This window comes from Malaclemys terrapin, chromosome 11, assembly GCF_027887155.1.
Source record: "Malaclemys terrapin pileata isolate rMalTer1 chromosome 11, rMalTer1.hap1, whole genome shotgun sequence".
Classification (NCBI taxonomy): domain Eukaryota; kingdom Metazoa; phylum Chordata; order Testudines; family Emydidae; genus Malaclemys; species Malaclemys terrapin.
In genome coordinates, this window is record NC_071515.1 from 5429345 (window position 1) to 5686847 (window position 257503).

At 43.0% G+C, this 257503-nt stretch overlaps 1 protein-coding gene across 2 annotated transcripts; it reads left to right on the forward strand.

Moving 5' to 3' along the window:
• The first annotated feature begins 61736 nt into the window (after positions 1-61736).
• On the forward strand, positions 61737-222121 carry IQCA1 (IQ motif containing with AAA domain 1). Of its 2 annotated transcripts, XM_054043911.1 has the most exons (19): positions 61737-62086; positions 84208-84535; positions 91373-91492; positions 93798-93989; positions 94702-94773; positions 107331-107536; positions 152728-152812; positions 163568-163708; positions 168726-168801; positions 176389-176495; positions 176729-176827; positions 185052-185113; positions 188303-188385; positions 191764-191871; positions 196951-197150; positions 209484-209570; positions 213826-214003; positions 217489-217727; positions 221499-222121. In XM_054043911.1, the coding sequence occupies exons 1-19, from the start codon at positions 62076-62078 to the stop codon at positions 221643-221645; spliced, it is 2541 nt and encodes an 846-aa protein (XP_053899886.1). In that variant the 5' UTR covers positions 61737-62075; the 3' UTR covers positions 221646-222121. The 2 variants fall into 2 exon arrangements, with proteins under 2 accessions (XP_053899886.1, XP_053899887.1); XM_054043912.1 differs by lacking the exon at positions 163568-163708.
• The last annotated feature ends 35382 nt before the right edge of the window (positions 222122-257503 follow it).

Here is a 257503-nt window from a genome sequence, read left to right on the forward strand (position 1 = left end):
GGGGAGACGCGCCATGCTGGCAACATGCCACGAGACTGGAGGCCACATCTAATTTGCATAAAAATTCCATCTGCCACTATTTAGAGACTAGCGGTTCTTGTATGCCATGCTGCCTCTTGAGACGGGCGGGTGGTTGTATATCCACAGGCTCCATCTACACATGGAAGATGCGGGCAGCTGCAGGTTGCCTTCTAGATTACATGTGGGGCCCGCAAGATGACGGCAGCCCCCATCTCCCTCCAACTCCCCTGCTCCTTCCTCTCAGCTTGTGAGATCCATATGACCTCAGTTACCAAAACACTAATCTCCAGGCCATTATTTTAATGTGGAAAGTGCCTAACCCATTGTGAGCGTGACCACTAACCACTAGTGAATGGTAATAGCCGATAATCCCATTTGAGTTCACACAGCTCAGGCATTGACTCTTGATGGGCCTTTTACAGGGGCTCTTTTACCCCGCCATTCTCAAATCATCATCATCACTGTTATGGAAACTCCGATCTGAGCTCAGGGCTCCCTTGTGCTAGGTACTGTACATAAAACGTACTAAGAGACAGTCCCTGGCCCAAAGAGCTAACAATATAAAGAAATTGGGCGAAGGGAGCATTACCCCTATTTTAGGGCCACTCAACCAAGGTCACACAGAGAGACCATAGCAGAGGTGCGAATTGAACTCAGGTATTTTGAGTGCTAGTCCAATGCCTACACTACACGGTCTCTTGTCAGTACAAGCCATTAATGTTTACACTAAGGAGCAAATCAGAAAGCTCTGTCCCCTTCCCACCCACCTTCTGATTGTATTAGAAACAAGGTCTGCTTTCTTTCTAAGCTTCCAGTATATGGGCGTTCAATCCCACCCCTGCTTAATCAACTACAAAAATGTAACTTGGCAGCCACAAGTGCTGGAAAGATTTTTGGTGTGATAAAAAGTAAATAACTGGAGGGGAGGGGTTGTCTCAAGAGCACAAAACCATTTAAAAGAGACATGGAAATATTTGTAATTTGCACAGCATGAGACTTGGCATGAAGCAGGAGCAAGATTGAGCAGCGTCACACATTTGTGAGAGCGGGTCTCGGAGAGAGACATCGTCATATATCCAGTGTCACAACACAATAAATTGGCCAGCCCTGTTACTGTCATCTACCGCATAAACACAGCCAGCAACACACCCAGGCCTCTCTCAGACAACAAAACAAAACAACTTGAAAACACAACGTCAAACTGTAAACTCTGTGTACTCGAGTCAAACTCAGATTGGGACAGGTATGCAGAATTAATATAACCTACTATGATCTTCATAATGAGAGTCAGTACCAAAAAATCAATATTAATTTCCTCCCTCTTATAAGCCAGCTAGATTTCTGTTCTCTCCCTGACGTGGGCATTATAACGTATTTGTGATGATGGATGGAAGAACCATACAAATGACCAGACTAATTAAAAAAGAAAATCACTACTTACAGCGCCATTTCTGTGAAGTTCTTTGAAGACAGAAATTAAAAAAGGAGTAAACTTTGTCTGGGCTAAGAATGGCTGTGGTGCTTTTCGGTTTCACCTGACTCTCTACAACAGAAAATACTCATACTAAGCCTATGGCTAAATCAGCAACCAACAAAAGTCAGGAAATCCAACGTTAGTGCTGTTATTCTCTCTCACTCAGACCATTCTGGATAAAAAGAGGCACAAAAGCATGAAGCAAAGGCAGGGTGTCTGCAGTAAATGTTAATTTCCTGGCTTTTGTTCATTTATATAGAGACTTTATGGACTTGCTTGATGCCTCCTGGAAAACTTTAGGCACATTCCTGTTTCATTCCAGGCTTTGTCCCCCAAATTCCCTACTGCTACAATCACCAGCGCAGCTTCCCAGATGGTGGCAATTCTAGCAAAGGCCATGAAGCAGCCTTTATGGCAGAGGTGGGCAAACTACGGCCCATGGGCCACATCCAGCCTGCGGGACCATCCTATCCGGCCCCTGAGCTCCCAGCCAGAAAGGCTACTCCCCGGCCCCTCCCCTGCTGTCCCCCCTCCCCCGCAGCCTCAGCTCACTGCACCGCCAGCGCTCTGGCCCACCGCTCCTGTTGGGCTGCGCAGCAGCGTGGCTGGCTCCGGCATGGTAAGGGGGCGGGGAGCGAGGGGCCCTGGGGGTCAGTCAGGGGACAGGGAGCAGTTGGATAGGTCAGGGGTTCTGGGGGGGTGCAGTCAGGGGACAGGGAGCAGGAGGTGGTTGGATAGGCGTGGGAGTCCCAGGGGGCCTGTCGGGGCAGGGGTGTGGATAGGGGTCAGGGCAGTCAGGGGACAGGGAGAAGGGGGGGTTGAATAGGGGGTAGGGTCCCGGGGGGCGGTTGGGGCGGGGATCCCGGGTGGGGGCGGTCAGGAGACAAGGAACAGGGGGAGTTGGATGGGTCGGAGGATCTGAGGGGGGCAGTCAGGGGAGAGGAAGTGGGAGGGGGCGGATGGGGTGGGGTCCAGGCTGTTTGAGGAGGCACAGCCTTCCCTACCCAGCCCTCCATACAGTTTTGCAACCCCAATGTGGCCCTCAGGCCAAAAAGTTTGCCCACCCCTGCTTTATGGTCTAACCCTGCTCTGAGCACATCTATTATTATTATCATGGTTGTACGCCAGCAGCACTTAGAGACTGAGGCCCCAGTGTGCTAGGCACTGTATGTAGTCCCTGCTCTTAAGAGATGGCAATGGAAGTAGACAAGAGGTGGGAAAGAGAGGCACGGAGATTTGCCAGAGGTTGTGCCACAGGTCAATAGCAGAGCTAGGATTAGACCCCAGGGTGGTAGATCCTGGTGTAAGGTGTCATTGCTCCATTGACTGTGGAGCTATGACATTTGACACCAGGTGAGGCCCTGTCCCCAGCTCTCCTGAGGCCAACCCCAGTGCCCTGTGCACTAGACCAAGATGCTTCATTAGACAATTAAAAGGCTAGTGGCCACCTGCCCTTTGCCTACACTGAACGCATTGCTGTCACCAGTGGAATAACAAAAGGGAGAAGCAAATCTAATGGAGATAAGGCCATATCTCTCCCTGCTCCTGCTGCAATTGTCAACTGCAAAACCACCACTGGAGCAGGCCTGGGTCCAATCATGTTTATCATAGGGTATGTGTAGTCTGTATTGTCCTTATTATAGATACTCACGACACCTTGTGTGAAAACTGGATCTTTGGAGCAGGCCTTTAGGGAACGAAGCCCCCTGAAGTCAATGGGACCAGGCCCTAGAACACTCCAGTGGGTTTTGGACCAGAACTCTTTCCCCTGCAGTCGGAGCCAATTTTTCAAAAGAGCTGAGCACTCTGGATGCACGAGTGAAAATCTGCCCATAGGCGTCACAACTGGAGCTACTGAGTGCTGAGGTCTTTTCCAAACCTACCTCTTAGTTAGGTTCTTCAGTGGGAGCTGAGCTCTTTTTGAGAGTCTGGCCCCAACTGAGAGCGCTGAGCACGCAGACATATGGGCCCCACGGGTTCACCTGCTCCCAACACACGGACCTCGCCTCCTGGCATAACTCGATGCTTGACATTTACCTCAGAGATGAGCAAAATGATTTCTAAATATTATTATTTGAATGTCAGTAGCAGCTAGGAGGCCCCAACAGGACCTAACATGTAACAAACATCCGGTCCTGGCCCCAGAGAGCTCACACCCTAAATAAAATGTTTCTCTACGGTTGTGGTGGGTTCTTTTTACCCATGAGCAACTTTAAAGAAGAACACTTGTTTGTTATAATGTGCTAGAGCTAAGTAGCTATTTGTAGTAATACTGTGTGCTTCCCTGCAGCCCTCCCAAGAAAGGTGCTAAAGGATCTTTGACAGAAAATTAACATTTAAGACACACATCTCTCTGTGCGGAAGGTATTAGTCCTGTTTTATAGATGGAGAAACTGAGGCACAGAGCGGCTAAAGTAAAACGCCAAAGGTCACCAAAAAAGGGCCTGATTACTTTGAAACAGGGAAAGTGAGTGTTACTTAAGTGGGAAATGCAGGCATTGACTCCCTCTCTGTAGCAGAACTGGGAACAGGAACCATACCCCCTAATGGCCAGACCTGCGCTTGAACCGCTGGACGGTAGTATGGCCAAACCCAAACATTACATGTCATTAGTCAGGTTCCACCAAACGCTCAATTGGAGAGGGGCTTTAATTTGAATTCTAGATCTGGAGCCCTTGGGGTCACATTTCAAGCTGTTCTCAGCAATAAACACAGAAACTTTTTTTTTTTTAATGAAAGCCTAAATGCTCATGTAATCCCAGGACTACAAGAGCTGGAGATTTCAGGAAAAAAATACTGTGACACTTGTGAAAAAATGTGTCTCAACAGTGAGGTTTGAACCTCCTGTACAGGCATTAACTCGTCCCCCTGTATTCAGCATTTGCCCTTTTAGGGTTAATGGGGAAAAGGGAACAATGTGAATTTAATTATACCATGGAGTATATTACTGTCTGTCAAAATCAATGATGCAGTCCAGTTTTTGGCTGCACTTTTCAGTTCTTTCCTGATAACTTGGCAATGCTTCCTCCTCACGACTAGAGACTTGGATTCTATCCCCAGCTCTGCTACTGGCCTGACGGGTGTCCTTGTGCAAGTCACTTCACCGCTCTGTGCCTCCGTTTCCTCATCTGCAATTTGGGGACAATGATACCGACCTCCTTTGGAAAGCTCTGAGATCTACAGATAAAAAAAGAGATGTATAAGAGTTAGGTATTATTACATTAGCAGCTGCAGCTTAAAACACACTAGAGAGGTTAATATCTGGATCCAGCTACCTCACAGGACACCTTCTATCAATCACATAAAGAATTGCAACTATGTCATTTTTAGCAAGTTTTCAGAAAGCCCCAAACCAGGTGAAGCATTCATTCAACTTGCTGCAATAGGCCAAGAAAGAGGGGGGAAGGCAGAGAAATTTACATACTGCTTTCAGTGCAAAGAGAGCTTTAAAGAAAAATCTATATCCCTGTAATTAAGAATATTTCCCATGTAGCTAATAATTATTGAAGATGGCTCTCTCCTTCACAGTCCATTTCCATTTTACCCTTCCTCTACTAAATAAAGGTGGCACCTGTATATGTTATTTGTGGCTTCATAACCTACTGTCATAGAAATTATTGTAATTTGTTTGAAAAGGTACAAGTGTGTGACCACATGGAAGATAAAATTGGATTCTGAGCAAGAAATTCTGCCTTCAGCAATTACTGCAAGTAGCAATGAAATCTTCAGATATATTGATTTTGATATAAACACTATTTTAAATCCCCCCACACCCCATGCAGAATTGTCTCTGTGGGAACAATGGAATTAGCAGTCTGGTACATTTGCATCAATAGTATAGTAGATATTGACAGAACCCTGCCTATAGAAAGCTGGGTTGTAACTTTCCATTAGCAACAAGTGTTAAAAAAGGGCACTTGGAAAAGGAAGTTTAAATTGAGTAGAAAGTGGGGGGAAAGTGATGTCAGGTGGTAAATAACTAAAAAAGAGATGCCTGCATGAAATTAAAATGCATGAAATCATAAATCATGCAGAAAGGGGAGACATCATGAGAGAACATACTCCTCTTTCATGGAGGTATTAATTCAACAGTGGCATATCAGATTGTTCTCCATGGAGAAAAAAGATGTTGTTTTAAAGTAGGATATTTAAGCAATCCTCTAGGAAGGAAAGCAAATATACCCTGGGCAGGGAAAAATGACAACATTATAATTAAGTGCTTTTAGAAATAGGGCCTGATTCTCACACATCTCCGCTGACGTCAATGAAGCTAGTCCATTTACAGAAGCTGAGAATCAGGTTCATAACGTTCTGTATGTGACTTACTGACAACATTAAGTAAACTCTAACACAAACTAATTTTTCATGGCTAATCATGACGCTATTTGCTCTAGTTTGATAAAAAATGCTGCACATGCTTAAGGTTACAAAACTGTTTCAGTTATTTCCTCACCAGTTTTATTTGATCATAATTAAGGCTATGATTTAGTCACGGAAGTCACAGAATCCATGACTTTCAGCGGCCTCTGTGACTTCAGTCTGCGGTGGTCGGGAGCTGCAGGGTCCCCCTCCACCACCGGGGCAGGGAGCTGTGGGGTACCCGGAGTTCCAAGCTACTGTGGGCGGTGGGGTGCCCCACAGCTCCCAGCTCCCCCGGGCAGCGGGGGGATGCCCGGAGCTGCAGGCAGCAGGGGTACCCCGCAGCCCCCAGCTGCTGCAGGCAACTCCTAGCCCCTGCGCAGCTGCCCCGCTTCAAGCAGTGTGGGGACCTGCAGATCCCCATTTTGTCAGGGATATTTTTAGTAAAAGTCACGGACAGGTCACAGCTTCGGTGAATTTTTCTTTTTTGCCAGTGACCTGTCCGTGACTTTTACTAAAAATATCCGTGACAAAATAGCCTTAATCATCATACTCTGAAGAATCCTCCTTTGCCATGCTTTGTTTCAGCTGCAATGTGAGTTATTTTGCACAACGAGGAAAATCTATGTTCTATGTTCTTGTTTCTGGGCTCAATCCTGCAAGATGCTGGGCACTCTCTTCCCAATCCAGCAAGACACTTGGCACATGCCTACATCCTTGGCTGGGCCCATGAGAGTGCTCAGCACCTTGCAGAATCAAGCTCTTTGAAAGAGCCAGGGACGAGGTTTGGGAGGGGAAATATTGTCACCCTGCTGCAAAGTGGTAGCAGATATTACAGCCCTGCAGGTCAGCTTCCTGGTGGAGGAGAAATCAGTGACATAAAGTCGGGGTTGGGTTTTTTTTTAGTGTATCTGGTTTATTTATACCATATATACCAGTCCTGGAACAGAGGTGGTCACAAATAGCTCACAGGCAAACCCCTTCTCAAATCTCAGCTCAAAAACCAATGCCCAATTCTCAAGGAGCAACTCTGCACTAAGCATTGACTCCATTTGGAGAAATTAAAGCAGAGAACAGCTTTCTTGTTGTTTGCCGCAGCTCTCCCTCCCCCCACACACAAGGAATCTGAATTACAAAGCAAACTGACAATGATGCAGCATTTCTTCAGAGACTGAACAGTCCCTGCACAAAATATGGAAATTGTATGTCTAGGGAACAGCACCACTTGGTGCCTCCTACCTTAACAATATGTCCCATAATGTAAAAAAAATAATCATGCTTTTTCTACCTAGTACTCAAACCCAGCATTGTTGTGATCTGTTTCCTCAAGCTCCCATTGACTTCAGTGCTTCAGCACAACCACATTTGAGGGGAGAAAATACATTGGATTATATAAACTCAAATCATCCCCTCCCATGGGGACTCCTTGCAGGACTTATTCTGTTTGCATGAGTCTTTCATGTAAGCAAAAGGGGACAGAAAAACATTTACAAAGATAGGTACGTTTAATTGTAAAACCATTAGAATTGGTGGCGAGGCCTCAAAGACAGGTGCTTTTATCTTTGAAACTGAGGGCTGGTCTTCACAGCTCAAGTTATAACATGGGTGTTGCCCCAACTCAAGTCCCATCCACACACAAAAACCCTTAACTCGAGTTGGCTTTTCACTCGAGTTGGCTGGCCCCTCAGGGGGTGTAGGCTACAGCTTCAGTCAGCACAACTCCTCAACTGCTAAGACAACTCTTCCAGTATCATTCTGCGGTGTGGCTGCTCTGACTTGAGCTAGGCTAACTCACTCAACTTCTCTACACTCAAATTAAACTCTGCAGGAAAGACATATCCTGACTAGATTTCAAGTTGATGGTGTCCTGTTAATCCGATCAGTCAATTAGGAGTTTAACTTACTCAGAAGGCCTAGGCTAATATAACGAACTAGAGAGAACTGAGGGCATGAAAGAGCTGTGGATAATTTTAGGGTTTCTGCAATACTTTCTAAACCATAAGTATATGGGTTTTTTAAATGAAGGCCCCAATCCCACAATCAGGATGCGCATGCACAACTACCTGAAGGGGGGTTCCAAAGAGGATGGAGCTCGGCTGTTCTCAGTGGTGGCAGATGACAGAACAAGGAGCAATGGTCTCAAGTTGCAGTGCGGGAGGTCCAGGTTGGATATCAGGAAAAACTATTTCACTAGGAAGGTGGTGAAACACTGGAATGCGTTACCTAGGGAGGTGGTGGAGTCTCCTTCCTTGGAGGTTTTTAAGGTCAGGCTTGACAAAGCCCTGGCTGGGATGATTTAGTTGGGAATTGGTCCTGCTTTGAGCAGGGGGTTGGACTAGATGACCTCTTGAGGTCCCTTCCAACCCTGAGATTCTATGATTCTATGATTCTAATAGTCCTGTTAATTTTAATGAAATTAGTTGCACGAATAAAGTCGCACACATGCAGGTCGGTCTGGGACCTTTCATTTTTATCTTCTCAGTTGCCAATTCAATCCTCATCGTAAACACTCGCCCCTTTAGCCCAGTCAGGGGTGAAATTCAACATCTAATCAGGACCATTTATTAAGTGCAGGTATATTTTGTTAAATAAGAGATTAACTGTAAAAAAATCTGTTCATCAAGCACAGCCAACATAACAAAAGCAACAGATGCAAACACTAAGGTTAACAGAGAAATATGAAGTCATTCCCACTGCGTGTTGATGGCATATGCTTAACTTAAATATATTAGCTGTACATTTAACAAGAAAAATAGCAATAGAAAAAAACCTTACATGGGCCAGATTCTCCAGCTATGTAAATTCTCAGAACTCCAAAGCAATTACAGTTTACACCAGCTGAGAATCTGGGTTATGTGCAACAAGACCAAGTCAATTGTTGCTGCAGAAACCTTTGCATTCCAATTTCCTGCCTTTGCCATGTTAACTGGGCAGCTCTTAATAGTTTTGTAACTTTTTTTTTTTTTTTGCACTTAATAAAAAACACACCCAGTCTTTTTACACCAAGGAGAAGGCGGGCTTCTTTTTAGAAGCTTTGTCCTCCAGGATAAACTCATGAAGCCAAAATTTTGTGGTGTCTGTGTCCTGACTCTCTGAAGCAGTATTGATACCTTTCAATGCAACGTCATTCCATAATGACATTGTGTGAGATGGGCAGCTTCACAGGGGTTCCTCGCTTGTCCTTCTCTTTTAAAAAGAGCACACAAATAAAAAGTCTGTTAGTTTCTTTAAGCTCTTACATAGATCCCACAAAGCCGTCACACTAGACCTCAGCCTAATATTTTCTACATAAATATCCATGCAAGAAGGCATCTGGACAGCAAATACAAGGAATCCGACTGATAATTCCATTGTATGGGGAGAAGTCACAGGGTTGTATAGGAACCTGTCCTTGAGTTTCCCCAAGTGAGGGCCCTGCTACAAAAACAAAGGAACAGCTCTGCTGCCTTGCTCAATTCAACAGGGACTCCGTTGTAACTAAACTGAACCCAGGAGCTCATTATATGTGTCATTCTGTCTTCGAATCTGATCTCCTGTGGCGGAATCTTCGGGGAACGTGATTTAGTTCAGCCTTGGGTCAGGGAGAGTTGACTCAACCTTAAAACAAATCCAGGCGATCTCAACCGACAAGCCACTGACTACTGTTTGCTACAATCAAGTAAGGGATCCAGCCTAGTTAAACCCAGTGTTAACATAAATCCAAGGAGAAGGGAACAACAACAATTTTCATTCACTCCATAACAAAGAGGACATTTTTTGTTGGCGCAGAATTCTGAGAAAGACGCTTACCAAGTAGCATTCTCAGCGTCCCATGTGGTAAAAGCATCTCAATCCTGTTTAATTGCACTGATGTCTTACACAGGCTGGCAATAAGAAGTCTGGGCTTGTATGCGTATGTGAAGGCTTTTTGTTACAGGCACTGGATGGAGTTCCTTTGTTTGTATACCGGGTAGCTTTCAGGAGAGGTATTTTATATGGATCCCCATGGAAAGATCTCAGAGGACATGCTCTAAGCACAACTCTGCACATGAAGGTAATAACTCTCCAAGCATTATTTGTGGTTTATGGTGGAGGGAAGTGCAGACTGCACTATTTGCAATTCTAGGGTGAAATCCTGCCCTTGCTGAAGTCAATGGGAGTTGTACCATCATCAATGGGGCCAAGATTTCCCCTCCTTCATTGTACTTTTTCCTTTTGTTGGATAAAGCTATTTGTAAATCATCCCGCACTGACTGGTCCCATATTGCAAAGGAGGAAGAGGATGTATGCGGGAAACATAACATAAAATTAAGGAAGAGGACTTTTTTCCCCTCCATTTGCAAGATCTCAGGAAACACGGGGGTCTCAAACCACCATTTTTGCCTTCTGTTTGCTCAGAATGATGTTGATCTTCATCTCAAAGTTTCACCTTCTATAAATCTGACAGAATTCTAAGGGATCAATTAGCTCATGATCAAAAGCAGCATAATATAAAATCTTTTGCTTACACAGGTGTAAGTCAGGAGTCATACTGCTGAGGTCAGTAAAGTTACATTGGTGTAAAACTGTCATAAATTGGAGAAGACTCAAGCCCCAGAAATGCAAGGAAGAATTGCAGAGACCACTACAGGTACGTCTTCACTGCAGCGTTAACTTGGGCTCTTACCAGGGTGTGGCCCCTAACCCCGCTCCCATTTTGTCCACACACAAAACCTTGTCACTGGAGTTTAGTGGCACTTTTAACCTGGGTTAGCTGGCTCATCTGGGCCTGTAGGCTAAGGCCTGATTGAGGCTTTCACTTGGGCTATTAACTCAGCCACTTTGAAGTGAGGGGGCAGGCTAAATCACTCAAGTGCTGATCGTCCTCCAATTCATTCCCACAATTCCCCCCACCCTCCGTTTGCCAAGAAGGACAGAAAAGTTCTCCCATAATTCACTGGGAATCATAGAGCATCTCAGATTACTGTAACACAAAGAACCATTGGATATGCTCCCAGAATTCCTAGCAACACACACAGGCGAGTGCAGCACCAGTGAAGACTCAGTAACTCAAGTAGGGTTTTGCAGTGTGATAGTTCATACCCAAATGCTGATCACCTGAGTTAACTCTGCAGTGAAGATCACATGGGCACAATTAACGATTGCCCTGCCCCTCGTGTAGTCATTGTCACCAGTGCAAAATTGATATAAAACACTATCAAATCAGAATAGTGGTGTTTTATATCCACTTTGCAACAGTGACAATGTCTACACAAGGGGCAGGACAATGGTGAATGGTGCCCTCTATACTTTTAGACCCTAGTAGCAAAAAAGACTGTGTCTACAGTAGTCTTTTCTGGGGAATCTGCCACCATTGCACTACTAGGGGTGCAGCTCCGTCCGTCCTAGTGCAAATAGGGCACAAACATTTTCACCAACATCTCATCTAACTCTCCGCAGGGTAGATCTAAATAACATGGTCATGCCCCATCTACCTACAATCTGTGGAGCTGCACGATGCAATGGTGAGAAGATTACCCTGAAAATGATAGCATAAACAAGGCCTGAGCATGTGGCCATTTTACAAACTGTGCTAGTACCTAGTAACCCGGTCTGTAAAACTGGTTGTTATCAGGCTGGGTGAAACTTTTCAGATAAACTTCTTTTTTCTAAAAAAAATGCAGATTCAGGTTGACCAAAATATTTTGCAAATTTGTGTTGAATTCATAGAATTGTTTCAGTTGATTTTACATGTATATATTTGGAAAGTCAAAAAGACTGGTGCAAAATGACATTGTTTCCAATTTTATTTTGATTTTATTACACTTTTTTTAAAAAGTAAAAAACAAAAACTTTCTTTTCAACTCAAACATTTGACCTAAATCTGTTTAAAAAAAAACTGTTTTGGGTCACTGAAAATTTCAAAAAAAAATTGTTCTGAATCTCCCCAAATCAACTTTTTAACATGATTTGCCAGTTTGGCCACTGAAGCGAAAAAATGGCTATTTGCACAGCTCTAGTTTATAACTCACAGACTTTTTAAATTCTGAGCAGGGAATCTGTATCAGCATTTTCTATTAAACGATATTTCTGGTGACCCCATTGCACACCAGTGCAGATGAGACCTTTGCTTAAAGAGTGAATTATTCCACTGTTTTCCCCCACTGTGTTCCACTGCATGATTTCTAGTTATATAGTACAATGCTTAATCCTGAAACGTATAAATTAAGCTAAACAGTAGAGTTGAACATTAAGTCAGGATTTTAACTTGTTAAACGAAAAAAGGTGGAATTGCCAAAGTAACGCCTCAGAGACTCTTGGAATCTTGCAGATGAGATAAAATATTTATAAGGGATGCAGTATTCAAACTCAGCATTTCACAGGTCTGCATCTTTTAAACTGTTGATAACTTCACTCCTGAATCAAGCGAAATCGTAACTAATTGGGATTCTTTTACTATCAATGAGAAAACAGTGTGAGAATTAACACATTAAATTGCAATTAACAGCGCTACGCGGTTCATGCTTCCCTCCAGATGTACATTAGGTACATTGGCTGTGAATATTCACAGCCAATCAGTGCAATTTAACAAAAGCTTTTCAGTAAAGAAATTCACAGAACAAATCTCTCCTCCAGGGATGGAGGGAATGGAGACTACTAGCATCCTCCCTACAAGCTCACCAGCAGCTCAGCGGGGCATTTTTTACTCTGAGGGAAGCAGTGCGACATCAACGTTTGGTGCAAAGAGTTACTTTAGAACCCATTATACATAGAACACTGGTTAGTTATCTCTGCACTTGGATCACAGGAATTGCCAGTCCAGATCAGACCTATCTGATTAGTATCTGGTCTCCAGCAGTATCCCGCTGCTTCATAGGAAGGTGCAAGAAACCCTGCAACAGGCAATTGTGGGACAACCTGCCCCCAGGGAATGTTTCTTCCCAACTCCCATGAGCTAGAGGGTGACTTACCCCTTGAAGTATGAGGGTTTACATTCCTTGCAAAACTCTTTGATTCATCATCATAACTTGATAGTCTTATTCCCTGTGCAAATACCATTTTTTAATCCTGCTGAGATCTTGGCATCATTGACCTCCTGTAGCAAAGAATTCCACGGGCTAATTAGGGCCTGTGTTAAAAACATTTCCTCTTATCAGTTGTAGGGAGACCTGGAGCATGGGGTTGCGTCCCTGACCATCTTGGCTAATAGCCACTGATGGACCTATCTGCCATCAACTTATCTAATTTTTTTTTTTAGCCCAGTTATACTTCTGGCCTTCACAACATCTCCTGCCAATGAATTCCAGACATTGAGTGTGCATTGTGTGAAGTACTTCCTTGTGTTTTAAACTACTGCCTATTAATTTCACTGGATGATCCCTGGTTCTTGTGTTATGCGAAGGGGTAAATAACACTTCCTTATTCACTATCTCCACACCATTCATGATTTTATATATCTCTATCACATCACCCTTTAGTTGTCTCTTTTCTAAGCTTAACAGTCCCAGACTTTTTAATCTCTCCTGATATGGAAGTTGTTCCATACCCGTAATCATTTTTGTTTCCTTTCTCTGTCATTTTCCCATTTGTAATATATCTTTTTTGGAGATGGCATGACCACAACTGCATGCAGTATTCATGGCTTTATATACTGGCATTATGATATTTTCTTATTAACTATCCCTTTCCTTATGGTTCCTAACATCCAGTTAGCATTTTTGGCTGCCTCTGTATATTGAGCAGATGTTTTCAGAGAACTAGCCACCATAAGTCCAAGATCTTTCTTGAGTGGTAACAACTAATTTAGACCTCATCATTTTGTAGGTTTAGTTGGGATTATGTTTTCCAATGTGCATTACTTTGAATTTATCAACATTAAATTGCATTTGCCATTTTGCTGCCCAGTCACCCACGTTTGTGAGATCTCGCTAACTCTTCACAGTCTGCTTTGTACTTAACTATCTTGAATACCGGTAGTTTTGAATCATCTGCAAACTTTGTCACATCACTGTTTAACCTTTTTCCTGATCATTTTTGAATATGTTGAACAGCACTGGTTCCAGTACAGATCCCTGGGAGACCCTGCTATTTACTTCTCTCCATTGTGAAAACTGACCATTTATTCCTACCCTTTGTTTCCTGTCTTTTAACCAGCTACTAGTCCATGAGAGGACCTTCTCTCTGATTCCATGACTGCTTACTTTGCTTAAGAGCCTTTAGTCTGGGAACTTGTCAAAGGCTTTCTGAAAGTCCAAATACACTCTATCCACTGGATCATCCTTGCCCACGTTTGTTGACACCCCCACCCCTCAAAGAATTCTAATAGATTGGTGAGGCATGATTTCCATTTACAAGAGCAGTGTCCTTATACCCCTTCCTCAAGGGGGTTTCACTCCACCTTCCTTGGTGGCTGGTCAGGGAACCCAGGCCCTTCCTCTACTCTGATTCCAGCCCAGAGACCCTGTATCTGGCAACTCTCTCTCCCCAAAAAAGTGACTATAGACTCTCCCTGCAGCTCCCTTTCTGCTTCAAATTCCCTGGCTTTATAATCACCATCCAGTCCCTCTCAAGCTAGGCTACATTATCAATTAGGCCTGGCTTTCTCTTCACACAGGTGCAGCCAAGTATGTTAATTGGCCTCTGAGGCCCACATTAACCCCTTCAAAGCCTGTGTGGGGATACACACGCCACCCCAGGTTGCTGTGGCAAGGAGAAGGATGGGTATGTAACCTACGGGAGGTGGGGTTGTGTCTCTTACCTGTACAACGCACCAGGATGCACAAGAGGACTAAAAAGAGATCACGAAACACCCACCCCCTTTTATGTCAGCAAATGGGCTCCACCTTGTCCTGCTAGGAAATAGCTGCTCCTACCAGGGCTCTGTAAACAAATAGAACACTTCAGCTTCCAGGGCTGCCAAACCAGCACTTCTCAACAGCACTAACTTCACTTGGGAAGAAAAAAATAAAAATAAATGTAATTGTTTGCAAAGTGCAATATTACTAAGGCATATCAAACAGGAGAGGTTCAACCAAAAGGCTCCATTTCCGTCTTGTAGGAGCCAGATAATTTCCCACCACTAGAAGGTACTAAAATAAAAGACCAGAATCCTGATCTCAGCTACACCAGAGGCATCTTTTTTGGGGCGGGGGAAACAAAACTTTTGGGGGGAGGGGCATTGATCTGTGTTTAGTTTGCAGGGATAATCTTTCAAAATGAAAATTTGCAGTAATTCTAGCCAAGTCAGTGAAGTTACAATTGTGAGAGTCAGAATCAAGTCCATTTAAGATATTTGCTTCAAAGTTAAAGCCAGATACTTGTACTTTGGATACTGTTAGAAAGGAGACAGCAGCATTTTAAGGAATGGAAGGAAAGGTTAGATTTACAGAGTCGCAGGATGAATTTAAGAAGGCATTTCCGAAACAAATTCATCGCTGATTAGGTGTCCAAAATGAAACCACAAAGCAGTTTACTAACTCCTATTCTGGTGAGCCAAGCAAACATATTTCTACAAGCTAGCTACTAATAGCTCTGGAAATGCTGCCTCATTTTGCAGAGAATTTTACAGGCAAGAATCATTCTCTAAAGTTCTAGCCAGCAGTTTTTTGCTTGGCTGGATAACAAAATAACCTTACGTAGCTAAATGCAAACTACAGGCCTAATCTTGGAAAACTCCCTGGCCTAAAGAGTAGAACTGCTCAGGAATTTTCCAGCAAAACATTTCTTCAGCAGAAAATGTTGTTTCTGAAACATGAGAAAATGTTGAATTTGCTGAAATGTTTTTATTTTGCTTCAAGAAAATCACAGTCTGCCCTCTGGCTGAGCTGCCATAGTGCATTATGGGCAATGTAGTGCAGCCGGGGAGCCTATCTGTTTGAGGAGAATGGTGGCAGGAGGCACCAGAACTACAAGTCCCACAAGGCATGGCAGCAGCTCAGGTAGATGCCAAACTGACTCGAAATGAAACATTTCAACATTTCCAAATTGAAATTTTGCAGAAGTTGGAGCTCAGTGGGACCTAAGCACATGCTTCAAGTTAAGCAAGACATTCACTTCAAAACACAGATCAAACAAACTGGAAACCAGAATGTTCTTAGTGATGGTACATGGCTATGGAACTCCTTGCCACAAAAGATCAGACTGAGCCCAAGCCTTGGAGAGTTCAGGTCATTGAATGAAACACACTCCTTCAACTGATACCCCGTGATCTGGATTGCTTGGTAAGCTGGGCTCGAGCAATCAATATGAATTTTAATACAGTCTACTGTAAAGTCATACATCTAGGAACAAAGGATGTAGGCCATATTTACAGAATGGGGGACTCTACCCTGGGAAGCTATGACTCTGGGAAGGACTTGTGGGTTATGGAGGATAATCAGCCGAACATGAGCTCCCAGTGCAACATTGTGGCCAAAAGGGCTAATGAGATCCTGGGATGCATAAACCTGGGAATATTGAATAGGAGAGTAGAAAGGTTGTATTATCTTTGTATTTGGCACTGATGTGACCACTCCTGGAGTATTGTGTCCTATGCTGATGTCCACAGTTCAGGAAGGACGTTGATAAACTGGAGAGGGTTCCGGATTAAAGGACTGGAAAACATGCCTTATAGTGACTGAGCTCCTTGAGTCTATCCATTTAGCTTAACAAAGAAAAGGTTAAGGGGTGACTTGATCACAGTCTTTAAGTAACTGCATGGGGAACAGAAATATGATAATAGAGGGCTCTTCAGTCTAGCATACAAAGTTATAACATCCAATGGCTGGAAGCTGAAGCTAGACAAACACACACTAAACATAAGGAGCATATTTTTAGCAGTGAAGGTAATTAACCATTGGAACAATTTACTGTGGTTTGTGGTGGATCTCCATCACAGCCAATTTTTAAATCAGGATTGCAGGTTTTTCTAAAAGATCTGCTGTCGTTCAAACGGGAAATGAATTCAGGGAATTTTTCTGGCCTGTATTATTCAGGAGGTCAGGCTAGAGGCTCACAGGAGGGCTGTTTTTTTTTTGTTGTTGTTTTTTGTTTTGGCTTTATAATCTCTGAATAAAGCCATAAGAACATAAGAATGGCCCTACTGGGTCAGACCAAAGGTCCATCTAGCCCAGTATCCTGTCTTCAGACAGTGGCCAGTGATGAAGAGGGTGCCCCAGAGGGAATGAACAGAACAGGTAATCATCAAGTGATCCATCCCCTGTCACTCATTCCCAGCTTCTGGCAAAGAGAAGCTAGGGACACCATTCCTGCCCATCCTTGCTAATAGCCATTGATGGACCTATCCTCTATGAACTTGTCTAGTTCTTTTTTGAATCCTTGTTATGGTCTTGGCCTTCACAACATCCTCTGGCAAGGAGTTCCACACATTGACTGTGTGTTGTGTGAAGAAATACTTCCTTTTAAACCTCCTGCCTATTACTTTCATTTAGTGACCCCTAGTTCTTGTATTGTGAGCAGTAGTAAACAACACTTCCTTCTCTACCTTCTCTACACCAGTCATGATTTTATAGACCTCAATCATATCTCCCCTTGGCCATCTCTTTTCCAAGCTGAAAAGTCTCAGTCTTATTAACTTCTCCTCGTACGGAAGCCATTCCATACCCCTAATCATTTTTGTTGCCCTTTTCTGAACCTTTTCCAATTCCAATATATCTTTTTTGAGATGGGGCAACCACATCTGCACACAGTATTCAAGAAGTGGGCATACCATGGATTTATATAGAGGCAACATGATATTTTATGTCCTATTACCTATCCCTTTCTTATTTATTCCCAGCATTCTGTTTGCTTTTTTTGACTGCCGCTGCACATTGAATGGATGTTTTCAGGGAACTATCCACAATGACTCCAAGATCTCTTTCTTGAGTGAAAAGCAACAAAGAGTCCTGTGGCACCTTATAAACTAACAGATGTATTGGAGCATAAGCTTTCGTGGGTGAGTACCCACTTCGTCAGACTCATGGCAAAATTACTAAAGATAGTTAAGACCCAGGCAGACTGCGAAGAGCTACAAAAAGATCTCTCAAAATTGGGTGACTTGAGTGGTAAAAGCTAATTTAGACCCTATCATTTTATATGTATAGTTGGGATTATGCTTTCCAATGTGCATTACTTTGTATTTATCAACATTAAATTTCATCTGCCATTTTGTTGCCCAGTCACCCAGTTTTGAGAGATCCTTTTGTAGCTCTTCGCAGTCTGCCTGGGACTTAACTATCTTTAGTAATTTTGTAATCATCTGCAAATTTTGCCACATCACTGCTTATCCCTTTTTCCAGATCACTTATGAATATGTTGAATAGGACTGGTCCCAGAACAGACCCCATCCCTAACACACAGTGTCACTCCTCTGCCCAGGTGGAATGAAGAGAAAAACACACACTTTTTGTGTTCCCTCGTTTAGTTACCACAGGGATAGATGCTATATAAAAACAACCTTACTTAGGAGAAGGTTGGCACAGGCATCTACTGCCCTCTCAAGTTCAGTACAGCTCTCAGGAAAGCTCCAAACTCCAGAGCCATCAGTGTAGAGCCCCTGTACCTCCATACTGGTTACAAGTCAACTCTCACCCCCACAGCTACATTGCACCTGTAAAGCCATAATCCCTGGGTATCCCCACCAGCCACCAGCTCTCCAAACCCACCATCTGGGGTGTGGTTTCCTGCTTCAGCAAGAGAACCAAGCTGACTCAGCATAGCATGAAATTACTTGGGTATTCCCTGTGGGACTGAAGGGTGGGAATGGTGTTGCAGAGAGTGGCTGGCTCTTCTCATGGTCCTCGCTCCAAATGCATTGCATGGCTGGTATCTTCTCCCCATGGTTCTGCCTGGATCCGATGCTCTTGGCTCATAGAAGCAGAGGGAGCACTGAGTTCTCTGGCAGAGTTTTTCTGCGTAGGCTAGAAAGCCCTAGCGATACGGGTGTATAACATTACAATGCGGTAGTGGTGTAACTGGTGTGCCCCCACGGATAGTTCGCAAAACCATCTGGGGTTCTTTATTCATTTCTACATACAATCAAGGGACATCAAAGCAGCAAGCACTAGCAGTGAGATATACAACAAGGCCGACTGTCACTTATGCTGTTTATCCTAAACCACCGTTGCTCCCCATTTGGCTCCTTTATCAAACAATTAAGGGCCAGATGGATGAGTTCAAGGTCAAAAGTCAAATCCAAGTGGACTGAAAGAGATCTATCGAGTAGGTAAGTGATCATTGAAGAGGCCTGCCTGCCCCACAACTATTATTGCTCTTGTTAAATAAACATGGGAAATGCTTTTTTTTTTTTAATGAGTTTTTTACATTTTCTAGGGAGGTATCTTTTTTATTCTTCAAGGTCTGTGAACAAAACTATTTGCTGGCACTGATCTGTGTTTGGTTTACAGTGACATTCTTCCACAGACAAGAACTAGCCACGGTTGGATAAGCATCTGGAGCCAATGACCAGTCAGTTTCATTACAGCTTGTTATACCAGTAAAGCCCATGCTGGGATGTCAAAAACTAAACCAGAGGGAATTTAGGGCAGTAAAAGGGACAAGGCTTCTAATTGTTATTGAAAGTGTGAGCCGTGTGTTTACACAGAGTCAAGGTAACACTTACTGTGTTTATGCTGGATCTTGAAAATCAGCTAAACTATCAATAATGCATTTTGATTTACTGCAAGTTCAGGACAGGTCAATGTGCCATGAACAATTCGTACATGAAGAAGATTAATGTTTCTCTGTGGCTGGTATTTACTTTATGCCATGAGCAATATAACCTCTGCCAGTTCTGCATGAGCTAATATAAGCAGACTGGGGTATGCTGATGATATCTCAACCCCTCGAGATCTGATTTGTCAAAAGACCGCCATGCCATGCGTTGCTACAAAAAAAATTGTTGGCATTAAGCATGTGCACCTGAAAGGGGAATTAACTAGAAACCCCAATACCAAGTAAGAGAAAAATACCACTTCTGTATGTTTACTTACTGTGCAACAATTCCGGAGCCTTCTCATTCCGGAAAAAGGTGTGCTTCTATGGGTGTTTGTGTGAAATCAGCATAGAGTGTTCCATAATTTCAACTAGGGAATGCAGCCAGATGAAGCAGTTACAAGGACTTTACCGACCACCCTGGTTCAAACTGTGTAATAGGGATCTTGAACAGAACCGGGAAGGAAGAATGGAGTCTTATAAGAACGGATGTGAAAATGAAGCAGTGCGGTACAGGCCAACTTAGCGTCCCAGTCATCAATAATGTATGGAGTCTCTACACAGGAACCGTGACCTTCATGAAGCTTGCACAATAGGGTCACATAAGGTACCATTTTTTTAAAATAATGTTCACATCACTGGTAAATTAGTCAGGGCACACAGTTGGTACATGCTGGAGAGCTCAGCAAGGCATTCTAAGAGAGGAAACGGCACCAAGAAGCAGTAAAGCTCCTAGCATGAACTGAATGCTGATGATAGATCCCACCTTGACAGCTGTGGAGAATGAAGTCTTTTATTTAGTCATAGAACTGGTACCGTATGGGCAGCACTGGTGCGAGCTTCCCACACTCACAAATGTGCTTCAGCCATGTTGCGGAGGGAGTAGCTATGGGGACACAAAGGCAATGCAGTCGCCATGTACATTTGGTCCTTGACCTCTTTGTTGAGCCTGCCTGAAAAATGTATTAGTCGGGGTAATCATTTTTGTGGACACAAGGTCCGTTTATCTGAACGCATAGGAGTTAGATGTTGGCAAAATGCTTATTGCCAATCATAAGGCAAATCATGACACTGAGCGTATCACCTCAGTGAAGTATGGTCTCCTGGCTGAACTTATTCTGCCCTGGTCTTTCTTTCTCTCTCAGAACCACCCTTCTGCTGCCCATGGGTTATACGCAGGCAACTAAACACCACATTTACATGGTGGTGGGGCCAAAACATCATAACTACTTTAAGCCTTTAGCTACCTTCCTTGGTAATGAAAAGAGGAGTTAACTACTAATGTACCCACAGAGGGGAAGGTCTTCTTACTTGGCCAATTATGAGAATCCAAGATAAAAGGAATCCAAGATAAAAGGGGTCCTTTCCACAATGCAATCTGGCCTCTCTTTTCCTCCTGAAGGAGCTGTGTTGTCATTGGCTTCTCTGCCCGTATCCGTGCAGCCTCCCCCTCATTGGAGGGGATGGAGACACCCAGAAGATACTAATCTGTCTCAGGAATATTAACTCCCACATGGCTATCTGCTTGGCTAGCCATTGGGTCACAAGGGGATCTTACCACACAGCGTCAGAGCCACAGCTCCACAGAGTGGGGATGGAGAGGCTACAATGTGGGTCCCATGCAGCAAAATCATTGCCCCTCACTCCATCTTCACCTGTGTTAACACCACATTGCCGGAATAGGTGGCCGGGAGTATCAGCCTCATCACTGCTAGGCTTTTCTACACTTTCCTGCAGGAGTTTCAGATGAGCTGTGCGGGTGTTGGTGACATCTTTAGGGACCCGCACACCTGGACATTTACAAATGTTTTATTGCACTGTTAAAACACGAGAAGTAGTAAATTATGAACTGTCCTAAGTGATGGTGCATTCCCACGATGCACTTAAGGTATTTACGACAATAATTTACGACTGTATTAACAAATCCCTTGTACCTTTAAAGAATTACTACCTCTGCAGAGAAATAAAAGCACATGTAAATCAATGCAAGAGAGCTGGTTCAGAGCTGCTGGCACTCTGGGTTTATGAGTGGGTTATGATCTTCAGTTAAATCTGTGGGGTGCACACCTATCAACTTGAATGCATTCTTCAGTTCTGCTGGCTTTATGTTGTCATATCAAATACAGAAAATAGCCTACAAAGGGATAGAGAGAGATGTACACATAAACCAGAGCCTGAGAACATGTACAAGCTCTCAACTGCTATGGAAGGAAAAGGAAGCTTTGAAAATATACCCTTCCAACTTCTGATGACAGTGAGTTCTTGGCAGCAGCCAAAGTACTTACCCCACATCATCCTTTCAAAGCTAAATGTTTCCGAAGTGGAACTCAATACTCACCACACAAAGTCCAGCCAGGGGACTCACGGCATTATTGTCACTAAATAAGTGAAGAATGTAGGGAAATGTTAGCAGGCACGGGTGTTGTGTCCATCCTTTATGTGTGGGAAGAGGTATAGGTAGGAAACATGGTGATAGGTTCATTCCTACCCACAAGAAGATAAGGAAGGGGGCTGAAGGGAACTGGTAATGCAATACTGAGCTTTTTACAGTTCAAACTTGGCCCCCATCAGAGAGGCCAAGAATGCTCATGGAGACTGAATTATGGTCCCCCCCCCCCCCCCCCGCCCCGCAATGTAGCAGTGGGACAGATTGGTAGAGCAGTTTAGAGAGCTATCCCTCTGATGGATTTTTGTGCCAGTTCTGTGCATAAACAGTTGGCATCAGTTACATGTCTGGTCAGTCCAATACCTTTTGCAAGCCCTAAACTCACTTTAAAAATATAGTAATTAAGAAATGTAACTTGTAGTGATGGTGTTTAAAAACAAAGCCAAGTAAGTGACAGTGAAGCTACTAGAGAAATGTACCCCTAAGTAAACTATTTTAATATTGATTAATCTGCCCTGGTCAGGGATGCAAAGCCATTCAGAACTTTAACTACACATGGCAACATTCCTCTACTATTAATGACCTCTGGAAACAAGTCTCTCTTTATTGCTCTATGATGATTCTAGGCAAAACAATACAGGGATCTACTGAGCTGCACCACTGGGTATGGGAGACTGGATGACCTGGACCTGTTTCAAGTGCTCTTTTTCTTGCTGCCTATATTACTATCCCAGGACACCTGTCAATAGGCTCATGTCTCTCAAAAATGATAGGCATAATGTTCCATGAAAATGTAGTCGGCTTCAGCGAGGATAGCTAAGCTTTTGTCTTCGCTGAGAAATGGTGCGGTTTTACATTGAGACAGCTAACTCAAGATAGCTATTTCAATGTAAAACCCTAGTGAGAACAAGGCAATATAGCTTTGGGGGAGGGGAGGGGTTAACCTCAATGGCAGTAGTCAAGGTAAACCCTGGTGGGCGATATAGGGATTAACATTGATGTAGCTAGTCAAGAACTACCTGTGCCTTGTCTGCCTTAGAATTTTACAGCAAGTCAGCTCTCTCACGTTAATGATTCAGTGTAAAAAACACACCTCCTTTCACAGTGAAGATGAAACCAATATCACTTAGCTATAGTGCTGCCATTTATAATCAACACAGGGAAATGTAACAGCCTTCTCAAACCCAGCACACTAACTCTGTACAGTTCCCTGCCCCCTGCATTGAAACATTATATATATACATATATAAAACAATCTTTGTTTGCACTAGAAGGCATCACTGTGATCATGCAGTCTGATTTTCAATATAAGGGCTTCTCTACACTTGCCGAGGAATCGCCGTGCAGCGATCGATGCATTGATGGTTGATTTAGTGGGTCTAGTGAAGACCCGCTAAGTCAACCGCAGAGCACTCTCCCATCGACTTCTGTACTCCACCGGAATGAGAAGAGTATGGGGAGTCGATAGGAGAGCATCTCCCATCAACATAGTGTAGTGTGGGCCCGCGGTAAGTAGATCTAAGCTATGTCAACTTGAGTTACACTACTAACGTAACTTAAATTGTGTATGTAACCCTTCTGCCAGGCCGAGTTGATAGCAGCAAGGGCCGGGTTTAGTACATGGGGTCCCCTCCCAACAATGTAACGCAAAACCAGCTCGAGCCCCCACCCAGTGACCGGGGGAAATCTTACACTCACCCCTGGGTGCCTCAAAGAGGCAATACTTCCCCCTCGCAAGCACAGAGTCTTGGTGTAGCAGAAAATTTTTAATAACATGAGGTAAATGACATCAGCATTAAATTGGGAAAACACCACAACTAAGGTTCATAGACCAAACCATGAGCAAAAACCCACCCCAGCAAATTGGGCCGTGTCCTTTCCCTTTGGTTCCTGAGTCCATCAACCCAAGAATCACCCAAAGTCCCAAAAGTCCAGCAACCCAAAAGTCTCTGTCCCTGGTCAGTGCAGCCTCAAGAGTTCAAAAGTTTATCTGCAGAGTTTTACCCCCACAGCCTGGGTGGAAATGGGGGGCCTCCCCATGGGGTGTTAAGGGGCACCTTACGTGGTCCAAGGCCGACTGCCCCACCTCTCCATGGGATTCTGCTGCAGCCTTCACTGAGAGCCGCTCCAACCATCCCATGAACTGCTCCACTCTGCCAGCCACTTAGCAATGTATCTTCAGGCCCCCCGACTAGTTAACACAGTGCTCAGTGATTTCAGCTCTTAGTAATTTTAGCTCTTTAGTGATTTCAGCTCATAGTAGGGGATCCCCAGTGCTGGTGCACCATTGGCCCAAAGTGAATTCAGCTCAGCAGCCTGTAACTAGACTCCTAAGAGAATCAAAATTAGATTGGCTATTCAACAGTGGAGAGAGAAAAAGAAGGTGCAAGTGGTGTTTCAGGCCCCAAAAGGGGCCCACACCACCCCCAGGTACAAATACCTGTCCCCAGCCTCTCTCTATTCACTAGGCTTTGGAATCCATGTCCCTTGTCTAGCGACTGCTACTTAGTTGATGGTGAGTCCCTCTGTCATAAAACAGTTCCACTAGCCTTGATTCACATAATCAGGATAACAACACTTTATTCTTCCTGCCCCAATAACAGAGAAACTGGGGATCCCACAGCAGCCAAAATGACCATTTGAGCTGCTGTGGGCTCATGGTAGGCAGGGTGGGTGTGCCTATGTAAACAAGACCAGCCCCTGAAATTCTTTTGCACAACTTGCCACAACTCACCACCAGATGTCAGGGTAGAGCTCATCCTGACTCTGCTTACATGTAGCTTAGATCAGTTTACCTCCCATAGTGTAGACAAGGCTTAACACAGTCCATAGGACTTCCCTGAATTAATTCCTGAATTGAACTAGAGCTTTCTATGATACCTGGAACAGTGAAAGAGATGTTTTAAATGTTAACTGCAAACTATGGGTAGCTTTTGTGCTCTTCCGGTATTTAAAGTACAGTTTGTAATTGCTGATCTTAAATAACGTGGGCAAAATGGATCAGGATAGTATTTGTATGAAATGTATGTTTTTCCTGGGTGCACTTAGACCATCTGTGTAAGCAACTGGAGGAGGAGAAGGAACTTCAGTGAAGCACAACTCTGCCACATGTGGGCTGGATATCAGCTTGAGAAGTGAGGTGGGATGCCAGAAGAATGCATTTTAATAAGGCTGTGGATGCATCTCTTTTTCCAAGTCTGAATTCTGTGACCCAGGTTACGGTACCCAGCTGAACTCAGAACTATCTCTGGCAGACCCAAGAAGGCAATCATAAAAAGAAAGAGCTGTGCTTCAACTGGTGCAGCCACTCTACATAGACATAAGTTAGTGCCCTGGTGAGGTCTGCTGTCTGAATCCAGATGCTTTCATTTAATGGTTGGTGTCTCTTCCTTAGCTAGCATTTAAATCACAGTAATGTTAAATTAGCAGAAAGAGATAGCAGATCACACTTCAGCAAATGAAAATACTTACCCCCATCTTCTCCCACAGGGCCTGAGGCTTGCCACATTGCCAAAGCAATGCAATGGGACTTCACGGTCTTGTACAGTTTGGTGTATAGATCTGATCTGCAACCGGAAAGGAAACATTTCATATTTTAGTCTAGGGGGAAATTGTGATGAGCCAGTGTTGGCTTTGGGGGGAAGGGGTTATTACATTTCTCTGTGTGGTTTATAAATGGTAGTCATGTAGACAAGTGAATAGATTCCTTGTTCGTAGATTTGAAGATGTCTCTCTCCTCTTTAAAAAGCAACAGAGGGTCCTGTGGCACCTTTGAGACTAACAGAAGTATAGGGAGCATAAGCTTTCTTAGGTAAGAACCTCACTTCTTCAGATGCAGAAGTGAGGTTCTTACCCATGAAAGCTTATGCTCCCTATACTTCTGTTAGTCTCAAAGGTGCCACAGGACCCTCTGTTGCTTTTTACAGATTCAGACTAACACGGCTACCCCTCCGATACTCTCTCCTCTTTGACTCCCTCCACTGGCTCCCCATCCTTGTTAACCTACTGGAGTGAAATGCTGGTATTTTTCAAATCAATGGCAAAACTCCCCAAGACTTCAACAGGGTGGGATTTCATCCATATTCACCTCCCTCAAGGCTCTGTATAAATCTGTTCTCCTCTCTACTTCTCTTTCTTTGTTAAGTTTTGCATTGCCTCCATCCCGTGCACTCTGCCACTACCCCCATTGCCTGCGTGTTCAAGACAAAGGCAAACAAGTGCAGCCACTTATACGTGATTGAATGTCCCCGAGCTCATCCATAAGCCTCCTACCTTCTCCACTAAGTATTTATTAAAAATCCACCTCTTCCCTGTTGCTTGTAAGTTACTCCTGTTGATTTGTATGGAAAATTCCTTTTGTTAGTTCCTTTCCCTTTCTACGCATCTAGGCTGTTCAGTGGAAGGGCCATTTCTTCTTGTATGCCCAGAAAATGGCTTACACATTATGGGTGCTACCACAAACAAATAAATTATAGTAAAATAATAGTAATAAATAATAATAATTAATAATCAGATGGGACAGCTGCATACATTTTATTTCTTTTTGTGGTAACTCTTTCTATTCTTTTCCTGTTGCAGCATATAATTCATATGTCACACAGTGGAGAATGCAGTGGTCGAATAAATGAACAGGTACATGACAGTGCAAATATAAAGCCTTAATAAAGCACTTTGCTGTTGGAGAGAAATATTGCATCTGACCTGCAAGCCTTCTGCATGTGGAACTCCCACTTAAACCACGGGGTTCTAGTTCATTTTATGAGATCAATTGCAGTTGCTAACACAGGGTCCAAACCTTAGTGGCGCTGAGCACCCTCAACTCCCATTGAAGTCAACAGAAGTAAAGGGCACTGGGTTTCTTCTAGAATAGGGGCCTTAGGGATCACACATGAACTCCTCTATCCACGCAGGTGCACAGCACCACTAAGCAACATAATGGAACTGCACTATGCAAGCCAGTACTACACTGGATCCAATGGGAGTTTTGCCTGAATAAGGACTGCTGGATTTGGTTTGGACATTCATCTAAAAAGTACCAACACTTATTAAGACTCAGAATGTTTCCAGTAGAGGACAAAGTTCAAGAAGTTTAAAGATTGATCCTATATACCTTGTTCAGGAAAACTGCCACCGAAGTCAAGGGGAATGGAAATTGTGCCTGAGCAAGGACTGCAAGTCTAGACCCTTTGTTAGGTTAAGCGTCCAGGGTCTGATTTCTCACATCATTTTTACAGCAGTACAAACCAATTGACTTCAGTGGAGTCACTCCTGATTTGCACTGTTGTAAATTAAAAGAATCAGTTTCCATCATTGAATTCACAGATCCACTGAAATCAATGGCAAAATTCCCATTGACTTCAGTGAGGCCAGGATTTCACTTCAGGTATTTTATCCAAAGCTTAGCTGAAATATCCAAACATCTTCACTTGGCAAAACTGGCCTGAAAATTTTCCAGTAGGTTTTTTTAAAACACTTCTGGTTCTTTTGTTTCTGGGTATCCCAGAAATACCATGGAAAATGCCTGTCCTTGGGCTTCAGTGTTTCCACTTCTGGATCTAGTGGGAAGCAAAAAGTGCAAAGAGAGATTTTTTTATAAAGTTAACAACTTTTATAAACTGCCAAGCAAGTTTGGTTTTACTTGGGGGCAAAGGTGTTGGATGGTTGGAGAATGTTTATTTAACCCAACCTGCATAAAATCCTGTCCCTAGAGACCTCATTGCCTGCTCTTTACTAGTTTTAGTTATGTAGTCATTTTAGATTCATTTTTTCCAATATTTCAAATTTTGATTGACAAATTTTCAAGTTTATAAATTCTTTGGCCAGCTCCAGTCTCTACCGTTTTGGTGTCATTCTAGAGCAAGAATAATCAGAATACAAGTAGGAAAATGAGAAACTGGTTCACGTATGAAGTTAGTTGTTTTGTCTAGCAACTGTTAGGGAAAGGGCTAGACTTAAATCAACTGTCTTCATGGATTTTACTACATGGATTCATTGGATGCAATAAATTACATGGTGCACAGAAGATACGTTAATGGATTTATTTGGCTTTTATGCCCAGCACTTGTACAAAGTTTTTGCCTGGCAGAGGAGAAATGGGAGGATAGTTTGGGGTTTACTTTGCTTGGAGAGAAGATGTATCCATTTTTACTGGGCCAGATTCTGCTACACTTACTCAGACGGACTGGTCCCTTATTCCTTGAGAAGTTCAGTGACAAACAGGATTATGTAGGGAAGTAAGGGACTACTCAGCATAAGCCAAGGTAGCCAAATCTGGCCCAAATGTGATTTAAAAGTGTAGATTTGGGATTTGATTTTTAATTTATTGCGTGTGCCTTGAGTTTTGCTAATAGGGAGTATTTAATAAATCCATGGCCTGTGAGATGCAGACGCCTTTTGGCCATAAAGTCTATGCATCTATGAAAATAAAATAAAAAGCTGATTCTTCAGGCCACTTTGATAAAGTGCCATCACTTAGGTCAAAAAATCATTAAGGGATTTTGCTCTCAATGAAGTCAATGACAAAACTCCTAATTGACTTTAATGGTGCAGGATCAGCGGCTAAATCCTAAAATAATCTCAAAATTCTACTGGCACTTGGCTGCCAATATGGCTAGTGAAAAAAGTTCAAAGTTCACACATCTGATGAAATTTCTCATTGAAATTTTGAACATTGGTGGACAAAAAAAAGGTCAAAATTTTCCTAATTCCCCCTCCCTTTTTTTTTTCTACCTGCGCTGATCAACATCAATTAGGGGTGCAACTAGAGCTAAAAGATTGGGAAAGAATATTACTAAATGCCCATAAAAATCTGTTTACAGGAAAACAATGTGACTGTATTAAATTTGCTCCATCAAATCTTCTGTTTTCCCCTTTTCTCCAGGATGTTCTATTCCCTGCTGCTTGACAAGTGCCGGAGAGCAGGACTGGCAGATGTTCACACCTGGTGAGGAGGGAGAGCATTTTGAGGTTTTTTTGGAAGGAGGTGGTCTCAGTTATTTGCAGGTGAAGGGGATCAGATGAGATTCCATTGCTCTCACTAGGTCCATATTCTCCCAATGCTCCATGCTGCAAGGCATACAACTGCATTGTACTGGAAATTGACTCTAGCACTGGAGCATTGGTTACATCAACTGATAAGAATCGCAGAGCTAGAAACTGTAGTGTTGGAAGTTGCTAATATTCCTGGACAACGGGAAGACTGTGGTATCCACCAGATCCAGTCTGGGCTTCATTCTGCAAGGTGCTGAGCACTCTGGCTCTGATCTAGCAAAGCTCATAAACACATTCTTAGCGTTAAGCCCCGGCCTAGTCCCGTTAAAGTCAAATGGGTTTAAATGCTTTGCTGGCTCAGGGCCAGCATGTGGCTGGATCAAGCTCTCAGTGACTATTCGTCATGAAACTGAAGAAGAACATACAAAAATCTATAACGGAACTGACTGAAGATAATACTCAGGACTCCAGAAAAATTCCTTGGTAATAGTTTATTGAGATGTAAGTGATATGTGTACCCCACTCCCAGCACTGCTCAGTAAAGCAATAAGAAAGCAAGAAAGAAACCAGGAGAAATTAGAACATGTATAACTCTTTTGTATATAGATGGATAGATAAATCCTAGCATTGGTTAAATCAGCTGATAATAAGTGCAAGGCTAGAAACTGTAGTGTGGGAGACTGCTAATATTTGTGGAAAATGGGAAGATTGTGATCTCCACCAGATCCAAATGTGGGCTTGAAGCAAACCCCTGCCGAAGCACGCCCCTCCTGCTCCTAACCCCACTCCTGGAACATCTCCTAAATCAGGGCCTTTAAGGGGGTCCTCAGAAGGCAGCCTAGTGGCTGTTTCCACACTGCCTGACCCTAGGAAATCCTCCCCGGCCATATTCAAAGTTTTTAGGACCCCTTTACACCTCCCTGGCCCTTTGAACTGGCATAAAGGGCCAGTGGGAGTGATGATTTCACTGCTGAATCTCACACTCTTGAACGTTGTGGGTCTGAAAGCTAGATTTGGACCCTAATTTTATAGCCTAGGCCCATAGCTAGTTATTAAAAAACTGCACTCAAAAACTAAGAGATTTGGAAGCAAAAAACCATGGTTTCTGCCAGTGCTGGAGATTTGCTCCATTTTAACTTTAATGTATGACTTTTCTGAAGTAGCCAAAGGCATCAGGAATGTAAATTAATGAGGGCATGGGAATGTTTAAAGCAAAACAAACAATTAAGAGCCGTGGCTCTTAGCTTTATAAGTCTAATAAATGACATGCCTCTCTTAATTTTAATACATGAAAAGGCACCAGATTGCAAAAACTGCTCCTATGTTATTCATAACTTCCTTCAGATACATTAAAATCATGCTGTACTCAGTCTTCATGAAGCATTGAAGCAAGACAGGTCACTGAAATCCCCTTACCCATGTGAATGCCAGATTTAAATGTACTGTCGACACGCTAATGGCATCCTTCAGAAAGCAGTGTTTGTTCAGTATCTTAATAAGCAGTTGCAAGGTTTGCCACACTAGTTTTGCCATGAAGTCCTCTTTAGTGTATCATAAACAGTTAAGATATTCTACCAACCTTCCTACATTTAGGGCTTATCTTTATGAAGACGTTGCACACAGTAGTTTAATCTGGTTTAAAAAGTGATTTAGTTAAACTGGTACAGCAAACCCCTGTGTGGACACTCAGATATTGATTTAAAACTGGTTATATTCTCGACTGCAGACTAGATCATGGTCTATAAGTACCTACATAAGGAAGAGATCTCGGATACAACATGGCTCTTTAATCTAGCAGATAAAAGTGTAACAAGATCCAGTTGCTGAAAGCTAAAGCTACACGAATTCAGACAAGAAATAAGGCGCACATTTTTAACAGTGAGGGTAATTAACCATTGGAACAATTTGCCTAGAGATGAGGTGGATTTTCTGTCGTGTGAATCCTTTAAATCGAGACCGGCTGTCTTTCAAAAAGATATGCTAAACAGAAGTTATGGGCTTGATGGAAAAAATCCCTGGGTGAGATTCTATGACCTGGGTTATGCAGGAGGTCAGACTAGCTAATCAGAATGGTGCCTTCTGGCATTAACATCTATGAATCAATGAATATTTGGTACAACTTGTGCCTGTAAGTTTTACCAGCACAAGCTAAACTGCTATAAGCCAGGCTTAAAGTGATTTTAGAGCATCCAAACACACAGTTGCACTAGTTTAACAAAACCAGTATAAAAATCAGAACTTTAATTCAGCCACTGCAATGCCATGTAGACCAGGCCTCCGAGTGATCAAATAGCAGAGAGTGGCTTTGCCCAGATCCTCAGCTGATGTAAACTGGTGTAACAACACTGAAGTCAAAAGAGCTACACCAGTTTAGAACAACTGAGGCTCTGGCCCTATATTATGGCTGCTTTCAACCGAGGTAGTTTTAACCTGATCTGAAAAAATGCTTGTCTTGTACACTTCACACCTGGGCTGCAAATAAGTCGAATACTTTAAGCATAGTTAATGTATGAGAACATCTCTAAAGAAGTCGTTCTAACTTAAGATGGCTATCTTATATATAAGATGCTTAGCACCATCAAGTTCTGAAATATTGAAGATAAGAATCTGAGGAGAGCATTGCACAATGTCAGCGAGTAGCTACCAAAGATCTGATACTTACACAAAGGTTTGGTGCCAAGACAGAATGCAGCAAGGAATGGGAATTCATGTTTCTTAAGAATACATAGTAACAAATCCAACAATGGGAATCATTACAAACCAAACTGGCTTTCAAAAACCATCCACTGTGAAAATTAATTGCATCCATTTCAAATAATTTTAGCCTACTACTAATTTTAGAACCTACTACAACAGAAGTTGTTCTCATCACTTTGAAGGAGGAGCATGCTGCTACATCTACTGGCCCGTTCACTGACATGGCTTAGTGCAGGCCTTATTTCACTACTTTTTCATTTGCTCCTTTCCTTGCTGAAAACCGATCATTTCCTTGCCAGAATTTAGTGATCCAATTTGTGAAAAATTAATCTTGGTCAGATTTCACTCAGCTAAATTCCAATTGCACCCTATGAAGCTTTCTCATACCAACTAGGCACATTAGGTATGCTTGAGTTAGGAAGGAAATGAACACTTCCTATAACAAGAGAAGGGGCCAGAGGGAACAGAGATTCATGATTCCAGTCAACAGCCAGCAACAGCTGGTTAAAAATATAAGGTAATTTTAACAGACGCAGGTCCGGTGCTTGGTGTTTTGTTTAACTCGAAGTAGGATCTCTATATCTAAGGAAAGCATGTTGTATGTCCCGATTCTGCAAACACTTCAGCATGCGAGTAACTTTATGCATGTAAGTATTCTCATTGACCTCACATATATAAAGTCACTCATGTGCATAAGTGTTTGCAGGACTGAAGTTCTAGTTGGTGTCAGTCAGTTCTGTTAGCGCCCCTTAGAAAAATGATGAGCTTTGATAGTAAAAGGTTCCGCAAACTTTATATTGACCCCTGAGGGCCCAGTCCCACTCAACGGGAGCTGAACTGGCCCTTGTATCACAAGTCCAAGGATGATACCGACCCTGGTATGAGGAACATGCGTATGATCAGAACAGACCTGCATGACAAAATCTGTCCAATACAGGATTGTTCATGCCCGTTTTGAAGGTGGATTCTTAGGATAAATTGAAGAAGTGAGGCCAGAAAATGGGTGAGAGTTAGTCCTGGTGTAAACTGGTGCAATTTCAATGCAGGTTGCACTGGTCTACCCCATGGTTGAATTTGGTCCAGTGTCTCTCTCCCCACTTCAAAAAGAGTGATATTCGGGTTTATCATTTGAGATTTTAATACAACGCAACACATTACAGCGGGTCAGAAAATGGTAAATATTGTCACAAAGATTTCAAAAGCAAATTTTTTAAACATTGATTTTTGTTTTAATTTTTCATGGGCATTTTCTTCTCTTTTTTCAGTAAAAAGAACTGAAAACTGTTAGGTTTGATTCCTCATAAAAAAGGAAAACATTTTGAAACTACGATTTTTGCGAAAAATGTTTTTTCCTAAACCAAGGCTGTTTTTCATTGCCCGCACGGATACAAATAAATAATAATAATGAGTGCTGTACTATTATGTGGGACAGTTTTACCAGTCTCAGAAAAACAGCAGCAAATGAGAAAACAAGTCATTTTTATTTTCTCTTAAAAAATGGCCTCTTTTACCCAGTGGTCTCAGAGTGCTTTCCAAAGATGGATGGAATGCTGATATGCCCATTTTACAGCTCGGTAAACTGAGCCACTGAGCAGTTCATCCAACTTGCCCTGGCAGGGCAGGGATACCAGTCATATTTTCTATGAGTTACTGTATCCCAAGTTAACCTAGCCAGTGGAAATTATGGCTCATTGACATGGAAGCTTTCTGTGACAGAGAATATCATTTACCGTATGTATATACAGCACCTAGCTGTACGGGTGGTACTGCAATATTTAATAGTCATCATGATCATTTAATTATTTTTCATCATTAATTATTCTTATTAAATTTTGTAATTAATATTGTTATTAACCGTTTGTCACTACAATACATACAGCAACAACCACTTGGATAGTGCACTTGTGTGCAATTACCATAGAATACACTGAACTACATGATTGAAACACAGAGACCAGTAAAAAAGGGATCCTAAACCACAGCAGTGCAGTTTCATGCATGACAACGGCTAATCCAGTACCTGGAAGCCAATCTCCCTGGTTCTGCTGAAGTACCAATATAAACAGATAATTAAGCAACAAGGGAGGGAATTTCTCTTCCCAATACAATATTTTTTGTCCTCCCAAATAGAGCAGAAGAGGGCTCTTTGAAGAAAATTTCTATAAATTTGTGCCGAGTTCTTAACATTTATCTTAGGATTTGTAAAAAGCAACAGAGGGTCCTGTGGCACCTTTAAGACTTATGCTCCCAATACTTCTGTTAGTATTAAAGGTGCCACAGGACCCTCTGTTGCTTTTTACAGATTCAGACTAACACGGCTACCCCTCTGATCTTAGGATTTGTTTTTCAGGCCTGATCCTGCTGCTGTTCTGAGCCCACTGACATATTTTGTCTTATTGTGCCAAGTATCTTTCATAAAAACTGTATCTCAAATTGTTCCACAGAGCTAAATTATTATATTCAACCACAAGAAAAAATAACATTCATCAGCCTCAAAGGTCTGACTTAAATCCACAAGAGTCAGGAAATTCAGAATTAAGGTTGAAACTCCATCCTAACTCAACATATTGGATCAAATTCAACCCTGGTATGAGCCCATTGTAAACAGCGGCTTGTTCCAGGGATCAATTTGACTCATTTATGGTTAGATATTGCAGTCCATATTGCATGTAAGATCACCCGTTGTTTGAACCCCGCAACAATTAACCTCACTAAGGTGGAGTAGAGAACAGGGTTTCAAACTTAACCTGAAATTTCCTGGCTTGGTGGGCTTTCATGAGACCTTTAGTATTACTTTAATGTAGTTTTTTGAGGTTTGATTTCCTACATTTTCTTTAATAAATAACCATCTCTTTAAAAAAAATTAAAAACGAAAAGAAAAAGAAAAAAAAATTCCATGGGCTTTCAATGAAATCTAGGCCTACTTCCACCCCACCATACTCACCTATTATGATTCCAGAATGAGGAGAATCAGACCAATGGACGGTTTGTATACTTTGGCTTACTTGCCTTGGCCTCTCTTTGGAGTAGAGAAAAGACTTCAGACTGAAAAACAATAGTATTGAAAGTTTTAGAGGAATAAAATACAGAAGCCAACACAGTTTCTGGGTTCAGTGGGCCTTGCAGTTTTATGGGGGCAACTCTGTGATAGTAAAATTACATCTCTCATACTATAGAAAGACAACTCTTTACTGCAGAAGGTTACAGTGAGGAACTGAAGAGTATAGATTTAGGCTCTGAACGGCTTGCTGATTTGAAAAGCCCAAATCCTGAGGTTGCTTAAACAGGTGCTTTTAGGACAAAGTACTGATGCTTTTCCACTGCTCCAATGAGCAAAGCAGTAGGTCTCTGCACCTCCATGTGGAATGTGGATGTGAATTGCAAGAGGGTGTGATGTGAAAAGAAGTGGGCTATAGTCCACGAAAGCTTATGCTCTAATAAATTTGTTAGTCTCTAAGGTGCCACAAGTACTCCTGTTCTAATTGCAAGAGAGTAATCCACAGGAGAATTTGATGGAAATGTGGAGGTGTCACTCACAAACATTGGGAATGCAGACATGAGATGGAGGATGGCGCAAATCCGCATGGCCCCAGATCAGGACAGGATGCTAGCAGTGGGCTACATCCACTAATGTTTGACTTATCAGTAACCAGCAACTAGGCAGCTCTGCCCTAGTTCTGACCACCACGTTGGGGCTGAAGCACCAGTCCCAAGCTCCATTGCACTGGCAGTTTCACATGAGCACAGCCCTTTTACCTTGGACCTGCTTGCTTTTTCAGACTTGGGCCTGGTAATTCCATCCCATCTGCTACACATCAATAGCAATAAAACATGGCTCCCCCTCTGCTGAGCAGGCTGATGTGACCACAGCACGTTCTCTTGTGCAGAGCGATAGTGTTGTGTCTGTGTGAGCTGAAAGCAGCCAGACTATAACTTAAACAAATCAGAGCTAATCGGCCTTATTAGAAGTGTGATAGAATCTGCAGAACTGAGCCGGCTCTGAAACTGCACAAATGGATATTTGGCAAGGGGGAGAGAGGGCTCCTGCTTCAGAAGAACTGCTTTTCTAGATGGATTCCAGCCTGTAGAAAACATTAAGATGTTATCATGGATCAGTGTTTATACAGATTATTTTCCTTCTTCCACAGGCTTGTCTGTATGTCATCATTGCCCATATTTTACTGCGGGATGAAAATTAGATAATTCAGAAAAAGCCAGATTGTGGCCTCCACTCTGCTCTAGGCTGGGCTGGAAGTGCAAAGCAGCCACAAAGCCACCTTAGCTGGCTACCCAAGAACTCCCCACCAGGGGCATAGCCTCCCGAGGAAAACATGGGCACGGTGGCCTCAAGCCAGTCTCGGAGGGTCAAATCCAGAAGGTGGTGATGGATATGGCCAGCAAAGGTTCCACTTTGTTTATTAGCACATCTCACCTGCTCGGAGAGCAGATTCTTATTTTGTTACAGAGGAAGGTGAGAGGGCGTGGTCACCATTGCCAGAGCTTTGTAACACAATGCATTGTGGGAAGGCGGTTCAGAGATGCACACGTGGCAGTAAAAGCCTGGTAACAATCAAGCTGCTGCTTCAGTCCCTGCTCTGAGCACTGGGGAGCATGTGCATCTTCAGCTTTGAGCAACTGCTGTTTCTGTGCCAGTTAACGGAAGCCTTCTTCAGTGTGCTTCGGATGGGAGAATTGGTGGCAGCTGTGAACAGTCAATGGAAACCGTGTCCAATCTGGAGAGGAATTCTGTTTCTAATCTTCCAAGACTGATCAGAAGAGGCAGGCAGCCATTAGCCGGGGCTGAGTGGGCACAGAATCGTATGTTCTTTCCCTAGCTTGATGTGGCTATTGAGCGGTTTTTTGTTAGGCCCCAAATCTAAGATTAGTCGGTTTCAGGTCATGTTTCAGTCTCTCAAAGGAAACTCGACATTCTATGCTCTGTTCCTGATGTATCGCTAGGCATACGTTCCAAACTGGGGACGGGGGTGAGGAGCCTCTGATGTTAGCGGTGAAGGCAAGCCGCACAGAGGAAGCCACTTGCCACCTCTTCACAGTAAGAGAGGATGATGCAGTGGCCTGCCTACGCTGCATGACTCACCTTCCCATTGCGTACATGCTTGAAAAGGAGTTCAGGGAACAGCATCTGTCGGATGAGTGTTGGGTTAGTTAGTAAACACAGGGACACTGAATTTCCTGAAACACGTCTCTACTGTTTCATAATGGTCTGTTAGTCACTGCAGCTGCTGAAGCCTCCATCTTTTCTCAAGTGGCCATGCCACTGCCTGAAATTTAACATACTAAATTAGCAGCCAATGCATCAGCAATGCCAAGCAGTTCGTAAAAGATGGGGTGTGTGGGAGCGGCACGCCTCGCACATAACCGCCCAACTTAGCAGAAGATTGGCTCTTCTCAGGCCTTGCTTAGTTTATCACCAGTGGGAGGCTAAAAGGCCACTCCCTGCTATAGAATGATACAAAACCTATGGAGGGGGGGCATGGTCCCTCTCTGCTAGGAAGTGCTGTGCCCCAGCAGGTCTGGCTGTGACATATGATGGGGACATGACCCTTCCACAGATGAATCATTTTAATGAGCCGGAAGAGACCATCTGTCCATTAATATGGAATTTAGTAGTTAGAATTGCAATTCCTCTTTGCACAGGAGCTCAGAGGAGGAGACCAACACCAAACTAAACAAACATGTCCCTTTAAAAAGGCCTCCAAACCAAGTTCCTAGCTTCCTTAATGTTCTAGGAGGTTGGCTGGGGGGGGAGGGGTTTATAAGGCCCTTTAACCCAGTTTATAAGGCCCTTCCTACTTCAGAGCTACTAAACTTAGAAAACAAAGTCTGTAGGGCCTAGGTCAGGCTACTGGCCTGGAGCCTGCAACCAGTAGCAACCAGCATAGCTCCTAGTCTCTTACACATCCCAACATTCATTTCCTATTTATACAGCCCACCCCAGTGTAGGGCAGGACTCCTTGATTATGCCCAGGCTTTTGTAAGCCAGAAACTGTCCCTTAAAGTGGCAGTACACCCTGCCACACACAGGAAGAGATCTCTACCTCTTAGTGCAGCCTAGCCGCTGGAATTGCTTTCCCCCCTAACAGAGTGTTGCCAACCCTCCAGGATTGTCTTGGGGTCTCCAGGAATTAAAGATTAATCTTTAATTAAAGATTATGTCATTTGATGAAACCTCCAGGAATACATCCAACCAAAACTGGCAACTCTACTACCGGAACTAGTCTAAGAGTAGTCCCAAGGAAAGAAATGCTAGACTCTCAGATGCAATGGCGAGAATAGTTCACAGGGTGAGTGTGATGAATGAATAGTCTAGACAGCCTTTACACAGACATTTTAAAGTAATGCATAGAAGGTTCTTTGCACAAATTCCATTAAACAGAATTTCTCTGAGCACCATCTGTGCAGCACATTGAAAATTCACCCCATAGTGCCCAGGCTTCTACAGACAATGTGTGCATAGCAGAGAAAAAAAGAATATAAAATAATACTGCAGACAGACAGAAAGCAAGACAGACAGAAAGAGGAATCAGAAAATGCTTCTTCCTATGCAACCTGTAGCATCTGCCTTGTAGGGCCTGATTCTCATACAATGAGCTGTAGAGAAGCTTTAAATTAAATTTCTGCCCATTTTAAGGCTCCATTACACTGCCAGCGTAATGTAAAGGGGCCATCATGTAAATAAGAATCAGGCCTGTGATTTTTCTTTTTTTTTTTTTTTTAAGGACAAAACCACTGGACACAATGGGACTGATTCTCAAAGTGACAAATCATAGAATATCAGGGTTGGAAGGGACCTCAGGAGGTCATCTAGTCCAACCTCCTGCTCAAAGCAGGACCAATCCCCAGACAGAATTTTACCCCAGTTCCCTAAATGGTCCCCTCAAGGATTGAACTCACAACCCTGGGTTTAGCAGACCAATGCTGAGCTCAGTGGCTTGACTATTGGCCTGCTAAACCCAGGGTTGTGAGTTCAATCCTTGAGGGGGCCATTTAGGGATCTGGGGCAAAAATCTGTCAGGGATGGTACTTGGTCCTGCTAGTGAAGGCAGGGGACTGGACTCGATGACCTTCAAGGTCCCTTCCAGTTCTATGAGATAGGTATATCTCCATGTAATGAATCAGGCCCAACATTCCTATGAGAGTAGAATACAAATCCTTTACAAATGAACAACTCTACCCCATGATTTCCATCAGCTCTCCAATATCCCCTTCCCTGACTGCTTCCAAATGTCTCCCTCTTTGTCTGCCCTTGCAGGTGCCCCTCAATAGCTTCCTCCAAACAGCTACTACATCAGTTGCACTCAATTAATTGATTTACATATCCCCAAGGCCCCCTCATTAGTGCAATGCAGCCAAGCACGTTAACGTTCAATAATATCAATCAACAACCATTGGTAACATTCCATTCTGACAGATCTAAAAGTACAGACAAGAGCTCATGAAGAGCGGGGGAGAGGAGGGATGCTAAACAAAAAGAATCCATTTAGAATATAATTAGGACTGTAGAAGCAAGAGACAGAAAAGACTAGGTCATATGTCTCCCCTCTTGCCCATACAGGATCGTTCTGCGCATTCTACTCTTAATTCCTCAGCAACATATAACTAAATAAAGTGATTCTTTCTTGCAATAAATAGTCGAGAAGCTACAGTGAATAAATATGCAGCTGTTAGGACCAGGGCATGAGTGGCCTGGTCTAGGGGATAGCACTGAGGGCGCGCAGATGGTCCAGTGTTCAGGAGCCAATTACCAGGAACCAGGCTGCACTGGAATGCCAGGAGATCAGAATCAAGAGACAAACCAGAGGGCAGGAACCAGGATGGAATTACCAAGAGCCAGTCCAAGTCAGGATACTACCAGGTCAAGATCAGAAGGCAGGACCAGGTAAACAACAGATCAGCCATCCATGGCAAGGTGAAGCCCCATTGTACAGACAACATTCTGTTTCCTACTGTGGCTTAAATAGGGGCTGCAGCCCAATCAGGGGCCTTGGAGCTCTCCCAATCAGAGCATAGGGGCAGGGCTTGTGCCTGAGCTGGGCTTCATGGACCCCAGTCCCAGTTGCTCCCTGTGAGTTGCTGGGTGAAGGATTGGAGTGTGATGATTTGCAGGACCCCCATGTACCCGTTTTCAAGACCTTTGGGGCCTGGCAGCAGCAGAGAGAAAGAAGAAGAGAAATAACGTAAAATCGGTTTGGCACCGATTCAGGAAAGCACTTCAGCATGTGCTTAAGTCCCATGCTTTCCTGAATCAAGACCCTAATAAATAAAATGTTGCTAGTGCAGTTAAGGTTGCATTCCTCTCCCCAACCACCCACCAGAGTGTCTAAGGCTATGTCTAAACTACAGAGTTCATACCGGCGTAGCCCCCTAGTGTAAAAGGAGTTTTTCTGCCAGTGTAGGAACACCACCTCCCCAAACGACATTACCTAAGCCGACAGAAGCACTCAGCACTGGGAGTTTTGTCCGCACACTAGTGGGTATGTTTTTTTCACTCCACGACCAACATAGCTACCTAGGTGTAAGTTTTAAGTATAGTACAGTGAGACAGCTGGGAATTTAATTATATGCAATTCAATTGTGGTGCCCTTATACACACAGGTGAGCATTTTCTCATGTGAGTAGCCCCACTGAAGTGACATGAGTCAGTGCTCACCAGTGGAATTGGGGGGGTTACATTCTGGCCCACAAAGAGCATTGTGTAGAGCTGGTGACACTTTTCCCACTTAAAAAGGTTCATGAAAAGGAGAGCTGAAATTTTGAAATATGACCATGAAAAGACAAGGGCTGGAGAGTCCAGGAATTGACGAAATATTTGCAATTCACCCTCCCATTTTTCAACCAACTAGAGAGCGACTCAACTCTTTTTACTTTTTGAATTCAACAAAAAAGTGGGCAGTGGGATAGGGAGATTGTGAAAAAATAATCAGTTCATTTTAAACAACTGAATGTTAAATAAATCCCAGCTCTAATTATTCTAGTGAAGGTGCCAGGAGACTATACATCTAGAAGACCCTAATAAGCATCCCAAAAAACACTGGTGCAGCATCGGGCTGTCTCTGTACAGCTCCAAGGAAGTCCCTCAGCAACACTCTACTATTTCCCCTGAAAGTATGTAGCCAATCCCCAGACAGCAGCTTGCATAGAAGCAGGTGTGAGAGGTCTCCCTCTTAGCACTGTTGTATATTAAGTAATTACTCCCCCTGTACTACCGTAGCTCCGGGATGAGTCATGCCTAACCAAGACCCATGCTCCAAATGTTTTCACTGCCGTCCCAGGCCTATTTCTGAATCATTTGTATAGAAAAATGAATCCTCCGTTGTTATAAAGGGACCTGTTCTCAGTTCCTCTCTTCGCAGCTTCATGAAAGACAGGAGTCCATTGCATCAGCATCACCCTTTTGGGGGAAAGGTTAATTACTTGCAAAATTTGGCTCGGAAAAACGAGGATGTTTTGAGGTTAATAAACACCAAAATGTTTTTTTTTAATAGCCCTGTTTTTTGTTGGTTCCTTTCCATATTGAACCCTCAGAATTAGATTTGTGGATTTTCTTTTTGCCATGTTGACAGACACACGAAGAGCTGCGCTTTAATTGAAAACAGCCCTTTGTTCACAAGACAAGTATTTCAGCAAGGCAGTAACATCTTAAAATACTACAATCAGAAAATTATGAGATCCAAATTAATCTCTCTTCTAATTTATAATCCAAAACAGCTACTCTGTTCTATTTTATCTTGAAGTGCTGTGAATCACTCAATGTATGAACACTGTTACCAGTACCAGACCTGAAGAAGACCTCTGCGTAGCTCACAAGTTTGTCTCTTTCACCAACAGAAGTCGGTCCAAAAAAAATATTACCTCACCCAGCTTGTCTCTCTAATTACCAGTACATACATTTTATTGTATGCATTGTACTGTATTGCAGAGAGGCAAGAGTGTCTCTGTATAGTTTAGGTTGCAGCCAGTTTCCATTGAGATACATTTTCAAAAGGGTGCAGTGTCAGATTTTTACGCACCTGGGGACCAGATTTTCAAAAGATCTCAAATCTTATTTAGACCCCGGTCAAATTTTGAAACGAATTTAGCACCCAGACTCTCTCACTGTGACACCTATGTCTAGATTTTTAAAAGAACTCAGCATACTATATAAACTATCTCTTTAAATAGTTTGTGAGCCCTCTAGTGGCACTTACTGTGTTCCAGTTTTTAGAAGCCACCAGAAACAACCAGAGCAGTTGTACATATGTATTATTACACTGCAATAAAGTCTCACTAAGTCTCAGAGACCAGGTGAGCTGACTTGGACTTGCAGGGCTCTGGCTGTGGGGCTAAAAATTGCAGCAGTTCAGGGTTCATCTGGAGCCTAGGCTCTCAGACCTTCCACCCTCGCAGAGTTTCAGAGCCCGGGTTCTAGCCCAAATCTGAATGTAACTAATTTTTACCCTACAGCCTGAGCCCCGCAACCCCAATTCAACCACCATGGGCCAGCAGAGTCCATGCCACAGGTATTTTATAGGGCTGTTGATTAATTGCAGTTAACTAACATGATTAACTCAAAAAAATTAATCGCAATTTAAAAAATTAATCGTGATTAATTGCACGGTTAAACAATAGAATACCACTTGAAATTTATTAAATATTTTTGGAGGTTTTCTACATTTTCAAATATATCGATTTCAATTACAACATAGAATACAAAGTGTACAGTGCTTACTTTATATTATTTTTGATGACAAATATTTGCACTGTAAAAATGATAATCAAAAGAAATAGTATTTTTCAATTCACCTCATACAAGTACTGTAGTGCAATCTCTTAATCATGAAAGTGCAACTTACAAATGTAGTTTTTTTGTTACATAACTGCACTCAAAAACAAAACAATGTAAAACTTTAGAGCCTACAAGTCCACTCAGTCCTATTTCTTGTTCAGCCAATCGCTAAGAGAAACAAGTTTCTTTATATTTACGGGAGATAATGCTGCCCACTTCTTAATTACAATGTCACTTGAAAGTGAGAACAGACATTCGCACGGCACTGTTGTAGCTGGTGTCACAAGATAGTTATGTGTCAGATGCACTAAAGATTCATATGCCTCTTCATGCTTCAGCCATCGTTCCAGAGGACATGCTTCCATACTCATGACGCACGTTTTAAAAAAATGTGTTAATTAAATTTGCGACTGAACTCCTTGGGATGAGAATTATGTGTCTCCTGCTCTGTTTTACCTGCATTCTGCCATATATTTCATGTTATAGCAGTCTCTGATGGTGACCCAGCACATGTTGTTCGTTTTGAGAACACTTTCACTGCAAATTTGACAAAATGCAAAGAAGGTACCAATGTGAAATTTCTAAAGATAGCTACAGCACTCGACCCAAGATTTAAGAAACTGAAGTGCCTTCCAAAATCTGAGAGGGATGAGGTGTGGAGCATGCTTTCCGAAGTCTTAAAAGGGCATCACTCTGATGCAGAAACTACAGAACCCACACCACCAAAAAAGAAAATCAACCTTCTGCTGGTAGCATCGGACTCAGATGATGAAAATGAACATGCATCAGTCTGCACTGCTTTAGATTGTTATCGAGCAGAACCCGTCATCATCATGGACGCCTGTCCTCTGGAATGGTAGTTGAAGCATCAAGGGACATATGAATCTTTAGCGCATCTGGCACGTAAATATCTTGCGACACCGGCTACAACTGTGCCATGCGAACACCTGTTCTCACTTTCAGGTAACATTGTAAACAAGTAGCAGTCAGCATTATCTTCTGCAAATGTAAACAACCTTGTTTGTCTGCTAGCTGTTTTGAAAATTAATTTAATTCCTAGCTAGCATCCTCTGCTTTTGCTCTCTTTCACTGACAGCCAAAAATGGAATAAAAATTTTAAGGCCAGAACAATTTCAGCCCAATAATACATTTTAAGACCAGTGCTCTTTCAGTCTCCAGGTGAGTGCAGCAAAATACTGAATTTCACATATTTTAAAAAAAGAAGGCTATGTAATGTCGTTCTTTCATTTGATGTATTCAGACTCAGAATCCTCCCCAGGCAAATCACATTACAGTTATGCAAAAAGGGTTCAGATTGCCCTAACTGTCCATAAATCAAGTGAAATAGGTTCAGATCCTCAGCGGATATAAACTGGCATAGCTCTGCTGATTTCAGCACACATCTCCTCCCAGTTTGTGTGGAGAGTTAGCACAGTGCCGCGGAGTCCTTACAGGAGAGCAACAACTGCAATTGTGTCTGGCTCCCCTGCACAAGAGCAAAAGGCTGCTTAGAACCTTTCCTCACTTAGGCCTCGTTTCTATTGCAGATGCACAGGTGCAAACGCCAAGCATAGACAAGGAAAGCTGTGATTTACACTGGTTGAACTGACTCCTGCAGAAGAAATCACAGCAACTCCCATGTGAGTATTTGGGGTTTGCACTGGGACAGTTACACTGGTTATTCGCTGCCAATTGCTGATTCCCAAGAACAGACAAAACCTTATATGCTTGCACATAAAGTGGACCATAATTAAATAGGGATGGTCAATTTCAATTTCTATTTGTAGTCATTTTCAGTGTTTATTTTTGGCTATTTTAATTTCTTACAGTAAATAAAAAAAAGCAATTTGTATTTGAACTACAATTGCATACAGTTAAGCAGAAATTAACTTAATTAGCGGTGTGCTAAATAAAGACTATTTTAAAAACTTTTCATGTCTTGTTTGCCTGCTGATTTCCCTGCATGTAACCACACAGAAAATTAGGTGTGCCCAAGAAGTGAGCTGCAGAGAGCAGGAACAGGAAGTAAAACAGGTTGTAATTTATAGCAAGCCGCTTGAACAAGATGTCAGTTCTGCTAAGAATCCCCTGAAAGGAAACTTTCCTTTTTCTGGTGTTTATTTTTTTTTAAACAATTCTTGAAATACAACAGTCCAACTTCAATGGGATTTTAACAGGCACTTAGTTGTTTTCCTGGAAAATAGAAAATTTCTGGAATCAGGGCCTGGATGTACAGTATAAAAGGCACTGCTGATGATTCCTCAATATCATATCAAATTCTCTGTGAAAATACTCAGCCACCTAATCCACCACCCAGAATTAATCTGTAGATTTTAAGGAATAAACAGACAGCATACAGCCAGAGCGCTCACCCAATGATCCATGTAGAAAACAGTATAAATTGCACCTGGCTAAAAAGATCTGCAGAGGGCATTTGCTTCCTGTCTGAGACAAATATCTCAGACATAGTGTAATTACCATGAAAGGTCATCAGGGACATCTAACGAGGCAAGACAAATTAATGCACCAACCATTTCATGTGGTTAGCTTTCCTTAGAAGGTTTCTTGGTAAATATCATAGCAAAGCACTGACATTTTACCATAAAAGAGGATATGGGCAAAGGGCATTTTTCTTGAACTACATGTAATACGGAAAATTAAGGATGATATTCTATCCAATTTCTCTGTCTTGTTTGTAAATGAGGCCAGGGAAAGAAAGTTTAAAGAAACTGCAAGACACTCACTAAAAAAATATAAGCAGATCTAAGACTTCCCAATGACAATGTAAGACAATAGTTTTAGAGGGGGTCTAAAGGTATCAGGGTCCCCAAATCTAGGGTGACCAGGTAGCAAGTGTAAAAAATTGGGACAGGAGGTGGAGAGTAATAGGAGCCTATATAAGACAAAGCCCCAAATATCAGGACTGTCCCTATGAAATCGGGACATCTGGTCACCCTACCCAAACCCAATGGGACTTAGGGGCTTAACTTCCTGAGACTCATAATCCTAGCTGTAATTTTATTTTTATTTTCATTTTAATTGTGTAAATATTTGTTTGTCACATGATCATGTCATCTGGTACCTATCTGCCCCTCTCCATGCATAGATCAAGATTTTGCCACTGACAAATGCCTACAAACATCTGAAGGGCACCAACACCAGTGAGAAAAAGGGACTGTTCAACACAACCCCAGGGGGTATATCTAGAAGGAATGGGATGAATGGGAGTAAAATAAAATGTAAGCTTAGCAGCCAAAGCTCAGTGAAGTCAATGGGAGCCTTTCCCTCACTTTCAGTGAGCTATGGAAGCAGGGGAAATGGGTAGGGCTTTGAGGTCAGGAAGGTAACTCCTGCACAGCTGAACTACCCTGTGCATTCCTTCAGGTCCTTCTACCCGCTTTGCACACAGGTTCTACTGCCAGGTGGCCTTCTGCATGACCTGTGCACGGGAGAGAATGTAACCCTCCTTGCATGGAGGTCTAAGTCTCTACCTCGTCACAAATGTAGAGCAAAGTGATTATTTCAGGATTGGATTTAATTGATTACAACCCCAGTCTTCACTTCCAGGGAAGAAAACCTTTGAAGTGACCCTGGGATGGAATCACAGCAACCATCTGACTTCCTCGTTTTTTGGCAGAGGTGTAGGCTTCCTAGTGTGCCCATCTCCTTCCAGCCAGAGACATTGGTGGGTGGTAGAGCAGCGTGCATTAGAGCGAAGGAGTTTGTTCCTGGAAGCCGTCACAGATTGGGAAAACCTCAGCCTTCTCCTGCTCTCAGTGGAGCTGTGGAAAGGGTTCCCTATCGCAGGACTCTCACTGCACTGTTCTACTATTTCACCTCTGTCTTACCCCCCTGGGATTTGGTTCCCAAATGCCAGTCAGTGGGGGGAACTTCAGCACTGTTATAAATAGTTCTCCAAAAATAAACTGCCTCTTTATGAAGTAACATGGAGTCCTCTCCTGTTATTACCCATCAGATCCCACAGCCCAGGTCCCACCTTCCACCAGACTTGAATGCAGGAGCTGTGTGAACTAAGGCCTGGTTTGCACACATAGTTATCCTGGTTTTACTAAGGGCATGTCTTCACTACCCGCCAGATCGGCAGGTAGCGATCGATCTATCAGGGATCGATTTATCGCATCTAGTGTAGACACGATAAAATCGATCCCCGATAGCTCTGCCGTCTACTCTAGAACTCCACCGCAGCGAGAGGCGGAAGCGGAGTCGACAGGGGAGTGGCAGCGGTCGACTCGCCGCTGTCCTCACAGCCAGGTAAGTCAACCTAAAATACGCAACTTAGTTGCATATCTTAGGTCGACACCCCGCCCGCCCCCCGTAGTGTAGACCTAGCCTAAAAGAAGTGATTTTAAACCAATTTAGTTAAACTGGTGTAACTTTGTGGGTGGGCAGTGATCAGTTTAAACCTGATTTATATCTGCTTAACATGCCTCAGTAAATTTATAGGCACAAGTTATACCAATATAACCAGTTTGAAGCTGATTTAAGAGAGTCTACACATTAAAAAAGCACTAGCGTAACTAAACCAACTTAAATTAAACCAGTGCAACATCTGCGTGTGGACAAACCTTAAGAAACACAATCCTAAAATAAACAGATACTGACAGTATCACTGATTTTATTCTTAAGGTCCTAACTAAACACAAATGTGTGATTAAGATGTATAACTACCCTATAAAAATCCCACATCACAATGGAAATTTGACTGGTGTCTTTGATGTAACTTTCACCTCCTTGAAGGAGGCTCCTTCCCACAACACTTATGTGCCATTGGGTTGTCACGGTACATCGCAGAGGTGAATTGATTTTTATGGCATTCTATGTATAGTATGCATAGGTGCTGGAATTAGGGGTCAACCTGTGGAACTCTGCCAGAGGATGTTGTGAAGCCCAACAGGGTTCAAAAAGAAACTAGATAAGTTCATGGAGGATAGGTCCATCAATGGCTATTAGCCAGGATGGGTAGGGATGGCTACAGAGGCATGGATCACTTGACAGTTACCTGTGCTGTTCATTCCCTCTGAAGCATCTGGCACTAGCCACTGTCAGAAGACAGGATACTGGGCTAGATGGACCTTTGGTCTGACCCAGTGTGGCCATTCTTATATTCTTAGGGGTGTTGCCACATCCCCGGGCTTGAAGTGGATTCCATTATATGCAGGGCTTACAGTTTGGTTCAATGGCTCTCAGCACCTCAACTGTAAAAATTGATCCAGCACCTCTGAGAGTATGTAGTTCTCAAAGTGATTTGGGATGTTTCCATACAAAACCACCTATATAAATGTAAATTATTGCTGTTATTTATTTCATGATATTGCAAAATAGATCCATAAGGGATATAATGGAAGTTCCATTGCTTGAGTTTTTTAGAATTAGTTTGGACTCAGTAAATTATACTATAAGGAACAATCCTGTATTGGCAAGGGGATGGACAAGATGAATGAATACAAAGCCAAGAACATCCCTGGTGCAGTTGCAATGAAGTGAAATATTTGCCCTTGTTTACGCTCATTTATACCAGTGGGGGTTGCAAGGGTGTCACTAGAGGGGAGAATGTTGTAAATTGTGTCCATACTCATTTATCACACCATTTGGAAATACAATTTTCCATTTTGTCTCAGCAGTCCTGGAAAAAATTGCAACTGGTGGCTTCATTCATAAAGTTGGCTGAAGCCTTGCATAGTAAATATAGCTATTGCTTTTATTTCTCACAGTTTACCACCTTGAAGTCTGAAAGTATTGTTTGTATAACTATTGTGAGAACAAGGGAAGAAAAAAAATAGGTTTCCCTTCCCCTCCCAGCACCCTAAATCAAATATAAAGAAAATTGGGCGGATGTTAGATTCTCAGGGGTTTTATCAAATTATCCATGATAGGTCAGTCTGCATTGCAGGTTTTTGAGTGTGAATTTTATCAATGGCTTATGGAAATCAGGTCCATTTTAAAGGATAGCAGGTGTTAAAACAATGAACAGCAGCCTCCTTTGCATCTGTGCTACAAAAGCTGTCTCAGTGTTTACAAGAAACAGGATAATCAAAAAACATCCTGCCACTGGCACATAGAAACTGCAGTTCCTTGTTATTATTCTTTTTTTCTCACACTGGACAGGTGTATTTATAGAACATACAGTTGAACCAGAAGGAAGAAAGAAATTCATTCTCACTTCCACGTGGAAGTGACGCACGTGCAACGTAAAGAGGGGCACTTCATCGTGTGGTTAGTTTGTATTGTTCTTCCAACTCTAGTTAAGTTGTTAACCCTTTCACTTGTTATTTTAAATGTTTAACAAGTCAGGCACAGGGTTTTTTCATCATCACTATCCAAATGAATCTCACTGCCTGTAACTCAGATTACAATACTCTCAACAAGACCAAGAAGGAGTTGCTGCATCTATCATTACTTGCACCTAGAAACCTAGAGGTTGGGCATTCTATTAATAGATAAGCACAACAAAGACACACCATTCAAGTTTCAGTATCACTGGGGCAGTAGAAACATAGAATATGAGGGTTGGAAGGGACCTCAGGAGGTCATCTAGTCCAACCTGCTGCTCAGAGCAGGACCAAGCCCCAGGCAGATTTTTGCCCCAGATCCCTAAATAGCCCCCTCGAGGATTGAGCTCACAACCCTGGGTTTAGCAGGCTAATGCTCAAACCACTGAGCTATCCCTTCTCCGATAGTAATTCACTGCTTTTAAATGAATTATTCTGTGATGCAATGACCTGGTTGATTTTCTACCTTTTTCGCATGTCTTATTCTGTTGTAATAGCATCAAGAAAATATTTATCAATGTAGAGTTTAGAAATTAATATTTTGAAATAATATGTTCTAATTTAAGATGCATCCCAAATTGGAACTGTGGATCCATCCTCCCTCTGATCCCAAACAAAGCTTTGGGAAAGCTCTGAATGCTCCCCCATTCCTGATCCAGATTTCTTTACTCAGGCCCATTTTTGATTCTAATAATAAATGGGAAAAAAGCGTATTGCCAAGTCCCCAGCAATAGCTGATATTCATTTGTGATGCACCGTTCATATGACAGTCAACTCTTAGCTTTAATAAAATTCCCAATAGTAATAATTAGAGGTGATTGAAAAAAACAGTAAAAATATTTAATGTGATTTTTTTCTTTAAAAAAAAACATGCATGAGAATTTTTCAAATTGTCTATGAAACATTTGAAGGTTTCTAATTTTTCTATGAAAAAATGAACCCCCCCCATCCCAAAATGTTCTATTTTTTTAAATCAAAAACCAAACGGAAAATATTTTTGTTTGTTTTGGGGTTTGGGTGTTCCCAGCCCACGTCTCCTGTTTTTTTCTCTTTTGGCCACTAAAAAAAAAAAAAAGGTGGAGAAGAGTAATAGAAATAGAAAGGAGAAAAAACAAAAATGTAAACAGTGAAAACAGAATCGAATAATGCTTGCTGTAGTGTCTTTCACGTGAGGCCCTCAGAGCCCTTCACAAACATTTGTTAAAGGTTAGATTCTGCCACTTTTCCTTACCTTGAAGAATTGCTTACTCTGTGGATTATCCCATTGAAATCCATGGGACTATTCATGGAATAAGGTACTACTGAGGCCTGGTTTACTATACACTCCTCCTAGCTGACAAAGGTATGTAGCAAAACCCCCAGTGTAAACACAACTATGCCAACAGAAGAGCGCTTCTGTAGTGGCTATGTCTACACTAGGAGTGCTTTACCAGTATAGAAATACCAGCATACTGTAATGGCATGTGCTCCTAGTGTGGATTCGGCTACACTAGCAAAGATTCACTTTGCACCAGTTTATAGTATGACCACCCCCCACAAAAGAAGCAAGCAATACCAGTAAAAGCACTCAGGGATCACCCCTCTTCATACCCCTGACACACATAGCTATGCCAGCAGTAGTCTGTAGTATAGATATAGTCTAATGGTATGTCGACATTGCAATCACAGAGCGTGATCGCAGCTCGGGTAGACATACCTGAACTAGCCGTAATCTAGCTAGCTTGGGTACATACTAGGGGTTACGTACTCTAAGTGACAAATCTGGTTCTAAATCCCATAACTTAGGTTGGGAAGAGCCAGTGTACAAATGGGTAAACTATGGCACACAGTGGTCGCGATTCTCTCGAGAGCACACAGTGAGAGCCAGATCCAGCAAGGTGCTGTGCATCCTCACATTTCATTTGCTTCACTGGCCCCTGAAGGCACTCAGTATCTTACAGGCTTTGGCAGAGTCAACGGGTGAGATCTTTCCCTTCCTTCCAGCTCCTTTACAGCAGGTAAAAGACCGGAATGGCATAAAGGGGCCCAAAAAGCCCATACCCAGCTGGGGACGGATTCCTCTGCTGCAGTGATAGCTGTGAGGATGCCCTCTGAGGACACCCTTGGAAGTCCCAGACCAGGCAGGGACATGTTGGGGTGGGACCACAGCAGACATCACTACTGAAATTCTGAGCAGCCCTGCTGTTAGACAGCTCCCCTTCTCCCGCACCAAGACTATTAATTATGCCAAGAGCGTCTCTTGGAATAGCACAATAGTAGGGGTGTGGAAAGATAGCTTATAGCTGTTTTAGGCTTGGCCTACACTACAAACTTATGTAGTGGAAAATCCACACTCCTGAGGGCATGGCTACACTTGCAGATGTAGAGTGCCGGGAGTTAAACCAGCCCTCGGAGACAGCAGCAGGGAAAGCGCTGCTGTGTGTTCACACTGTGCTCCTTGTGACTGTGGAGCATGTCCACGTTAGCGGCTCTTGCAACGCCACAGAGAGCAGTGCATTGTGGGAGCTATCCCAGTGTGCAAGTGGCTGCAGCGTGCTTTGGAAAGGGTTTGCAAAGCATGGGGGGTAGAGTGTGTCAGCATGCTATCTTGTAAGCTCAGACAGTGGCAGAGGAAAACCCGACATCAGCCCCCACCTCCTGCCTCTCTCTGTCTCTCTCTCTCTCTCTCACACACACACACACACACACACACACCTCTGCAGCAGGAGCATTCCACAGTAATGGTTTGCTTTGTGTCCCAGAGCAGATAAGTATAGCGACTGTAAAAATGGAGCTTTGAAAGGGGATATCCGCATGCCTGCAGCCAAGTTCAAAACAATGACCAGAGTGGCCACTTGACTTCAGGGGATCATGGAACGTTTCCGGAGGCCAATCACAGCGCAGTAATGCAACACGGTGTCCACACTGACACCCCGGTGCTCCAGCCGGGGCGCAGCAAGCTCTATGCTTCTCGTAGAGGTGGATTACCAGGAGCACTCCAACCGCGGGATCTGGGCACTCTAAGTGCCTTGCCAGTGTGGACACTCAGGAGTTAGGGCTGATTTAATGCGCTCTAACTTGCAAGTGTAGCCAAGGCCTGAGCAACACAGTAATACCAGCCTAGCCCCCAGTATAGACAGTGCTATGTCGACGGGAGGGCTTCTCCCATTGACATAGCTACCGCCTCTCAAGGAGGTGGAGTACTTACGCCAATGGGAGAAGCTCTCCTGTCAGTGTAGCGTCTTCATTAAGCAATGCAGCTGTGCCATTGCAGCGCTCTAAGTGTGGACAAGCCCTAGGGCAGGTCTACACTTAATAAGCTGCAGCTGCACCACTGTAGCACTACTACGCCGACAGGACAGCTTCTCCCATTGGCACAGTTAGTTCATTTCTGCAAGAGCCGATAGCAGTGTTCATGGGAGAAGCCTGTCTACCCCGGGGGGTTAGACCGGTATAACTGCAGCGCTCAGGGGGGTGGATTTTTCACAATCCATAGTTATGCCAATGTAAGTTTATAGTGTAGACTGGCCCTAGACTCCTTCCCACTGGAAGAGATGCAGCACAGAATCTCACCCAGTGTCAGTAGTCAGAAAGAGAACCCCCACATTGTTTCAGAACCCCCCAGTTCTACCCACTAGGCAGCACTGACTCCAGTAATTGGCACTGTAGTCAAGTAATAATAAGTAAAACATTAATTCTTGCTGAAGCTAGTTAGACTACAGTTAATTCACCATTGCAATTTATGCTGTGAGGGCTTACCCTAAAACAAGCTGGACTCTGTCTGCACCAAACACGGAGGATGGCATATCTCTCCAGAGTTCCCAGCAGCCTAGTAAGGACTATGGATTTTTCACACCGCTCTTCATCCCATTCATGACGCTTCTCAACTTCCCCACGGTGAAGCATTCATGCTGAGTACAATGGGAGCTGCACCCATGTGTCCAAGAATAGAATTAGGTTATTTGTGTCCAAAGCCTCTCAGGGCATTTGAACAGCTCCAAAGAATGGCAGACCATGCTACCCACGGAGCTCCCAAATCTGGATCTCACCTAAGATAGCTCACAGCATGCAGCCTTCAACCTAGCAAAATCTACTTCCTATTGGCAGTACTGCTTTTGTAAGGCTGTTTCTAATACTATGCTACTGTGAAATATATTGGACCAGTGCAAGTGGAGACAATGGAGTTACACTAGGCAGAATTTAGCTCATTGAATCTTGTTTCAATTAACTTTCACAAATCCCAACCCAATGTAAATAACTTTGCTTCCTACAGCTGCTCACAGAAGAGAGTCATTGTCCTTTCTCACCTGCTTTCTCCACCTTTAACCACGCCGAGCCCCACCGAAAAGTGAGAGTGATATTTGCAAACATGATTCCAGAAAATAATTAATGCGATTTAGTAACTCAAAGAGAGCAGGACTTCAAAACAGTTATTCCAAGGAGCAAGATTTAGTTGGTGTTGGTCCTGTTTTGAGCAGGGGATTGGACTAGATCAGTGGTTCTCAAACTTTTGTACTCGTGACCCCTTTCACATAGCAAGCCTCTGAGTATGACCCCCTCTCCCCCCCATAAATTAAAAACATTTAATATATTTTACACCACTATAAATGCTGGAGGCAAAGCGGGGTTTGGGGTGGAGGCTGACACAAACCCCCATGTAATAACCTCATGACCCCCTGTGGGGTCCCGACCCCCAGTTTGAGAACCCCTAGACTAGATGACCTCCTGAGGTCTCTTCCAACTCTAATATTCTATGATTCTAAGATTACAAGAGATGTGATGTCTGTTGAAATTTCAAATGATATTTTAGCTGATAATAAATTAAATTATAAATATCTAAGGAGCTGAAATGGCGTTCTGGTTCTATCGCTTACCGGAAGTGCACTCTGGGACTTCTTTCTTTAGGACTGAAGCACTGTGCATATGCACACACACCTCTCTTTTCTTCTCTCACTGTTTACGGTTACTGCAAGAGCTGATATCGTTCTAGCTCAAGAAATGTAATGTAAAAATTTACTTTATTGGAAATTTACGGCATTTGTGATTGAAAAGCGTGAAAATAGAATCAAAAACACTTGCTAGGATTGTGGTTCTGGGTCAGATTTTGCCACATTTACTCAAGTTGAGTAGTACTCCACTCCATGAGGAGCCCCACTGAAATTAACATGGTTACTTGAGGAGTAAGGTAACACTCAAATAAGAGTCAGAGTGGCAGGATCTGGCCCACTGTATTCATAATTAGCATGAACATGAAAAAGAAAAGGATACAATACTGCTGTCTGGTGACTCTATTTAGAGTGAAGAGATGGATATAGTTAATATTCATATTAAAAGGATTGAAACATGACAGATTCTGAAAGTGCTATTTCATGGATTGTATAAAATAAATCTTTTGCACTGCTCCTATTGAGCTAACACGATTTAGTTTCTAATTTTCTGATATTTCTTTTCCACTATAATATAGAAGTGACCTTTATCCTCCTAATTGATTAAACCCCGACACTATGCTTGTGTTGATTTATTACGAATATGCTGGCTCAAGCCAAATGTTAAAACCAAACAGTTTTCTAAAACCTCTGCTAACAAATTACTTGGATAATAGCCAGAAGCCTGGAATCAATCCCTATTTCTATGTCTTTCTCACCAAAAACATCTGGTATGTGTTAATTACAATCTATTGACTGTAAGATTTAGGACGGCAGAGATCTTTCGGAGCAGTGTCCTAGAAGATTAAATAAATGAATGCTGATAAGCAATAGTCAATACTGAATAAAAATCAATAGACGTTTCACTACCCGCTGTTCCTAATGATAGGGAACAGAGAGTATATATACTATGAACTACATCTTTTAGATGCTTTAATTTTATTGAGCAAATTATTTCATAAGCCATCATTTGGGGGTTTCATTTTTAACAAAAAAGTAGTAGAGTGTGGCATGGTATTTAATATCTGGCTGAGATTTAAAACTCACACTCCTTATGAAGTATGACATTTTATACTTGAAACCACAGGAACAGTTTCCCACATTTAAGTGCAGAGGAAAATTCTTCAAATTAAATTTGAACTTTATACCTTTTAACTCTCATCCAATCCTCCTCCTCCATGTACTGTGCCTGGGTCTGATGAACATGCTGGTACTGTATCAAAGCCAAATAGACCTGGCTACTGTCAAATCCCCTTCACTTAGCCTTGAACTAAGCATCAATCCTACTGTAGATCACGGTAGTTCATGTTAGCCAGCAGCCACTCCCTCTCATGGACAACTAGCTTGAGGACTAAATAAACTGGTCACTACAGCTTATTTGGCAGCATTGTTGCATCTGGATTCAGGGAAATAGGCACACTAGAACCTGAACTCAAATCCAGCTGATGCTGCTTGGACTCTAGTCCTCCAATGAACACCTGCCCAGAACTCATCCACTGACCTCAGAAGGGACCCACATAAGTGTGGGGGGGGTCTGTCTGCATGGAGCTTATTGCCGGATGGAGGCCATAGGGATAAACTGCACTGCTATAGGTTCTGACATTCTAATGGGCTGTTACATGGAAGTCCCTCTGTTGATTGCCCAGAATGAGAAATCTTTGGCACTTTCTGAAAAGTCTAGGGAATAACCCTTGTGTTCTGCGCAATGCACCCTCCTGTCCAGTGCTGTTCTTTACGATGCTGAATGCAATGTGGCTGTTCTGTTTGGCCACTGTACAAGGGACGATTCTGCCACCTTTGCTCATACTGCCTAGTAATTTACTCCATGAGTTGGCCTGTTGATTTCAGTGGGGATACCTGCTAAGGTATTACACAGCATGAGTAAGGGTAGAAGAATCAGCAGGGGCGGCTCCAGACACCAGTGCACCTGTGAGGGTGGCAGTCAGGGAGCCTTCAGCGGCATGCCTGTGGGAGGTCCGCCGGTCCTGCAGCTTCGGCGGTGGGTACGCCGAATCCGCGGGACTGGCGGACATCCCGCAGGCATGCCGCCGAATCCGCATTACCAGCTGGACCTCCTGCAGGCGCGCCACCAAAAGCCACCTGATTGTATTTTGCCGCCCCAAGCACGGCAAAATACATAGAGCCGCCCCTGAGAATCAGGCCCTAAATGATTACTTTGGGCTAGATTCTGACTTGGACTGGGCCTAAGCTAGGGGGGAAAGACACTTCTTCACCTCTCTATGTGGGCTGCCCAATCTTAGGTCCAGGCACACACGGGTAAGGCTGCTTACTTCCCTTGGGTGAGGTAAGGCAGTACTAATTTTCCCAGATAGGGAACCAAGGCACAGAGACTCAGGCCCAGATCCTTAAAGGTACTTTGGTGTTGCTCTGCTCAGCATTGCAATGCCTAAGTCCTAGGCGGCCTGCTGCCCAGGGGAACTTTCAGCCCCAAGCTAGGCACCCAAGCTCCCATACAATGAATGGAGAGTTCAACGCCTAAGGGAAGAATTTTCAGAAGCCAGCCAGCTGACCTGGCGCACTTGGCCAGGGACGGATGCCTCCCTCTGCTCAGGATCCTCAGGTATGAATTCTCTCCTGGAGTGAGGCACCTAAGCCAGATCAGCCACTTAAGTAATCCATGCCCTAGCAGCCAAGCCCGCTCTCCCTGTCTCCTGCTCTCATTCAATACTTCTTCCATGCTCACCCTACATGTCCCGGTGCCCCTAGCTGCCTTTTGTCTGGGTGCTCTGCTGCCCCTCCATCGATTGGTGGCCTACCCCTGGCCCTGCTGCTGCAGTGGCTGGCAGGTAACAGGTGTTGGGCATGTTCTGGGCATGCCTACAGGATCAAGCTGCCCTGGTGAGCTAGGCGATCCTCTTCCTAGTTTGAGAATCTCAGTTTGGGGTCACTTGACATTAGGCCCCGAGCAGCTCATTAGCGGTGGTGTGGCATCAGTACTTAGGTGCCTTTGCAAATACCAATGGCTGTAAACCTAGGCACCTATGGGATTTAGGTGCCTACATACACCATTAAGGCACCATTTTCAATGTCCCTGCTTAGCTGCCTTTAAGGATCTGGGCCAAATGTGATGCCAAAGCTCTCACAGGAGGTCTGTGGCAGAGCAAGGAATTGAACCCTCCAGGTCTCCTAAGTGCCAAGCTAGCATCCTAACGGCTGGACAAGCCTTCCTTGCTAGGGGTTAGCGGGGGAGGGGAGAAAAAGGTCTCAGAGGCACAATGCCTTCTGGGGCGATACAATTTAAAAATCTCCCCTTACTCAGGACTGGACCTAAAGGCACAACCCAGCCTTTTGTAAAATGCTTTGAAATCTGAACTGCAATGGCATAATTATTTCTGAAATATTCCATGCTTTACCTTCAGCCCCTCCAAACACCCTCCCCCCAGTCCCCGGCTCCCTTTTTAGGACAGGTGCACTAAGCTGATTGCCAAAAGTTTGAATTTGGAGGAACAAGCACCTCCATTTTCAAAAGCAATCTCCTTGTAAGATCACCAGTAACCTATTAAACTTGCAACAAAGACCAATGTGAAAATGGTGGCAAGTAGTTTCCTAGCCAGCCAAATTTTTAAACTTCTTTTTACAAGAAGCTAACAGGTGACAGACACCCATAAGCAATATTTTCTGTAAAAGCTACCCTTGCATTTAAGTCTTGTACATTAATAGACTATTTTCTTTTGTAATACAGAATGGTGAAGAGGAGGAGGAGATCACTGCTGGAGTTCTGCAAAATATATGATTTTTGTTTGGCAGAACTTACTAGTGTATTTGTTCTGTGGTAGTATGTAGCATTTCCAGGCCCCCTTATGTTAGACTTTACATACATGGGCCCTGATCCTGAAGAGACTTACCCTCACGCTTAACTTTACACATTATGAGTAGCCTGACTTCAAATAAAGTTAGGCATGTGCACAAATCTTTGCAGGAACGAGACCACAGAATGCAAGTTATCCCCTCTACCAAAGAGCTTACAATCTAAATAGCCATAACCGACAAAGGGCAGGGGAAAGGGACATACAAGCAGAGTGAAGAGTGTGATGATTTTCAGGGGTCCTGTGAGCTCCATGAGTTTTTTCTTTAGATTGGTTGAGGGATTTGGGTTCTTTTTAAGACTAATTTTGGAGTATGTTTTGTTTATATTAAGTGTATATCAGAGACATAGTAGGTGAGAGGATAGAGATCGGGCCGGATGAGAAGGAAAGAAGGAGGAGAGAAAAATGGAGTGTGACATGGAGGGAAATTGGATTGAGCCTGAATTGAAGAGACTGTGAAGGAAGGGGCAGAAGGGAGCTGGAGCCATCAGCCAATCAGCAGTGGGAAAAGAACATGGAGAGTAAAAACTGTAGAGAGCAGTTTGATGAGATCATCAATGTCCAGAATGACGCATAACAATTTGCGCAGTTCCACTTCTCTCTCAAATCTTGCTTTATTCTCTAATTTTCAGAGTGAAAACATGTAGAAACCCAAACTTCCCTGGTTTTAGTGCAATAGCCATCTTTGCTGGGAAAATGGGCCATTTGTCACTCAAACACTTGCCTGTTTGTGTTTATAACCAGACTCATTTGCATGGGAAAAATCTGATTTTCTTTTCAAAGAGCGTGACACTGAAGCACAATTTTCCACTCAAATGTTTCCATTTTCAGTTTCACAGCAAAATGTAAAAGAAAAAACAAACTCTTAGCTCTGACAGAGACTTCCTATGCGACCTTGGACATGTCACTTAATTTCTTTGGGTATGTCTACACTGCAGCTGGGAGCGAGCTTCCCAGCCCAGGTATACAGACCTGTTTCACTCTAACACACTAACAATAGCATTGTGGGCATTGCTGCACTGACAGAGGCTTGGGTAAACCACCCAGGTTGAAGCCCACCCCTCCCCTGGGTCTGAGCTCAGGTGGTGAGGCTGAGGTGCTACCGGTGCTACAAAATCCACACTGCTATTTTCAGCACACTAATGCAAGTCTGTTTACCTAGGCTGGGAGGCTGGCTCCCAAATGCAATGTAGTCAGACATACCTCTTGTGCCTCGGTTTCACATCTGTAAAATGGGGCTAAAAATACTTCCTTTCTCCTGCCCTTTGTCCTGTCTATTTAGGAGGTAAACTCCTCAAAGCAGGGACTGTCTCCTGAATATGTACAGCCCTTAGTACAATGAGACCCACACCTCTGTAGGGGCTTCTAGGCACTAACGTAATACAAATCATTAATAAAGGACCATAGAGCTTAATCACCTACTAAGACTTTTTTCCCTCCTTCTCCATCTTAAACATGTCTGCCATTCATTAGGTGGGATTGGAAGAGTAGTGCATGTCCCTGGAAGGAAACATTTTCTGAATAATGAAACATATACAGATCTCACGTGAAACATGGCCTTTTTCAGTCCATCTTGTATCTAGTGATCTGGTCACCTTTCTTTTAATGTATTTCAGAGGACTCCCACTTTCTAGCCTCTCACATGCATGCTTGAGTCAGTTAGCTATCAGTATTTTAAATAACAGTTTCCTTGAGACAGTTAGGGTTTAGAAAGAAAAATACGAGGGTAGGTTTTTTAGAAGGATTTTGAATTTTTGATATATGTTTTAGTTGCTCATTAAACAAGTAAAGGTCATTCCTTTTCTCTTGGATGTTTGGGATCTGGGAAGAGGGATGGTAGATCTTCTGTGCCCTACGAAAAAAATGTATATTGCTTAGGAATTAAGGCGAAATCAGCCCTTAAACCTACATATTTTTATGGAAGATGTAGAACTGAGACTGTATGAGTAATGCTCCTAACTCCGAAATTATTTTAGCAAAAAGAGACTGCTGTCAAAAAGGTTACATTAATGGACAGAAGATATACTGCAAGAATTCTAACAGTGTTCCACTAGAGCTCTGAAGAATGACTAGCAGCAAAGAAAATTATGAGCTAGATTTGGTCTGAAGTTGGTTGCTGCTTTTGAGACTCTGTTGCAGAAGGATGAGGATCAGAACATCTGAGGGTCTGATCCAGCTTCTGATGGACTGTTTTAACAGAGCTGCTCTGGAATTAACTGGTGTAATTACAAGCCTTATCTGGCAATAAGATGTAAATAACCTCCAACCCATTATCGCCAACCCCAACTGTTCGAAGTCATTAGTCAAGCCCCCAAAAATCACAAGATTGACCGAAGAAGTGGGCTGTAGTCCACGAAAGCTTATGCTCTAATAAATTTGTTAGTCTCTAAGGTGCCACAAGTACTCCTGTTCTTCTTTTTGCGGATACAGACTAACACGGCTGTTACTCTGAAGATTGACACTGGAATCCTCTGATTTGGAAAAATAATACATTTGGGTGGGTGCCCAAACCTTATATTTGTGCTTTCATTCTTTTTTTCTCTTTTAAGAGAGGTCTGGAAATCTATTTTTTCCAGAATGATGTGGTTCTAACCCTGCTTTAGTATTGGAAACAATGTTTCTGTTCTTTTAATGTACTTTCCCTTTCTGCATCCCTGTCATGTCCTTAATTGCTGATTGAGATGCCTAAAAAATGCAGCTAAAATGAGTGAGTCTCAGTATAAAATGATGGAGACTTGACAGGTAGGTATAGCATTTTTGGAATTAAAGGAAGGAAAATGTCTCAACACTCTAACCAGACTTCCTAGCCACTCTGAAATGAATCCATTATGAGTATAGTTAAGTAGGAATGATACTGGAAAAAAAAAATATGAAAACGCCTTTTGTTTTATATTGGAAAAAAGTTTCTACTTTCTGTGTAAGAAGTGAACAGAAAACCACCAAAGACATTAGTCTTGATATTTGTATTGGCACTGATGCAGGAAAAATTAGACACAAACAAAATAACCTTGAAATAACCTTTCTTCCCTGGACTGCTATATTTTAGACATTGCGCTAGTCCCATGGTTTTAGAAAGTTGCTCTGCCCAGTATATATACATGGGCACATACCATACACACCTACCAGCCATGTCGCACACATACGCTCCCCAATACACACAGAATGCCCACAGGGCATTTCATTCCCCCCGCACCCGGGCCCCACACACTTCTTACAAAAACTCCCCCCAACTCTCACTCACTCCTCACACATAGCTCCCATGTCTCACACAGAAACACCCCCACGCTTTTCCTTTCTCATACACCCCACTTTGCTCTCTCTCTCACACACACACACATAAATTTCACTGCCCATGACCACACTCCCTTCCCTTCCACGCCTCATCCCCATCTCTCTCCACACACATCCCCACACATGCACCCCCCGCTGCCTGCCCCAGCGGCAGAGCTCCAGCTAGCCAGAGAGTATGGCTATGGTGCAAAGCCCACCTGAATGTATATGAACTGCAGCCCAGCTCCTCCCTCCGAGCTATGCACAGACTGCTTCCCTCCCCCAGCCATGGAGTGAAGGCTGGGATGGTTCAAGGGAAAACAAAGGACAGCCACATTGCTGGGCTGAGGGGTAGCAAAATAGGGCCCTGCAGCCTCCAGCTCTACCAGCCCTAGCAGACACATGAGTCTGCAGTAGGGTTGCCAACACTCCCGTACTACAGGGGATGTCCCTTATTTAAATAAGAAATTGCCTGTCCCATACTAAGTCAGTGTGAGACACCTTTTACCCTGTATTTCAACATACTAGAACTATGATCATTATACAAAGCCAGCTTCATTATTACCTGACCTTCCAATGATCTAAAGTTTGTAAAAATTAGACAATGTAGTAATGCAGAATCAGTCCCACAATTTACTGAACCAATGGAATTGTAGCGCAGAGGGTCCCAAACTATGGGGCAAGCGCAATAAGGTTATGGGGGGGCACAAAAGGCTGGAGTCAGGAGGGGACTCTGTCCAGCAGGGGAAGTGGACAGGACTCTATGCAGGTGATCAACTGCAGCATGGTTAGCACCCCCCATCCCCTGTGGTACTGGGCACCCCACCCCTGGTCCCCATGGGCCCAGTTACTCCGCCCCCAGAGGCGTGCTAAGAAAACAGTCCCGTATTTTCGAAATACAATGTTGGCAAAACCTCGTCTGCACCACAAAGGCAAACACAGGCACAGGCGGCAGCAGCAGGCCCATTGGCTTCCATAGCAACGGTGGGGGGGGACGCTGGGAGGCTTGGCGTCCAGTTGCTAAGGGAAGGAGGGGAGGCTGACAACCACTGTAACTAGGTGTGCTGGGCACAACAAGCAGCCTCCAGCAGTCCTAGGCCAAGCCAGTCTGACCTGCAAGGAGTGAAACAAAAGCCACCGTTGCTGGTGTGATGATAGGCATCAGCAGCAGTCTCAGGCTGGTCCCATAGTGCGGGGTCAGACGGCCCCAAGAAGGGGCCCAAAATCATGGTGCTTTGGGGCCTCCCAAGTGACTTCTGATCAGGACCACCAGAGAGAGGTTGTAGCACCAGCTTTTCTATTTTTTATTAAGGGGCAGGCAACCCCTTCCACCCCCACTCACCCTCCTCCGGCAATAAACACAGCTGCGGTATTTTGGATGGGAAAGCAGCGAGGTGAAGACAAGAGGAAAAGCCAAAAGCATGTCTCACACGTAAGTAAACATCTCACCTGGTGGTTTGGAGAGCTTTCAGGGGATGGTTTGTTTGAAAGGCAGGACTGGAAAGAACCAGGCTCAGAAAGTTTAGTGCTGTGGGAAACCCTGGGTGGGGAAGGGGTGGCTGTGCGTGTGTGTCTGTGTGTGTGTCTATGTGTGTGTGTGTAAATTCACCCAGTGGAAAAAACCTAGATGTCCTGTTTGTGTGTGTTTGTGTGAATTAACCCATTTGAAAAACCTGGATGTAGAGTGAGAGAGAGATTGTGTGTGTGTGTGTGTGTGTGTGTGTGTGTGTGTGTGTGTGTGTGTGTAAAAATTAACCCAGTTGCAGAGAGAGAGGGAGAGAGTATAAATTAACACAATTGCATTTCCTGCTGTGCAAGGATCCAGGAAGATGTTTCCATCCTTGCTCTATGGTTACTTTGCAGTATTGCCAGTAGAAGGAGCTAAGAGGGACATTGCCACAGTTTTTGTAACGGAATGCTGTTGACTTGCAAATCATATTTATGTCTTATTTTTTTTTAACATATCATTGTTAAAAGTAACACCAAAATTTACCTGAGAGGAATTAGAGAGAAAAACTTTCCCCTCCAGTTTGTTTACTTTGTTCACTTTGTGTATAGTCAGTTTCACTGTTTATCTTCTATAATTAGTCACTTTCCCTTCCTGTTTGTGTTGGTTATCAACCAGCAAGAGAGAAGAGAAAATCATATAAAAAATATAAACAACAAAAGAAAAATTGAAATGGACTAGATTTTAAGCCGAAAATATTATTTTGTATTGTTTTGTAAAAGCACTCCCGGCAATGAATTAAATATTGCTGGCTGAATTTTCAAGAGTGACTAGTGATTTCAGATGCCTCCGTTTTTAGGTGCCCAACTTTAAGGGGCCTGATTTACAGGATGTGCCTACACTTCAAGCGGGGGGGTTGATTGCCGGCTCAAGGAGACATATTTGCGCTAGCTCCACTGGAACTAGCATGCTAATAATAGCATATCCATGACAGCATAAGCAGCAGGAGGGGTTAGCCACCATAGTATGTATTCAACATCTGTTACAGGCACACCCTCAGGGCAACTAGCCCCTCCTGCCCGTGTTGCCATGGCTACATTCTATTTTTAGTACTCTAGCTCTCACTAAGAGTATCCAAACTTCAAGTTTTAAAATAATGAACAGGCATAGTAAGAACTGGTTTGAACCCTTTTAGGAAGTAATCTCAGGGCTGCCCAGAGGATTCAGAGGACCTGGGGACTTTGGCAGCAGGGGTCCTTCTGCTCCGGGTCTTCGGGGCACTTCGGCTGTGGGTCCCAGAGCGAGTGAAGGACCCGCCGCTGAACTACTGCCGAAGACCCGGAGTGGAAGAAGCTCCGGGTCTTCGCTATGGGTGTTTTCAGGGGCCCCCATGAGAGTTTTCAGGGGCCCCCACGAGAGTTTTCAGGGGCCCCCATGAGAGTTTTTGGTGGGTCTTCGGCAGCACTGAAGGACCTGCTGCCGAAGACCCACCAAAAACTCTCATGGGGGCCCCTGAAAACTCTCGTGGGGACCCCTGCAGTGCCCGGGGCAAATTGCCCCACTTGCCCCCCCCCTCTCCCCCCGGGCGGCCCTGAGTAATCTTAAGACTCATCTTCACTGCAGTTAATTCGAGTTATAACACAAACGTTGCCCCTAACACAAGTCCCATCAATGCACAGAAACCAGTAAACTAAGGAGAGGGGGTGCTTTAAACTCAAGTCGACTTGCCTGTTAGAGGGTCTAAGCTACAGCTCAAGTTAATATAACTCATCAGTTACCAACACAATCTTTCTATGCTGCTAATTTAATTACTCTTTGCAACTGGAGTTTTATTTTGTAGAGTGGCTTCTCTCACTCAAGTTAGGCTAACTCGGGAGAAGTTAACTCAAGTGTATATATTTTGAGTTAACTCTGCAATGAAGAAATAGCCTCAAACACAATTCTTTATTGACCATCATTGAGCTTAAATCAGGGTAGGGCAAGGTGTTACAAGGTTTCCTACACAACAGTGTTAATCGGTTCTTCCAAAGCGATACACAGTCCAGCTACCACAAGGTAAGAGCTTGTACAAGTTAAGAAAAATTCCAAACCAAGAAGTGAAGTTGGTGAGATAATCCAGCTACATGGACCTATGGTTAGTTGGCCCAGTCTGTGTGATCACCCCATTCAGAGATACATAGGTGTGTGTAGCATGGGGGTGATGGCAGTGTTCAATATAATTGCTCACAAGTAAACATCTGAATAATCTGCCATCTGTACACATCTGAATTAAGTGAGTGCAATGCACGTTCAGTCCAAGTAACCCACAGGTGTGTGTAGTTAGATGATTGCATGTCATATGTTTAACATTTTCAAGAATGGTTGCAGTTGGAATACTCTATAAAGGGTGTGGTGTGTTGTATTCACTTAGTGCTGCTTCGGAAATGTTCAGCATAGCATACTTTCTAAACAATTCTAACGGCTAACATTTGCATACAGATATACTTTTGTTCCACGCACAACAGGAGCTTTTCACAGATGTGTTTGCACTGCCTATTTTCCTGCTGAGTGTTCTTCTACCTTTACCAGTTCCTCACCTTTTATGTGGCTTGTAAGAGCTTGAGCAGTAACTTCTCAGCTTGCCCAAGCCTCACAAAGTCAGGTCTACTGACAGCAGAGCCTGGGCAGTGCCTATGAATAGCACTAACTTTTTGTTTTTTTTATGGCATCTGCTATGAAAAGAACATAGTGAAGATCTTTTAAATATCATCATGATTCAACACAATCCAATTGTCATAACTGAGAATGCTGGCTTGAAATAAAGTAGATAATTGAACTCTGAAGTTAAGACCATTTTTAGTCTCTCCCTTCCAGTTCTCACAAAGCAACTAAAAGAAACCAACAGTTTATTTTACATTCCATCCAAAAAATTACATTAAAAGAACATTGTTCAAGGTTGCAAAATCAAAGTTCAAAAATGAGGAAATACTAGACTTAAGAATGTCTTTGCAACCTTGATTTGCCCCCCCCCCTCCTTGTGTGTATGCATTATAATACAGTCTTTAATACGTGATCATATACATTTTTTGTTAGGGTAGCAAATTATTTTTCTTGGTGTAGGAAGTTACTGTGAAAGTGAATCAGATTAATTGATACATTACTCAAACTACTTTGACTATCCAAGTATCTTTATTTTCTGTTTAGCTCTAAAGTCGTTACATTGGCAACACAGTAAACTTCAGATTGTCTGGTTTAATGCAGACAGTAGGCTGTATTAAAGAGGGTTTCTTAAGGTGTTTGTATTTTACGAACGGGAATAACAGTGCATGCCTTTTTTTCTTCGCAATGACAGCTGATATTTTATTTGAGACATAAACATACATTTATAATAAGATTTGGTGGCAGAGGTTTTACTTTTTCAGTTCAGTATTTGCGCAAAAGCTAGACGATGTATTCATATTAGATGTTGATGATGAAATGCTTTCCATTCCAACAGCAGCTAACGAGGATGTTAAACAGCAACTAAAGCTAGCCATTTTTAAATCAGTTGCATCAAAGATAGGGTTACCATACGTCCTCTTTTTCCCGGACATGTCCGGCTTTTCAGCACTCAAACCCCCGTCCGGGGGGAATTGCCAAAAAGCCAAACATGTCCGGGAAAATGGCGGCTCTGCTCCTCCCCTGACTCTTCGGCTCTGTTTAAGAGCTGAGCTGCCCGAGCGCTATGGGCTTCAGGCAGCCCCCTTGCCTCCGGACCCCAGCCACTGGCCGGGCACTTCCCCTCCCGGGCTCCGGCGGCTCAGGGTCCGGAGGCACGGGGGCTGCCCGAAGCCGGTAGCGCTGGGACAGCTCAGCTCTTAAACAGAGCCGAAGAGTTAGGGGAGGAGCAGAGCCTCTGGCCGCTGCGGCTCTGCTCCTCCCCGACTCTTTTGCTCTGTTTAAGAGCCGAGCGCTACGGGCTTCAGGCAGCCCCCATACCTCCGGACCCTGCGCCGCCGGAGCCCGGGAGGGGAAGTGCCCGGCTGGGGGCGCAAGGTCCGGAGGCAAGGGGGCTGCCCGAAGCCCGAGCGCTACCGGCTTCACAGTTTGCCGGGCAACCTCCAGACCCTGCGCCCCCGGCTGGGCGCTTCCCCTCCCGGGCTCCAGCTGTGCTGGGGAAGCGCCGGCTGGGGGCGCAGGGTCTGGTGGCTGCCCGGCAAACCGTGAAGCCGGTAGCGCACGGGCAGCCCTTTCTGCGTGGGTGGGAGTGGGAGGGAGGAGGGGGCGGAGTTAGGGCGGGGAAGGGGCGGGGTCGGGGTGGGGCTAGGGGTGGGGAAATGGGCGGGGCCAGGGCCCGTGGAGGGTCCTCTTTTTTTATTTGTTAGATATGGTAACCCTAATCAAAGAGTTTTTTAAAAGTTGGCTGGGGAGCTCTCTGGACCATTAATGTTGATTTTCAATAAGTCATGAGACATTGGGGAAGTCCTAGAGAATGGAAGAAAGTGTTGTGCCAATATTTAAAAGGATAAATGGGGGAGATTTTGGTAATGATAAGCACAGGGCTGGCTCCAGGCACCAGATTCTCAAGCAGATGCTTGGGGCGGCCGCTCCGGAGAGGGGCGGCAGGTCCAGGTATTTGGCGGCAATTCGGCGGACGATCCCTCACTCTGCCTGGGAGTGAAGGACCTCCCGCCGAATTGCCGCCGCAGATCGCGATCGCGGCTTTTTTTAGATTGCGATCGTGGCTTTTTTGTTTTGTTTTGTTTTGTTTTGGCTGCTTGGGGCGGCCAAAAGCCTGGAGCCGGCCCTGGATAAGTACCTCAGCCTGATATCAGTCTCAGGCAAAATAACAAAATGGCTGATATGGGACTCAGATTCATAGGTTCCAAGGCCAGAAGGGTCCACTGTGATCATCCAGCCTGACCTCCTGTTTAGCGCAGGCCAGAGAATGTCCCCAAAATAATTCCTTTTGAATTGGAGCAAATCTTTTAGAAAAACATCTAGTCTTGACTATAAAAGTTGTTAGTGATGGAGACTCCCCCATGACCCTTGATAACTTGTTCCAATGGTTAATTACACACAATGGTAAAAAATTACACCCTTATTTCCAATCCGAATTTGTCAGCTTTAACTTCCAGCCCATTATCAAATATTTGCTCCCAGTGTAGATAGTTGTAGACTGTAATTGTTACCCCTTAACCTTTTCTTTGTTAAGCTAAATAAATAGATTGAGCTCTTTGAGTCTCTATAAGGCTGTTTTCTAATCCTTTAGTCAGTCCCATGACTGCTCTGAACAAATCAATATGAATTTATGGAAAACAGACCTTTTCAGGCTTTTTATCTTTTTTTGATGGGATTACGAGTTTGGTTGATAAAGGTAATAGTGTTGATGTAATATACTTAGATGTCTGTAAGGCATTTGACTTCACAACATTTTGATTAAGAAACAGAAAAAACACAAAATCAATATGGTACATATTAAATTAATTCAAAACTGGCTAACTGGTAGGCCTCAAAATATCACTGTAAATGGAGAAACATCACTGAGCGGGTACATTTCTAGTGGGGTCCTATAGGAATCGGTTCTTGGCCCTAATAGGGTTGCCAGGTGTCTGGTTTTTGACTGGAACACCCGGTTGAAAAGGGACTCTGGGGGCTCCAGTCAGCACCACTGACTGAGCTGTTAGAAGTCCAGTTGGCATGGGGCTGGCAGGCTCCCTACCTGGCTCTGCGCAGCTCCCCAGAAACAGTGACATATCCCTCGGCTCCTAGGCGGAGGGATGGCCAGGGAGCCAACGCACACTGCCCCTGCCCCAAGCGCCAGTTCTGCAGCTCCCACTGGCCGGGAACCACAGCCAATGGGAGCTGCAGGGCTGGCACCTGCGGGCAGAGGCAACATGCAGAGCTGCCTGTCTGCCCCTATGCCCAGGAGCCAAGAGACATGTCACCACTTCCAGAGAGCCACCCAAAGTAAGCACCATCCAAAGCCCACACCCAGCACCCCTTCCTGTATCCCAACCCTCTGCCCCAGCTCACAACCCCCTCCCGCACCCAAACTCCCTCCTGGAGCCCGCATCCCAAGCCCCCTCCTGCGCCCCAACACCCCTGCCTCAGCTCGGAACCCCCTCCCGCACTCTGAACCCCTCAGCCCCAGCCCAAAGCCCCCTCTCACATCCCAAACCCCTCATCCTCAGCCCCACCCCGGAGCCCACACCCCCAACCTAGAGCCCATACCCCCTCCCACACCCCAACCCCCTGTCTCAGCCCAGAGGCTCCTCCCATACTCCAAACCCCTCAGCCCCACCCCCCAGCCTGGAGCCCCCTCCTTCACCCCAAACCCCTCGTCCCTAGCCCTACCCCAGAGCCTGCATCCCCAGCCCCCTCCCACACCCTGAACCCCTCATCCCTGGCTCTACCCCAGAGCCTGCACCCCCAGTTGGAGCCCTCACCCCTTCCTGCAACCCAACGCCCAGCCCGGAGCACACTCCCACACCCTGAACCCCTCATTTCTGGCCCTAACCTGGACCCCGCACTCTCAGCTGCAGCCTTCACCCCCTCCCACATCCCAACTCTCTGCCCCAGCTCAGTGAAAATGAGTGAGTGAGTGACAGTGGGAGGGGGAATGGAGTGGACGAGGGCAGGGCCTCAGAGAAGGAGTGTTAGGGGGTGGGGCAAGAGTGTTCGGTTTTGTGCGATTAGAAAGTTAGCAGTCCTAGGCCCAAAACTATTTAAAACTTTTTTGTAAATGACCTGGAAGAAAAATATAAAATCGTCACTGATAAGGTTTATAGATGACACAAATATTGGGGGGGTGGTAAATAATGAAGAGGTATGGTCATGACACAGAGTGATCTGGATCACGTGATAAGTTAGGCACAACCAAACAATATGCATTTTAATACGTCCAAATTTAAAGTCATACATCTAGAAAAAAAAGAATGTAGGCCATACTCCAGGGGGACTCTACCTTGGGAAGCAGTGACTGTGAAAAGGAGTTTGGGGTCATGGTGGATAATCAGCTGAACATGAGCTCCCAGTGCCACTCTGTCTACAAGCTTAATGTGATCCTTGGATGTATAAACAGAGAAATATCAAATAGGAGAATGGAGGTTATGTTACTTGTATTTGACACTGGTGTGACCACTACTGGAATACTGTGTCCAATTCTGGTGTCCACAACTGAAAAAGGATGTTGATAAACTGGAGAGGGTTCAAAGAAGAGCCATGAGAATGATTAAAAAACTGGAAAACATGCCTTATAGTGATAGACCCAAGGAGCTCAATCTTAGCTTAACAAAGCGAAGGTTAAGGGGTGACGTGGTCACAGGCTATAAATACTGACACAGGCAACAGAAATTTGATAGGGCTTTTCTTTCTTGCAGACAAAGGTTTAAACAAGATGTCTGGAAACTGAAGCCAGACAAATTCAGACTGGAAATAAAGTGCACATTTTTAACAGTGAGTGAAATTAACCATTGGAACAATTTATCCAGGGTTGTGATGGATTCACCATCACTGGACATTCAAGACTGCAGGTTTTTCTGAAAGATATGCTCTAGTCCAAACAGGAATTAATTCAGGGAAGTCCTACGACCTGTGTTATACAGGAGGTCAGAGTAGATGATCACAGTGGTCCCCTCTGGCTTTATAATCTATGACTAACAAATTAGCTGATGGCATCAGGAAGTTTCAAGCTATCAAGGGTGCTTATTCTACTAAAAAGCTTAGTCTGATCTGATAATAGTAGCTTTAGATTGTCTTACGTTTTCATAATGCTTATTTCTTTGTGCTTAATTTTTGTGGTTGCCACATGTAACCTAGGAGAATATGCTTGTTAAGACAAGAGTAAATGAGGAACTGAGATCTCTTGAATTAGTGTGATGACACTGTAGCTGCTAAAGAAGCATTTTGGCTGACTGAAGGATTAGATTGTTTTATAAACACACATGAAGATATTCCTTGAGCACTTGTAGCAAATGACTTTTTAGTCAAGCATATTTCTTTCAAGAGGGATCAAGTATACTTATCAGATAAAATATTTTCATTTTGGAGTTCATTCTATTATCATGGAAACAATTTTATTGCCAACCTTCATGTATTCAAAGACTGTCCTGTATAATTATTTGACCTATAGAACTTGGAACAGTTTGTAGGATCTGTTTAGGAGAGGGTCACTGGATTAAGGGCCACGGTCTTCTGCTTTGAAAGAAAAAAATAAACATTGGCGGGGGGGAAGTTTACAACTACAGCTATACTAGAAAACAGGCCATATTCTCATCAGTGTGAAAGGGGTTAGAGTTGTATAGGAGTCTACATACATGAACCCTAAGCATTAATAGGGAATGTTGGCCCCTTGCAGACTTTGGGACATCTGAGCAGAGTGCCTGTCCTGTATCTGCAGTCCGCCCCTCCCCTCCCCAGCAATGGTAGTGCAGCCAGCAGTATGGCTGAACACTACTTCCCCCTCCAAGGAGGAAGAAGCTGTGTGGAGGGAGTTAATGCTGTAATAAATCTCATTACCGTGCCCAGAACAGTGCAGTGTAAATTAAGGCACTTTGGAGCTGGAGCATACAGTGGAGAACAGCTGCTCCCTAGTTCTGGACCCTTTCTGGCTAGCCATATCCCGTTCATCCACTCAATACGCATAAGGCAATACAGGATCTTTGATGTGGAGTAGCTACTGGTGGTGATGTGATGGGGATGCAGTACTACTGTCATACTGCAGAGCTGTCTTTACACACTTCTCCAGCCACAGACAACATAGGAATATTCTTCTGATTTTCCCAGGGAAATCATGCATTTGCTTCCCTCCCTGTCTCAAAGCAGAGGGCATCATATTGCCCTCAGGCTGGATAAGCTGCAATGGTTAGATAAAAGGCTGCTCCTTAGAGCATGGTAAAGTAAAATTCAGCATATGGTAATCTCTTCCCCACTTAAATTACTCAAATTTCTATTCCTGAAGTTGTATTAAAATTCACCGACACAATACCCTTCTTTGACCAAAGAAGTATCTTTTCAGCAGCCTGGTGAGTTTGGGCAAGAGCAGGTGCTTGAAAGCTACTGAGGTGCAGTGTTACAGCTGGTGTTTAGTGAAGCAGGCTTCCTTGTCTTTGCTGTGGTTTCACATTACGTTTGTGCCACACAAACTTTTATCCTATGTTCACTCTGCTCTACTACTGAAGAATGAAATCAGAGAAGGTAGACGTGCAAGTCTGTTCCTGCTAACAATGCCAGTGTGCTGTATTTACTTTTTCCCGTGACTAGAGTCTGTCGAGCTTTATCCTCCTTTATTTTGCGCCTTTGCTACTGAATCTATCGAAAATCATTGGCTGGCCTGGAAATAGTTAAGGCAATTCATGTCGTTCCACTGTCTGCTCCCTCATCCTGGAATAGCTTGGGAAGAATTTTAAAACCAAGCCTAATTTTAGGGATAGTGAGTAAGTTTGACCCAAAATTTTGTCCAAAGCTGGAATTGAAAAGTTTTGAACAGAACGTTTTTGGAAGTCAGCTCACCTTTCATTCTCATGGGCCTCAGGAACTACTACTTCTTTCTGAGATCAAAAGCCAAAATATCCCAAGAAAGAGATTGGTGTCATAGATTATAGGACTGGAAGGGACCTCGAGAGGTCATCGAGTCCAGTCCCCTGCCCGCATGGCAGGACCAAATACAGTCTAGACCATCCCTGATAGACATTTATCTAACCTACTCTTAAATATATCCAGAGAAGGAGATTCCACAACCTCCCTAGGCAATTTGTTCCAGTGTTTAACCACCCTGACAGTTAGGAACTTTTTCCTAATGTCCAACCTAGACCTCCCTTGCTGCAGTTTAAACCCATTGTTTCTGGTTCTATCCTTAGAGGCTAAGGTGAACAAGTTCTCTCCCTCCTCCTTATGACACCCTTTTAGATACCTGAAAACTGCTATCATGTCCCCTCTCAGTCTTCTCTTTTCCAAACTAAACAAACCCAATTCTTTCAGCCTTCCTTCATAGGTCATGTTCTCAAGACCTTTAATCATTCTTGTTGCTCTTCTTTGGACCCTTTCCAATTTCTCCACATCTTTTTTAAAATGCGGCGCCCAGAACTGGACACAATACTCCAGCTGAGGCCTAACCAGAGCAGAGTAGAGCGGAAGAATGACTTCTCGTGTCTTGATCACAACACACCTGTTAATACATCCCAGAATCATGTTTGCTTTTTTTGCAACAGCATCACACTGTTGACTCATATTTAGCTTGTGGTCCACTATAACCCCTAGATCCCTTTCTGCCATACTCCTTCCTAGACAGTCTTTTCCCATTCTGTATGTGTGAAATTGATTTTTCCTTCCTAAGTGGAGCACTTTACAAAGACAAATGCAAAGTGCTCCACTTAGGAAGGAAAAATCAATTTCACACATACAGAATGGGAAAAGACTGTCTCGGAAGGAGTACGGCAGAAAGGGATCTAGGGGTTATAGTGGACCACAAGCTAAATATGAGTCAACAGTGTGATGCTGTTGCAAAAAAAGCAAACATGATTCTGGGATGTATTAACAGGTGTGTTGTGAGCAAGACACGAGAAGTCATTCTTCCGCTCTACTCTGCTCTGGTTAGGCCTCAGCTGGAGTATTGTGTCCTTAAGGTATCTCCAGCCCATTCAGTACTTGTGTGTATGAGGGGGCTTTTCTTCCTTTACTCTGATGTAGAAGCCTGCCAATGGGGAGCCACGCTTCTGCCTGTGTATCCCAATCAGCAGAAGACCACTGCACAGAGTGTGAGTTGCACCCTAACAGCTCGGCTGTTGCAGTTTGCACTCCTCTGTGTCAGCCAAAATATCTGCTGTGACTTCTGCTGGAGCATAGCTCCTCTGTCCTCATCATCCCCACAGAGTGAGTTGCAGCTTCCAGTAAATCAGTATCAGGGGGTAGCCGTGTTAGTCTGTAGCCACAAAAAAAACAAGGAGTCCGGTGGCACCTTAAAGACTAACAGATTTATTTGGGCATAAGCAAATCAGCATGGCCCAAAGTATTTTGATCTCCCTCTGCTGGCTCTGCAGCAGAAGTTAAGTAATTGTTGCTGGTTCACAAAAATTAGTTAACGTAAGTCACTAAGGCCCCAGTCCTGCAAATAGTCAATGGAACAACTCCCAGGCTTAATGTTAATTCTGTAAACACTTCAGCATGAATGGGGAATTGGTGCAACAAAAATAACCAGATTAATTTCAGCTTTGTTGAAAACAGCATGTAAGTTAGTTTTTCCAAATTGAAAAAAGAAATGTCAGGCAGAAATGTATTGTCAGGCTTCAGAGGATACAGGAATATTAAATAAGTGTAAAATAAATTGCCAGTGTTTTAAACAATTACTGTCAGTTTGACCCCAAAAATGTATCTTTAAGCCTCACTTTTAAATGAGTAGGTCATATTTTATTCTGAATAATAAAAGTGAAGTTCTACGTAGAAGGTGCCATAGTATGGCACAAAGGTTGGATGATTAATAAAGTATTCTTGATTGACTACTAGTATCTGTACTTTGTTTACTCTCTCCGGGAGCATAGAGAGTTGAAGGGACACATTGATCAGAAAGGTAGAACGTTCTTTTACTCCAAAGCCATAAGAACTGCCAGAATGCACTTTAGGGCCTTTGGAATTAAAGGAGTGTATATGTTTTTCTCATCCCATTACTCAGCGTTGCTTATTTTCCCCTGTAACGTTCCATGCCTTTCAGCTGCTATGGCAATTAGCAGTACTGCTTATACTTTGTGTGTGTGTGTGTGTACATATATATACACAGTGCACAGCAGGTTAACTTTAAGAACCTGGTCTCTTGCCCTCCCCTGAACTTCATCCTCTAATGTTGGAAATATGAAAATTACACTCAGTTGCGTTAGTTCCCACACACACACTTAACATAGAGTAGGTTAGACCTACAAAGACTCATCCTTCCTGCATCTCCTCATCTCTTGAATCACACTTTCAAAATTTGAATGCAGTCATTTACACTCTTTATAGTTAACGGCAATTACTACTACTTCTGCCGCTGATTCCTACAACTACTGAGTAAGCATGTTGGATGACCCAGGAACAATTATAGACCTCCATTTTGAAAACACTCATGCACATTGTGACGTTCTATACACCTCGGAGGAGCGTGCTGTAACCTCCATATTCCTCATTTTCATATAATCCTGATCTTACGTATAAAGCATGCCTTGTAAGGTAACAGGGGAAAGGTTATGATCTGCTAAAAGTCATTTCTCTATCCATATATGTATATCATTAATGCATATAAAGTTGTGAGACTTGTGTAGAATGGTTGTCACTAAAACATGCTGTAAGTTGGGGGAAATCAGCCGGATATTAGCTCCTCAGAAGCAGCAGCAAGGAAAGTAACCAACGCCCGGGTGGGATGTCAAACAACCCATCAACAGCCATTGTCCAGCAAGGGAGCTACAATGCAATGACTCACCTGCATGTGGCCACACCAGGGGACTTGCTCAACCTTGCTTGGAGAGACTCCGTAATGCTCATCTGACTCTGGGGGGGTGGGAGGGGGTGCAAGCAGAGCCAAGGGGGAGGAAAGGACATCATAAAAGGAAGAGACGTTTGCAATGCTCTTCCTCTCTCTTCCACCTACATATACAGACACCACCACACCAAGTGACTAAAGCACTGATCAAAGGGGAGAGCCTGGCTAAAAAGCAACCAGCCAGCCTGTGGTGAGAAGCATCTAAGTTTGTAAGGGCACTGAAAGTGTTAAAATCAGCTTAGAATGTGTTTTGCTTTTATTTCATTTGACCAAATCTGACGTGTTATGTTTTGACTTATAATCACTTAAAATCTATCTTTATAGTTAATAAATCTGTTTGTTTATTCTACCCGAAGCAGTGCATTTGAAGTGTGTCAGAGGCTCCCTTTGGGATAACAAGCCTGATGCATATCAATTTCTTTGTTAAACTGATGAACTCATATAAGCTTGCAGTGTCCAGCAGGTATAACTGGACACTGCAAGAGGGAGGTTCTTAGGGTTGTGTCTGGGACCGGAGATATTGGCTAGTGTCATTCCTTTGCAAGTAGCTGGAAGCAGCTTACATGCCAGAGGCTGTGTGTGAACAGCCCAGGAGTGGGGGTTCTCACAGCAGAGCAGGGTAAGGCTGGCTCCCAGAGTCAAGGATTGGAGTCACCTAGCAGATCACTGGTCCAGATAACACCAGCGGAGAACATCACACACATATTTAATTTTACTACCATGCGTAGCCTTATTGAATTCAATGGGACTACCTGTGATAGTAACATTAAGCATGTGCATGAGTATTAGCAGGAACAGGGTCAAAATTATGATCTTCACCCTAATGGGTTAAATCCACTTCTGATGTAACTTCACACACTAGTACTGACCATTGCGTAATAACGAAGGAAAGGGAGCCAGTCTTCATGATGTCTTGATGACAGTTCCTAGTGTACATCACAACTAGCAGAGACTTTCCTTTAAGATTAGAAGAAAAGTCAGCAGTCAGGATTTTGTTTCACTCTTTCCTTGGTGGCCAGAAGCCATTTTTGCCCACAGGTCCCTCTTTCTCTAGAAGACAGGGTGTGGTGCCCTTTCAAGCTTGTGGGAAGAAAACTGTAGCAAATGGGGAAAATGAAAAGTGAGTGAAGGGCCCTATGTTGCCTGGTTAGTAAGGTGGGAGGGCTGAAGGGCCTCACTCCCCTCCTATGGTCCCTGGGCTGGGGCCAGGCACTCCCCTCAGCACAGAGATTGCTCCCTCTAGCACACAGGGAGCATTAGCCACTCTGACAGAGGAGCAGAGACTGTAGAAACTAACGGAGACTGCAGTGGGCATGCTCCATTTGTGCCCCTAGGCACTCAGGAGGAGACTGTGCCTCTCAGGAGCACAATTGTTCCTGGCGTTGCCCTTGTGGTGCAGCAGCACAGTCAGGGCCACACATTCAGGCACCTTTGAGCCCTAAGGTTACTGCCCCTATGGACCAGCATGGCCTTAATCACTGAATATTTACGTGAGAATTTGCACCGCTATGATCAGATCTGGCAACATCTGGCTGTGTGTTTACTTGTTTGTTTTATCAAACTAATATAGGATTTGAGACACTTAAAACGCACTTCCTCCATCACTGCCTGAACAAATAGTGCCCATTCTGGTTATGGGTCAGCTGCTTCCCTATCTTAAGCAGTAGGGGCCAGATCCTCAAATGGTGTATGCTGACTTACACCATGTGAGGATCTGCCCCTGGTTGTTTTGATGTCATTCTTTTCCCGCCTTTTTCTTTTCCTGAATGTTTTGTACTTTATTTCCTCTCCCCCCCTTTCCTGTCCTTTATTTAGATTAAATGTTAATGCTGGAAAAACAGACAAATGTCATGATCTCCACAGACATGAAACCGATCCATAACAACATGCTTGCAGTAATTTGTCATTATCTTACACGTATCTGATACTATTTTGCCTTATGTTAACATGCTTTAATTTAAAAAAAAACTTATTCAAAAATATAAAAACAAACTGTGAATATTAGCTGGTGCAATGGGAGAACACTTGGCATTCTCCCCAGACTGGGGAGAGAGAAAGAGGTTATTGTAAAATGAAGTGGACAGTTGTATGGGCAGTTTTGGTTGCACTGTTGCCTATTGTCAGCTCTGAAACAACTTGCATTTGAAATGTTCTAGCCTGAGGATACCCACTGTTCATAAATCAAGCCTGTAGTTGGGGTACAGCCTATAGGGCCAGACATCCTCAAAGATTTATAACCTCCCCACTGCAAAATTGTTTCTAGATACACACAGCTAGGAAAGTACAATAGCGTATTGTGTTCTTCTGTGCTGGCGTACCCCATGAGTCTCATTGGTTTCCGTTCATCTGAGTCCCCAATTCTAAGAACATGTACAAAACCCCCATTGATCAATTGGCTGAGCTGTCAGGGCACAGCTAATGATGTTCTTGCTTGTGCCAATCTTTCATACCCCAGTGGTTTTATTTTGTTTATCTCTTGCACCTGGGTTAATTGCTGCAATCTACTGAGTCAGTTGGTGCAATGGGATATAAATGAAGTAGGAAGAAAGGGGGAAAAGATCTGGGTGGGCTCTTAATACATTAAGAAGAGCAGGGCCAGCTGCGTCCTGCTGAAGCTGAAAAGTATAGTATACACTTTAAAAAAATGAAAGCATTTAAATTCAATAGCAGGCTCGGATTGGTCATATTTTTGCTGAGCATTCTAGTCAATCAGAACATCCCCATCGATATCCTGAAGAAATAAACAAATGCAGAGAGCTCAAGCCACTATGTCCAAGATGAGAAACCTTACTGCAGTATTATCCTGTCATCTCCATAGCCTCATTACAATTGCAGGTATATCATTCAGTATTATAAAATGCATAGGCATGAGGGAACAATATGATTGGCTTACGAAGATTCCAACCCATACACTTATGGATGACAATCACGCTGGTTGCAGCTGCTTGGCCTCTTCATCACAACAGAAAATTAATATGCAACTGCATTCTCAGTCCCAATCAGACCAGCAAGATAACTGGTACAAAATAGCTCTACAAAATGTAACAGACATAATTCAATTGAATGTGTTAATAATCCTTCTGCCAGGTGCCGGTGACAGCAACAAGGGCTAGGTTCAATGTATCTAAGGTAAATTGATATATGGCTCGAACCCCACCCAGAGCAGTACTCTTGTTTCTGGCTCTGGGAAATAAAAATAAAGCTTCCCTTGTCACGCTTACAGGAAGTTTTTTTTCCCCCACTCACAAGCGCTCGAAAGTCATTCAGAAATATGGAACACAAGGAATTTTTAATTTGGGGAGAAAGATGAACACAACCAAAAGAAACATGAAACAAAACAATGATATATATTTATATATGAGAAACTGAACAACCCAAATTAATACACCAAGAGTTTGGTCATCTCCCAGTCCAGCTTATGGAGCTCCAGAACCCTGTACCACCACAAACTCCACCCACCAAAAACCCCACTCACAGGTTGAGTTAGTCTCAGTGGTAACCAAAGGCTATCCAAGGGCGGCTCTCCTCTGCTTGTCAGCTGTAGACCTCAGAGAACTATTCTGCCAGATCTGATGCCAATGAGCAGCAACCTAGTCCAGTCCAGTGCTTTCATGTCTGCCTCCACCAGCTGAGTGGGCTGGCACACTGTGAAGTCAGCTCACTATTGCCACCACTGGTCTGGTTAGAACTTTCTGTGGAACCAACTCTACTCCACTGCTGCCAATGAGGTCTTTGAACAGAGCCAGGTCTACTTCTTTATCATTACTGATACAGACACATCTCTCTATAGAGTTTTTCACTGAGGTTAGGGAATCACCACATGGGGAGCATAGAGCAGAACTGGACCCTAAGATAAAATCCCTATTCTCTAGATCAGAGTTCTTCAAGACAAAACTTCCTATTTCTTTTTTGAGGCCAAGCTTTGTTATCCAACCAAAGGCTGTTTCTTATTCAGTCAGGGTGATTCCTCACCCCTGGCATATCTTGCACAGTTCTATGTCATTTCATGAGCACTGTACTGGCAACAACCTATTATCACCTTTACGCATGAAAACAAACATTTCCAACCAAAAGAACAAAAACTCAATAGGTGGAATTATGGGTAAACAATATTACAATTCAGGTAAATGAAGTTAGCCAGAGCTGGATTTTCCACTTCTCCCCAACAGAGGGAGCAGAGAACTCCATCCCTCTAGGTTTTCTAGCCAGGGTGCTTGCTTTAGTTTTTGGATGAAGTAAAACTGTACTTTCAGCTTTAGATACAAATCTCCTCAGAATTCTGAGGGAGTCAGGTCTGGTTTTTTAGTTGCCACTTCTCCTTACCTTACAGATTTAAACCGTGTTATTTATGTGTATTATAGTAAATCAGAGGCCCCATCCACATAGTGAGAGGTAGCCTCTGCCCTGAAGAAAACACAGTGTAAATAGACAAGACAGATAAAAACAGTATTATTAACCCCATTTTGCATATTGGGAATTGAAGCACAGGGAGCTTAAGTAACTTGACCAATGTCACACAGAAAGTCTATGACAGAGCCAGGAATTGATGCATATCCCGAGTCCCAGCCCATGGTCTTAACCACAAAACTATACATTCTGTCATCTGAGGTCCTTTCTCACATTATTTTCCTACCTTACTAGCTGTCATGCATCAGCATTTGATAGACTAGGGATGAACATAGAATCATAGAATCGTAGAATCATAGAATATCAGAGTTGGAAGGGACCTCAAGAGGTCATCTAGTCCAACCCCCTGCTCAAAGCAGGACCAATTGCCAGCTAAATCATCCCAGCCAGGGCTTTGTCAAGCCGGGCCTTAAAAACCTCCAAGGAAGGAGACTCCACCACCTCCCTAGGTAACGCATTCCAGTGTTTCACCACCCTCCTAGTGAAATAGTTTTTCCTGATATCCAACCTGGACCTCCCCCACTGCAACTTGAGACCATTGCTCCTTGTTCTGTCATCTGCCACCACTGAGAACAGCCGAGCTCCATCCTCTTTGGAACCCCCCTTCAGGTAGTTGAAGGCTGCTATCAAATCCCCCCTCATTCTTCTCTTCTGGAGACTAAACAATCCCAGTTCCCTCAGCCTCTCCTCATAAGTCATGTGCTCCAGACCCCTAATCATTTTTGTTGCCCTCCGCTGGACTCTTTCCAATTTTTCCACATCCTTCTTGTAGTGTGGGGCCCAAAACTGGACACAGTATTCCAGATGAGGCCTCACCAATGTCGAATAAAGGGGAACGATCACGTCCCTCGATCTGCTGGCAATGCCCCTACTTATAAAGCCCAAAATGCCGTTAGCCTTCTTGGCAACAAGAGCACACTGTTGACTTATATCCAGCTTCTCGTCCACTGTGACCCCTAGGTCCTTTTCTGCAGAACTGCTACCTAGCCATTCGGTCCCTAGTCTGTAGTAGTGCATGGGATTCTTCCGTCCTAAGTGCAGGACTCTGCACTTGTCCTTGTTGAACCTCATCAGGTTTTTTTCGGCCCAATCTTCTAATTTGTCTAGGTCCCTCTGTATCCGATCCCTACCCTCTAGTGTATCTACCACGCCTCCTAGTTTAGTGTCATCTGCAAACTTGCTGAGAGTGCAGTCCACACCATCCTCCAGATCATTAATAAAGATATTAAACAAAACCGGCCCCAGGACCGACCCTTGGGGCACTCCGCTTGAAACCGGCTGCCAACTAGACATGGAGCCATTGATCACTACCCGTTGAGCCCGACGATCTAGCCAGCTTTCTATCCACCTTACAGTCCATTCATCCAGCCCATACTTCTTTAACTTGGCGGCAAGAATACTGTGGGAGACCGTATCAAAAGCTTTGCTAAAGTCAAGGAATAACACATCCACTGCTTTCCCCTCATCCACAGAGCCAGTTATCTCATCATAGAAGGCAATTAGGTTAGTCAGGCACGACTTCCCCTTCGTGAATCCATGCTGACTGTTCCTGATCACTTTCCTCTCCTCTAAATGTTTCATAATTGATTCCTTGAAGACCTGCTCCATGATTTTTCCAGGGACTGAGGTGAGGCTGACTGGCCTATAGTACCCCGGATCCTCCTTCTTCCCTTTTTTAAAGATGGGCACTACATTAGCCTTTTTCCAGTCATCTGGGACCTCCTCCGATCGCCATGAGTTTTCAAAAATAATGGCTAATGGCTCTGCAATCTCACCCGCCAACTCCTTTAGCACCCTCGGATGCAGCGCATCCGGCCCCATGGACTTGTGCACGTCCAGTTTTTCTAAATAGTCCCGAACCACTTCTTTCTCCACAGAGGGTTGGTCACCTTCTCCCCATGCTGTACTGCCCAGTGCAGCAGTCTGGGAGCTGACCTTGTTCGTGAAGACAGAGGCAAAAAAATCATTGAGTACATTAGCTTTTTCCACATTCTCGGTCACTACCGTAGGTTGCCTCCCTCATTCAGTAAGGGGCCCACACTTTCCTTGATTTTCTTCTTGTTGCTAACATACCTGAAGAAACCCTTCTTGTTACTCTTAACATCTCTTGCTAACTGCAACTCCAAGTGTGATTTGGCCTTCCTGATTTCACTCCTGCACGCCTGAGCAATATTTTTATACTCCTCCCTGGTCATTTGTCCAATCTTCCACTTCTTGTAAGCTTCTTTTTTGCGTTTAAGATCAGCAAGGATTTCACTGTTTAGCCAAGCTGGTCGCCTGCCATATTTACTATTCTTTCTACACATCGGGATGGTTTGTTCCTGTAACCTCAATAAGGATTCTTTAAAATACAGCCAGTGAAAGCAGAGTTCCAACCCTTTGTACATGGCACTTCCTTTCTTAGTTCAGGATTTCCAGCATGGCTGTGAGACTGAGTGCTCTTTTTAAAATACGTCTTTAACCATTCCTATGTTCCAATTTCCATCTTACAGTAGCATGTTCCAATATACTCTATGTTGCCACTGTAAAAAAAAACCACAACAACTAGTGCTGATATAGCACTTTCATCAGTAGATCCCAAAGCACTTTTCAAAGGGAAGTGAGTATCATTATGCCCATTTTACAGATAGAGAAAGTGACGCATGGTGAGGTGAAGTAACTTACCCAAGGTCAACGAGTAGGCCAGTGGCAGAGCTGGGACTAGACCTCACACACTTATCTTCTAGGCCACACTACCTTCCTTTCAGAGTAACAGCCGTGTTAGTCTGTATCCGCAAAAAGAAGAACAGGAGTACTTGTGGCACCTTAGAGACTAACAAATTTATTAGAGCATAAGCTTTCGTGGACTACAGCCCACTTCTTCGGATGCATATAGAATGGAACATATAATGAGGAGATATATATACACACATACAGAGAGCATAAACAGGTGGGAGTTGTCTTACCAACTCTGAGAGGCCAATTAATTAAGAGAAAAAAAACTTTTGAAGTGATAATCAAGCTAGCCCAGTACAGACAGTGTGATAAGAAGTGTGAGAGTACTTACAAGGGGAGATAGAGTCAACGTTTGTAATGGCTCAGCCATTCCCAGTCCTTATTCAAACCGGAGTTGATTGTGTCTAGTTTGCATATCAATTCTAGCTCTGCAGTCTCTCTTTGGAGTCTGTTTTTGAAGTTTTTCTGTTGTAATATAGCCACCCGCAGGTCTGTCACTGAATGACCAGACAGGTTAAAGTGTTCTCCCACTGGTTTTTGAGTATTTTGATTCCTGATGTCAGATTTGTGTCCATTAATTCTTTTGCGTAGAGACTGTCCGGTTTGGCCAATGTACATTGCAGAGGGGCATTGCTGGCACATGATGGCATATATCACATTGGTAGATGTGCAGGTGAACGAGCCCCTGATGGTATGGCTGATGTGATTAGGTCCTATGATGATGTCACTTGAATAGATATGTGGACAGAGTTGGCATCGGGGTTTGTTACAAGGATAGGTTCCTGGGTTAGTGGTTTTGTTCAGTGATGTGTGGTTGCTGGTGAGTATTTGCTTTAGGTTGGGGGGTTGTCTGTAAGCGAGGACAGGTCTGTCTCCCAAGATCTGTGAGAGTAAAGGATCATCTTTCAGGATAGGTTGTAGATCTCTGATGATGCGCTGGAGAGGTTTTAGTTGGGGGCTGAAGGTGACAGCTAGTGGTGTTCTGTTATTTTCTTTGTTGGGCCTGTCTTGTAGGAGGTGACTTCTGGGTACTCGTCTGGCTCTGTCAATCTGTTTTTTCACTTCAGCAGGTGGGTATTGTAGTTTTAAGAATGCTTGATAGAGATCTTGTAGGTGCTTGTCTCTATCCGAGGGATTGGAGCAAATGCGGTTATATCTTAGAGCTTGGCTGTAGACAATGGATCGTGTGGTGTGTCCTGGATGGAAGCTGGAGGCATGTAGGTAAGTGTAGCGGTCAGTAGGTTTCCGGTATAGGGTGGTATTGATGTGACCATCGCTTATTAGCACAGTAGTGTCCAGGAAATGGACCGCTTGTGTGGATTGATCTAGGCTGAGGTTGATGGTGGGATGGAAATTATTAAAATCATGGTGAAATTCCTCAAGGGCTTCTTTTCCATGGGTCCAGATGATGAAGATGTCATCAATGTAGCGCAAGTAGAGTAGGGGCGTTAGGGGACGAGAGCTAAGGAAGCGTTGTTCTAAGTCAGCCATAAAAATGTTGGCATATTGTGGGGCCATGCGGGTACCCATAGCAGTGCTCCACCCTCGGTACCTTCCTCAGCTCCCCTGGCAGCCTGGTCCCTCCCTCTCCAAAGGCTAGAGAGAGTGTGTGGGCTCCTAGCCCACTGCCCTCCTATAAGGGCCAGCTGAGGCTGCTTCCCCACTCAGCCTGGGGACTGCTTGCTCCCAGCCACTGCCCTCTCCTGGGCTGTTTTAAGCCCTTTAAGGCCGGAGCAGGTGACCACCCCGCTACACCCCCACAATCATTGCTGTTGCAGCTAGCCTGGAAAGGCTGGATTGTAAGAGAAGCCTGCTGTTATTGTCACAGCCTGTGGAAATACCGGCAATTCCTTGCAGAACCGACAATTTCCAAGATGCAGGTGATATAAATTCCATGTTCTCATATTGCCAATGAAAAAAAACATCACCACCATTGTAACCTTTAAACTCCTTTTTGATGCTACTGCAGCCCAGTTCCTGACAGGAGAATAAAAAGGGGAGCCTAACATTTTATTTTTTTAAATTGCAACCACTGGACATCGAATCATGCAATAAGGGTTGTGACGCCTGACGTACATGCCTTAGGTTCTGATCCCGCATTGACTTCAGTGGGGTTTCACATAGACACAAGGGTCTGCCTATGCAGAGCTCATTGCTAGATGGGGGCTGTCGTTACAACTGTATTTTGTGACGAACTCCAACAATTTCTAACTTTTTTATGTTATTAAAGCATAATTTTAAAACTCCTATTTCTAAACCCGCTTTACCAGTAGAGACAATAAAAAAGAGCTATGGTTTAATTAAGTAATGCTGATAAAATACATAAACTCTGCTTTAAAATACATTTTAGCTAAGTTTTTAAAATCTTTTGGGAATTAAAATGCACATCAGTGCTTGCATTTGTGAGATATCCACACCTCTGGAGTCTTGGAGCCACTCAGTAACTGTGCATGCAATTGTGTGCTAATCAATGCTTATATCTGCTGCAGCTAAGATATTCTTTTCTCCTTTCAATTAGCACTTATAATAAGATGTGGGCAGAAGCCCAAGAAGCCCTCAACGGTCTGCTCCAGAGGGAGACAGAAGATAAGTCCCTAAAGCCACAGAAGGATCGCACAACAGTGTTCCAGACTTTAGCCACCTTCTACATCAAATATGTGCAAATTTTCTGTAACTTGGAGACTGTCTACGACCAGATCGTTCACCCACAAAAACGGTTAGTGATTCGGCAAGTGCTGGAGGGAGTGATGGGCCGTATCCTGGAGCTGAAGAATGAAATGGTGGAGCTGGAGAACTCAGAGTTTCATTACTTTGATGATATCCTGCAAGATCTTAAGCTGTCCCCTGTAGGTATACTTTTATCATAAGCAAGTTAGGAGTATAGTCTATATAGTCTATAGTCTAATGTAAATCTGTTGACGTCAATGAATCTGTGCTGATTTACTCCATCTGAGGATCTAGCCTAGGATTTACCAGAAAGTCAATACTATTTAACTGTACTGGGCTAAATTCTCTGTTGGTGTAAATTGGCAGAGCACCATTTATTTCAATGAAACTGCCCCAATTTACACCAGCAGAGAACTTGGCCTACTCTATGCTCACTAGTTTACTGCAGAGTCACTATTTATGGTATTTCTGTTAAAAATAACGACACAGAATATATTCGTTCTACAGTGAGCCTTTCACATGGGAGCAAGCTTTTAAAAAGGAATCTGCTTGATCAATGTTATATTTCAGTATGTCTGTAATACTACCAAAGATGTATAGTTTTTAATAAAGGTGATCTCCTTTATGGCTGACTTGTGCTACTTGGTCCTAAAGTGAACTCATGCTAGAATAAATCAACTTCTATGTTAATAATGGTAACATTGCAAATCGACCCTGATTTTACTGTAGGATCACATCGGATGGTCCACTCAGGACCAAGCCACAGCCAATATCAGACTTCAGTTTGATTTGCCTTTTGCTTCAAGGTGAATCTGTTTGATCTCATGGCTCTCTCAGAGGTTACAAATAACACTAGATGGGGAATAGACTGGTCCTGTGGTTAGTTCTCCAAAGTGCCACCTGAGAAACTTTAGTCTGCTCTCTCATTGCAAGACAGGAAGGGGCTGGGACCACATTCAATGTCTAGGGGAAAGGATTGCCTTGTAATAACCCTTCTATCCAATTTAAAAGCAGTTGTCTGAAGGACAACCCAACGAAACCTCAACCCCAGTAAATACAGTAGAACCTCAGAGTTCTGGACACCTCGGGAATGGAGGTTGTCCGTAACTCTGAAATGTTCGTAACTCTGAACAAAGCGCAGTTCAGGCTCCAGATCTAGCAGGATTCAGCAACACCTGAGCTCCCTACTCAGCCCCAGCATGAATTAAGCATGTTCCTCTCTAGGCAGGGGTGTGTGGGGTGAAAACAGCACGTCCCCCTCCCAGCTGGGCGGGGTAAAAACAACATGGCCCCCACCCGGCAAGGAGGAGAGGGGCAAAAGCTGCGCAGACCCCAGCGCTGCTCCTGTTCTTCAACCCAGATGTGCCTACCTTTAAGATGCAATACAGGCACAGTAGAGTACTTGCTTTTTTGTTTTGTTTTGTGTCTCTGCTGCTGCCTGATTGGTTACTTCCGGTTTCACATGGCGTCTGTCAGTCCATAACTCTGGGGCTCGTATCTTTGAGGTTCTACTGTATGGCCATAATATGGATCCTTGAAGGCTGAAGGTATTAAAAAACGGATGAGAAATAATGGCGATTTGACTGATATTTCCTTTTGTTTCTGACAACTCTACCTGTTGTCAAAGTTGGGTACTGTAGGTAACAGCTTCTCTAATGGAAAAGTAAACAAAGTTATTGTTTAAATGATTATTATTTTCTGGATCCTGGTTCTAATGTGAAAGAAATTGCCAAGTGGTATCTTAATATATTATAGCATTAGTTCTTTAGTTTTTAGATATGAAACATGTTGCGGCTTTTAACCGATTTTGCCATATAAATATGTATAGTACAGTGATTGCCACTTATTTCAATCAACCATCTTTCTGCTACTTTATTCATAGCAGACAACTATTTTGACCACCAGAATACATATTGGAGAATATAAAAGCATCATTCAGAACCTGATAACTTGACATGTGTTAGATTTTTTTTTAAACCACAATTATGAACATTACGGTATTTTGATGATTTATAGATAAATCAACCAAGAGAGAAAAGTTGATGAGTTTGAAATGTAACATTTTTAACATCAGGTGTTAAAAAAATGAAGATGAATTCTCGTCCCTCTGCCCCACCTTGGGACTAACAAGACATGGTGTCACTGCTGAGTAAGATAGCATTGAGACGCTTGGGGAGGGTGGTTTGGAACTGTTCTCAACAGTTGATGATAACGTAGACTTGATTATTGATATTGGTGCTATTTTGGTGGGCATCAAATGCCTTTTCACCTTGCTGCTTGTGCACCATACTCTTGCCCATATCTGAAGTGATAGCCAGGGTTCTGTAGAAACAAAAGCAACAGTCCGTTTGCTTGAGCGAATATTTTAGCCATTTCTTTAATAAAATCTTTGTTAATAGCACCATTGTGTTCCAGGTCTATCAGGAGTCCAAAACAGAGACTACTGTCAATGTGTTTTCATGTTTGCGGTGACACAGTAGTCATGTTTAGTCCCAGAACATTAGAGAGACAATGTGGAAGCGGTAACATCTTTTATTGGACCAACTTCAAGCTTTCAAGCTTACACAGAGCTCTTCTTCAGTTCTGTGTAAGCTCGAAAGTCTGTCTCTGCACCAAAACTAGTTGGTCAAATAAAAGATATTACCTTGCCCACCTGGTCTTTCTAATGTCTTTTCATTAATTTGTACTTGCCATTAAGGAGTGCTAGTGATAGCTTACTCTTGGAAGAATTGCCTCTATTCATAAGCAAGGTTCTAACAATCAATTGTGCTACTCAGTAGTGCCTTGGCTTCTACTAACTTATAGAACTTTTGGGGGTTCTTCTTTCTCTGCATATCTCTCAAAGATGCCCTCTTCTTTCACTTCTCTGCATCAGGGAGTAATCCTGTAAGAAAACAAGCAATGGAAATGTGAGACAGTTGTAATTTTTATCATCGAATCATAGAATCATAGAATATCAGGGTTGGAAGGGACCTCAGGAGGTCATCTAGTCCAACCCCCTGCTCAAAGCAGGACCAATCCACAACTAAATCATCCCAGCCAGGGCTTTGTCAAGCCTGACCTTAAAAACCTCTAAGGAAGGAGATTCCACCACCTCCCTAGGTAACCCATTCCAGTGTTTCACCGCCCTCCTAGTGAAATAGTTTTTCCTAATATCCAACCTAAACCTCCCCCACTGCAACTTGAGACCGTTACTCCTTGTTCTGTCGTCTGGTACCACTGAGAACAGTCTAGATCCATCCTCTTTGGAACCCCCTTTCAGGTAGTTGAAAGCAGCTATCAAATCCCCTCTCATTCTTCTCTTCTGCAGACTAAACAATCCCAGTTCCCTCAGCCTCTCCTCATAAGTCATGTGCTCCAGCCCCCTAATCATTTTTGTTGCCTTCTGCTGGACTCTTTCCAATTTTTCCACATCCTTATTGGAGCGTGGGGCCCAAAACTGGACACAGTACTCCAGATGAGGCCTCACCAATGTCAAATAGAGGGGAATGATCACGTCCCTCGATCTGCTGGCAATGCCCCTACTTATACAGCCCAAATTGCCATTAGCCTTCTTGGCAACAAGGGCACACTGTCAACTCATATCCAGCTTCTCGTCCACTGTAACCCCTAGGTCCTTTTCTGCAGAACTGCTGCCTAGCCATTCAGTCCCTAGTCTGTAGCAGTGAATGGGATTCTTCCATCTTAAGTGCAGGACTCTGAACTTGTCCTTGATGAACCTCATCAAATTTCTTTTGGCCCAATCCTCTAATTTGTCTAGGTCCCTCTGTATCCTATCCCTACCCTCCAGCATATCTACCATTCCTCCCAGTTTAGTGTCATCTGCAAACTTGCTGAGAGTGCAGTCCACGCCATCCTCCAGATCATTAATGAAGACACTGAACAAAACCAGCCCCAGGACCGACCCTTGGGGCACTCTGCTTGATACCGACTGCCAAATAGACATGGAGCCATTGATCACTACCCGTTGAGCCCGATGATCTAGCCAGCTTTCTATCCACCTTACAGTCCATTCATCCAGCCCATACTTCTTTAACTTGCCGGCAAGAATACTGTGGGAGACTGTATCAAAATTTTTGCTAAAGTCAAGGAATAACACATCCACTGCTTTCTCCTCATCCACAGAGCCAGTTATCTCACCATAGAAGGCAATTAGGTTAGTCAGGCATGACTTGCCCTTGGTGAATCCATGCTGACTGTTCCTGATCACTTTCCTTTCCTCTAAGTGCTTCAGAATTGATTCCTTGAGGACCTGCTCCATGATTTTTCCAGGGACTGAGGTGAGGCTGACTGGCCTGTAGTTCCCCAGAACCTCCTTCTTCTCTTTTTTAAAGATGGGCACTACATTAGCCTTTTTCCAGTCATCCAGGACTTCCCCCAATCGCCATGAGTTTTCAAAGATAATGGCCAATAGCTCCGTAATCACATCCACCAACCCCTTTAGCACCCTCGGATGCAATGCATCCAGCCCCATGGACTGGTGCTCGTCCAGCTTTTCTAAATAGTCCTGAACCACTTCTTTCTCCACAAAGGGCTGGTCACCTTCTCCCCATGCTGTGCTGCCCAGTGCAGCAGTCTGGGAGCTGACCTTCTTCGTGAAGACAGAGGCAAAAAAAGCATTCAGTACATTAGCTTTTTCCACATCCTCTGTCATTAGGTTGCCTCCCCCATTCTGTAAGGGGCCCACACTTTCCTTGACTTTCTTCTTGTTACTAACATACCTGAAGAAACTCTTCTTGTTACTCTTAACATCTCTTGCTAGCTGCAACTCCAAATGTGATTTGGCCTTCCTGATTTCACTCCTGCATGCCTGAGCAATATTTTTATACTCCTCCCTGGTCATTTGTCCAATCTTCTACTTCTTGTAAGATTCTTTTTTGTGTTTAAGATCAGCAAGGATTTCACTGTTAAGCCAAGCTGGTCGCCTGCCATATTTACTATTCTTTCTTCACATCGGGATGGTTTGTTCCTGCAACCTCAATAAGGATTCTTTAATATTCGACATTGGTGAGGCCTCATCTGGAATACTGTGTCCAGTTTTGGGCCCCACACTACAAGAAGGATGTGGAAAAATTGGAAAGAGTCCAGCGGAGGGCAACAAAAATGATTAGGGGTCTGGAGCACATGACTTATGAGGAGAGGCTGAGGGAACTGGGATTGTTTAGTCTCCAGAAGAGAAGAATGAGGGGGGATTTGATAGCAGCCTTCAACTACCTGAAGGGGAGTTCCAAAGAGGATGGAGCTCGGCTGTTCTCAGTGGTGGCAGATGACAGAACAAGGAGCAATGGTCTCAAGTTGCGGTGGGGGAGGTCCAGGTTGGATATCAGGAAAAACTATTTCACTAGGAGGGTGGTGAAACACTGGAATGCGTTACCTAGGGAGGTGGTGGAGTCTCCTTCCTTGGAGGTTTTTAAGGCCCGGCTTGACAAAGCCCTGGCTGGGATGATTTAGCTGGGAATTGGTCCTGCTTTGAGCAGGGGGTTGGACTAGATGACCTCTTGAGGTCCCTTCCAACTCTGATATTCTATGATTCTATGATTCTATACAGCCAGCTCTCCTGGACTCCTTTCCCCCTCATGTTATTCTCCCAGGGGATCCTGCCCATCAGTTCACTGAGGGAGTCAAAGTCTGCTTTTCTGAAGTCCAGGGTCCGTATTCTGCTGCTCTCCTTTCTTCCTTGTGTCAGGATCCTGAACTCGACCATCTCATGCTCACATACTCATCTTATGATACAAGTGAGTGAAGGCAGACTCATGGGTAGACATTTCCAATCATTCTTGATTCTGAGAGGTGATTAGATACCACAGGGATAGGCACCTTAGAAATACTGAAGAGGCTAGATAACTAATCTAGTCTTAATTCCTTGTAATAATAACAATGCAATACAGCTGATTTGTTTTCCAAGATGTTGATTAAATAATGTGGGAGGATCATACTAATGAGTTTATTAAATTCAGAGGAAGTCACTGTCTGTACATTTTTATATACCAGCACACTCTGAAATGTTCAAAATAGTTGCTAATTTTTTTATTTGTAATTGTACAATTTTAAAAAAATGCTGTGGAAATCTGTATGAAACCAGGTGGGGATGATTCAGAAATTGGATTGATTTGTTGTTGTTGACTTAGACCTTGAGTAATTACAAAGTAATAGCACAGCAGCTGTTACATAGGTCAAGTCACACAACACTCCTGGAAATTCAAGAATCTTTAGGCCAACTTAATTAGTCTGTAAAGGAAAGGTAGGGTGACCAGATGACAGAGGTCAAATATCGGGACGTGGGGGGGGGGGGAAGAGGGTGGGCAGAGAAAAAAAAACAAGCAGGTGGCGGAGCAAAACAAAACAACAACAAAAACTGCCGGAGCACAGGAAAAACTGAGAAATCACCGGCAGTTCCACGCCGCCCCCCTCCCCTCCCCTGCTTGCCTCTGCTCTGTCTCCACCTCCCCCCTCGGGGAGGGAGGGGGGCAGCACGCAGAGCCCCCCCACCCCCCCGCCAGAGGGACCTGCCAGGGGGCCAGGTGAGTCCCAGGCAGTGCTAGCCTTACCTGGAGCGGCTCCCAGGAAGCATCCAGCATCCAGCAGGCAGGTCCCATCCCTCTGACTCCTAAGGTCGCGCAGGTCGGGTCGGGTCGAGGGGGGCGGGGGCAGGGGCGGGGGGGCTCGCTGCTGGTGCCTACAAGCCCCGCCCCTGCAGCACACTCTGTGCGTGCCTGGGGAGTGGGGCTGCAGCACTCTGCAGGCTCCTGCCGGCCGGTGGGCGAGCGCCAGGAGTTCAGCTGTGCTGCCCCAGGCCCAGGAAGAAGAGGTGAGCGGTGCCGGCAGCACCGGCTTGTGTCCTCCACAAGTGCGTCCCGACCAATGTAAGGTCGGGACGCGGGACAAGTCCCATAAAATCTGGACTGTCCCCATAAAATCGGGACGTCTGGTCACCCTAAGGAAAGGTGTTAAGGTAATAAGCAACATGGTTTTAAATACAGCTCTAACAGTGTCCCATGAATATTTCTCTCCCCTAGGAACACATAGAAATCCCTATCCCAAGGTATTTTATTAAGGAGAAGCTGAAGGTGCTGAGAGAGAGGGAGAAAATTCTTGCTCAGATTTTAATTAATTCTGGATTGCAAGACATCAAACCGGTTAGTATACCATGGGTACCGTAATGATCCAGTCATCTGCCTACCCTTTTATCTTGTAACTGAACATGTTTTCAAACATATGAGTGAAGCAGATACATTTTCCCCATACCAATCTATAATGAAACATTGAAGTGAGAAATATTTTTGTCGTATATATTTAATCAAACTGCATTGACAGGTGAATCACAACTGGAAAGAGACATAATGTACATTTCAACCAGGAATGAATGTCTTCAATCTGAGCAATATTAACAATGGTAACTCTGCAAAATAATCTGGCTTCATTTTATGCCGTGAAAGTAATATAAGGGCAGCATTATGGCCCCAGTACAGCAAGGTACTTAAGCATGTGGCTAACTTTTATTGCACAAGTAGTCCCACTGATTTCAACTTAGGTACATGCTTAGGTACTGTGCTGAGTCAGGGTCCATAACAAGAACAGAAATCACAGTTAAGATTGCATAAGTATCATAGAATATCAGGGTTAGAAGGGACCTCGGGAGGTCATCTAGTCCAACCCCCTGCTCAAAGTATTAGCATTCTAACCTCCCATTTTCAGTTGTTGATAACATTCTGAAAAATTCCTGTGATCTTTTCTGTACAGCAATGCAGCTGCAATAGCTAGGAGAAGAAAACTGAAATTTGGCATCGAGATAATCCTTAGAGAGGAGAAGTGTCTTTGAACAGTCTGCTGAAAACTGTTTTTGAGCTGATGAAGTTAAGACTCTTTGGCTCTGCTGTATATGTGCAGTACTCTTTAGAAGCTTTCCTCCCCTCTAAACTACTTACGTGCACAAATGTACATGCATGTCTGGCTAACTTAGATTCATAGACTTTATGGCCATAAGAGATCACTATGATAATGTAATCTGACTTCCTACAATACCCAGGCCATAGAATTTCACCCTGCGGTGGAGGAAATTATTCTTCCTTACTAGGTACGTGAGACTATCAACACCAATAATTTGTGGTTGAACTAATCTGGATCGTGAAAATAAGGAGTTGAGCAAAGGCTCCTGTGCATTTCATAATGAGCTAACAAAAATGTTCATATGCAGAGCCTTAGTCTCAATCCCTGCACATCTTAAAGTGTGTTTCCCTACCCATGCTCTGCCCACCTCCCTCACCAGGAGTGACCTATTAAGGATGAATCTGCCCAGTGTGGAGCCAGATTACATGGCAGTGAGGACTTTCCACATTTGTACTCTAGTGTAACTGTAGGGCAGATCTCTCTTGACATGCTACCACCATGTGAGGCATGTAAAGCTGAATAAATAATCTGTTTTATTAACACAGTTTGTATATGTGCTCCGTGCTCTACTTCCAGTTAATTCTGTCTCCTGATTTCCTATGCTCAACTACTACCACTGAGGTTGCACTTCGATATGCATCATAGTGAACCATATACATTCAGGAAATTCTACCTGTCTACTAACAGGATTCCATATTCCCATATGCATGTAACAAAAAACTGTTACATAGCATGCATTAAAAATTCAGTAGTTCAGCAGGGGACTTTTATGGATATCATTCTTGTGTATTCATAGATTGTGTATTTTTCCTTGTAGGAAGCAACAGAGGGTCCTGTGACACCTTTAAGACTTTCCTTGTAGGGAAAACCAAGTTTAAAATTTAGTACAGTGAGCTCAACTCAATATTTGTATACAGAACTGTATCCAATTGAGGGTGTCAATAATAGGAGAGGGAAAAAATTCTGCCTTTCCGGCAGGTGAACTCTAGACCTCATGGGCATATCCAGAAGCCCTTATCTCCAGAATTTAGGAGAAAAATAAGAGGAAGCTAGAGAGGTCTATTAGTTTAATCGAATTTAGCCATACTGATATTTAGGCTTATTTCTCAAACAAAATAAAAGTTATAAGTTCTTTGTTACATAAACTACAGTAAGAACGATTCTTACTTTTTACCCCTATGTCATCAGGAACTCCTTGCCCCCTCAAAATCCAACCTTACCAAAGGGTATGATGGTTATAGAAGTGGCATGTCTGGTTCACTTTCTCCTTAAAATGCTTTTCAGGTTAAAATTAAGATCCTGGTACAATTATCAAAATGCCAAACTGTCAAAACTAAAATTAGGTGGTCCTGAGGTATGGGTTTCACCCTCTCTGCGTTGGGGCTACTTTTGTCTTGGATGGATTCCACTAAGATATCATTAATTATTCAATTTTCCAACTAACATAGAGTTAACAAAAGACACATCTGAATTTTCAAAATGATTCAGGAAAATAACTCTTAGGATCTACGTGTTCTGATAACATTTATCTGTTTGTTTTTCGCTGTACCACAGAAGAAATACATAAAGCCCTTGCCTCTCGAAGAAGTCATTAGAGTAATCCAGATTTCGGAGAGGGCTCGTCAGGGTCGCCTAAGGGCTACGTTCATGAAGCAAATCTACCTGGAAGAAAAGAGAGAAAGACAAGCCAGACTTCAGGGAGTAAAAGGTCCGAATTTGGATGCTGCCGCACTTCGTATTCAAAAGGTGAGTCTTGTTTCTGTCAGAACAGTGCTGGAAGAATTGACAATGTGTTTTGTTCACAGCATCAACAGAAATGAACCTCATGATACAGAACATTCTGAATTGGCATTAGCCTAACTGTGTAGCTGGTTGGAACCCCATCACGTGGGCCATTCCAAACAAGATTGGACAAAGCACTAACACGAAACTGAAGGGAACAGTCCTGCCAGGGCAGTCCTCTGATTTCAGTGGCCCAACCTGTCCTCTCTGATCCACACCCCAAGATCCAAGTGTATCATTGGTGATTCATGTATTTGGGGAGTAAAACGTGCTGCTCTCTCTGGGGCAAAAGAGAGTTTGTCCCTAAATAGAAAGAAGCAACCTTGCAAAAACTGAGCCAGTGTAGTCAGTGTGGAATTGAGAGGCTAGCTAGGATCCACATAGCGAATACTCCGGTGTGTTGGCAGGATCGCAGAGCTCAGTGAGAGCAGGAATGGACCCTAGGTCTAAACAAGCTTTCAACAATTATGCTTTTAACATGTGTTGGGAGGAGAGGGAAGAGCAGACTTCAGAATTTGTTTAAAATAATACCACAGATGGCAACCTGTTCAGGAGTAATTGCTTCAATTGTATATTCTGTTTTTCCTTCCTCTATTTGTTTTTTCCTGTGCCTGCTGCAGTAAAGGAAGCAGTAACAAGGCCCATTTATCTCATTAGAGTCATGTTTACAATTCAGGTTTGGCGTGGATTTACCCAGTGGAAGAAAACAGTGAAAATGAGAGAAGAGGAAATGATATTTCTGGGGATGGTAAGTTTTGCTTCCCAAAGAATATAAAATGCAATCAAGATTGTATTCTGTTTTCCTTTGGATTTTTGTAATTTAACAATAGGGGAAAACAAGAAATTCATTTTCTAAAACTCTCCACATATTTTAAAGAGGTCTTTAAGACCAAAGAACTCAAATGAAATGACTGACGATGTGGCAGTAGGACAATCTCACTTCTGCTATAAACTCTTGTGATATACATTAGTGCCATATCTACTGCAGATGTGGAAACAGACAGACTTTGCTCCAGGATTTGGGGAATATGAGCCAGGCATGGCAGAGCAAGGTACTCACGTTAGTCGGTCTTCTGTTCATAATGCCTCAGGACTCAAGATGCTTTATTCCTGAAACAGAGTTGAACCTGTCAAGTCTTCTCCGCACACCATTTTGCAGGCCCACTCCCACTGTGTGTGTGTTTGGAGAAGGAAGTAAAAAGCTGCCAAAGAAATATATCCCCTAAGCCCACATGGGGGAGAAGTGGCAAAACAGCACCTCAGAGCACCTGGCATGGGGAGTCAAAAGAGGAAAATAGACATACACAGTGATCTTTTAGACCAGGAGTGGTGGAGAATAGAAGGAAAGCCTAGGGAAGTTTCCCCCTCTCCCATAATCAGGGAAAGTAAACCATCTCCTCCCTGCAGGAATAAGAAGGTATGTGTTTCCCCCAGCCTCTCCATGCCTCGGCTATCGAGCTTCTCCAAGCAGCTGGCAGCAGCAGCTTATTCTACACGAGTCTGGTCTGTGGGCAGATGGGAAGAGTCAGAGAAGGAGAGGGCAGGAAGGAAAGCCATTCCCTTCATTCCCCGGAAACTCAACAAAATTCCATATTGCAAATTTGATCTGTCCTTGGAAGCAGCAACTGGTGCTCAGTAGCCTATGCATCTTGTTGGTGCCGAATACAAGTGTGGAATAAATTATAGTGCTCCCAGCAGCTAGCTGGGAGAGGGGATAGACTCTCCCCATACCTTTCCAGCTGTCAGCCATTTTGTCCTGGCCCTCTCCACTCCGTAGTATTCATTTGATATGACATAGTATAGGTGCCACACCCTCCAGGTCCCCTTATCTACTGCAACACGGCGCTGTTGGTACTGTGTTCAAATAACAGCCTTTTACCATACTGCCCTTGCAGTAATATTCATTCTCATCATGTATTTGGTTAGATGTATGTATGGCTTTTGTATTCTAGAGCTATTAAAATAGCATTTTAAAAAATCAATAGTCCATTGTTGAAACATACCTTCTGCTTCCCCCAAAACATAGGTTGGACAATTTTCTTATCCAACAGTGAAATTATACTTAGCCAGGTCATTGCTTTATGAAAACTAATTCTACCTCCAACAACATACAGAAAAAGAGTGTTACTTAAGAATGTTCTTCAAAACCTAACCTACAGAAGGAAATCTGAATTGCCCTAAGCCAGTGGTTCTCAACCTTTTCCTCGCCCCCTCAACCTCCCCCACACACACACATGCTATAAAAACTCCATGCCCCAGCTGTGCCACAACTGCTTTTCTGCATATAAAAGCCAGGGCTGGCATTAAGGGGTAGCAAGCAGGGGAGGTGCCCGGGGCACACGCCATAGGGGGCATTGCGAAGCTAAGTTGCTCAGGCTTTGACTTCAGCCCCAGGTGGTGGGGCTTGGAGCCCCAGGCTGCAGTCCTGCACTGCGGGGCTTCAGCTTTCTGCCCTGGGCTCTAGCGAGTCTAATGCAGGCCATGCTTGGTGGACCCCCTGAAACCTGCTCATGGCCCCCCAAGGGGCCGCAGACCCCTGGTTGAAAACCAGTGCCCTAAGCCAGTGGTTCTCAATGAGGGGTACACAGAAGTCTTCCAGGGGGTACAGCAACTCATCTAGATATTTGCCTAATTTTACAACAGGCTACAGAAAAAGCACTAGCGAAATCAGTACCAACTAAAATTTCAAACAGACAACGACTTGTTTATACTGCTCTATATACTATACCCTGAAATGTAAGTACAATATTTATATTCCAATTCATTTATTTTATAATTATATGGGAAAATGAGAAAGTCCGCACTTTTGCAGTAATAGTGTGCTGTGACACTTTTGTATTTTTATGTCTGATTGTGTAAGCAAGTAGGTTCTAAGTGAGGTGTAAACTGCGAGGACTCTAGTCTCTAGAAGATGACGGAGGAATGGAGGTCACAGGTGTGATTGGGTATACAGCTGCATCCTCTTTTCACTGTGGCCTGCACACTGATAATGGATGTGAAGACAGCAAATGTATTGTACCCGATGGGAAAAACTATACATTCATGGGGAGAAGAAGGCTTAAAACCTAACGCAACATCCAGATTCTTCACTTTCTGACCGGTTTTTAGGAGCAATGGAATTGATGTTTGCAATTCTGCGCTCGGTAGAGCCATTATTTGACATCAAATATTTAATCGAGGGAGATGGTGGAAATGAAAACTGCTTTGTCTTCCAATGTTTTCATATTTCGGATTTGTGTTTTTCCTGCATTTTTAATGCCACATTCCCAGCTACGGCCCTCTAAAGGAAACAGGCATCAATTCACATTGATGAATCAGCAGAGCACTCCAAAGGTCAAGCCCCTTTGATGTATGATCATGTCAGCCCTCTAAAAAATGATCACAGGTCTTCATGGGTAAACATGCTGAATTTGCTTTTCTAATACTTTAAGACTTAGATAAATTAGAAGACATGGCCATCTATTATTTTAAGCCCATCACAAACGAGGCAGGACTTGTTCTGCAAGAAATATACATTCACTTTAAATTATTATTTTAAAATTATTTATAAAGCACTGTAATTTACATGGGGCTTTGCAGAAGGAGTTGAAAAACTTAAAATTATTAATGACAACTTTTGGGCCATTCAGTTATATGGACCTAACAAGAATATACACAAAGAAGATGGTCCAAGAGCCATCCTAACCGCCTCTGAACTAAAAGTGCTCATGCAATTTGCTGTCAGCGCTTATGTCTCCTTGCTGACAGAAATACTTTTTGTCCATTTGCTTGAGTTTGAGTCTATTTCTTATTTTACTTGATGACAGAGTAGAAGTCCGTGTTCCAGAGATTTTTCTTGGCTCTAGTACAAAGTCTTGTTGTTATTATTATTATTTATTAGAGCTTAATTACAGAAACAGCATGATTGCCTCAGCACATTTTTCTAAATCTCAGATAAATCACGATCTGAAAAACCTGCTTCATTTGTAAAAAGAAGCAGGCCTGACCAGGAACACATATATCTTTATAACTGTCTCCTGACTTGCTTCCTGGTCTTCCTCATATTCCTGCCATGGAGCTGTGTATTAGCAGCTCCACAGCTAATTCAGAGGTCAACGTTCCATTCTAAATTCTGTTTAACCCACTCTGACTTTGGCATGATAATCATGATAATTAGATTGTCTCGAAAATGTACATGCCGCATCCAGAAGTAACCTTTATTTTCTTCCGCCAGCCATTGTAAAGTTACAGGCCAGATTTTTTTAAAACCAGTAGCTAATTTCTCTTGTTTACCTGTAACTCAAGAACAGCTTAGTGTTAAGACTTCAGTCATCAGGGACCAGATTCATCAGTGTGCTGTGGTTGGTGTGTGTTGGTCCAGTGATCCAAAGCAGCCATAAACCTAGCTTAGCTGGCTGGCTAACCCGTGATTATAGCTGCTTTGTTTCACTAAAGTGGTGCAATGCAGCCGGAGCACAATGATGAACCTGGACTCAATTCTTTTGCTAACACAGGTGCACCTTCCATTGAAATCAATGGGAGCTGTGCTCAGAATAGAGCCAGATTCTGTGAGGTGCTACGTGCCTCTGAAAGTCAGCGAGAGTTGAGGGTATCCAACACATCTGTGAAGATTCTCATCTCCTAATAGGACTGGTCCTTAAGTGAGGATATATTGGGCTCCCCCTGTACTCAATAGTCTCAAGACACAGGCTAGCTTAGAGGAAAATCTGTTAACATAAAAAGTTATTAAAGATTATTTGCAAATTGACTTATTCTACACAAGTCTGGTCCATGGGAAGAGAGGAGGAGTCAGAGAAGGAGAGGGCAGGAAGGAAAGCCAAAGTACACACCCTGGAAACTCAACAACCTTCCATGCTGCAAATTTGATCTGTCTTTGGTAGCAGCAACTGGTGCTCGATAGCTTATGCATCTTGTCAGCAGAGAATATAAGTGTGGAGTAGCTGTATAGGCACCCAGGGACTATTTGAAACCAGGGTTGATGTGTGGATTTCACTATGGATTGCATGAGATGCACGGCTCAATCCTGCAGGGTGCTGGGCATGGCGGCCCCAATCTGGCAAAACTCTTCAACACATTTTTATCTTCAAGCACAAGGAGTCAGTTAAGCACTTCACATGCTGAAGTGATTTACAGGACTGAGGCCTTATTTGATGGACATGTACATATTTATATGTACTGTTGTGCTCTGCTAGGCAACTTTGACGTGTGCTTTTATACAATCATTTATGCTCCTATCCAAAGGGAGTCTACGGCACAATATATGCTAATACATAGCTTTTCCATATAGCTTTAGAGGATTTTTTCCTCTTTTCATGTGGATTTTCAAGTGAAAGACATTATGTGCTCTTCAGTAAATAACTATGTTCTCCCCTCCTTACCTCTTCTAAACATACCCTAATTTAGGCATGTTGGCTTGGGAAAGGGTTATATTTCTATGTGAGGAAACAGTCTGGAATTTCCAAACATTTTTTTACCCTTCGAATGCCTAATAAATATGTAACATTTCAGCCAGTCCAAAAAAAAAATCAGTATGCCCTGGAATAGCCTTCTGAGTAAACATTGGAGGCTGTAGCTAAATAAACAATTAGATTGAACATTGCAAACTCTATAAATAAGTAGAGCATAAAATAATTCTCCAGCTCCTGAAGTGGATAAACAGGATAGCTGAAGGGTGCCCAAAAGTCTGTTTTTATTAAACCTAAATCTAAAATGCTATTTTGGCTTGATTTATAGCCTACGTTATGTTTGGGAAGTCAGCACAAAGGGGGTTTTATATTATTTCCCCATAGGTATGTGTTTGCAAAATCTGAAGAGTGTTATCCTAGATTTAATGTGATTTTTTAATGTGTTTAGTGTCAAACTTGTAAGCTATTGGAAAACAACACAGAGTCATCTCCGTTATTTTCTGCTATTGCACCTTCTTTTTATGAAATTGTGCTAATATTTAAACAATTGGCTTTTACAATCAAAAACATGCATTATCATCTTTAGTAAAAGAAGTTTGGCGGCATGCCCAGGATTAATATCTGAAATAAATACAACCAGGACTGGAGAAGATAACATCATTATGAATAAAAATAAGGTTGTTTTTTTAAAATTCCACACCAAATGTAATGTTCCTTTTATCTTTTTAATAAGTACTGTGAGTTTCATAATGATATAAACGCAGCCATTTTCAATATTTTTCCTACCAAGACCTCCTACAACAAATAAATATCATTGTTTGAATGCATGTGACAATGACTTTAATTGGCAAAGCTATTGGAGTGGATCATATAGTGGGAAGCTTTAATGAATGTAATACATTTCGCTTTCTGATTCCGTTTTGTACCTAATTTGGGACTTCAGTCATACAAATTTATATGGTGCTTCAAGGCTACCGCTACTTGTATTGTGCTAAAATGGAAGATCTATGAACAAATGCTTAGTAAGATAAGACACTTGTTTAAAATCTATTCTCCATTCCTCCAAACAAAATATATTGAGAAATATAGAAAAACCCAAAATAACCAATGACACAGTATGCTTGTTAAAAGAATTTCCAGACAACCAAAGTTTAAAACTCAGTAAAATAAGGGACATGAGAAAAGAATAGACTTCTAGAGGGCCGAATCATGAACTCCTTTACTCAGACTAATAAGTAGTTGCACATGTCGTCTCATTTACTTCATATGGAACTGCTCATATGAGTAAAGGCAGCTATAATCTGGCTCTGAATAAATATATATTCTGCTGAGAAATATATCTTCTGCTACAAAAATGTATTATAAAACAATATAAGTGTGGAGTAGCTGTATAGGCACCCAGGGACTATTTGAAACCAGGGTTGATGTGTGGATTTCTCTATGGATTGCATGAGATGCACGGCTCAGTCCTGCAGGGTTACTAATTTAATGGATATTTGTTGTACACAGCTCTGTTTAAAGAATACAATTTTAGAGAAAATTATCCAAAAGAGAATCTATACAGCAGAAATCCCACAAAAATGTGTGGTTTGGGTTGAGGTCTTCATAAAGAGTCCAAGATACTGTGTCCTGAGCAAAATACCTGATAATAAAAATACAGTAAATTTACCTTTCAGGCACCATAGTCCTAAAATATGAAAGAAAATAAAATGTATTTATTTACTGAAATTAAGACTATTTTCCCTCTTAAGTGTAATCTTAATGGAACAATTGAAGAGCAGTTAGTTCCACAGCATGGGGCATCCTCGATGCAGAACTAGAGCCTCAAGCATGTTCAGCCCGCCTGCACACCTCTAAGTGCTTTATAATGAACAATAAAGCAGTCTGTGTTGGAAAGAGCGGTTGAGCTGACTAAGCATAAAGAGCGAGACTTTTCCACCTTGAAACGGTGGTCTGTACAAGCGAGTCCTCAAGCGAAAAAACATACCATTGGGTGAGCTTTCATCACGTTGGCTTACCTTGAGAAATGCAGGGAACTTCTACTGCTAGGCTTTGTCTTTTCATAAAACCTAAATTCTCTTTAGAAAACACAAAGAACACAACAGCAAGCCGCTCGCTCAGCGCGCTTGTGACTGATGAGTTGGAAAAACATTCTTTTAGACAAATGTCCATTTTGCCTTATTAATTTAAACAAGGATTTTAAAGACAAAGCCCATCAAACATTAGATAAGCATTTTAAGTTAATGGGCCATGGAGTCCTATTTTCCCACAAACTCAGGAAGCTTCATATTATGTCCTATTTTTACAGCAACATCAATTATTAATATGTATACTTTTGCTGACAGAGGACCTCGCTAAAAATGTGAGTTTCGTTATCCAGTTCTGGGTCATTAACTATGGAAAGCTTGTAAATATAATGGTTTATTCACATGGGAAGCCTTCATTAAGATGCATTATTCTATAGCTGATGTGGCTATAGTGCATTATTGAATTCACTGTCTCCGTCTAATATTTGTAATTTGTTTTTAAATGAGTTGCTGTTTATAAGGCGAGTTAACAAATTTGAATTTTGCATGGCCAGAGAAATTTCTTTAAGATGGAAAAATGCTTCTGCCCCCAAGGAAAAGCTATTTATTAGTGTCTGACTGCAGAGTACCACCCTAGGAGTCAAAAGCAGCCACATTAAAAGCATTCAGAGAAACAACATAGAAAAGAAATTGGCTTTTGTTTTTAACGTGCATTAAGTATATAGATGATAGCTATGAAAACTTTAAGAATTCTGGGGACTGTCCATGGAATATTGTTTGGTAGTATTCAAAGATTGTCATCTGAATGCTGTAGTAGCTGGGGTGTTTGAAGTCATGTTGTCTTGGAGGACAGTCACCACCAAAGCGGGGCAACCCCTCCATCAGGTTAATGTTTACTTTCCCTTGCTTGCTTGGACACTCTATGTGTGTAGGTCATGCCTCATGACTCCTTTGTAGTCCCCTGAACATCTCCCTCTTTGAAAGGAGTATGCAAAGAAAACTCAGCAGGGCTACTGGGTTCTCTAGGTGCTGCGTGATCTCCAAGGTCAATGAGGCCTTTAGGGTGGGATTTAGGAAAATAGGTTTCTTGATACTACCTCAAACAGGTGACATTTAAGATGACATAGAAAATGACACTTTCTGTACAAAGAGAACAGCCTAAGGTCCACAGAAAAAGCGCTCCGGTAATGTACCGTCTTATTGGCTTTGTTCCTTTGTAAAGCAAGAGGGCAGAAAAATTATTCTCTAATTCACAACTGTACCATCATTAGCAATGTTCAATGCATTTTTCCTTTCCTTTCATTTAAATTTGAGAAGGCCGGAGATCCTATTTAAAGATTTTGTTTTAAAAGTAGATTAAATTTTTTATAACTAGTGTAAAAAACCAACATACTGTGTACGCACTTAGCACTGTTTCCTTGTGTAGTCTGTCATTTTCCTTTGTTAGTTGTCTGAGTCTTTCACAAAGCGAGAGTAGAAGAAAAACCCTTTTAAAGAAAGTAGGGAAATATGATTGTAAATGCACAAAAAATTGGTTGTTGAACTCAGGAACCAGGATCGTATATAAAACTATAGTGGGTTTATTTTTTTTTAAACTCACTAATGTTAAGTTGACACTGTTCTTTTTAATTGACCCAAGTTTGGGGGTTTCTAACACTTCCCTTGGGAGACTATTCATAGCCTAGTAAGTCTCGATGCCAGGAGTTTTTTCCTTCATCTTCAGCTTTAATTTTCTTCTATTTCATCCCTTCATCCTTAGTTGTACCCTTCATTCTTAGTTGTACCCTATCAACTAATTTATTTTCTTCATTGTTTATATCCTTCACCTATCGGTAAACTTATCATTGTGTCATCATTGTGATTAGTACTTAGACACCAAGATTAAATGAACTTTATATAGATTAAGTATCAGAGGGGTAGCCGTGTTAGTCTGAATCTGTAAAAAGCAACAGAGGGTCCTGTGGCACCTTTGAGACTAACAGAAGTACTGGGAGCATAAGCTTTCGTGGGTCAGAACCTCACTTCTTCAGATGCAAGGTTCTTACCCACGAAAGCTTATGCTCCCAGTACTTCTGTTAGTCTCAAAGGTGCCACAGGACCCTCTGTTGCTTTTTATATAGATTATGTCTCAATTTTACTTATTGCTTAGCCAACGTGTACATAACAAGCTCTTTCCACCCCTTCCCTTATGTGTCAATCCCTTTCCCTGCTAGTCATAGAACTAAGTTGATACATTGCTCTGTGTGAATATTCTTTGTGGTTTCTATATTTAAGCCAATCAGAATTTATTTTGAAAGATCCTGAGACATACTACTGGGCCTAATTCACCATGTGCTTTACCCTCCCTCCTTTTTCCCCCCTCAGTATAATTCCATTGATTTCAATAGGAGTAACCCAATGGTGAAGCAGGTCTAACGTATGTATGTAACATTTTACTAAAAGCCAAATATGCATTACATGATTTTTAAATTGCAGTTCATCACTCTCCTCATTTTCCTTGAGAACAGAAGCCATCTTGTATTTCTTACATGTGTAAACCTTGTGGTCTTCACTCACAAGCAGAATCATAACGTGTGTGCCACATCAGCCTGCCATGAATCCTTCAGGAGTCATTTATCCTAGCCCCTGTTGCTTCTTGTTTCAGAATCTCTCTCCCACTCCCCTCTTCTGTAATTCTTGCTTATCTGGCCTTTCATATTTGAGTTAGCTCCATCTTCTTCATGATGGAAACAATCAAGCAGCAACATGTCATATCAACAGCTGCCTCTTTCCCTATTTAAATACACCATTTCCACATGAGTAATTACTGTAATTTAATTTAGGAAATATTAAGAAAAGAAAGAAAGGAATTTGGATTGATGGCCATAGAGTATACCATAACATCTAATGAAAGTACATTTGATAATTTTTTCCCCTTTTTTCTTTCATTTATTATCAAGACGTACAGAGGATTCTCTCACTCTCCTTGGTATAAGTGGCACATATTGTTACTTTCTAATAAAATAATACCCTAAGAATTAACAAGAGATAACACAGAATAGTTCCTGCAGCAAGAAGCAGCCACTGCAGATCTCTCTGCCACTGGCTGTCCTTTGTATTAGTAAAGTAGGAAATTTCCCGCTGTCCACCTATAGGCCAGTTCATGGACTAACTTGGCCACTGGGTCTGCCAATGCCTGGCCAGCTGGTTTAGACTATACGCTAACACACATTCCTCATAAAGAGAGACACTGAGTTGCCCCAAGTCAGAAAAAATGTGTGTGTGGTTCTCTGCCTCTCCTCTCAAATCCTTATGCTCAGAAGAGTCAGAGGAGAACCCCTCTCTGCTCATTGGGAAATATCCAACCCTCGCCCCAGATCCCACCATTCATGGGGTTCACACCCCCAACTATTTTCCGCTCACACTCCCAGTTCTCTCTCCTTCCACCTTTCTTCTCACCACTCATGGATGGAGAGAACTTTGAGCCATAAACAATGATTCCAAATAAAATTACCTCTTGTGAGGGTCCAACCAGAATCTCCTTTTCGAAAGGCACCCTCCAACAGGATACCCACTGTGTTGTACCACAACAGTACCTGTAAGCCTGTCTATTCACAGAAACAATTATGGCAATATATAAGGGCAGGGTGCAGTAGGGTAGAGTTTTGCTGGCCTAGCTACACAAAAACAGGCCTGATGTTATTTCCCTGGCCAATACTTCTACTCAAGTAAGTTGCCTTTGAGCACAGCATAGGGAACTGATCTGATAGGAGCAGCTAAGAAAGAATCTCGTTCTAGAATTTCTTTAAATTCAAGCAGATAGAAAGGTTCTGGCACGGTTTAAGAGGGAGCGGTGTCAACAGTCAGAGCAAGATCTGGGAGATAGGAGTCCTGGATTCTCCTTTTGGCGCTGTAAACGGGCAAGTACTTAAAAAGTGGCAAAATACCTACTGCAAAGGGGTACTCTCACGTTTAATGTTTATGAAGGACACTGGGATTCTTAGGCAAAAAGATACAAGTGTAAATAATTATTGGTATTAATATTTATTGCAAAGTATTTTATGAGGATTGCTGAATGTAGACGGAATGGTTTTGGCTTCTATGGAAGCTCTAAGAATTAACCCAAGGCAATATCTTCTGAAGACATTGTCAGGTACGGAATATATGGAACTGCATCCCAAGAGCACACTGCTGCTCTAGTTTTCTTGTATGTATTTGCTCATTGACTGGTTTTGTCCATTTCGTTTCTGTATCATTTTGTTGTAAGTCACCTGAGTATGGTCCAGATACAGGAAAAATGGTTAACTGCTGTCCTGAATCAGGGCCTAAGATGATCACACCTCAGATATAGCATAAAATTCATTTTATATATTCTGAAACTAAAGTTTACTTGGTACTTGTTGGGCATCTTTTCTGTCTGACATGTCTTAGTAATCATTGGAATCTGGTCCAACACTGAAGAGAACCATCTAAATGAAACTAAACAGAAGCTGGCCAGTCCTACCGTAGAGGGCTCACTCTTTCTTTCTTGTAGGTATTCTCTCTAGTACTGTGACTTTCAGTGACGCGATATACAATGGTAGAACAAACAGAATGTAGAGCCTGATTCTAAAGCTCCTCTAAGTCAATTAAAAGATTCCCATTCATTTCAGGTCAGATTGGGAGAGACCCTGTGGGGTTGTCTCCTTCCTCTGCTGAGGGGGGCACAGGTTACTTGCTTGTTTGAACTACAGTAAATGGTGGGTTCTCTGACTTAAGTCTTTAAATCATGATTTGAGGACATCAGTAACTCAGCCAGAGGTTATGAGCCTATTACAGGAGTGAGTGGATGAGGTTCTGTGGTCTGTGCTGTGCAGGAGGTCAGACTAGATGATCATGATGGTCCCTTCTGACCTTAAAATGTATGAGTCAATGGCCTTTGGCTCAGGCCCTTGAAAGATGTTTGGATTTGTGGGGGGTTGGGTACAAATATAAGTGATGTCAGGGGTAAGTACAGGAGTTATATTTACTCAGAGTGACACAGAAGATAAGTTAAACTAAATCAGTGAATCAGTTTTAAATATATTATTTTTACCCTCCAAGGTGGAAAATACTTACTGACACAGAAGGAACACATTTTCAGTTTATAAATTATCACAGAATGGAAAATACAACCTAGTAAAGTTTTAACTCAACCCCACAGATGATGTTTTTCATATTTCTTTGATTGAAAATGAAAGACTCATTTGTATCTATCCTAAAATGCATATATAAAAATCAGAAAGCTGAGCTTATTGTAACACTTTATTCTGACTTCTAAGCACCTAAAGTTCTCTTTAGCAGGTTTATCTAATCATGGGAAATTTGGGGAGCTCCTTTTTTATTACAGTGTTTGGATTTTTATTTATGTTTTACTCAAGGGAAGTGGATTTCCTAAAGGAGTTTTACCAGCTGCCACAGAATACCAGGAAACAACTGACCAAACAGTGCATATAAAAAATTTGAACTGAACAAATTAAAAACAATGTTGTCTAATTAAAAAGAACCACTCGGAAATCCAAACATTTGAAAATTCAATTAAAAAAAATCTCTGGCACCCTTCTGACATGGATAAATTTGGCATTTGCTGCACAGCAGTCTTCTCACCTGTCTCATTGAGATCCCAGGATCCCACGCTGGAAGGATTGTTTTTGTACATAGCAATTTTGTTAATTACGGTTGAAACACTAACAATAGACCATTGTGTGCATCCAGGCACTTTTTATGAGTGTGTTTTTTTTCTCTCCTTTTTTTAATTTCTCACACATAAAATAAGGCTTAGAGAACATGAGTATCAACCCAGCATTCCAACATACGTTAAGTTTCTTTAATTTGTACCTTTTATTTTGAACCTCGTTCTCCCTTTTCATTTTCAGAACCCACCTCCTCAGTTCCAGAGGATAAGTGCTTCAGTAGCACGTGCCCAGAATGTGGAAACCAAGAGGTGTGAGGTCCAAGGGAGGCATGAGACTGAATACAAGAAAGCTCTGGTATCCATCAAGACCCATCTGAGAGAAATGGAAGGTCCTGACATCAAGGAAAGTCTTCAGGATCAGATCCGCCAGTGGTTCATTGAGTGCCGGTGAGAAGAAAGAAAATACTTGCACTATAGCAATTGCATTTACCTTAGAGGGCCTGATTCTGCCAGCATTACTCTGAGTAGCATCTTTAGTTCCAATTGGACTACTCATAGAGGAAGGACTACTTGGGTGAGTAAGGAACACAGAATCAGGCAGAGAGATTAAAATTCCGGACACGTTTAAACTCCACTTTAGTTTGTATCCTAGCTTTGTGTCTACACCTGAATACTTACAAGTTGTGAGGTAATGCTTCCTGTTCGAAGGTATAGGGGATGAGAGGAATCGTCAAGCCTCCCATCAGACAAAGGAATTGGGATTTGCCATAGTGGATCAAATAACTGGTACTTAGGTCCCTTTTCCTGCAGCATCCAATAGCTAGTGTGAATATCCCACATGGGGCCTGATACTCCAAACACTTAAGCACATATATAATTTTACTTGTGTGTATTCCTATTGACTTCAGTGGAACTTAGCACGTGAGTAAAGTTAAGCACCTACATAAATGTGTGCAAGCTCAGACCACTGATACATATGGACTTCTGAGCAAGTTCACCTTAGGCAAGTTTTCTTTAGTTGATGAAATTCTAGATGTTCAGCTTTAACATGGTATTATTGTTGTGAAATAGCATAATAAGGAAATACAGATTGCTTGCAAAATACTACTAATCTCCAGTACCAATCTTTGAGATCTGTTAACTAAAAGAAAATTGAGATTCAGATGGCAAATCCATGGATTTATCAGTCGAGTGTCAACTGCTTTGCACACCTGTTCATGATTATGGTGTGTTTTGCCATTTTGGCTGTTTGCCCAATTTACATGACAGATGATAGTTTGACTTCAGGAACTGTGTCATCTACATTCCTGGTTCATATTTTGCTTTTTTGGTTGTACCTCCCTACAATATGCCTTCACGTGGTACTCAACTGTCACAAATACAGGCAGTCCTCGACTTTACGACATTTGAGTTACAACAAACGGCACTTACGATGCTTCTACATTGACACCCTGATTCAACTTATGACTATAGGTTTTCGAGTTTACAACGCTCGGTCCCAAAATGGAGTAGATCGCAGTACTGAGTTATGACGCAATTGTAAGGAACCAATTGTGTCATAAGTCCAAGGACTGACTGTATATTGAGATCACCAGTGAGTCTTCATGTGTTTCTAAGATACACATTCTGCTAAATCCTGCTCTGCTTGTGTCTACGTGCTCCATGACTTCCTTTAGTTTCTGTTTAGTACATAACACTAAGTGTGCGTACGAATTGTTGAAAGCCTGGAAGTTGTAGATAACTGGTGCCAATGATCATTGCATTATAGTGTTGAGCAGTTTTTCCACCCTTACTTACAATGAGTAGTATCTTTGAGAACAATGGGGCTGCTGGTGGATTACTCGCTGAGAGAATGGCAGAGTCTGACCATAAGAATCTGCGAGAGTGAAGGCAACAATATTCAGATGCAACAAAGAGTCTGGTGGCACCTTAAAGACTAACAGATTTATTTGGGCATAAGCTTTCGTGAGTAAAAACCTCACTTCTTCGGATGCATAGAGTGAAAGCTACAGATGCAGGCATTATATACAGACACATGGAGAGCAGGGAGTTACTTCACAAGTGGCGAACCAGTGTTGACAAGGCCAATTCAATCAGGGTGGATGTAGTCCACTCCCAATAATAGATGAGGAGGTGTCAATTCCAGGAGAGGAAAAGCTGCTTCTGTAGTGAGCCAGCCACTCCCAATCCCTATTCAAGCCCAGATTAATGGTGTTGAATTTGCAAATGAATTTTAGTTCTGCTGTTTCTCTTTGAAGTCTGTTTCTGAAGTTTTTTTGTTCAATGACAGTGACTTTTAAATCTGTGATAGAATGACCAGGGAGATTGAAGTGTTCACTTACTGGCTTGTGTATGTTACCATTCCTGATGTCCGATTTGTGTCCATTTATTCTTTTGCGGAGGGACTGGCCATCACATACAGCCCCCAGCTAAAACCTCTCCAGCGCATTATCCACGACCTACAACCTATCCTGGAAAATGATCCCTCACTCTCACAGACCTTGGGAGGCAGGCCAGTCCTTGCTTACAGACAACCCCCCAACCTGAAGCAAATACTCACCAGCAACTACACACCACACCACAGAAACACCAACCCAGGAACCTATCCCTGTAGCAAACCTCGTTGCCTACTCTGTCCCCATATCTACTCTGGCAACAGCATCAGAGGACCCAACCACATCAGCCACACCATCAGGGGCTCATTCACCTGCACATCCACTAATGTCATATATGCCATCATGTGCCAGCAATGCCCCTCTGCCATGTACATTGGCCAAACCGGACAGTCCCTCCGCAAAAGAATAAATGGACACAAATCGGACATCAGGAATGGTAACATACACAAGCCAGTAAGTGAACACTTCAATCTCCCTGGTCATTCTATCACAGATTTAAAAGTCACTGTCATTGAACAAAAAAACTTCAGAAACAGACTTCAAAGAGAAACAGCAGAACTAAAATTCATTTGCAAATTCAACACCATTAATCTGGGCTTGAATAGGGATTGGGAGTGGCTGGCTCACTACAGAAGCAGCTTTTCCTCTCCTGGAATTGACACCTCCTCATCTATTATTGGGAGTGGACTACATCCACCCTGATTGAATTGGCCTTGTCAACACTGGTTCGCCACTTGTGAAGTAACTCCCTGCTCTCCATGTGTCTGTATATAATGCCTGCATCTGTAGCTTTCACTCTATGCATCCGAAGAAGTGAGGTTTTTACTCACGAAAGCTTATGCCCAAATAAATCTGTTAGTCTTTAAGGTGCCACCAGACTCTTTGTTGTTTCTGAAGATACAGACTAACACGGCTACCCCCTGATACTTGACAACATGCAAGGCACTAAATTTAGCCGTATGGAGTGGAAATCCATCAACCTCAACAAAAAACTTGCACAGATACAGACAGACATCATCTTCCTCTCCAAATGCAAACAGATGGACATCATACCAAAAGGACTGAAGGTAAAAAATCCATTGCAATCAACATACTACACTGAGTATGGTGAGAGACTGTGCCACACACTCTCAAAGAAACTGAGGAACCACCTGATCAGCATCCTGTACAGCAGACAGGAGAAGATCAAGAATGAGCTCTCAGAACTGGAGACTCTCATACAATACCAGCCTTCTACACAAACTTCAACGTGGCTGGACTTTACAAAAATGAGACAAGCCATTTACAATGCACATTTCACTTCTCTACAGAGGAAAAAGGACTGTAAGCTATCTAAACTAATACCTGCCACTGGGGGCTATAACAATGGTACCCTCAACTCATCTAACAACATTGTCAATCTTTCCAACCACACACTTAGCCCAGCAGAAGAGTCTGTCCTATCTCGGGGACTCTCTTTCTGTCCCACCATCCCCACGAACATGATACAGTTCTGCGGTGATTTGGAAGCCTACTTTCGTCGTCTCCGACTCAAGGAATATTTTCAACGCACCACTGAACAGTGCACTGACCCACAGGAACCTTCCTACCAACACTACAAGAAGAGGAACTCTGCGTGGACTCCTCCTGATGGTCGAAATGACAGACTGGACCTCTACATAGAGTGTTTCCGCAGACGTGCACAGGCTGAAATTGTGGACAAACAACATCACTTGTCCCATAACCTCAGCCGTACAGAACGCAATGCCATCCACAGCCTCAGAAACAACTCTGACATTATCATCAAAGGGGCTGACAAAGGAGGTGCTGTAGTCATAATGAACAGGTCAGATTATGAACAGGAGGCTGCCAGGCAACTCTCCAAGACCACATTCTACAGGCCACTATCCTCTGATCCTACTGAGGAATACCAAAAGAAACTACACCATCTGCTCAAGAAACTCCCAGCTACAGTACGGGAACAAATCTACATGGACACACCCCCAGAACCCCGACCAGGGGTATTCTATCTGCTACCCAAGATCCATAAACCCGGAAACCCTGGACGCCCCATCATCTCAGGCATTGGTACTCTGACAGCAGGATTATCTGGCTATTTGGACACTCTCCTCAGACCCTATGCTACCAGCACTCCCAGCTATCTTCGAGACACCACCGACTTCCTGAGGAAACTACAGTGCATTGACGTTCTTCCTGAAAACACCATCCTGGCCACCATGGATGTAGAAGCACTTTATACCAATATTCCACATGAGGATGGACTACAAGCTGTCAGGAACAGTATCCCTGATGAGGCCACAGCAAGCCTGGTGGCTGAGCTTTGTGACTTTGTCCTCACCCACAACCACTTCAGATTTGGGGACAACTTATACCTTCAAGTCAGTGGCACTGCTATGGGTACCCGCATGGCCCCACAGTATGCCAACATTTTTATGGCTGACTTAGAACAACGCTGCCTCAGCTCTCGTCCCCTAGTGCCCCTCCTCTACTTGCGCTACATTGATGACATCTTCATCATATGGACCCACGGAAAGGAGGCCCTTGAAGAATTCCACCTGGACTTCAACAATTTCCACCCCACCATCAACCTCAGCCTGGACCAGTCCACACAAGAGATCCACTTCCTGGACACTACAGTACAAATAAGTGATGGTCACATAAACACCACCCTATACCGGAAACCTACTGACCGCTATACGTACCTACATGCCTCCAGCTTCCATCCAAGACACATCATACGATCCATTGTCTACAGCCAAGCCCTAAGATACAACCGAATTTGCTCCAACCCCTCAGACAGAGACAAACACCTACAAGATCTTTATCAAGCATTCGTAAAACTACAATACCCACCTGGGGAAGTGAGGAAACAGATTGACAGAGCAAGACGGGTACCCAGAAATCACCTACTACAGGACAGGCCCAACAAGGACAATAACAGAACACCACTGGCCATCACATACAGCCCCCAGCTAAAACCTCTCCAGCGCATTATCCACGACCTACAACCTATCCTGGAAAATGATCCCTCACTCTCACAGACCTTGGGAGGCAGGCCAGTCCTTGCTTACAGACAACCCCCCAACCTGAAGCAAATACTCACCAGCAACTACACACCACACCACAGAAACACCAACCCAGGAACCTATCCCTGTAGCAAACCTCGTTGCCTACTCTGTCCCCATATCTACTCTGGCAACAGCATCAGAGGACCCAACCACATCAGCCACACCATCAGGGGCTCATTCACCTGCACATCCACTAATGTCATATATGCCATCATGTGCCAGCAATGCCCCTCTGCCATGTACATTGGCCAAACCGGACAGTCCCTCCGCAAAAGAATAAATGGACACAAATCGGACATCAGGAATGGTAACATACACAAGCCAGTAAGTGAACACTTCAATCTCCCTGGTCATTCTATCACAGATTTAAAAGTCACTGTCATTGAACAAAAAAACTTCAGAAACAGACTTCAAAGAGAAACAGCAGAACTAAAATTCATTTGCAAATTCAACACCATTAATCTGGGCTTGAATAGGGATTGGGAGTGGCTGGCTCACTACAGAAGCAGCTTTTCCTCTCCTGGAATTGACACCTCCTCATCTATTATTGGGAGTGGACTACATCCACCCTGATTGAATTGGCCTTGTCAACACTGGTTCGCCACTTGTGAAGTAACTCCCTGCTCTCCATGTGTCTGTATATAATGCCTGCATCTGTAGCTTTCACTCTATGCATCCGAAGAAGTGAGGTTTTTACTCACGAAAGCTTATGCCCAAATAAATCTGTTAGTCTTTAAGGTGCCACCAGACTCTTTGTTGTTTCTGAAGATACAGACTAACACGGCTACCCCCTGATACTTGACAATATTCAGATGATAATCTTCAAAAACACAGACCTAAAAAACTTGAGGTAGAGAGTATGTGGAATATGAGCAGTGAAACTAAATTTAAAATCTTCCAGGTTTTCAAGGACATTATTTTTTGCTGTACACTGAACATTATCTCAGCAAAATAAAGAGATAAGGGCCTGGTCCTAAGCCCATGGAAGCTATGGTGAAATTTTACATTGACTTCAATAGGCACAGGAGAGGCCCTAAAAGACCTTGGTATGTGTGTACGTACTTGCTGAGTTTTAAAGATCTGAAAATGAAAAAGGAATAACATTAAATATAGGAAAAGAAATTATAGCAGTCATTAAGGGGTCCCATCATTAAACAGGGTTGAGATACATGATGGGGCTAGGGTCGTGGGGCTAGGGACTTCTACCCTGCAGGAGGCACCTGCCAGGGCTCGGGGCTTCAGCAGGAGTGGGGTTGAAGTGACCCACTTATAGCATTACTTATTAGCCAATTGAATGCAATGTGTGAAGAGTTATGGGGAAAGAGCGTTCTGTAAAACTTCCAGTGAAGAATTTGCATATTAACCACAAAGTGAGTCTTTAGTCAGTGAATTGGATACATTTTTAAACTGTTCTGTTGCAACTGAAAGTACCAATGATAGTAGGAATTCATCACAACCTGAGAAGAAAAGTAGACATAGGTATGACCCTGCTTACTTAAAGTTTGGGTTTTCATTTACTGAGGACCAAAATGATGAACACAGGCTGCAGTGTGTCATCTGCAGTAAACTGTTAGCAAATGAAACCCTAAAACCATCAAAGTTACATACCCATTTGGAGACAAAGCACTCTAGCTATAAAGACAAGCCTCTTGATTTATTTAAACAAAAAAGCAAAGGTTTGGAAACATCACAAAAAACACTTGAATGTGTATCTACTGCCCGGTAGCAAGCATTGCATGCCTCTTACCTTGTTGTATATCACATTGCAAAATGTAAAAAAGCTCACACCGTCACTGAGGAGTTAATTTTACCTTCTGCTATTGACATGTGCTCTGAAATGTTGGGTGAGTCAGCTGCAAAAAAATTAAAAACAATCCCTCTTTCCGACAACACAATACAGAGAAGAATTTGTAATATCTTAGAAGACATCAAACTGCAAACAACTGATCATCTTTCAGTAAGCAACTGTTTTCTTTTACAATTAAATGAATCTACAGATCTGTCAAACCGTGCTATCTTGGTGGTTTATGTGAGGCATGTATGGGAAAGTGATTTTCAAGAACAGTACTTGTTTAGTGCGGATTTGCCTATTTCTACTACTGCTGCTGATATATTTGTTACACTAGATAATTACTTGGAGTCAGTGGGATTGAGCTGGTCGAAGTGTGTTAGGATTACAATTGATGGAGCCGCTTCAATGACAGACAGGGAAACATTCAGGAGCTGTTCAAAGAATCCTTTTGAAAGCATCCAATGAAATGTGGGACCACAGTTTCCTGCACAGGGAGGCCTGAGCAGCTAAAGACATGTACCTGAGCATCACTAAACTCTTAAAGATGTTGTCAAAATGGTGAGTTACAGCAAACAAAATGCCAAGAATTCACGATGCTTGCAAGTTTTCGGTCAGGAAATGGGCAGTGCACATGTACATCTGCTTTACCACAGATGAGGTTCATTGGCTATCCTGTGGCAAAATGTTGTCTCATGTATACGAAAGTAAAAGTGAGTTGGCAGCTTTTCTTGAAGAAAAAAAGTTTCACCTGGCAGAGCACTTCAGAAACAACACATGGCTTGCTCAAATTGCATATCTGGGAGATATATTCAATCAGCTGAACGATTTGAATCTGTCTTTACAGGGCAGAGGGCTTTACATTGCTTTGAGTAGACTGACAGAATTGCTGCATTCAAAAATACCCCTCTCTCTGTGGAACAAACATGCTTCAAATGATAGGATGGACATGTTTCATAACGTGTCTCTAGAAACAAAAAAAATGGAAATATTCTGCTAGCCAAGAAGCACTGAAGAAAATTATCAGTAATCGTTTAACTAAGTTGCACACAAGATTCTGTGATTACTTTCCAGACGAGCAACTGAAGGGTGAAGAATGGATACAGGGTCCATTTGGAGTTGTGTTGGAAAACATGAGTCTACTTATGAAGCAAGAATCTCAACTGGTCGAGTTATCTTGTGATCGCAGTCTACAAAGAAAATATACTGAAATGAACCTTCCCCAATTTTGGTGCAGTGCTGCTGGAGAATAGCCTTCTCTTGCTTGCCATGCTGTTTGAATCATTTTGCCTTTCAGTACAACATACTTGTAGAAAACTGGATTCTCTGCCTTGACTCAACTGAAGAATAAAAGCAGGAACAGACCGGCTGTTGAACAGAACCTTCAGATTGCGCTGACTACAATTACGCCAAGCTTTGATAAACTCATCAAAGAGAAGCAAGCTCAGGTTTCTCATAAAGTGGAACCTCGGATTTATTATACTGTTGTTAACGTGTTCCTCTTGATGTTGATTTCTGCTTTTAGCTTTCTGACTGTTGAGCTGCTTTAACTTAGTATCGTTATTGTTGTTGTTATTACATGTAGTGGGTAATAAATATTTTGGGGGCAAAATACTTGTGTGTTTTCTACTTAAGCTATTTACTGGGTCAGGTCTGGCCATCAGTGTTTATAAATGGGTTCTGGTCCAAAAAGCGTTGGGAACCTGTGCCCTAAAGAACATATAAAGCTTGCATATTATAGCAGCTACTATCATCTTTTTGAACCTAAGACTATATCTCATGTGCATGTGTATGTTTACCTGCTTTAACCTTGTAAATAATTCTCATTTCTTTTTCCTAGTTAATAAACCTTTAGTTAGTTTATTATAGGATTGGCTACAAGCATTTGGTGAGAGATCTGGGGTGCACTTGACCTGGATTTTTGGTGTCAGGGACCATCTATCACTAAGTCCAGCTTGCCTCAGTGGAAAGATAGACTGGAGTGCCCAAGGGGACTGTCTGTGACTCCATGTTAAGGCTGTTATTATGTTTGAGGAGTTCACATTTGATACTTGGTTGATGAAATCGAAGTATAGAACACACAACCAGTTTGGGGTTCGTGCCCTGTTTCCTGACAGTCTGCCCTGAGGTTGGCACTCACAGTCATGAGCCACTCCAGATATCTTGAAAGTGACACAAGTCGTAATGAATTATCTGCCCTCTCTGTGGGAGGCTTCATGTAACTGACCAAAACAAGCTTCCCACAGACGTATTCATTTCCATCTGAATAGGTAAGAAGAGAATCTGCAGATTTCTAAACATGGAAGGGGTATGTAACATGTAGAACTAACCTGTCCGCATGATTCATGAGGAACCTTCTAATACTAGAAGAATTTCTGTGTCCTCTTCCCTGCATGCCTCACTGAACAGAGGCTGAACATTTGAAGTGCCAAGCTTTACATTTCTTATTACATGCCAGGATATATTTTTAATTGCCTTAAAATTAAGAAACAAAATAAACTTTTAAATGTTGCTTATAAATTGTCCTTTAACTACAACTTTTGCTTGATTTTATGATCTTCCGTGGTCTATTAAAAATTGAGTAGAATCATAGGGTTGGAAGGGACCTCAGGAGGTCATCTAGTCCAACCCCCTACTCAAAGGGGGACCAATCCCCAGACAGATTTTTGCCCCAGATCCCTAAATGGCCCCCTCAAAGATTGAGCTCACAACCCTGGGTTTAGCAAGCCAGTGCTCAAACCACTGAGCTATCCCTCCCCCCAAGTGACTGAAGAAGGTTTACAAAGATCCTTTTCTTTCTGATAAATGATGTTATATATATTAAAAAAATAAAACCTAAGATTATTCATTCCTCCCATACCTTATATTCAACTGGAAAAGGGTGTGACAGCACATACAATTAGCAGGTGTTACCTTTCAAGACAGCTGTTATTGTATTATAAAAACAATGGGCAGATATTGAATTTCCCCACTTGTAAAAGGCAGGGCTGCCATAAATATTTACCCCCTTTCTTTACAGAAAAGACCAAGCGTAACAGCAGTCATTCTTAAATCCAAGACATTTTTTATGGGAATAGAGGTCCTAATAAACCTTCCCAACAGAGTAAATTAAATGAAAAGGTCTGTTTTGTTGTAGCACTGTCACCGGAGTCTTACTGGAGAATTCTACATTTCTTGTTTTATAACTTCTTCCCTTTTATGATCCTGGTTGTAGCTCTGCTATGCATCATTCTGCTTATCTCTCGGTGTGCTTATTTGCCTGAATCTGTACCTCTCTGCCTGGTGAATCATTTACTTGAAAATGTCCAAGCTTCTATTTTGTCTGGTTCCTGCGCACCACCCTGGAAAATAATTGTTACAAGCTTAAAATCATTTAAAGAAATATAGCCACTCACTTTAGAGAAATGCGGTGTGCATAAAGGTCTCGTATTTATCACAAGTGCCCTTACAAACTGTGGAACAAGTATACAAACATTCCAAACTTAATAGCCTCTGTAATTAAATCCCTCCCAGTTGTTCCAGGTTTCAGCCACTCAACTCCCAGAGAAGCCCCCACACATTGACAATGCAGAGGTTTATGTTGTTATAGAAATTAGAAGTTACATAACTAGGGCATTGGATTTATTCAAGATGTAGGAGGCATTTTTCTGCAAATTGAGTCCTTTTGGGGTTTCACATGTATGTGCACCATGACTAACTGCCACTCTTCTCTCTCCATGGAAAAGCTTGCAAAAGGGTGTGGAGAGCAGAAGCAGCATGAAAAAATAGTGTTTCTCATATGCTTTTTATTGCTGATTTAAACCTAAAACCACAACCCTGAACACAATAGCAGCACTCACTTGTAATTCTTCAAAGTAACTACCTCTTAGTGTGTGATAACTGCCAACCCAAGCTACAGTCAGCACTAAACAGTCAAAAGACATGAAAGCGCTCCTGTGTACATTGAATAAAAAAAAAGTACCACCTTTGTCAAATTTCTTGGGATAATGAATTTAGATTCATTTTGGAAAGAAGTCCAGATGAAAAATCAGAAATCAAGATGAGGTTTTTATTACTGAAGATAGCCTCAAGAGTCACAGGGGAGAGCCTAATATACAGGATTCGCTGTAATGTCTCTTATGCCCTCTAGCTGTAACAAATTATTTTGTGAATTTCTTGGAGGATTTATATGTCTCTGCTCAGTGCTCCAGGGAACATTTCATCAGTGGCATTGCTGACCTAATAACAGGGGATCTAAGTAATAGCAACTTTTATGTACATGTTATGTGTGATTCCCACAGATTTGGGGATTGCTTTTCTGGAGGAAGGAGGCAGCCAGGGATAAATGTGCTCTCATAATAGGCTTATGCTTTACTGATTAGCTTCGAAAGATCCTCTTGCTCGGCCTGTTGACTTGAGTGCCGTCAAAATGAACCGTCTGAGCTTCACTGTGAATGAATGAGACTCATTTTAAAGCAGGCGATTCCTGTGCTTTATTGATTCATTTTAAGCATTCCTGACTGCCAGCTCAGCCTTTGATCAAGAGGGAAGTAGAAAAGAAATAGGAGGTGATCACGTTATATTTTCCTTTTTCATAAGACTGTTTTGTCGGGCTGAGATTAATGCCAAGATGCTTGTTCACAGGACTCCATGGGAAGCAGAGAGGGAGGGAGAGAAAAAGGCGGGAGGAAGATGAATGGAGGAAGAGTTTTTTCATACTGAAAGTCAACAGACTAGGGAAAGCATTTATTTGTGTAAGGCTGGGGCTGCCATATTCCATTTCACATTCTGAACTCATTACTCTTTCTATAGGTAACTTTACTGTTTGTGAAAGGTGCTGGATGACAGCTCCAGCAGCTGAAGTCCTGCCCATGGGACGGATACAGCTTTGAGCCATAGTAATACTGAGCAGTGGCCCCAGCACTGTACCCAGTGGAGGAACTGCTTCTGGGGGTCCAAGGGGACGTACCCGTTCTCTCAAGCACAGTCTGAAAAAAGCCTGACTTCTTGGTACACACACATCTTCAGCCCTGGCTGGAATGCTCTAGCTATGAATGACCACGCGAGAGGATGATAGTACTCAAAAGGCAGCAAGCAGCTAATATCAAAATAGCTACTCTGATTTTTACTATAAAAAACATAATTAAAAAAAGACAGCTGTTTAACAGCTTATAAATGTTCCCAGTGTGTCCTTCCCTCTATCTGATTGAGGAGATGGTGGCACATACTCACCCGGTCTTTGGCACCACACGCATGTGCCATCCCACACAGAACCAAAAATTCAGAGCAAGGCTATCGAAGAAGCCATTGCCATGTCCCCTCAGATTGGTTCAATCACTGCAGGTAATGAGGACACAACTCCTGTAAGTCCCTTCTATCAACTGGCAGAGACACAAAGCTTGCTGTCTGGACAGCCTGGGATGTTACTATAGCTGTATCAAGGCAAAGGCAACAGCAATGCAGAGATGGTTGTGGCTCCATGGTTATGATCAGGAGGTTTATAGCAGAACTGAGGTCCTTCCATTCAAGTCACGGGACCTGTTTAAAGAGCAGTTGGAAAAGTCCTCATTGACTTGAGAACTGGATCAGATTTTTCTTGTAGGAAGGCTGGTACAGGAGCAGGGCCCATGGCAGACGTCCTCAGAAGTCTTTCCATGAACTGCGTGTTTTGGAGAAGTAGAGATCCACACACCAGAAGACGCCGCCAGTTCCCTGAACCAGGCACATCCTTTGCGTCTGCTTCAGCCACCCAGTGAGTTAGAAGATACACCTGGAAGCCTGCAACTCACCTCTTTTATACTCCTCCCCTTTTGGGGGGGGAATATCTGGGTAACTTCTTAAAACCATCTACCTGTAATAATTCTATTCCATACAGACCAGAAAAAATGAAGAGGTTAGTTCAGTCAGTTCCACTCTAGGTCACTCTCCAGCCCCCATCCTCACCTTTTTTCAGGTATCCTTCCCATTTGCTGAGAGATTAAGTAAACTCCGCTTTTTCCAGTGGGACCTATAGAAGATGTTCCTCATCAGTACTGAAGAAAGAGGGCTTTACTCCTGCTACTTCTTTATTCCCAAAAGACAAGAGGAATTAATTGTATTTTGACTTGGATAAGCCTCAACAGGTTCATCTATATTTTCAGATACAAGAGGGTAACAAACTAAGATTTTGCATAGGCAAGAATCACTACTAGTACAAAGTGCACCCCATTGGCCTATCCATAGCACCATAAAATCATCAACAGGTATCCTGCACATTTTCTTGAATTCAATTCAGGGGACCAGCTCTGTGACGTTGGGTGCCTTAACCCACTTCCTGCTTCAGTCGCTGTATCTCTGAATCAGATAATCATTCCGAGCCGTGTGGTAACTTCCACAGGAGACACCATCAATTCCGTGAGAGCAATGGCCTTTCTACCACAGAATATATTTCTGGAGATACTGAATACCACCAGGAGCAGGCTTTGAAGAGTCAGCAATAATATACTTTCCAAATAAAGTTTGACAATTTATTCTTGGTATGAACTATTTAATACTTGAGCTTGCAGGCAGCTAAGCTGAAACATGGATGGAATTTTCCTTTACGAAAGGAAGAGTAAAACTAAGAATATTTTCTAATTAAGGAAATGTAAACACTAATGGGCAATGTTTGGGTCTTCCCTCACTTATCTAATAAGCTTCCAATGCGTATCTAGTTGTTACATGTACTAATTTTGTTAGAAATATTGAGGACTGGAAAGACCAAAGAAAATGGAGTGCAAATGCATGACTTTCTCAGCAGACGATAAGCCAAAATCAAAAGCCCAACTTCCTTTGTAATGTTCCTTTGAACAGAGGAAAAGTAACATTATGATAAATATGAGTATTGTTTTTGTGGGGCATAAAAAAAGAGCAAGATGAAAATTACCCAGCAAGATGATTCTGAAGAACAACATGTGAGGAGGCCAAATCTGTAGCCACAATTTTACCGGCCATTTCCCACTGGTGGGAGTCAAAACTCTGGATTTGTTAGCAATTTAAACAATGACAAATTCAGTTGTCTTTTCTGATTGCTTGGACACCCCTCTCCACCCTGTCCAATTTAAAAGTGTGAACCCCTCTATTTCCAAAAGGAGTGTCATGTGAAATTAAGTCCATGTGTAGTTAACCTGTTTTATAGAGTGTTGCTGGATTTACAGGGGGCAGGGGACACTTTGGAAGCTTCTGTGTAGTGGCAAAAGTTGCCTACTTCAGTGCATTCTGGAAATTTACGAGTGTACTGATATTAATGGAGGCAGCTCGATGGCTTTTGGGGGGGATCTGCCGGAAGCCCCGTAGTTCATATATTTTTCATACTTGGTGAAACACAGATAAATCTTTGTGGCATGCATCTGAAACAGACCAGTTGAAGCCCAGTGTCAGGCCTCCAGAGAGAAATTGATAATTTCACTAGCTCTGCTTTCCGAATCATTACTGTGAAGCATGTCATTTCACATTCGCATAAGGTTTCTGAGTTTATACTTGAAATTAAAATGATTGCCAGTTCTACCAGGTGATTTAAAACATATGCAAAGGATTCTGCTACCATTCTTTAATTTCTTAATTTGTTTACTAAACTGTCAAAACTTTGAAGTAATCGAGGAGCATAAAATATGTCTTAGGTGCAAATCAAGATTCCTACAGGCTTACAGTATAACAAATGGCCCCTCTGAAAAAAATCCAACATTATGCATCACTCTGCAGTTTACAGACACATAAGGGTATGCTTGTAGATAATTTCAAGTTTGAACCACTCACAAGTTATACACATAACCTTTGCAAGCAGTACTGTTCCCCCCAACTCTGCTCAAAACAAATGTTCAAACATCTTGAGTCACAAAAAGTTATTCGTGATCTTCCCTGTTGCAACCTTTATCCTCTCAAGACCTTCAGTGCACATAAAGGTATTCCCATTCAAATCAGCAGAATTGCTCATAGAGCAAGGCGCTACTCACCATAAGGATATCAGAATCAGGCCCAGAGCATGCAAAAGTGCACTTGTATGTCTGTAAAGCACCTAAAAGACAGGCTCCTGCTTCAGAGAGCTGGCAATCCAAGGAGATCACACCTGAAAGACAGACAACCCAGTGGCGCGAGAAAAAATGTCTTGTGCTACATACCTGTGTTATGTCTACTTTAGAGTATGTCTACACTGGCAGAGCTACATCACAGGCAGTTACATCACCACTCAGAGAGCGCTGAAGGGAAACCACTGTTGTGTGTTCACACTGTCAGCTGTATTCGGAGCGGTGCACTCTGGATAGTGCATCACGACATCACGCAGAAAGTCCTCTTTAGTTCTTCGTGGCCGCTTTATAATTCTGTGCAGCTGTTCAGCCAGTGATAACAAAGAGGGAGGCTGGACTCCCAAGGTCATATATGTGAACTCAAAATGCAACATTTTACAGAAGCAGTATTGTTTGCAACACAGAGACCACTGATTCAGTGATTTAAAACACAGCAACTATTCACACACCTGTCACTAACTGGCTGACCCCAGACAAGCACACATGAGCCACAAGACCCCCAAAATGGTAAGTAACTGCAGGGGCAGGGGAAATCACTCTTCCTGGACCCTGCTGTACACTGGGCATGTGGCCGGCAGGGAGAGCCAGCACTGTGGGGGGGGGGCCTTATAATCATTACTGTCCCCACATTTTCCGCAGGCTGTGTTCATTATGGAAGATCTCTCTCTGATGAGGGTGAGTAGGGAATCAAGGGAGGGTCTTCTCCAAGACTGCAGCTTCTGCCCTGGCCCTTATGCAGCTCACCTGTGTGCAGCAATGGTCGTCCCCCCCGCCAGTGACGGCACAGTGGCACAGGAAAGTTACCTTTAATGGCACAAGAAACAAAGCAGCTCTCCCAAAGAACCTGCAGCAGCAGATTGCCCAGTATCTCCATGAGAGTTTCATGGAGATCCATGAGAGTTTCATGGAGATCTCTGAGGCACATTCCCATGAAGTGAGAGAGTCAATCAACACCCTGTTCCGCCGCTCAGACTAGGCATGTGGTGGTACGTGCATCATACAGACACAAGCCTGCTTTCTGCAACCCTCCTGCCCCCAACAACTCACTTCAGCAATTCCCAAAATCAAAGCCACTTACCAAGGGCCTCCTCTCCCATTTGTGCTTCGCCAAGCTCTGACCGCTGTGACTGGCTAGCCTCCTCCGGGGTAGAGGAGAGATCCTGGCTGCATGCAGCTGTGACCTTTGAGTCGCCTTCTGCTCTGGGTCCCCCTCCTCATCCAAGATTTCATCCTCCTGGCTCAGACTACTCTGGACTGGCACACAAGCCACCAAAGTATCCACAGTGGCCTTTGGAGTGAAGGTGGGGTCACCACCGAGTATCGCATCCAGCTCTTTGAAGAACTGGCAGCTCGTGGGCACAGCACTGGAGCGGCGACTTGCCTCCTGCACCTTGTGGTAGGCGTGCAGCTCCTTCACTTTGACCCTGCACTGCAGTGTGTCCCGGTCATGGCCCCTTTCTGTTATGCATCGTGAAATCTGTCCATAAGTAGCATAATTCCTACAGCTGGAGCGCAGCTGGGACTGGACAGCCTCTTCTCCCCAAATGCTGATGAGGTCCAGCAGCTCAGCATTGCTCCAAGTTAAGGATTGCCTGGTGTGTGGAGCAGGCATGGTCACCTGGAAAGATGTGCTGAGACCACTGCACGTGTCACTGAGCAAACAGGAAGGGAACTTTCAAAATTCTCAAAGAATGTAAGGGGTGGGGCTCACGGCTGGTCACCTGAGGGCCGGGCAGTAGACTTCAACCAATGACCAGAGAGGCGAGAACAGGCATTGTGGGACACTTCCTGGAGGCCAACTGAAGCACTGTAATTGACTGGGGTGTCTACACTGGCACTGCAGTGCTGTAGCCCCAGCGCAGAAAGCCGTACGACTCTTGTCAGGGTGGTTTTTTTACAGCTCTGCAACTGCGCAGTTTCTGCGCGCTAAGTGGCTTGGCAGTGTGTACACCGCGGGAGTTATACCGCAGAAAGCTGCTTTACTGCTCAGAAACTTGCCAGTGTAGACAAGGGTCTGATCTTGCCGGGTAGTTTCAGTTGGAGTTGAGAGCTCAGCACCTTGCAGGAAGTGTTCAAACTCTTGGGCCCTTACACTACAAGCTTCTCTGGGACCTCACCTGATCTCCAGGAGTTCTCGAAGATATGGCAGCTCTCTTCCCCTGAAAGCCAGGAAACATTGTGCAAAGACACTATAATATAATATATGGAGATATACCTATCTCATAGAACTGGAAGGAACCCCGAAAGGTCATCAAGTCCAGCCCCCTGTCTTCACTAGCAGGACCAAGTACTGATTTTGCCCCAGAGCCCTAAGTGGCCCCCTCAAGCATTGAACTCACAACCCTGGGTTGAGCAGGCAGACTGAAGGAGAGGGAATTGAGGTACAATGGGGAGGTAGGAATGAGGGATTGGGGGCTTGCCAGTTGGTGGAGAAGGAGAAAGGATTAGCGATGTCTAAAGGGCTTGTGTATACAGTGCAGTTTCTAAGGCATACTAATGTGCTGCACATTAACTGATCTGTGTAGACCCAGCTGGTGTGCATGAAAAGTTGCCTTGTATGCGTTAGTGTAACAGTGCTACATTAGTGCACACGAATACACTTTAGAAATTACACTCTCTAGCATGCATTGCTGCACCATGTAGACAACCCGTCAATAACGAGTTGTAATACAAGAAAAAGGAGGCATTGTATGGGTATGGGATGGAGGAATTATTTTTAACTTATATTCAATTCCGTTCCCGCTCTGTGAAAGTCTGTTGCTCTTTTGGGTTGGCTAGATTCATTTCAGAATGCATCAGTATAAGATGTCACCGATGTCTTCTTGGGAAGGCTGCAAGTTGGGGAGGACTGGATGGTAATGGAGAGGTAAGTAGGAGTGTGATTGGGTGTAGAGAATAAATGGTTTATCTGATGTAGGGAGAGGGAAAGAGAGAGAAAATATATTAATGAGAAGCAAGAACATTATTTCTCAAACTATGACCTATCGTTCATAGAATTAAATGTTCTGAGAACCAAGCAATGGAGATAATAGGGTGTTAGGAGGGGAGATGGTGCTCTTACATTATAGTCTGTGGAATGAAAAGATTGGAGAAACCCAGGGCTAGAGGGTGAAAGAAGTGTGACAAAGATTAAGAGAACCTGAGTGAAGAATTAAGAGAAACAGCCGGTGAGGAGAAAGAGAGGCAGAATCAGAAAAGAGGGATGAAAGAAGAATGTGTAGGGGAAAAAGTACACATTTTAAAAATAGAAAAGATAGAAAAAGTAGGCTAATGATAGTAAAAAAAAAGACTGTGTCTTACCTGTACTCTAGCAGTTGTTCTTTGAGATGTGGATGCAGATCTGTGTTCCACTCAGGTGTGAATGTGCCCAACACACCAAAGCCAGAGATCCTTGCTTAGCAATACCCATCAGGGCAGCGCTTGTACCATCTGGCCTTCCCGTGGACATCGCTGTCATGACCCCTGTCAGTTCCTTCACACCAGAATCTAAGGCTGGAGACTCCAGTACAGAGGGGACAGAGGGCGGGCCATGGAATACACACCTTCACCCACATTTCGAAGAACAACAATTACAATACAGGTCAGTAACTATCTTTTCTTTTTCAAGTGGTTGCAGATATGTATTCTACTCAGGTGACTCGCAACGGTGGGGCTTGGAGCCTATCTAAACAATGATTGCAGAACTGCCTTCCCACAGTTTGCATCTGACCTAGATGCTGCGGTAATAGCAAAATGTTTGGTAAACATATGCATAGAAGACCACATAGCAGCCCGGCAAATTTCAAATATTGAAACATCACTGAGAAATGAGGTCAATGTCACTTGAGCCCTTGTCAAATGAGCCTGTAATGTCTGTGGAGGCAAAGCTTGAGCTACTTCATAAGCCATGGTAATACAGGAAGTTACCCATCTGGAAATTGCCTGCATGGAGGCCAGCTGACCTTCCATTCTATCCACATAGTAGACAAAAAGTCAAGGTGATGAAGGAAATGGTTTAGTCCTTTCCAGAGAGAACACCGAGCACCGCCTCATATCTAACACTGCTCATCTGCATTTGGGGTGGTTTCAGAAAAAATATAGGCAAGTAATTAACCTAGTTAAAGTGAAACTGTGAGACCACTTTGAACAAAAACTTTGGATATCACCTCAAGGACACTTTGTCTTTGAAGAACTAAGTATATGGAGGGCCTGATATTAAGGTTTGGAATTCGCTGACTCTTTTTGAGGATGTTATAGCCACAGGAAAGGCTGTTTTTTGGGCAAGGACAGACAATGAGCGGGTTGTTATTAGCTCAAACCCATGAGGGTGGCCAGGAAAGTATTAAGGTCCCACAGCGGGATCATTTTCTTCACAGGTGGAAACAGGTGGACAATGCCTTTCAAAAATCTCACTACCATGAAGTTTGAAAAGATCAGCTTTCCCTGGATCAAAGAATGGCCTGGTGAGATCGCCGCCACATGACCCTCAATGAGCTAAGAGCTAGACCTGAGGACTTAAAATATAACAGGTAGTTCAAAATGTCCTGAACGCTAGCCGACATGAGTTGAATTCCCTTAGATACTGACCAAACCAAAAAACACTTTTTTTTGGCCAAATAGGTAGACCTACTAGATAATTTTCTATTATTAAGCAGGATCCTCTGAACTGCTTCTGAACATTGCCCTTCCACCTCACCTAGCCATGAACCATCCATGCTGTCGGGGAGGGGGAGGGAGTGGGGAAAGATTCCTCAGTGCTAGATGCATAACCTGGCCATGGTGTTGAGTTAGTAGGCCAGGAAGGAGAGGAAGAATCTTGGGAGGTCAAACAGACTGACTGAGAAGGTTGGAAAACCAGCATTATCGTGGCCACACCAGTTTGGCATGATCCAATTTCAGTTTGAGGATAACCAGAGACAGGAAAGGAATAGGGGGAACGCATACATCAGATCCATGCCCCAATTCAGATGTGAGGCATAGGTTAGAGACCCTGGACTGAACCCTGCTCAGGAACAAAGTTGACAGCACTTCTTGTTGTGCTTTGTTGCAAATAGGTTGACCAATGGGATGCCCCATTCCATGAAAATGGACCTCAGTATGCTGTTCCCCAGAGATCACTCATGGTTGTCAGACAAAGCTCTGCTGAGATGGTCTGCCAACTGCTTTTGAGAGGCTGTGAGTGTGCAGTGTGGGCTTGATGTCTTCTTTGATGCAAGAGTCCCAAAACCTCATTGCTTCCCGACAAAGCTGGTTGAAGTCAGCTCCTTGCTGCTTGTTCACATAACACATTGTGTTGGTACTGTCGGTATATGAACCACTGCTCTAATCACAGAAGGCACAACGCACATTGTAAATGGCTTGAAGCTCCAGTACATTGATACAATGCAATGCTTCCTCCTTCAACCACAGCCTTGAGAGGGGCTACAAGGGCCAGAGGGCATGAGAACTGCCCCCCACAGTTACTGTTAAACAAAGTGGTCCAGCTTCAGTGTGCTGGGCACATGCACACCTGACTGGAATACACGTCTGCAACCACTTGAAGAACACAGCACAACATAGGGAACAGTACCCCAATATCACAGAATCATAGAAAAGCTGGACGGAAAGGGACCTTAAGAGATCTTCTAGTCTAGTAGTTCCTCAACCTCCGGCCCATCAGCACACAGCTGTAGCCCATGTGACATCCTCGGGGCCATACAGGTAGTATTGGATGCAGCCCACAACGGTATATAGGTTGAGAACCACTGATCTAGTCCAGTATCGGGGGTAGCCGTGTTAGTCTGTATCTACAAAAACAACAAGGAGTCTGGTGGCACCTTAAAGACTAACAGATTTATTTGGGCATAAGCTTTCGTGGGTAAAAACCTCACTTCTTCAGATGCATAGAGTGAAAGTTACAGATGCAGGCATTATATACTGACACATGGAGAGCAGGGAGTTACTTCACAAGTGGAGAACCAGTGTTGACAGGGCCAATTCAATCAGGGTGGATGTAGTCCACTCCCAATAATAGATGAGGAGGTGTCAATTCCAGGAGAGGAAAAGCTGCTTCTGTAGTGAGCCAGCCACTCCCAGTCCCTATTCAAGCCCAGATTAATGGTGTTAAATGAATTTTAGTTCTGCTGTTTCTCTTTGAAGTCTGTTTCTGAAGTTTTTTTGTTCAATGATAGTGACTTTTAAATCTGTAATAGAATGACCAGGGAGATTGAAGTGTTCACTTACTGGCTTATGTATGTTACCATTCCTGATGTCCAATTTGTGTCCATTTATTCTTTTGCGGAGGGACTGTCCGGTTTGGCCAATGTACATGGCAGAGGGGCATTGCTGGCACATGATGACATATATAACATTAGTGGATGTGCAGGTGAATGAGCCCTTGATGGTGTGGCTGATGTGGTTGGGTCCTCTGATGGTGTCACCAGAGTAAATATGGGGACAGAGTAGGCAACGAGGTTTGCTGCAGGGATTGGTTCCTGGGTTGGTGTTTCTGTGGTGTGCTGTGTAGTTGCTGGTGAGTATTTGCTTCAGGTTGGAGGGTTGTCTGTAAGCGAGGACTGGCCTGCCTCCCAAGGTCTGTGAGAGTGAGGGATCATTTTCCAGGATAGGTTGTAGATCGTGGATAATGCGCTGGAGAGGTTGTACCTGGGGGCTGTATGTGATGGCCAGTGGTGTTCTGTTATTGTCCTTGTTGGGCCTGTCCTGTAGTAGGTGATTTCTGGGTACCCGTCTTGCTCTGTCAATCTGTTTCCTCACTTCCCCAGGTGGGTATTGTAGTTTTACGAATGCTTAATAAAGATCGTGTAGGTGTTTGTCTCTGTCTGAGGGGTTGGAGCAAATTCGGTTGTATCTTAGGGCTTGGCTGTAGATAATGGATCGTGTGATGTGATCTAATCCATCCCCCCTGTGCTCATGCAATACTAAGTGATCTAGTCCATCCCCCCTGTGCTCACGCAATATTAAGTATATGTAGACCGTCTCTGCGATGTTTGTTTAATCTGTTTTTAAAAACCTCTGAAGATCCGTCACAGCAAGCAAAAAAAAATTGGACTAAAATATAAAGATATCTTTGATTGTATATCATTTATTTTGAGAAGTCAGAATATCTGTCTGCATAGTGTCTGAGACCTTGAAATATATGGCTGTGGACATGAGGTGGGGATGAGAGCCAGCATATTCTTTTATATAGGAGGTAACTTGGGCTAGGAGGAGATGGAAAACATTTTTGGTTTAGAAAAAAATTGTTGAATCTGTTTTCCACAGTGCTGATGCTGGGTTTAAGGATGTTTTTATATTGCAATGTGGGTGGGTGCCTGGGTATCTGTGTCTGATGGGAAATATTTCTAATTTGGGGAGGTCTGTGGTTTTGGTGCATGATTTTGATTTAACAAGTCCCTGACAAGTTTTCTAGAACAAAATTTCAGACGAACAACATGTTCAGCATTTAACATACAACATCTCTGGGTCACACTCTATCAGAGATGGCATAGAGTTCACAGTACTTCCAGTGGGAATCTATGTGACAGCAGGAGTTGTTTTGTGGTTCTAAAATGCAGGAAATTTAACGTGGTATTTCAAATTGCCAAGAGACATATCTTCCCCAAGCCTTGTGTTTCAATTTCCCTGCCCTTGCTTGTACACCTCTACCCCAATATAAGGCTGTCCTCAGGAGCCAACAAATCTTACCGCGTTATAGGTGAAACCACGTTATATCGAACTTGCTTTGATCCACCGGAGCACGTAGCCCCGCCCCCCCAGAACGCTGCTTTACCGCGTTATTTCCGAATTCGTGTTATATCGGGTTGCGTTATATCGGGGTAGAGGTGTCCTTTGAATAAAGTGCTTTGCCCTCTGATAAAGACCAAATGACGCAGCACACAATTAGTTTGTGATATCACTATAAGGACAAGAGCACAGCAATACTTTAAAAAGTGATTACGCATTTATATGGTTAATAAGATTATCCAGAGCAATAAGTAAATATTAAGAGAACAAGCAAGAGGTTGGAGCAGGATCTGAACACTCACAATCTAGGGCAATGTCTATCCCAAGTTAACAGGAAACTTTCCCTGGGTGGGCAGGTCATCCCATAACTGAGTACTCTAGGGCCGCTTGTATTCGGCAGTAAAACAGCTGGTACAGGCCTAGTACTGACAGGACACTGATTAGATCCACCCCTCTGGTTGGCAAGAGAATGCTAAGCGAGGCAAAGCTTTTCCTGTAAACAGGCCGTACACCCTTAGAACACCAGAAGTACCCCCTTACTGGATGAACAATATGTTGCATGGCTTGGCAAGCATTTAATTTAAACTTTTCTCAGTGCAAAGTTAGCTATAAAAGTTGATTCATCTGAACCTCATATTCAAGTTGAACCCAAGTTTACAGGGAAGGTTAAAGGTTGTATTTCTATGGATGGAACAAGAGTTTGGGTGAAATCTGAGTCAGATCTACTCCTTTCAGAATCAGTTTGGATTAGACAAACCCCACTAAGCAGGCTGTTTTTATTATCCAGGTCAGAGTCCATGGCTTTTGAGTCACACTGTATTTCAGTGCGGTGTACATACAACTGAAAATCTAATTATTTGTAATAATTTAGTTTAAACACACCCAGCCATTAGCTTTCATAAACCAGCCGTATTTTGGCTATGGTTGCAGTCATTGCTAGGATTTACCAGATGAAATGTTAAAAGTTAACATTTGAACATAAAGCAGAGAGATTGACAATGAGCCTTTGTGAATTGCTAGCTCTTGTTGGCCTCTATTTGTACAAATCAGAGGAGCATTAAGTCCCATCCAATAAAATCTCTACGAAGTATGAAAAATAATTTCACTGAAGCAAAAAGATTTGAAATGTAAAAGTTACATCGATTTTGAAAAAAAATATGTATGTAGGATAAGTAAACTGCATCACTGACTAAAATCTGTTAAAGTGCTTATCTCCCTCCTTAAAGAGTCATACTCATAAAATAATCCTTTCACGGCTTGAAAAGGGAATCTACTTCCTCATTTTGTATTCCTGATCATGGTGCAGTCTGTCTCATTACCGGAGGTTTCCTGGAAAGTGTCTAATCCAGCATCTTTTGTGGATGTAAGCCACAATCTGTACTAGGAGGAGAAAGTGAGGAGTGCCACACAGCAGGAGTCACCCCCTAAAACATCCTGATTCCTCTGTGGGAGCAAATGCCACAGCAGGAGCTCTGCCACTTTTTGTACTGCATATATATACGTTCCCCCATCATCAGCTCAGCCCCGTGGGCTGGTGCAGAGAGGGCAGGGCCATGCCCCAGTTCTCACCTCAGACCCTTCTGGGGAGTCTAGCATCACTGACCATTTTAGACATGCACAGAGTGTGAGGTTTGAAAGGGTGGGTGGCCTCGGAGCTGCGGATGCAGTGTAATGCAGCGGAAGAGAGGAGGCGCATTGTAGCCTCTTCACGTGCACAAGTGCGCATTGCTGGTAATGTTTTCCAAGCCCGATCCTTACACTTTGCTCCCAGGAAAGTTTCTATCATGTTTGTGCTTCACTATAAGGAGGATGCTCTAGAGAAATGATCCATTGTAGGTGCTGAGTGTAACTCTTTCCAAGTTCTGAGAAAGTGTGAAGCAATTGGATTACGATTTGAGAGATACGTAAGCAAGGGTTGACTCCAGTGTCATAGAGGACTTCCCTTACAGTTTCAGTTCAGCAGGCAAGTTTGCCTTTCCCTTTAAATATCATCGCTCCCTGGCTGCTGTAAAGAATCTTCTTCCGCAACCACCCTGCAGAGAGCCTGCAGCTTAAAGCCCCACCTCCTCATGATGGCATCATAATTTTCTTTAAAAAGAAGAAGTTAGGATGCAGTGTTGTTCAGCAGACGAACAAACCATAAACTGATGGTGTATTCGCTCCTATGGGTGGCTGTTGGAGTGTGCAAGTTGGGTTTTGGAAGCTCATGGTATTCAGCACTGCCCCCACCAACATCTAAGAATCTTTACAGAATTCATGACTCACAGCATTCAGACTCTATGTGGCAGACTAACACACAGACAGTTTGAAGCAAATGTATTAGCCTAACTGTATTTGAAACCACAGCGGGGAGTTTGCAGTGCTGGTTGGAAGATAACTCTCGAGAAATATCCAAGGCTCAGAATGCACCCCCTGCACTAATTCACAGGAAGGGATCTCTCATCTGACATAGTTACATCTTCTTGTAGGAGGAGATTACAGTGCACACCCTACCTCCCACAAGAATATGCATTCCCAAATCAGACAGAGCAATCCCCACAGAAACACAGTGCCTTAAATCTGGCTCAACCAGAGCCTCACTACCAATGACTTCACCTGGCCACAGTTGCCTCCAGTGCGTGAGGAAACCCCTGAAGTGGAGTTCTCCACTGCAGAGTGGACTCCAGGGATAAGGTAATACCACCCCAAGTTCTCAGGTAGTCTCCAAGGGTCTTGTTGGGAAGATAAGCTCATCTTCGCCACCCCTAATCCCCACCCAGTGCAGAAATCTCAACCCCCCAGAGTTCTTTAACTGAGACCCTGGGAAAGGGGGGGACACACACCATTAAACTTCTGCAAAGAGGAGGAAGATCTTTATGCAGAGATTCCCAGGCGCATGACCAAACTCCAAGTCTGTATGTAGGAATAAACATCAGATCTACGGTTGCTTAATTTCTCTTTCTGATAAGGAGAACTGGAATGAACTAAACGCTGTAATAGTCGCTCCATCTTAAACGTAAGTTTGAAGGCACTCGATTAAACCAGAGCAGGTAGAAATCAAACTCAGGGCTCATTCTCTGCACTTCATTTGAATGAAATCCCCCGGAATTCAACAAAGTAGCATGTGCAAGAGAGTTAGCGCCTGTCTATCTGAACACTCAGTTTGCAGCAAGCGGGGGTCTAAATCTACCCCGCACTAACCTGATGTGCACTAAGAGCCCGTGTGAACCCTGCTGTCACGCACTAAAAGTTCCTTAGTGTGTTCTAACCTACTGTTTCAAAGCAGGCTAGAGCAAAGCACCATATAGAACTTTTCATGCGCAGCAGGCTAGTGTGAGGTATATTTACATCCCAGCTTGCCGCAAATTAAGTGTTCATATAAGCAAGCCTCAGACTGTTCAAGCAATACTAAGGGTAGGGCCAGAGTGCTCTAAACAGCATCAAATATCTTATTCTTTTAGAGTATCAAAATTGTCAGCCAGTTTAAGAAGAATATACAGCAGCATATCCCAGCTATCCCAAATAGATAAAATCTGGCACTCAGTTTTCCTTTCGCAAACAGGAGAGTGGGTTAATGAACTTGGCATCACAGAACGGTAATGTGTTTTTTGGACTGCAAAGATGACTGAGTTTTTCAATTAGCAATGTTGATAAATTGGTTCGCTTAGTATTGCACTGAGACTGGCTTTTAATTTAACGCATTTGAAATATTTCTCCCTATCTTTTTTCACACTTTAGGAAGCACAGGAAATAAAGTAGAGATTTCAGACCATTTATATTGCTATGGGTCACATGTTAGTGACTTTCAATTAAAAAGCTAGGTATTTTGCAATTACAACTGACCAACACTCTCTAATTAACTGTTTCTACAGCCTCTCTTTAAAAATTATCAATATCCATATCCCCCCCCTTTTCTATATTCTGTTTAATGTGATTATGATTTATTCAAATAGGGCCCCAAAAACCAATTGGAATGAACACTGAAATTCAGTCACTGTGTCTGTTTTCATATGCATGAAATTGCGTCAGATTTATGATACAATAGTTCATTTAAAAACTCAGGAAGACCACAGAGTGAACTGGGTATCTGGAAGTGAAGTGGATGAGAATGTTAGTAACAGTACAATATGGAGCATCATACCTTGGTGGATTGTTTAAAAATTAACAATAATATACTGTTCTTCTGCACGCTGGTGTTTTTAAATAGCTATAATTCTCATTCCCCAATCAAATTTTTTCTTGCATGTCACAAATCCTTCTAATGGAAGTGTCTTCTCAACCATAAATATAGTGTCATTAGCACAATACGATGATAGTGGTCTAAAAATGTAGCAATAAACCACTCTCCAGAGCAGTAGTACGGTGCTTGACAGATGTTGACTGTACGTAGTCTTTTATAAAAGTTTAGGGCCAGATCATGGGCACATGAGAGGCATAGTGAGCCACACATGGGGTAGCCATAATTGGGTTGCTGACATGGGGAGCACAAGCCCTCATCTTGTTTTAACACCAAGGAGCCAGAAGATGATGTGTGACAAAGATATATCAATGTAGACTACCTTTCCTATTGGTAAAGTGGGTTGAAGTAGGCCTAAGACAGCCTAACAATGTATAGGGGACTAGTAGTGAAATGGGGTGGGGGGGTCTAACAACACCTTAAGCATCATCTGTGACTTTGTCCCTGGCCTATCTAAGGAGACCTTCCCGACACAGACCAACTTTCAAACAATGTTAACAGTTAAAAATCAAATAAAGTCACCTCATTTTAGAGTTCTTTTGGTGATATTGTGTTGCTTACACCACAAACACAATGGGCCTGATTCTACTTTTGCTTACACTGGTAGATTTATTCTTTGAAATTAATTCAAATGAATTAAATTACAAGTGTAAATCTGATCTCACTCTGATCTCATTTCATTGACACAGGCATTTTCATATGACAAGTTTTTATCCCCATAGCATTCATAAATTTGTCAGCCTCCATGTACTCTACGCTCTGCCTACTCATCAGTATCTTTTTTCTTAGGTGAAGTGTAGGGTATAAGACCATTAATTATAACACTAAGGGCTTGTCTTCACTACGGGCTAAATCGGCACTGCTGCAATTGATGTAGCGGGCATCAATTTAGAAAGTCTGGTGAAGACACGATAAGTCAACGGGAGAGCACTCTCCTGTCCACTTAATTAATTCACCTCAATGAGAGGTGGAAGCCGAGTCAACATAGCGTGGTGTAGACACCATGTTAGCTTGATGTAAATTACTTAACTAGCATAACTTAGATTGACTTACATTGCTAGTGTAGACGAGGCCTAACTTAGCTACAAACTTAAGAGACCTTTCTGTGACAATGTATTTTCACTGCAATAATTATTTAAGAACTACTAATGTTACACAAGCATCATTTACTGTGTAATAGAGCTAGCCAAAAAACAGAATTGTTGTCCCCCCAAAAATTCCGAGATTTCAAAATTTTGTTTCTTCCCAAATTGGGACAAAAAGTCAAAATCTTGGAATTTTTCATGCAACTAAATAGTCCAAAAAGTTTTGTTTTGACAAGTGAAAACGTTTCATTTTGACTTTTATAATACAAATTATAAAATACAACTAACAAAAGTAAAACCAATAAAGGTGAAAAGGAACATTTCAACACTATCAAAACATTTCAATAATTTCCCATAATAAATTTCAACAAAATTGATATATTCCCATGAAACGTTTCAATTTTGTTGAATCAGCTTCCCCCCCCCCACACACACACACACCTAGTATTGAAAACAGTTCCATCAAGGCCATGAAATTTATCACTAAAGCAATGAACACAAGAAATACTTACAGTACTTTTTGTAGTCAGGTTTCCGTTGAGATCGATTCTGATACCTTTTGATAGAGAAAGAAGTTAAACTTATGCAAAAACATTTTATAGGAAGTGGAGAGTCATGGATTTGAGAGAGCTGATACTGTGACTAGTATCTTTATGGTCTACCAGGCTGCACTGTTCACCCATAAAGAAAGTAATCCCTGCAGGTCAAAGGGGAGGTCAGTGGTGGGGCATTGCAAAGAGACGCACTACAACTGCCTGTCTCTACCTGGCTTGTAGATTTTTTTTTTAAAGAGGTGTATTCAGTTTCCATAGCTGACACCACCTTAATTTCTAGGAGCATAAATACTTCTCACAGATAACCTTGAAATCAATATACTCCTTATACCTCATGCCACTAAAATCTCCCAAAGAATCAAGTATGACTGAGGGTGAGAGGGTTTTTTAATTCAGGAAGTTCAGGGGTATTTGGCCTGCTGTTGCAAGGAGCCAGTTTCTGCACTTTTGACCTTAGCCTCAAGGGAACTGAAAGATAAAAGTAAATCAGTTCAGATGAGAGTTTAAGGAGAATTTTGAGCTTCAACATACATGTTGCTCCAACACAGTAGAGTCCCTCAGACAATTAAGGACAGGTTCTGATAGGAGCTATTCAATTTCAGGAAGTCTTACCCTGCACTCAGTCCAAAGACAATTTCCAGTAATCTTGGGACAGAGTACAGTAATGTGAGAAAAGGTAAACAGCATCTCTCTTCATGGGTGGTCCCACTGAGGGGCCAATGGGATCATGAACAAACATATCAGGATCTGGCCCTTCAGAATCAGGCCAGTTTAGAACGGCGGGGGTTGAAGTTAGTATAAGGAGTACCTAAGCAAATAACATGAAATGTGGTACATAGCAAGATATTACTCGCTGAGGGTTTAGACCCAACAAGCAGAATTTCTGATACTATCATTAACCTGCAGCCAAAACTGAAATAATTTCAAATCAGGTAAGTGATAGCATAGATGGACCACATATGATCTGTGGTTTGGTTTGTTTTTTTAAATATGCATATCTATTTTACTATTAGCTATCATATCGTCATCTACAACAATGTCCCTGGGATATGCTTTTTTGTGGGTCTTAGAGAGGCAACCAAATTGAGGTCTTCTGACTCTCCAGGGGTTCTTGCAAGGGAGTTCTCAGAAACTCACTTTCACAGAACCCCGAGACTGATGAGTGCGTCACTGTCAAGGCAGTTACTGATTGGCCGACAATGAAACCATTGGAAACTACAGCACAATTACATCTCTTGCTCTCTTCTCACAACCCCTCGCCCAAATACAAAGTACAAGTAGGCTAGCCTGCTGGCACTGACCAGTCCTGGAGTCCAGCGTGAGGAGTTTGTATTCTGTCTGGAACAGAGTGAAAGTTACAATGTATGGCTGTACAAAACCATGCATTGTGAAGAACCTTGTACTGTGCTTGATCTGGCATCACTGATAGTTAATGGGAGTAGGAGTGGGTCAGAGACAACTTTGTATTGCAAGGACTGAGCATAAGGAAGTGCAACACCCTACCGGGGAAGAGGGAAGGATTCTCTCACTCGATCTCATTTTATTTCTATTCTCTGCTTGATAAAGATAATATAGTTTTCTCTGGTTTTGTCGAAATTTGCAGTATGAGTTGGGCTTTTTAGCCCTTGAAAAGAGTTTAGGTCATCTGGCCTGTTTAAGAGGACAGGAAATCATTGTTTCCCAATCCTGGTATGATTAGGGGCCAAGGGAACCATAACTCCTGGCAGGGAAAGACAGGCTGGGAAACAAGACCACCATTAGGGTATGGATGGGGGTTTGCATGAAAAGGGATGCAGTGGGTCTTCTTATTGCTGATGTCCTAGCATCCTAGCTCCTGGCCTTAAAAGGCCAGAAGGAACAGGGATGGACTGGACCCAGAGCTACCCTTAAATGGAGAGCTCACACTCTGGTGGGAGAGAATCAATATTTCACTGCAAGATTTGGGGACATGGGTATTGTCTACACTTAACACTGGAGGTGTAAATTCCAGCATGAGGAGACGTACCTGCACTAGCTCTGATCAAGCTAGACAACACTAACATCAGAGTGTAGCCCCTGCCGTGTGAGTGGCAAGCCGTCCCGAGTACATGCCTAGAGTCGGAGATGGGTACATGCTCGGGGCAGCCAACCTGTACTGCCACCGCAGCTACACTGCATTTTTAGTGCACCAGCTCAATCAGAGCTAGCATGCATCTGTCCCCTTGAGCTGGCATTTATACCTCCGGCTCAAAGCACAGACAGATCTTAAAGGAGTGTTGTTATGCATCGACAAAAGTCCAGCTGGCTAGCTGGCAGAATACTCCATTTGTGGGACTGAGGAAAGGGACCCAATAGGAGGATCAAATAGAAGGTGTCGTGAAAAATTCTTTAAATTTTTCTTGCAAGAACTATCTTCTTGGGCACTTCTAGGAAGGTTGCAGCTAATAAAATACTGGCAGTTAATCACCACACAGTTCATTTGTGTCTATGGCCCCCTCCCTTGTGACAGTACTTTATCTTTTTATTCCTGTTATGCTGGCCTGGTAACACTTCATTTTACATTTCTTAAAACATCACATGACAAATACCACAGTAAGTACAGGCCCAGTGCTCCAAACACATACGTGAATAATCCCATTGAAATCAGCTGAACTACTCACATGCATAACGTTACCCATGTAAGCTCAGGGCCTTACATCATAAATGGTGATGCTATTCACAACACACTCCTGTACCATACCATTAGAGATGGCAAGTACTGTGTGGAAATTAAGCATTATATATGGCTAAGCGACATTTGGATGTGTGATTTATTTTAGAAGCAGCTTGCAAAGCGTTTTTAAAAAATGAAAAGCAAAAAAAGCAGGAAAATGCCATAGTTAAGAAAACTAAAATAAACCATATCAGTTGTTATACTGAGCCCATAATAGGTGGGATTTTAGAAACTGGAAGGAATTATAACAAATAGGGTTTTGTTTCTTTAACGGATTTTTATTTGTATGTTGTCCTTTATTTGCTGTAGTTTGTATGGTTGAACTTCTGCCTAGAGTCCACAGCAATTATTCATGCCCTTTCTTTTGTACAAATCCCACGTGCTTTCTTACCCTGAAAAGAATTAAATATTCTTTTTCCTCAAAAGAACAGGTCTTTTTATTTTTCTGACAGGGCCTTTTATGCAATTAGATAGAGAAGTCCTGGCCAAGATGAAAGAATAATACATGTAAAACCATGCCAGAATAAGGAGAGTAGGCAGTAAGTTGCCGAGTCTATTACTAGGAAAATGTTTAGGTTAATGTTGTGTTCTCATAAATCAACATCCATATTGGGCCTTTACTATAACCATCTTTGAACAATACAGAATAGGGAGGAAAATATTAAAGTTAGGAATAAATTGTAGTGCTCATGAAAGGGAGTGACTGACAGGTCTCTCTTCAAAGTCTTACATTCATACAGTATCTCTCCTAAGTACATTACACACTGATTTAAGCCCAGCAGAGCAAAGGTATCCACTGTGCATTGTCCTGTTTTCTCACCCATGTCTGGTAGAAATTTGTTGCAAGTCAGAATTGAGGGGTACTGACATTCAACTCTTGGGCCTATCCCGAATGCAGACTTCCAATCACACTGATTTGTGCCAAGTCCCATGGTAATGTCAAAGCATTACCATTCAGACCTCGTTAAAATCAAAAACTGATAAAATCCTGGCCCTATTGAAGTCACTTCCATTGACATAAATAGAGCCAGGAAGTCCACCCTAGGTGTCCCTAGATGAAAAGCTAATGTCCTTGGCCTGAGAAGGTCATTCTAGTATGTCAGATCTAAGTAATAAGAGGAATCATTTTTGGAAAGGGAAGAGTAACACAATAGTGAAGCAGGTAGATGAGCACAAAAATATATGGAGATATCTACAGTAGTGATGGATGAATCTCAAAAGGTCTTTTTTCCAGCGCCTTAACCCAAAGAGATCCCTCTTTTCTTCATTTTGCCCTTGGTTTAACTTTTTCATTGGGCTATTTTAATTTAATTGTTGATTAACAATGCCTAATGTTTAGAGCATGTGTCTGTAAGTCTATTCACTGAAGTAAGGATTGCCAAATGTACTACGCTCCTGCTGAAAGCATTTCACTGCTTTCCAGAAAGGAAATGAATTTCTCAAGTGCTTTGGCTATCTTACAGATCACCACACCCTACTACTTCATTTTCCAAGATCCCCTTTCTCCACAATCACTGAGACATGCAGCAGAAATACATGTCATAGTTCCTTGGGCCAGACTCACTAGTTTGAGGGAAAGATATTTGCCTACAGGGCTCTCTAGAACTCATTGATTGGGTCAGAAGCAGTTTATTTATGAAAAATCCTGATCATTTGAGGCTTCATTTTGCCCAGCGCTATGCAAGTGCACAATGTGGAGGGAGGGACCACAAGGTAACTTGGCTGTGCCCCTGCCTGAGAACTAGAAAGTGGTAATCCTTATTCTCCTGTGGGCACAAGGGATTCTTAGGTTACTGCCTCTGCTGGAGCTAGTCTCAGGGCTGCCTAGGGGGGGGCAAGTGGGGCAATTTGCCCCAGGCCCCGGGCCCTGCAGGGGCCCCACGAGCCCTGGCCCGGCGGCAGTCCGGGTCTTCGGCGGCATTTCGGCAGCAGGGGGGGCCCTTCAACGCTGCCGAAGACGTGGAGCGACTGAAGGCCCTCCTGCCGCCGAAATGCCGCCGAAGACCCGGACCGCCGCCGGGTGAGTACAAGTGTCCCAGGCCCCCTGAATCCTCTGGGCAGCCCTGGCTAGTCACCACAGATATAGTGAAGAGAGAGTGATTTCTTCCTAACCGTGATCTGCAGCGTCTTCCATTTGGCTTCTGCTGCAGCCACTGAACCCAATCCCACCCAGAGACCATACTAGGAAACTTTTCTTTGCAAACTAATATCTCCCAACCATATTCATTTTAAACAGTTTTACAGATAAATTGTACGCTATATATGAAAATCTGATAGGATAGCGTACCACTTGCTGCTGCTTTTCTCGAGCTTTCTTTGATTCTCCCCCCCATGATATGATCATCAAGTTAAAAATGAGGGTTGCTTCATCCAGTTCTGGGGTTTTTACATTTCTATCATATGCTGTAAAGCAAGGTTGGATTTTTGTGCAATGTAGAGAAAACAAGAACAGTGCCACACTCATTAAGTTTTGTCCTGACACTGAATCAGGTCTCTCTTCAAAGTCTTATATTCAGACAGTATCTCTCCTGAGTACATTACACTCTCTAGTACAAACAGAATGTTATTCTTCTTACCCCAGTATAAGCTTTCCATCCCAAGCCCCACTATGTAACTGGTTACTTTAAGATTTACCTGACTACAGTGTTTTTGGACACTATTCCCCTTTCCTTGACAAACAAAAATGCAAAAAGGCCACAGGGTCCATGCATTTTGTGAGTGATCTGTCATAGAATCATAAAATCATAGAATATTAGGGTTGGAAGGGACCTCAGGAGGTCATCTAGTCCAACCCCCTGCTCAAAGCAGGCCAACACCAACTAAATCATCCCAGGCAGGGCTTTGTCAAGCCAGTCCTTAAAAACCTCTAAGGATGGAGATTCCACCACCTCCCTAGGTAACCCATTCCAGTGCTTCACCCCCCTCGTAGTGAAATAAAGATGTAGAGACCATTATGGATGCAGAGAAAACATTCAGGTGATATTTCTGTGGGAACTGAGCACTGAACAGACTAGAGGGAAACATGGACCAGATACTTTTTTAAAAAATTCTTAATGAAGAGTCATCTTGCTGACAGCAAGTAGTTTGAAGTTCTCAATTAATCTCCAGCACTCTACAAGTGGGCTGTGGCCTGCAATAAATGCTGTCATACCTTAGCTCTTTGAGACGGAAACACTGTGGGAGTTAGAATAATGTTCTTTTAGTCACCACTCTGATTATCAGGGCTGTTGCTTGTTAGAGGTGTCTGCTGCTATATTGTCTGAAATACTTAGCTTACAACAAAACCGTGCCGTTCACACCAAGGAATTGGAACGGAGGAGGATTCCCATAGTAAACCTTGTCATGCCAAAGTTCATAATATGGAGAAAGTAAAACTTCATCTGGGCTGAAATTTGACACAGCGTCTCATGTATTCTGGTTACTTGCTTTTAGCATTTAAAAATCCTGTTACAGTCATGAATATTAAATAGTTTCCAAAAATTTTCAAAGCAGGTGTCAGTTTAGAATTACACAGCAGTAGCAATTACATAAAGCATATGTCTGTAAAAGTATTTAAAGTATTTATGCGCATAAGTAACAGAACCAAGCAACTTCATTTGAAAAACTTTATCTGAATATGCAGTTATTGCCAAACGCCACCCTATATATGTTGCATGGGTGCACTGGGGGAAAGGGAGCCTCTTTCCTACGAAGTACAGCTGCACAGAAGCGGGCCAGGATTCCTACTTAGCATTTTAGGCGGGCCAGGACACATGCCGCTCCATTCTGGATCAGCAAATGCTGTGAGCCCAGTAGAAGTTTTCCACGGCTGCCCAGGCCCATCCAGGGGATGGATATTGGACCATATGTTCAGTGGGCACTGTCCCCCCAGAAAGGGTAGAATCAACCCCTCCGCCAGTACACTAGGGGTACGTCTATACAGGGATGAAAGTCCCATGGCATGGCCCCGGCTGGCATGGGTCAGCTGATGGGGCTTGCACGGCTTGGGCTGCAGAACTAAAAATTGCTGTGTAGATGCTCAGGCTGGAGACCAAGATCTGAGACCCTCCACTGTCCCAGGGTCCCAGAGCTCAGGCACCAGCCTGAACACCTACATGGCAATTTTTCAGCCCTAGAGCCAGACCCCAAGCCCTGTGAGCCCAAGTCCTTTTCATCTATTAAGTAAAGAAATGAGAGGGCACACAGCATGGTTTTTACACCTATTGCAACTTTCATAACATTTAGTCATCCATATACTGTAATATTAGAAATAATTAATCATAACACAGACATTATTTTTCTTTTAATATGTGAAATCATTTTTTCATTTTCTTGCATGCTTACTATTTGTTGTATAGTACATAATGCTTTGGAGAGTAGAATTAACATAGAAGTGATGGTGATGGGTTTTTTTTGTTTGTTTGTTTGTTTGTTTTTTAACAAAAAGAGAGAGCAACAGTAGTTAGAGGAGGTGGTGGTTTATGGCACTCGTAGCAAACCATGGAACTGGTAGTAAGTCTCAAGAAATCCACACCAGTTTCCTACAGCATCTGCATTATTTGCCAAAAATCAGGTAAAACAGATGTGCGTGAAGCCCGTGAACAAGAAGGAGGGCAACAGCCATTGGAAAGAAACGGCAAGGTGTCAAATACAGAGAGGCCATTGATAGAAGTGAGTCCAGCTTTCATTCAGAACAGACACTAACAGTCATCTGGCACAGAAATTTCTATGCCCAATACATTGACAAAGGCAAAATCCAGAGGTTACAGAAAGCAAAAGCATCTGCAACTGCTGTATCATATGTGGCAAGATGTAGTGATCCCAATAAAGAGACCAGTGTCTAATACAAGACAGTGCAGTTCTGTGAAACTTATAGACTGGAGATACTGCCTGTTTTGTCAAGAAGCGTGCCCTAAACAGAGGCTTACCTTCGTAACTACATTCAAAATGAGTGAACAGATAACGAAGGCAGCTGTATTTGACCACAAAATGAGTGTTTGTTTACTGGAGTAAATAACCTCATAGCTGCTGAAGGCAGGTACTACCTGACTTGTTACATCCCATTTTTGAGGTCTGTAATGCAAAAGAATGAAGGTACCAAAATTATTGACACAACAATACTTTGGCTTCAAAATGAGCTTCAGCATGCAGCCAATCAAAGGCCATATTTTGAAAGTATCTGAGTTTTGGCATCATTACAGCAATCTTGCAAAGGAAACTGGCATTGAAATTCCCCACTCCTATATCAGTCGTAGATCATCATTCAAGGGAAAACTCCATGCTCATTTGGATGATTTAGTTGGGGATTAGGTCCTGCTTTGAGGAGGGATTTGGACTAGATGACCTCCTGAGGTCCCTTCCAACCCTATGATTCTATGAGTTATTTCACTTCATTTCATTGTCTCTCAGCAGGAGACTGATCAAGGCAAACACTCCTAGTTCCAGCCAAGTATAAATATGTACCCATCTCACAAACGATGGATTCTTGCCATGATGACGAGATGGCCATCTGCTTTTACCAGCCCCAAGAAGACATATTTCTGTCACTGGTACATGTTGTATTGAAAATTCGGGGAGATGCTTAGTCAGATCCTGACCACAAAGGTTTCAACGTCAGTGAGAATGACGCAGTTGCTTGCACTCCAGATAGCCTGTACATGTTCCTTGTATAAGGCCAATTTCTCCTTGACTCTGATGCTGTTGAAGAGAACCTTGAGAAACAAGAATTAGGGAAATTCCAGATGCTTAGTGTAGCTCAAGACATTGTACATGGTGTGAGTGGTGGAAAGAAAGGGACACCAAAGCATATTGGTCTTGAAGTGCACCTCCCATCAGGCAATAAGGTCAAAACAACTTGTTCAGCTTTTCCCATAAGGCTGTCCACATTATTACTAATGAAGAAATCCTAAAGGTGGACACAGCCCTTGCAGAGAAAACCATACAAACTATGGATGCTGAGAATGGTGCTGTTATTCCCCCCCAGCCTGGTTCCCAGGAAGTTTGTTCACTATAAAGCCACCAATATTTCCATAAATGATGCTTCTCTGAATGGCAAGAACATATTCCATGCAACCCAAGTTGCTGCTTGGCAAAGAGAATCTACCCCTTATCTAAATGGTGAATGATCTAAACAGCAGCACGCTCAATGCTCCTGATGCAGTCGACGCCATCAAAGCAGCCAATGTAAGCAATAGTAAAGTTAAACCAGTATTCAAGGGCCATGTTTGCAAAGAGTGGTACTCAGATTCTGAAGAACAGTGCACAGCTGCAGTGCAAACAAGAGCTTCTGATATTTAGCTTTATCATTAAATATCAAAATGAGAACCCAAGAGGTGAATGGGCCCATTTCAACCAGTTGTACACAACAGAACCAGAAATAACTGCCACTGGATACTTGCCAGTCATTCAAGCTCCTGCCCATAAACTAGACACCCTCAATACTCTTGTATGGAGATACAAACATGTGCACATGTTTGTGCTTGGGCTGTAGAATGTGGGTTGATGAAACTGTACCGTAAACTAATGGAACTAAAATGGGCCACACCAGAGTAGAGAATTTGGCTTTTCCATTATTAGGAGGGATGAACTTATAGGCCAGCACACACAGGCTTCAGGACTTGCAGTGGATTGAAAGTGGAGTTCTTGGTCCAAACTCTACCGAGCAAGCTATGAATGGCAAGTCATACATTAAGGCAACACGGGCCCACAAACTGACATTTCAAGCTACTGTGGTACCTGCTTCTTCCACAACTCTTGGACTTTATAGCAGTGCACGATCAAGAGCGCAAAGAGGATATTGTCAAAGCTCACCAGTTACATTCTTATAGTGAGATCACGTCCGTTTGTACTTGAAAGAGTTTGAAATCTCACATCCACATTTGTGAGCAGCAAAGGTCAAGGTAGTGTGAACTTCAGATTTTGATGACAGCACATGGAAATGATGGCCCTACTGCTCGTGTTCAACCATGCCCAGAGAGAAAGAAATTGGGAGATGCAGCTCTTCACCCTTCAAGCATACACTGCCATTCTTCATGTGATATGACCATAAAAACTATGCAAAGTGAGGTGCCATCTGCATTGCAGAAATGCATCAACTACCAGCTGAAGTGCTCGAGGAATTCCTGCAAGAGAACTTTGTTGTCAAGAGATCATGTCAGAAGTTCAACCAAGTAGACCCTGATCAGAGCCAAGAGTAGCTTAATGGCACAGGGAAGAAAGGAGGTGGAATTTTAGGCATTGCCAACACTCAGCCCTCAGCAGACGGGCCTTTTCTTACAACCCGAGAGTCCCTATCACAGTGGACACCAGAGCCATGTTCCATGTTGGTTTGGATGACCAACTTATTCACAAATCTTTCATGGGGTGTTCATCCCACACTAGCTTAGGCAGGGTTAATGAGGATGAGCAGGGGCCAATTAAGTGGATAGGCCACAGATGAGGGAAATTAGGTGGGCTAAGTAACCACAGATTGATGAAGGAGCCCAGCTGAGAAGGAACAGATGGGGTTAGTATGAACCCAGGAAGCTGGCAATAGAAAGGGGCTGCAGTGAAGGAGCCTGCAGCCACTCTCTGGATGTCAGGAGGACACTCAGAAGGAACAAAACTCAGCAGGAGAGTAAAAACCCAAGGAGATCTAGGCCATGAAGGAAAAGTTTATTCAGAAGGGTGATGGAGCAAAATCCTGAGAGAGGCCGAGTAGGAAAAGGCTCAGGAAAATGGCAGCAAGGTGGGACATTGCAGACCTTGGTCACTGATTAGAGAGTCCCTGAGCTGAACCTGGAATAGAGGGCAGGCCTGGGTTCTCCTACCAGCCACTGAGGAAGTGGCACAATCAGGGCAGTGAGGAAGAAGACTGCCACTGGAGAGGCTTTGATAACCCTCTGGAAGGGGAAAACACACAGTGATCTGGCCAAACAGCCAAGCCATGTAGACAGAGCACCCTGAGTCTCTGAGAGAGAAAAAGAGAGAGAGGCGGGTGGCAGAGCACGTGAGGAGGCACCAGACCTGGAAGGAGCTAATCCCCAGAACAGCCAGCTAGGAGGTGCCCTAGCAGTGAGTGGTGAGTGGTGCACCCATTACAGGGTCAAGAAAGCCAAGCAAGCAATGAGACAAAGAAAATGAGAGTGCACTCTTATGAACACTTCAGAGGTTCAAGATTTTCTCCAGGTAGGAACCATATTTTTCGTTGCAAAATATTGCAAAAGATCTGGCTGCTGAAGTGATACAAGACACACTGTTGAAGACATAGATCCTAGTGCAACTGGAAAGCTTTGTGAAGAAATGGCTTATGGCACAAGAGGGAGAACCTGAACGTGTACACATTATGATCCACTACCAAAAAATAATGCTCCAACTTTTTCCGTGATACATGAGGTAGGGAAAGAAGTCAAAGGAAAAGCCTCAAGCATGAAGGCAGACAGAAATATTCTTCAGCAACTTATCACAGCCTAGGAAGCTGGCAGGACTGCGAATTTGCAACATACTTTGAATCATGAGCTAATGCTTGTCCCTTTGGCATTAGCACACACAAACGGCAGTCTAAGAACAAGCACAAAAGCAGTACTGGGTGATGTACAGACAGCTGTCCACCAACAGTTACCCCTTCGGGGAGAAGCTGTCTTGTGACAGACACACAAGCTTTGGGTCAAGCTATAGGAAAGCCATCAGTAGCCAAAGCATTTGGAGACCTTGCAGGGACATTTGTAAAAACAATACTTAGGACTGGAGCAGAGTTCCACAGAATAGACATTGTGCTTGAGAGGTCCTACAAGGAATCTGTTAAGGGTGGTACAACTAGGGTTACCATACGTCCGGGTTTCCCTGGACATGTCCAGCTTTTGGGTCTTTAAATAGCCATCTGAGGGGAATTTGTAAAAAGCTAAAAATGTCCGGGATTTCCCCTGGACGGCTATTTAAAGATCCAAAAGCGGCTGACAGGGCAGCCGTGCCGGCGGAAAGCAGTACTGGGAGCAGCATGGAGTGGCCATGAGAGCCGGGTGCGGGTGGCCCGGCTCCCCCTGCCTGAGGCTCCCCTCGCCCGCCGCGGGGCGGAGCTCTCCCGGGGCTCTGCCCTGCACGCACCCAGCACCCCAGGTGCTGCTCCTGCCTCCCTGGGCTGGCCCCAGATCCCCCCCTCCAGCAGCCCCCTGCCGGGCCTGTTCAGCCCTCGGCCCCACCGGGTCCTGCCCTGCCTCATGCAACCCGCCCCTGCTGTGCGGCGGCCTGGCCCGAGGGCACTGGGGGAGCCGCAGCAAAGCCTCGCCCGGAGCTAGTGCAGGAGACGAGCCTGGCTCCGGCATCAGCGGGAGTGGAGCTACACACACACACCCCGCCGGCTCGGCTCGGCTCAGCCCAGCCCTGCTCTTAAAGGGACAGGGACCCCACCGCGGCTTGGCCCGGCCTGGGGCACGTGGGGGTGTCACCTCACCCGCCCGCCTGGGGGGGCCCGCCGAGGGGGGTGCTCGGCACCATAGCAGCGCAGAGGGGAGGCCAGCGATGCACCTTACTCTCTCCTGCACTGCCAGCCACGGTCTTGCCTCCTTTCCCCAGCTCTGTGAGGCACTGTACCCCTCAGAGCAGCAAATGGTAGCAGCTTCTGCTGTCTCCAAGCAGAGTCTAGCCCTGAGTGTTTATTTCCGCAGCAGTGAGTTTTCGGTTCGGTGCATTCACTCCTGAGCTCCCTGGTAAAGTGTAACAAAAGCCCTTGGCATTCATTTTCTCAGTGTTTCTGGGAATACCCTTTTCAGTTTCATAGATTGATCTGGGATCTTTCTTTTGCTGTTTCCGGAGAGAACTGTTGACAGCAGGGAGATATGTCCCTGACTAGAGGGCAGGAAGCAAATTTGACTAGACCAGTTGTGACTTTCTTTTTATTTGTTACTATAAACTGTATTACACACTAATAGATTGCTAATTAACTTCCACCTTTGGGTTTCTGGAAAACAACTCACTCTAATACTTGGAAGATTTGGTCTTAAAAAATGAACCATCAGACTCATTAATTTGGGGGAAGCAGTGGTCCATTTATGAAATTTCTTAAAAACATGATTCAAAAAATCCTTCTGAGACTGTATTTTAATGCTGAAATCCCAATAGCCTTACTATAGAAATAGAAAGTAAAACAAAGACATTCTTGATCCAGGTCAATTAGAGCAGTGGTTGTCAATGTTTCCAGACTACTGTACCTCCTTCAGGAGGCTGATTTGTCTTGAGTACCCCTCACTTAAAAACTACTTGCTTACAAAATCAGACATAAAAATACAAGTATCACAGCACAGTATTACTGAAAAATTGCTTATTTTCTCATTTTTACCATATACATTATCAAATAAATCACGACTCCCAGATTGAGAAACACTGGTATAGTATATAGAGCAGTATAAACAAGTCACTGTCTACGATGATGGTTGCATATGCTTCAATAATTAGTTTGGCAAGGCCTTCTATATCAAAGTTACACACATTTTTACACAATATCAGGCAAACCAGCTTGGATCTCTCACTATTCATGTCTCTGTACTAATTGTGCTCTGCATCATTTCACAAAAAAGTTATTTAACTGAGCTTGAAATTTGTCATTATACTGAGATTTCTAAAAATACCCTTCTAGAAAAACTTCCATTTGGCTTCCCAGTAAAGAAAAGGACTTTATATAGCTTGTTTGTTTGAATTTTGAGGCCCATACAGTCCCTGAAATGACACTGCCTTGGTTAGTGTTGTGCCCCATTTCTCACAGTACTATCATGATGGGTTGGATTGTCACAGCCCAGCTCAGCCACACAAGGGAGTAAATATTATCTTTTCCAAGTAGACCCCGCTGATATGGGGATGCCCCTTTAAAGGAAGGCCCCGGGACAGGTATGGACAGGGGAGTCCCTCCAGGGAAGGGAGAGGTGAGTGTCAGAGGTAGGGTTACCATACGTCCGGATTTTCCCAGACATGTCTAGCTTTTTGGTCCTCAAATCCCTGTCCAGGAGGAATTTCCAAAAAGCTGAACATGTCCGGGAAAATAGGGAGGCATGGTAAGGGGACCGCCTCCTCCCCAGGCTCCAACTTTCCCAGCTCCTGCCGCTCTCCACCGCTGCGGGGGCCAAAGCAACTTCCCCAGCGCAGCAGCAGCCAGGGGGTGGGAGGGAGGAGGGGAAATGTGGGGTGCTCAGGGGAAGGGGCGGAGTTGGGTTGGGGAAGGGGTGGAGTTGGGGCAGGGTCCCGTGGAGTGTCCTCTTTTTGCACTATTGAAATATGGTAACCCTAGTACAACACAAAAATGCTAAAGAGGTACAAGACCCTTCCGAAGACTGGTGGAAGTCAAATATGTGCATCATCCAAGTAACTGGATGTATTTCATTGAGCTTCGAGAAAATAAGGAGGACCTTGAAACATTTTTATATAAGCAACTAATGACAGAAGAACCGTATGACAAAATCATCAGTCTGGCTGGTGGATTTCAGGATGAGGCTGAAATACAGTGTTCAACAGCAATAGTTGACACCAATCAAGTGTGTGCTCATCAGGAAGCAGCAGACACAAAAATGATTTTACACTGTCCACAATGATGCTGACAGTGTGGTTGTCGCAGCCAGGGACACCGGGTCGGGGTTGCTATAGCAAAATGACATGTAGGCAGCTTTGGATGAAACCAAAGTACTTTCCTCTTCATGCCATTTGTGAGAAAGTACAATATGGACCCACTGTTCTGGAAACTCTGCTCCCATTTCATGCCCTGACCGGTACTTCTTTTATTGCTGGACAAAGCAAAAAGACCTCATATAAAGTTTTTCAGCAACACCATCAGCTTCTAACCGTCTTGTAAAATGTGACCTAGAGTCAAAGGAGGTGAAAAATGCAGAAGAATTTATTTATAAAATGTATGGCATGCCAGAGGTCCACAGCACTGACAAAGCACATTATTTTGTTCACACACATGTAGTCAGGGCCGGCAGGGGAGGGTGGCCAGAGCGCTGGGGGGAGGGCGCCGGGGGCGAGGGCAGCCGGAGCCCTGGGAGAAGGGCGGAGTGCCTGGCCGGGGCTCCGCTCTCCCCGGCGGCCAGAGCACCGGGGGGAGGGCGGTGAGCCCGGCCGTGGCCCCGCTCTCCCTGGCGGTCGGAGCCAGAGGGCCACACCGTGCCGCCCCCCTCCAGGTGCCGCCCCAAGCACAAGCTTGGTGGGCTGCTGCCTGGAGCTGGCCCTGCATGTAGTCATCAGAAGCTTTACCCCCAACAAGTGAGGATCTTTTTGTTCACGTGCAGAGAGCTCACTACCAGTCACTAGCTTGGAGACAGTCCCACTGCCCAAAAATCCTGTATTTCCTCCTCCAAAGACAATGGGTTGGAAACCGGAAGACAGTTCATGTAACAGCCACCAATGCCAGTAGATTGCCTGGAGGCAATATTCTGTGGCTGCACAAGAGGGTGCAGAAGTCAGTGATGCAGGTGCAGGACAGCACAACCAGTTTGTACAGGAGCATGCAAATGCAGAGAACTGGAACCAGGTTGTGTCAATGTACGTGACAGTTCACCAGGACAGTACTATCAGATAAAAATATCTGTAACATAATATGTGACCTAATAAGACTGATTCTATCTGCCACTGTATACCAAAGTTTCTTGAACTAGTACATTAAGGTGTGTGCTTAACTTGTGTGCATTAAAATGTTTACTTAAGGTTTAGTCAAGAAATATTTTCACTTGTTTCAAAAATGAGTGTTTTCAGATTATGTGTTGCTCTTTCATGGTTGTATAACGTATTAAAATATTTCTAGTGCATCTTGCAAATAAGAAACTGAAATCCAATGGCTTTATAAAAAGGTTGTGCATATTATTTGATCACTTTCATTACATTCTATTGCTTGTTAAGAGCCAACTGAAGTATAGATCTTAGATTTATAGAATATCAGGGATGGAAGGGACCTCAGGAGGTCATCTAGTCCAACCCCCTGCTCAAAGCAGGGCCAATCCCCAGACAGATTTTTGCCCCAGATCCCTAAATGGCCCCCTCAAGGATTGAACTCACAACCCTGTGTTTAGCAGGCCAATGCTCAAACCACTGAGCTATCCCTCCCTCCTGTAATGTTAAACTTAGACAAAAAGGAAATAAAGATTCACACTCCAGCAATTTCCATGTTACTTTGTTTGTGAGGCCTTTATACACAACATACAGAACCATATTTGGTTTCAGCACACCCTAATTATCTTAAAAAGACTTTTTACCAACTTTTAACAAAAAAAAATGCCTCTCACAGTTAACTCTTTTGAAAACCTGCCTAGTCTATTATTCAAGAAACAGAAGTTTTGTCTCTCAGGAAAGTAACATTCATTTGTATCTATGAATTATTTTTAAATAAAAAGTAAACAAAAATAGCAAAATAAAATATTTTTGTAATACATGTTTATAGTAAATTACTTGGAGGGGTTGAGTTCAAACTGATTCTTCACTTTAGTTCACATTGTCATTTTTTCCCCTTCAACTAATATTAATAAGAAAGCAGTAACCACCTTAATGTCTAATGCCCTGGCTTTTTTCAGCTTTAAGTCAAATTCTTAGCATTATTTAAACATAGGAGCTACATCTAATATAATATTAAACTATTTCACTGAGTCAAAAATTTGAATGAATCCTTACTTATCTTAGAGATAAAACATGTTTGTAAAATCAAATGTGACCTAACATTAAACAGAACAGTTGATCTATGCTTCTCTTTTGGTTCTAAGGGCCATTTTTCAACTGGCCTCTAAAAACTGTTTGTAGTATAAGTGAGAAAATCCTTTTTCACATGTATGTTGATTTATTGCAAATGCAGGGAACCAGTTTTTCCATCTGATGCTATTTATACATGTGCAAATAGAAATTGTTCAGTGTGCAAGCAAGCAAAGTGCCTGCAATTATAATGGATGTATTTTTATTTCTTATGTTTATTGCAGTGGTAATTAATTACTCCAATCATAGACAAGGTACTGTACAAACATAACAGAAAGACAATGAATTTGCTGAGTGAATATCTGCCTTAGAAGGTGATGTTATTCCTTCAATCTTGAGTGTGTTGGGATGGGATGATACTCCATAACACATTGGTGTTATCAGGTTAATAGGATTGGCAGGTGTTGTATTTTAATTGACTCTTCTTTTGTTTTGCATGCAGGCATATTACAGGCAAGTTTCCTGACTACCCTAATGAAGAGGAGGGAGGTTCAACTGCGATTTTTTCTCAAAAAACCCCAGACCAGGTATTTTAATGCTTCTCCCCTCTCAAAAAGGGATAAAATGCTTAGAGGTTGAAACAAAAGTGTCCACACTGAGATTTTATAGCAATGGGCTCCACTGGTCTAAAATTTTTTGGTTAAACTTGTTATTGGGATGGCAGTGGCTATGTGCTCAAACTACATAAGAACGGCCATACTGGGTCAGACGAAAGGTCCGTCTAGCCCAGTATCCTGTCTACCGACAGTGGCCAGTGCCAGGTGCCCCAGAGGGAATGAACAGAACAGATAATCAAGTGATCCATCCCCTGTCGCCTGTTCCCAGCTTCTGGCAAACAAAGGCTAGAGACACCATCCCTGCCCATCCTGGCTAATAGCCGTTGATGGACCTATCCTCCATGAATGTATCTAGTTCTTTTTTGAACCCTGTTATAGTCTTGGCCTTCATAGCATCCTCTGGCAAAGAGTTCCACAAGTTGACTGTGCGTTGTGTGAAGAAATACTTCCTTTTGTTTGTTCTAAACCTGCTGCCTATTAATTTCATTTGGTGAAACCTAGCTCTTGTGCTATGAGAAGGAGGAAATAACACTTCCTTATTTACTTTCTTAAGCAAGTAAATTTAGTGTTTCCATTACTCCTTTGCCTTTATAAGCAGAGATTAATTCCCATGTAGCATATATAGCTACTAAGCCACATTTAAGGCGATATATAAAGTATGTAAATTACACATTGTAAGGGAGTCAAGGGCAAAGAAGTCTCTTAGAAGAGTTACACCAGTTTACCTCAATGAATTTTTTAAAATGTATTTAATTAGACTGATGCAAACCCCCAATGTAGATTTAATCCATTTTAAACCTGGTTTTAAGAAGTTTAGTTCGCATCAGTAAATTACCAAATTAAGCTAAATCATTTTAAGTAAGGACTCGTATGTCTCTACATTAGGTGTTTGCACTAGTCTAAGTACATTGATTTTAAAATATTTAGTTAAACCAGATAAAGGTTTCTAATATACACCAGGCTTAAGTTGCTTTAATTTACTGCCACTGACCAATAAAAAGGTTTAAGTTAAAGTGAGGGAAGAGGCTTAGTTTATCTGACACCTTTTTGCAACCCCTCTCAGTTGCTTTTCCTGTTAAAACCTTTTTCTGGACCCTCTGACTAATCAAAGCAGCTTGTAATCTCTTTCCTTGACCATCAAGGTGTCACATGGAGAATGTGATTAAGCTCAGTTGGCACAGCAAAGGCAGAGATTGGCACTCAGAGCCATTTCCTCCATCAAAAGTGACCTTAGCTGGATGATGAATCTGTTGGGGAAATAACCTTGGGAACTCCTGTACATGATAGTAGAATTTGACCCACCGAGTGAACCAGACTGGCTGTAAATATTGTGTAAATATTGACTTGCCTTGCCTAAGGTAGAGTGCTCTCAATGTCAGTTACTTTGCTCAGAATAAGGAAAATGATAAGAAGTGGGTCTCACCAAAACTGAAGTTTGGCATACTCTAGCTTACAATTTGCTAGGGTTAGCCTGCCAGTCTCTATCTAAACCTCACTGTTGTTCAGTCCCAGACAGAATGAGGAAAAACAGTCCGTTACGTTTTTCAGGTTTTAAAGTAGAAACAGATGCCGGAGTCAAGAGAGCTTTGTAGGCTGTTCTAAGCAGCGGGGAGCTGCCCAGCAGGTATTGCTTATTATTAGAGATGGCTTCAGGGGACATGAGGATAATTAGACCTGCCCCTGCCAATAAAAAGAACAAACAAAATTCAAAAAGAAAATATGAAGAGAAATGGTACCACCGAGCAATACCGATTTGCAGTAGATTTTGGAGTATGGTTTTTTTCCCCCCATTTTTAATTCCTGTCTTCATTTATTTTGCTATATTTCTTGGGCGTCTGCTTCATCACTACATTATAAATATAGGAATTCTAAAACCTGGAACAACAGCTTGAGAGATTGTTTTACTATCTGCTTTCTCCTTGCCCTAAACGAAAACAATACAGAAGAAAAATACACCTATTTCTGCTGGCAACATTATCAAAATTATCTGATTTGACAAAATTGCTGCCTCCATTTTTCTCCTTAAGATCAGTATAATTGCGATCAGAATATGACCCATGTTCTCTCAGATATTCAGAATCTGTTTGCCCTATAGAGGGGATACTGAAGTATGTTAATGAATTTGTTACCTGACGGTCAAATATACAAGTAAAGGATCTTGTGTTTGTCTGACTCAACATACTGTTGATGCCGGAAGAACAACTACTATGCAATTGTTTGTGTTCAACTCTGGTATTCGGGGTAATATAAATCAATGGGAGTTTTGCCATTGACTTCAACGGGGCCAGCACTTCACCTCTTGTATGTATTACCTTCTGTGAATAGGTTGGTTACTATCCAGTTAAACTCTATGAAAAATGAAGACAGGATTGTATTTAAAAGTGAACATTTGATAAAGCCTTGGGTAAAGACACTTCAGGGAAAATAAAATAAAAATTTATCATTTCACAAACCGTTGCTACATTAGTATACATTCAATATTTTTTTCTCCTTTGATGACTATGACCTTATTTGACTTTATAATATAGCCTGGTACTTCTATACAAACTATGCTTTTGTACTTTGAGGGTAATTTTGTGCATATATTTAACAAGGTGAAATATAAATAATAAAAAATATTAATAATAATAATAGTTAAAAATAAAGTGTGCAAAAGGTGTCCCCATAGGAAATTCTCTGGTTATTTATTTAGTGAAAAATATATGATTTCTTTGTTGATAAGAGGTTTTTGTCCCTTAAGGAAATAATTTAAGATTTTGGTGAAAATCAATATAATCTTACTGCATCTGTTTCAGATTTTTATCCCGTCTTTTATATCCTTCTATGAAGACAGTATTTGCCTTTGCTTTTATACTACTGCCAACAAAATAACAATTTGTTTCTGCAATTAATCCTTCTTAATAAATGACGCTTCACTAGAAATAACCCACTACAGTTGCTGTCTAGAAATCACATCCTCCCTCCAATTACTTCCAACATTCAGAAGCTTAAGAAATGAAAGAATCTGCTTCCTGGGATTTCTGGTTGCAAATTAAATGTATGTGTCAAGAATAGAAAGTCAGTTCTGAATTACTGTAATTTCAGCTTTATAATGTGCAGACAGTAATGGGGGCGGGGGGAAGGGGAATGATGTGCTGTCTCCTGTGCAAACACATGTGCGTCATCCTGACTGGAGACTATTTGCAATACCACAATACAAATTATCATAATTATTATTAATCAGCACCATGAAACTAAAATAGTTCATCTATTCAGACAGTCAGTTTGTACAGGTATAAATAGCAATGCTTTAGATAACCCCATTATACCTAGGAAAGACTCAGGTTGGAAAGTTACGTCATATTTGACCAAGGTATCTTGAACCACATTGTTTTTGTATGTGTTAATGTAACCCTATATTGAAACATTCACATACACCCCATATGGAATGTTCTGTTCACTTGTTAATTAATACTTTGAACTGTAATACCTACAGTGTGAAAGACAGATTCTGGAGTTTCTATAGAACAATCGCTTCCTATAGCCAGCTCTGCAAATGCACTTAATCCTGACCTGCAACACACTGCTCACAAAAGGTTCAGGCAGTGAACACAGACTGAAAATTGTGCCAAATTACATAGGCCCAGATTTTCTACATTTCCCACTAATTATGGGTGTCCAACTTAAGAAACCTTGGGCGATTTTCAGAGGTGCTGATCATGCACCCCAGAACATCAGGGCCTAAGTATCTCAAGTTAACCACACAGAAACCAAGGCACCCAAAGGTTCAAGTGTTTACTGGGGAGTAGCCAAACCACTAAGCTAGCTGTGCTTGTGAGTTAAACCAGGTTTGAACAGTGTCTGCAAAACTAAAGACAAGTGTTAATCTGCCATTGATCACAAAGTGTGGCAGACCCTCAAAACAAACTAAGACTTTGCAAAGTCCAGGGAGACCCACAAAATCCCACTCATCATCTTGGATCCATTCCTGCAAGGTACAAATCCCTGTGGCTGCTTTTAAAGGTTTAAAAGCTTAGGTTTTGTTTGTAAATGCACACTGGAGTGTAAACATGCCTTGCCAAGAGGAAACAAACTTAAAGGGAGCTAAGGGAATTCATTTCTCAAAGGGAGTGAATCCAAAGTGTTACCTCCAAGTAGTATGATGGGATTTTGAGGCTTCCAGGTCTGCCACACTTAATGGAAATATGCTTAGCCTAAGTACCACGAATAACTGACGTACGATGGCACCACCTTAACAGAAATATCCAGCATATAAAAGGACCTGTAATTTAGTTTATTTAAGCAAGAGAAGCGTTAACAGGGGTCTGGACGTTACATACAACAAAGACAAGACAAAGAACGGATGGTCCAGTTGTAGGGCACTCACCTGGGAGTCAGGCAATCCCTGTGCTATCACAGGATGAATGTGGGCAAGTCACTGAGGGTGGGATTTACAAGGGGGAGTTAGGCGCTGCAATGCCTGGCTTTTAAGCACCTTGCCACCTAGTGGAATTCACAAGCCTGAGTTCAGGCCCAGGGTCCCTGTACAATGCACGGAGACAGGGATTCACACAAATCAGCACGGTGAGCCGAGGAGAGGGGTATGGCCTAAGCCCCACCCCTCCAAAGTAGTTAGAAGCCTCCCTCTACTTGGCATTCACAGCCATAAACCTCCTGGAGTTAGGCACGTAGGCCAGGTTAGTGGTTTTTCATGAAAAACCAGGGGGGAAGGGGGGAAATGATGTGGAGCAGGGATTTGAACTTATGTCTCCCAGGAGAATGCCTTAACCACTGTGCTATGGGGTATTCTGGGGCAGGTACCTCTCAATCTCTCCTGTTGGAGCTGTTCTACTGTGTATACATAATAAAATATTCACTGGGCCAATGAGAGTGAATGGGAGTTAGGCACCTAACTCACTTAGGCATTTTTGGAAATCCCACAAGGCACCTATTGCATCTTTAGGTACCTAAATACCTTTGCAAAACTGGCTCTTCATTACGTACTATAAATCTAAGATTCCCCATTTAAGAGGTAGATTGCCTTTCTCAGGTGCCACAGCAGCATTATTTCCTACCCCATCTTATTCCTGGTTCACTGGTGGTGTCAGTCAATGAAGGGATGAGAAGTCCAAGGCAGGTCAGGCCTTCTCATCAAGAAGGATGCCAAAGAGATTTACATTTATTAGGGGGAGGAAAGTCTATTCAAAATATCTGCTTGGCCAGTTACTGACTAGGTGCCAGTTTCACCTTCAGGAAAGATGCTGCCTTTAATCAACCAGTTTCCTGAGGATCTAGTGGCTTAGTAGCACATTAGCATTCAAGTAATTTCTACACGTGCATTAGGATTTTTGGACACACTGACTCATACACTGGAATCAGCAATTTGAATTGTTACTCCTAGCTCAGTTTAAGGGGTTTGCTCTGACTTAACTACAGCAATTTAAATATTTATTTTAATTAAAACTGATGCAACCTGTGAGTAGTCAAGGCCTCTAGGCCTGTGTGGAGGACCTCCTGTTAGGAAGGGAAGGTCTTTTCAGCCTCAAAATGGACAAGAAACTAGGAAAATTGTGCCTCTAGGTTTCTGGGACTACTTCTGTCTTTCTTTTCTGGCTTGATTGTTTCATCTTCTATCCAGTATCAGAAACCTTACCGGGTGTTTTCAGGTTTCCAACATCAATCCCAGAAGAGGAGGCCTTGGCAACATCAGAATTGGAAGGACAATCTAAAACATTTCAAGAAAAGAACGGCTTTTTCCAACATGCTTTCCTTCAGGAGAAAGGCTGCAGATATCATGGGTTGCTTAGGAACCCAATACTAGTTTTAACTTCCAGTTCCTTTCCCTCTCCTTTTGGGGATGGTTTACTTGATTTTCTAGTAGCCTAAAGTGGAATTACTATGGACCGCTGGGTACTATAGACCATTCAGCGTGGATAGGCAATCAAGTTCCTCTCTATGCCACATCCCAATGTTCCCCTCCATTCTTTCCAGGAATCTCTCTCATGAAGAACTGCTCAGAGCAGAGTGGGAGTAGGGCTGTAGAAGTAGCATCTCAGAAATACCGAGGGAAAGGCTTCTATTCATGGTACTTCCTCATATGGAAGAGGAAAGAAGCTCTTTGTGCCATTATTAACCTCTGGAAACTGAACAGCTTCTTCAGAGAGTTCAGGTTCCACATACTGACAATAATTTCTGTCACTGCTTCACAGTTTCAGTGCAATGAGACCTTCTGACATGAGACCTTTTGGCACCCCTGGATGTCTATTAGAGATAGGTAAACTCCGCCCTGAATATGGCTACACTCTGTTTGGGGTCTTGATCCCCCATGTCCATTTGTCACTACTGTTCATTCCACTTTCCTCTAAAGACTGATCTGAGAAACTCAGTTCACAAAGTGCCTGCTTTCACAGAGCCATCAGACTAGCTCAGAGCAGATACATCTGTTCTTATGTGGTGGTGCTGACCATTAATAGCACAATCCTTTTAGCTTTTTTACTGCAACAACAGTATTTATCAAGCAGCTGGCAGTGGTTAATGCTCATCTCAGGCATCAATGTAGTCCTGTATCTGGATGAGTGACTAGTCTAGGCCCATTCACACCAAGGATTAGAAGAGTCACTCACTCAGTGCAGAGTCCCTAGGTCTCCAGGTAAAGCGAGAGATGATCACTCTTGCACCATTAATTGTGTGGCAATCCCCTATTCAGCTTTGAAAATCTCAACCAAGATTCTTATTTTTCACCGTTATAAAATGGGGCCAAACAAGACAGAAGAACAATAATTCAATACCATGACAGCAGGCTGATGAATACAGAAAGTCTGTTCAATCTCTTTCGATATCACATTATTCACATTTATAAAACAAATATCTATCTTTAATCATAGTCTGAAGATACTTTACTTTTAAAATAATGCCAATAGAACTCAGAAGTGCTGCCTAAAATAAAAATATTTGGTAACTTTCAGGCAGAGTTACAGAAATTCTCACTAAATAGACCTACTCCAGAGTTGTTTGTAAATGGTTACAGTTATCCTTTAGTTACCAGCCAGAGCAGGGAATGGAGGTGGAAGTAGTTTGGACCTCTGGAATCGTACTACCACTTCAGTTAGGAAGAACTTTTGAGTACCTCTGTTGGTTTTGGATACAACAGCCCAGCTGGGACAATAAAAACCCATTTTGAACTCTAGTCATTCTATTAATCTATCCAGAAGAATGAAATGCTTCACTGCTTATCAACGCAAGATATGACTGAATGGTGCTTGGGGTTTGAATTACCATATTTAATTAAATGTAAGATACTGAAATGCTTGGGGAAATCCACTAATGAGATTCCAATGATTGCAATGTATAGATATGTCTATTTTCCTCCCTTTCTTTCCACTGTGAGATCTTTAATGCATCTTTAAAAGGCATTCTTCAGAAAATATATTTTACTGTTATAGATATGTTTGTTTTAGCCTTAGAAATATTTTGTCTTCCCTATTTTATTTTTTCCTGTGTTGTCAGCATTTTAAAAATGTATTTTTGCAATTAAACACCAGAGTCACAGAGCTTGTATTTCATCATTACCACTGGTTACCTGACATGAGAATTAAATCTCCAACATTGTCTATAAATATTGTTCTAACATTTTATACAGTTCCATCCATCTGGGACATTACCATTCATGATGGGAAATGTCATCTTCTTCCTTTGAGTTTCATGCTAGTCCTGTTTCAGGTGACCAGATAGCAAGTGTGGAAAATCAGGACACTTTTTTTTTCAGGCGTATATAAGACAAAGCCCCTTATACTAGGATGTAAGGTCACCCTAGTCCTGCTATAAGGGACTAACATTGCCTATGTTGCAAACAAAAATAGCAAGATCACTGCAAATAAATGCTTGATTGTGATGACTCATATGTTTGGGCACTTTTAAATAACCTGCTTTTCCTTGATAAATTTGAGCCTTAATACCCTCTCTTGGGGTGCCTTTGTGTATGAGCCTGTCTTTGGTGCTTCCTATTAGGACTCCTCCTTTTTGCCTGGTTTTTCCCTTAGAATCATAAAATCATAGAACTATAGGGTTAGAAGGGACTGCAAGTGTCATCAAGTCGAACCCCCTGCCAAGAAGCAGGATTTGTTGTGTCTAAACCATCCAAGACAGATGGCTATCCAGCCTCCTTTTGAAAACCTCCAATGAAGGAGCTTCCCTTACTTCCCTGCATAGTTTGTTCCATTGCCTTACTGTTCTTATAGTTAGGAAGTTTTTCCTGAGATTTAATCTAAATCTTCCATGCTGTAGTTTGAACCCATTGCCTCTTTTCCTGCCTTCTGTGGCAAGAGAGAATAATTTTTCTCCATCTCCTTATGGCAGCTTTTCAAATATTTCAAGACTGCTATCATGTCCCCTGCTTAATCGCCTCTTTTCCAAATTAAACATAACCTTTGCTCATATGGCTTGCATTCCATCCCTTTGATCATCCTTGTCACTCGCTTCTGGATCCTTTCCAGTTTCTCTATATCCTTTTTAGACATTGTTTACCAAAACTGGACACAGTACTTTAGCTGAGGCCAAACCAGCGCCGAGTAGAGCGGTAGTATCACCTCCCATGACTTGTATACTATGTCTCTGTTAATGCAACCCAAGATTGCATTTGCTTTTTTGCAGCAGCATTGTATTGTTGACTCATGTTGAGGTTGTGATCCACCACAACTCCCAGAGCCTTCTCAGCAGTGATCCTCCATTCTATATTAGAGAAGAAAATAGTATCTTTGTCTTTGTTGAATTTCACTTTCTTTTCTATAGCCCAGTTCTCCAATTTATCAAGATCCCTTTGAATTTTAGCTCTATCCTCTTAAGTGTTTGTAACCTCCCCTGCCACAGCTTTGTGTCGTCAGCAAATTTGATCAGTGTGCTCTCTATTCCTACATACAGGTCATTAATAAAAATGTTAAATAACACCAGACTCAGAATGGATCACTGTGGAATCCCCTTGAGACCTCCTTCCAATCTGACAGCATTCCATTAAATAGTTACTCTTTGTTTGTAGTTGCCCTTGCTTTACTCCTACTGTACATGTAAGGCTGTATCAGAATTTGGCTTTGCAAATATTTAGTTGAATTTTTGGATGAAATGCTTCTATTTAGCTATAGCAAGTCAGTTTTTCAATACCTTTTTGAAGCCAAAAAGTAGCTCAAGCTGACGGAAGTCTAGGATTACACATTGCAAAATGCCTTGTAAAACACGTTGCAACAATGTATTTTTGGAATGAGCAGCAGGCCTAGATTTCAGCACACTGCAGAAGCATTGTAACAGCCAGATTAGAGAGCCATGAACTCCACCAATTTACACTGGACAGTAGGAACACTATCAAGATGGAGAAAACAAGCAAGGTGATTGTCCGGGGCAAGCCTGAGGCAAGGCCCCAAATGATGTCTGGCGTCTCTGGGAGTTCAGCTCTGGGAAAGCAGGGCCCCGATGCCCCTTTTTGTCCCGAGAGTTCAACTAGGGGGATGAAGGGAGTATGGAGGGTACTCAGAGCCAGTAAAGAAATGAATATAGGGGAGGGGGGAAAGGAATTATTAAAAATGAAAAACGTGGGGACAGGAAAGAAAATATAAAGGGGGAGAGAGAGACTCATAGAAAGAATGATATAGAAGGCAAATAGTTGTATATAAAACGTATGCATGAGAGTGGGAAATAAAAGGAGGCAAGGGGAGAGAGAATGGCATAAAGAAAGAATTAAGACCCAACACCTTTACAACTAGTAAAATATAACGAGCCAAGTCCTTAGCTGTCGGAAATTGGCTCTATTGATTTTAACAGAGCTATACCAGTTGACAATCTGGACCGCTGAGTGTATGGTCCTATATAGTGTTTGGCATCAGACAAATACCATTTCCAAGGGGGTCCTATATTCAGCCAGATATTGAAGCTAGACATCCACTACATCCCTAAAGGAAACATCTCAAATTCCATCTATATAAAATCAATCTGCTTTGGAAACACTGGGCCAAATTCTGAGGCGAGTCCAAGACTAGAAGGGGTCTAGGTTATGCATCTTTTTCTTGCTTCTGGGCCCACTGATATGTTATGGCTCTGGGTGGAATTCAAGATGTTGTTTCAGTCTATAAAGCCCTGAATGGTTTGGGACCTAGTTACCTCAGAAATCACCCCTCTTCCACAGTATATTGCCACCCCGATCTAACCAGAAGTTCTCGAGCGGGAGCTTCCTCAATGTAAATGAAAGAGGGCGCCATGCAGGGTGTTCTCAGTGCTTTGAGACTTGCTCTCCCAACCCCCTGCGTCTGCCAAAACCCAGATGTGGTAGCCTTCTGGGCACACTACAAAGCCCATCTTTTACCTCTCTTCTCTAAGGCTGTTGTAAAGGGAGTGGGTTGAGGTGGATACATTTATGGGAAATCATTTGCTGATTTTGTGGTTTTAACCATTGAGGTAGATGTCCAGAGCACAGACTGGGTGCTTATCATTATATTTTTGACACGTAAAATAAATAAAATCAGTCCATTTATACTCACTAACAGCCACTTAGCAAATAGTTGAAAATAGAGATCAAATAATGAAAAAAAGCACAAGAACGTGAAACTGAAGGAGGGAGAGAAATATCAAACCATGACCCATTCTGAAAGTGAAAATGTATTTCAATTTGGCAGAAACATCCCTTATCCTGCTTCCTAATACTTTAATATTCCTTATATTTAAAAACATCAAGATAATGGTGTGTGTTACTTTGATCTCTCCCAGGTTGCTGCCGAGCTGGCTGCTAAAGAAGAAGAAGCAGCTGTAAAGAAACAAACCAAAGAAAAGGGGAAAAAAGAAAAAGGGAAAAAGAAGAAGAAGAAGAAGAAAGGGAAAGGGAAAGAGAAAAAAGGAAAGATGGATACCGTAAGGCGTTTTAAAATGTGAATTTGTTTAGTAGTTTGTTAGAGCGGCGAAAGCTTCAGGCCTGTGCAATCCATGTGGCATCGCTGGCCTCCATTCATTCAGGGTTTCTGCATGTAGACAAACTGACTTGCCACCTTTGCTTCAGCCCCACTTACAGGAGGGTTGGAAGAGGATGAGGGCCTCATGCATCTTACTTCATCTAAGTTTGATGGCCATGGAGACTTTATTTAGGCTTCCAAAACCAGAGGCTTGGGGTGGGTGTTTGTGAAGCTGCCTGTATCTGTGGCAATAGCTGGAGGAAGTCTGCCTGTGGAATGTTGATGTGGGAGGATTGACTCTGGGGGTATGGATGGGAAAGAACATGCCTAGAGAGTGTTACACTGCTTTAGAAGTATGGTGTGTTCTCCACCAAGCACAGGCCTTTTTGGGTATGTCTACACTGCTGTTCCAAACCTGTGGCTGGCCCATGTTAACTGACTCAGGCTTGCAGGGCTTGGGCTAAGGGACTGTTTAACTGTGGTATAGACAATGTTTAATTTGTGCCAGGGCTTGCCAGGACTGAGTCTCAGGACCTCTAGGCTGGGCAGTTCATAGCCCCGGCACCGCTGGGCTTGCTGCATCAGTTATGAATGTAAAAATATTGGTGAGCCCCAGCACCTCTTTCATTACAAATTAAGCCCTGGGTATAGACATTCAGGCTTGGGCCAGAGCCCGGGCTCTAGGATCCTGTGAGGTAGGAGGGGTCCCAGAGCTCAGGCTCCAGGCCAAGTCCAAACATCTATGCTGCAAATGAAACAGCCCCTTAACATGAGTTCCACAAGCCGGAGTCAGCTGGCACGGGCCAGCCATGGGTGTCTAACTGCAGTGTAGACATACCCTTGGCGTGCAGATGACAGAATGCTGGCTATCACCCTGCCCAAGCATTACCTCTTTGGAGCATGGATTACCTGGGCAAAGTTAGCCACCAACACCCTTTCACTCAAGAGGTGGAAAGACCAGCATTCTGTCTGCCCTTATGTATCCAAACACTGTGAAACAGGCAAACTCTCTCCCTGAAGCTAACATTTTGCCAATCCAATCTGCACGCTTGCTTATATTTCAGACTAATTTTTTTAAGTACAATTTACTATCTGCAAACCATTTATTTTATAATGTAAACCAATGTTTTGCTATTCTGTAGATAGTGGCCATGTTTTTTCAATTCACTTACTTAAAATGACCCTAAAGTAGGAGCTCTTTTCACCGCAAGTTGTTTGTAGGCCAAATTTATGTTTTTGCTAACAAAACTACTAGAATGCTATCCTCCCTGAAGGCTTTGAAAGGTTGAGATTCTGTTGCTCCAATTGGCTTTTTTCAATAGCAGGTTCATGGAAGAACACACCAGACAAATGAAATGCCAACCAGAAGGTTGTGATGGATTTTAGCTGCATTGTCTTAATTCTAAATCATGCTGTGCAATCAGCATTTTTGACTTTTGCTGTAACTGCAACTTTTGTTGCTTGTGAACTTTCTAGAGTGAGTTCGTTTTTTGTAGATACCATTAATCTTTAATCTTTTAGTGATCATTATCACTGAGTGTTAGGAGGAGGGGACTCCTGGAGCCCAGACATTCCCTCACTGTAAACTCTTCTGAAGAGAAGTTATACGTTTAGCTCTAACTGTGGGACACTCGTATAACATGAAGTCTAGGGTTTCTTAGGCAATGTCCATCAAGCTGTCTGAAACAATAGAAACAGCTGGCCACGAGACTAAACTAAGTGAAATAAATAAGTGTCAATCTTTCTAATTTAGAGGTTATCAGATTCTGACCCTGCAACGTGGGAGCATCCATTTACAGTATATTTTAGGTAGCTGTCTTCGTATGCCAAAGATACTAGGTAGACATCTGAAGACCTTTAAACCCATCCTCTTCTGCTCCAGTCAGAACTACAGAGCTAGCAGGATACCCGCTGAATCCTGTGTTACCAAGTTAGAATGCCTCCACTGATTCACACTGGTACAGAGCAGCTCTGCACTGCCCCTCCCCTCAGTGCAGGACACATTGTAGCCCTAAGAGAAGAATCAACTAACAGTCATTGCATATCTCTACCTAAGTAAGAGTTTAAAGAAATTATTAGAATTACACTGGTTAAATGACGGTGTCAAACAGAGCCGTGCAATCTAGGATATTAAGCAGTTCTCTTCAGCCTGAGAAGCATTTAGCAATATGTCCTTGTACTGCGAACTGAGGCCTTGCTTCTAATTCCTCCACTCTCCTAAATGGCCCTCCCAAAACAAAGCCCTAGTATGTCTCTGTCCTGTCCCTCAGCTAGTACACTGGAGAAGGTCCTTCCACACACGCTGCAAAAATGTATCCTAACAGTACTTCAGTTTTTAAGTCACCAAGGAAAAGGTCAGGAGGAAATAGCTTCAGACCTACTGAACATTCTGAACCAAATCTGAGCTTCAAAGATTGCAGTTTTCAGAGTAGCAGCCGTGTTAGTCTGTATCCGCAAAAAGAACAGGAGTACTTGTGGCACCTTAGAGACTAACAAATTTATTAGAGCATAAGCTTTCGTGGACTACAGCCCACTTCTTTCACGTCCCTGACTTAAAAACCCAACTTTCTAGTCTTTCATGAGGTAAGGTGATTGCTTTGTATCCCTCGGTGGATAAACAGCGATACCAAAAATGTGTCCCTGTGCTCTCACAGCTCTGGTTGAGTCTTGGTATGAAAAGTTGAAGATTTGCTGAAGAAACAACAGTACAGAACTATGGGGGCTTTATAATTTTTTGTAGCTTTCCTCTCTTCTCATGCTCCAGCCTCTGTAAAGTAATAATCAAGGCCATTATATCAGGTGTTCTGTGGCTCATTGAGATAGAACAAAGAGAACATTATTCCCTGCTTGTAATACTGAAAAAAAAATCATCTTGGAATGGTGCAGAAGTATTCTGAAAAGTTCTAACAGAAGGACCTTATTAAAATAAGCATAGGCTAGAAGTCATAGTGACGCAGTCAAACAAGGTCTTGTTCCTAACTTCAATTTTTTAAGAAAACAAGATTATGATCCCAGAAGGAGATTTAAATATTCTTTAAGTCTGATAGTGATCTTTAGAAATATGCATTTGATATCAAAGTAACTTCATTTTCTTCCGTGTTAAACGTTGATCTGATTTCCCATTGGGCACTAAGAAAGAAATAACAGAAACCTAGCACAGTATAATCTCTCTTCACAAGCCTTTTGTTTTTGTGACTTTTCAAGACATATGTTGAACCATTTGGAACTATTTAAAATAGTAATATACTGTGTACTAACCTGCTTGTAAGACATAAATATGGCGGAGGTCTCTCTACAAATTTCATCCAGCCAGATGGAGCTTAAAGCAATATTCTGCCATCAAGGAGATCCACAGGCAGAATCTCTTCACTGTGACCAGGAAAAATGTAGCCAAACAGCACAGTGGAAATCAATTCAGATTCTTCACAGCCTTGTAGTGTGGATTTCCCCATGCAGATCAGTCTGTGGAAAGATTTAGACACATGCTTAGTGTTCATCCAATTGTTACCCCCATATCTGTGGCTGGATTAGGGTGACCAGATGTCCTGATTTTATAGGGACAGTCCTGATTTTTGGGTCTTTTTCTTATATAGCCTATTACCCCCCACCCCCATCCCGATTTTTCACACTTGCTGTCTGGTCACCCTAGGCTGGATTGAAACTGGTATGATCAATTCAAGGTGCCCCACCACAGTTCACACAACATTGACTCAGCTATTCTATCATCTGAATGTAGAAAAAATATCAAGAAAAGAATTCCTTTATCTTTCTAACACTGTGTGAAAAACACTTACTGCTAATGTGGAATTTAGGCCCATATTCATTGTAGTTGTTCTCTATATACTGAATTATTTTGAAAATATCTATTTAAATATGTTGTGTATTAATATTTGAAATGTATTGGCATAGAAATACTCTTTACTTCAAAGTAGAAAATCAGTGAAGACTGCTTTGCTTAGTCCTAAGGACAAAAAGACTGCTTTGCTTAGTCCTAAGGATAAAAGAAATAATTAATATATGTGCACTATGCTGTTCACTGGCTAAATAAATTAATGGGGAGCAATTGAGTTTTCAGGCTTCACAGCAATATTTGTGTCATTAACAAAATATAAATGTATGTCTGTTATAAATGCAACTTCTAGTCATCTAAATGTCATGTTGTGTAAAAAGTTCAATTTAAAAAAATGAAAAGCAATGCAACAGGGCTGGCTTGATAGTCTAAATGCAGTACATGGCATACGGCAGGAGATTCAGATACGGGTCCCAGAAATCTCAGGCCCTGCAGAAGGTGGGAGTGCAGAAGAAGCAGCAGAGAATTTGAGTTCCACCCTTGAATCCTCTTGCTTGCATTATTCTTCAGCCTACCCCTCCAGCCAATCCTCACCACCTCCTTGTCAAGTCATGCACTCTACTGATTAAAATTCCTTCATGCCTCCTTTCTTCTTTTGCCCCAAAATCACCTCCATGCCATCTCCCAGGTTGTTCCCTATACCTGCAATATCCTTTATGATCCTTCACAGCACACTTCTCTTCTCAAAACCCATTGTTTTCCTCAAACAATAATCCTCTAATTGCCTAAACACAATCCTTATTTCATGACACCAAAGTGCTTAGCACATTGTGGCTACAAGGTGAAGAAGAAGAATGATTGGAAGGTAAATCGATTGCCATGCTCAAAGGTCCCATCTACATTACAAAAGCAAGTGAGTTTAACAACTTTTAAATTAAGGTGACCCAACTGGTTTTGAACACGAACTACCCCAATCTCTGTGGATGAAGTCCAACCATATGATCAGTTTGAAAAATATGATTTAGTTCGGGGGGTCTCATCCAACAATTTTCACCAAATAACTTTTTGATAATCACTTGTGAATTAAAACTACAGTTGATCCCATTTTTCATTATACTGTGACCCTGTCTTTTTAATGGCTGTCTATTTGGTGATTAATACAATGATATTCTATATTTTCTTCACACAGGAAGAAGAAGAGGGCTGGAAAATGGCTCCTAGTAATTTCCTCCCTATAATGGAGGAAGGAAACAACCAATACAAAGGTCAGTAGAGGGAGATAATAATCATAGTTGGAGCATTCTTCTAATTAAACTTAGATTGGATGCCATCCATGTAACATCAAACTAAAGTATGGAACATTACAGAAGTCCAAGCTTTAGACAAAGTAAAATTTGGAAGGAGATTCCTCCTGCACCTGTAATTGATTTTTGACCTTTCTGGTAATATTAGGACATCATAAAGCAAGGACCAGATTCCAATACCCTTCCTCAGGTCTTTGGCTCCAATCAGACAGCTGATAGTATGCAGTCAAAGCAGTTGCTCTCACAATAGGTGCAATATCAGGGCCATACTCTGTGACTAGACGCTTTGATTTCAAGGGGACGGTTATTAAAGTGAAGTGCTATTCAGTGCGAGGAAAGGTAGCAGAATCTGGCCCAAAGTATTGGTAGTGCATCTGTAAGTGCTTTAATTTTTTGTTATTTTTATTTCAGAAAAATCACCTGTGCTTATATATAGTATTGACTGGCCACTAAATGGAAAGTTCTATCTAGCAGTTGAGGTTACAACTACATTCCTTACATTTCTTACCCTCTTTGCCCTCTCATTCATTGACAAGGTGTTGATACACACCACCAGAGCTGGTCAGCATTTTCTGAATGAAAAGATTGGCTGTAGAAAGAGAGCTTTTCAAAATGAAGATTTTTTTTAAAGTAGTTGATTTAAATGTTTGTGCTTCCTGCAAAGATTTTTTGCAACTTTTTTAAAGTCAAAACAATTAGTCAAACTGACATTGAAGTGTTTTGTTTACAGAAAACTCTGCTTTTGGTAAATGAAAACTTTCAACAACATTTTTGATAAAAAAAAGAGAGTTTGAAATTTTCCAGTATTTTTCAAAAATTTTCAACCAGTTCTGTTCTACCCCCTGCTCCACACTTGTCCCCTTTTCCCCTCTTCCCTATCCAAAGCTCTGCAATCCATACCCTAACTACTCAAAGGAGCTACCAAGAGTATGTCTACACAGCAAAGAAAAAACCGTAGCTGGCCAGCCAACCCAGGCTCGTGGGACTTGGGCTGCAGGGCTGTTTCATTGCTGCATAGACTTCTGGGCTCGGGTTAAAATCCAAGCTTTGAGACACTCCCACCCCGCAGGTTTCTAGAGCCTGGGTGCCAGCCCAAGACAAGAAGTCTACACAGCAATGAAACAGCCCTGCAGCCCGAGCCCAAGTCAGCTAGCATAGGCCAGGTGCAGGTTTTTCTTTGCTTTGCAGACATACCCCAAGACTCCCCCAACCAGGAGGATCAAGTGTCTCTTGAGGTAAGAGGCTGAATAGAAAACATGGTTCATGAGCCGTAGTGTAAGGCCTCAAAGGTGCAAATAAGCGACAAGTATCTGACCTTGGAACGCTCGAGACCAAACTCTGAAGTAAAGGTTTTGAGTTTTGCTGTCACTACTTCCGTGACATTATGAGAAAGTTATTTTTTTAAATCGTTTCTTCTTAACACTCTACAGTGTTACTGACTTGCTAAATTCCTCGCCTGAAATCCTTTGTTGTTATGCAATCACTCACATTGAGTTGCCTCGGGTCAGTCGTGGGGAAAAGAAGTTATCAATTTGAAAATGAGTTGTAATCAGCAGAGTACTGCCCGGCCTCTACCTTGTTAACTCGTGGAATTTCTCTTGTAAATTATAAATCATGGAGAGTTGTTTCATGGTAAGAATCAAAGGAGGGCTCAAAGCCCTCGAATGCACATACAGCTCCCACTGAAATCAACAGGAGATGCACAGATGTGAGAACCAAAGAGATTGCTCCTTAACTTGCAAGGAGTGTTTTGTGGGTGCTGCTAAGCATGTTTGGGACCACTTTGGGTCTTGTCCTTGCATAGGCATAAAATGGAGGCAGAGGACACAAGAAGTGTCTCCCCATCCTGCTAACAACAATGGGAATCCTTGCACTCAGGGCTAGCAGCGTTGCCGACACCAGCCTCTGCATAAGGGGCAGGGAGAAGATGGGATGGGTTAGGCTTGTGGGGGAGCATGCATGGTACTCTGTTAATGACCCCTGAGAACCAGAAGGTGTCCTGGAACTCCTTCTGGGGCAACGCAGCTCCATGCTGCCCCAAATACTACCTGTTAAACCCTCCGAAATTGTGTATATTGATTGTCTACAGCTGTACTGAAAAAATTGCTCAGCTACAAATGTAAAAGGTAAGAAATACAAAACGGCATGCTCCATTCACATATCTTTGTAAGTGGTGTGTGCATCCCTGGAGGGGCGAGGGAGGAGTTAAATCATTTAAAATATTTAGGTTAATATGCATGGGCGGGTTAAGAGTACTGACTCCATGATATGGGTGGGATGTGCGGGGGAGAGACTTCCCAAATCTCACAGCTAGCCCTTTCAAAGAAATATCCATTTATTATTACTTCTGCTTGAGAGCTGATAGGGGCAAGTTAATTGTCAAAAGTGTAACTGAAAACAGATGTGTACATGTTGCCATAAATTGTATGTGTAGCCAAGGTATGTTCCTTCTTAAATCCTCCCTAACAGGATACACTTGTAGGGGCTCCAAATATGCAGGTTTAGACTCTTGATAAATTATATGACACATTGTGACGACCCTATGCACTGAAAATGCCTCCAGGAACACTTAACAATGAGCTTGTGTAGGCAAGAGACACTGCTAGAATCCATTTGGGGTAAATTGAAACTACAGCCTGGGATTCAGATTTAACCAATATGTAGCACATCCAGAAATCCTTAGGGAGAGAACAGTAACTCAATGAAATTCAAAGGATAGCTATGGGAATGTTCAAGATTAACATATTCACAGTAAAATATCCAGAGCTGTTAAGCTTTGCCACACTTCTTTTATCTTTGCCATTTGTGGATTGAGACTATCTGAACCAATATTCTGCTTCTGATCATGCACATTTCACTGCTTTTCAATAAATTATTAATTTCTACAAACTACACATCCCCCACCTCATTCACAACTAACCTTCACAAACACCACTCAGGGATGGTCTAGATCATGGGCGGGCAAACTTTTTGGCCTGAGGGCCTCATCGGGTTTCCAAAATTGTATGGAGGGCCGGTTAGCGGAGGCTGTGCCTCCCCAAACAGCCAGGCATGGCCTGTCCCCGCCCCCTCTCTCACCCTTCCTGCTTCTCACCCCCAACAGCCCCCACTCCGGGACTCATGCCCCATCCAACCCCCCCGTTCCCTGACTGCCCCCCACCACCCAATCCAACCCCCCCTCCTTCCTGACTGCCCCCTGAGACCTCTGCCCCCAATCAACCCCCTTGTGCCCCACCCTCTGACTGCCCCAACCCCTATCCACACTCCCGCCCCCTGACCACCACCCTGTACGCCCCTGCCCTCAATCCAACCCCCCCCACCACCACTCCCCTCCCTTACCGCGCTGCCTGGAGCACCGGTGGCTGGCGGTGCTACAGCCGCGCTGCCAAGAGCGCCAGGACAGGCAGCCGCACCGTCCGGCTGGAGCCAGCCACGCCACTGCACAGCACAGAGCACTGGGTCAGGCTGGGCTCTGCAGCTGCACTGCCCCAGGAGCTCACAGCCCCGCCACCCAGAGCATTGCACCAGCGGCACAGCGAGCTGAGGCCTCAGGGGAGGAGGAATTGCAGGGGAGGGGCCGGGGCTAGCCTCCTGGGGCAGGAGCTCAGGGGTTGGGTAGGAGGGTCTCGTGGGCTGGATGTGGCCCACGGGCCATAGTTTGCCCATCTCTGGTCTAGATAATACTTAATCCTGCCATGAATGCAGGGGCCTGGATTAGATGACCTCTTGAGGTCCCTTCCAGTCCTACAATTCTATTCTATGATTCTATGATTCAGTATAGTTTATTATATAGCTATATCCTTCTACAGGTATGCATAACGTACTCTACCTTCACTTAGCATGCTCTGCAATTCTCATTTAAATTACCACTAGCCAAAAATGTACTGCTCACATGTGAGGCACAATTTTTCAAAATCTCAAGAATCAAATCAGATAGATGGTAGAGTGACTCTGAAAAGGTCACAATTTTTGAATATTGGATTTTTTTCCACTCTCCCCTTGCTTGAAAGTGCTTAACTATTGTCTATAGAAATTTTGAGGAAAACCTCATCTTTACCAGTGAATAAGCCTAGAAATTTTCAGTCTAATAAGTAAGAATTATTCGGAGTGACCAAAAGCTGATGCTTACAATGGAAATGTTTAGGGAACCTTAACTGTAAGCGATGACATCCACTTAAAACACATTTTACACACACACACACACACACACACACACACACACACACACACACACACACCATGTATATATGTAATCTCCCCTTATGCTGTAGTAAGAGGAAAGCAACCTCTTCTAGAACACTGTGAATGCACTACTTGCACAACTTCAAGTTGTGGCACAAGCAATAATTTGTTCTTGTGATATTCTACCTACTAAAGGTACTTATATGGCCCCTATCACTGAGCACCTCATATTTTTAATGTATTTATCCTCACAAGACCCTTGTAGGGCAGGGCTATTACCTTCATTTTACAGAGAACAGACAGGCTAAATGACTTGCCCAAGGTCACACCGGATGTTTGTGGCAGAGCAGGATTGAATCTGGGTCTTCTGTAGCCCAGCCCAGTCCTATAATCATTGGACCATGCTTCCTATGTGTTTGACAGTGTTGTACACTGTGGTGACATGACTTCATGTTTATCTTACGTTGAAAGATCTCAAACCCTGTTACCAAGCGGTTGAAAGTTTCCATGTGAGTGTGACGATTACGCATCCCCCTGTATTGATCACCGGCTGCTCTCTACAATTAAAATATTAACACTAAATAATGTTTTCCACATTAAAAGCAAGTGCACTTGTAAGTGCTGATGCTGACAGCCATGTTAGCCCAAAGGGCAGCCTGCTAGCAGCCATGTAGAGATAGAGAAAAAGGATGAATCTAGAGAAAGCGATATGCATTTCAAAAAGAGGCGATTCAATGGCATTTCACAAAAACATGCACACACTCCCATAGTTAAATGACCCTATATGTAATTGAACACCATGCACTTTTCAGTGAAAACATCATGTCCTTAACCTTCTGACCTTGCTTTAAAAAGAACTTGGAAACATTTTTTTGATCTAAAAAAAAATAACATCGCATCTAACATCTACAAGCTATTGATCTATCTTCTAAAATTAGAGACCTCTAACCTAGTGACTAATTTAGTCCTCAGTGAGCCAATTGCCAAGTAATATTGATAAAGCCTATTGGCTAAGGTGCAGGAAGGAGGTGGTCACTGATTTGTCTGGAGACCCTATTACCCACTAATCCATGCACAGAATGACAAACAATTATGAAAAATAAAATAAAAAGTGCGGCTCAGTTTATGAAAAATAAATACCTAAAGCTTAATGCTCCTGTGAAAACATAGCACTTGCAACCTGTTGACCCAGCCAGGAAAGTGTTTAAAAATTCACATCTCTTCTATGTAATTTCCCCTTTCCCCAAGGCTGAAATTCCAAACTAGGGTAACCCTGGGGGACGTGCCTTCTAACTAGGGCAAGTCAACCTTTCCTGTTGAAATATTATGTGGCATCTGTCATGTTATTTGACAGGCCTGGAGTCATTTAAAGAAATTGACGTCTATACCTTTGTGTTCCTTTCCTCGTTACCAAAAATCCACTGTCCTCCTCAATTGTTACCATTTTTAGTTATAAAATTAGGAAATAGTTTTTGTAGGTGAAGAGTCCTATGTGTAAAACCACACAAACTTTGCACATAATTGGAATCCAGGAGAATTATCAGAAGCAGTAGATAGCAGCATGTATTATATTAACTAGACTAAACCTTCCATGATCTCCTGTGAGTGCTATGAATATCTTTCTCAGTTTATAGTGTCTTAGACACTGCAGAGGGTAGTGAAAAGAGTAGTCCATGAAAAACAGCTTCATAAAGGAGTCTATGTTTTAAGGTAGAAAACTGTAATTTTAAATCATCTGGAAATTGAATCAGTGCATAATGCTGGAGATCAGCTGTCATTATAAAAATACTATCAAGGTTTGGAATGTAGGGAAACTCGAGGTATGGAGTTGTCATTTTAAAATTAATTCAGTCTATCGGAAGAGGAGATAAGGAGTTTCCCTTGTTAAATTTGTGCCCTTTGTTAATACCACAATATTCAAACAAATACAGGGCTTTCCAAATTTCAGTTTACTTTTCTAGAAAACAAAAGGTAGTTCTCATTAAAAATAAAAATATTCACAAAGTAAACTCATTGGGTACTTTATCATAAACAGAAATTTTGCCATAGACTTGCACTTCTCACATTCCCTCCCTCAAATGTAGTCTGCTTATTGCGTGTGTTTGGCCCATGCAACATTAAAGAGTAGTGATGTAATATCCACTGGACTATGTGACTCTTTTTTGGAATCCCTCCACTGCCTCCCCCTTGCCTACTATATAAAGTTTAAACTTCTTGCGCTCACCTTCAAAGTTCTGCACAGCTGTATGTGCTGGATACTATTTTTATCTCGTTCCCCTTTGCCCCACCAATGATGCCGCCTCACTGCCCCCTCCATCTCACACTCCCATCTTCATGCCTTCTTCTGTGTCGTCCCTTATGTGTGGAATGGCTTCCCAAGCCAGTAGTCCAGGCCCACACCTCATCTTCATTCAAATTACTCCCAAATCTCACTTCTTCTGTGGGCAGGCCTACACTGCAGAGGGGATCGACACTCTGAGATTGATCCACCAGCAGTCAATTTAGCGGGTCTAGTAAAGACCCACCAAATCAACAGCAGATCGCTCTCCAGTTGACCCCTGTACTCTACCCCCATTAGAAGAGTAAGGTAAGTCGACGGGAGCTTTTCTCCCATCGACCCCCCATGGTGTAGACCCCACAGTAACTCAACCTAAGGTACGTCGACTCCAGCTACGTTATTCACGTAGCTAGAGTTGCGTAGCATAGGTCGACTTACCGTGGTAGTGTAGACATAGCCTGTGAGGCACAAATGTTATCCCACATCAGTCAAATGCCCTCTCATTCTATTGTATTTAATGCAACATTGTATTATATAACTGGGCAAGGGAGAATGAGGATGATGAGGAGTTAATGTTTAAAATTAACCCATGCCTCTGGTCCCACAGCTTGCTTTATCTTTTCTGTGTCAGTCTTTTAGTCTGTATGCTCCTTGGGTAGGAGCTATTTTTGTGACTTCCCCATGACTAGTTTAAAACTTGATACTGAAAGCAAGAGGGAGTCAGTGGAGGGATTCCCAAGTACGGTGACATGGTTGAACTCATTTTATATCATTACTCCTTAAGGTTGCAAGTGAAAAACACAAGCAGTGATGCTCTACGGGTTAGGACTTGCAACCTGAAAGTGACAACCTCAATATCCATTACTATCCCCCTGAAATCCAATACCAAACTACAATACAAGGCAAAGAAGGTTAACCTTGAGTTTCACATAGCCTAGCACAATAGTGCTCTGATCTTGCTTGGGGTCTCTAGGGTCTGCTACTTACATACAATTAATAATTTCAACTATCCTGTTTTTTTCAACAACATCTAGAAAAACAATGTCTCCTATAACTTTTTGCCCGCTTTCTTTGCTTTTGGATAACAGACGTTTGGCAGAACAGAGATGAGCGATGGAATTTCCCCCAGGAGTATGACCCAGAATTGATCAAAGAGGAGAAGCGGAAAGAAGTGGAGGAGGAGATCAGAGTGCAGGTGTGCTTACAATAATAACAGGATATTTATAAGAATGGTTCTTGCCGACATGGGTTTCTCTATGGTGGTAAGAACTGGCCCTGGCATCTAGACCTTGCCTCCATTCGGAGCTGCCCTATCCATGCTTTTCCTTAAACGTTTGGCTGAATATTTGTGTGCAGAGTGATTTTGGGTGTATGGCTACAGCATGGAAAAACTAAGAAAAAAATTCAACCCTGTGCCTGTCTGAATAGGTTGATGAGCTGATGCGACAGGAACTGAAGAATCTGAAACTGGCAGTGGACAGAGAGAAGGAGAAAAAACGAAAAAAGGGGAAAAAAGGTGGAAAGAAGGTGAGTGCAGCAAGGAATGGAAAGCCAGCATGCATCACAATTCTCTACCCCTAAATACCAAGGAAGAAATCCTACCCCCATTAAAGTCAATAGCGAAACTCCCTCTGAGAGTGTTTGGTGAATCTTAGGTCACAAAAGGTCAAAACCACCTCATGTGTAAGCGGATTTCTTAAGCGGTTTTGTTTTGTTTTGTGTTCTTTGTAGTTTTTTTAGATTTCAGTGTTGACCAACCCTTAGACTTTTTATTTTAATTTATGTTTTAGGGCCAGGCAAACCATTCTGAGGGAACAACCCCACAATATTGATCTGATTTTCAAGAGTACTCTGAAACCACAGCTCCAGCTGAAGCCAACGGAAGTGGAGGGTGCTCTGCACTTTTGAAAATCGGACCATATATTCTGAGCCTGCTTGATCCAGATTAATATGATGGTCTTGTAATTAAGGCATGGGACTGGGAGCTAGTAGATTTTCCATGGACTGAGTATCCTCCATTCAAAAAGCAGGTCCCTTTAAGTTGTCTCCAAAGGGACACCCAAAAACCAAGACAACCAAAATCACTAGTCACTTTTGAAAATCTTGGTCTAATCATTCAAGTATCTGAATTGACTGACACACAAATGTGTGCATTTTGGTAAATATTATTTAAATGTATTCTGCTCACCACTGAAGAATTTAATGCAATTAAACCACATTTATTTAGGAAAAGGAAATAAGTTAGCGGCATAAATTACTTTAGTGTATTTGACCCATTAAAACGCAGCCAATATAGCAGTGCTGGAGTCCTAAAAAAAGAAGTGCTGGAATGCAGGGCAGTGGGAGGCCCCAGGAGGGAGCAGGGGGAGCTAAGAGGAAGGCAATGGGGGAGCTGGGAGAGGTCCAGGTCCAGTGGAGTATGAGACTGATTCCCTGCAGTTGTCCTGCCCCCACCTCTCCTAGCTCTGCCTGACTCCTGCTCCTAGGGTGACCAGATGTCCCTATTTTATAGGGACAGTCCCAATTTTGGGGTATTTTTCTTATATAGGCTCCTATTACCCCCCACCCCCTGTTCCGATTTTTCACACTTGCTGTCTGGTCACCCTACCTGCTCCCCCTGGGGGGTTCTGCTGTCTGGGCGGCCCCGATACTCGGCTCCCAACATCTCCCACCTCACTTCTATGCTCCTTTGCCCACTCCTGGCTGTAGTGTCCCCAACTCCTTCCGCTGACCCACTGTCCAGCACCCCGTTTGGGCCTGCCAATGGCACCTGATGGCCTGACATGCTGCAGCTGAGGAGGGAAAGGTGCTGCCTGGCCCAGACCCATGAGAAGTGCCAGAACACCATTCCAGCTCCTAAAAAAGTACCAGAACAGCATTCTGAAGTGTTCTAGCACAACTTGAGTGCTGACATACACTGTTTACATCTAGTTTCACAGCATTACAGCGTGCAGAGAACTCCACACCTGCATGTTCCTTTGAATTGCATGTGCACTTTTATTTTACCCAAGGATTTAAATTCCAAACAACATTTGTACAGCAGGCATTCGGCATTTCCAGATGGAATCAGCATTTCAATTTAAAACGCTAAAGGCAAATAGCAAACCCTAAGCTTGTGCTGACGTTTCACTCTTGGAATTGTTTGTGCATGCCAATACCTTCATCCGCAGTACTTCTAGTTAGATCTCAGCCCATTTAGAATGCTCTTTGCACCTGACCAAAAAAATGACAAGGGCAATTTAATAAAGCTAGGTTGAGGCATCTTTGAAAATTGATATATGAATACAATATGGACCCAATTCAAACAATGTCAGGGTAATTTTGAAGCGAAGGAAGGCAATGCACAAAAATGCATGTGCAGTTACAGTGACTCAGCACACAAAATGGATAGTTGCATGGACACCTCAGTTCTCATTTGTGTACACAATATCCCCCAGGTCATACACACTCAGTCACTGTAGTGAGGCATATGGACCTTAGACTGCGTTTTTGAGAATTTGGATTTGTAATGGGCATAGTGTAAACTAGGAGCAGTTAGGAAGCAGCTTGCCAACTCGCTGATGAAGAGTACTTAATTATTCAATAGTAACCCTCTGTTTGATCAAGGGCCAGTGTTGGCAGACCCATCCAGTCCTTTCCCTAGAGGAGCCAGGGCCTCTGAAGCAGGTGATACAAACTAGGAAATGTTAGTAGATTTCACGGTGCCAGTGAAGACTAAGTGATGCCAGATGTAAAACAAATTTTTCCAGGGGGTTAACCTGCCTTGCAAACAGCATTCCCAAGACAACTATTACAAAGACAGACCCTTGTTTCTATGTCCAGTTACCAGTGGGAAGTTGGCAGTGAGTATAATGTCTGTCAAGCAGAATACTGAAAAGCAGAGTTCATGTTCTTTTGTCGGGGCATGCTCCATTTTCGTGAGGCCGTATTTCTTGAGAATCCTTACTGCAGCTTTTAGAAAGATTTTTTTCTATTTGCTTTGCAACTACCATTCACAGCAAGCCCACAGACCTTAGTGCTATTCCTCTTTGGCCCTAGGGAATAGACACTAGGAACTGATGTGCAGGTCAAAAGCACCATTGCAGTCTGTAGTAGCACATTAGAATAAGTAGTCACAAGTAAAAAAAAATGCTAAGAATTAGAAAAAAGAAATCTCTCAATCCATCAGGAAACACTCCTGACATACATCCTTCCCAGAATTCCCTTTTCTGAGGCAGCTCAGCTTTCCATGTGCTGAGATGTGTAAGCACCATGGAGACTGAACTCTTGGGAAGGCCATTGTAAGGAAACGGACTGTTTCTCACTGTAAAACTGTTTAGCTGAATATATATATTTTTCCCATTACAGCAAAGGTGCCCTTAAACATGACCTTGGATTTTAAAAGTTTGATTCTTTCAGCCATCCCATTAAAATCCAGAGGGAAGCTGTTAGCCCTCCTAGTTCACACAGTTTACCTCCAAGCAGAGCCTTGCCTTTGATTTCAGGACTTTTAAATACCATTTAGCATTCTAAGAGAAAAATCAGCAAAAATCACTTACATTCCCCCAGAAGATAACAGGCTATTTTATCCCAGCAGTAGGGTTACACCAGGGTTTCATTTGACCCCGTAGTTTTAGAAGGATCCTAAATATTCACTTGCTGCCTCACACCCAAAGGGCAGGCAGATTAGATTTTGGAATATTAGCCATTAGGCTGTGATGAAAATACATCAGTCAGCCAGGCATGATGGGTAAGAAGCCAAATCACTTCTTATTCTGGGCCAGACCCAGATACCCTTACTCAGGCTAAACAGCACCTTACTCCATAAGCAGTCCCATGAAAGTATTTTATTACTGTTCAATATTTATACTAAAGTAATATCCAAAAGCTCTCATCAGGATTGAGGGCCCCGTTGTGCTGGGTGCTGTACAAACACCGAAGAGAGATAGTTCCTGGACCCCTGAAGGGCTTACAAGCTAGACACACCAACAAGCAGAGGGTAGGGATGAGAATGCAACATTCACGCAAATGAATCTTTTGAAGAATTGATCCAGCTTGGTAGTTAAATGGATTGAGGGTTTTAGAGGTGGAAAAGAGGCATAGTCGCTCCTTGTCACCTGTGCAGCCATGATGAGCAGACTAGCTTTGTAAGCAGCAGGGCAGAGGTGAGTTTTAAGGATGGATTTAAAGGAAGATACTGGCTGGAATTTGCCCCATGCATACAGGGCAGCATGGGAAAAGCCGTGGAGATGTTTGAGAGAAAAGCTGACTGGTGGATGGTGCAGGCTGGGAATGCTGGTAGAGAGAAGGCAAGAGTCATTATTAGGATTCTAATAGCCCCACCCTATGTAGCTGCCCTAGTAATCTGACAACCTTAACAAGGGGTAAAATTTTCAGAAGCACCAAAGTGACTTATTGAAAATCCATGCTAAATAGACTTGAGGTGTGCCAGGAAAGAGGAGGTTGCAGTAATAACGAGGGCTTTGGCTGCATGGGCAGAAAAGAAAAGCAGGATTTTAGAGATACTGTGTAAGAAAAAGTGGCAAGACTTAGAAATTGCTTAGTAGTCATTGGGACTACCATGGAAGAAGGCGCTTTTCAATGCGAATAAGGGCATCAGAATCTGGCCCTCTACACCAACATAGCACACTTGCTGCATACACAAGTCCTGGCTTTGCCTTCTCCCCTTGGTTTTCTTATTTCATGGACATTTATGCCTCGCAAGTCATGTTCTCTAGGCACTGTTAGTCCATTCTTACCACTATTGTAAACATTTCTCACAAATTAATTGAGCAAAGATCGGGAAAAATGAGCAAGAAACTACTGTAAACTTCGAGGAAAGAAAATGACTCAGATTGTGTGTGCATGTGTTACTTGTATCATAGTTCTAATATAAAAGGGTTTCATAATTGATCTCTGACATAACACATTGGGTGGCACCACAGTAGCATTAGCCAGAAAGACAGGACAGGCATCTAAGGGCTTGTCTACATTGCCTTGCAGTTCAGACTATAGGGGCGTGAACAGCAGTGCACACCAAAGTGCTGCACTGTAACTGCCCAGTGTGGTCATCGTGGGCATGAACTAAAAGGTTCATAGTTCCCATTAATGTAATCCTCCTTCAGACAGGACTACATCATACAAACTAGGAACCTTTCAGTTCGCACTGGCAGCATCTACACAAGGGAGTTACAGCACTTTGGGGTGCAGCCCTGTAGTCTGAACTGCGGGGCAGTGTAGAGATAGCCTTAGGAAACTCAGTGCTTAGGTACATTGCTGTGAAGATACAGTTCCCTGCACTACTTACAGAAATGTGCAGTAGCACAAGGCCATTGCTGTATGATTTGCAATCTGTAGAAGAGATACATTAGCTGCTGTGATTAGTTTCAGAATCTGCTATCATTTTTAAAAAGTTGCCTTCTTCTCTAATGTCTCCTGAGAGTTAGTGTAATATGACATGGTACAAATATGACGGTGAGCATGCTCCCATGCTGCCCTCCATGAGAAGAAGAAGCTTCTTCACCTGCCATCTAGGGGCCAGTTGCAGTCCATGAAACACTTGCAAATGGTTGAGAGAGAGCTGGTTACATGGTGATGCTCCCCTCTTTTCCAAGCCCTGAACTGCACTTAAAAGAGAGCTAAAAATATGCATGAAGTACTTTCTCCATACTACTTGTCCACATAAGCAATTGATGTACCTGCCACAGGTACGTTGTACAATTGCAAATGAAGGGGAAGTGGTCAATGCAATTTTGACTTGGAGGGAAAGTGTCTACAAGACACTCTATTAAGATCTGCTCCACCTTGTGCTCTAGAATCCTGCTGCAAACTGATTCTGTATATGCTTACAGCAACACCTGAACTGCTCAAAACCCGTTAGTGATCACACATTAAAGAGACAAGACCCTGTGCACACCCCACTTAGGAATGGAGATGAGGCACCATTAGATCAGCCAGAACTAAATGCAGTTTTATTACACAGTAGAAGATATGCAAGAAAGTGGAAAATAATCATGAATAAATGGGACACCTATAAAGTGGTTAGGGGATGGAATAGACTGACACATTTAAAAGGTAAAATCAAATAGGTTTTCATAAGTGATTAACCTGTTTGCATTTGCTATATAGGAAAAGCAGCTGTCAGTAAGTTATATTTTGTAGGAAAGCCACAGTCTAAAATTCACATTTCCTCTTATCTCAGTGCTTGCCAAATTTCCCAGAAACACTGATGTCTATTAGGAAAACACATTTTTTTCCATATAACAATTTTTTTTTAAGTTTTTGAGTTAGTTTACTGGTGGAAAACGCCCTGAAGAAATTACCAGTTGGCCAATAAATTCAGCATATGTTCAGTGTCTTTATAAAGAAAAAATCATCTTGTCTTCCCAATAAGTCCCCATGATGTTATAATTTCTTCCAACTTCCTAAAAAATATAAAGAAACAATGCTAGAGAAGCACTGGCAATAACTTGCTAGAGCTGAGGTGGGCAAACTATGGCCCGTGGGCCACCTCCGGCCCGCAGGACCATCCTTCCCGGCCCTTGAGCTCTTGGCTGGGGAGGCTAGCCCCTGGCCCCTCCCCTGCTGTCCCCCCGCCCCCGCAGCCTCAGCTTGCTGTGTCAGCGCTCTGGGCAGCGGGGCTGTGAGCTCCTGCTGGGCAGCGCGGCTGCGAGAGCCACCGGCCTGCCCCAGTGCTCTAGACTGCGCGACGGCATGGCTGGCTCCAGCCGGGCGGCGCGGCTGCCAGTCCTGGTGCTCTGAGCGGCATGGTAAGGGGGCATGGAGCAGGGGGGTTGGATAAGGGGCAGGGGGTTCTGGGGGGCAGTCAGCAGACAGGGAGCGGTTGGATAGGCGTGGGAGTCCCAGGGGGCGGGGGTGTGGATAGGGATCTGGGCAGTCATAGGACAGGGAGCAGGGGGTGTTGGATAGGGGGTGGGTTCCCAGAGGGGGCAGTTAAGGGCGGGGGGGGCAGGAGGGAGCAGTCAGGGGACAAGGAGCAGGGGAGTTGGATGGGTCAGGGGTTTTGAGGGGGGTAGTCAGGGGGCGGGAAGTGGGAGGGGGCAGATAGGGGACGGGGGCTAGGTTGTTTGGGGAGGCACAGCCTTCCCTACCCAGCCCTCCATATAGTTTCGGAACCCCGATGTGGCCCTCAGGCCAAAAAGTGTGCCCACCCCTGCACTAGAGCCAGTATCTCTACAATCTCCCAATTGCTACTATAGTGTGAAACATACTTTTCTGACGCCATCACTAAAGATGTTTGTTTAACGTAGAACATGTTCCTTGTCCTATAAACCACCCCACACTGCTCGGACTATTTACATAAAGAAGTCTGTGGTATAGTTCTGCATATTTGGACATGTTTGTATTATTCTAATACAGGTCCATTAAAAATATTAGCTTTCTCCAATTGTCTCTTATCTATATAGCTCTGGGTTTGTCTAGATTATTTACATTGTATTATGAACAGCAACAGATGATATAAGCAGTAGATTGTCTAAAGTATGATCCAGTCTTTGGAAAGTTATAATTGATTCATTTCTAATCATTGCTGATTTACCCCGGGAACAATAGCATTTTCCAGATAGGATTTTTTTTTTAAAATGTGCAACTCCTGGAGCACTGCATAAGGGTTTGTGAATAATTCAATAAAATAATAAATAAATGCATGAGTAGGAGGTTATAAAGTCTCTTCTTCCCAAGGGTTGAGGAAACTAATCGTTTAAGCTCATGCCTGGCTTTAAATGTGTGGAGTCGTCTCATTGACCTCAACATGACTAATCACATTAGCTCATGGTTAAGTGCTTTGCTGGACTGGGCCTACTACACCAAGCTCTAACTCCACTGTGTGTTACACACATGGATTAACCAAGCGCTGTCCTTAGTTAATTGTTGTGTTGAAATCCATAAGTATATTTGTGTCTAGTGACTTCTAATGACTATGGAGAGTGCTAGCATATGTGATTCCCACACTTGTGTTTATTTGTTTTCCATGGGGTTTTGCAATGTGTGAGGAAGCCATTTGCACAATATGTAGCCTTCTCATAATGCTTCAGTTACTGTGCAGAAAATCCCAAGAGAAGACCTGCTCTAGTTATCCTGACCTCATGCTACTTCTTCCCTGAGGCATTACAAAGGGTAGGTCTACACTTACCTCCGGGTCCGGCGGTAAGCAATTGATCTTCTGGGATTGATCCCGGAAGTGCTCGCTGTCGACGCCGGTACTCCATCTCGGCGAGAGGAGTACACGGCATCGACGGGGGAGCCTGCCTGCCACGTCTGGACCCGCGGTAAGTTCGAACTAAGGTACTTCAAATTCAGCTACGTTATTAACGTAGCTGAATTTGCATACCATAGTTCGAAGTGGGGGGTTAGTGTGGACCAGGCCAAAGAGTAGGTAGGAAGGAGATTAATGGTTAGGGCACTAGTCTGGGACTCAGGAGACTTGGATTCAATTCCTGGCTCAACCACAGCCATTCTCTGGGACCTTAGGCAAGTCACTTAGTCTCCCTTGTGCCTCAGTTTCTCATCTGTAAATGGGAATAGTAATTCCCTATCTCACAGAGTGCTGCAAGGATACAATCTATTCCTCAGGTACTACAGTGGTGAGGACCACGTAGAAGTACATAGATAGTGGAAAATACAAATGCTGAAATATTTAGGTTTATTAAAGTTGGATCGGCAAGTTTTGGCCTTCATCTCAGTTCCAACAGCATTCAGTTCTACAGCCCTGCTACTTATGTCATTAATTGCTGTCTACATTTATGGTCCTCAGAAAAAGAAAAAAGGGAAGAAAAGTGGGAAGAAGAAAAAGGAGAAAGATTTGACTCCCGACAGGTAAAGAATGCACCTGTTCACTCGAAGAGTTACATAATGATGAATATTTATATTTGCCACACTGCCAAACCCTTTTCGTTTTGTTTCATTACAAAAGGACAGTGTCAGAACTGGTAGGTTTACATTTCCACCTACCCGTGCCAGCAGCCTCACACTCATGAGGAGCCCTACAATAAACAGAACCATTTTAATAACCGCTATAAATATCCACAGATGTCTAGAAAATAAAACAAACCCATCATGAATTTGCAAAATGTTCATTTTAGTCTCTGAAATATTTCAAAGAAAAATCCATTTTTGCGTTGTCAGTAAATGCCGCATCGCCTCTTGACTGATAGGTTTGTAGTGCTACCCATTACAAGACAAATGCTGCTTTGATGGTATACATTGTACAATAATGACCTGTGTGTGTTTCCCTTTCATTGTACTGTTTTCAGTAGTTTGTACAAGCCAAGGCCCTGATCCTGTAAAGACATATACATGTACTTCAACAGCCAGACTTCATTGACACCAATAGGACTACTCAGTGCATAAACAGCATGCGTGTAAGTCTTTGCAGGCTCTTGGGCCCAATTCTTTAATGAAGACCCTTTTACTTTTATTCCCCCAGCCCCTCACCAGCAGGTGCAGGAACACCTGGCAGTCTCAGATGTCTACAGATTTTCCATCCAATTTAAAGTCCCTGAGAAGAGAGGCTGTAGCCAGCTCTAGTGAAATACCACAATAAAGCAGCCTTTGTTTCTCATGTAAAAAGTACATGTCATAGATCAGTCGTATTTCTTGTCTGACCAACATAAATTCTTGAGGGCACCTTACAATTTGTTAAATATTTCTGTTCTGAGGGCAGAGTTTATTTTACTTGAGGGGTTCGAGTGAATTCCATGTTTTGACACCTGAATTTTCAACATTCACATGATAATCTGCCCATTTTTCACTTGTACGTAGAATACAAACCTATGCTGAGTTATCACAACTAGCACCAATTTATCTAGTAGCAGCGTGGAACAGGGACAGATGGCGCTCCTAGGGCAGCAGGGCGCAAGAGCACTGTAGAGACAAGTATGCTCAGCACCTGGTGGAAAGAAGTGCCTTGCATTGTGCTCCAATCCCATTCACTTGTATAGGATTTAGCACCACCCTTTGGGCACTACTGCAACAATCGATCAAGAAGGGGGTCTTATTTTGGTTTCAAATGTAAAAATCTCTTAAGCCAATAAGTAAGTATTGAAGAAATATTTCATGGAAGTGTATGGAAGATGACCTCTCATACCATATAACAGCTCCAGGGTCTATCAAATAAATGCATATGCACTTTTACATATATAAACATACACTTATACAGCTGTAATGCTGATGCCTCTGGGTGGGTCAGCAGCACCAAGGATTGAATTTGGGACCTCTGGATCTTATGCATGAGGCTATACTGCCTGAACTAAAAGACCCAACTCTCTTAGCCAAGGCTGTAGCAAGCACAATCAATCTCTGCTTGACCTACCCACCTCTAGAGGGGGACAGAGTGCCACACCAAACAGGCATGGCTTACTCAGAAAATATGTAATTATTATAATACTGTGCTATTAGTGACTATTATTTTAATACTATATTATACGCTTTGTAGTAGCTAGCTTGTTGTGGTAGTTTCTTTGGCCTTTAAGTTTCACACCTTGCTCCTGCCTGCTGTTCAGGAGAAGGGGTAACATTTCAGAAATAGCCAAGAGGGGCTCATGTCTATCTTTGTGTGTTGTTACATGGTAGAGAAACACAGGAGCTTCAATCAATAGAAGGGACTGTGCATAACACACTTCCACATGGAGGAGATGCAGTTCATGCATCATTAAATTTGCACATTTAAAATAATAAAGCAGGAAATGCAGAAGTTATGGCTCTTACAGCAGTGCTATCTTGTCCACGTTATACCTGCTGTACATTTTGTGATATGCACCTAACATAAAAATCATCACGTTATACATTCAGCTATGAAAACAAGAACCAGACTGGCAGCGTTAATGTTGTAGGCACATTAAATTTTGCATTTCCTTATTACTGCTTATGTATTAATTATGCACTGTGTGGACATAAGAATTTTTAAATGAAATGTGTATTGGAAAACACACGAGACATGAAATTAAAAGTATATTGATTTTATTGGCCAACTGATACCTATTATTAAATATTTGTATTCTTTTAGTAGTACTGAAATGCCTCAGTTAGGACTGGTAACCAAAATTATTAGAGGCATTGAAAGACTTCCTTATGAGACACTGAACAGATTGGAACTGTTTAGCTTGAAGACGAGATGAATAAGAGATGATGTTGGTATACAAAATAATGAAAGATCTAAAGAAGGTCAAGTTAGGCATTCTTACTTACCCTCAAAATATAAGACGATGACCTTCAATAAAAATGGAAGGCAATATACTTAGACAGTGTGCAAAGAATTATTTCCTCAAAGCAATTTTAATTAGTCTGTAGATCTCATTGCCACAAAATAGCATTGAGGCCAAGAGTTTAGCAGGATGCCAAAAAAGAGAGAGAAAAAAAATTCAAGGGTATAAATCCTCATTTCTTAGGGCAAAAGACACTCACAAATTGACAGGAGATAGGAAGAAACTTCCTCAATGAGCATGTTATTCCATAATTGTCCACTGCATGATTTTTCTCACCTGCCTCTACAACATTTGGCTCTGGCCCCCATCAGGGAGAATACCAAACTAGGTGGACCATTGGTTGATCCAGTATAATAAAGTATGTGATGTTCTTAAAGGAGTGGAAATTGGTCTATTGAAAGAGATTAAATTCCAGGAAAATTAATGAATTACTAATTGCAGAAGCATAATGTTATGTGCTGTTATTAAGATTTTAAAAGAATTTCTCAGTATTGATATCACAGGAGTCAGTGATCTTCAACACCTGGAAACAGGTAGTCATGACTGCTATAAGAAATCATGTGGTATATAAGGAAATAAAGGTAGGACTGTTACTTAATGGGGAAGAGAACAAATAACAGATGAGACAGAAAAGTCAATAATGATTAAATATTGACAGCGATAATCAATTTTACCTCCCAGTAAAAAATTACATATTATAAAGCTAAAGATGTCTAAATGTTCCATTTAGTTTTGTTACTGACGGATTGGACTGTTTTTGCAGACCTCTAGAATTTTCTGAAATTATGTATCTTGTCTGTAGGACCATTGATTCTCTGTATGAGGAACTAGTAGAAGGAGGATTACTAATAAAGCCCAAGACAGTGAAACTCTCTGATTATGTTGGTAATGTATACATTTTTAAATGTCTTACATATCAGAGCTAATATCTTGAATATTATGAGAACACTTCATCCATAGTGAACTCCAGTTACAGTAGTTTGGCTGCTTGTACAAGATGGATGAAATAGATTGAATGAAACAGCTGACCAAAAACTCAAGTCAGAATAAATTCAACCCTTTTTTTTAATTTGAAATGTGGGTCTGTTTTCTGCATTTTTAAACATGTTTGCATGCCACTACTTCATCATTCCTGAATTTGCCAGGTGCCAGAAAGAGAAGTACCAAAATATTGTAAGAAGCTGCTCTCACGTTATTTACAGTCCAGATTTCAGGAAAACCTTTTCCTAGGAGATTTCCAGTTCAAAGATATTTGGACTTTGAGCATCCAAGTGTTTGTATGTTTTATCTAATGAAACATGCAAACCTTCCAAGGTTCACTAATCATCATGACCAGTCAAGTCAAGAATGAAGTGAAGTACAGTTGCAGTTTCAATAAGATTCCGGGACAAACGTCTAAAGTTAAGCACCCAAATCAAAAGAAGCCTGATTTTCAGAGGTGCTCAGTACCCACAATTTGTACTGTTGAAGTGCCTAACTATGGAGGTAAGCACTTGCTTTATGTACCCACGTTTGAAAATTCTGAATTTTAGGCTGTCACCAGTAGCTGTCAGATGTCAGTTACCATTCAAGCAGCTGCGGGCAATATTGGCAAGACACTGGAACCTGAGGGCATAGCGACCTTGTGTTTTATAGTGTGGCCAAAATATTTTCCAGAAAATAAAATGGTCGCCAATATTATACAGCCTCACATACCCGGATAGGAAACCTCAAGATAAAGCACCATCGAAAGAACTGAGTGCAGTGGGGCTAGTGTTCAGAGAAGAAATGCAATCTCATAGGTTGCACCATGGCTTGATACACTCTCTGATTGTTTTGGGCCGTTCCCTAAAACTGAACAAGCTGCAATATATCAGGGGAAGAACCCACTAATTTAAAGGACCACAATTAAAGAGCTTGTCAGTACCTAGCACGTACAGTGCACCTGGCCATTAATAGGATATATATCTAAGCAGGAAAATCTGGAGTCTCTCATATCAGCTGCAAGTGCCATGTTTTTATAAACTGTTAAAAGCAGCATTTATTGCCAACAGAGTCCTTGCCCACTCTAGAGAATGAGCTGGTATTGGTATTCTAGTCACTGCATACTCATTAAAGAGCATAGAGTGCTGAGAGTAGTAATGGAAGCTTTTCATTATTATTGCACTCGCCCAACCTCTATCAGCTGTCCTTCCCAAGGTCATTTATGGTGGACAGACATTTCAATCACAGACACTTTGAAAGACCATCTTGGCCAACAGGATAGTTAGTGGCTGGTAACAATGTAGAATTTTGGAAAAATTAAAACATCCCCTCACAATTTTAATAAAACACTCAGCACCAAAACCTCAAGCGCACCAACTTGAGAGGTGGGTAGCGGAGCAATGATGGCTTTGAGCCATCTTTGTAATCCCTTGATCCTGAAGCTGTCAGGAGTCAGTTTGGCTCCTGTCATAGTTTAGGGTAGCCTCAGGGCTGCTCTAAGTTACATAAAAGCAGCACTGACCTACTAGGAGCCACTACACTGGGTGGGGGATCACTGTAATACAGAGTGCTCAAAGCCAGCACATCCCCACACAGCCCCTACTCTGGGTAGGCAGGGGGGAGGCATAGAGCTGTCAAAGCCAGCCCTACCCCAGCAGAAGATTCTCTCATGTTCAGAGAATTCTCAGCTTTCCATTTAGGACAGCTGTAAGTCCCACTTGCACTGCTAGAGTGATGCAAATGGTACTTAGCATTTCCCAGGAGCGAGGCCTAAAATTTTTGGCTTGATATCAAATCAAAAGCAACATTTAAAGTTACAAGGTTAGAGTTATAGCCCATAGAGAAATAAATGAGTGCCCTTCAGCCCTGAGTCCTGAAATCCTAGAAAGGTTGCTCGCTCACTCACGGTTCTGGGGGAGAAGACAAAGGGCAGAAGCCACACAGTGAGTAAAGGTACTGAAACGTCCGTCCCTATGACAAACCGACATTGCTGAACTAATTTTCTTGGTGACCTTATCTAAATTAGTCAGAGAATATCCATCATGATTTATGGCCAGTTGCAATTAAACCCTTTGATGCCTTCTAATTAAATCTCTGAAGATTAATTTCTAGCTAGTTCTTTTGATTTCTCCTTAAATAAAAGATAAAACCTGAAATGAATTTTACCCTCAAAGGGGGAGGGGAAGCTATGCCAGTGCTTGTCCATCTCCTGGCCCAAACTATGACTATCTCTCAACTCTCTCTCATTTTATACCTAATTTTACATCTGTCCCAGATAAGCCGGATCTCTTCCTTCCTATTTGTAAGTTATCATCATCAAAATGCAAAATAGTATTAGGTACAGAACATGTTATTTGTGCTAAAGAAATGAATCCTTCTTAAATGTATTTTTCCTGCACTATTAGTGTATGTCTGCACTGGAGCTGGAGGTGAAATTTCCAGCTCGCGGTGTAGTCTTAGCTTCACGAGTACAATCTTGTCTAAAACCCTAGGTATGTACTTGGTGCGGCTAGCCCATCCCATCGCTACACTGCTATTTTTCGCGAGCTAACATGCATCTACTCAAGCTGGAAGTTACCCCTCCAGATCCAGTGTGGACATAGCCTTAATTTTCTTGCTTGTGTCCCATCCTTCTGGATCTTTGTCCCACTATGTCCTATATGTGATTACAGCTCTCTAACGAGATGAGGCAGGACTCTCGTTTTAGACTGCGTCAGTCTGCAGCAGTGCTAAGTTTAAATAAAAAAGGTGAAGTGCAATGCAAAAAACAAACATTGAACAGAACACAGACTGCTGTGCCGAGTGTCCCCACTAACTAAGATGTGGTGGGAATAATGGAGGCAGGCAGCATTCAGGAAAAAAATTAAGTAACCTTTTAAACAATATATTTTTCCCCCTTTGAAATCCCTTAGATACATCTTGGTTCATTGGTGATTCCAAAAATATGACATCTCAACTCCCCAAATTCTCTATTGATGTGATTTATGGTGTCAGTAATGATTCTTTTGTGAACCACAAAGTTTCTTTCGAAGGTTATTTAAGACTTATTTCTCTGCTGCATGCCCTCCACAACCTGCTTAGTAGGGAGAGTCAGCACAGGAATGTGTGCTTAACTTCATTTTCCTTCTAGGCCTGTATTCCATGGCAACATTCCCCTACCTGAGTCCCTTTCCCATGGCAGAACTGGGTTTGCTCAGAGCATGCAAAATTTGTATTCCGTGGTAGTTTTTCATTATTTGAATTATGCATTTTATAACAATACAGTGTCACATTTATTAAGCCCATGCTTCCTCCCTGCAGGCGAGTACAGCTATCTGGGGACTACGCTTCGTCAGGTAGATATAGAGCCAATGCCCTCTCTCACAGATGTCAGACAGCTAATAGCACTGTATGGAATATTGCCATTAGGTAAGAGCACAGCAAAAATTACTAAAGGGCAGAATATGATGGTTTGCTTCCTGCCAGTAACATACATTTTTACTAGCTTTGACAGTGCTTGATTGATTGTAGTCTAAAGCATTTTGCAGTATAATTGTTTTTCAATTAAGTGTTCTGAGTGAAGGCCATATCATTTTAATAGTGTATAAAAGAGCATGCACATGCTATTGTCAGGTATTGCATTTCTTTGCCATCTCTGTTTGCATTTTAACAGTTTGTGAATGGCAGCACATAAAGGAAATCACATGGGAAAGATAATAGCTAAAACAAGCTCCAGTGATTAAAATCAATCAAGTTAAGGGAAGGGCTAAGGTTGCAATTTACCTTTTACAAGCTGGCTAATGTTACTTGGCACCAAACAAGGTGAGCAGTTAAGGAATTAGTCTGAGTAGATTCCAGATAGCTGAAAGAGAGCACTTTTAAATGTCCTTGTAGTTTTAAATGCCAGCCACTATTAATATGAAACAGGACTTGGTTGGGTTTTTTTAAAACATACTGTCTGCCCCAATATTTTTCTCAAGACTGATAGGATGACTGTAGGCCCAGGGGTAGGCAACCTATGGCACACATGCCGAAGGCGGCACGCGAGCCAATTTTCAGTGGCACTCACACTGCCCAGGTCCTGGCCACCGGTCCGGGGGGCTCTGCATTTTATTTTAATTTTAAATGAAGCTTCTTAAACATTTAAAAAAACTTATTTACTTTACATAACAATAGTTTAGTTATATATTATAAACTTTGTAGCAGGGTGGACACCTGCTCCTGCCTGGAAGGGCCTGAGATAGCCCAGGGAGCAGGCAGTGTGAAGGCTGAGCTGATTGGGGGAAGTGGCTGCAGCTGGGGCCATGCCCCAATCAGGTCTCAGCTGGCCCTATATAAGAGGCTGGGAGCCCTGTGTTCAGGAAGAGAAGGGCCTGGCTGCAGGGAGCTAGACATAGGGTACCTGTAGTGGAGCAGGGCTGGGTAAAGGCTGGGGAGCTCCAGCCTGGAAAGCCCCAGGCTGCGGCCTAGTATTAGGCCAAGGGGTACTGGGGGTTGCAGAGGGCAGCCCAGGGCTAGTCCAAGGCAGCAGGTCCAAACCCCCCTTGCCAATGATGAGTGGCCTATACTGCAGTCTGCCCCAGGGAGTGGGGTCTAGTTGGTGACTGACAGTGGCCTAGTGCTGAGGCAAGGTGGGGATAGTGGGTGGAGGTTCTCCAGGGAGGGGAGACCCAGACCTATGGGGTACTGCCAGGGGCAGCATCCCAGTAATAGGGGCACCAGGTCCTGGGAGGGACACGGGGGCCAGAAGTAGAGACAAGGCGGATCACCCCGGCCTGCAGAGGGTGCTCTAGAAGCTGGATGAGCTGATTCTCCAAAGCAACCAGTAGGGGGAGCTGCAGGGGTGAGTCTGGACCTTTACAGACTTATAGAAAGAGACCTTCTTAAAATGTTAAAATGTATTACTGGCATGTGAAACCTTCACTTAGAGTGAATAAATGAAGACTTGGCACACCAAATCTGAAAGGTTGCCGACCCCTGCTGTAGGCCAACCATGGGGAATACAGGCACTTACTACATAAAGGGGCTTTGCATGTGCTATTTATAATTTTCTTTCATAATGTTTTCACTTTTGGGAGACCTCTGTCAGGGGACAGGCAAGTCCTCAGCCAGCCAACTCAGTCCTATGTAGCCTCATTCTGTGCCACTCAGTCCACTTGTTCCACCTCAGGCCAGAACGTCCCTGGCTCTTGTTTTGGTGTTGGGATGGAGGGGAGCAGGGAGCCTTCTCTTCCCCTCCCCTCCCTTGTGTGTGCCTTTAATAAAAACCAGGGACAAATGCAATCCTTGCACTCAGGCTGCTCTCGCTGTACACACTGGAACACAGTGTGTGCATTCCATGGTGCCAGCCCCCTCTGCACGGGCACACAGGGTGGGCCCAGTGCACCAAGGGGAGCAGGCTGCACCATACAGAAGACTCTTCCCATCCTACAACAATGGGAATTTGGAAAGGCGGGAGCGAGAGCTTTCCCTCAAAAGGCTTGTCCTTCCGTAGCAAGTTAGATTGTACTAGTTAACTTGACTCCTCAAGGCTGAGTTCCAACATTACGTTAAATGGAACTTTGCAGTCAACATAGACAGGGACCTTCATTTTAAGACCACGTCAGCTGGTCATTGGTTAACTCTACTAGACCCATAGGTTTAACCAGCTAATACAAAAATAAACATGACATCCCTGTCTACACTGCAAGGTCATGTTTTAACCTAATTTTCTAGGATAATCAAGCCAAAGACCCCTCCTGCCAAGGTAAGAGGGGCCCATAAACCTCCTCCCATTAATTGGAGAGAAACTGTGAAAGAGGAAAAATACCCTCAACCAGTAAAAGTATAGACTGTATTTGCAATAGCAAATACAATGTTAAATATATTGCCTGAAGCCAAAAAGTCTCAGGAATTATTTCACCTTTGGGTGGTATTTAATGGATGACATTTTACTTAACTGGCCTCAGAACTACCGTAGTTAATCATTGTGTATATAGATATATAGAGAGAAAGAGAGAGAGAGAAAAAAAGCTTTCCCAAAAATATTCACTTGATAGAGAAAATTTCAGCCCAAAAGGAATCAGAAAATTATAAGCAGTTGAAAGGAGACTTTTTAATGGAAGTTACATTTCTCTAAAGGGGTTTCTATTGACCCATTATAATCAATGTAGAATAGTAATAAATTGGTATGAAATGACCAAAAATATTCATAACTTGAGAGGTTGGTAACTTCACTACATGGTTCATGGTGCTGGAATAAAGGCTTACAATGGCATTCATCTTAATACTTCGTTCACTGTAATTTATTTGGCTACTTTAAGTCATTAACACATTGATGGATGAGTTTGTTTTCACTTTTAATAGCATTGTTAGCTAAACAGTTGCCCCTCCTTCTGTAGTGGTTGTAGGAGTTGGCATTTCTCTTGCTCTCAGTACCTGGAATAGAACTTTTCCAGAACTGGCAAAGCTCCTGCAAAGGGCTCTCACCTTCTGGACTTTTTTCCCCCTACCAATGAGCTGGCAGACTGAAAGTTTGAAAACCCTCAGCATTTTTTTCCCCCTACCAATGAGAGGCAGAACTGTTCAAGTTGCTTTAGAGTGGTAATCTCTACATCAAGATAAGGGCATGTTTTTATGTGGCGAGTAAAAGGCACTGATTTTATTGGACCATCAAGGAAGAGGCAATTTATATGTTTGCAGTTAAGTTTACTGTCTACTGTCCAAATTCTATTATGAGGGATGCTGACCATAATATACTAAATATTTTTGTGGCTTTGTCCATGACAGCAGAGATGCTGGGTCCTGCCTCCTCACTCAGAGGCATAATGGCAACTACCATTCAGCATTTACCAGTTCTCTACGCCTCCTTTCTCCAATCCCTCCCTCACTAAGAGCAATGAGCAATGCAGGGGATGAACCTCTGTTCCATCGCATCTTGCACCATCTGGCTCTCAACGAGGGAAGAAATCTCACCTGCACCTCTTGCAGCAGCACTTTCTCATTGGAGCATTAAGCACTTTTTCCTTCTCTTGCTGAGGAAATCGCCAATCAGTCAGTGGAGCAAAGCAGTGGCTGAAACAATGTCCAGAAGTGCAGCAGAAAACAGCTGCTCAGCTTGCTTAGAAGGGAGAGAAGCTCACCTCAAGTAGAGATTCTCCTCAAAGAAGTGTCTGGGTTGGCTATCAGCCTTTGACATTGGAATCTGTGGAAGAGTCAGAGGTGCTTGGCCCTTCCTTTTCATGACCTCAGGCTCCCTCTTTTCAGTCAGGCTTCTGTCTCTCCTTCTCCCTCTCTAGAAAGCCACAAAAAAGCACGTGATGTTGCCCCTTCCCTGCTAAATTGCTTTCTGTGGCTCTGTTAGGACAGTGCGGACACCATCCCCATTTGGCTTTCCAAGCCCAGGCTTCAACAATACTCACTGATCCAACTATCAAGGTAGAACAGGCAACCTCATTTCTTTCAGATCAGAAGAGCTTAAAATGGAGAAGCAAAGGAGAGAGCAGTGAAATCTTGGATGGTGATTGGTCATCATCCTCCCTGTCAGAGCAAGTGAAGAGGAGGAACCCAGCATCTGCACTATCGCAACAAAAAAAAGCAGAGAACAGAAAGCAGATTAGCCACTAAATGGGTATATGCCATGCCTCTACTCATAAATGAAGTAGCAGAGTTCTAGATAGGGCTTAATCTTTCCTTGTTGGAGAATGACATGACTTAACACGCACAGCAATCCCACTCCCCGGTGCTGTCATTGCCCAGCTCAGTCAGCTACATTCCATTCCTACAATCAAGGAATCAGACTCTCCCACACTTACTAAAAGCAGAAATATATAAAGAGAAAAATTTCCCAAAAAAGGGTAGTGAGGGAAGAAAGGGGCAAAAGAAAGACTGATGACATCTGGTTTTAAATTACAGAAGAACGCTCATCAGGAAAATACTCCAATTAGTTTGTTTTCTTATGGAAGTTGGAAAGTGTCATTTTTGGCGCAGATAACAGATTCTACTATTTTAACATATGACAGGTATTTCCTCCCCTTTCCAATTATGAAGTGGGGAACAGCTCTGAGGTAGAATGTTTGTCTCGTCTTTTAAATTAGACCACAGGTATACCTACAACCATACATCTGCCTGACAGCCAACAGGCAGGCAGTTAACAGTTAGGTGTAATTGAAGGCAGATGTGTGCTGTGCATAGTGTCAGGCTTGTCTTCTGCATGTAACTGTGTCTCATTTTCATTTCATTTCAATGCCCATATCCAATATTAAGCAAAGTGAAACGGTGGACCTGAGAAGAATTTTGCTGGAAGTCACAATTAAAATAAGTTCAGTACTATTGGTTTTCCTGCCACGAACAAAGGCTAACATATTCTACAGCTGTAAAGTGAATTCTACACCACTTGCTCTACGTTAGTGAGATGAAGAGTTCACATTATGAAATATTTATCAGGAAGAAAAACTGAAGAATCATTCACCATTACATTTATGGCAGACTTAAATGAAAGCAATAATAGTGCCTTATTACTTTTTATAGGTTCTCAAGCAGTACATGAGAAGGCTCCTTTGGTGAAAGCCTTGTTGCTAGCTGGGCCCACAGGAGTAGGAAAGAAAATGCTGGTGCATGCCCTCTGCACAGAAACAGGAGCCAATCTCTTCAACTTGTCTGCCTCTAACATTGCTGGGAAATACCCAGGCAAGAGTGGTCTGCAAATGATGCTCCACATGGTGTTCAAGGTACTGTATTTTTTGACAGCTGATTCTCACTAGTCTGTGTGCTTTTTTTATTTCTTCTCTTAAAACTCCTGTGGAATCATATCCTACTTTCTTTTAAATAAGTTCCACTTTTCAAATACTGGGCTCAATCCAGGGGCAACTGGGTGAAATTAGATGGCTTGCATTTTATATTAAGTCCAACTAGGAGATCCAGTGGTCCCTTCTGGCCTTAAAATCCATGAATCTATAATAGGTAAGTGTATGGTGCCCTTGAAATATCCACATTTCATTCCACTTCCCCTTGTGGATGATAAATCACCTTATGCCCATTTTCTCAACTTCAAAGAGTAGATCTTCAACAAGCCAGTTGCTCTGGGTTTAAAATAAAGCCAAGAACCAGAGTCAGAGTACACCAAAAAGGTGGCACAACTGTCCAAGGTCAAAACAAGTCACATCCCAGATTTGAAACTCCCTTACGACTTTCAAATTTCCTTAAAACAATGTTCTGACAACCAATATGTTCACCACTGTGGAGGATTTAATGCCCCAAGGGAAATCACTTGATGTAAGGTTTTTCCATGTCACCACTTGAATGATCTTTGAATTACCTTGAGTATGAAAAGCATTATATAAAACAAAATTTTGTTCTGTGTTTCTGTTTCCTTCAATCAGGAATATTTATTTGAGATGCAACATGTAGTCAAATAATGCTAGCAATTGTTGGGTGTATATTTCTTGCACAGGAGTCACTACAAGTGGCTCTCTGCTACACAGCTGTCTGGTTAGCTGTAGTGGTCATTTTGAAAAGAGGAATTCTAGCTTAGAATTACAGGAACAAAAATGTAAGAATATATGATGGGCTTGGAAATGAAACCATGTATATTAATTATGAACATATCCAGAACCCTTACTTATGGACATAATCAGGGCCCAATTTCTTCCTTATTCCATGATCTTCACATTTCTGATGAGAGGGTGTAGGCCTACAGTCCCAGGAGGAATCCTTTAAAATTGAGACAAAAAACAAATAAGATCTCCCTTTCCCAATGACAGAATCCCCAGGAGAGATTATGGATTCAGAATCCTTTTCTCCAGAAAGGAAACTATCATAGAATCATAAAAGATTAGGATTGGAAGATACCTCAGGAGGTCATCTAGTTCAACCCCCTGCTCAAAGCAGGACCAACCCCAATTAAATCATCCCAGCCAGGACTTTGTCAAGCCAGGCCTTAAAAACCTCTAAGGAAGGAGATTCCACCACCTCCCTAGGGAACCCATTCCAGTGCTTCACCACCCTCCTAGTGAAATAATTTTTCCTAATATCCAACCTAAACCTCCCCCACTGCAACTTCAGACCATTGCTCCTTGTTCTGTCATCTGCCACCACTGAGAACAGTCTAGATCCATCCTCTTTGGAATCCCCCTTCACTCTTCTCTTCTGCAGACTAAATAAATGCATTTCCCTCGGCCTCTCCTCATACGTCATGTGCCCCAGACCCCTAATCATTTTTATTGCCCTCCACTGGACTCTCTCCAATTTGTCCACATCCTTTCTGGGGCCCAAAACTGGACTCAATACTCCAGATGTGGCCTCACCAGTGCCGAATAGAGGAGAATAATCACTTCCCTTGATCTGCTGTCAATGCTCCTACCAATGCAGCCCAATATGCCGTTAGCCTTCTTGGCAATAAGGGCACACTGACTCATATCCAGCTTCTCATCCACTGTAACCCCTAAGTCCTTTTCTGCAGAATTGCCGCTTAGCCAGTCAGTCCCCAGCCTGTAGCAGTGCGTAGGATTCTTCCATCCTCAGTGCAGGACTCTGCACTTGTCCTTGTTGAACCTCATCAGATTTCTTTTAGTCCAATCCTCCAATTTGTCTAGGTCACTCAAGACCCCTATCCCTACCCTCCAGCATATCTACCTCTCCCCTCAGCTTAGTGTCATCCGCGAACTTGCTGCAGGTGCAATCCATCCCATCATCCAGATCATTAATGAAGATGTTGAACAAAACCAGCCCCAGGACCGACCCCTGGGCACTCCACTTGATATCAGCTGCCAATTAGACATCGAGATGTTGATCACTACCCATTGAACCAGACAATCTTGCCAGTTTTCTATCCACCATATAGTCCATTCATCCAATCCATATTTCTTTAACTTGCTGGCAAGAATACTGTGGGAGATTGTATCAAAAGCTTGGCTGAAGTCAAGGTATATCACGTCCACTGCTCTCCTCATACCCACAGAGCCAGTTATCTCATCATAGAAGGCAGTCAGGTTGGTCAGGCATGACTTGCCCTTGGTGAATCCATGTTGACTGTTTCTGATAAACTTCCTCACCTCCAAGTGCTTCAAAATGGATTCCTTGAGGACCTGCTCCATGATTTTTTTTTTTTTCAGGGACTGAGGTGAGGCTGTAGTTCCCTGGATTCTCCTTCTTCCCTTTTTTTAAAAAACGATGAGCACTAGATTTGCCTTTTTCCAATCATCCGGGACCTCTCCCCCGATCGCCATGAGTTTTCAAAGATAATGGCCAATGACTCTGCAACCACATCAGCCAACTCCTTCAGCACCCTTGGATGCATTAGATTCGGCCCCATGGACTTGTGCATGTCCAGCTTTTCTAAACAGTCCTTACCCTGTTCTTTCACCAATGGGGGCTGCTCACCTCTTCCCTATATTGTGCTGCCCAGTGCAACCATCTGGGAGTTGACCTTGTCTGTGAAGACCGAGGCAAAAAAAGCATTGAGTACTTCAGCTTTTTCCACATCTGTCACTAGGTTGCCTTCCTCATTCAGTAAGGGTCCCACATTTTCTCTGACCACCTTCTTGTTGCTAACATACCTCTAGAAACCCTTCTTGTTACCCTTTGCATCCCTTGCTAGCTGCAACTCCCATTGTGCTTTGGCATTCCTGATTACAACTCTGCATACTCGAGCAATATATTTATACTCCTCCCTAGTCATCGGTCCAAGTTTCCACTTCTTGTAAGCTTCCTTTTTGTGTTTAAGCTCACCAAAGATTTCTCCGTTAAACCAAGCTGGTTGCCTGCCATATTTGCTATTCTTTCTGCACATCGGGATGGTTTGTTCCTGCACCCTCAATAAGGCTTCTTTAAAATACAGCCAGCTCTCCTGGACTCCTTTCCCCCTCATATTAGCCTCCCAGGGAATCCTGCCCATCAGTACCCTAAGAAAGTCAAAGTCTGCTTTTCTGAAGACCAGGGTCCGTATTCTGATGCTCTTCTTTCTTCCTTTTGTCAGGATCCTGAACTTGACCATCTCATGGTCACTGCTGCCCAGGTTGCCACCTACTTCTACTTCCCCTGCCAATTCTTTCCTGTTTGTGAGCAGCAGGTCAAAAGGAGCATGCCCCTAGTTGGTTCCTCCAGCACTTGCACCAGGAAGTTGTCCCCAACACACTCCAAAAACTTCCTGGATTGTCTGTGCACTGCTATATTGCTCTCCCAGCAGATGTCAGGAGGATTGAAGTCCCCCATAAGAACCAGGGCCTGTGATCTGGAAACTTCTGTTAGTTGTCCGAAGAAAGCCTTGTCTACCTCATTCTCCTGGTCTGGTGGTCTAAAGCAGATGCCCACCACATAACCCTTGTTGCTCTCACCTCTAAACTTAACCCAAAAAGACTCTCAACAGGCTTTTCTCCAGTTTCATACTGGAGCTCTAAGCAATCATATTGCTCTCTTATCTACAGTGCAACTCCTCCACCTTTTCTCCCCTGCCTGTCCTTCCTGAACAGTTTATACCCATCCATGACAGTGCTCCAGTCATGTGAGTTATCCCACTAAGTCTCTTATTTCAATCACATCATAGTTCCTTGACTGTGCCAGGACTTCCAATTCTTCCTGCTTGTTTTCCAGGCTTCTTGCATTTGTGCACATGCACCTAAGATAACTAGCTGATTGCCCTACTTTCTCAGTATGGATCAGGAGGCCTTCCCTGTTGCACCCTCCTCCTTGTTTCCTCCCAGTATCCCACTTACCTCAGGGCTTAGGTCACCATCCCACAGCGAACCTAGTTTAAAGCCCTCCTCACTAGGTTAGCAAGCCTGCCTGCGAAGATGCTCTTTCCTCTCTTCGTTAGGTAGATTCCATCTCTTCCTAGCAATCCTTCTCCTCCTCTTGGGAGGGGTGGTCATGGAACCCCCATCCCTAGGACAATGCATCCCATACCTTCCGGTCGATGGGGTCTCCTTCTGATCTCTTCCCTCAGATGACTCTTCCAAACCATTCTCTGACATAATACCTGTGCAGAGAGCCTGAAAACAGTTTCTTATCTCTATCTGCATTGGGGGTACAGGGGTTCTCCTCTTTCTTCTTCTGCAGGTCACATACTGCCAATTTTCTTCCCATTCTGCACTGCCCTCTCTGATTCTTCAACATGCTGTGCCTGCAATACCAAACACTGAATTCTATCCAGAAAAATCTTTATTTTCTCTGATGCAACGCAGGATTGATACTTGGGTCTCTAGTCCTTTTAACCTTGTCTTCCAATATGGAGACCGGTTTGCACTTTGTAGAGACAAAGTCGCTTCTGTTCTCTGGGAGAGAGACAAACATGGCACATCCTGAGCAGATCACAACAGCTGATCGCTCACTATCCATATTGTCTTCCTTCTAAGAGCCTCTTCAGATGTTGTATTTACTGCTCACAGAAGCCTGAAAGGCAAAAACACTCTGTGGGAACATCCCCCAGGTGAACTCCCAGGCAAACTCCCTCTGTTTACCTGTCCTCTGTTCACCGCACACATTCACAACACACGAGGAGGGAAGCTTATTTGTTCCCACTAAAGGTTTCTTCCTCTCCATGATAGACTAGTATCTGATCACTGCACGTATATGCACAGGTAATGTATCTGGTCACTGCAAGAGTATATGCACTGTATAGTTCTTGACACAAAGGACTTCTGTATATTGCAGCATACATGTGGCATTTATATTCACAGCTCTCTGAATTTCACTGTCTGACACATAATAGTTCACCTCGTTACATTTTTCCTTGTGTGTAGATTCACAGGTCTCAATAACAGATAGTTTCAATTATAAATTTTGCACGCAACAGCAACTGTTACCCTAGTCAGACTGGCATAGAAGGCGTTTGTATTGACAAAGATACTTATTTATAGTGAGCCAAATAAAATAAAGATTGTGTACTTATAATTATAAGTAAGTTACAGGAAACATTGCTATAGTTATTTCTCATGTTATTTGATCCATGTAACCATTACTAAACCATGAGATTTACTAAATATGGATTTATGGTGCCTAATGAAGGTGAAGTAACCTAGAACTCTTGATTACCAATCACTTCAACAAACAAAAGAGTTTTGGTAACTAAATTAAACCCTAGAGAGCATTAAATGACCATTAGGAAACTTTCTATCCATAATTGAACTGATGGCAGTCATTTCACAGGAGACACCTTAAACAAGAGAACAACGTTGGAAAAGAGAGACTTTAATTTGTTTCAGGTGCAAAAATCCAAATCCTTTTTTCGTATAATTTTTGGGAGGACTCTGTTGCAAGATACAAACCAGCTCTGACAAAAAAGGGACTCAAGTTATTAAAAACTGTCACTTTTAATGTAATTTAGAGGAAATGACCTAATTTACTTTAGTGGGAAAACACTGAAATTTCACTCTGTCTTTCCTGAAAAACATATGAGTGATTAATATTTAACAGCAAAATTACTAAAGGAAGCTGTGAGTGTCAAAAAAATAAGCACATATGTTCTCACAAAGAAGCCATATAGTACAGCGATCTGTTTCGGAGTATAGAAGAAGGGTCTCCAGCTGATATTGTCCCAGTAGTGCCTGAAATGAATCTGATTCTTCACGTCAAGGGTGCTGGATCCTTCCCATGAGTGGGGAACCAGGGGTCCCACCCCCCTGAGGCCTCACAGCTGCCCACGTGCCTCTTACCATGACCAGGCTGCGGCTCTGAGGCCCTCCTCCCCATCTGGAGCCGGGTTGGGGATAGAGCCGCGTGGGCAGCTGTGGTGAGCTGGTGTGGAGTCACAGACGGCCAGGGGCTGCTCTCAGCCCCCGCTCCCCTCCTCCCACACCATGGGCAGGTGGAGGGTCTGCGAGTGTGGCTCCCACAACTGCCGGTGTTCCCCTCCCCAGCCAGGCTCCATGCTGGCCTGGCCAGGGGGTGGGGCCTCAGAGGGAAGAGGAGGGGAAGGGCCTGAGGTCTGCCCCAGCAAAAAGCAGACCAGCCATGTCCCACCCCCTCCCCCCCCCCCCCCCCACACACACACACAGAGGTTCCGGCGCCTCTGCTTCAGATATATGCAAAATACTCCAATGTATGTTGGTTTCTAACCATTTTCCGTACACTATGCCTGACTTAAGTCAATGGAACTCTGTCAGTTTATGCCAACTGAGCTGGGCCACAGTTGATTCCACTGATGCTTTTTAAATATAGGAGTAGCGCTTCAGAAAACTGTACCTTATACACGTTTTCCATGGGAGAAATAATAGTCTGATTTATCTGACAAAATAAAAGGTTAGTGGAGGCAGCCTAGAAATGATAGCAGCAAATCCAGAGACGAGCAAGGGAAAAAGCTATAAGACCTAAATCTCTCGGGCAGGGAGGTATAAAACTGTAGGTAGTTTGTAAGCCACAACTCTGAGGCAAAAAATATAACTGGCATTGCAACAACACCGAAGAGGGCAGCAATCAGATTAATCACAAGTACAGACACACCTCACCTAACATCTTTCCCAGGGCAGCAGCAGCAACACACAGAAAAGGCATCGTACAAGGAGCCACAGATGGGAAAGGACTACTGGTACAGTATTGATCAGACTAAAGGGTTGGAAAAGAAGTGGCCAGGAGAAAATAATGGGTGTGTGCGTGTGCACGCGCGCACAAGCTACTTAGTTCAAACACAAAGCCACATAGGGACACAATAGTGCTCCTTTTGTTGAAACATACTGCATTCTATTTTAAACAATCACCATTGGAAGATTGAGTAACGAAGGTATTGGTTATGGAATTTACCAAAGCCAGAGACAAAGATAAATCAGTCCTTTCAGACTATTTGCGTGTTGTCTTTCTGAAATCTGAAAAAGATCAATAAGAAGTTACCCTAAAATGTTGGTAGAAAGCCCCTTTTATTAAACATTTCGCTGCTGTGAAATATTTCCCTACTGTGATTGAAATACTGATCAGACTTTTATTCCAACAGTCAGAAGGTGTAATCTCTTATGCATGGTGCAATGAAGCCTGCCTAAAAGGAAAACCTGTAAGAAGGTTATTCATGAATATTGCCAAATATCAAATAAAATAAACGTATAATATCATTTCAAAGGAAGGGAGCAGATTTATCTTGATTTATCTCCTAAAGTTAAAATGTAATAAAAGTCAATCTGTTAGAGGATTTTATTATTACACTGTCTCTATAGCAAGCCAAAATATATTATCTATAAAACCAATATCTGTTAAAGGAACTCAATTTTATGTTTTCCCCATTCTTACTGAAATCTTGTTCCACTTGTTACTTGTTCTAGTCAACCTCACACAGTTGGGACCAAATATTCATTTCTGATTTTCATCAGTTTGATCTCACAAGTGCTTTATCGAGGCTTGTGCTGTCAATATATGGGGCTGGTCTGAGCTGATTTTCAGTGACCCATCAATTTCTGCAGAAACTTGACTTTATTCTTTCATTTTAAATTAAAGCTGGAATCTTTGAGCTTGGAGGAGCTGTACATACTCAGCAACTCTCAAAATCAGGCCGTTTATTTGGGAGCCCATGTGTGGCATTAAGTGCTTAATTTATAGGCACCCAAGTTTGAAAATTTTAGCATAAGTTTCTTACAGTTGCAGTTATATCGTTCCTTCCAAACATGAACCAAAGCAGTCTGGAGAGTAACTGAAATAATAGCTCTAAGACCAAATGTTGACAATAGAACCATGGAGCAGCAGAACCATGGTGGTTTTCACCCATTATACCCAACAAAATCCACTTAGTCGTTACTTTCTGTTCTGCTTTGATTCAGAAATGCAGGATAACCTAGTCCTTATTGGACACCTGTAAGAGAATTTGCCATGAAAAACACAAAGTCGGATCAGCACATGCAGCTTGTATGCATTTTCGGTTAATGGAGATGGACAGAAGGAGCAAGAGTTACAGCAAAAGAACATTTTTGTCTCAAATGTACATCAGATTAATAGCTGCAACTACAGTGAAGATCAATTTTTAATCAAATGTTGCTAACATAATGCAGTATTAGAAGGGTTAAGGAGCCATCTGCTGGTGACTTCAACAAATTGTTGAACGCAGCAATGCTAATAAAATTTCAATTATAAATTAATTATGTACAGTGCATTTAATTATCCATGGATTCAAACTACCCATGGATAATTCAAATAAAGCACTTTCAGGGGGGACATACAGTCTGCTCTGTATCTGCCAACAATTTAAATTAGATACCAATGGATTATGGGTGTCTGATTTTTTTTTTTTAAATTAGCACAAAAGCAGTATATTGGATCATGTCATATTAGCATATATGTGGAATTCTGCTGCTCCATGCTATATGCCTCTATTCATTCACAGTTCATTGCTGTTTATTAGAAAGCAGAGATCATTAAAGTATCTGCTTTATTCAAGAGCTGGTAGAAAGTGGGTTCACTCACTACCTTGTTTTCAGTTTGTTATATTTCCCCATTGTTGAAGCTAAGAAAAGAGGAACAGGGGTGCCAAAAGGAAGAAAAAGGTAAATGTTATTTAGAATAAAAGTGGGCCCATAGCCTAGTTAGCAGTGCAAAGTGCTGCAGCAGGTACAGGTCCCAAATTGAGCATCAGCGCCACCTGAGGAAGGAAAATAAGTGCCTCACATCTCTCTAACAACCCCAGTGCTGAAACAATATTGAGGGGATGGGGATCTGGAGGGAGTTGCCTTTGCTAGAGGAAAAGGCCCTCGTGGGATCCCAGAGAATACCCCTCAAAAGAACAGGGTGTTGTATGCAACTTAAGTGAGTGTGCCCATACACAACATAGCATGTTTAGCGGGGGATGTTCAGAAGCACTCGGCATTAGCCTAACTCTGTTCCCATTGATGTAAAGGGGAGTTCACTATTGAGTTATACCATGGCCTGGTACTTTTGAAAATCCCCACCCTTGTTCTCCACATGGCGAACTGCAGAGCATTATCCACTATGTCAGGTAACAGGTATGGAACATGTTTTCCCGTAACCTTTCCCTGGGCATCAGAAAGGCTGAACTGACTATCAGCCCTAGTACAACTGATTTACCTCAGAAAGCAAAAATACCCATAAGGGACTAGTCCCCCTTCAGTGTTCACATGCAGTTCCTCTTCGCATTAACGTTTAGCAATTAGTGTAAGCATCAAGGGAGAAGTGACCCGTCGCAGCATGTGATTGAACAACTAATGGGAGTCACACAAATATAGTGATGGCAGAACAGACCCCTAAATGAAAGAAATATGGAAAAACCCTTGTATATCAGGCAACAAAGTCTAATCTGTGGGGTGTGCTGATGTGTATGTGCATATCCTATAATTAGACTAAATTAACAGAAGACTAAATTGTAGCAGTTAGCCCCAGTCCTGAGTAGAGGGCAGGGAGGTAACCCTCCGCCCCAGGGAAAGCACAATCCCTCTGCAAACTCCCATTCACTGTGGTCTCCCTGGCTCTATACTCAAGGGTGTAGGGAAAGAGCAGTCCATGAGCTCCTCTGTGCTTCGGAACACAAGCTATCCCTGAGGTGACCATAAAGTGCTAGATGACAAAAGGTTTGTTAGTTGTGTAGAGCTTGCTGAGGATTTGGGGATCTCTGGATAAAAGGTGCTAGATCATACAACCATAGGGTTAGAAGGGATTGCAAAGGTCATCTAGTCTAAGGTTTTTCAATGCATGACCTCAATCCCAGGCCTTGATTCCCTCGGCTCCTGAGAAAGAGAACCCAACCCCTCTTATACCCTGATTGGCGCTAACAGAATCTACCTGTTAGTATGACTCAGCAATGGTTACATTGTAGGTCTCAAAAACAAGTCTGATAAGATGACTCAGCAGAAGAGCCCTGCATCCCCAAATCTGCCATCCAGCTCCAATACAATAAAGATAAAAGTCTGCCATTCTGCTACAAAATAATAAAGACCACATTTTCAAGAGTGCCTTCTAAATTTATCTCGGCAGTGTGTGCGCAAGTTTCAGGGTGGCCAAAATATAACGTGAAAATGTAGAAACCAGATTATTTGAAATGTAAGACCACGTGGCTTTATTGTTGTATAATTTTATACCTTTAGCCATTCATCCAAGTTATTTACTCCGTATGCTATTTGATCATTCTTCACACTTCATCTCCCTAATTATACATATGGGTAAATAGAGATGCAGATATCTGCCTATCTGCACGCGTGAAATTTTGGCAGAGTTCACATATAGTCATTTATCATCCAGTCTCTTTATTTTAAATAAATCTTCAGTATTAACACTCAACATTTTAGCTCATGCCTTCCAAAATGAGTGAAGATTTCCATTTCCTCCATTAAAACAGTTCTAGTCAAGTAACAAACTTGACATTTTCCAGAATTGATGGATTATTTCCACTGAAGTATTGCATGTCTAAAATTGCATCACTTCCTTTTGGAACCATCAACAGTGAGAAAGGGCAAGCATACGTTTAGAAATCCACTTAACGACTACTTTCTACTGTTGTTTTTTTTCGTGCAGCTGGAATGCCTAAACCCAAGCTAACAGTACTTTCAAAAGAATGTTTATTTCTAGGGCTGGCCGGAAAACAACAATTCCATATCTCACACACAAAAATTTCAAGGTTTTGAAAATTGTTTTTGTTCCAGTGCAGAATGAAAATGAGAGCTTTCACATTTTTACATGGAAAAAAAAAAAAAGAAAGAAAAAGAGTTGTGCTTGATAGCCTGATCGTTAGGGCAATCACTTGGGATGTGAGAAATCTCTGGTTCAAATCCCTCCTCTGCCTACTTTGGAACTAGGGTGACCAGATGTCCCAATTTTATAGGGACAGTCCCGATTTTTGGGTCCTTTTCTTATATAGGTTCCTATTACCCCCCCATCCGCTGTCCCGATTTTTCACATTTGCTGTCTGGTCACCCTATTTGGAACAGGGACTTGAACCTGGATCTCCCACATCCCAAGTGAGTGTAACTCCTGGAATGGTCATTAATCATACATTAGCACAATGCAGACAAGCTTCTAATATTTACATCCCCTTTCCAGTAGCAACAGCTTCACCTGAAGAAGTGGAATGGAACAAGAGCATGGCAGAAAAACTAATCCTAGTTACAATTTACTCATACAACCAGCACGTCCATCACGGAGCGATCTAACAGAGCTAGGACAGCAACAACTGCAATGGGATTAATACTTGGCAGCAGAATTCCTAAACCACTAGGGTTACTATAGCAATAGGAAGTGCAGTTATGAAAAAGCCTGTAGCATTGCTGCCATCCTGCTGTGAGCCAGAGGTATAGTACATCCAAGTTTTGATGTAGAAAACACATTAATATGCACACCCAAACTTAATGTATTGTCTTAGTTCTTAGCTAAGCTGCTAATTGTGCGATGCCTGATTTCACTCCTGCATGCCTGAGCAATATTGATTTAGTTGGGGATTGGTCCTGCTTTGAGCAGGGGGTTGGACTAGATGACCTCCTGAGGTCCCTTCCAGCCCTGATATTCTAGGATTCTTGTGAATGCTGACATTTCACATAAGCCTGTTTTGCTTAAATACATTGTGTAACGCTGCAGTGCAGGCCGCTTGTTGCACAAATAAAATAGATAGCATGTCACAATGTACTAGGAGTTTGGTATCGAATGTAAGCCAAGCGATTGTAGCAATTAATGTGTGATCAACATATTGGCCAAAATTTTCAAGCCATGGCTCAGTCCATTACGTTAGATTCCTAAATAAAAGGCGTGATTGGCCAAAAAGTGCTCAACAATAAAGCCAATGGCAGCTACAAGCACTCAGCACTTCTGGGGGACGAAAACAGTCTATTTTGATACCTAAATGTGGATGTAGAACCAGAGTTTATCTAGGATTAGAGATCATCTTTTCTGACCTCCTGCACATCACAGGCCACTCTACCCCACCAGTTATCCCTGGATTAGACAAAAGCAGTACAGCCCTTGGGAGATTAAACTACTGTGTGCCACAGGCAGAGACTAGGAGGGACCACAGTGCACCAATATCCAAGGCTCGTGCAATGGCAAGGGAATTGATTTGGTGAGATATAGCCACTATAATAGTAAGCGCAGGCAGGGCAGGTTTGAAATTTTAACCATTTTAATTAACTTAATATATTTCCTCTCCTTTCTCCTAGGTGGCTAAGCAGCTACAGCCTTCAGTCATCTGGATTGGAGACGCAGAAAAAACATTCTACAAAAAAGTGCCGAAGTCTGAAAAAGAGGTGAGGGGCTCCTGTTTGATTTCTAAACCTATAATAATTTCACATACCGTAGTAGACCTGACCCAAAGGAACCAGGGAATTTCCCAGTGTAACATGTACCACCACAACCAGACCTGCCAATGCTCACTTTATAATAGCTTGCCTCACTTTTACTTTTTTAAAGAAAGTCTCATGACCTCTCACAAGCTCTTGAAGAAGTCACCTAAACTGGCCTTATTTAAAAGTAATTTGCCCAGTGCTCATGAGTGCTGATGGCACAGCAAGAGAAACAAGAATGAAAGAAAAATGGGAGACCTAAAAAAGACAAAGGAAGAAACTAAGACTTAAGACAAGCTTAAATTATTCAGCTTTATTTATCAATAATAAAGAAACAAGGACAAATCTGCATTGTAAAAATCAAGAGTATAGGCCAAACAGTTAAGTAAACAGATTTTTATTTACCTCCTGGAATTCCTGTTTTAATTACTTTCTTTCCTTTCCATAATCAGCAATTTCCCACTAGTAAAGAAAAGAAAAAAAACAATGCAGAAACACACTGTGTTTCGTATAAAGCAACTTGTACAACTGCAAACAGGGTCACATGTGAAATACTCATTCAATTCACAAAGCTTTCGGGACTTTAGCCACAATTGATTCTTTGAGTCTATGTCAAACGGAACCATTTTTTAATTATTTTTTTTTAAAGGTAGCTTGTATTTTTTGTGAGGACACAAATGCAATATTTTTAAGATACTGATGACATACTAACTGTCTTAGATTAGCCTGTCATTTTACAAGCTGTTTAGAGTGCTTATTTTATGACTTGCGTATATGGTGATTGATGCCCTCTGGTGGCTGACATACCATACTGAAAGCAAATAATTCCCTAATTCTCAAATCTTGGTTGCAACTACTATTGTAAAGAAGATTGTGGGACAAATACTGCCTTGAGTGTTCATAGCCTTGGTCTACTGGCTTCATTAGCAGCAGTCTGTGTACATCTAAGGACAGAATTTTGCCCTGATATAACTTCCAAAATGCAATGCTAGGGACAGTTGTATAAATTACACTCCGATCTGTTCACATTTAGTGGAAATTCACGTATTTCCTTGACTGAAATAGATGGGCTCCAGGACTGAGCTCACTTGTCTCTAGTCCCACTGCTACACAAATAGCTGTATCCAACATTCTGAACCAGCTATAGGAGTCTATAACAAGCAGTCTGAGCAGGCCTCAATAAGAGAACCCCCAACAGTAATGACAGCATAGGGAAAGAGGAATCAAGGAAAACAGGTAGCAGAAAGGTAGCTAGAGATGGTAAGCTAAATTCTGCCTTGGGATACAGACAATGAGAGCCAATTGTGCACCTTCCCAGGCAATGATTTTGGGACAATAGCTTAGATTGTAATAATAGAAAACGTTATATTTTGTGGAAGGCCCATTATAAAACTGGCCTCCATTGCCCTCCTTTCAGGGTCAGCCCTTTCCTGCCTTCCCAGAATTGGCAGCCAGACAGTCAAGTATTAAATCAGTCATGGTAACCCAGTTGCTAATGGTGCAAGCAATACAGTCACTATCTTTCTTCAGGAACCTGGGGCACCTTCACAATACACCCCACATTCTCCAATCCAGATTTGGAGACAGCTGAAAGCCGGGGTACCCTGCTCAACAGCCTTTCTTGCTACAGACATTTTTCTTTTAAAGTGAATGGGAGTACTATTAGCTTTCAGTATATATCCCTTCAATACAATGGACATACATTATTTTCCAATACACAACAGGAGCTGTAGACACACTAATGCCAAAATGGCTTTCTAGGCTTCACACTGGAGCGGCGAATGTAGGCAGTGTTGGGGGGTGGAGGGTTGGCACTAGTACAGTCATTTAGATTTTAAAAATAAGATTCCTACATGTAACTGACTCTAGATCAATGGAAATACAGAAAGCCACTACCTCGACCCAAAAATGGATTGCTCAAAATGTAATGGCTGAATTAGGACTTACCACAAAGAGTAGGGGAAAGAGCAGAGGAGAATTTTTTTTTGTTGTTGCTTTTGGTTAATTATCTGACAATTCCTGTTGCCAAGACACCCTTCCCAGTAGAAGGGATGTATTAGCGACCTATAAACCAGGAACTCTAACCAGCAGTAATAGTTTAACCTCTACCATTTATTTCAGCAAAGTGCTAATTTTGGAGCCTAATTAGTGCCATTTAATAATGATAATTCTCTCAAATAACAGTTTTCATTTTCAAAACACTTTACTCACATTAAGGACTCCTTCCAACAACCTTATAAGATAAGCAAGTAAAAATCCAAATGTCTCCCTAAATATTGGGCAGTTGTGCCGCTAGTGTGAACTGGCTACAACTATGTGGAGCCAGTCCTCACCAGTAGCACAAACTTTTATTTTAAGAAGTGCTTTCAGTGATACTCTGACTAGTATGAACAGGGCCAGAGAAGTGAAATTTCTCACCAAAGGCTACCTAACTAATCAGTGGCAAAGCTGGGGTAAAGAACTCAGGAGGTTGTTGTTTGAAGTCCTTATTTCAGACCACTAAACTGTGTTGCCCACTAACACTTCCGTTCTAATATTATTAAGCAACAGTAGGACACGCATGCTGCAGCCCTGACAAGTTGATAACAGATAAGGCTCTTCCACCTTAATTGAATTGGCTCATTAGCACTGACCCCCCACTTGGTAAGGCAATTCCCATCTTTTCATATACTGTGTATTTATATCTCTCTACTGTATTTTCCACTCCATGCAGCAGATGAAATGGGTTTTAGCCCACGAAAGCTTATGCCCAAATAAATTTGTTAGCTCTAAGGTGCCACAAGAACTCCTCGTTGTTTAGACTCTCAGTGTGACTTTGAAGAATGACTTATATATTCTCTCTTTTTCTATATTTTATCTAACTAAACTAGAGGAAAATGATATTTCCTCTTCTCCTTGATTGTTCAGAGTTTTCTTTCATTTCTAATTTCTCCTCCTTTGTACTCTTTAATCCAAAGAATAGGCACTTCCCTTCTTTCAGCAACTGCTGGTACAAGCAGATGAAAACCTTTGCCTGGCAAGGGCATTCACAGGGCAGGATATAGTCCATCCTTGAAACTCAGGTACCTCGGAGTACATAGTCTCCTCTATATTTGCACTATGGAAGGCTGAGTCCAGAGCTAAGTGAAGGTCTCCCATGTTGCAGCCTGACATACAGTAAAAACAAGGAGACAAAGTAAAATGTTCAAAAGACCCAAAAGTGACTTGGGAGCCTAAGACCCATTGACTTTCAATAGATTTGGGCTCCCAATGCCTAGAGGCCAGATTTTTAAAGGTATTTAGGCACCTAATGTGATTTTCAAAAGTATCTAAGCACCAAACTCTCATTGGTGCACAACACCCATTGAGGTCAAAGTGCTTTTGAAAATCCCTTTGGGTGCTTAAATACCTTTAAATAGTGGGCCCTAAGTGTCTTTTGAAAATAGAACTTAGCCTCTCAAATCACTTAGGCCCTTTTAAAATATTTATCCCAATCCATTGCTTTGCAGAGCTGATTATTTTGTATCTACATGCATCAGTTTATGAATTTTAAAGATACAGTAAGACCACAGCAACATATAAACTCTGCAGGGCCCTGCTCATTAGTGATATAATATCTATGATGAAATATGACTGCAAACTATTGCAAATAAATAAGTACTAAGTTTACACAGCCAAGTGTTTAAGTTTATGAACTTGGAGCCTTGCTAAGCTAAAACCACGGCAGAATGTGAGGAACCCACTTATCTCGTTGAAAACACAGCTGCTGGTTTGTAAATCTAGATCTCCAAGATACCAGAGCAAACATTACAAATCCTAGCAGTTTTCTTGGTATTGAAATTAACCAAGTACACTGATATTATCCAGCTGATATTAAGGGATTTAAAAAAAAATAATAAGAGCTAGCTTCCTTCCTGCCTTTCAATTAGTCAGTGACCGCAGATGAAACAGGGAAACACTGGAAGTCAAAAACGTCACAAATTCATAATAGAAATTAAGTGCTGACTCAACCTGCAATAGCCAGACTTGACCCAGGAGGCAAAAGCTTAACTTAGTCCCACTTATGCTGAGTATCTCTTCTCTTTACACTAAGTGTAGGACAACAGAGAGTCATAAAGCTTTCTTTATATAGAGCATTCAGAAGGTGTTATTTTAGGACAGTTATTTTACCTGCCTAACTCTAAAGGATGGGTGCTAAGATTTCACTTTTTTCCCCATGTATATATATCTGCTCCTGAAGATGGAACCTAAACGTCTGAAAAAGAATCTCCCCAAAATCCTGAAGAGTTTGAAAGCAGAGGACAGAGTCCTGCTTGTGGGGACTACCCAACGTCCCTTTGATGCCGACCTCCGACCTTTCTGCAGAGTTTACAAAAAAATCCTCCTGATTCCCAGGCCAGACTATGCTTCAAGATTTGGCAAGTATATTAAATCATCATGGCAGATCAAGATCAGCTGTTTATATGAAAACATGCTAAAGCAATAACATGCCACAGGAGGGATGCCTTTATCTGGCTATTGTCAAAAATATGATTTAATCTCAACTCATACACTGTGTGCGCCTAGGCACCTGAGATTTTCAGTTAACATTATGGTATAAGACAAGCTAAAATATATATACATCAGTCTCATAAAAATGAAGAAAAAAGTTTTGTTCTCCGGTGGCTGTACTTCATTTTATGTATTTAGGTTTAAGATACATTGAATCTGGACTTGGACTATTATTTTTGGCTCTATAAATGCCAAGAACCCATCTGGGTGCTCATTTTTATTTTAACCCAACTTTTTACAGGAAGTCGAGTCTGACCGGGTGTTATTTCTAACTGGGTTTCACATTTTAAAGAACATAATTTAGGCCCTATTCATAAACGGTTTCATTTTTGGAAGATTGGGTTATCACTATCAAAAATCCTTTTTTTTTTTTTAGGTTTATAGATCAACTTTAAGATTCCAAGGCAAAGTTGGCAGATGCCAGAAAAGTCACCATTAAGATTTAAGCCCATGTATTATCTTCAACAGTGAATTTCCTAGAGTTGCTTGTTATTTACCCATTCATAGTCATACATTGTGGCTATCAATTCTGTGAGCACTCACACAATTTAAAACCACAAACAAGAATCAAACAGACATTTTAAAAGACTTGCCGAACTCCACAGCAATCTGCTTCCCAACATTCACTCCTAAGTCCCACTAGCTATTGGTAAGATCACCTCTCTTCCTTTGATATCTTGGCACAGCTGTGGATAGCTGCCTGATTGGAATGGGAAGGGGCTGGTAGCAGAGCATTCTCAATTATGTGTTTTCATCTTTTGAAATCACTTCCCCATGGTTAAGAAGAGCCCAGACTTGGTGACTTTCAAAACCACAAAGGCTATTTAGGTTAATTTAGGTCAATTTGGGTTGAATTACAGACTCCAGGGAACTTAATAGACCAATCAGTCCCCCTTCATGCTCCTGAAAAAGTCTGGAATGAGGTGCTGTGCTGAACTAGAGGACTAAAACTAAGGATCTTTCATCAGACTCCTCACTGAGGATATCCTGCCACCAATCCCCTCCTATCTGAGCTGGGGGCTGTTAACATAAGCACCTCAGCTGCTCACAATTGCTAAGACAACAGACTTTCTTCATACTGTTTTATCACTTGTGGTGGAAGTCCCAGGCAGAATTAAAACAGAATTAAAACAAACCACTTAAGTCCCAGCTGTACCACAATTAGTCATGTTGGGGCACTCGTTTACAACATGATTGTGCCGCAAACAAAGTACACAGGGACTGCATCATACATTTACCAAATTACCAACTCATACAACAGCTCTGTGAAGCTCAGCGTTGTACCACCATTCAGAAGCTTGCTCACCGCAGTTTGGTGCATGAAACAGCAAATTTTTAACTGTGTTCAGGGCTAGTCTGTTGCAACTCTGTCCCACATGCCATCATTTCCATAGTGCAGATGGAACACTGGCCTCTGGACAGGACCAGACTGTATGAAAACAATAGGGCATGCTGCAGCCCTGACAAGTTGATAACAGATAAGGCTCTTCTTAAGTTAGGGGAGTGAGACATGGCTAGGATGTGGAGAAGGGAGATGGAAGAAAGTGAGTTTGAATAGTTCAGATAAGTCGCTGGGCGCTTAACCGCCATTTTATGGGTTTTACTCATCATTCATTTAGAATCCAAAGGAGAGTTATAACCAAAAGGGATTAAATCATTAATCTTAGCATGCAAAGAAAAGTCATCACCGTCTAAATTTTAAGGTAGATAAAATTTGGCCCTTAATTATTTAACCCTGCCCCTTTAAAATTATCACCCACATTTTCACCAAACAGTAAGTTTATTCTTGAGATCAGACCAACAAACTGTAGGAAATCTTGCAACATTCTAAAGTGCTTTCTTGGTGCCAACCACCCTTAACTCCCTTGCTTGAGGAACTCAACACCTATCATGGCCAGTCCCCCGGTTTGAGAGTCCAATCGAATTTTTGTAGCTGATTTCTAACAGCCTTAAAACACCAGACATTCATAACTACAGATGCCCAATTTTCACATGTAGCCTGTAGCCCTTCTACTTTTCTACAGTACAAGATCTTTCATTTATACCCCATAGGGGTACAGCAAACACACAATGGCAGTCATTACATCTGGAGATCTGATATTAGTCATGATGTGCATCAGTTTCTCATCTTATCCATGATCCTCGCCTGCAGTGGAAGCTACGCTGCACAACACACGGAAACACAAAATAAATGTTCACCGCTGCATGTATCAATTTCCCTATTATGAATCAGTGATTCAGCCAATAGTTATTGAGAGTAGGTATCAATCAAGTTGAAGAACACTGTTTTCTAGAATGAAAAACGAAGTCAGTGGTTATGATTAAAAGTCCATAATATCTACATTACAATAGAAGGAAAGGTGAAGCAGTTTTTCTCTTACACAAAGACCATTACTAGATGCTGCAACAGTCTCATAATTGTAACTCTCCCCACGCATATTATTATGCCATGTACTGTGTCTTCAAACACAGATCACTCATGTGGCACAAACTGCACTACCAGACTACACTACTACAATTTCAATCCTCTATATGCAATTTGTCTGTCACTATTTTCACTTGTTTTACTTTTCAGACAAAGAAAATATTTTTTAAAAGACTTTCTAGGGAGACATGTTTAAGAATCTGTGGAATCTATGGTGGTATAAGGCTTGTAATCAGCATGACTTTGGGATATATGCATTACCGTGCAAAGGGTGAAGGTTTTTTGTCTTATTTATTATGATATTTTTGTGGCACCCACAAAGTGCTAGGTGCTTTCAAAATCTGAAAAATATGGTCCCTGTCCTCCAGAGTTTGCAAGCTAAAAGACAAAGGCATGAGATTAATGCACTGTAGTATTTACAGACATAGCCCTACGCCTGCAAAGACATACACATATTATTTTAAACATTGTGCCCAAGTCTTTGGAGGCTCCAGGCCTTAGACACCTAAGTAGAGTAGTGAGCCCTTGTACCTCTCATTGACTGCAGTGGAAGCTACCGGCTAAGCACCTATTAAAATCATGCCATGGATGTAAGTGTCTAACTTTAGGCACCCTGTTTTAAAAATCTGGCCACATTACCTGAATGCATATATACAGACACACGCAGATATACACAGAGTAGATCAAAATATGCTTATTTTAATTGTGTATTTCCCCAATATGTACAGGGTGCATATATAAATATCTGTATATATATAAAATCAATTTTTTTGGTTTTGCTGATTGTACTGATGTCCTATGTTTTCATTTTCCTTCTCAGAAAGAACCTTAGGTTCAAAGTGATTAGCCAGGTCACTCAGATTGCTTTTCCAACTCCTTAATACATGTTTTTGGGTTTCTCTTCCCTCTCCTGTTGGTGATGAACAGTCTTATGGAAACACATCATCCTACAGAATGGAGGGGCTGTCACCAAATCATTGAACATAAGTTGCCTAGCAAAGGTTTCCGATGGTTTCACCCAGGGACACATGGTTTATGCAGTGCAAACTGTCCTCAGTGAACGACGCCTCAGGCAGATGACTAACAAGCCACTGACAGCTGCTGAGTTCCTGAGTTTCCTGGCCAGGCAGGACCCAGTGTACAAAGAGGAAGAAGAAACGTATAAGGTGAAATTAACATCTACGTAAACAATGCTCGTTTCACTCTCCCTTTCAGTGTTCTCACTCACCTCCCACAGGTGTGTCCTCTAACTACAAACAAAATATGACCTGCTACAGACTAGTAGTAGTAAGCTGCATCTTAGAACGTGTCTGCACCTGAATGGGATTGGTGCCGAGTGTCTCACTGGGTTAGAGCCATTGTGTCTGCTAATTGCTCATGCTGTCCTCTCTGCTGTACAAGAGCCCTACCACATACTGAGCAAAGGTGAAGGCAATGGATGTTGAGAGTACCTCGCACCGTTCCGGACAGGGCCCTTACACTGCAACCAATAGCAGAGTATAAGTGGCTCTCTCTGCCGCTCATTTCTCCTACATACACACAATCAAATATTATGTAGGCCAGAAGGGGGAACTTTTAACAGCTGTCAGTGCTGCACTCTGATTTTCTTTCTTTACTTCTCCAGCAACAAGCAGTATAGAGTTCCCAGCAACTTCGACACACAAAAATGACTGAATCACTGATCGCCAATCACCTGAGTCTAAACTCAGCCACTGGTTGGCTGGTTGCTCTCATGAGACATTTACATCTCTCTCCAACGTCTAATCTCAGCTTGGTGCACACATTCCCCCAGTCAGTTGAACAGTCTCCAATTTCTATTCAGAAACATTTGGCTCTATGAATATGGTCAGTACTTGTATTATTTGGCATTTTAGTCTTTTTGCTCACTCTTACTATCTGTCCAGTATCTTACCTCAAGGTGTGATTAATATTTCAGTGTTGTATCACAGCAGGAAAAATTCATTCCCAACTCCAAGAAGCAATCCACTTATGCCCTGAAATGTGAGGCCTGATATTTGTTGTTACTTTTTAACTGAGGGCTTGTCTACATTACCCGCTGGATCGACGGGCAGCGATCCATCCAGCGGGGGTCGATTTATCGCGTCTAGTCTAGACGCGATAAATCGACCGCCAAGCACTCTCCTGTCGACTCCGGTACTCCACTGGAGTGAGAAGCGGAAGCGAAGTCGATGGGGAAGTGTCAGCTGTCAACTTACCACAGTGAAGACACCGTGGTGAGTAGATCTAAGTACGTCAACTTCAGCTACATTATTCACGTAGCTGAAGTTGCATAACTTAGATCGATCCCTCCGCACCTCCTCATGTAGACCAGACCTGAGCTAGTGAAGCAGCAGATGTTATTCCTATAAACATAACTGCACAGCACAAAGTACGCTGACAGCAATCAAATAATTTTGAATCTAGCTAAAATATTTCCCTCACTATCCTGTGGCAATGATTTCTTTGCATTAACTATATCCTTCTTTCAAATGTATTTCCTTTTACCTGTTTTAAATCTGTTTCCTTTAAATGTCAGGTGGTGTTCTTGTGTCATGGCACAGAGGAACTGATTGCCAAAATGGCCTTCACTGTAACATTCAGAGATCACTCTTCGCTTTCTTTTTCACATGAATTAATTCAAGTCTTTTAATCTCTCCTCACATGGAAGCGGCTGTCCCCTGAGCCGCTAATCATTTTCATTGCTCTTTGCTGGACCTTTTGTGTTGCTTTGTCCTTTTTGAAGTGAAGTGACTAAAACGTAAAGCGGTATTCAAAGTGAGGATTAGTACACTGATGAATCTTTGATTTCTATTCACCCTGAACGTGAATCTCCCCCTTTGACATGTGGTTATGTTCTGCCACTGTTCCCAAAATGAATATAAATAATGGGAAATGGTGATAATAGGATTTCTTAAATTCAGTTATATACACTCATTTAAAAAGTGACCTAGTCACTGCACCTGTTTGATACAAAATAGTTAAGTAGAAACAAACAGATCACCTTATTGGATCAACCAATGATCCAACATCCTCTCCCGGACAGTAGTCAGTACAAGATACTTCAGAGAAAGGTGCAAGAAAACCTATACTGATAATTATAGATCAGCATGCCCCCAGGGGAAGTTCGTTCTTAACTCAAGGAAGTCATTGGGTGGCTTATGCTCTGAAACTTCAGGGTTCAGATTTCTTATAAACAGAAACCTAACAGTGTATCTTATTATTCATTAGAGAAAAATCTAATCTAGTTTGGATTCTTGCTAAGCGGTTGGCTTCAGTAATATCTTGGAGCAGTTCCACTAGTTGCAGAATCTGTGAAGAAACGGTCATGGGGACATGCCAGTAAATAGGTTAATAATTTAATTAAACTGAATATACAAAAGTAAGGAAAAGGAAACAACAGATGCCACCAACAGCAGTTGGTGTTGGTCCCGCTTTCAGCAGGAGGTTGGACTAGATGACCTCCTGAGGTCTCTGCCAACCCTAATATTCTATGATTCTATGACACTGGAAATCATTAACCCCACCCTGCCACATAAGGCAAGGCCTTTGCTAGCAATATGGAGTGCGGGTTGGAGTAGGTCTCAATATTCCCTCACATTTACCACGTGCTGCCACATTGTTTAGTTAGTCCTGAATAAGCTGTTCCTAAGAGTTCCATCACCATGCAGAATTTCTTCAGAGAAGTCTAACAGCCCGACGGTTTCAAGGTGCAACCCTTCAAAAGTTTGTACTAGCCCACAATATATGTGCACCATCACTAGACCTTTCTGCCCCACCCTCACCCCCAGTACAGTAAACTACAGCCTAATTATTCAAACTCACCTAGTTTTGGGTGAGATTTTGTATAATGCAGAGTTAGCAGAGGGGGTAAGATAGAGAGGTTTGAAGAATAGGTATTCAGTTAAATCAGAATAGTTAGATTGTGCATCACAATATTATAGCTGTTCCACAGCCAGTTGGCCATTTTGCTACTGGTGCATTTTGTTTACCCGTTTAAGGCTTTTAATCCACAAGACACTACAAGCCCCAACAGAGTGAACACCATTGTGAATGGAGATAGTGTAGGTATAAGTGTGGATGGAGAGGAGTAGAGAGAGATGGGAGTTGACCTAAGTAGGATTCTGAGGTGAAAGGCAGAAGTCAAGACATCAGGATACTGGTCCTTAGGCTTCTGAGAGGGAAAAAGCCAAATTTATTCCTGGCATAACAAAAGAGATGAACATAGTTAATAGCTTTTTCATCATGCACATCAATATCTAGTCGCATCTTGAGCTGCAGAATGGACCATGACATTGTTAATACAGACACGCACACTTCAAGTTTGGGGAAAGGTTATTTCCTATGCACAAGTGATTTTCAAATATTACCAATTCAGACATTTTAAATTATTTTAACATATCCCAGAGAGGTCTGGTTGCCATTACAGTCCAAGAGCTTTGCAAATTTGCAAAGCAACCAAAACAAAACCATTTACAAGACACAGAACTATGAACAAGCACATGAAATCAATAAACAGCTTTTGAAAAATTATGATTTAACTTTCCCACTGAAATTAAAAACAACTGAACAGATTTAGAGAACTACCAAAATATATGCTCTTTATACTGCCAAGTTGCAGATCAGAGGTAATTTTGACAAGAGCTACATACCCTTGGAAATAGGGTTGATCATGAAGTTCTAACACTCCAATAACTATGGCAACACAAGTGGCACAGCTAAGTGTTCATGTTAATGAGGGACTCGGAAAGCAGATGATTGCTACACTTCTTGTTATAATGGTGTTCTCAAGAGTTCTAAGGATCTTGTTTCAGCTTCTCCACAAGCCAACCAGAATTGTAAGGTTTTTGTTAGGAACACTTCATCGTACATGCAAAAGTTACTTAAATGTTCTTTCATGCTTTTTTTCCTCCCCTCTCACCACTTATTTGATTCTCCAGGTTTGGTATGCCAAGACACCTCTGGGGAAAGCACGCGCCAGAGCACTGATGGAAGGTGAGGAAGTAGGAAAAGGAAAAGGAAAAGAAAAAGGAAAGGATAAAGGGAAAAAGAAGGGAGGAAAGAAAGGGAAAAAGAAGAAAAAGTAATTTATTTCCTTGAGGAGATCTCATCTGGGAATACATCACAAGAAGCGTATTGATCCATTTCTCTGAAGAGGGATGAGGACATTAGAGACAACATACACAAAAATCTGTGGCCACCTCCGGAGGACGGCTATATTTCTAAGTGTGTTCATGAAAAAAAAAAAGTTGCAAATAGGACGAGACACCAGTGTGACATTTAACTCCCACAAGATTAAGAGCTAATGACCACTGACTTTCTCAAGCATCATTTATTCTAAAGAGTTTTTTAAGAATTACTTAGGACTGTATCATACCATCAAGTTTTTAGGCAAAACTCCTTATTGATTTCAATGAGGAATTTTGCTTAAAAACTGATGTCGTGTTAAGAGCCTTTAATTATTTATTTTTATGTTATTAACCTAGATGCTTTGTAAAACTAACTGCTTTCCATACCTGTATGTCTAGTGTATTCTAATTCCCAATAAAACAGTTATAAAGGCTCTTTTTAATTTTTCTCTGACCACGTGCTGTTAACAAGCACTTAATGTAGGCTACCATAGGCTGACCAACATTTAGTTACAGAAGCATGTACTTATTCACAGGAGGACCAGCACAGCACTTCATCTTTCTACAAATGTCACCATGCACAAACATTCACAGATACAAATGTTAGCTCATACACAGAGGAAATTCACTTGAATGGCGTTTATTTGAAAGAGTGTTTGTGAATACTGTTTGGTGATATTTGACTAGCTCAAACCACAGTGCTGCAATATTCAAGTTGCTAACACTATAAGAAGATTTAAAAAAAAAAAGATTGGAACTTTAAGAAGCCATGGAAATACTTCCATTGGTCCTAGGTTTTAGGCTAAATTTGGCCTGACCTGTACTAAGCTTTTCAAAAATATGCACACCTTATAGCCCTCATTCTGCAAAGACTTCCATTATGCACCTGAGCAATTCCATTGACTTCAACGTAACAGATCCATTGACTTCAGTGGGACTTCTCATATGTCTGACATTGTGCATGCACTTCAGGCTTTGCAGGATCGGGGTCGTGGTTTGTGTATGTATCAGCTTGTAGCAGCAGAACCTGAAGCTTCAAATGGCCTCGTCTCTTCCTTTCAGGGAGACCCCAGAGGCTTCTGACAGACAGCCCTCTAATTGTTGGCTCCCTTGGGCATTTGCTATTGTTGTCCTTCTTGTTTAACAGCTAGAGTGCGGCGAGTCAAATAATGAAAGCATTTATTCACGAGTAACTTGTTTAGGGAATTGACAGAAAAAAATCCTTAAATCACGCACTGAATATGACTTGATCAACAGAGTAGTCAAATAATGACACAATTTATTCACAAAGTAGTTTACCCACAGAAACTAACCTGAGACTGGACCAGCTCTAACGCTTTTGGAGGGGATTGCAAGCCAGAGCCCCCACTGGGTACAGTATCATCAATATGCCAGTGATACCTCCAGAGGTCTTTTACCCAACATCTATCAAAGACTGGAACCTCTATGACAGCTTGCCAGCTCACAGTCCTGGTGCTTGGTGGGAGGAATAAACATTGAGGAAATGAAAAACATTACACTGCACCTCAATAGAGGGAATATGGCTGCTTGTTATCTAGTTAGCTCACAAACCTGGAGGTCTAATAGGACTCACGTGTGCGCCTAAATTTCCAGATAATACCTGTCAAGTACCTGCTTTCATCTCTAACTAGCCAAGTGATTGCAGCCTTTCCTTTCGGTGTGGGCTTCATAATGTGTATTCGATCATAGTATTTAAGTTTATATACATTGCTCATCATCACCATGGTATCATAGTGCCTATACATACCTTTGTTTTCACAAGGCTAGAATACTGTAACACATGCTACACGGGATTACTCTAGAAGGCCGGCCAGCAGTTTCATCTAACGAAGCCTGCATCATCTCACTTTTAGGTAGGGCAGTCCAATGAGACCATAGTACACCCGTGTCCCATGCCCTCCTCTAGCTACCAATTCACCGCAGTTCTAATTCTTGTGTGACAGAGTCGCTGGGAAGGGGCCTCAGAGGAAAAAAAAAAAGATTTTTTTCAAACAAACTGCCTGTATTCTTCTGTCTGGTTTGTTTGGATCCCAAAGCTAAAGTCCTGTGAGAAAAGTGGGTCAGGTCAGGGCTTTCCTTTCTCCCCAGTTTTCCACACCAGAGCACAGTGGTTTCAGGAAAAAAAGACCCAGAAATAAACCCTGAGAGATTTGTTCTTACTTAGAAAATGGTCAGATTACGCTGCCAAACAGGTGTGTCCTATTGAAAGACCAAGGGAAAGAAAAGCCTGCTTGTCAAGCTCCTCTTAACAAAGCATACTGGGAAGGGGAGGAGTCTGAGGCCCTATAAAAGGCATACTCTCTTACATCACAGTTAGTTCTAGAAAGGGTGTTGGTACTGAAGGTGATTCTAGCTTGGAAGAGAAACCTGGGCAAGGAAAAATAAGTCTAAAAAAGCTAATGTGAGAGATTAACTGCATATAGGAGGACTTTGGGAACAATATCCCTGAGCACAGTGGGAAGAACTAGTTGATTCTGGTTTAATAAACCCCCTCTTTTCTGCTACTTCCCAGGGGGAAAGGGCATGTTGACTCACTACTACAGGTGGTGATACCTCAGAAATAGGCCTCTTTGGGCCCATAACCACTACAGTCCCTGAGCAACTTCCATCATTCATGTATTCTTATCCTCCTCAACCCTGTGAGAAAGTATCCCCCAGTTTTACCAGTGGGCATTGAGACATAGGGAAGATTGCATGATGTACCCAAGGTCCTACAAGAATTTTGTGGTGCAGCTGGAAATGGAACCCATGTTTTCTGAGGCCCAGTTCACCACCCTGTGCACTGACCCATCCGTCCTACAACAGTACTTGCATTCAATGGAAATGAAATAATTCCCATTAGAAATCCATCTGAGCCTGACAATTTTTAGAGCAAAAAGCAAGATCTTTCTTTGTTCAGGTTTCTTTTTTCCCACCCCATCAGTAGCAGTTTGGATCCCATTGGTAATTAGTCCCCTGGCTGCTAGAGTCTTGACAGGTAGTGAACAATGAGATTCTATGAGCATGAACAGTGGCCTGTATTTAATCACTTGCACAGAACAGCTACAAAATTTGGTGTAATTTTTTACAGACGCTTGGCTGCAGCCTGTTGGTAGCTTTACAAATTCAGGCATCCTGATCTTAATATATTCCAAATAAAAAAATCTCCAACTATCCTTCTCAAAGAGTTCCAGACTCTAAAAATAATATTGCTCATCTTTGTATTAACCTTTTGCAGTCTCTACAGTCAGCAGGAAAACTAATTTGGACAAATTCTGCCCTCAGCCCCACTGACTTCTTACACGTAATAGTTACGGTCAACTTCAACAGGGTGGCTAGGGAATTACTGATTGCAGGATATGAACTGATAAAAATAAGATTAGGTTGGACATAAGTAAAGCCATTATATAACATTCAGGGAAGTTAAATAGTATTATTCGTCTAAAAACTAAATTAACAATGGGTGGAATCCAGGAAGGGACTTTGGCATTGCCCCACTCAGCATCACAACACCTAATGTTTAGGCAGCTAAACTATCACAGGAACAACACTGAAATACACAAAACCTGAGTTAGGCATCTAGGCTCCCTGTACAATGAATGGAAGAGATGGGCACCTAAGAATGGGATCCACAAAAGCCAGCACACTGGGCAGCTCCCTGTCTAAGCTAGCCAGTGGGAGACCCCAGTATGCTAAGCCCTGCCCTTTCTCAGTGATAGGGGCCTCAGTCCAGGATGCAGGGAGGTGCCTAGCTCTGCTAGCAATCCACAAACAGGAACCCATGATCCTGTCTTAGGTACCTAATTTCTTGCGGGAATGAATTAGGTGCCTGCCCCACTACACAAAATGGCTGGAGGAGAAGGTGGTGGTGCCACTGCCAACTTACTAACTTTTAGCCTGCTGGTTTGAGCGCTCACCTGGGAGGTGAGCAAACCAGGCTCAGATTCCCCTTTCCTGGCAGACAGGGGAGAAAGGATTTGAACGGGCGTCTCCCACCTCTCAGGAACATGCTCTAACCACTGAGCTACAGGACAGTCTGATGTGGGGGTCTCTCTCGGTCTCTCCTGTGGAAGCTGTTCCACTGTGTATAAATAAAGACAGGGTGATTGGGTCAGACACAGAATAACTCTCTAGTCCAGTGGTTAGAGCTCTCTCCTGAGAGGTGCTTACAGGGGTCCGTAGAGTTGTGTGGACCACGGTGGGGTTTAAGCAACCAAGTAGCTCCCTGGATTCCATCCAACATGACTGGCATAGTGTATGTCTCCCTTGGCACATTGCTCCATTTCTAACCTCGTACGCAGAAGTGCGGAGCATCTCACGCCCACTCACATGCCTGCACTGATGTGCATGACAGGAGAGAATTTGACTTCCAAGTTTTTTCCATGTGTTCTTCCAGGTTATAGAAATAATTAAATGTTTCCATTTCTTCTCAATTTATCCTTCAACTGAATATCACAGTGGTCTCCTGGCTCTGCCCTTGTAGGCCATAAAGCTGGATTGTACGTGGATATTAATAGGACTGGGACTTGGAAACCACAATTGGCATATCTATGTAGCAAAAAAGAACATTAGGGGACAGTTTCACTGGCTGGTTAAGCGGGGTTTACAGCTGACTTGCATTGCTAGAATGGCACAAAGCCGCCAGGTTGCTTTGGTGTGCGGAGGTGTATACCTACATCACCTCCAAAGAGCGCCAGTCTTTAAAAAAAGTAGGGAGCAATTTTATTGCTATTTAAGTACAAGGTATAATTATTATCAGGGAATGTGTAGCTATTTGAAAATAAAACCCTTGCGTCAAGCAGGGGCAACACTCACTGTAATTTCAGAGTTAATGATTGAACTGTGTAATTAAGTGGCCCCAGTTGATTCTCAAGCATTAGGTCCCACTGTGAGGCTAATAATACTCGCGAAAGTATTGCTGCTAAAGGTGTTCTGTGAGTCTTACGTATTTGCAACAATTACAGGGTGGATTACTTCTAAGCTGTATACCAGATACAAGGTAATTAGACTCCTACCTCTTTTTAAGTCTTCCTGTTACTGCACTCTGATAGTACAGTTATTTACAAGAGCAGTTAGGAGAAATGCTGAGAACTCTAAGGGGAACGCTACTGCTCAGTTAACCTGGGTGACTTGCTCCTGGTTCTGAGCACCCAGGTTAGCCTGGCCTGGGTGTGAGTGTTAGAATCAGAGAATATCAGGGTTGGAAGGGACCTCAGGAGGGCATCTAGTCCAACCCCCTGCTCAAAGCAGGACCAACCCCAAGTAAATCATCCCAGCCAGGGCTTTGTCAAGCCAGGCCTTAAAAACCTCCAAGGAAGGAGACTCCACCGCCTCCCTAGATAACCCATTCCAGTGCTTCACCACCCTTCTACTGAAATAGTGTTTCCAGTAACAAAGCCACACCTGCATTACTGCGCCCTGTTTCTGCCCCCAGCTGGGTGTGTCTGGAGGCATATTGCATGGTTCTTTGTGCTGAGAGTGTCTAAAACTCAGGTAAGAGCCAGGGTGAACTGTGCAGTGAAGACATATCTAAACTATGGCCCCTGCAGAAATGGGTGTTGCTACTCAGTGAGAGTACTGTGAAGCCAGCAGGGCTTACCCAGAGCAGACCAATAAATACATTTGCAACATACCGGGTCTGATTTACTGGTCACTAAAATACTGTAGTTAATAATACAGTGAGTTGATTCCCTAAACCATAACTTATTATTGTTTGTATTGCAGTAGCATCTAGGACCCCAGTCATGGCCGGGACCCCATCAGGGCTTGCCTGTAGGGAAAGGCTGTTTATAACAGTTGCCGCAGCTTGCAATACAGCAAATATTTATAATGGACAGCATGGTAGCCGGGCTCCCCATCTCATTCTAACATACCATGTCTCTTAACATTGTGCATTTATGGCAAATGGAGCCATGGCTCCAAAATAATCCAGAGTTTGCAGGGAGGGGAATCCCTCATCTTGAATAGTCCCAGCAGAATAGGTACATTTCTTATAGCAATACCACTTTGCAATAGCATAGAGGAAATCAGTGAAGTGTCTTCTGAAGGGGGCCCAGCGTAACCCAATCTCCTGCCAATTTCTCTATTTTACTACTCCCAGTGCACATGCGTGGAGCTGTCTGGCTGCCAGAATTGTTCTCTGTGTTGCCAGGAAGCTAATCCAAGAGCACCAGCAAAGCAGCGAAAGGAATCTGTCACGCTCGTTTATATATGTGAGTGATCTACAGAATTATTGGTTAAATTATTTAAGTGTCCCATTATTATTAAATTACTGGGCATTCATTGTAAGAACAGTCATAATACAGTAACTAATTTGGTATTAATGTGAGTGTCAGAGTTTCATTGCAGTTATTCTGTAATTCATCATAAGATAATTTACCAATAAATTAATTGGCTTAATTGCTTTCTACAAACCCAGGAGAACTACATATGATATGACTTTTTTTCAATGTTCATATTTCCATCCTATTTCTTCTGTAATCCTTTAGCGGTCAATCTCATCAGATGAAAAACTTGCTCCTAAATTTTCAGGATACCTCTGTGCCATTAAGGTTCCATCATGAGTAGGGAGCAGAATTGGACAGTTCTACCCCAATGGGCACAAAGGACTCTGCATTGGCCCTTCATATTTTCACAGGGTTTTAAACATAGCTTTAGCTCCAATTTTCAAAGGAGCCCATTAATTTGGGTGCCCAGGTGGAGACTCCTAGATGTTTAAACTGTGCATCAAAAACTAAGCCCCCCAAAACTAATGAACTGTAGGGTCTAAGTATCTGTGCTTCAACTTATCTGTGTGTGAAATAGCTCTACTTCTAACCTGTCTCACAGGGTGTTGTGAGGTTTAGCTAGTGTCTGTACAGCATTTTGGAGGTCTTTGAATAAAAGGGCCAGTACAAATTACAAAATGTTTTAGATTTGTTTCTGTTACAATAATGCAATGTGTTTTTATTTAAGCTAAGGCACTTACAAACTTGGTTGATAAGCCTAAAACAACACATGTCATTTACCAATAGTATTTGGGAAAAGGACAGATAAGAAGCTGAAACTATTTTGCCGTTGCACTGAAAGTTTTAGGCAAATAACCTCAATACCAAAAAAACAAATGTCACCTTAAAAAACAAGTAATGGTCCGAGATAACAAATGCATGAGCTCATTCTCCGGGCTGGTAAATTCATGGTTTGCATTTTAGAAATAAAATTCCTACAAAGGATTACAATGAGATAATTGATTAGATTAGATAATTAGATTACAATTAGATAATAGTAAACTAAATCAATTTCTCAGAGCTGGGAAAGCCAACGACATGTATTATTGCGCGCGAGAGCTACAAATAAATCGTTTATATTCACTCATTAATTTCCATCCAACATTTATTACTCTAGAACAAAATATAGGGGGGAATTAAAACATTGAAAAGATGATTGTGGCCTTTGCAGTAGTTTCTAAACCTAAGTCTAACAGAGCCTTTTGGCACTTGCAGGCCCAGATAAGACCTTTCACTGTTTACAAGAATTTATTGTTTGTAAATACCCTCAGATATGGAAAGTACCTAGAGTATTTTTCAACCTATTAAATGTACTAAGGAAAAATGCCAGATTTCAATCTATCTTATTTATTCACAAGTTGTACTGTTTTAACTGTACTGGCATTTTGCTGTTGCTCTGAAGTTTTGGACAACTAACTTCGATACCAAAAAAGAGGGTATCGTTAAAATAGTATAACCTGAGCACTTCCAGCCAGTAAAATCTCTAAGTCACTAATGCTTTAGGCTGGATTTGAACCAGCAATCTTTATATGAATGGTTAAAATCTCATTATCAGGCCCATCAGCCCCCCGCCCCTTATGTGGGCTCAATACCAGTGTAACTTATTCCCATAGGGAAATCAGCTATACTGGGATAAGCACATTTATACCAGTATAACTACTGGTAAAATAAATCACACCACCAATCAAAATAGTTATATCGTCACAAGCTGGGTAGACCAGGCCTAAAAAGCAAAACCAAAAAAGGAGGTGTAATCCTTTGAGAGTTAAGCATAATATGCACACAGTCTGCTTTGAAGTGGTGGCACTGTTTTGCAATGAACGTGAGGAGATATGCAAGTACCGCTCTGGTGGATGGACAGTCAATATGCAAAGACCAGAGGCGGGAGTTACGGGATTCCTGCTGTCAAGTGTCTGAGTATGGCAAATATGTCATCAAAGCACTTTAATTTCCAGCAGCAACAATTGCTCCCAAAAGTTAACATGGGAGTTCTCCATCAACCCTTCCCAAAGCATGGATGTAGGTTATTGTTATGTGTGTGAAGCAATAAATATCATATTTCAAGAAACAGAAATCACTTATGAAAAAAGTACCTTAGGAAAGAAAGAAATAAAAATACTCCACAAACTCAAACCATTTGGATATGTTGTTCTTGAACTGGCCCCAACAGTGCCCTCAACACATGTACATGGAGTGGGGTTCTTAAAAGCACTCACTGCTAGTCTAGCTTTGCGCCCAGAGAAGTTGGTAAAAAAGCTCCCACTGAATTAAATGAGGGACAGTTAGGCCTACACTGAGTGCTACAGAGAAGTCCACCCCTGATGCCAAGATATTATGGTGCTGGGTGCTTCCTTGAAATAATCTCATGTGAGATGGGGAGGAGGAAATGGAGAATATATGGAAAAGGGCCAGCGGGGCAAATGTTGGGAGGAAAATTAGCTGGGGCTGGCTGTTTATGGACTTTTCAGCTAAGCAAACATAATCTGCCCGTACACAGAGAATTTATTAAACTTCAAAACCACACATGAGTTCAGGCTTGGTGCAGATGTTTTGCACAATCCTACTTCTATGTTGTGACGTTGCACCCCATATTGCAATATGGAAATAAGCTTATGAATGTAAATATGACATAACTGGAATATGTTTTATGCTACATATGCCATGTAACATTTCTCTGCAAAGATTATGATCTACTGAATATATTCATGCTATTTGTATGTATGTATCATTTTTGTATTTGAAGTTATGAAATATTGGCTGTGTACTTGTTTGACTTTAAGTAGCCTCAGTAAGACATTTGGTCAGCTTCTTTAGAAAGGAATTTACAAGTTAAGTGCCCAGTCAAGAAACACTTAATTGACAATGGATCTTGGAAGACTCCAATCCACATAAGAATTCTACCTGAGAAAGTTCAAGATAGTATGTGAACAATGGCTGCTACCTATAAGTTCTGAGTCATGCATGGACATGTGACTTACCCATGTGACTCCAAAACTCCATTTTGTAGCTGGATTCTACACAGGGGGAGGGAGGAGTGTCCACCCACAAGAGAAAGTCTATTTAAACCCCTCCATTTTGTCTTCAGCTGGCTCAAGAGAGAGCCTCTCCAACCCCAAAGGATACCTGAAAGAAACTGGAACAAAGAACAGTAACCACAGGGGTGTGAGTGATTGCTGGACCCAGACTAGAAGGAGGCTAGTCTGTAAAAGAAACTTACTGGAACATCCCTGAGGGTGAGATTTCATCTGTAATCATTGACTTACTGTATTAGGTTTAGACTTGGGTGTTTTCTTTTATTTTGTTTGGTAATTTACTTTCTTCTGTCTGTTATTACTTGGAACCACTTAAATCCTACTTTTTGTATTTGATAAAGTCACTTTTTACTTATTAATTAACCCAGAGTATGTATTAATACAGGGGACTCAAACATGCAGCCCCCTGAGTTATTTCCTGCAGCCACCAAGCTCCCCTCACCTCCTGCTCCCCCTCCCCGCCCAGAGCACCGTGTCCCTGCTCCTCTGCCTACCTCCAGGTGCTTCCCGCTGCCAAACAACTGTTTGGCAGCACGTAGCATTTTCCAGGAGGGAGGGGAGAGGAGCGGGGAGCCACACACTCAGGGGAGGAGGCGGGGCAGGGGCAGGGATTTGGGGAAAGGGTTGGAATAGGGGCAGGGAGGGGTGGATTTGGGGCAGGGACTTTGGGGAAGGGGTTAGAATGGAGGTAGGGAAGGGGTGGGAAGAGGCAGGGTAGGGGTGGGGCCTCATGGAAGGGGTGGAGTGAGGGCGGGGCCAGAGGCAGCGGGGGAGGTGTCAGTGATGCGGCCCTCAGGCCAATGTACTAGTCCTCATGTGGCCCTTGTGGTCATTTGAATTTTAGATCCCTGTATTAATACGTGGGGACGGGGGGGCAAACAGCTGTGCATCTTTCTCTATCAGTGTTATAGAGGGAAAACAATTTATGAGTTTATCCTGTATAAGCCATATACAGGGTAAAATGGATTGATTTGGGGTTTGGACCCCATTGGGAGCTGGGCATCTGAGTGTTGGAGACAGGAACACTTCTTAAGCTGTTTTCAGTTAAGCCTGCAGCTTTTAAGTGACATGGTTCAGACCTGGGTCTCTGTTTGCAGCAGGCTAGCATGTCTGGCTCAACAAGACAGGGTTCTGGAATCCCAAGCTGGCAGGGAAAACAGACTCCGAGGTAGTCTCAACGCATCAGATGGCAGTTCCCAAGGGGGTTTCTGTGATCCAACCCATCACATATATACTTTAGGCTAGAAGCCTAATTGTTCTTTTGAGCAAAAGCTGCCTTTTGAAGAAAAGTCAACGATGCAGCCCAAATAGCCTCATGAACCAATATTAGGCTTTAGACACAGCTTGTAGGATTTAATTTGACCTTTGAGTCAAGCACAGAAGAAATCCTTACAACACATACAAACAGTGCCTATACCAGATCATAGTAGCAAAGCAGGGACACCGAAGTGCCTAAGTTCCAAGCACTGGTCTAATCCAAGTACAAGACATTTATTTAAAAATGGAGATGGCTAAAAGCACTATGAAGTCATGTTTTTACAATGTAAGCATGTGGTATTATTAGAGACCTGGTTTATGTCAAGCTCTCAGGTTATGTCTTTAGTGCCAAAGTCCTTTAATCAGACAACGTAACTCCTGTTATAACCAGAGCCAACATTTGCCTTTGATCGTTGCAAGTTTCAAATGAAATATTTTTTCTTGGTACTCCTCACTGACCAATTTAGAGATAATGTATCTGTGATTGCAGTTGCTTTCCAGAAAGAGTTGACTCCTTTTGGATGTGGATTTTACAGACAGCACTTAAGTATTCTGGCCATATTGCAGTAAGACTCCAATAGTTTCCTGCTTCCTTGCAAAACTCCCTTCTCTGGGAGTTCAATAAACATATATTGTATTGTCTCAAGGCAGAAGAAAAAAAGTGCTCAAAAGAAGAGGGGTGGGGCAAGGCATGCAAAAATTCTTGTGTTTTCTACACATTGCTCCGCTCTACATAGAAATTAGATTGTAATTACACAGACTGTACAGACTGTAATAGACTGTACAGGATTCTACCAAAATCACCAATAAGCCAGGCTGTTCTAGCGTGTGCATTACTGCCATAGGGTGCAATTCACCCCAAGTGAAAAGTACTCACAAGTCCCTATGCATGACTAAAGCCTCAATGTGAGACTGAAATGAGATTTAAGGGGTGCAGAGAGCCAGGTGCAGGCTCCCTTAGACTGGAGCTTAACTCGGTGCAAACCCTTTCATACTTGCTCAGCTTTATGCATGTGAGTAGTCCCTTTCATGTCAATGTGCTCCCAGATAAATGTTTGTGTGTATTTCCAGGGTCAGAGCCTCTAAATATATCTTATCTGCAGTGTGAGTCGCTATTTCTCATAAGCCCTCTCTCATTTCTTCCAATCTGCACTTATTCCAGGACTTACATCGGGAGCTGGTTAACATTGCCAACGTTGGGCCTGATACTGCGAGCTTCTGGCAAGCTGAACTCTTGCTAAAGACAAGGGAAGAGGAAGTGTTGTTCAGTGGCTAGGGCTCTAGCCAAGGACTTGGGAGACTGGGGTTCAAGTCCCTGCTCTACCACAGACTTTCTTCATGACCTTGGATAAGTCACCTAGGCCCATATCCAGAAAGACATTTAGCTGCTTAGGGTACATCTACACAGCAGTCCGGGTAAATAGAATTGAGGTTGCACACTAAAAATTGCAGGGTGGGTGTTGTGGCACCAGTGGAAGCTTGGGCTAGCCACCTGACCCCCTGGGTCTGAGCTTGGGCGGCTAACGGGTGCCACCATGTCCACCCTGCTATTCTTAGCATGCCAGCTCGGCTCAAGCAAGCGCAGGTCTGTCTCCCTCGGGTGGGGAGGCTCTCTCCCAGCTGCAGCATAGAGATCCCCTTAGTCTCTTTGTGCCCCAGTTCACCGCCTGTAAAATGCAGGTAATAGCACTTCCCGACCTCACAGGAGTGCTGTGAGGAGACATTCATTACAAAAATTCTGCGGTGCTCAGCTACTCTGGGAAGGGTGACCATACAGCTGCCTGAGAGTTCCAGGCACTGGGCTTACAGGTTCCATCCCTAGGTAAGTGACTTGAAAATGACCATTTAGACCACAAATAGCTCTTGAAGGAATAGCCTGCCTCTTCTGGGATGGCGGAGGGGGGAGAGAGAAAGTTCCTTTACCAACAAAGGTACTCTACCAGAGTGCAAGCACTCGTATTTCCTTCTCTTATCCCAACCTGGACTATGGTTTCTAATGAAAGAATGTTGCATTCAATCTCAAATTGACTGTAAAAAGTGACATTTCCAAATCTGGAATCCATTTCTCAGCGACAAGCACCAGAGTATACACTCCAGGCCACTGGTGCGTCTTCTCAGGGAAGGCTCTCAGTGTGGGAGGCCGTCTGGCCTGGAAATTAAGACACTGGACTACAACTGTATTCTAGTCCCATCTCTGCCACTGACCAGCTGTCTGACCATAGGTAAGTCCCTCCTCCTCTATTTCCACTCCCACCTCTCTACTGGTTCGAATAGAACCTCAGCAGGATGTGGACTGCCTCTTGCCCCACGTAGGTACAGCGCTTAGCACAAAGGGGCCCAGTTCAGAGCTGGGTCCTCTAGGCACTGCCACGGTAAATAAATCTAACATCAACTTTGTGCCTTACACCACTCCCCAGGCATGCACAGCTGGTTGTAGCTGATTGTTTAAGTGGCCATTAAAAAATAGAACATGTTTCTCCCCAGCAAAAACAAAATCCTATAATACAAAGTGAAACTGACTGTTCTATTAACTCCCATCCTGCATCAGCAAGTTTCTAAAGTGTTGAAATGTTATAATTGACTTTTCTGCTAGTAGCAAAATGTCACTTTTTCGTAATACCTCATAAGTCAGTAATACATTTCAAAAGCCTCTAATGCTACTACCACAACAGGACTTACAAATTAGCACATTTTTAGCTTTTCATTAAACACAATACAAAAGCCGTCTCATATTAGGGTTTCTCTTCCCATTATTGAAAGTACTGGCACTTTGGAACTTCTGGTAGCAAATTATAATGCACTCAGCTAGGGCCTATTGTAAATCAGCACTTCAAAAAGTGTCACATACTCGCTCCTCTTTAAGCACTGAAAATATTGGAGTCTATTTGAAAAAGCCTTATGGAGTCTCTCTCTAGCCTTGCAAATCATCACAGCACTGTGTAGAGCTTCCTTTTATTTTCTCATGGCATTAAGCCATTTTTATTCTGACAAAAAAGAGGATTGTTTCTTGCTGGGATTAAAAAAATACATAAGATAACAAGCTGGATAAAAACCCCAAATCATTTAGGGCTCTATTCTCTTCCACATTTGTCTTATGTGCTCCTGGTAGTGCTGCATCCGTGGGGCTGACCTAGCTAAGCTCCTGCGGAGATGAGTCCAGATCTGAAATTCTAGACCTGTCCCGTAATTCAAAATCTGGGCTTGGACAACACAGTGTGCCTGCTGCCGTGACATGCCCACAGCACATATAGATGGTGGCCTACAACGATGACATCAGGCTGAGGAAGGCTTTCACAGGCTGACTGATAGAACCACTGCCGCAGAGCAATCAAAGGCAAACGTGTACGTGGTTCTGTCTAATTCCCCACTCTTCTTCTAACAAAAGGTACTGACAAGGCTCTGCCTTGAAAAGCCTGGGCCCCGGGAGGACATCTTTCTGTTTTGCGCTGCAAAAGTGGGGCGGCTTCTCCTGCAGACCAAACAAGTGCTGGTGCACTTTTGTGTGCCTGCCTCACATGAAAAGACCTAGCATGCCCTCGAGTTGGCCCTTCGGCATTATGACCCCGATGCTGGATTCCCACTGCTCTGGGAAATCACTTGATTTGTAGAGGCAGGAAAGAGCTTTCCTGGCCCACGGCACAGCAGTCGGTGCCTTCGCAGGTGACCCTCTCTGCTTAGAGGCAGCTGTCTCCAACTAATGGCCAGTAAATTGTAGTAATACCTGTACTGCCATGCTGTTTCCTGCATGTAAGTGCTTAAAAATGGCTCACGTTAGTGCTCTGAACAGAGCAGACGGGGAAGCTGGCAAGCTGAAATGTCTCCCAGCACAACACCCCAAGAGAGGCAGAAGGAGAGCCAGCACAAAGAGCTATGTTTGCATCTGAAGAAGTGAGGTTCTTACCCACGAAAGCTTATGCTCCCAGTACTTCTGTTAGTCTCAAAGGTGCCACAGGACCCTCTGTTGCTTTTTACAGATTCAGACTAACACGGCTACCCCTCTGATGTTTAAAATGGGCACTGTGGCATGTAAAGAGGCCCGCGGTGTTAAAATGGCGGAGCTACCACACGTGGAGGAAAGCTGTAACATGATTATCACTGAGACGGACATTTCTATAGGACCTGGTGGACGAACATGCCTGACCAACGGGGCCTAGTTGGAAGCCAACAGGGCTCTTCAAGCACAAGGCTTGGGATTCACAATCCACTGACAGTTAGAGTGTCCCCTCCTCAGGACAGACAAGTAATAAACAGTTGAAGCCCAACTCTTGCAAATGGCGTCCTCCTTGTTTGGTCAGCAGCAGAGCGAGGCCTAGCACAAGACAGAGCACCTCAGGGGAGTCGTCTTGCAGAAAAACTATCCAGCCCTTTAAAACATTTCTGGGGGAGTAAATCTTTTGGAGTCCAAATTCTGAATGTCTTAATTAAATAGAGCTGGTTGAAACTTTTTATCAAAAAGGTCTCGCGCTGGTGGGGGGAAGGGAGGCGAGGGAGTTGTGTCAAAAACAAAATGCTTCAGGGGGAAAGAATTGACTATTTTTTAATTTTGTGACAGGAAATTTCAAGTGAATCAGAATATTTTGATTTCTAATTGAAGTTTTCATTTCAGTTTTTGAAACCAAAACTTTTGGAAAGTTGGGATTTCTTTCTTTCTTTTTTGCCACAGAATGCAAAAGAATGAATGCCAGGGTATAGTTTTCGCCTCCTTCTCCACTTCCCTCCCCCTGCGCCCCCCCCCCCACACACACACACACACTTTTTTTCCCCTTTCCTCCTTTTGGAAAGGTTAGAGTAGCAAAAAAAAAAAAAAAGTGGGGGTGAGGAGGGGAAGTAGTGGAGAAAACTAATAACTTTTTCCATTGCATTCAGGGGCAGTTTTTATGTTGCCATTTTTCAACCAGCTCTATTAGAGAGAAAGAAGTAATTCTTCTGCTCTACTCCGTGCTGATTAGGCCTCAACTGGAGTATTCTGTCCAGTTCTGGGTGCCACATTTCAGGAAGGATGTGGACAAATTGGAGAAAGTCCAGAGAGGAACAACAAAAATTAAAGGTCTAGAAAACATGACCTACAAGGGCAGATTGAAAAAATTGGGTTTGTTTAGCCTGGAGAAGAGAAGACTGAGGGGGGACATGATAACAATTTCCAAATACATAAAAGGTTGTTATAAGGAGGAGGGAGAAAAATCATTCACCTTAACCTCTGAGGACAGGACAAGAAGCAATGGGCTTAAATTGCAGCAAGGGAAGTTTAGGTTGGACATTAGGAAAAACTTCCTAACTGTCAGGGTGGTTAAGCCCTGGAATAAATTGTCCAGGGAGGTTATGGAATCTCCATCACTGGAGATCTTTAAGAGCAGGTTAGACAGTTTATCAGGGATGGTCTAGATAATACTTATTCTTGCTGTGAGTGAAGGGGACTGGACTAGATGACCTCTCGAGGTCCCTTCCAATCCTACGATTCTATGAAAAGGAAACTATTGAAAGAAAGGAGTCGGGTGGGAGTGGAAAGGGGGCGGTGTGGAGGATATCTTCCCTGAAGCAGAGAATGAGGGAAAACTGGTCAAGAGGAACAGGCTTCTTGTACTGAACATTATAGAGGTTAGAAGGTGAACAATGTTGCTAGCTCTGGTTGGGGTTTTTTTAAAGCCCCAGCTCCTGGAGCCATGTGATTGTGAGAATCTCAGCTTTCTTTTTTTTTAAAAAAAAAAACTCATGGTTGTGGAGAAAGATTGGAAATGTGAACCTTAAAGGCTCAAAAACTAGACCGGAAATAAAAAGAACCCATTTGTTTAATAAGTTGTGATTTTTTTAGCCAGTCACATCTTAAGGGCCTGACTCATGATTTTTGACTGCTTGGGGATGGCAATATTGGTAATAGCTCCCAGCTCTTGTCAGGTTAGACACAGAGCTCCCTCCGCCCAATAGAGAACAAGGAAGGAGCTCATGAAAAGAGGCAAGGAAGCTCTTAGCCAAGGGTTGTGACATGAAATAGCTGAAATTCACTGATAAACACCTGATAAATTCAGCCAAGCAAATGGCAGAGCTAAGATACAATGCCCTCAAGATGGACATTGGTCCAGATAATTCAACCAACCTCAACAAAAAGAGGGCAGCATTTAATGGGCTGAAGTGGAATGTCAGATAAACTGATGGTCTCAAATAGCCTGATTTGGTGAATTCAACTCAGTTCTTCAGGACTCAGTCTGAAGCATGGTATGCACCGTGGAAATGCACGCCAAGCTAACCTAAACCAAGAGAATGTTTGTCTCCATTAAAACGTGCCAAACAGTGCATTTCTTAAAGGATGGATTATCTTTGTTTTTCTCAGTAGAAAGTGTTACCAGCACCCTCCAATGTGGGCCTGATCCAAAACCCAGTGGGAGTCTATTGAGTTCAGTAGGCACTGGATCAAGCTGTTCAGAAAGTTTTACCAACTAGCTAGAACTGTAATAGATCAAGTATTTAATATATTAACACTACGGTGCCATATCACTTGTATAATTGCTGTACAAGCTTACAATGTTGCTGTCCTTGGTTTATTCTTTCAATGTTTGTTGTTTTATTCTATAGTTAAAAGAGCAAATATAGTACCTTTTATTAGGATGTTTGTTCTATTTTAAAAATAAGAGCATGTGCATCACCTTTGATCCTCATAGCTGCTCATAAGTTTTCAAAAGTGCCTAAGGGACTTAACTTAAGTTCCATTTTCAAAAGCAAGTTAAGCACCAAGGAACCTAAATCCCATTGACCTTCAGTGAGACTTAGGGTCCCAAGTCACACTGAGTCTCTGAAAATTTTACCCCAAGACTTTAACTTTTATACCACATGCACAAATTTCCAGTACAATATGTTATGAATAGTTTTATGGTAAATACACTTAAACCAGTGGTTCTAAAACTTTTTTTTACTGGTGACCCCTTTCACATAGCAAGTCTCTGAGTGCGACCCCCCCCCATATAAATTAAAAACTTTTTTATATATTTAACGCCATTATAAATGTTGGAGGCAAAGCGGGGTTTGGGGTGGAAGCTGACAGCTCATGACCCCCCATGTAATAACCTCGCGACCCCCTGAGGGGTCCTGACCCCCAGTTTGAGAACCCCTGACTTAAACTGACATTTCTCCACGGATATAAATTTTCAGTGTAAACAGCAAAAAGCCTATTGTGTAACAAAGATTGGTAAGTTTTTAATATGAAATTTTTTAGCAAGTTTTTAATATGAAAATTCTTGATGGGCTGTTAATTCACTTGGAGCAGTCTTTCTGTTGTAAAGGCTAAACTGGGAATTGTTCAATATTCCAAACATACCCACTGCATACAAAGTTAGTTGAAAGTGGCTTTTGGGAGGGGCAGCCATGCCATTCTAGGGGAAAGAGGGGGTGTCCAGTGACTCTAGGGAACCTTAAAGCAGAAAGAAGGTACAACAAGCATTTCTTTATTCATCGTAAAAAGGTACTGTGTTACTCTGGGTGTCTGACGGTACTTAGGACAATACCACAAACCCGGCAGCAAACCAGAAAGATTCCAGCAAAATGGCAGCCCGCCACAACTCAACCCAATACGCAGGACTTCTCCTATCAAACCTCCATCTCCCATGCGCCATCCCCCCCACTTCTGCCATTTGGCCCCAACCTTTCCCGAAGCTCAGGACATGATGGGCTTAGCAGCATACCCTGAACAATCGGACTATTTCAGACAAAGGCAAAAGCTTGTGCCTCCACTAAGAGCCCCTCACGGAAAACACTCTATGGCCAGTCCCCCCTCTATTAAAACGGACAGGGATCCAGCTTTGCAGACCACCGCTGACACTCAGACATGTTTTGGTGATGAAATTCTAGCTGTGCACTATTGGGAGTGGATTAGTAGGTGTGACATCCAAAAAAAAAAAAAAGAAAGAAAACCCAGCCAGCCAATCAGAAGGTGGCTGTGGACACTCATCCAAAGCCACCCTCTGCCATTGACTTGCTGCGTGGCTTCTGGCAAGGCACCTCATCTCTGCCTCAGTTTCCCAATCTAGAAAAGGGGGATAATGCTTATCTCTGCCAGGAGAGGAGTGAGCACACTTAGAACGTGTCAGTCACTATGACCAGATTCTGCTGACCTTAATGAGTGGTACCTTACTATGTGAGTAATCCCATTTAAACACAGTAAGGCATTACTCAGCGTGCGTAAGTAATGGGGTCAAAATCAAGCCTTAAAAGTACAGATCTCCTGGGCTGAGGTCCTTTTACAGGTCTGTCTCACACATTTATTTCCCTACTTCCAGGGAGCTGCTGGTAGGATTTTTTTTTTTCCAAAGCAGGATTCCACAGCGTGAGCCACTGTCACATGCTCCAGCGAGCAGTTTCAGCACTTGGAGCTATTAGACTTTCCACACCAGGACTTGCTCTTTCCATCCGCTTCGCCTAACGTGAGCTGATGACAGCCGCCGCATTCTCTGCAAATTAGGTCACCCGTTTGCTGTCTCGCATAGTTCCAGGTAGACATGATATATCTCCCTGAAAAAGAGGGAGGGCCTGAAGCACTGCAATGTCAAAGAGACTGACTCCTAAGTGCCTCGAAAACCACATTGGTACCTTGGTGAAAGTGGGGTAATTTTCAGTCCTAGAGATGGGGCATAGCCTTTTACCAATTCCCCTGTAACTGCGGGGCTGGATAAGACAGAATCTGTATCTGCAACTCCCCTCGTTTTGGATCTGAAAAACCAAAACAGTCTCCTCTGCGGGTCTATTGCTACCATAGCTGAAATGGGTGTGGGAAATGCATAAGGTTGTGCTTGCCCTGGCACTTGCCCTCCACGAGTATGTGGGGGAGGGAAAGTGCAGAAATGGAAGGGGAAGTGTCTCTTCTGGTGAAGGGGCAGGTGCTCTGGGCTCTCTCCCTCTCCGATAGCAAGCTGCAGGTTCCTTCTCACTCCTGCGGGAGCTGCTGAATATTTCTGCCTGCCTGCTCCTTGCAATAGGAGCAGTGATGTCATCAGCAGGGACTCCAGCCGTCTCTTCTCCTGTTTCTCTTACAAGCAGTTGAGTCCAGCTGGGCTGTCACATGTCCCCCTGCTGGGATGGATTGTGGAGGACCTTGAACTGAGGAGACCCCACCTATGTGTCTCCATCCCCATGAATGCCCCAAACTACTATTTCTAGAAGAAACTGAAGCCCTTGCAGGTAGCCCTATTCCTGTTTGGCCTCCCAGTGGCACATGATCTGAGTTATCAAAGCAGGAAGCAGAAGGCTCTGGGTCCTACTGCAGAGTCTGACAAGCTAAAAAAAAGCAGAAAATGCAGATCTAGTGTTGATTAGATCCCACTTATCCCTTGGACCTCATTGACCCAAGAGGTCTCAGAAGCTCTCAGTAATTCAGTGTTATCCAGGGTGCTACCAGTGCACTACCATAAGAGATACTACTTGCAATCCACCAACATGCCGGGCAAGATGAGACCTTGTTGTTTCCATTGCTGTATCCCTACCAACACTCATCCCAAGCCTAAGTCAGCCAGCTGGGCCAGCCAGAGAAAAGGCAGCCTGAATTTAATATCTTCTGCAGTTTCTCCTTTAAAATGCTAGAGTAACGCCCAAAGGAGTTACAATAAAATGAATGCTTCTCTTAGCCTACTCTTTAAATCCAGTAGGACCTAGCCAGGAATCATGGGATGTGAACAATTTCTATCAATTAGTGTCACTGAATGATGTTAACACCTATTAGGAATGGCTAATAAATGTAGCTAAATGTCCTTTTCTCCGCCTGAAAATACAGGTATGGCCTACAGGCACATGCATGAATACATGCTCACACAGAAATGCTGGTATGAAGCTGACGTAACAACTTACCACCGTACCGACCTGCTGATCTTCCTTGTTTCCCACCTCTACGCGACAGTGGGTGAACCCAGGAACATATGATTAAGAAACAAAGCAGCTCATCACTTCTCGCATGCTTCAGGCAAGGTTACAGAAGTTTCACTCCTTCCATAAACAGAGGGGATATCAACACACACTTTTCTCTCACCAGGAAACTGGGACCAGACATATTCAGGACATGAAGGCCCTGTGTGGCCTGCATCTGGCCTTCCATAAGTCCATCACTGCTAGTTCACAACACTCCTTGGTGGAAAGGCCCCCAGGAGGTTCTGGTGAAGCCTGTTTCCAAAGACCATTGTATCTCCCTTGTCACAAAGGGTTTCTTAAAAGGGCAGCAGTGGCATTAGGGGGGCTCTGGGGAAGTAGTGAGGTGGTCAGAGAGATTCCCATAGCTGGAATGACAGATTCAAAGGCTAAATCTGCCCCCTGCAGTTTTGAGCGTTTTGTATCATGAACTCTTCAGATCAGAAAATCAGGACTTCAGCTGCCACAGAGTTCATTTGGGTTGCTATGGCACCCACAGTATAGGAAGACTGGCAATGGGACCAGTCATTAGTCGCTGAAGGAAATAAAGTTCTTACCTAGAATCTTCATGGTTGCCTCTCCTTAAAGCCGGTGGGCAGATTAGGGAGCCCAGGATATGATCTGGCAAATTCTCCATGCTCCTCTTGAATTTCTTCACCTAGGGAAAAAACACCATTGTTACATCTTCTCTTCCTGATGGTTTAGGCTTGGAGCTGGGAAATCATGCATTCCATCTGCACCTACAGGCCACGCTCATGATAACCTCCAACGGAGATTGCCCTCCCATCCCCAAACCACACCGTGGAGCCAGATTCCAGTCCTGACCAAAGCATGCAGATTCCAGGAAATGCACCACCTATATTTAGCCTGTACTCATAGACTCATAGACTTTAAGGTCAGAAGGGACAATTATGATCATCTAGTCTGACCTCCTGAACAACGCAGGCCACAGAATCTCACCCACCCACTCCTGTAACAAATCCCTAACCTATGCCTGAGTTATTGAAGTCCTCAAATACTGGTTTAAAGACCTCAGTGTGCAGAGAATCCTCCAGTAAGTGACCCGTGCCCCACGCTGCAGAGGAAGGCGAAAAACTTCCAGGGCCTCTGCCAATCTGCCCTGGAGGAAAATTCCTTCACGACCCCAAATATGACGATCAGTTTAACCCTGAGCATGTGGGCAAGACTCACCAGCCAGCACCCAGGAAAGAATTCTCTGTAGTAACTCAGATCCCACCCCATCTAACATCCCATCACAGGCCATTGGGCATATTTACCTGCTAATAATCAAAGATCAATTAATTGCCAAAATTAGGCTATCCCATTATCCCATCCCCTCCATAAACTTATCAGACTTAGTCTTGAAGCCGGATTTGTCTTTTGCCCTCAATACTCCCCTTGGAAGGCTGTTCCAGAACTTCACTCCTCTAATGGTTAGAAACTTTCGTCTAATTTCAAGTCTAAACTTCCCAATGTACAGTTTATATCCATTTGTTCTTGTGTCCACATTGGTACTAAGCTTGAATAATTCCTCTCCCTCCCTGATATTTATCCCTCTGATATATTTATAGAGAGCAATCATATCTCCCCTCAGCCTTCTTTCGGTTAGGCTAAACAAGCCAAGCTCTTTGAGTCTCCTTTCATAAGACAGGTTTTCCATTCCTCGGATCATCCTAGTAGCCCTTCTCTGTACCTCATAGACTCAGACTTTAAGGTCAGAAGGGACCATTATGATCATCTGGTCTGACCCCCTGCATGCTGCAGGCCATAAAACCGTCCCTACCCCTTCCCTGGACTCTGCTGTTGAAGTCCCCAATCCTGTGTTTTAGTGACTTCAATCGGCAGAGACTCTCCTGCTAGCGATCCCTGCCCCATGCTGCGGAGGAAGGCGAAAAACCTCCAGAGGCTCAGCCAATCTACCCTGGAGGAAAATTCCTTCCCGACCCCAAATATGGCGATCAGTAAGAACCCGAGCATATAGGCAAGAGTCTCTAGCCTGACCCTGTTAGCCATTATACTATTTACCTACCATTGCTTGGTATTCCTTGACTACTATGTTTCACCATTAAACCATTCCCTCCATAAACTTATCTAACTTAATCTTAAAACCAGACAGGTCCGTCGCCCCCACCGTTTCCCTCGGAAGGCCGAGTTTGAATTCATCCTTCTTAAACATGGGAGACCAGAACTGCACACAATATTCCAGATGAGGTCTCACCAGTGCCTTGTATAACGGTACTAACAACTCCTTATCTTTACTGTAAATTCCTCGCCTGATGCATCCCAAAACAGCATTAGCTTTTTTATGGCCATATCACATTGGCGGCTCATAGTCATCCTGTGATCAACGAATACTCCAAGGTCCTTCTCCTCCTCTGTTACTTCCAACTGATGTGTCCCCAATTTATAATCAAAATTCTTGTTATTAATCCCTAAATGCCCTTTACTCCATTGAAGAGCAGTCAGGAGAGCGAGTCCCAAGACTGGTAATAATAGGAACAGGACACCATGCTGAATCAGGCCAGCTGTCTCTCTAGTTCAGTATCCCGCTTCCTACGGTGGCTAGCTCCAGAGGCTTGGAGGGAAGGTGTACCATCACCATAATGGAGAATTATGCAATAAAATGCCTGAGGGGGAAAGTTTACGCTAACCCCAGGCTGGGAGTGACTATTTTACGGCCTGAAGCATAATATCTGATATGGGGGTAAAGTCAAGAGAACCCTATCCCTGACACTGGCCACAGAATGTGCTTACCAAGGACCTATCTCCTAGTTAGTTTCTAGCATTCCTTGCAAACTCTTTGGGGCTGGGGTTGTCCTTTTGTTCTGTGTTTGTAAAGCACCTATCACCATGGGGTTCTGGTTCATGATTGGGATCCACGATAGCAATAATAATTACTATTATATACATTTCCTCAACCCCTTCCCCCTAGCTCTTACATTCATTTGTCTAAACCATGGAGTACCAAACAAAGAGATTTGGGCCTGTTATGTGATCTGACCCAGCTCTGGTTGTCTCTTGTTCTGACTTCAGATCTTTTGAAAATGTAGAATAAAAATTAAAGATGAGGCCCAAATAAAAATCTCAAACCCAAATCATCCCCCTAAGGCCGTAACTCGGGGGGTGGGGGGGTGGGAGGAGGAAGCAGGTTTGTTTACCACATGCTCCTTCAACTATATGGCAACTCTGGAGCTGGGACCATGCCTTCCATTTTATTTTTGGCTTTGGTCTGAGGTGGTTTGCTGAGTTCTCCTCGCTATACAGGAATATTTGAGAAATTCTAGAGGTTGCTTTATTGCCTGCCTGCTACAACACCTGCTAGGACTAGATTGGTCAGACCACCCATTCCCAATACTTTATCCAATGGATTTTGGCATGTATCATTGAACAGACTCGTGAATACAATTATTTGACCACAGTGTTATAGATTTGTAATACGGATGCTTGAGTTGTTGTTGTTTTTAAATCCCCCTAATAATAATAGAAGAAGAGTTAAAGGGGAAATGGAGATATTGAGTTTGATCATGTCACAAGCGACTAGAGGGAATTTGGCAAGTGACTAACACTCCAGAGCCACGCAGACCAAGTATTCAACCCAAAAGCAGATATTGTCATGCAGAACAAGAACAGGACACTAATGTTTTGCCAAAATATAAGCCAAAAATATGGCTGTCTGAACCCATTTTTATAGAAATTAACTTATAATGAAAAGAAGCAACACACTCGCATTTGAATCCCACACAGCACCATAACTGTGCTATGAATCTCAGCTGTTGTGAAACATATGGAAAAGTGGAGAGAAAGCATCAAATCTGACCACATAAACGTTATTTTAAGGAGTATGCCTTTAGGTATCTAACTAAAATGGAATTGAGATGAAGTACTATGGTGTATTTGAAAGCTATGCTAAAATTGTAAAAACTGTCATTTTAAATTTCAGGGGGGTTTCCTGCTTGCAGGGTAGGGCAGGGGGCTCTGTGGGGAAGCATCAGTTTGCAAACAGCCTAGAATAAGGTGGGTGAGTGTAATCTGGATGTTCTAGGGAGCAGCCTTCTTTGTCTCTCTCTATTTTGGGGTTCCCTTGTTCTGAACTCTAAAAAATAAAGTGGTGTTACATTGCAACCTTCCAGCAAGAGTACTTCCTGTTGTTTATCTAACTTCTCTGCTTGTATGCCATGAATGTAACAAGTACCAAACAAAGTGGGGTGGTTAAAATTTAAAGAAAAACACCAGAAAAATCAAAGAGCACTAGGGAAGATCATAGCTGTGAAAGGACCAGTTAGACTGGAGCGCATATAATATTATTATAGGCCACGCCCTGAATAAAGTAAACAGAGGTTAGGTAGACTATCACATTCTCATTATGAACAATTGGAGCAATGAACAGATTGGACAAACCAAACAAAGAAACAATGCAAAAGCTGAGGAACAGACAGTTAGCTCCTGCTTCCTACTGAGAGTTTTTGTAGTTGTGCCCACCGTTCCACTTTAATTAAAGGTGTGTAAAATGTTTCCATTATAAACCCACCACAGGTACAGACAGACATCCAAAATGCCTTCGAAAGCAAATGCCGTAGCAGAACACTCGCTATTAAATGGAATGAATTTACAACAAATGCTGAGCTGTGTCAGAGTTCAACACCCTCTTGTCTCTAGAGTTATCCAGAAAAGAAGATGGAAAGATATGGGACCTGTGTTAAGAATGAAGCCAGAGCATCTGCCATGACAGAGGACGCTATTGGGCAGTGGCGGGATGCACAAAAGGGACCGACTGAAAGAATCCCTCCATCAAACATACTCAGAAAGGGAAAACTTACGGCACGTAGAAACAGAGAGGACATGCAAAGAATGGCTCAGGCTAGACAGGGATGGGGGAGCCTCCTTTGTGCCCTGACCTAAGCGACATTCTGTTCAAATAATTGGCCCGGACGCTCCTGATTACATACTACTCATTTGAGCCTTTGGCTGGTAAAACAGTTTAAAGCCTGCTAGCTCACCAGCTGCTTCTACACTCCTGAGCCCCTCAAGCCAGGTTAGCCTATGAATAGCCAGCGGGAACAAACATCTCAGTTCCCTTTTCTACCCCTTGATCCTGTGGCCTGTCAGTGTTCTGAGGAAGGCCAGTGCTTGATATTACACTGTTTGTGTTGTTTCAGGTCAAAGTACAGAGAGACTCCAAGCACTGTGAAAACCCACAGGGAACCGAAAGGGTCTAGTAAAAGACTGACATTGGCTGGTCCATTGTCGCTTATTTTGGCAAGTTTCTTGAAGCTTTCCCTGCAGCAGCTTTGGACAGGACGGATCATTCTAAATGGAGTTTTCTTAACAAGCTAAGCTGCTCTTTGCCAGATTGTTCCCCCTTGTCCTCTCTCTAAATGTTGCTATTTCTGTGTCAGTCGGTTCCTTAGCTTCTGGGTTCGTTTTAACTGCTCTGAGGGGCGAAAAGGGCGTGTGTCAAGTAAGCAGTTCTGGAGATTATAGAGGGCTCACACTGATCTATAACCACCACTCGGAGCATCTGAAAGAGGAATTGGGGAAGATGAAGGCCGGGACGCTCTCTCTATCTGTATGCCACTCGCTCAACCCCGCTCTGGAAATGAAAATGCTTCTGATGAAGTAGGTTCTTTTGGAAGCACTTGTTTCACAGCTGATTACTCACACGCATATTGGTCAGGCATGAAAGAGTTACAGTGTTCCGGTTCGCACGTAGATTTCACATCTGTCTGAGATTTTTTTTTAAGAGCAATGGGAGGCCAGATTTAAAATAAAGATAATCACAAACAGGTACATTCAAGTGTTTTTTCCACACAGATCCTTAACTCCTACAGGCCTGGATCCATTGCTGTTTCTACACTAGAAGGGACATTTATGCTATTCATGCGACACATTGCCACACTGCAGAAGCACTGGAGTTGAAGCTCCTTCAGTATAAGAAAGGGGTTGGCTGGCAGGACAATCTGTCTTAAGGCTACGGGCCTTTAGAATTCACTTCCTCCCCAGGCCTGTAACAACCATTAGCAGAGTGGTTAGCACTCAGGGCACACAGAAAGGTCCAGCTTCTCTCCAGGTCTCCTGAGGAGATAGGGGTGGGGGAGGTCAGAGACTTTGGGGCTTGTGTTTAGGGTTGATTGATCTCACTTATGATTATGTTACCCCTCCCTGAGTTGATCTGGGGGAATTTACGGGTCTGTTTATTTGAATGTGTTTCTAAAAATTTACCAGTGTGTACAACTCTGAATGAGTAAATGTTCACGTAGGGTCTGGTTCTGCCACCCTGACTCATGCTATGCAGTACCTTTCTTGGTAAGTTGTAGGTGAAACCAATGGGACTATTCTCAGGGCAAGGTACTACTCAACTTGAGTCGACATAGCAGACTTAGGTCCAAAAAATGCTATTTGCTGCACCCATCCCTGAGTGGGAGTAAAGTCGATTCATCCATCACTCCAGCCCCATCTCTACCACTCCAGTCCTTCCTTGGCTCCTATGGATCCTAATGACAAACCTCATCCAGAAGACACTGAAGGCACGACCAGGTCTGCTGTCCCAAAGATGCTCAAGTGGGACACTGTCACTTGGAACAAAAACATAGGTAATCTATATTTGAATGCGATATAACTAGCTTGAATGTTACATGTTGGACTTAGGTGAGGTCAGGATATTGATATGTACACGAATTAGCATGAAAGTGGCTGATTTCGTATCTTCTCTCCATCCTTATGTGTGTCCTATCACATGAGAGCAACAGACACACACACCCACACCATCATGCTCATCATATTTCCCATCCTATCCATCTATATATGTCCTTTCCACATGGGTCAGATTCATTGGACATTCCCCACTGCCAGCCACCCTGACAACACCAAATAGAGAGAAGGGAATACTTTGGAGGAGAGTCTGTTGCACAGCCCATTGTGGGAAATAGGTTTGCACAGGGATAGAGGACATATAGCAAGGTGGGGCATGTGTAGAATGCGATAGCACAGATAAGCCACAACTTTGGTTGCTTATTTAAGCCAAACTAGGAGACATATTAAGACCCCCCACACTCTGTTTACGTTTTTCCCAGTAGCGCAGCTGCTTTACTATTATGTCGTTTTGCACAGTGATGCTGACTTACTGAGCCCGTCTAAGCAATATGGACTTTGCATGCGCAATTAGAAAGTCCAAGTCCCAGAAGCAGGACAAGAATTTAAAAGGGCAACAGTAGCTTTGATCAGCAGAGTATAAAATAATCATATTTCTATACATGACTGTAAATCCACAAGCAAAACAAGGGGGTAATTTTATAATTGTAAAACCAAACCCACCCCTGGCATTTCCCACCTCTACAATGCTCTCACAAATTGAAAAATCTCTTAGGACAGAAACCGAATATTATATTGAGGGGGAAATTAAACATGTTAGAAGACATTTTTCCAACCTGGAATTTGTTCAATTTGTCAGGGCTAACACCAGCTCTTGTGAAAAGCACCATGAGAGTTTTAATTACAAGGGGTCAAGCCCTTAATTATACAGCTCATCCAAAAGATGTTAGTTAAAATCAGGATCACCGATGACGCCTCTAGTCCTCCTCGGCACTAATGCACATTACTGTACAATATGTTCGGATTTCTTTCTCTGGACCTTGTGTCTCATCCCTACAGTCTAAAACTCTCTCTCATAGACGACAAGGCCTCTGACAGTGTTTGAAATCCAGAGTCCTCACTGGGAAAGGGAGAACTTCCGCCCACACCCTATACTGCTACTGAACTCTGTCTTCTTTAGCACCACCTACAGCTTTGCCTAGAACAGATCCAATCATTAAGACCCAGCTGAAACACTGCAAAGCAACAAAAGGTGCAAACTGTTCGAAACCTTAGATAATAAGTAGACTCGCTGGGAAGACAATGTGACTTGCTATTCACATCAGCTTATATATATGGCAAACAATATTCTACAAAGTATATTAATGGGGAATATTGGAAACTATTTTCATAAGAACATTTATCCTTTATTCTGTGAAAAAGTTAAATTATTTAAATCTGCTTCCAACCAAGATTATAGAGAACCACTGGCCAAAGCACAGCGCACAGAGTTTTTCAATGTAGCTGGCAGCTACTCCCTTCTTTAAAAGGCAGGTGTGGGCCACAGAGACAACAACTGTTCCTCTGCATGACCAGATTTGTAGCATGCCCAGGCTGTACCTATGGATTGAAGATGATAGTGAGTGCAATCGGCTGTTTTAGTAAGAAGCAAATCAGATGTCAATTACCCTTGAATCATAACCAAACTAATTTAAAACAAGCCATAAAAATACACCCAGGTATATTTTTCTTTAACAGACCAGGCAATGGTAAAAGCTAGACTGTATCTACTTGACAAGTGAATTCCTCAAATCCTGGAAGTGAAATCAAATGGCTGAACGCTGCTCTCTGTTAAACCCATGTAACTGACTTGAGTTGATTTACACAGATGTAACACCAGAATTCGGCCCAAAGTCCCTTACTATCTTCCTTTAAAGACACTTTAGTTATGGCACTTTTTTTTACCTGGCGTACTCTTCAGGAGAGATGAGCGTGTAATTGATTTTTCAGTTACCCTGTAGGCCGTTACATTGGCTGTTGGTCAGAGGTGGTGGTTCAGTGCAACACTGTGGCACGGAGGCTTAGGGTGCCCTCTATGGACCAAGCAGGCCTGTGACGGGGTTCGACTCACCACTGCGGTGCCTCCTGCTCACCGTCCTGGGAATTAGCTCAGGGCTGCCAGTGCGCTCTCCTCAGCTGGTGTCTCGCCCGTCGCCACTCCTGTCTCCACGTCCAAGACCCGCGTCACCCCCCCTCCCCCCCCCAGACCGCATTGTCCTCTTCTGGACACAGCCCTCCGGCTGTGCCCCACTCGGTTCTTTCCCCCTTCCGGGGGACCGACAGTCCTCAGTCCTGCCACTTGCCTCAGTGGCAATCTGCAGTCCAGGTTCTAGCCACTCGTCCCAGTGGCAGACTGCAGTCCATGCCCTGGCCACTTCCCTCAGTGGCCAGTGGCAATAAGGGGGGAGGGGGAGTCCGGGCCCACCCCAGGCCCCGACCCAGGCCCCGATTCCAGGCCCCAACCCAGGGACCCTATAGCCAGCAACCATGTATTGCCCCTCCTCCAACTCCGCCATCTCCTTCCCTGGGCCACTTCCCCCGCAGCCCCAGCACCTCCTCTGCCCTTGTATCAGGGCCTCAGTTTGGCAGCCATCAGCCTGGAGCTTTCTCAAACTCTGCTGACCCTGCCCAGCACTGCTCTGTCCATGGTGCTCCATCCCTATAATCAACCTGTCCTCCTCCCTTAAACTCCAGGGAGTGACTGCCTCTGCTCTGCTCAGCAGCCCCTTCTTATATGGGCCAGCCTGGCCCTGATTGGCTCCTCCAATAAACCTTCCCCTAATTGGCTGGCACTACAAGCCTTTTCCTTATTGGCTGCCTCCCACCCAGCCTCCCCAGGGTTGCTTTAACCCCTTACATACCAGTGAAGGGCAGCCACCCCATCACAGAGCTCAAGTTCAGTACCGGGATTCTGACATCATCCTCCTCCCTTGGGGTAACCTCAGGGTGCTGAAAGATGGGGCTTATCTGGGGGGATTCTGTGGAAGGCTCTGACCTTTTGGGGAGCATGCACACAACGGGCTTGTTCCTGGGACAGCTCCTGCAGCCTGTATCCTTACACATGGATCTGCCCTTCTTGAGGTGTTTGGCCTACTGCAAATGTAGGGCCCTCCCACCAGCGAGGGTCAGCATGATGTTTGTATGCCATGTTGGCTGCACCTACGTTTTGTTTCAATTCTTTCTCTGTTTGATGGATTTAACGAACCAGGTCTGAGGCTGTGAGAACTGTGAGTGCCAGGGGCAGTGTAAGGTGGAAATAGGGTTGGAAGCTATAATTTTCAAAGACTGGGCTCATCTTGGTCAGGGCATGGTCTGTGTTGTTGTACTCCAATTCCACATATGAAATCAGTGAGGCGCAGTCATTTTCATGGCAGATTGTGAAGCTTCGCAGGTATTCTTCTAATACCTAGTTTACTTTTTCTGACTGGCCATCAGTTTGTGGATGGTAGGCAGTTGATGCATGGAGACACCCCTCTAGTAGGCGGAACACCTCCCGCCAAAACCAAGATATGACTGAGTCCCCCAGTCTGAGGTGATGTGGTCCAGGAGACCATGAAGATGGAACACATGAGTGATGAGCAGAGTCCTCGGTGGTGGGAAGAAGTGCGCAGGGAATTAAGTGTGACACCTTTGTCAGTTGATCCGCTATGGTATGGCATCCCTCAGATTCTGGTAATTTGACAATGAAGTCCATTGTAATATCCAAGGCCTCAAGGGGGCCTTGGTGGATATTAACATCCCAACCGGTTTAGTATGGTGAGGCTGTAGGCCTTTAGCACTAAGACTGAGGTGCAGCACCGCTGAGGTGCAGAGGTTCAGTAGTGGGGTCCCGACAGCTAAACACTACATTTTTATCAAGAGGAAGCGTCAGTGGGAAAGAAAGTCTAACACTCTAAGTAACTTCAGGAGACCATCACTGCACCTGCCTCTTTGTCCACTTGCTCGTAGATCAAGGCTCAACAGGCCACACTCTGGCTCACCCAGAGTTGCCGCAATGATGCGCCAGGTTGGTTGGTTTCCTCTCCATGCTGTGACTGTGGGGCAGCATTGAATTCACAAATCGTTTTGGTCAACCGAAAACTGCATTTTTCAGCAAATACACTACCTGTCCAAAAAATGTCACCCGGCTCTTGTCATCTCAGGGCAATTGGTAAGCCTGAAATCAGATCCAAAAATCTACTGGCTCCTCTCAGATTCACTCCCTGAGAAACCTAGAAGTCATGGGCCATTTTTCACAGACAAAGGCAAATGTACTGAGTAAGCACAATTATCACCCTGCAACAGTAAAGTTACCAATTACCATCTATTTTCCAATCCACTTCCATTACATTTGCTAGATTCTCTCACCCTCTGGCATTCCTTAGTCACCAGTAAGAATCGGGTGTTTACATTTCTCTTGTGTGCTCTATTAATCATAACCTCCCAAGATCATAAACATTCCTTAGCTGTTATTTTATATTCACCATTCAACACAATTAACTGAGTTTACTAGGGAAAGTGTAACTTGGGTTTCTTTATCTTAGTCTTAAACGGTTCGTGAAAGACTGTAGAAACAAATACCAGACAAACATAGCATTTAGACCGTGAACAATTTGGTAATTGTTGGGTATAGTGGCTGCTTCCCTATTGACAAATAGTTCACCATTAGGGAAAAAAGTTCCGCAGCAAAATGCTGAGAGCTGACAAAATGATATATGGAACCAGGTGCAGTGCCCAGCCCAAAGAATCTAGCAAATTGTTCCAAAACTTCAGCATCCTGTAATTTAGAATGTGTCAACTCCCAGATACATTTTATTTCTAATTCAGAAACTGATGTTAACGAGGAATAACCCATTCCTTTGCCTTATTCCTTGCCATCCAAAAGACACATGGAATGAAGGCAGTGAAATGCAAGTAGATCTCAAGAAACCAGATGGTTCTTTCATTAAGCTACAGATGTGCCAAAAAGATGGTGTGTCCACAATTACACAGGCAGAGTCCCCACTAATTAATGCTGACAAGTGAAGTTCAAATGTATCCACTGGTAAGGAATAAATCAATCCCCCAGAAAAGCACAAATTTTAAAAGGGTGAGCAAGTTTATTGTTCTGCATCCCAGAAGGTAAGCTATTATCTGCATAACTTCTTAGCAGCTGGTATCTGGAGAATAGCTCCATAAATATGCTATTTTTAGTGTTTTCTCCCCACAGCTGATGGTCACTTTCTTCCCTGAAAAATGGGTCCACTTCAAAATTAACATCCGTCTCCCTTACCCAAATTTCTGCAGTCATCTTCCCATTATCCTGAATTTAGATTGTTATGGACACTACAGACTCTTGGACAAACATCATCTGTATCCTCAGCTCTACGCATCGGATTTTCTTGGTGACAAAGTGCCAGAGCTCACATCAAGAAAGTTTTAGAGCAGCCTCTTATTGCAGGGTTACCTGAATCGGGCAACTGAAGACCTTTTGAATAATGCCCAGATTCTCCAAATCTGTTTTTTTTTTTTTCTTGTTTTTCGGATGTTGACAGAATTTCCTATTTTAAGATGATTGCAACCCCGAAGCAGCATGTAGCAAAAAAAATATGGGGTATGCCATAGTGAAATTCCCCTTCCTGCCAGGGGTTCCACTATCCTGAATCTTTGTCCAACTTTTAAGTTGTCCTTCAAAGGAAAAGAACAGGCTTGTGCCCTTTTGCTAATTTATGCTGTATAAAGAGGGATTGAGGCCTAGATCCTCAAAGGTAGTTAGCTATCTAACTCCACAAGTGCTGCCGCTCCCCCGGCTTAAAGTAGTCATAACAACCCAAATACATGGTTTCCGCCTTCAGCACCCTCACTACAAAAACTGTTCCATCACCAATGCCTAAATCCCAATGAAATCAATGGGAGTTAGACACCTATATACCTTTTAGAACTGGGCCTGAAAGCCTTTTTTTTTAATCTCCGAAGGGTTTCTCAGTGGAGCTACAGCAAAGTGCACCAGCCAGGGATCTAGCCCACAAACACTATGTAGAAGTATGAGCTGCAAAACAAGTCGGCCCAAATCTTCAGCTGGTGTCAGCTGATAATAACTCCAAAGTGAAGCTAGACAGATTTACAGCAACCGAGGAACTAGCCCAATGTAGGGACACTGACTTTAAAATCAGAAGCTCCCATGTCTAATGAAATGCAATGTTATTATTTTTCATTCTGCTCTTTGGCATATTTTCTAACTCCCTTCCAATGAGAAGATGAGAACACTTCTCATGTTCTCCACCATCTCTCTCGGCTTGCCCTCAAGCGAACAGCTCCACATCTTAATCAGCCACAATTCTCACAAATCAACTATCATCATCCAGTGTCAGAATTTTTAATCATCACGGCTCTATGTTCTTTATTCTTAAATCAGGAATACTGGACCTGGCTCACTCACGCAACACTTTAGGCACATGGTGAATTTTACTCACGCAAATCAAGTCATGCACAGGCCTACGTGTTTCCAAAATCAAAGCGTTAAGCCCCAGTCCTGCAAATACTTGTGCATGTCCTCAGCTTTACTACTGTGTGCAACATGATCAGTGCCTTTGATTGTAAACTCTGATATCAAAACAAGATGCCAGTCCTGAAATCGCGGCGAGAGACTATATTATTTGTATGATTGAATGTGTCTTTTTTGTTTTGATTTTTAATGAGATTTTTTTTCTGCTCTTTGTCATCTTCCACTCCACAATTTTCTTGTTGGGGTGGGGTGGGCTCTACACTTTTTCTCCCTTCTATTGGGGGGTGTCAGTGGGTCCCTCCACCCCCTGGTCAGAGGGGTAGGTGAACTCTGGGCTAAGATTTAACATTGTGCTTAGGAAGTGATACTTGTCACAGCTACCCTGCTAACTGCACCTTTGACCCCTCCTGGTCTCTTAAAGCATCACCACCAACCCCCCCCCACCTACCCCTCCACCCCGCATAGACCTCTAGTCATCACCTCTCTCTAAAGATGGAATCACGCAATTCTCCCACTCTCAGACTGGGCCCTGTGCTGCAGTCCCCTGTGATCAACCATTATCATCTCAGCAGGTCACTGTTGGCAGTCCCTATGCCAAATAGAAGCAGGTTTCAGGCCTTGCAGGTCAGTTTCCCATTGAAGGAGAAATTAGTGATGTGGTGGATGGATATTTTCTTAGTGCACATTATCACATTATTTACACTGTGTTCACCAGCCCCTGAACAGGGGTGGTCGCAAACAGCACATGGGCAAACCCGTTTCAGGAATCTCAGCCCAAACAGTTCTCAGGGAGCAGCTCTGTCCTAATTTCTCTAATGAGAGTCAATTATTGGCACAGAGCAACAGCTTCCCCAAAAGAACCTGCATCACAAAACTAACAACAAAGCAGCATTTCTTCAGAGATTGTACACAACTTGTCCTCTAAGGCCAGATGTACCATGACTTGGAGGCAAGTGGCTAAAGGTGTGTCAGCTGCTGGGCCCTATAGACGATAGCCCTGATGGGTCACACATAAGTAAGTGTAAAGATATTTTAATAGGGCTAGTAGAAAAGGGGAAGGTTGCAAATATCCTATGTGCAATAGCTTAACTAGTTACAATTGAAAGTAAATATGGGCGGTTCCTTGTTGGGCCCTGGGGCCAGTGGTGTAGTGGAGCTAGAATGGTCCAGGACACATTATGGAACTTTCAAGAGGTCATGCCATATTGTGGGCACCATTTTGTAACACAAAATGGCATCTTCCACACACCATGCTGCTTCAGCCATGGTGGTTGCCAGACTGCAAGACCACACAGTGTCCTGGCTGTATATAATTGCCCTTTACAAGGGTAGTCCCTTGAGACCAACCCCAGTTAGGGCACACTGCCCAAGCTAATTCTCAGTGTCTAGGGCACTTCCTTGGAAGTAGCCTTCTCCAGGCCCCTGTCCCTCTAAGAGTCCAGGCCAGCTGCTGGTTCTGCACCCCAGCAAGTTCCCTCAGGCCCCTCTCTGCTCAGCCTTCTGGTTTCAGGACCCCTGCCTAGTCTCTGCAGCTTCCCAACAAGTTCTGTACAGACCTGAGTCCAGATGCAATGTCTGCCAGTCCGAGCCTGCTCCCCCACGTATCGCAGCAGCTTCCCCTGCAGTCAGTTGCCCTGAGCTGATCACCATATGGCTGCTGCCTTTCCCAAGGGGGAAGTTATTTCCTGGGTCAGGGTGTTTCATAGAAAAGTTTCTACCACTTCCCCATATTAACCAGGAGAGGGGTGTATGCCTGCAGCTCCACCCTAGAAGGTCAGCAGTCAGTGGGAAGGGGATTGATGGGAATACTAGTTTCCTGCTTAGCCGATTCAAAACGGTGTTAAAGTTGGGCCTGATTCTCTTCTCACTTACACCAGTGAGAATCTCTAGTAAACTCCACTGATGTTATTGGGTTACCCCAGTGTATGTTCAGAGTCAATGAGGAGCAAGTCCAGCTCTCTCCTCTGCAGCTGGGCAAGGGACCTGTGCAATTCGTGGGGTTCTGCTGTGTTAATGGGGGAGCTGGATGTGAGGGAGCTATGCTGGATGGGTGGGCATGAGGCAGGGCATCCATTGCTGCACAGATCTCAGCACAGGAAGGCCACATAGGAGCCGCACCCAGGCCTGGTTAATACTGGGGCGTAGCACCAACTCAACAATCAGTGGCTAGGGCTCAGGGTAGCTGAGCTCGTGGTGACCTCTACATGTAGGGGTTTGCATACACTGAGCTAGTTGGGGTTTATCCCTACTTGCACTCGGTCCAAACCCTGACTTGCCCAGGCCTATACCAAA

What these genes read in the sequence shown, in the direction of transcription:
- IQCA1 (XM_054043911.1), top strand. An exon ending in AGGAGGAGATCAGAGTGCAG is followed by an intron (nt 176,496 to 176,728) that starts GTGTGCTTACAA and finishes CTGTCTGAATAG; the next exon opens with GTTGATGAGCTGATGCGACA. An exon ending in GTATGGAATATTGCCATTAG is followed by an intron (nt 191,872 to 196,950) that starts GTAAGAGCACAG and finishes TACTTTTTATAG; the next exon opens with GTTCTCAAGCAGTACATGAG.